The sequence below is a fragment of the Aphelocoma coerulescens genome, chromosome 1, assembly GCF_041296385.1.
Source record: "Aphelocoma coerulescens isolate FSJ_1873_10779 chromosome 1, UR_Acoe_1.0, whole genome shotgun sequence".
NCBI lineage: Eukaryota > Metazoa > Chordata > Aves > Passeriformes > Corvidae > Aphelocoma > Aphelocoma coerulescens.
In genome coordinates this window covers 2,425,239-2,684,865 of record NC_091013.1, presented here as the reverse complement: position 1 = coordinate 2,684,865, position 259,627 = coordinate 2,425,239, and the positions used below count along the sequence as shown (strand labels likewise).

Here is a 259,627-nt window from a genome sequence, read left to right as displayed (position 1 = left end):
CACCGATCTGCTGGGGGAGTCACAGAATTCTGGAGGGTTTCTTTCCCCTCAGAATTGCATCCAGGGGTCTTTCTCATCCCCTCAGAAAATCAGTAGATTATCCAAGTACAAGTCAAAAAACGCACTAAAAGTCACCCGGTGTGGGAGCCTTGAGCTGCTGAGGGAAGGCTCCTTTCCCCTTGGAATTGCGTCCAGAGTTTTTTCTCATTTCCCTCAGAAAAAAAAATATATACCCCCAGAAGTGGGCTAGGTGTGGGAGCCTCAAGCTGCTGAGGCAAAGCTCCTTTCCCCTCAGAATTGCATCCAGGGGTCTTTCTCATCTCCCTCTGAAAATCAATATATTCCCCCAAAATGAGTTTTAAAATGCACTAAAAGTAGCTTGGTGTGGAAGCCTTGAGGTGCTGAGGGAATCACAGAATAAAAGGCTCTTCTCCCCTTGGAATTGCATCCAGGGGTCTTCTTCATCCCCCTCAAAAAATCAATATATTCCCCAAAAAAATGAGTTAAAACATGCACTATAAGTAGCCCAGTGTGGGAGCCTCGAGCTGCTGAGGGAAGGCTCCTTTCCCCTCGGAATTGCCGTGTCGGTGCTTCCAGCCTAAATCTGTGACAGGGGGTTTTTAATGTAATTTTTTTTTTTTTTAATTTCTGGAATGCCCACAAAGATCAAAAAGTAGAGTCTGGCCTTTATCTAATACTTTAATTCTGACGTGTGATACTTTAATCTAGTCATTTTGGTTCCCAGCCAGCCTCCTTGGAGAAATTAGGACATGTTACTTGTTCCATTTGCTTTTTCTTCCTGTTTTAACATTTTTTTTATCTTGGCTTAAAAGGTGGAAATAAGCAGCCAAGGATTGGGAGACGGATGCAGCCACAGCCAAAGTCCCCCAAATAATTGAAGTGTTGAGAATTTTACTTAAATTCTGTGATCACAGAATCTCAGAGGGGGTTGGGATGGAAGGGACCTTAAAGCCCACCCAGTGCCACCCCTGCCATGGCAGGGACACCTCCCACTGTGCCAGGCTGCTCCCAGCCCCAATGTCCAGCCTGGCCTTGGGCACTGCCAGGGATCCAGGGGCAGCCCCAGCTGCTCTGGGCACCCTGTGCCAGGGCCTGCCCAGCCTGCCAGGGAACATTTCCTGCCCAATCTCCCATCCAGCCCTGCTCTCTTTTTCAGCTTAAGGCCATTCCTCTTGTTACTCCAGGCCCCTGTGAAAAGTCCCTCTCCAGGGACATGGGTGCACAGGGAAGAGCAGGGGGATCGTGGGACCACCCCAGGAGTCACAGTGAGGTGTTAGGTGAGCTGAAATTAGCCATGGAATTGCACCTTACGGCCGTGGGAGGTGCTTGGGAGCACCATGACTTAAGTGATCCTTTCTCATTTCCCTCAGCCCCAGAAAGATTTGAGATCACTTGGAGCTGCTTTTGACACTTCTCTCATTGAGTCTGAGTGTGGCCAGAGCGTGGTTCTTGTCCTGGGATGTGGAAAGCCAACACCTGAGGGAGCTGGGAAAGGGGCTCAGGCTGGAGCAGAGGAGGCTCAGGGGGGACCTCACTGCTCCCCACAAGTCCCTGCCAGGAGGGGCAGTGAGGGGGGGTCGGGCTCTGCTGCCGTGTCCCAAGGGAAAGGAGGAGAGGAAATGGCCTCAAATGGCACCAGGGGAGGCTCAGGTTGGAGATTGGAAACAATTTTTCCCTGCCAGAGTGGTGAGGCCTTGGGATGAGCTGCCCAGGGAGTGGTGCAGTCACTGTCTCTGGGAGTGCTCAGGAGGAGTCTGGATGTGGCCCTTGGGGACAGGCTTTGGGGTGCTGCTGCTGCTGCTGGGGTGGCACTGGGTGATCCTGGAGGGCTCTTCCAACATGAACAATTCCAAGATATCAAAGGCCAACCTCTGCCCAATCCCTTAGTCAGGAAGGACAGCTCCACTCTCAGAGAAGAGGGTGGGGGGGTATTCCCTGAGGATTTTTTCCACCTAAAATCTCTTTCTGGTCTGTGCAAGTGCAGTGACAGAACAGTTTCTCTGCTGCTCTGTGTAATTAACTACAAAGCTCACAGGAAGTTGTTACACTGTCACTGCACTGCTGTAACTTCTTTGGGTTTGGGGTTTTTGTCAGGTTTTGAGTAGGGTTTTTTTTGCTAACACTTAAAAATATTTCAGAGTTTTAAAGAGTTTGTGCATTTGCTCAGTCATCCTCTACTTTTATTTTGCTGGCTGTACCCAAGCTATGGCGCCTTGGGCAGAGATAAAATGTCCTTTAAAAGGTGATGGCATCTTTTTAAAATTTTATTTTCCAGCACAAACAAGTAGATACTTTTGGCTTGTTAATTTTATTTTGCTAATGAATAACCTTCATGGTTCTTCCCTTGTACAAAAGTGTTCTCTTCAATGTCCATTTCATTAAAAAGCATGGGAAGGTTCAGGTTGGACATCAGGAGGAATTTCTTCATGGAAAGGGTTGTCAGGCATTGAACTCGTTCTCTGCTGCAGGCAGGCTTAGGGCTTGGGTTAGGGATCTTCCAGGCTGGGATTCCACCAGAATCCTGCCTCACCTGGAAACTTTGCACATGCGGTGTTCTGGGAGCTGGGAATCCTCCTCTGTGCTGGAAATGCAGGTAAAGGTTTCCAGCATCTGGGAAGTGAGGGTCTGCCAGGCTGGCACTCAGCCAGAATTGTGCTCCATCCAGAAAAGGTTTGGGTGGATTTTAAAACCAGGTCAGCTTCCCGATCCATTATGTAAGACATCCCAAAAATGGCTGTACTGGAAAAGCCAAGAAGTTGGCGTTGCACGGATGTGGGGTGGGCGTGAGGGGCAGGAGGTGACGGGACACTGAAACTGGTTTGGCTGGGAACTCCACCAAGAGGCAAAGATAAATATGGCACCAGGAAAGGTTCACTTTGGAGAGATCAGCTTTGGAGAGAAGCAGCTGAGATAAGAGAGACTGAAGATGAAGAATGAGAAACAGTTGTGACCTGGATGAAGGAGATCCAAATCCTTGCTTATCAAGAATTATCAAATCTTACTCTTTTTTAATTTTCTTTAGGAAGGGAGGGATGCCTAGACAGGAAAGACTGAGAGTCCTTTTTTTTGACTCTCCACCACAAACCACCTGGAGTAGGTTTGCAGTACTTGAAAATAGGAGTTTGTGTATATTTGTGTATATTCTATATGAGTTAGTAGACAGCCTTGTAAGAAATACTTGGGTTTCTCTTCCAAAGATACCGCCCCTCAGAAAGCAGAATATTTGGAGCCATAAAGAAAAATAGTAAGTAGAAAAATTCAGAAAAAAATAAGAAAAAAGCACATTAAAAATGAGGAGGAAAGAAAGTGGAGCAATGAAATCTAAGAGAGAAAATCATGAACAGCAGTCTAGAGAAATGGAACAGATGTAAGAGAAACAACAAAACAGCTGAATAGTTGGGGCTATTCAGCCTGGACACGAGAAGGTTGTGTGGAGACCTCACAGCATCTTCCAGTGTCTGAAGGGGCTACAAAGAAACCAGAGAGGGACAATTCATCAGGAACTGGAGTGACAGGACAAGGGGGAACAGCTTCAGACTGAAAGAGGGGAAATTTAGATTAGATACACAGAAAAAAAATTATTCCCTGGGAGGGTGGGCAGGCCCTGGCACAGAATTCCCAGAGAAGCTGGGGCTGCCCCTGGATCCCTGGCAATGTCCAAGGCCAGGCTGGACATTGGGGCTTGGAGCCACCTGGGATAGTGGAAGGTGTGGCACTGGATGGTTTTCAATGTCCCTTCCATCCCAAACTACAATTCTGTGGTAGTGGAGTGGGATTATGAGTAATATGTCCCAGTTTTTCCCTTTTCAGCCTTCCTGCATGGAGTAGATGGGCCCATTTGCCTCTTCACTGCATGCTCTGGAAGGCTTCATTCCATGATCCAACCTGCCCTTGTAGCCCTGTCGTTTTCCTTCTGGAGTGTTTGCATCTCCACCTGAATTCTAGGCTTCCTTCACAGCAGCCATGGGCACCCTGACTTTTCCAGGGCTCAACATTTGTACTTTGGGTATAATTTTTGATGTAAATGCTGTGTTGTACCAGCAGCAATTCCAATAATCCTCTGTATCCAACACATCTGCTACAAGAAGGGCCTTCTTAGGTCACCAGACCCAAGCTGAAAGATCTCCAGGAAGAAGTCCATCGTAATATGATGCCTTTTCCTGGTCTTAAAATCAAGAGTCATACACGGTTAGAAGGGGAAAAGGGATTTTACCTTGGTATTTATTTTAAGGATCCTTAGGTGCACACGTCCAGGTCATGTGCATCGAGATGCACCTGACTGAGTATATCTATGTCTCTCTTTGTCTCTCTTTGTTCCCCCCCCTCCCCAACATCGGGTATAACATTATAGGTGTTACTAATTAGCAGATCTATCAAAGATTCCCCAATGAGAGGCTCGAGTGAGCCCCCCTCCCCAAGGAACCTTCCCCTGGATGGTTCTATCCTGGTTTACAGAATGTGTTCTGGAGAGGACCTTGGGCTCTGGGCCACACTGATCCCTGGCTACGAAGCTTCTAAAATGTTGAGTCTCTCAGCTTGACAAACAAGTCTAAGAATGGAGGGAAAAAGCACTAGGAATACAGAAGTTGTAAAAAGGTATAACAGGGGTATAAAAGAAAAGGCAAAAATCTTCATGGCATCAATACAGAAAAAAAGATGCTGCTGCTGTTGTGTTTCTCCACCAAAGCCACCACACAGCTCAATTCCTTTGGTACCAGGCCCCAACCTGAAGTCCCAGCAGAAGTTCTCCTCCATGGGTTACATCATTAACACTTCCCAGAGCACCGCGGCAGCTCCCAGACAGCCTCAATTCTAAATGAAACCATCATCTGGAGGGAGCAGCTTGTGTTTCGCCTGTCAAAAAGGTGCTGCTAAGTAACTAATGTGGTCCAGCTCTTTTTAGGCCAGAGAGGTTGCCATGGTAACCCATTCGGATGGAGATAGATCGGCTTTTGAGTCATCATCAGAGCCGGCTTCGATAGTACCGGCTTTGGATTGACAGCCAGAGCTGCACATTGTGTAGGTTGGCACGCCTCTGGACCAGAAGGTCCTGGAATTGCTGCTGGATGAGGCTTGTTCCGAAAAAAAATGTGCATCTCACTGAGTTCTCCCTGATACTCTCTGGAATTGTGTTCCTTGGTGTTCTCATTCATGGTGAAGATCGTGCTCCTGAGTATGAAAAGTTTCTTCTCCGGTTTAAAACATCAGGCAGAGATTCTGGACATCGGGAGGAATTTTTTTCGTGGAAATGGTTGTCAAGTATTGGCAGGGGCTGCCCAGGGAGGTTTGGAGTGCCCATCCCTGGAGGTGCCCAAGGAAGGGCTGGAGGTGGCACTCAGTGCTCTGGGCTGGGGACAAGGTGGGCATCAGGCACAGCTTGAACTCAATGATCTTGGTGATCCTTTCCAACCTCAATAGTTCTTTGAGTCTGTGAAAAAATCCCTCCTTTTCTGGGGAAGAAGTCTCTGGGAAAGAGGCTGTGTTAGTTATCCTAGGGAAAATGTATACTTGGAAGTTGTATCCCAGAAGTCCTCCTGAGACCACTTTCCATGATAAATATATTTGTAGGAGTGTGGAATAGTTCCTGTTAAAATCAGACATTCTGAAGGATTGTGATTCTTTAAAACTTTTGTAAATTAAGTGCTACAATGTCATGTATTTCCCATCTGGGAGTTTCTTTAAGCCCTTAATTCCAACTTTTAGAGGAATCTGGCTTCCCTGTGTTTGAAAATATGAAAAAAAGTTAATATAATCATAAAGTTTCCCTCACATCCAAAAGGACCAGCACAATCCATGTCTCTAAAAATCTTCCTTTGGTTCTGCTGACTGTAACATCCTTGGATCCACCTACACCTGTTCAATGCCCAGTTTTGCTTCTCTGTCAGAATTCCTGGAAGAGTCAAAAACTGTCCTCAGTTCCATTAAAATCAGGTCCTTCGTTGGCCCCTTCCCTTTTTAATACAAATCCCCTGCTCTCCTGTGCAGAAGGATGGGTGTCTTTGCTGGCCAAAAGGAAAACTTTGTTCTTGCTGTCAGGAGAAAGCTCCTTGTGCAGCTTCCACAGGGAGGTTCTTGAAATTCCAGCACATGGTATTTGTGGTATCCTGACACAAATCCATTCAAGAAAGTTCTTAGAAGTATGTTCTGCTTGGTGTCCACTTGATCAACCTCCTGCTAGCTGAGAAAAAGAAATTGTGACAAGTTTTAAATAAATATCTCTAAAATTGTCACTTATGGAGCTTCATTAGGCTAAGAAATCATTCTTCAAGCAGTAGGAGTGGGAATGCTTTGTTGTCTGTTCCTTTTTTCCTCCCAGATCCTCTATCCCATCCCAGCTCAACATACAAGAAAGATGGAAAGGAACTTTTTACAAGAACATGGAGTGGCAGGACAAGGAGGAATGGCCTTAAACTGAAAAAGAGTAAGTTTAAATTAGAGATTACAAAGAAATTCTTCCCTGTGAGGGTGGTGAGGCCCTGGCACAGGTTGCCCAGAGAAGTCCAGTGCTCAGTCACTGCAGAGGAAAGTTCTTCCTGATGTTCAGGTGAAACTAACAGTTCAGCTTTTCCTAAAGTGAGAGATAGTTTAGATCAGCCGGGATCAATCCTCCACCCAGCCACCAGCTTTCACAGAACATCTCTGAACCTCTTTATTTACCACCTCTGCCCAAGGTGGGTCTGTCAGAGGTGCCTGAGCACTGTGAGGAATAAAAAACCATTACAAGAGGTGAGGGTCTAATCAAGGGGTGATCCACTCACAGTTATTAACCCAGAAAAGAAGAGTTTATATTTTCTGCTGTGCACATAAACCAGAGGAGCTGTGTGTGCATTACCTCCCTGTGAGGTGCATTTGAGCCCCGGTTCCCTGGGTGTCCCCACTGCTGTGGCCCTGGAGCGTGTTCTGTGGCATCACTAATGTAGGCTAATTGCTCTGTGGGCCAGCACTCCTCTTTTGTAGGGCATCATTTTCGGGGCCTGCATTTCCCCTCCCTGAGCTATTCCAGGGAACTGGCAAGGCAAGGTCGGTGCTGACCTTATGCTGAGATCCCCTCTGCATTCCAGAGGGACCAGCCAGGCCTGCAGGGCCCAGCCCTGCCAGGATAGAGCTCCTAAAATAACTGCTGGGCAGGGCTGTGTTCCCAGGGCGAGGATATCCCTGGAGCATTCCCAGGGTAGCTTCCCCAGGCTGGCTGAAGCTCTGGAGAGGACACAACGCCACAGGCACCTGTGGGGAAGCACTGTGGACACCAGTCTGAAACTGGTGTGGGAAGGACAATGTCACACAAACCATTTGGTGCTGGAGCCAGCCTGCTCTGCCATGTGTAGATCAGGCCCCAGTTCCCCCTGGAGGTGTAAAGGGGTGGAGGAGTCCAGACCTTACAGTTCTCCATCCCCATCCTTTTAAAGAGGCTTCAGGGCTGTCTAGTCCCTGCTGTCACTGTCAGTGATTCCCACCCACCTGCAGAACTGCCAGGACGAGTTAAAAAACACCCATGGAGAAGTCCTTCCTGGCTTTCAGGTCTCGAGACATCAGAAAACTTTGCAAAGAGTCAGCACCCCAAAAAAAGAATCTGGCATAGAATCACAGACTGGTTTGGTTTGGAAGGGACTATAAATAAGTGACAGGAGCCAGGGAATGGCTTCCCAGTGCCAGAGGGCAGGGCTGGATGGGAGATTGGGCAGGAATTGTTCCCTGGGAGGGTGGGCAGGCCCTGGCACAGGGTGCCCAGAGCAGCTGGGGCTGCCCCTGGATCCCTGGCAGTGCCCAAGGCCAGGCTGGACATTGGGGCTTGGAGCAGCCTGGCACAGTGGGAGGTGTCCCTGCCCATGGCAGGGGTGGCACTGGATGGGCTTAAGGTCATTTCCAACCCAGGCCATTCTGGGATTCTTTGATTCTGTGATATGAAGAATGGAAAAAAAAGTGGTTTAAATTGGGGACAATTGGCAGGCATTGGTAGCACAATGGAAGATGAGCTGTGTTGCTTGTTTAAGTGGTATTTCATAAATAGTTGAATTGTTTCCCAAGAAATCTGTCCAGTTTGAAATTGTCCAATGGCCTTGGTAAAGTTGGCAAATCTGTGGAGATGGAAAAGATTTCATTGAGCAGCAGCTGCACAAGAAACTCTCTGTGCCAGGGTTGCACCAAACCACATCTGTGCTCTCTGCTAAGAGCATTGCCCATAAATTCTTTCCTTTCTGGGCAATAAAATTAACGTAACTCGAGGTATTTGATATTTTTGTGTGCAGGGCCCATCAGGTTTATGAATGCTCAGCCTGGTGCTGCTGAGCGCTCCCATCATGGAGCAGGACACACAACACTCGTGCTCCCAGCACAGAAAGTTTCTCTCTTGGTTTATAAAACCCAGTTATGAAAAACAAAAAAATCACCTCAATGACATTGTTTATCCCTCTTCTAACCTCTGTGTCACAGCAAGTCTTTTCACAATAAACCTCACCTGAATTTTGATATATTGACAGAGGAGGTTTTGAAAGGCGTTACCTCAAATAGGTAAAACTGGACTGCTGAACCCAAATTTCAAGCAGAACATAAAGAATTCCAGTTAAAAATTCAAACAAAGCTAAATGAAAAGCATTGAGAAAGTTCCAAGTAGCCAGATGCATCTATAATAGTATAAATATATAAAAAACTTACTGTAATGTACCTACTCTATTTATTCTATTTATTCTGTTAGAATAAACTCTAGTCCATTCTAGGTGTATGAGTATCAAATGTAAATCTCATTTTTGACACATAAAAGTCTGAATTAATACATTTTGGAAGAATTCTATTAATTAAATACTAATTAATGCCATTTATATACATGGGAGATTAATAAAAAGCAGTGCTCAAATTTACACATGAACTTTATACCTGGGATGGACAGAGTTCACAGGGGGTTTTCCAGCATGAAACATCAGGAACAGAACACTTCCTGACCTTATTTTGGAGGATTTAGGATAGTTTTGGAGGGTTTTTGTGTGTGTCCAGAACATTCAGGCTGAGACAAACATTCAACTGATCCTTGTTTGTTTGTTTTCCATTGTTTGCAGGTTTGCCAAGCTGTAACTGCTTGGAAGAAGTTTTCTGTCCTGGGTGTTGCTTCAGGCTGATTTTTTATTCTTTAAAACTCCTCTCTCTCTTTGGTTTTGTTTTTTTTTTTTTTTTCCCCTGTTTTTGAAGTGGAAGGAACAAGGAGAATTTGGGGGGTTTTTTGGAAGTGTAATATTTTGGTCAGGGAAATTTATAAGCAACTGCAAGTTTCAAAGGCTGAAAACAGCAGCAAAAAAATATTTCTTACTTAGATTGTCACAAGAAACAACTTTTTGTTGTCTTTTTATGTTGCTTTTCAAGGCAGTGAAATCAATGTGTAATAAATTATAGTAAATATGCCAACTCTGTGGTATTAATTTTTACCCAAATTCCAGATTCTAAGCATTACCTTCCTAGCCAAAGGGACAACAACACAAGGTTTTTACAGGCAACAAGGATCTGTTCCACAGGGGAAAAAACTGCTTCAAAGTTACTTCCGAAGTGGGAAACTTTTCCAAGCATTTGCTGTTCCTTTTCCCAACAGTGTCATAAACTACAAACCCAGGCCTCTGCAGCAGCTCCCAGTTGTCCTTGAAGGCCATGGCTAAGGGTGTAAGGGAATGTTGGGATGGGAGGAATTTTCTCCAAAATATGGTTTCTCAAAATTGGCATGTTGAGATCACAGAATCACAGAATCACAGCATTACAAAAACATAGAAATCACAGAATCCCAGAATGGTGTGGGTGGGAAGGAACCTTAAAGCCCATCCAGTCCCAACCCCTGCCATGGCAGGGACACCTCCCACTGTGCCAGGCTGCTCCAAGCCCCAATGTCCAGCCTGGCCTTGGGCACTGCCAGGGATCCAGGGGCAGCCCCAGCTGCTCTGGGCACCCTGTGCCAGGGCCTGCCCACCCTGCCAGGGAACAATTCCTGCCCAATCTCCCATCCAGCCCTGCCCTCTGGCACTGGGAAGCCATTCCCTGGGTCCTGGCCCTCCAGCCCTTGTCCAAAGTCTCTCTCCCTCTTTCTTGTCAACTCCTTCAGGTACTGGAAGCCTTTTTGAGATGTCAGGAAAAGAACTGCCCACGCTGCTCAATATGCAGGGAACTATGGATTTATACCAGGGTGGGTGTGCTGCAATGATCTCTGCTTTGTTCTCTTAATAATTCCAAGTATTTGATTTGTTTCTCTCAGTAAAAGGGAACATTGTGCTGATATTTTCATGGAAATATTAATCAAAACCCAAAGATCTCATTTGTGAGTGGAAAAACAACTTACAGCCCATCCTTATGTACACAGAATTTCCCCCCCATGTGCATCACTTTACTACATCAGATTTTATCTGTCATTTTATTATCCAGTCACTCAGTCTTGAAAGGTCTTTCTTCAATTCTCCAAGCAGCCCTTTAACTGCATCACAATTTGTCCTCTACCTTTCCCTTACCTGAGTACCTCAGTACCTTCAGCAATCTGTGGTGTCCCCCTGCTCAGCCCCTTTCTCCAGATCATTGAGGAATACATTAAGCAGCATCAGTCACAGCACAGCTCGCTGCAGACTCCTCCTGTGATCTCCCCTTCTCTGAAAACTGACCTTTGAGTTCTGTTTTATTTCTGTTTCCTCTCATCCAGCCAGTTTTTGATCCATTCTTCTCCTGCTTCTTTTGCATAAAGGCTTTTTTTTTTATTGTTTCCCACATGATGCTTTGTCTAGGTAGCTCATTGTCCCTGGAATTCCTGAGAGCACTTAAACATGGAACTTCATGTTCGCCTTCCCCACCTGGTTAGTGGGGAACACACTGCAGGCAGTTCTTCAGCTCCTGGACAACATGGATTTTGGACAACATGGATTTCATACCTCAAGGACTGTGCCCAGTTCTGGCTCCTGCAGGAGAGCCCTGGAGGGGCTGGAGCGTGTCCAGGGCAGGGAAGGGAGCTGGGAAGGGGCTGGAGCCCCAGGAGCGGCTGAGGGAGCTGGGAAAGGGGCTCAGGCTGGAGCAAAGGAGGCTCAGGGGGGACCTTGTGGCTCTGCACAAGTCCCTGACAGGAGGGGGCAGCCGGGGGGGTCGGGCTCTGCTGCCAGGGAACAGGGACAGGAGGAGAGGGAACGGCCTCAGGCTGGGCCAGGGGAGGCTCAGGGTGGACAGCAGCAGGAATTTCCCCATGGAAAGGGAGCTCAGGCCTTGGCAGGGGCTGCCCAGGGAGGTTTGGAGTGCCCATCCCTGGAGGTGTCCCAGGAAGGGCTGGAGGTGGCACTCAGTGCTCTGGGCTGGGGACAAGGTGGGCATCGGGCACAGCTGGGACTCGCTGAGCTGGGAGGGCTTTTCCAGCCTCAGGGATCCTGGGGTTCTCTGGAACTGTTGCCCTGTGAACTCAGAGGCAAGAACAGGAATTTTCTTTTCTCTGTGATTTTGCTTTCTCTGAATGTTCCTTTTACACCTCGATGGTCTTCAGGCCCTGCCCACTCTGTTCCTGATCCTGACAGAAATTATTTGGGTTTGTGAGTCTTTCCTCAAGCTCAGCTCAAAATCACAGAATCATGGAGTGGTTTGGGTTGGAAAGGACCCTAAAGCCCATCCAGTGCCACCCCTACCATGGGCAGGAACACCTTCCACCATCCCAGGCTGCTCCAAGCCCCATCCAGCCTTCTATGAAAGTTAAGAATAATTTCCATAGTGTCCCTTACCCCAGCTTAAAACACTGAAAATATATCATTAAAGTATATCATACCTATCACTCAACGTTTTGGGTTGGTATCTCCTATCTATAGTGTACCAATGAAAAAAATCTATTTAAGGGACTGAGTTACACAGTTTTCCTTCTATTTGACAAGAAGAAAACTAAAAAGTCTGTGTTCACTCCCTCAGTCGGGGTGGAAATATCCTGGCATTACCACACCTCACACTGCACCCCCAGTTACACACTCCTTACTACCAGGAGAGAGAAACATCAGCAGATAAAAACTGAGCCATGAATTGTAATCTTACACTTGGGAGTTTCCAAAGCTATTTATGTCACAGGAAAATGTAAACAGCCGAGGGTGTGGAGATCAAATCCTGATACAATTTGTTTTTCCCCTTGTCCCAAATCAATATTTAAAAAATTTAAATTAAAAAAGTTCTGTTCCATTCCAGTCCCCTTTGAGGTCACTGCAAAATTTTGCTTCCACATAGATGTTGGGCACCACATTTTTTTGTTTAATACAACTGTCAATGTTTTCAATGTCTGTATAAATCCCACATTATTTTTCAAGTGCTATCAGCACTCAAAGAGTCAATTTTACATATTAATTTTTCATGATTATTTTAATATTATTTGAAAATCCGTTTAACAAAACACTTTTTTTTTTTTTTTTTAACACTGCCTACTACAATTTATTGCTGCTGGCAGAATATACAAGTTTTAGCTGGAATGTGCATTTATTTTGTAGTGTTTTTATTCTACATACCTGTCTCCTGCCGTAGGATTTGCAAAATCTATCTGCCAAATTCCCAAACATTTCCTCCATATCCATCAGTTCTCACACACAAACCTGCCATATTCACTATTTTGTAACGTTTCTTTTTCCACAACGTTTTTAAAGATACCAACTTGCCCATCATCATTCAGGATATCACAATACAACCTTTTATTAGGAAAAAATACCTAATTAATACCTAATTCTTTTTTTCTTTTTTTCTTTTTTTTCTTTTTTTTCTGATTCCTAAGTACTTTTTATTTAGGATATTCAGTCGTTATTTTCTTTCCCTGCCAGACTCTTCCATTATTTTTTTTTAATGTCTAAACCACTTGTTCTGTTTTATCCACTTTTTTTGTCACCCCCTACATGTTTCATAACATTATTTTCCTTATTTGCTAATCCTTTTGAGTGGCAAGTAAAGCTCAGTGCAATTTTCAGTCAGTTCAAGCCCTTTTTAAGGTATCTAATGGCAGTTACTCTGAGGGAATTCCCTTCAAACTGTGTATTTTGGCTGGAAAATTAGTTCATTCTTAAATACCTTCAAAAATCCTTGACCAATATTGTACTTTATGAGGGCGTTTTTCTTTCATTGTACCTCTCTCAATTTAAACACTTTCTTTAGACTTTCTTTCTGGATTTTCCCCCAGCTTTGTTTCATCTCAATTAGCTTTTCTCACCTTGCTATGTGAATAAATAAGTTTATTTAGTTGCCTTCTGTAGTCTTTTCTCATTAGTTCTTTTAGGTCTGGTATATTTTAAAGTGTAATTTTTAATGAAAAGGAAATTTCTGTGCAGTGGGGAAATGTTTCAGAAAACATTGGTGGGATTTAATGTGTGTACAGTCCCTCTATGTGGTGCAGAGATTTTAATTTCTTTTTTATTACCTTCCTTCTTTCTGAGGCATTCAGGAACACCACCCCTTGTGTGGAGCAGAGCTGGGATTTGCTGATTTCTCCACCAAAGATAATGGATTTCAATTTACTTCCTGTTGTTCAGGGCATCACTTATTTCTGCTGCTCCCTCCTTGGTGTTAAAGAACTGCCTTTCCACCCAGGTGCTCTGAAAAACAGTTTGTCAAATGTACTTAGAGAACCATGAAATGATCTCAAAATTGTCCAACACATGAGCAATATTTGAAATTACTGTTTTATTAGACTTAATCATCTCTGAGCTCTTCTGGTGGCAAGTAGTGAACTTACAAGTGTAGGATTTTGTCATGGCTTTGTATCAACTGTAGAACTTCTCCCACTGAATTCCTTAAATCAAATCCTTCCAACCCAAACCACTCTATGATTCTACACCACTGTCCTCTGAGCAAAGATTTCAAAACTATTTAAAAAAAAACAGAAAAAGAGGTTCTGGGTACCCCAAAGAAGTTTGGGTAAGCCCAGCTTCCCTGTGGTTATTCCAAATGAGGAATGTTGCCATTCTGTACCAACTAATCCATACATTTCAGCTCTGGGTTGAGGAAAATACAGAAACCTGATTATTCTAAACAATTTGATATATTTGTTAAATAGTGTCCCATAAATAATCAGGTAGAAAAGTGGAAGGTGGTTGGAACTGGATATCTTTAAGGTCCCTTCCAATCCAAACCATTCCACAAGGATTCTATGATAATCAGGAAGAAAAACAAATGTATGGATCATTCTATTGAAGTCCATACAATATTTCCCTTTGCTTTCAGTTGGGGTTCATTTGTTCCTGGAGTTCTTCCATTCAGTTCTGGCTCAGCAAAACTTAAAAACAACAACTGAAGAGCCAAGGGAAATGTGGGTTTGGTTGACTCCACAAGTGGAGTTACATCCAGGATGGATTGGAGCAAAACATCAACCCTATTAGTTTAGTTCTTTGTGATAAACTCAGGAATAATCAGAATGTATTTCTTTAATCCCGTTCTTGCAGCTGAGCACAGCAATGCACAAAACAACAGCAAGAACAATTACAGAAATTAAGTAATTAAGAGCTGTCCTACCAGTAGCTACTGCATTTCTACATGAATTCAGAGCTCCTAAATCATAATATCATGGAATGGTGTGGGTTGAAGGAACCTTAAAGCTCATCCCATCCCACCCCTGCCATGGGCAGGGACACCTCCCACTGTCCCAGGCTGCTCCAAGCCCCAATGTCCAGCCTGGCCTTGGGCACTGCCAGGGATCCAGGGGCAGCCACAGCTGCTCTGGGCACCCTGTGCCAGGGCCTGCCCACCCTCCCAGGGAACAATTCCTGCCCAATCTCCCATCCAGCCCTGCCCTCTGGCAATTTAAAACCATTCCCCCTGTCCTTATGAAAATTCCCTCTCCAGTAACAGGATTTCTTTTGGTTGATGCAAAAGATAAATTTGCAGGGTATCCACCTCCTACTGAACTATTTTGGAGGATTTCAGCAAAATCAGTGAAACAGTTCAAGCATCAGAGCAAAGGCTGGAATTTTTGGTACTGAGCCCTCTCAGTGTCAGGAGCCTGCTGCATTCGTCCACTTAGAAAATCCTCGCCAAATTTGGACAAATCGTGAGACTCACAATTTTAAGCTTCATCTGGGAATGGGAATTCTCTCAGAAAATCAAAACTAAAGTGAAAAGGGGCTTCTCAGTGGAATATTGGTGCCCACATCCTGGAGGTGGGAATTCACCTATCACTACATCTGTGCTGACAGTGATTACCTGTGCCACACGGGGATACTTCTGTCCCTTGAAGTAGTTCTTCTATTCCTCCTGGTTTTCAGGGTTGAGGGGGCTCTTTGTGGGGTTCCTCTGGTGTGTGGGGGTTGTTTGTTTTTGTGGGTTTTCCCTTGGTTTTTTTTTAAACATAGTATTATTTAATTCACCTGCAGAGCTGCCCCAGCCCTGGGGCCCAGCACAGGGAGGACGTGGAGCTGCTGGAGAGAGGCCAGAGGAGGCTCCAGGATGAGCAGAGGGATGGAGCAGCTCTGCTGGGAGGAAAGGCTGCCAGAGCTGGGATTGTTCAGCCTGGAGAGGAGAAGCTTTGGGGTGAGCTCAGGGTGGCCTTGCAGGGCCTGAAGGAGCTGCAGGAAAGCTGGAGAGAGACAATTGCCAAGGGCTGGAGGGCCGGGAGTCAGGGAATGGCTTCCCAGTGCCAGAGGGCAGGGCTGGGTGGGAGATTGGGCAGGAATTGTTCCCTGGCAGGGTGGGCAGGCCCTGGCACAGGGTGCCCAGAGCAGCTGGGGCTGCCCCTGGATCCCTGGCAGTGCCCAAGGCCAGGCTGGACATTGGGGCTTGGAGCAGCCTGGGACAGTGGGAGGTGTCCCTGCCATGGCAGGGGTGGGGCTGGATGGGCTTTAAGGTCCTTCCCACCCAAACCATTCTGGGATCCTTTCTTCAGAAGAACCACGCTGAGGGTGCTGAGCTCTCACTCCAGAGACCGGACTTGGACACTGATGCCTCAGGAAGCCGGGTGCTCCCTGGGTTTGTCTGTGGGATCTGTGTTGCCAGGCAGAGGGGCAGCTCCTGCCTGCACCAACAGGAGCTTTTTCTGGACATGAGGTTCCTAGAAATGAGTAACTGAAGTATCTCGGGAAAAGCTTCCCAAGAAAAACAGCTGATTGTGAAAGTGATGGCAAAATAATCTACATGCTCAAAAGCAGCAGTGCTGTCCAGGCTTTTATTTTCCTCTTTCAAGTTCTCTTTGGATGGGGTAAAAAATAAAACATAAAGATCCCTCTTTACCTGCCCCACAGTAATTAATGACAGTAATTAGCTACCTGAGTCCTGCCAGTAATATTCAGTAATCCCAGTTAAATGCTCCTTTCTTTTTACAATTACCACTTTCCATGTCTTCCCTGAAATGTGGGACAGCTTTGATACCTCACTTTTTTTCCCCAAAACAGGAGCGTGCACTGGATTTTGCCAAGTTTTCCATAAGGACTGCAGGAGGAAGGGACATGGATGGGTTTCAGTACTGAAGAGGTGAGGAGGAAGAGGACAAAATCATCTTCCAGGTACTGCCAACACTCATAAGGCCGGGCTTATTTTAGTGATGGCAATCTCAATGAAATCTACTTTTAGTGAATAATGTGTGAAGAAAGAGGTGAAAATAATGACTTGGGAAAGCAATAAAATTCAGAACTCGACTAATGCTTTAGACATTTCCTTCAGGACTTGCAATTCCAGCGATGGACAACTCCTGGTTCTGCTGAAATCACGGGAATTCCGTCTGAGGCCATACATGGAACAGATCGAAGCATTTCCCCTCAGCATTCGGACATTTCCTCACCGGGCGTTTCTGTGCCTCAGGTTTTTAAGGCGAAATTCCTCACTGCGTATTTTGCAAGGCATTGCCTTCCTGAATTTATCGGACAAGTAGCGGGGAACTCTGGGGACCGAGGCCGGGCCGTGTTTGGAAATCCAAAGCGATGAATCCCGTGCGGATTAAGAACACAGACAAGTTCGCTCGTCGTTTATATCGGTGCTTGTGGCTGTACAGTGTAGCCAGAGGGATAAATTTCAGTACAGCGAAGCCTTTCTCGGGCTCCCATTGCCACCGCCCTGCTCCGAGCGCGGCCGCACAGTCCTGATAAGCGCCATTCGCGGGCTGCGTATGGCGGTGACGGCCCTGCCTACAACTCCCATCGGCCAACACGGCGCCCCCCGCCCGCAGCGGGCGCTGCCGGCGCGCAAAGCACGCCGGGATCAGTAGTTCCCAGCGGTCACGACCTTGCGTCATTCACCCCGCCCCGGCGTTGCTATGACAACCGGGACAGTGGGCGGGGCCGCGCGGGAAGTGGCGTCAGCGGCTGGGAAGTGACGGGCGGAGGACCCGGATGTTGTGGGGGCGGGGCTCCCGCTCTCCCCACCCCCCGCCCCGGGTCACGTGGTCGCGGCGGTCACGTGACGGGAGCGATGGGCACGGCGCTGGACGTGCGGGTGAAGCGGGCCGGGAAGGTCTATCGCGATGGGGTGCGTCTGTCGCGATAGTCACCGCGGGGCGAGCGGGGAACAGCGGGGCACCGCGCGGGGCGAGCGGCCAAGGAGGCCAGTGGTGCTCTGGGGTGCATTGGAAGAGCATTCCCAGCAGGTCAGGGTTATCCTGCCCCTGTGCCCAGCCCCGGAGGCACCTCTGGGGTGCCGTGCCCAGCTCTGGCTCCTCAGCCCAGCAGGCCCAGGGAGCTCCTGGAGCGGGGCCGGCGGAGGCTGCGCAGCTGAGGAAGGGCCTGGAGCAGCTCCGTGCCCAGCACAGGCTGAGGGAGCCGGGGCTGCTCAGCCTCGAGAGGAGCCCCAGCTGAGAGGGGCCCTCAGCCCTGGGTGTCCCTGGCTGCAGGGAGGGCTCAGGGCAGGGCCCGGGCTCTGCTCCGGGGCCCGGCAGCGGCACCAGAGCCGCGGGCAGGGCCTGAGCCCGGCAATTGCCCTGCACAGGAGGCAGAACTGCCTTCCATGGAGAAAAGGTGGCAGAGCCCTGAAACAGCTGCCCAGGGAGGGCGTGGAGTCTCCTCTGGGACATCCCAAGCCCACCTGGACGCGTTCCTCTGTCACCTGCTCCAGGTGACCCTGCCTAGGCAGGGAGTTGGACTGGATCATCTCCAGAGGTCTCTTCGAACCCCACCTATTCTGGGATTCCGTGAGGGTCTGTCGGGGACACTCGGGGTCTGTCGCGACCCGGCCCGGCCGCGGGTCCTCGCTGGGCTCCGGGGCCGTGTCCTGGCCCGGGCTTCCCGCTGGGAATGGCCCAGGACCGTCCTTGGCAGCGGGGATTGCTCGGGAAGCGGAGTCGTTCGCCCTCTCCTGTCGGTGCTGCCGCGGTGTCGGCGGCTTTCCCTGTGTCCCAGAGCTTTCCCTGTATCCCTTCCTGGAGCTTTTCCCCTGCTCCGAACTGTCCCTCTGTCCGTGCCCGGAGCTTTCCCGATCCCGGCACGGCTTCCCGGTGGCCTCCCGTTACCAGCAGGGGCAGAGCCCCGGGCTTTTTGGGCGTTGCCTTTGGAATTAAGTGTTGCTTTTTGTCCTTCCCCTTTTCCTGGGTACCGCTGGAAGACCCCGACCCCGCTCTGCAGAGGCCGATGTGGCTTGAAAGGGAAGGAATATTTTTAATTTTTATCACTATTTATCTAGAAGTCCTGAGTTGTTCAGCAGAACTGTTCAGGTGTCTCTTTTTTCCTTACCATCCGGCCACACATTTGTATCACAAAAATCCTTTCCATCCACCGAAATTCCATTTATTGAATGATTTTAATGCTGGAAAACTGGATTTGAATGGAAGGGCATACAGCATCTGTCCTAAAATTGTCAGATTATCTAGAGAATGGCTTTGGCAAAGCTCAGTTATTCCCTTTAGGAATAGCTCCATAGTGATAAATACAGTCTGTGTCTCACTTTCACATCATTTTGTGCATAATAAAGTTATAAATTATTAAGACTTTGTTTATTTATCTATTTCAGTATCTCACTGCTGTGTCCATTTTCAGTTTGACTGAACTTGACTTGCTTTATATCACTTTTAGCTGGATATGGTTTGTTTTCTTTTTAATATGGGAAAGGGATATTCCCTCTGTTTTAAGCTGAAATTAGGATACTTCTGGTCAGTCAATCTGTCAGTTTTGTTTGTAGCTTCCAATTAACTCCACGTGGAAAGGTTTCTAATTTTAGTTCATTAAGTGGGCCTGGAATTTGTAAGCCTTGAGATGAAAACACAATGATGAAAGAGCTGTACACCAAGGAATCCAACATGGATTTTTAGTAGGAATCTTGTAGGGACAGCAAGGAATGGAAGGGACCTTAAAGCCCATCCAGTGCCACCCCTGCCATGGGCAGGGACACCTCCCACTGTCCCAGGCTGCTCCAAGCCCCAATGTCCAGCCTGGCCTTGGGCACTGCCAGGGATCCAGGGGCAGCCCCAGCTGCTCTGGGCACCCTGTGCCAGGGCCTGCCCACCCTGCCAGGGAACAATTCCTGCCCAATCTCCCATCCAGCCCTGCCCTCTGGCAATTTGAAGTCATTCGTCTTTGTCCTGTCCCTCCATCCCTTGTCCCCAGTCCCTCTCCAGCTCTCCTGGGTTTCCTTCAGGCCCTGCAAGGCCACCCTGAGCTCACCCCAAAGCTTCTCCTCTCCAGGCTGAACAATCCCAGCTCTGGCAGCCTTTCCTCCCAGCAGAGCTGCTCCATCCCTCTGCTCATCCTGGAGCCTCCTCTGGCCTCTCTCCAGCAGCTCCACATCCTCCCTGTGCTGGGCCCCAGGGCTGGGGCAGCTCTGCAGGTGGGCTCTCACCTGGGCACAGGGACAGAATTTTGAGCTGGTTTTTGGTTTCTGAAGAAATATTGAAAAAAAAATTGATATTTAACTTCAAGTCATCCTTCCCCTTCCTGCTCCCAGGACGTGCACCCTTCCCACGTGGAGCTGTGTAGGCAGCAGCTCTGGAATGGGTTGTTGCTGTGTGACAGGAAACTTCTCCTTTGTTAAAGCAGTTCAGACGTTCACAGTTGTCCTTGCTTCTCATAGTTGAGCTGGACTCATTTTTTAAAGCAATAACCTAATTGCTGGTGCTAATTAAGGCCCTTTAGCAGAGCAGTGCAGAATTTAGGTCAGCTTTTCTTCGCTGTCCTTTTGTGCTCGCGCCTCCTGTTCCGGTATTTCCCACTTGCTGCATATCCTCTTTCCAGGCTCTCAGGATGTCAGCTTTGGTTGGGATGTGGATGTTTTCCTGCTGTTCAACCCCCCTGACCCATTTTTGCCATCCTGCACCACCAGGAAAGACAAAAATCTGCCAAAATTCCCAGTCTCCTGGAGAGATCCTGGTTTGAACTGGTCGGGCGCAGGGTGAGCAGTCGGGATTTTCCCATGGTTGGAGGGAGCTGTTCCTCAGGGCCTGTTTGCCTGGGGAAGGAGCAGGAGAGAAGGTTTATCCCCAGGGGACTCTCCAGTTCTCCATCACCTGCTGCCCTTTCCAGGTGGGAATTTTTCAGGATTGAAGCGGATTCTCCAGTGCAGGAGAAGGGAAGGATAAAACATGGAGTGTGTGAAGGGAGGTGTGTGTTGTTCTCCTGCAGTTCATCAGTTTTTCAGTGTTAAAAAGTCTGAGTTGACACTTTGAGGAGGCAGCGTTTTTGTGCAGAGGATATTTTGTGGACAGCACATCCTTCATGGGATGAGTGTCAACATTCCTGGAGTCACACAGCTCCTGCCTTGCATTCAGATTCACTTTGAAACTGTTTCTTTGTGTTCATTTTTGTATTTTAAATCTCTTCTGCTCCACTCTCGAGGTGGATCTCACCTTCAGCTTGGCCATCCCTTTTCCAGTTGTGCCTTCTCTTCCCTCTCCTGTGGCCAACCATCCCAATTTTCATACAGCAATTCCTCCTCAGAGTTTATTCCAACACATCAAATGGAACTTGGCTGTTAGCAGCTGACCCACTGAGAGGGTTTTTCATCTTCCTGGACAGGAAAGTCTTGAAACTTTGGGAAGAATTTGAAGCTCAGGTTAATACTTGTCAAGAGGAGGGTGATATTTTTAAGGAAAAACCAAAAATGCAGAGCTCTCATCCTAAATTCCTTCATCAGCGTTTGTCTATTCCTGACAAGGTTACACCATTCTTTGGCAACAGGGTTTTTTTGAGTTTGGAGATCAGTTCCACACTGTGTGGCTAACAGCTATGAAAAAATGGATTTAAACAGATGTTTTCCTCTTTCCTATTAGGAAATTCTTTCTGGAGTGGTGGTCATAACCAGTAAGGACACGGTGCAGCACCAGGGGATCTCCTTAACCATGGAGGGCTCGGTGAATCTGCAGCTCAGTGCCAAAAACGTGGGCGTGTTTGAGGCCTTCTGCAACACTGCCAAGGTAAGACCTGCACAGGTGAATATTTTTAACACAAAAACCTCTTTTTTTTCTCAAGAAACCTTTCCTTGATGGCTCTAAGGTGGTCAGAGCTGTTCATGGTGTGGAAGTGATGGAAAGCTCAGCTTCATCTGGAGATCACAGAATCCCAGGATGGGTGAGGGTGGAAGGACCCTGGTGCCACCTCCCTGCTCCAGCAGGGCCATCCCAGAGCACAGGGCCCAGGGTTGTGTCCAGATGGCTCTGGAATATCCCCAGGGAGGGATAGATGAGGACCTTTTGGGGAAGGAACTTGCACTGATGGGAGAATTTTCTTTCAGGCTGAAACACACTGCCATAAATGGTTAAAAAGGGTTAGTGGATGATGCATTGAAGGGCTGGGATTTAAAGGAAGATAATGAATTGTGTGATGTTATTTAATTTGTGTTAAAGTGACCCGGTTGAACTGGACTTTGGTGCCAGCTCAGTCCCTATCACAGTAATTCCTGTGGGGGCCATGGAGGGGTTCCTGGGCATGAGACAGGACTTACCCAGATTCCTCTGCAGAGAGTGGGACTGCAGAGCTCCAGGAACAGCTCTGTGCTGCTCCCCAGGTTTGGAACTGTGGGGTTTGGATCCCAGCAGGGCAACTTATCCCAGGCTACACAGGCTGTGCTGATGGGAGCAGGGCAGGCTGTGTCTGGAAGCAGCTACATTTGGAAAACAGTTTGGTTAAGTTAGGATGGCCTTGAATCAGGGAATCACAGAAGGTTTGGGTTGGAAGGGGACCTTAAAAATCATCCATTCCCACCCCCTGCCATGGGCAGGGACACCTCCCACTGTCCCAGGCTGCTCCAAGCCCCAATGTCCAGCCTGGCCTTGGGCACTGCCAGGGATCCAGGGGCAGCCCCAGCTGCTCTGGGCACCCTGTGCCAGGGCCTGCCCACCCTCCCAGGGAACAATTCCTGCCCAATCTCCCATCCAGCCCTGCCCTCTGGCACTGGGAAGCCATTCCCTGGGTCCATCTCTTGTCCCCAGTCCCTCTCCAGCTCTCCTGGAGCCCCTTCAGGCCCTGCAAGGGGCTCTGAGCTCTCCCTGGAGCCTTCTCTTCTCCAGGTGAACACCCCCAACTTCTCCCAGCCTGGCTCCAGAGCAGAGGGCCTCCAACCCTGGGACCAACTTAGGGGCCTCCCCTGGACTGTCTCCAGCAGCTCCACTTCTTTTTTGTGTTGGGAGCTCCACAGTTGGGGAAAATAATGGTAAAACTACAGAGAGAAAAGAAATGTCATCTCCAAGCCACGTCCCCAGTCAGACCAGAGTTAACCCTCATTCCAGGGAGAGCTATCCTAAATAATAACAAAGTTTAGTGTGAGAAGGGGCCAGGTGGAGGTGGGAGCAGACAGCTCAGTGCTCTGCTGCACAGGTTTGGTCATTCCTGCTGCTGTTGAGGGTCATAATTTAGGAAATGAAGCTCCACTTCCCAAAGCTGGAGATGCTCCTGTTGAGCTCCCTGAATATGTTAGTGTGATGCACCCAAAAATATAAATTGTTCTCTTGAGCCAAGTATTAATATTTCTTTTCATTTTAAAGAAATATCCCAGCACTGTGTGTTTCAAGAGGTCCCTGGGATTCTGGAAATCCAGGAATTCTGTTAAGAGTTTAGATGTTGGTTCTCTGTCTCAGCCTAAACCTCTTCAATATTTATCCTTGCAGCCTATTCAGATTATCAACAGCACCATTGAAATGGTGAAACCAGGGAAGCTCCCCAGTGGCAAGACAGAAATTCCCTTTGAATTCCCACTGCAAATGAAGGGCAACAAAGTTCTGTACGAGACATATCACGGAGTCTTTGTCAATATCCAGGTGAGGAAGTCTTGTCTGGAGAGAAAAGAGGAACTTTTATCTGCACAATGTGTCCTAGAGCAACTCTCAATCCATGCAAATGGAGGATGAAGTTTGGTGGTGTTTTCTTTTCACACTGACTGAGCCTTCCACACTTTTATCCAGTAAATCTTTCAGGAATGATGGCACAAACAAGATGTTTTGCCTGAAATACCTCAGCAGAACAGCTGTCACCTAAATCTGAGCCATCCTGATGTTGTAGGCAACTTTATCCATTCCTTTCCTGAAAAAAAAAAAAAAAACAGCACCACAGTGTGGTTTTATTCCAAATAAATGTGGAATTTCATAATGAAAACTCCAAGTGTTGAGAGCAAAACAAATCAGGAATTGTTTGCTGGGGAGAGAAGGAGTAACATTCTCTGCCCAGATCTGTATGGAATACCTGCTTGGACACTATCTTGTGGAAATACAGTTTTGAAATTTGATCTTTTTTGGTTAAAAACTGCCTTACCATATGTGGGTTGGTTTGTTTGGGGGATTTTTGGTGGGGTTTTTTAGGGGGAAAGTCTTTCTTCAGCCATCTCTTGAAGGTAAATACTGTGTTAGACAATGAGGTTTTATGTCACTGGAATTAAAAAAAACAACCTAATAAACTAAGTCACCCCCCAGTAGCCTGTCAGAAGTAACTAAAAGAAAAAAAATCCCTTGTTTTTTGTCTATATTTGGATATTTTTTAAATCCTTTCCATATATTTGCTCAGTTTTGGCTTCCTCCCTCATGTAACAGCTGTTGTTTGTGGTAGGGATGTCAAAAATGGTGCAGCACTGGTTGAGTTACTTCCCATATCCCAAATAACTTACTGTGATCAATCAGTCACTTTGAGGTGCACTTCAATGGGGAATATTTGTTTTATTTTCTCATTCCCTCTCTCCTTTGTGTACCTTTTCTTGCATAAAATGCCATTAAAAATTAATGATTTAGATCTCAGCCAAACTTTGAGAGTCCTGCTCTCCTGAAGAGGGAAATGTAACACTGAGGGGCTGATTAAGAGACACTTCCTAAACCTCTGGGCAGTTTTAACTGAGCCTCTTTTTCTTGATTTAGGGATTAGTTGTGGGTTCACACTCTCTTCTGATGCAGAGACCTTTAATCAGACACTGCTGGGGGGTCGTGGCCATGAACCAGAAGTGAGGAGCCCAAATCCCTGGGCTGAGGGAGGAATTAAAAATCCAACAAACTAAACAAGAAATGCCCCCATCCCAGCAAATTCCCTGTCCTGTTAGGACACTGAGAGGCTTTGTTGGAGATGCTGAAGTGTAGGATTACTGGGATAACCAAGGTCTTCCTATTTTTCAGCCACTGGTTTATGGCTCCTATTTTAGGGCAGGCAATTGGAAGCAAATTCACCTTGTTGCCTGATTTTAGTGCAAGCTGCTGCTTTGAGCTCAGCTGTGTGGCTGAAGAAGTTCTGCATTAAATATCCCAACAACTGTTCCCACTGTAAATCCCACGATAAAATCAAAATTAGAAGGGCTGTGAATATGTCACATTGAAAATCCAAAGTAGGGTGAAAAGCAAGACCATGATCACCCTTAAGTGGATATAACAGCAACAACACACTGCACAGAGGCAGAAAGGAGGTGAAAAGTTGGGAAAGATTGAGGAAATCTGAATTAAGGCTCTTGTTTTTTTTTATTTTCCTGTGTCATCCCATTCCCCCAGTACACCCTGCGCTGTGACATGAGACGCTCCCTGCTGGCAAAGGACCTCACCAAGACTTGTGAATTCATTGTCCACTCCCTGGTGAGTGTGGTTTGTGTTCATTTTGCAGTTAATTCATTTATTTGGACTTCCCCCCCCCGCCCGCTTCACTTAAAGTTTGGTAATAAGGGAAAAAAAAACCCAAATAAACCCCATGGAAATTGTGATATTGAGATGAGGGATCATAGAAGTGTAGAATCAGAATATCTGAGTGGGAAAGGATCCACAAGGATCATGGAATCCAACTCCTGGCCCTGCACAGGACACCTCAAAATCCCCCCCTGTGCCTGAGAGCTTTGTCCAAAATGTAGGAGTAAAGGAAATCTGCCCCAAACCAAAACCACCCCGAAGAGCTGTTGCTTCTGATTGGAAAAACCCATCCCTGTTTCATTTTAAAGGACAAAGAGGAGTTGGATTTTCAGATGTTTTTACAGTGCCCTGAGTTCTCTTTATTCATCCTTTCAGTTCTGAGACAATGGGGTGCTCACATAAATACGATGTCATTTCTCCAAACACTGTTTTGAATTATCCCAGGAGTTCTCAGCCAGAGGTTCCAGGCTCCCACAGTCCTGGAAATGGGAGTTGGGTGCTGAAAATACCTGATTTCTGTTCTTCACATGAGGAGTAATGAGTTAGAGCCCTGACTCAAAATACCACAGCTGGGTCTGCATCAAGGTGGAAATCATGGAATTTTCAAGGTGGGAAGAGCCCTTCAGGACCACCCAGTCCTACCATCACCCCAAACCCTGTCCCCAAGGGCCACATCCAGACTCCTCCTGAGCACTCCCAGAGACTCTACCACTTTCCTGAGCAACTCATTCCAATGCTTGACCATTCCTGCAGGGAAAAATTGCTTTTAATCCTAATCCTTGTGGGAGGAGGTTGGATTCCCAGAAATGCTTTGCTGGTTGTTCCAGAAGTTCCTGTGTAGGGTTTGGGGTTGGTTTAGATTGACCTGTACCTGTCCTGAGCAGCTGAGGACAGGACAGACCTGATGAAATGTCCCTTTTTCCATCTACAATGTGCTGGAACATCCTGCTTGTATCATTCCTTTGAACTCTAACAGGACAGTAAATATCAAAACATTTAGTGTCACTCAGGACTAGTGGTGGAAATGGGACTTCAGTTTGAAAGGATCTTTTTAAAAGATTTAGTTTGGTGTTACAAACAAGTTTCCTGTTGGTAAGATTTCAGTATTTTCTGAACTATGTGATGCTACATTTTATTGGGCCATTATTACATTTGTAAGTGAGCCACACTTGTCAGAGGAGTGACAAATCACATCTCATGCAGTTTTCCTGGGTTTATTTCTCGTTCCCACTACAGCACTTCTGAGCTCACAAGTCAGTAAATCATGAATCTCTCAGTCAGGGTGAATTAATGAGGTTTTACTGAACATATCATTCTCACTGTCAGTGCTCAATGTACCATTTCCCTTAAGCTTGTTCTGTGCCAGAATTTGTCATTTTGGGAAAATGCAGCCAATCTTTTGCTAATCTCTTCCATCTTGCAGCTGGGCAGCAGCAGCTATTTCGAATTCTTGAGCAGTGAGGGCAGATCCTCACTGAGAGTTCCAGATCAGCCCCTTGCTGGTGGAGAACAAGAGGGAGGCAGAGTTTTTATAAAGCAGGTTTGAAGCCATGGACACAAGTTCATTTAGAATCTCCCCATCCCAAACTGAATAATGAAAGGAAACATTCCAAGGGATGTGTAAAATGAAGTTATTTGTACATACAGAAATGGGAAATTGAACTTTTTTTTCCCTCTCTGCTTGAGATGGGGAGTGTATTCCTGCTTTTCCAGGTGGTTTAGGGCAGCCAACTGTTGTGGTTTCTAATATTGTCTCTGTGTTTTGGGGATCAGTTACAGTTTAACCCTTTCACTCCCTGCAGTCACAGAAAGGGAAGCTGCTGCCAAGCCCCGTGGACTTCACCATTACTCCTGAAACTCTGCAAAATGTTAAGGAGGTAAAAGGATTTTCTTATTATTTCATTTTAAAATGTAATGTTTGTGTGATTGAGTGAGACCAGAGGAGTGATTAAATTCTGCTTTGTAGATAATCAGCTCTTTTTTTTTACTTTTCCATTTTCTTTTTCACTTTTATAAGCAATCAAGTGATTCTGCCTCTTCTCCTGTACTGTGGTGACCAGTTGGAGGTGGAATTTTCCTCGGAAGTGGTTAAATATTTTTATCCCTTTGCTGAATGAAGGATGGGAGTGGAGCAAGGGAAAACATTTCTATACCATGTACAGCCAAGAGCCTTTAAAAATGTGTATTTTGAGCCTTGGTTATGTCTTTTTTCACAGCCCCCTGTGGCTTTGGGAAGCCTCAAGGAGGGCAGGGTTAGATGGGATATTGGGAAGGAATTGTTTCCTGGCAGGCCCTGGCACAGGGTGCCCAGAGCAGCTGGGGCTGCCCCTGGATCCCTGGCAGTGCCCAAGGCCAGGCTGGACATTGGGGCTTGGAGCAGCCTGGCACAGTGGAAGGTGTCCCCACCTCCTTCAGCACACGGTTCCAGCTCCTGGATGAATTCTAACAGCCAAGTTCTGTCAGTTCTTCCCAGGTGAAGTCCATCCATGGGGTGGATGGAGAAGCAGGAAGGAGGCATGTCAAGGGAGAAGATTGTAGAAGATATCCTGACAGAGACAGAAAGAATTAAGTTTAAGCTACGTGAGGAATTTCTGAACTCTTGAGTTCTCAACTTTGGAACTCCTGGAGAATTTCCTACTTCTCTTGATAATTTTCCATAAGGTTTTTTTTTTTGCTTAGTCTGCTCTTACAGTGGCATCTTCTCCTCCCTCCAATGTTTCCAGAGAGCCTCCCTTCCCAAATTCCTGATCAGAGGGCACCTGAATTCCACCAACTGTGTGATCACGCAGCCCCTGACGGGGGAGCTGGTGGTGGAGAGCGCCGAGGCGGCCGTCAAGAGCATCGAGCTGCAGCTCGTGCGTGTGGAGACCTGTGGTGAGCCTGTGTCCATGGGAAGGGCAGGGAGCAGGCTGCAGGAATGCCCTCCATCCCTTCAGAGGGAAGCAGGGAAGAGCATTAAAGAAATGCCAGAGCATTAAAGCCTTGCAGGGTTTGCACTCTGGAGCAACTCTGTTAATTTAAACCATCTCCACGATCCTTAACTCTGTGAAAACTTGCAGGGCACTTTTCCCCCCTAAATCCTGGTGTATCTCCATTGGAAATGGTGGCTGCTGCTTTGTCTCATCTCACCCCATTTCCCTCCTCTCCCTGTGCCCCTTCTGCCACGCCCAGGGTGTGCTGAAGGCTACGCCAGGGACGCCACGGAGATCCAGAACATCCAGATCGCCGACGGGGACGTGTGCAGGGGCCTCCCCATCCCCATCCACATGGTGTTCCCCAGGCTCTTCACCTGCCCCACCCTGGAAACAACAAACTTCAAAGTGGGTGAGTGGGGAGGCACTGTCATGGGAAATGAGTGTCCACATTCCCTTTAGATTGGCAGGGGAGGGGATAAATCTGCAGGAAGAGCCCTCTGCTTCCCTGAACCCTGCTGGATTTCAGACAGAGAAAATACAGCCCAAATACTTCCAATACAAACAGTTGTGCAGCCACTAATACTCCTGATAAAATTCCATGATGGACAGGAGGAGCAGTGGGATGCAGGTCACGTGATTAAACCCTTGAGTAAAATTCCTCCTTTTCCTCACCAGGGAGAACCCCTCTTTCCCTTTCCTCTCCTTTTTGTTTCCCACTCTCCTGCTAAAAGCCCTGGAAGCAGCAGGGTTGGTGTGGGTGTGACTTTCCTTATCTGCACCACGTGCTTCCTCTCCCTGCTGATTGTTGCCAAAACCCAACTTTTCTCTTAACAAAATCAGGGTTTTCCTCACTTGTTCAAATAAGTACTGCAAGAATCCACTTGGCTGGTTTGTATTTCTCCCCCTCATCCTGCTGGAATCTGTTGGCACGGAACCTGTGTGCAGTGATTTTCCCCAAAATAATAATATTCTTTATTTTTTTGCCATTTTTAGCTCTTGAATAGCAATTTGCAGTGAGATTTTCAGTTTATTTTGACTTCTGCTTCCCTTCATTTATTAACTTGGCCTGGCTTTTTGTTCTGTCTCCATTTAGGATTGATTATTGATCTGACATTGATTTTAGCTTTGAAGGACACAATGTAACATCTAAGGAGTAGATTTTCCTCTGGAATTTTTGTTCCACAGTTTGCAGGCCTGTTGTATTCCAGTATTTCATTTCCTAAGGCTGTTACATGCTGGAAACAGGGAATGGGTCTGTCCTGGCATTCTCCCATTCCATGCTTCTAAACACCATTGTGGTGGAGGTGTCTTTCCCAAAACATCTTGCTCTTTGATGTCTGAATCCTGTTTTCCAAAGGATTGCTTGCCACAATTTAGCAGTGATAAACCAATCCAGAGGAATCCCAAAGATCAGAACAAAGCAGGATTTTCTAGGAATGGTTCAAGGTCTGGGATGCCTGGTGGAGCTCCTGCCTCATCCTGCTGCTAGGATTGAGCTCCCTATGGAATTGGGGTGGGATTGCTGCTAGGATTGAGCTCCCTATGGAATTGGGCTGGGATTGCTGCTAGGATTGAGCTCCCTATGGAATTGGGGTGGGATTGCTGCTAGGATTGAGCTCCCTATGGAATTGGAGTGGGATTGCTGCTAGGATTGAGCTCCCTATGGAATTGGGGTAGGATTGCTGCTAGGATTGAGCTCCCTATGGAATTGGGCTGGGATTGCTGCTAGGATTGAGCTCCCTATGGAATTGGGGTGGGATTGCTGCTAGGATTCAGCTCCCTATGGAATTGGAGTGGGATTGCTGCTAGGATTGAGCTCCCTATGGAATTGGGCTGGGATTGCTGCTAGGATTCAGCTCCCTATGGAACTGGGGTGGGATTGCTGCTAGGATTCAGCTCCCTATGGAATTGGAGTGGGATTGCTGCTAGGATTGAGCTCCCTATGGAATTGGGCTGGGATGGCTGCTAGGATTGAGCTCCCTATGGAACTGGGGTAGGATTGCTGCTAGGATTCAGCTCCCTATGGAATTGGAGTGGGATTGCTGCTAGGATTGAGCTCCCTATGGAATTGGAGTGGGATTGCTGCTAGGATTGAGCTCCCTATGGAATTGGAGTGGGATTGCTCCTAGGGATTCAGCTCCCTATGGAATTGGGGTAGGATTGCTGCTAGGATTGAGCTCCCTATGGAATTGGAGTGGGATTGCTGCTAGGATTGAGCTCCCTATGGAATTGGGGTAGGATTGCTGCTAGGATTGAGCTCCCTATGGAATTGGAGTGGGATTGCTCCTAGGGATTCAGCTCCCTATGGAATTGGGGTGGGATGGCTGCTAGGATTGAGCTCCCTATGGAATTGGGGTAGGATTGCTGCTAGGATTCAGCTCCCTATGGAATTGGGCTGGGATTGCTCCTAGGATTGAGCTCCCTATGGAATTGGAGTGGGATTGCTGCTAGGATTCAGCTCCCTATGGAATTGGGGTGGGATTGCTGTTAGGATTCAGCTCCCTTTGGAATTGGAGTGGGATTGCTGTTAGGATTCAGCTCCCTTTGGAATTGGAGTGGGATTGCTGCTAGGATTGAGCTCCCTATGGAATTGGGCTGGGATTGCTGCTAGGATTGAGCTCCCTATGGAATTGGAGTGGGATTGCTGCTAGGATTGAGCTCCCTATGGAATTGGAGTGGGATTGCTGCTAGGATTGAGCTCCCTATGGAATTGGGGTAGGATTGCTGCTAGGATTCAGCTCCCTATGGAATTGGGGTAGGATTGCTGCTAGGATTCAGCTCCCTATGGAATTGGAGTGGGATTGCTGCTAGGATTGAGCTCCCTATGGAATTGGGGTGGGATTGCTGCTAGGATTCAGCTCCCTATGGAATTCTCTCCCTGTTTTTTCCCCCCTTCTCCCAGAGTTTGAAGTGAACATCGTGGTCCTTCTGCACGACGACCATCTCATCACAGAGAACTTCCCACTGAAGCTCTGCAGGATGTGAACACCCCCAGGAGAACCAGGGGAGGATTTACTGGGAATTCCTCAGAGGGAAAGTGGAACTTTATCTGTGCCCGACTCCTTCCTGTGGGTTCTTCTTGTGCTTTCACTTCCCTGTTAACCTGGCCAAGACTCTGCCCATCTGGATTTCCCAGTCCAGTAGCCTTGGCAGGATTTCCCAATCCTGCTGCATTCAACAACCATGTTTTCCCCATTTTTTCCTTGGGAAAATCCTGAAGGAATCATTCTGTAGCTTCCTGAGGCCTGTAGGAGTATGTAGCAAGTTCCTCTCTTGATGTAATTTTGTAATACTCATTCCAAAGTCCTCTGAAGACCCCTTATAAATCCCATTACAGCCATACTGGGAGAGCATGGGAATGATGCTATAATGAGAAATAAGGTCTTGGAAGGTCTAAAAAAATGGTGCTACAGCAGTGGAAGGTTGTGCTGTGGGATCTGCCCCAAGGTGGATGGGGAATGAATGATGGCAAATCCCACCAAGGAAATTTTAGTCCATTGGGAACAGGAGTTTGTGTTGGAGGAATAAATGAATGTGTTTGTGACTGCACAGCCTAAAGGAAGAGTAGCTCAGTAAGAAAGAACCTTCCCAACACAAACAGGTTGTGTGTGGGTTTTTGATGTTGTTTTAATGGAACAGCCACAACTTGTGGATTTTCTGTTCATTTTCCATGTGGGGTAGAGGCAGGCTCAGTCTGTATTATGGAAATTGGAAGTGTAAAGATGAGCACCTGAAAAGGCAGAATTAAGAAAACTAAGAAAAATCATTTCCTTTGGTTTATCCAGCAGCACTGCCGAGCAGGAGAATGTAATTCCAGTTTTGACCCTGGTGTTTTAGGGGAGAAACAGCTGAAATTTTTATTCCAATGTCTGAGGGAGGAAAATGCTGTTGACTGAAACTTCCCACTTTTCCCTAAGACCAGGGGATGGTACAGGGGGATTTGGGGAAGTGAAAGCCACTCCTTGGACTTTCCAGTCTGCTCCAGGAGTGCCAGGAGCTGCCAGCTCCTGCTGTCCCAAGGGATGTGGAAAGAGGGGCTGGCCTTGGGAAGAGCTGCAACCCCCCAAAATACTGGAGGCTGAAAAGGATTCCAGTGCTGGAATTTTTAGGCCCTAATTCTACAGCACACAGTAGTTACTCACCCCTAACTCAGACTGAGCAGAAATACTACACACAAACAACTTGTTGGGCTGCAGCAGTGATTTTATTTCTTATTCAAGTGGTAATTAATACACTGATGAACCACAGAGGAGTTTAAAATTTCAGCTGGAGGAGATGTGTGGGGAACAAGCGATCCCTGGACTTAGCCAAAAGCTCCTAATCCATATCATCCTCCCTGTATTCAGACAACAGAGTATTTGATTTTCACTTTAAGGTTCTCAGGCTCTGGCCCTCATCTTTTGGCTCTCTGGGACAAATTTGTCACTGTTGAAGGTGCTCTGGCCAGTTCAGACTTGGGGAAAGAGGGGGAGAACAATTCCCTGAGCTGTTGGAATTCTGCCCCTCCTGCTACTGGTGACCATTCCTGCACAAAATACAGAGGAAGTGTTGCTTAAAAATCCTTTTTTAAAATCCTTTTTTAAAATCCTCCTGACTTCAACAGACCAGCTCTTCAACAAGGGGGGAAATTCAAATTTCAACCCTATTTTGAAACTTAAGAATTGATCCACATGAATAATTTAGAATTCCAGTTTCAAAATGTTACTAAAAGTTATTATTTAAATGATTTGAATTCTCAGCTGTGGATTTATGCAGAGAGAGGAGCTGCAGGGATGAACTGCAAGGACCACAGCAGGCTTGAATCCTGAATTGTTTGTGCCAGTGGAAGGGAATGGTGTGGCTGTTCCAGTTCTGCTGCTCCATCCTTTGGGTCACCTACTTGTTTGATACTGGAGTAAATCTGAGGGAAAAGCCCCCTCTTCACAGGAATTACACACTGGCCTTTCAGATGACATAATTTGGTACTTTCAGTGTCCCTTAGCCAAAAATCCACCAGTTTTGTGTGCTGCCAGCCCTGAACTCCACAGCTTTAGGCAGAAGCAGGAGAAATCCTTGATCTTTGGGAGTCTGTGGCTCAATGCCAAGGGCCAAATCCTGAGGCTGTTCCCATTGCCAATAAACCCAGGGTTCTGTCCTGTCCCCCATCACTGGGGTTATGCTGCAGCCCTTTTGCATCTTAGTATAAAGTGTGGAGGTAAAAGCAGGTTCAGCTTTACTTGTTCCATGCAGGAAGCTCAGGGAAATCCTCAGGAAGCAGAGCATGGACACGGCAGATGGGGCAGGTGCTGGAATGCTGCTTGAGCCACGTTCGGATGCACTGCAGGGACAGGGAGAGGGTGAGAGGCAAAATCTGGGAAGAGGAGTCCAGCTGGAGGCTGGAAAGAATTGGCACTAATGGGGAAGTTCTTCAACAGGTTCTACACCACTGAAATTTGGGGTTGGAGAACTGTTCTCCTGCTCTAATCAAATTCGTTCTGCGAGAAGAAATCAGCGTTGAACAAAAAAGGTAAAGGGGAAAAGGCACAGACAGAAAGGTGGAGTTACTCCAGCATGATCCTGACTTCTTTACTCCATGAGTTTCCACTATCAGGTGGCAAAATGCAGGGTTTTTAGGGATAGCCCATTCCCTGAGTGTGCTGCCAACAGTCCCAACTAAATTCACTCTCTGAAGAATCATCTTCAATTCACTGATGAATTATTTTACTTAAACCACCTGAAGCTTTCTGACACAGGCTGTCTGTGGGGAAAGTTTTGGGGGGCAAAGACTGGAAAAGCAAATTGTGCCCCACTGTTTAAGCACTGAAGGGTAAGGGGAGGGTAAAGGGGTTGTTTTTAGGAAGTGGAGATCAGGAACAAGACCTGAACTCACCTCCCTGTGGAAGTGATGCCCACACTCGAGCTCACAGGAGTCTCTGCTCAGCTCATCGTGACAGATCGTGCAGGGATCCTCACTGGAGGCCTGGCCAGGAAAGGAATGCTCAGTTATATAAAAACCATCAGCAATTAACCAGCACTTTCTACTCAATTAACAAGGTCACTGACTTTAACCAAGTCTCTTTAGGTTTTTGTACACAAAATAAACAAAGCAGTTCTTTTTTTTCCTGGATTATTTCACGTCCTGTACAAAGCAACAACTCCATAGAAACAGTGGGAAACTTACAGCGTTGTCCTGCTTTTTCCATTTGGCTTTAGGTATTGCTCCAGCATTTCCCCAGGGCTGCAGGTTTGGCTGAGGGGGGTTTTTAGTGGAGCTGTTTTTAGGGGCAGGGGCTGCCCGGGGGGAGCCGGGAGCGATTCCTTCCGCAGGCCCTTCCCGGCTCCGCGCTGCCGCCGGGGGAGCAGAGTCCAGGGAATGCACGGCTCTGCCTGCTGGAGGTGGTGCCTGCACAGGGATACAAAGGAATTGTGTTCCTGGGGGCTCTGCTGCTCTGCTTCCCATGGGGGGAAGGGGAGCAGCTCCAGCCCCAGTACCTTGAGCCGCTGGTCCAGGATGAGCTCCGTGACCCGTCTGAGGATTTCCTCCGGGCTCAGGCCTGCCAGGGTGTTCCCATTTCTCCTCTGCGTGTCCCTGATGAAGCCAGTGAGGTCTGAGCTGGAGGGACAGGAAAGGCAGGGTCAGAGATGGCATCTGGGGGGCACTGCAGGCTCTGTGATCCCAGCAGGATCAAAAGACACCAACTTTTCCCATGAACTGATGCAGGTTCCTGCTCCCAATAACTCTCAGTAACCAGGATCAAACCCCTAAACATAAACAATCACCAGAATCATGGAATTGTTTGGGTTGGGAGAGACCTTAAAGCTCATCCAGTGCCACATGGGCAGGGACACCTCCCACTGTCCCAGGCTGCTCCAAGCCCCAATGTCCAGCCTGGCCTTGGGCACTGCCAGGGATCCAGGGGCAGCCCCAGCTGCTCTGGGCACCCTGTGCCAGGGCCTGCCCACCCTCCCAGGGAACAATTCCTGCCCAATCTCCCATCTAACCCTGCTCTCTGGCAGTTAAAAGCCATTCCCTGGCTCCTGTCCCTCCACCCCCTGTCAGCAGAATAAAATCAATTCCTCTTGCACTTCATCCCTGGCTGTTCAGACCGTGTTTCACAGCACTCCTTCAATCCATACCTGCTGTAGTTTGGGAATATACTCTGGAGTTGGGCAATAATATTTTCAATGGCTTTTGGAAGCTTTTTGTCGTTTGGAATTCCAGAAGGCCTCGGCTGCAGAGCTGAGGGATCTTGGTGGGCCTGGCTGGCCTGGACATGCTGGGTGTTACTCCCAGAAATCCCTGATGGGCAGGATGGTGAGAGTTTATTGGAATGTGATCCCTCTGGAGCTTTGGGATGCGTTTTCCCAGCTGCAGAAGAACCCTCAGAGGTGGCAGGTGCTGGCTTAGCTCCAGTCTGTGCTTGGAGTGAAGGTTGGGCTGGAGCTTTTCCATCAGAACTCGAAAATGCAGGAAGGGGACTGGGATGAGCGGATGCCGAGCAATAGGTGACAATGGCAGGATCACACATGGGAGGTCTGCCTGGTATTGTCTAGGAAACAAACACATTTCACAGGAAAAACAGTGACTGAAACAAATCAAGTTGAACTCTGGAATATTTGCAGTCTGAATTGTGACAGGTTTGGCTGTACCCAGGACCTGGAAGGTCACAGCAATTTATATTAAGAACTCCCTAAGATCAGGGCAGGTGTCTGACCCCGTGATTATTTCTCTTCTCAAAGGTCACTGTGGGTTACTGCAGGAAAAATAAATTCCAAATGCAGAACAAGGGGCTCAGAAGTTGCTTTTCCCCAATAAATTGGTGGTGATTAAGTTGTCTCCATATTCTGTGTCAATAAATAGAAAGGACAGACCTAAAAATAAGTGGGGAATTATGCAGGAGAGGAACGTGCAGAAGCCCAGAAAAAGTGCAATAACAATCTCAAATATTAGAACAGAGCCCTGAATCTAAATTATACCCAGAACAATAACAAAAAAAAACAACCAAAAAAACAAACAAACCAATAAACCCCAAGATTTTCTGCAGAGAAAAAATAATATATATTAAAAAAATACATCTAAAAAGGACCAATCAGAGGGTTCAGAAGAAACTGCTGAGATTTGAGCAAGGCATTGGTGGAGCTGTTGGCCCATGAGAAAACCTCTGTGAACAGGATTTCCTGGGGCTGCTCTCATTCCAGATGCATTCCCATAAATGGCTCTGCTCCACCTCATTCCTGACACACTGGGCTGGGAGCTGAGGTTGGTGTTTGTAATCAGTGACACACGGTGCTGTAGGAATTCCTTCAGGGAAGTTTCCCCATGGAAAAGGTGCTCAGGCCTTGGCAGGGGCTGCCCAGGGAGGTTTGGAGTGCCCATCCCTGGAGGTGTCCCAGGAAGGGCTGGAGGTGGCACTCAGTGCTCTGGGCTGGGGACAAGGTGGGCATCGGGCACAGCTGGGCCTCCATGGGCTGGGAGGGATTTTCCAACCTCAGGGATCCTGGGATTCTGCATAGTGGGGCTTGTCCTGATGGATTCTGGGGCTGTTCAACCTGGAGAAGAGAATGCTCCAGAGAGCCCCTTCCAGTGCCTAAAGAAGCTCCTGGAGAGCTGGAGAGGGACTCGGGACAAAGGATGGAGGGACAGGACACAGGGAATGGCCTTGAGATGGAGGAAGACAGGGTTAGATGGGATATTGGGCAGGAATGTTTCCCTGGGAGGGTGGGCAGGCCCTGGCACAGGGTGCCCAGAGCAGCTGGGGCTGCCCCTGGATCCCTGGCAGTGCCCAAGGCCAGGCTGGACATTGGGGCTTGGAGCAGCCTGGCACAGTGGGAGGTGTCCCTGCCATGGGGCTGGATGGGCTTTAAGGTCCCTCCCAACCCAACCCATTCTGGAATCCCAAGATTTTGGTGCTACAGGAACCCCACTGAGTACAAAACTCAGTGAGGAATCAACTTTGAACAGCTTGAGCCTCTCACAGGAGTTGGGAATGTGCTGCTCCCTGGCCATCCCCAGGCTCATCTCCATCCCCTTTTCCTCTGGAGCTGGGATTTTGTGTGTCCAAGGCTGCACATTCCAGTTCTCCCTGGACACCTCCCACCACTGCCAGCCACGCTGAGGGACATTCCAAGCACTGGAACTGCTGTGGAAGGTGGGATACTCACAAGAACTCCCTGAGGATAAGGAACATCCACGATTTCCACTTTACTGAGGCAGTTCCGGGCACCGTTTTTCACCAGCTCAATTTTTTCATCATACTCAGCCTGCAGAAGGAAAACCAACCAAGCAACCATCATCTTCCTCCACATCAGCATCCACAGAGCTCCCTCTTCCTTAAAAATCACATTTTACTTCGGAATTTCTCAGAGAGTTCCCTGTTGGGGTTTTTTTTAAGAGGTTCCTTGGATTTCTAAAGGTCACGAACCCAAAACACCAGATTTGTTCATGTGGGATGCAATGTTGAAACAAGTGTATAAAGGACAGATTTCTGCCTTTAAAAAGTGAAATATATCCACTAGAAATTAACAACCTGGACTCCAAACTGTCTCTTTCTTTTGTAATTAAAAAAATTCCCCTCAGCATTTGGAGGACAAGCTGTTGGTGTTTTAAAAAAGGAATGCAACGTCATTAAATGTTTTCATTTCCAAAGTTCAACTTAAAAGCTTGTGGAGAGAAATGAAGTTTTACCTTGACTTTTTCCAGCTGTTTCTTGACATTTGCAATAAATATTTCCCAGGAATCAATCTGGGACTTCAACAGAGGAGCTGCTGAAGCTGAGCTGCTGAAATATTGAGGATTTGCAGTTAAACTCCAACATTCCCATAATTTTTGAGACCAGTAGTGTTGTCCCAATAGTTCCTCCCTCAGCAATTAATCCCAGTTAGTTTTCAAGGGGTTTCAGGTTAAAATCAGTTACACTGCAGCTCTTTTCCAGGGATAACTGGAATTATTATTACCACAATAATCTGATTTTCCCAGCTCAGAAAGACACAAGGATAAGGATGAAACTCAATTTCCAGCTGAATTTTGATTGGGGAAATACTATATACCCCCAATCCTGTGCACATTTATATTAATATTATAATTAATACTTTTTATACATATTGTATATTTTACACAATTATGTAACAAAATAAAAATTATTTTATATAATAATACAATATAAGGATTAGAAAATATTAATTAACGACCAGGAGTAGTGGAATTCCTGGTGGGAACTCCCAGTACCTGCTCAGTGCCTTCAGCATCCTGAGATTTCCTTCTGCCTTGGCAATGGTGCCTTTGAGCTTCCAGATTTCAGTTTCCTTCCAGGTCTGGAGCACTGAGACCTGGAACCAAACAAAAAATGACAAAAAAAAAAAGGGGATAAAACCTTGAACTGGATTTTAATAGGAATTTGAACAAGAGTTTGGTGGTTTGAAGTGCACACGCAGTCCCTACAGGGAGGAATTTCAAGTGGAATTTCCATCCCTGGCACTTCCAACATTTTTGGTATCATTTTTCCACCTCCAATCAGCACAAACGACCCCAGCTCTTAAAAAAAAAAAGGTTTTAAGGATTTTTTTTGTTTGTACCTCTGCTTTAACAGCTCTTTTCTCACACTCCTGGCTGTTATCTTGACTCTTTTTTATCAGCTCTTCCAATTTTCCTTTCTCACTAGCAAATTTATTACTGTGAAAGAAACAGAAGGGAAGTATTTGAGTAACAGTCACAGCAGAGCAGTATTTAAAATTTATGCCATTTTAGAGATTTTTTTACAGCTACTCAGTGTCATGTAATCAAGGGAAATGTATGAGAATATGATTTTTATTCTTCTAAATATTAATATTTACTCATGGTAAGTAAAAGCAAACTAACTCAGAGTAAGAAATATGTGTTAAAAGTGCTTTATATTCCCCATAGCCTTTACCCAGAGTGAAGCAGAACAATGTAAATATTGCTGAAAGGGACATGAGTTTTACCTGGTCTCCAGAAATGTATTTAAACACACATTATATTGCTTTTCCTTGTCATCAATGGTCTTCAAATACCTACAGGAATCAAACATTTATTAAGCTTGTTGTGACAAAGGTTTATTGGCAAATCTGGTACATGTTCCTCTATAACCACCAGGACAATCTGTAGCTTTTAGATGCTGTTTGATATCACAGGAATTATGGAATTTCCAGCCCTGGAAGTGCCCCAGGCCAGGCTGGAGAAGCCAAGGATAGTGGAAGGGGCTGGAATCAGATGGTCTTTAAAGTCCCTTCCTACCCAAACTATTCAGGGATTCTACTCTAAATACATTTAAATTTATTCCTAACAAATCAGTCATTAATATAAAAACTGGCTGATGATTTTTCAAGAGAGATTTGGCCCAAACTACTTAAGATAAAACAAAGGCATTCAAAGTCTGGGCTCTGTAAACTGAGAGGACATGAAAATACAGCAGGAATTGTCAAATCTGGTTAGAAGAATTATTGCTAAGTGGGTTTCATCAGTTATCTAAAAGCTAATTTAGATGTTTACCTGTAGTTTGCCAAGAAATACAAAATAAGGAAGTGGCCATGCCCATATTTCAGCCTAATACTGGGAGAAAATGTCTGGCTGGTTTCACAGCCAAGGATTAAATTTCCTTTAAAGATTTCTGAAGTCTTTAGACTGTCAGAAGGAGGGGATGCAAATCTATTTCCAATCATACCTCTCACTGGTGTCTGAGTGTTTTTTAGCTGTGCTCCTCAGTGCTTTTAAGTTCTCCCGATTTTCCTTCTTCTCCTGCTGCCATTTCTTCATTTGTGTTTCTGAGTCTTGGTGGAACCAATCCAGCTCGTTCTGGGAGACCTGGAGGCAGGAAAGAAGAGAACTTTTATTTCTGAAAAGAGTGGTTTATTCAAAGAAAAGTTGGAGCAGACTGAGGATATTTATGAGCAGTCAGGGAATGCTGGAATGCTTTGGGTGGGAAGGACACCTTCCACTGTCCCAGGCTGCTCCAGGCCCCGTCCAAGCTGCCCTTGGACACTTCCAGGGATCCAGGGGATTCCACAACCTCTGATCCATGGGGGAAAAGCTTTACCTCAGTCTCTTCAATACTTTTTTTCAGGAGCTCTTCCAAAGCCCCAATTTCCTCCACGCTTCTGCTTTGTAACTGCTCAAATTTCTCCTCTGCTTCTTTAAGTTGTTCCTTTAACACCTGGTGCTCCTTCTCCATGCGCAGAAGATCTCCCTGAAAATTAATCAGTTACAAAAACCAGTTTGATTTACACCTGTTACCAGTTCAAAGGCCACATTTTCTCACTTTTTATCTCCTGGTACAGACATATAAACCTGCCACTGACACCACTCTGAGCTGTCTCTGTGCCCAAAGGGAATACTGAAATCCAGGTTTTGAGAGAGGAAATAGCATTTCCCTGAAACATTCAACATCTGAAGAGCCACAGAACAAAGCCATCAGAACAAAGCTCAAAAATCATCTCCTTGTGGGGCTGGGTGATGTTTCCAAGAACATCACAGAACACAAACAGCCAAACAACCCAAACCACAAAATATCTGTTAAAACCTGTTGTTTTCAGAGAATTCTTATTTCTTCACTATTCAGTTTCTGGGCATTCCTTTAATCTCCTTCAGGAGAAATGCAAACCAAGATGCAGGGAACTTACTTGTTGATTTTCATATGGATGGAAAGGCAAAGTATTGGTTTCCCTATCAGCAACTTCCTGGTTTACCTAGAACACAAAAAAAATATTGAGAGTTGATTAAAAAGCTTCTCTCAGCTCACAGATGAGCTGCCCTGGCTTGGAGCTTTTGCACCTCCCCTATGGTTTTACAAATCCAGCTCTAATCCAGGTCTATAAATGATGTAGGGAAACATTGTGGAGCTGTTTCTGCAAGGGTTTTTTTTTAATCTTTCCCTGATTTCATTCACCACAAGCAATTCCAAGCAGTTCTGTCAGTCTTTAAACAAAGCCATGCTCTAAATGTCTGAAAATTCAAGATTTGCAGGAATTGTCTCACTCTCCTGTCAGGGAGTTGTAGAGAGTGAGAAGGTCCCCCCTGAGCCTCCTCTTCTCCACAAATCCAAATCCTTGGATGTTGTGGAAGTGAAAACAAATCCCTGAACTAATCACAAAAGGAAAAATAACGTCACAGCAGAAGGACTTGGCTTCCTCTCTAAAGTGAAGCTGAAACTGCTGTGCAGCAGCTCTGAGACACCCAGGGAAAAGAGCTGCAAAAACTTCAGGCTGAACAAAATTCAGTGACCAGCTCTGAAGAATCACAAATGAAAAATGAATCCTCACAGAAAGTGGCAGCAACTTAAACAGAAAGTTCTCAGGAATCATGGAATGGTTTGGGTGGGGAGGGACCTCAAAGCCCATCCAGCCCCACCCCTGCCATGGGCAGGGACACCTCCCACTGTGCCAGGCTGCTCCCAGCCCCAATGTCCAGCCTGGCCTTGGGCACTGCCAGGGATCCAGGGGCAGCCCCAGCTGCTCTGGGCACCCTGTGCCAGGGCCTGCCCACCCTCCCGGGGAACAATTCCTGCCCAATCTCCCATCCAGCCCTGCCCTCTGGCACTGGGAAGCCATTCCCTGGCTCCTGGCCCTCCAGCCCTTGGCAATTGTCTCTCTCCAGCTTTCCTGCAGCTCCTTCAGGCCCTGCAAGGCCACCCTGAGCTCACCCCAAAGCTTCTCCTCTCCAGGCTGAACAATCCCAGCTCTGGCAGCCTTTCCTCCCAGCAGAGCTGCTCCATCCCTCTGCTCATCCTGGTGGCCCTAAAATCTCTCCAGCATTGTTCTCTTCCCATTCCTTACCTGAACAGCCACCATCCTTGTGTGAGGATTGCTTGTCAGCCCAGGTTTATTCCTCCTTCCCATTTCTTTCTTAACCTGTTTATCCTGTTCAGCTTCACCAGAACCATTTGGAAAAGCAGAATCCTCCTTATCAGAGTTCTCCAAGTGGCCCGAAAGGCCTTTGTACTCCTGGATTTCAGCTGGCACAAACCCTCCAGGGATGTATTTCCTATGTGAAATTGCTGATTCCTGACTATCCTGACGAGCTGCAGGATCAGCATAAATATATTGAGGTTGAGCCAGGGCAGAAGGCACAGGCAATATCCCATATTGATAACCCCAGGAGCTCTGAGGCAAGAACACAGCAGGCCCTTGGGACTCAAAGCCCTTTAGTAAAACACCTGGAAACAGCGACTCATTTTCCATGGAATAAACACCCTCGTTCTCCAGAGGACTCCCAGGTGTGCAGGAAGCAGGGAAAGAACAGGGCAAATGCTGTGGAGTCTCATAATCTGTTAAATTAGCAGGTGCTGATAAAGGGGGTTCCAAAGGGTACGACAGCGGCTTGAATTCCTCAGCATAGGGATTCAACTGCAGCTTGCTCTGGGAGGAATTCCCTGGGAATTCCCCACCTATATAATTTTCCTCTTTATTTCCAGTCTCATTTCTGCTTGGATTTCCTTCCAAAAGGACTGAGTGCTTCCTTAATCCAATCAGATTATCCACCATAATGAAACGAAGGGATTTCAGCAGGAAGGGTTCCAGGCCCCCTTCATCTTCCACCACCTTCCGAGTTTCCTCAGGGAAATTTTCATATTCTCCAACCAGTAACTTATTATTAATTTCCAGAGGGCCGTGTTCTTCCAAGATTTGAGAGAAATAACTTGGGGAAAAAAAGAGAATTGTTATTATTAATCGAAGTTTTTCAATGTAATCCTGAAATTCTATTTCACAAACATCAATCCAACTCCTTCCTGGCCCCACCAGACCCCCAGGATTCCAATTAATCCAAAAAATTATTATAATAATGAAGTAAAATGTAACCCCCTGAAGCTGCTGAGCCCAGGAATTTATACTCACTCATATAAATTCTCACTGATTGGATCTGGATTATTATTAATTTGATAATTGTTACTATTTGAAACATTATAGAGAGCTTCAAATTGGTCCAGTTGCTCCTGGAGATATTCTGGGATTACAAATGGTTCATTGGTAAAATCTCTGTACCTTAAAAATCAGCAGAAAAAAATAAAGTTAACCCAGCCTTGGTGTTTGTAAGGGATTCTTCTCCAGAACTCTGGAGTTTGGGCAAGAAAAGCAGAATAAAATACTCACAAATTATTTTCTTCTATAAATATCTTCTCTTCTTCTCGTGGTGCTGTACTAACTCCACTGGATAATACTAAAATAGACTAATTGAAAACAGATTTCTTTTAGCTTTTACCTCACCAAAAAGCCTGTGGAAAATAATCCACTGCAAAGACCAGGAGTAAGTTATTTACACTGAATTTTGTCCTATAAATTCATCATGGCCACCATGAACTGCAAAATTCCCAGGTAAAACTATCCGTGCTAAGCCACAGCAAGAAAGTTTTTCATTTAAAATTACTCATTTCTTCTTCAGAACTTATTTAGGAAAAAGAAACTGGGATATTCAGCCCCAAATCCCTCTTTTTTTACCAATTTCATCAACATTTAATCAAACTTTCTTTTACATCTGAAGCTGTAACAACTTTATCTCAAGCAGGAGTTATCCCTAATTCCACATGCTTTGATGTGACATTGATTATTGTCTACACCACTACAGACATTTCAATTGTCTTAATTTTTATTATCTAATAATTCAGAAATACAGAAATAAATGCACTGAATTCAGAAAAAAGAAATCCTGGCTGACGAGAAGAGGAGAAAAATCTAAAGTTTCCTCTTGAAATTCTAGAAAAATGATTAAAAGCTGGGGGCACGAGGCTGGACCTGAGGCTTTGAATAAAGCAAAATCCTCCAAAAGGCAGCATAAGACTCAGGCAGAATAATATTCCAATAAAATCTATAAAATAATGAATCATTAATAACATTTCTGAGCATTACAGGGAACTTTGGCACTGAACTCCCATCTTCCCACGTGGCAAACTGAGATCACAACAATAATTCAGGATTAGGCCAGTGCAAGGTGACTCCAGTCAGAGCCAAACTGAGTCCAAATAAGTTTAAAAATAGCTTTTATCCTGATGCATTTTAACAAAATTACACACTTGGAGTCTTCACAGCTTAATTTTACTTCAGGAAAAGCTACTTCACTAAGGAGTCTCCTCATGGTATTGAGGAAAACAGGCCCTGTCCACCTGAATGCCAGAAATTCTAAAAAAAAAAAGCAATTTTTAGGATTTTTGGGTGGGTTTTTAGTATTACAAAGTGCTCTCTGCTTGGTAACATCTGTTTTAGCAGCTTCAAAAGCTACTGACCTTTGAATCTTTCAAATTCTTCTTCCTGTTTTTGTTTTTAACTTTGATTTCATTATTCTGAAACAAAAAAATGAAACGAAGTCACAGCAAAAGTTGCTTCAGTTTTCCAAGCTCCACAAAGATGAATTAATTGGAATTAATTCTTTAACAGAACAGTCATTACTCACAGGAGGTTTGAGGCTGTAACACTGAAATAAAAGTGGTTTTATCATCAAGGTTTTCATTTCATCCTTGGGTTGTCCCAATTCATGAAATGAAAAAGCAAAAAAAACCCTGCATTTTATTAATGTGTGCATTAAAATCTGTATTTTATTAACGTGTACATTAAAAATTCTGATTTTTCTTAATATGTACATTAAGAATTCTGCATTTTACTAATGTGTACATTAAAAAGTCTGCATTTTATTAGTGTGTACATTTAAAATTCTGCATTTTATTAATGTGCACATTAAAAATCTGCATTTTATTAACGTGTACATTAAATAATCTGCATTTTATTAATGAGTGCATTTTAAAATCTGCATTTTATTAACGTGTACATTAAAAATTCTGATTTTTCTTAATATGTACATTAAGAATTCTGCATTTTACTAATGTGTACATTAAAAATGTTTATTTTATCAATATGTACATTAAAAATCTGCATTTCATTAACGTGTGCATTTTAAAAATCTACATTTTATTAATGTTTACATTAAAAATCTGCATTTTATTAACATGTACACTAAAAATTCTGATTTTTATTAATATGTACATTAAGAATTCTGCATTTTATTAACGTGTACATTTTAAAATTTGCATTTTATTAACGTGCACATTTAAAAATCTGCATTTTATTAATGTGCACATTTAAAAATTCTGCATTTTATTACTGTGCACATTTGAAATTCTGCATTTTACTAATGTGTACATTAAAAATCTTTATTTTATCAATGTGTACATTAAAAATCTGCATTTCATTAACGTGTGCATTTTAAAAATCTACATTTTATTAACGTTTACATTAAAAAATCTATTTTTATTAATGTGCACGTTTAAAATTCTGCATTTTATTAACGTTTACATTAAAAATCTGCATTTTATTAACATGTACACTAAAAATTCTGATTTTGATTAATATGTACATTAAGAATTCTGCATTTTATTAACGTGTACATTTTAAAAATCTGCATTTTACTAATGTGCACATTTGAAATTCTGCATTTTACTAACGTGTACATTAAAAATCTTTATTTTATCAATGTGTACATTAAAAATCTGCATTTCATTAACGTGTACATTTTAAAAATCTGCATTTTATTAATGTGCACATTAGAAATCTGCATTTCATTACTGTGCACATTTGAAATTCTGCATTTTACTAACGTGTACATTAAAAATCTTTATTTTATCAACGTGTACATTTAAAATTCTGAATTTTATTAACGTGTACATTAAAAAATCTGATTTTTATTAACGTGTGCATTTAAAATTCTGCATTTTATTAACGTGTGCATTTAAAAAATCTGCATTTTATTAACGTGTATATTAAAAATTCTGATTTTTATTAACGTGTATATTAAAAATTCTGATTTTTATTAACGTGTACATTTAAAAATTCTGATTTTTATTAATATGTACATTAAGAATTCTGCATTTTATTACTGTGCACATTTAAAATTCTGCATTTTACTAATGGGTACATTAAAAATATTAATGTTTACATTTGAAATTCTGCATTTTATTAACGTGTACATTAAATAATCTGCATTTTATTAATGTGTGCATTAAAACTTCTGCATTTTATTAATGTGTGCATTTTTAAATTTGCATTTTATTAACGTTTACATTTTAAAAGCTGCATTTTATTAGTATGTAAATTAATTACCTCTAAAGCTTATATTCTGACTCAAAAGTAAATCCTGGATTTGTAAAGGTAAATTTAACTGCAGACAAGAACTTTAAATGTTGAGTGCCTCAAACACAGAATTAACTGAAATACAGAAAATATTTCTGCCAGCTGCGATGGATTTTAATGATGACACCAATCACAAAGTGATTCAGAATGAGGCACACTTTAATAATTATTATTAACTAATGCAAATATCAACTAATTTAAGAAAAGGGAGTTAAAACAAGAGATTAAATCTCTATTAAGTCTGAAGGATGAAGCTGCAAAAGATTTCCTTTTCTAAAATACCAAAAAACTTCTTTCTGAGCTGAGACCAAACACAAATGCAGTTCACTTACTGATAAATTTTCATTTCCTTGCTTCTTTAATATAATGGTCGGGTCAGCTGTTGGAAGGAGAAGAGTCATGGTGATTGATGGAAATAACAATATTTCATCTCATTTACAATTTAACTGTGAAATCCCAGCAATTATTGTGATAATCCTTTCTCCACCACCACCACAGCAGCTCCAAAACTGCAGCTGCAGAACTTTTTCTGTTCAAAACTGAGCAATAAATGTGAATTTTTTACTGGCAATGTTTGATCCCTTTGCCTACTCACCCATTTTATCAAAGAATTCATCTAAAGCTTGATGGAGGCCTGGGAAATGTGCTCTGTTTTCTTCTAAAAGCCATATAAAACATCGGGTTTTCTCTAGGGGGGGTTTGAGGAAATAATCCCAAATCTCTTGCTTTTCACCATCAGCTGCCACATAATCAAATTTACTGCCATATTTCTGGTTCCACAGTGGGATTAAAATAGAAAGGTCAAGCTCTTGCAGAACTTGGCCATATTGAAGGAGGAAGTTCTTTGTAGCTGTCAGACCTGAAAGAGATGGAAAAATCCCAATGTTTCGTTCCAGCTTTAAATTTTTAGTGCTTAAAATGCAATAGTCCTCTTCAAAAGGGGAAGAGTTTGGTCAAGAAATTAAATAGACAGATGATGTCAAAGCTTTTGTGCCTCGAAAATGCAAACAACAAAAATGAGAAATGGGGTTGGTATAAATTCTACTCTCACCAATTATCATTTGTATAATAATATTTGTATGTTATTATGAATTCTTGGAAGGATATGGATGTGATAGAGCAGAATGAAGAACCCCAAACCCGAAATTCCACCTTCCTGCAAGTACAAACCCAACAGGAAACTGCAGAGCACCAACATGAAATTATTTCCAAGTTTAATGGCAAAACCCCACCATTATTTACTCTCCAAAACCAGATTAATTTCCAAATCTCAGCACTGAAGCCCGTTCTGGAATTTTAAATTAAATCTGTTCCATTTTCTCCTCCCTGCATGGCCCAAGCCCTGCAGAGCCCCCCTGTGCCACCCAGGCTGGATCTCCCTCTCTAGAACGAGGGAAAGGAAAAGGAGGAGAAGTTTCATTTTGCTGTTTAAAATAAGGGAAAGTGGAAAAGAGGGAATTCCTCCTCTCCTGTGCTGCTGCTGCTGCCCAGGAACCCACCCAGGTTATCCAGGTGCTTCAGCCACTTGTGCACTTTGGGATCCACCTCTCCCAGCTGGCTCAGCACATGGAGAAACCCCCTGGTCTGCACCCGGGATTTTTCCTGGATTAAGGAGTTGATGAGCTGCTCCAGCAGCTCCTGGGAAGTGCTGCTACTTCTGGAATAGGAGGTGACATCCTCCTGACTGAGCACACCCCACAGCAGTAACTCCTTCAGGAACTTGGCAGCATCAGGAACAGCAGCTTTGAGCTGCTCAGAATTGCGACGGATGTGCTGCAGCACCTGGTCCCCAGTACACAAATACTGGCCATAACCTGGGAAATTAAAAACAGGGAATTAAAAAAAAAACCCCACAAAACGAGCAAGAGTTCATGTCCCTGCCACCATGAAAACCAACTTTCCAAAACAGGTAATTTGGATTCAGTGGTGTTTTGAATGATTTGCTTTAGCACAAGGCTGAAAATTACAGGATTTAAATAATTATAGGGATTTTTACCATAGAGCCTGAGTACTATGAATTTGATCCCAAATTTTTTGTTTAAAGAAATAAACACCTTGCCCAGATTTTAGGATGAGCAGTCCCAATGCCACAGTGACCTGCAGTGGCTCCAAGGATCACAACTGAAGATGAGCCAGAGAAAAGGAGAGAGCCAAGATTGAAAACAAAACAAACAGGGAATAAATGAAGGTGATTTTACAAATCCACAGGGAAGTCAAAATCTCCCAAATTATCAGGGTCTGCCATTGAACAGGGATCCAGAGAACTCCGAGTGTGACGTGTATGGGGTAAAAAAACCTCCAAACCTCCCATTCCTGACGACTTTTTCCATGCAAAAATGAGAATAATCCACATTTGCACACACCCCTGTGCTGACTGTCCTGGGATTGTTCACTTCCCTCCTGGTTTTCCTCAGTTTTCTTTCTGGCAGAATTCCGGGCCTCTTCTCGCGCTCGTTTTCGACGCAGTTTTTTTTCTTGCTTCAGTTTTATCTTCCTAAGACTGAAAAAACCAATTCAGCAGCGAGCCAGACATTAACTGAGATGAAAAGATCACACTGAAAAGTACAAATAGAATGAAAGTGGTCTTCATTTAGAAGCAGAGACCACAAAAGTTCATAAAAATATCCATGGCCTCAAGACGTAACAATTTTTACTCCCATTAAAGGTGTCTGAATTAGGATTGGCTTCAATACTCTTATTCTTAGTCTGTAAGTCAGCATTTTGAGGCAAATATTAACATTTTATTCCCTTCATTTTTAAAAATCTGTTTTGTTTGTCCTCTCAGCCCAATTCCTCATTATTTAAAGGTTACTTGACCAAAAAATTGCAAACTCAGTTATGTGAAAGGTCTGGGTATCAATAACTGCAGCAGCAGCACTAAATAGATTTTTATTTACATTTTCTAAACAGTCAAACCAAATAAATTCTGTGGAACAATTCAAATGCTTTTATAATGGGATCACAACGGATTTTACCAGATTTGTTTGGTTTCTCAGGCCAAGGGCAAGCATAACTTTCCAAAATCTTTGTAAAAAGGCATGAAAATCCCTCCTGCTTTGCTCTGAAATGGGAGTCAAACAGTGCAGATCTTACCTTGAACATTTCTGTTTAATGCAGGCCCTTGGTGGTTCCTTGGGTTTTGGGATTTTTTGTTCAAACTACCGAAAACAAGGGATGAGAGAGGAATTACATTTGGGTTGTGACACAACAAACCCAACACCCATTTCTGCTTCTCTCAGGTCCATTCTGCTCTGGGGAGAATTCATGATCTGGGGAGAATTCTTTATTAATTCTCCATCTTCCTGGGGCTCTGGGGCATTATTCCTGAAGGATTATTGAACTCCAGTCCCCACCCATGAGAATCTCAACACCACAAGGCAATTCCTGCTCCACTAGAACAGGAAATTAATATTCCTAAATAATCACCACATTCTGTAATTAAGGCAGCACAATTTTTTTTTTCAGTTACATTCCCATTTTCCCTTTATCCCCTTAATATTCTAATTATTTTCATATAAAATATGACCATACTTACTTCACATTTTACCAGCCCAGAAGAACTGAAAATAACTATTTTGGAAATAAGGCCTTTACAATCAGGAGTAAAACACATTTCCTTAAGAAAATCCTGCAAGAGAAAAGGACACACACAACAAAGGGATTGAAATCCATACACAATTTATGTCCTCACACAAATTCATTTCTTAATTTGAGGTGATCAAAGTAATTAAAGGAAGCACAATCCTAAACTCTTCCTGGATGCTGGCTGAGAGCTGACTTGGGAAGGGCTGAAAATCAAAAATCATGGAAAATCTGTGGCATCTTTTATTCCCAAAGCTCCCTCCTCCAACTTCCACCCTGTTGGGGCGCTTGATGTGCTGCGAGCATACAAGAGGTTATAGAGATATGGAAAATGACGAGAAGCAGCTTGCAAAGATCAGGATCAAGGCCACCACGTACTTTTGCAGATAGAAGAAGCAGACAAAAGGAAGCTAAGAGGTCTCTAGGGCTTCAGAGCAGGATGTTGTACAGGCTTTTTGGTAGAGGGACAAACCACAAACCTTGCAGAGCTGACAGATAGCAGCCAGCTGTCATATATGTGCTTATTAATAACGAACCAATTGTATTGCACCACATATTGTAATGAACCAATAAGGAATTGCTTGTAGCTCAGCCAGTTTGGCAGCAATACTATAAAAGATGTAGTGGTACAGCAATAAAGCAGAACATATTCACATCATATTGGTGTCATTATTTGTTCCCCACCTCCGGCCGCGGCACCACCCCCAAGAGGCAGATTCCAGAATACTTTTAGGAGTTCCCATGGTGCCTGATGATTTCCCTTCATTTTATCCTGGCTGCTGAATTTTGTGAAATCCCTTCACATATCTCAATATTGGAATCTTGACAAAAATTTAAAAAATTCTGGTCTGGGAGAGGCCTTACCTTATCATTTTTATCACTGTAGCTTGTTGTTTTCAGCTTTTTCCAGCAGCTGATGTGGAACTCCACTCTGCACTGCTGACAGCAAATAACACGTATAAAACCCTAAAAATGAGAAATGGCAGAAATGGAACCAAAACCAAAATCAAACCACAAGAGAAAGCAGAGCTCAGCTTAGATCGTATAAAAAGGGGCAAAAAACACATCAAGTTTTACTTCTCAAACCTTTTCCAACTGAAAATTTACCTTAAAGTCTGGGTCTGTAAAAAATATTTGGATTTTGGAGTAGCCATGGCACTGCTGATATCGACAAACAGCATCTGGCTCTGGAGGGAATTTACATTCCTCAATATAATTCCTTAAAGCCATCTGGAAAACACAGAATTACATGAGACAAACTGCACAGAAATCAGGGAAAGATTCCACTTCTACTCACAAACTCCTGGGGACTGCAGTGAAACACAACTGTCTTGGAAAAGCAGTGACTGATCCCAAAAAAACCAACTCTTTCCTAGTGACAGCCATGGAAGATTGGCCTTTTATGGCCAAAATATTCCAGGGTTTGTTTGAAGTGCTGGAAGCTGTGAGCACTCAGCTCCACACAAAAAGAAAAATGCAGGTTTATCCTGAACCAGTGCCCCACATCCTGAGCAATTCCAAAGGGTGGGAATTTTTCCATTGTCCACATGGTAAAATAGATTACTCAGATCATGGGACAAAAATAGGAGGTTATGGCTCATTTCTGAAGATTCCCAACATTCCCAGAGTCTCACCAGAGATCTGGGCTAAGGATCAAGCTCAGACTCAGCCCTGGGGAGCCAGGGAGGTCTCCCAGGATAATTTCTGAGGGAAAAACTTCAGAGTGGCTTCATGTGGAGTCAGTACAGGGCTGGAATTGAGCTCAGATCAATAAAACATCACCAAGAACAGAGCCCTGACAAACCCTGGCAGGTATCTGCATTATCCAGAGTTCCCAGACCACAGATTGCTGTATCCAGGCTGCTGGGGGAGGTCTGTGAGAAATCCTGAGGTGGGATTCTGGTAGGAAAAGGCCCAGAAGTGCTGTTTGTACCACAAACTCAGCAGGTCTGGGGACTTTGGCCAAGCTTATCCACTGAAAAACCTTCAGAGTTGTGCTGTGCCAAAAATGCCTCTGTGCAGAGCAGCTCCTGGTGCCAGATTTTTCCAGCCAAATAGGGAATTTTACCATGGAAATCCCAATCCAGGAGCTACATGGCCAAAGCCTCCTATTTGGTTTTAAAAGCAGCAGCTGCTGCAATTTTCAACTTCACATTTTTGCCAGTTCAGATTTCGAACCGCTCTCTCCAGAACTCTGCTTTGAATTGACACCTGAAAGTTTGGGAGCGTGCAAGGAAGAGAACCAAACGTTATCCCAAAATCCCTGAGGCTGGAAAAGAGCTCAGAGATCCCACTGTGAGCCATCCCCACCTTGCCACTGAGTGCCACACCCAGGCCCTTCTTGGACACCTCTGATAAATGATAAATGATCAATGTCTACGCCTGGTGAGCTCACACAATGCTTGTTCTCCCAAACCACTGGCCTGTGGGAACTGCACAATTCCCATTGTGGAAGAAGGAGAGCTGGAATTGCTCACTGAATCCTCAACCAGGTCACCTTGGGGTCTCAGAGCCTGACACAGAGCTCCTGTCCACGGGGTGCTTCCCATCCTTCATTCAGCCACACCTTCCTTGGATCTTGGCAAGGAGGAGGAGGACAATTTTCTATTTGGTTCCTTTTTTAGTAACATACCTGTAAATTCTCCATTCGTGTCTCCTCGATGACCTGAGTCGTTCCTGGCCAGGTTAAAACTCCAGGGATAATCTTGAAATCAATCATTAGCTTTGACCTCAGGAACTGGTTGAGGGCGTAGGCAAATCTGGAGTTTGGAACAGGTAAAGCACACTCAGATCTCCTGGAAGGATCTCCCTCACAACTTCCAGGAGTCATCTTATCCTCCCAGGAGCAAACAGTGGCAAGTGAGAGGATGTGGGATGAGGGAACACCTGGCTCCTTCAGTGCTCTGTTCATCTCTGAGATAAAACATTCCAGGTGTGAGGCAGGAAGGGGCCCAGCATTCAGGCAGGGATGAGCCTGTGCTCCCAAGGGATCCATGGCTGTGGGAATTTGGGGTGAGGACACGGGGGACACGAGTGACCTTCAGCTGCTCAGCCAGGGAGGGGACACAGACTCTGCTGCCTGGATTTGGGTTTTCCCCTGAGTTCAGGGAGTACAGGCATGGGAATGGCTCTGCCTGGGTTAGCCTGGCTGGCCAGAGGTGCTGTCACCTGTGCAGGGACTTTTTTGGGGTCAAAACTGCCAAGGAAATGAGCCACAACCATGGGAATGGGATGCAGGCAGCTCCTGGGACACAGACTTCAGCCAGGAAGGAGGAATTCCCTCTGAGCACCCAACACCCCCTGAGCAGGTGCTTTTAGACATTCCACAGGAGGAGGGGAGAAGGTATGGAATATTATTTATTTGGCATTATTTTGGCATGGCAAGGGTGGGCAGGCAGGTGGGGACCATTCCCTGAGGAATGGGAGAGGCCCAGTTCCAGATGGATCCAACAAACCCAGCCCAGGGCACAGCTGGGAAAGGCTCTGGCACCTCAGAGAAAGCAGGGATAAAAGGACAAAACCTCCTGCACAGCTGTGAGGAGCAAGGAAAAAAGCTCCCCCATTCCCCATCCCTGTGGGCAGAGCTCAGAGGGAAAGAGTCAGGAATGAGGGAGTGAATTCCAGCCTGGGATAAAGGAGGGGAGGAAAAAGGTGGTTTCAGTTGTTTTACTTTGTTTCCCACTCTCCAATTCTATTTTAATGGACAAGAAGCTGGTTTTCCTCCTGGTGGGTCTGTTTCCTATGAGGGATTAGGAAGTGTCTCTCTGTCTCTACCTCGACCCCACAGCTTTTCCATGGAATTTCTCCCCTCTCCCGCTGAGGAGCAGGAGCACAGCTGGGTGAGGAACTCCCAGCCAGCCCAACTCAGCCCACCACGAGCCTTTAGGGGGGATTTTGATCCCACAGAGCACCAGTGCCATCCTAAAATCCCTCCACAAGCTTCCCACCGCTCCTGCCCCCACGGCAGCCAGGATTCGCAGCCTCTCCACGCTTCCCATGGGGAAGAAACTCCAGCAGGAATATCACTGGGAGCAGCTCCAGCCTTTTGTTCTCAGTTTGTTTCTTGGCCTGTCCCTGCATTCAGGCTCCCCCCATCTCTCTGGGATGTGGCCAGCTCAGGAAAACATCCCTCCTTATCTGCTCCAGGGAATTTGTGACTCCCTGGAGCCACCTTATCTCGATCCAAGGTCACACTCCAGCTCCCCAGGGATGAGATAAATTCCTCTTTCTTCAGGATTCATTTTCCCCCCAGAACAAAGGGGTTTTGTTCTTCTCCCCCAAGCTCTCCCCCACTGCAGGGCTGTGCTGGGCAGGCCTATCCCTGAATCCCAAATACTCCCTCAAATCAGCTCAATTCACCAGTTTCCATCAGATCCTGAGCAGGAACAAACTTCCAGCGGGACCAAATCCATCTGATGGATGAATTTAGTGATTAACACAGAACAATTAAAGCCCCACCACACACAATTCCTCAAATAAAAAGATTTTTTTTCCCCTCAAACCCTGAAATTTTCCATTAGACCAACCTGTTTTGCTTGAGGTAAACCCTTCCAAGCCCGTAGTGTGCCAAACAAAAACAACTTTCCTCTGGATAGTCCTCCAATATTTTCTTAAACTGAACTTCAGCGTTTGCCAGTGCCTTAAAAGAAAGGTGAGACACAAATACATGGAGTTTTGCCAGAGTATTTCCACTTTCCCTGGGTGTTTTCCTGCTTTAGAGTGGGTCAGTGTGTGCTATTTGTTGATCAGTCTCAGGAACAGTAAATGGAATTACACAGCCCTGTGATCACAGGCAAAGCTTCCCTCTCTTTTTCTAAAAAAACCAATTTATTCTGTACACACAGACTTGCTGTAAAATAAAGGAATTCAATGACTGAGCTCAGCTATGTTTCAATTCCTTGTAAAACACTGAAAATCACCAAACACTGCAGGAAGAAACACCCAAAAAACCCCCAACCCCCAGTGCTGATTTTTGCATTTTCCAGAACCCAAAGCAATTCCTGTCTCTTGTTTTAGGAGCAGAATATTTGGGTTCAAAACACCAGCTCAGAGCCACGTTACAAAGCAGAAATAAAAACTATTCCTATTTCTATAAAATTTTATAGAAGCTGTAATTTCTTAATACTTAGAATCTCACTTGAAAGCTTGAAAAGAAATTTTATCTGATAACCTAATTCATCAAAATCATCAAGGATTTAGTCCTAGATATTAAATTCTAAAATGTGGCACAAGGTTCCTTCCCCCCTCATTTTCTCTCAGTTAGGAAGACACAAAAATGGATGGGAAACTGCCCGAGCTAGGGCTTGGAATGAAAGCAGTACTTAAATAAATAAATGTAAAATAAATTAAAATAACTTCATGTCCTACCTCAGGATGTCCCAATCCCAGGAGGGCAGTGGCATGTCCATAGATAAGTATAACATAATTAATATTAAGAATATTCGCATACTGCAAAACAAAAAGAGTCAAATTATAGCAAAAGCACAGCAAAAACATGGTACAAATACTGTAAATTAATTTTAAAAAATCCAGGATGACCCTGGGGTTGGGGACTGATTGGGTACAGATACACAGACACCAAATTTCAAAGAATTTGCCATCAAAATCCTTTTTACCCTTCATTGTTATGAATCTGACAATCACAGAATCACTGAGGCTGGGAAACACCTTTAAGCCCAACCAACAATGGAGCTTTTTATTTAAAAAAAAACCCCAATATCTGAACCAAACATTTGGTATGACTCTTCTAAGAACATTATTCTGCAATATTTCGGAAACGCAGGCGCGTGTGGAACATTCCCAAAAATACCTGCCAACAATCCAACACAATAATGATTATTTTGGGGAGAGGGATGAGGGGTACAGGGTGTGGGAAGGCAGAAACCTCCATCACTGGCCCCAAGCAGGGAAGGGCTCCCAGTTTACCGTCAGTTTGGAGGTGTAGAGGAGGCTCAGGAGCTGGGAAAAGGCTCGTTCAGCTCTGTGGCACTGCTGCTCCAGCAGGGCTCTGCAGCCATCCCGAGCCAGGGATACCACATCCTCTGGCAGACTGCTGAAATCCACCTGGAATGTGCAGGGAAAGGGAAAGTCAGCCCAGAAGAAAACTGCATTTTCCTTTTTTTTTTTCTTTTCTTTTTTAAAATAAATAATAATATTTTGGCAAATATTTTTACACTGCACCTAAAATTATTTTTACACTGCCCCCAAAACTATTTTTACACTGCCCCCCCCCAAATACATCCTGTATTGCTGGGTTGGTTTTCCACCCTGTTCTCACAATTAGCAGGGAAACACTTGGCCCTGCAGCCAGCAACTCGAGGATCAGCCTCATTCTGGGGGAAGGGAGGAGCTGAATGGATAAATGTGAAGTTCTGTAAAAATAACCAGGTTATTTCTCACAGTTTACCGGGAATTCTGGAGTGTTCAAAGCTCTCAGCAGCGGTAATAAAATGGGTTTATCACTGTCCAGCAAGGCTGCACCACCCTCCAGCCCAAGGGATTTAACATCTGGCAAGGGACTGAAATCCACCTGGAATGTGCAGGGAAAGGGAGTAAGTTCAAAAGAAAACAATGTTTTCTTTGGGTTTTTTTTTGCTTTCCAAAGCAAGAAAAATACTTGCTTTGGAAAATAAATATTTGCTAAAATACTTCTCTGACAGCCAAGTGGAAATTCTCTGCTTCCTCCTGAATTGTTTTACTACAATTTCACTTTTCAAGCAGCAAACGAGGTGCATTTTTACTAAACTCCTAAACTAGATTTTCATGGAGCTTCTAATCTCTTAAAAATCCAGTTTTCATTCCAACTTTCTCTCCAGAAAGCTTCACCTTTAGTTCAAGCATCATTTTAATTCTTCAAAACCCCAAAGGACAACCCAGACTTCTGCTTTTCCTCACTTCCACACTCCCATTTTGCATCCAAATGTTTTTGGAAAAGCTGGGAGTTGTTTCCTTCTGCAACACCCTGCATCCAGCTCAGCTCAGCTCACACTGGAAGGCTGCAGAGTTCATGATTTTATTGTGTTATGTTGTTATTATGTTATCAAGTTATTATATTTTCACTACTGATACTTCCTGAAATCTGCAGGAATTTCCACCAGGCAGACTGTAAATAATGCAGATTTATTTTAACTTCCTAAAACCACTGGGTTAATGCTGTCCCATGTAGTTACAGACCAGAATAAATTATATTAGTTAAATGGTAACTTGCACGACAGATGAAGCTGATTACATTAATTAAAATGCTCCTTCCAACACCAGTATTGAATTAAAAAACAAAAACAGGTATTTGATAGGAAATAGAGGGTCTTAGGGCAGGTAGAACCTGCACCTTCTCCTGAATTCAGCTTTGTCCTGTGAGGTATTTCATCAGAATTGAGATTTCTGGTGTTTGCATCCCCAATTAACAGGGATAAAAGGATTAATTATGTGCATTCCCATGATTTCCTTCAAGAATTTATTGGTGCTGAGCCCAGAGAAGAATTCTCCCTTAATGTATCAATTCTATAGGGTTTCCCACAGCCATCCCACAAAATGCTCTGTGGTTATTCCCAAACGTATCCAGCACAGGAAAACATTTAGGCAGAATTTTGGGAAGGGCTTTATAAAGCCTTGAATGATTCCCAGGCAGGTTTTACAGCAGGAGAAGAAAGAGGAACCAGAAGAGAACTCCAGAATAAATCAGTGTAACCACAGAGTTTCTGCCTCTGATCAGAGCCGTGCAGAGCACAGAGCCCAATTTCGGAACAAACCAAGATTTTTTGCAACATTCCTGAAAAATGACAAATCATTTCCAGTTTAAGGCCATGAGCTGCTGAATTCCCATTACCTGTGGCACAGCACTGCAGCCTTTATCCTCCATGGCCTTAGGCTCTCTCTTCACATCCACGTCATCCCTACAAAAAGCAGGACAGGGGCACCAAGGGTTTGTAAAGTCCTTTAAATCTAAATTAATTTTTAATAAACTGTGTGATTTCCATCAACTCCCCCAGTGGAGAAGCAATTCTGGAGCTGGTTCAGCTGCTTTAAAGAGGATTTGTTCCAGAGTAAATGAAAAAATTTCCTCTCCTTATAGTGAAAGGAAAAGGAAGCCAGTGCTAATTCAGCTGAATGGCATCAGTGACCTCTCCCGTGGCAAAATTTCAATTTTCCTACCTACAGGGGTACTCAAAAAATTATGAGGGAACAACAGGATCACACTGCAATAAACACTGATTAAAAGATATTTGGGTTTGTGGTCACACTTAGATTAGGACTGGGAGCAACCAGGTTTCCTAAAGGCTTGGGCTCTTCTGCACCAGGAATCTGCCTTGGAACAATTCTCTTTAATGGAAACATTCCTATTTCCATGGGAAAATCTTATTTTGCTGCACCCTCCTGTTCTGAGCCATCCTAAACACAACCAAGAATCTCTGGAGCGTGGCAGCCCCAGCACCACTGGCAACAACAATTGCCTCTGTTAAACTTTAAGGAAGCATAATTACTATCCATAAAATCTACAGTGCTTTTTACCTCCACTAATTGAATTTCAGCCCCAAACCACCAAACACAACCATTCACACTCCTGTTCTACAGGAGTACCCCTGATTTAAAAATCTGACTTTGGTTGTGCTTTAAGTGAAAATTGGAGCCAACAACCAACCAAAGGATTCCAAGTGAAGTTCTTATAAGAACTTGTGTATCTTTGTAAGTATAAAAGTTATAAAACCAGATTTCATCTTTTTCCTGAGCTCAGGAAGTGTCAGAGCTTGAAAAATGATTTGGTGCAAAGGAGGCCTTGGAAATGAGGTAAGAGTGAGTTGTGTTGTGGTGTAACTTCGGATGTAACAACTGAGACAAAACTTCTGTTACCCCTCTGCTTTAACAGCAATTATTCAAATGATGCCTTCATTTATTAAAATTCAGCTGGGCATGGAACATGTTCAGTTTTCAAGTAGTAACTGTGGAAAAACTGGAATTTTGGGGACTTTACCCACTTATCAGGACATAAAAAATGTACACAAAGCCACAAGTAAGAGGCAAGCAGCACATCCAAGTGACATTAATCTTCCATAAAATAGCTCACAGTAATAACCAATTTTAAAATAAAGTCTTTTTTACCTCATCTTTTCATAGTCACAAGTTTTGGCTTTTGGCCTTCGTTTGTTTTGCTGACTTTGGTCTGTAACAAGGGAAAGGATTTTAAACAAGACGATCATTACCTAAAACAAGCAACCAAAAAAATGCACTGGGAACTCACCTTTTGCTCTAGAAACTGCAGATCTTAAAAACTGACCAGGTCAAAACTAACACAACCAAAAAGTGTTAATACCATGAATTTGGTTTTATTTTGGTTCAATAGTATAGGATTTTATGAAACCTAAAAAGGGGAAAGATTTCAAACAAATAGAAGAATCTTAAAATCCTGCAAGGTGTGATCTGACTCCACAAAATTGAAACTATTAAAGTGGACTCCAAGCTAAAGAAATCAGTCTGTCCTACAAAAGCACAGTTGATATTATTGTATATATATATATAAAATAATCATCATTATTATATAATTATGTATTGTTAAACATATAATACATTATGTTATAATGTATTATACATTATATATACTATAAATTATATGATAGTGAATAATACAGTATATTACAGTACATACATTCTACATTATGAGATGTATTATAAAGTAACATTGTGCAATATTTTATAATAAAATTGTTTGGGGTTTGGGGTTTTTTTTGTTATACTATCAGTGAACAATCAGAATTTTCAAAGGGAGTAACAGATCCCCACAGAAGTTCAAGTTTCTCTAGAAAAAAATGATGAGGAAGACTTTTTTACTTCAAAACCCCAGAGTTAAAATTCAGTTCAACCCCTGTCAATCTCAAATGTAAACAACCAGAGACAGATGGCCCTGGCTAGAAAATAAATAAATTCAACAGTGTGGAAATGCTGGATGACAAAAACAAGGCAGGATTTATCATGTGAGACCAATTCGCTTTTAACTCCCAAATTTCACATCAAAGACCTCACACAAAGTTCACTGAGGCACTTCCCAACTCCAGAGATCCAACCCTGCTGTGGAACAGGGACTGAGGAAACAATTCCTGAGCAAGGAGGAAGGAGAAAATGTGTTCTAATACTTTACTGTGATGGGCAAACGCAGGAATTCCTGCCATTAACTGCAAAATCATCTTTTTTATTGGACACAGCCATGGGAAAAACACTCCAGCACCTGGATTGTGACTTTTGGGTTTATTGTTATGCTCAACTACCGGAAAGTCAAATTTGAAAACAGGAGAAGGAGTTATAAATGTTATACATGAAGTTTTAGCAACCATCTGTGCTTAAAAATGCTACTCAGAGTATTTTAAACATGAAATACTGAAAGACATCAACTGTGGAAAAAAAATCCAGATCCAGCCCTGAGTACTCTCCCTCCAGGCAGGGGAGGTGTCCCATAAACATTCCTCAGGTTAAATCCTATCCATGGGCACTTAGTGCCTCATCCCAGGAGCCATTTCTCATCAAAAGCTCCTCAATGACCTGAAATTTAAAGGAGTCAGCACAAAAATCAAGAGTCACAAAGACTGAACATGTTCAGACTTATTTCATGAACCACTCCTTGAGTGGATGTCTGCTGGAACACATGGGAACTCCAAAGCTACACCAAAAATCACCACAAATTCCTCTGAATAGAGATACTTAAAACGATGGGAAACAAGAATCCTCCTGAGAAGCAGAAAACACCTCCAGCACATCATCATTTAACCATCCAGAGGCTGAGATATTTCACCTTCTCTTCATTTTATGTGTTGCTTTTCCTTAAGGAACCAATCTAATCCACAACAAAACCTTAGTGAAAAGAAACCACCTCACCAGCAAAGGAAGAAATTAATCAGCATTGGTTTTGCACTGAATGATCTAATTTCAAAAGCCATTCAACAAAAATTACTCCAGAAACAATTCCCATAGAAACAACTCCTCCCCTACAACACCCAACTTCAAATGCTGCTTTCAGATTAAACAAAAAAGCTTCTGAATAAAGGTAACAAGCAAATTCAGCTGATTTACAGTTGAAATACTTAAAGAAATACATTAATTCCACAGAAAACATGATTTACTTACCCCACAAACACTTAAAAATATTAGGAGAAGTAGTATTACTTTTCCCAGCACTTCCCATTAGGAGTGACCAAAGATATTTAATAAAAATATACACAAGCTCAAAGAAGCAGTACATGAAGACCAAAAATAGGAAGTAGCACGAAAAATAAATCAAAAAGGCCAATAGCTTTGCAATAATATAATGTGGCATTAAGTTCTTTTCCATTAAAACTCCTGCAAGTTCAGGGAACAAAGGCAAAGGGAAAAAAAAAAAATGCTCTTCCTCCCCACCCACAGCAAACTGGGGCCAGCCAGTCACTGGCAGCCTCCTCCTCCTCCCTTCAAATCAAATATTTTGCTCTGAAAAACGAGGGGGAGGAGAAAGGGAGAAGAGAAAGCGAAAACAAAGCAGTGAAAATAAAGAAGAAACATGGGATGAGCACGAGTTTTTGGAAATTGCTGCGTCCAACACACACCGTGGTCTCTGGCCTAGGACTGTCGGATCTCTGCCAGCATTATCCCTCTCCCTTCCTCAACTCCTCTGAAAATCAGCCACCCTGCCCCTTCTCCAGCCTCTCTGTGCCAGGGTCTCAGCCCTCTCCCAGGGAAGAATTTCTACTTTAATGCCCAGTTTCATCCTGTCCTGACAGGCAACACGGAGAAGGGGAATGTTCAGTTCCCCTGAAGCTGCTGGATAAGAGCTTAGAGAGCAGCTTGCAAAGGAGATAAAGGAATGTCAGGGAGGCACAGGGGATGCTGAACACAGCTGGGAACTGGGGAGAAACAGATCCTTCAGGGAGGAATACAGCGGGGTTGTGGCAAAGTTGTGCAACAAGAAACAACAGCACACGCCCAAAGAGGAGCTCGAGGAAAGGAAACCCAGAATATTGGGGGCTCTCAAGTGAATACAAACCCAGAGACCCCTTCAGACAACCCTCCAGGGCCACGAAGGGACTCCCAGGAAGAGGTGGATGCACGGAAATGAACTCCAGCAGAAGTGATGTTGAAGTCTCTGGATGTGTCCAGCACTGAGGGTAAGGAATGGCTGCTTTCTAAGGCTTCACATTTGGTTACAAAGTTTGTTTCTAGCTGGTTTCAGCACCACCTCCTTCAGCTCAAGGCCATTCCCCCTCGTCCTGTCTGTCCCTCCATCCCGTGTCCCGAGTCCCTCTCCAGCTCGCTTGGAGCTCTCTTTAGACCCTGGAAGGGGATTTAAGGTCTCCCCCTGGAGCCTTCTCTTCTCCAGGCCAAAAAATAGTCATTATTAAACTATTGCTTGAACAAACAATGCACTAAAATATCAGTTATAATCATGTCTATTGTGTAATAGATAACTGATTAAAATCCCTGACTCTAATCGGTACCACCACCAACTGAGAGCCAGGATTTGTTTTACCTATATAAATATACTGGGTTTGCCATCCTTAATCCTGAGGGACAAACTCATAGGAAGGATCGATTACACCCAAATAAATCCTTGGACAGAAACCAGTGCCCAAGTCTGTCACTTAACATGGATCCAGTCATGCCCACACTCCTCCTGGAGAAGGGATTTAGAAAGCCAGGGGTTCCACACCCTCACAAGGAAGGATTTTTTTCTCAATCTCCCATCCAGCCCTGCCCTCTGGCACTGGGAAGCCATTCCCTGGCTCCTGTCCCTCCATGCCTTGTCCCCAGTCCCTCTGCAGCTCTCCTGGAGCCCCTTTAGGCCCTGGAAAGGGCTTTATGGTGTCCCCAAAACCTTCTCCAGGCTGAGCAATCCCATCTCTCCCAGCCTGCCTTCACAGAAGAAGAAAGTCTTCATTCTTTTCTCCATTATCCTCCCACGTAACACTTTTCCAACAAAAACATCTCGAGCTCTCCTTTGCAACCTTCCCCACATTTTCCATCTCCCAAGAAATCCTTTTCATCCTTCAAGACGTTCACAGATGTCCGAAGCTCACAAGGGCAGGATCACCTCTCCTACTGCTCATTGAAAAATAGGATTTTCTAATACACCTTCAGTGGCTCCCTAAAATCCGATTTTCGAGTGCTCTGTGCTTTGCCACCTCCTCAGGTATCTAAATATGCCAAGGAACAGGCACCAAAGACTTCAGACAAGTGAGAGCAGGTGGTAAAAATCCCAAGGAAAATTTAAGGAAAGATTTCCTTTTGAAGCTCAGAACTGCCTGAACTCCACTTTCCCTGCAGAAAAGTAACTCTGGTACTGGGGGAGATTTGGGGGGGGGGGGCGGGAGTTCTGTCTATAAAATGATTTATTTATGCAAAAAAAAGCCCCAAACATGAACAATCAATCACACTTAAAACTCGCAAAGTCTGCAGCTAAAGATCTACTCTGCCAAATATTTTATGGCCTCTTTCCTCTTTACCTGCAGAATTATTTTCTGATGGAGCTTTTATTAACCACAAATTAATTGTAAACACTGAAATACAGACTCCTGTTAAATTTAAATCCTTTCAGATCCTGGCTCAGGGGGAAGGAAAGCACTTCCAGCCTGTGACTCAGATTTTACTTCTTAATTCCAATCCAATCCAATCCAATTCCAATTTCAATCCTGAATTCATCCATGTCAAGGAGATTCAAATTACTAAAGCATCAAGGACTTACAACACAACTACAGAAGTGTCTAAGAAAGAAGTAAATGATTGGTTATTGTGAAAATGACAGGAAATGCACTTCTCATTATTAATTACAGCAGCAGCAGAGGAAGAAGAGGCTCTGACTTGATAAAGAGCAAAAATAAACTCACTTGGAGGCTGCTCCAGCGTGGAAATTTTGCCTTCTGTTCTCTGGGGTTCAGTCACCTGATGACAAAAATATCCGATGACAAAACCCAAATCAATCTCCCTCACTGGATTTAAACAAAGCAAAAAAACCAAAAAAAGCAAACCCTCAGCAACTAAAGAAATGAAAATGTGCTGAATTATGTTCTTAATCAAGAGGTAAAGAAAAATAATTTGCTTTTGTAATGATTTTCCCCTCAAGCTCTTATCAGTTGATATTAGCTGCAAATCTGACACACACACCAGCCTTTTCCACTGAGGGAACACAAACTTACAGACCTACAGAGATTTTCATGGCATGAAAACAGATGAGAGTTTTCATGAGAACATAAAAGAAAATCTGAGCACTTCTGGGGCTTTTCCCAGCTGGTTTTTCTCTGCCAAGAAACTCCAAAAGTTCCATTTCCTGCCCTCCTGCTCTGGTTTCGTTTTCCCAGGGCCACGTCACTGCCCAGGGCCCTCCCCCTGCTCTGAGAGCACAAACAGCTTCCCCACAGCTCTGCTGGAATTGTCCTGCCACAGCTGTAAATTCACATTATTTACCAGCATTTTCTGCATGATGCAGCTTTTTTATAGTGCAATCCATAGGCTAAATCAGAATATATAAATTATGATTTATTATCTTACAATAACAACAGCAAGGACAACAAAAATGTCACAAATCATCTCTTTAAATCAATAATTAGTGTAAAAACATGACACTGGCCATCTCCTCCTCCAAACAACCACCTCCCACCTCCTTTAAATCCCAGTTTGGCAGCGAAATATCCCAGGAAAAGTGCCCAATTGCTAAAAGAATTGCAGAATTCCAGGCAGGAATTCCTGCAATTCCAGCTGTACCTTGGCATCACGTTTTTGAGGACCATGGTGATGTTTGGGCTCAGCCTGGGCTCTCTTCTTGTCTTTTTCTACTTCTTTCTTTTCTTGGGAGCTTTTTAAAGGAGATTTTGAAGAGGTGCAGTCTCTGGTGTGTAAAAAGAGAGAATCCCTGTCCTTTTCTCCATATTTAACACATGTATAACATGAAAAAACGGACAAATAAAGGAGTTTGCCCCTCTCAGAGGTGTAATTCCATAAATGTATTTAAAAGATTTCATCAGTCATTTTTATAGTTTCAAATTCCACAATCCAAACTTGTGCAAAGATACAGCAACAACAACAAAAAAAAATCACATTTTCTACAAGAGGGACTGCAATTCAATGATTACATTTCTAGTTTTTTTAATTAAATAATTAATAATGGCAATTAATAATTAAAAGTACCCTGGCCCTGCTGCCCACGCTGCTTTGGATACTCCAGGTAAGTTTATTTAGTTCTTAGAAATCCTCTGTACTCCTAATCAATTTATTACTTCCATTTTTATTTACTGATAAGACAACAAAATTGATGCAATATCTACATTATGTATTAGTTCAATGTTATGGTAAGCATTGCTACTTACAAAAAAAAAAAACAAAAAACAAATTAAAAGCAAAGCAAACTTGCCAATTCCTTACTTTTTCTCAAGCAGAGGCTTCCCTGCCTTCTGGTGATGTTTAGTACCTACAGAAAATGAAACGAGGGAGGAATTAAAACAAAAACTGAGCTGGTTTCAAAGCAAAGGTACCAATTTTGCAGTCAGCAAAAAAATTACCGTGGATTTCTTCCAGGGTCTTCTTTAATTTCTCATGCTGCTGGATGAGTTCTTTGAGCCCCCCAGGGTTTTTCTTGCAGAGCTCCTGGGCTCTCTCGTTGGCCTCCAGGGCCTCCTCAGCTTTGCCCAGCAGGGACAGGGCTTTGCAGTAGTGGTGGTGACCCTACAGGGACAGAAATGGGGATTTTGAGGTTTCACCCACACCACTGAGAGAAGGATTTATGTCCCAAGCAGCTGCAGCAGGCAGCAAGAAGTCAAAGTTTGTATCATCCAGGAAGGGGACTGCTCTCTGCTGATGGAGAATCAGTTTTGAACTGCTCAGCACGTTGAAACAGAGATAAATCACTGGGAAGAGCTTTGGAAATAAAGCAAATTTGCTTTTTTCCTGCTTTCTCTGCTTTGGAAAAGAGCAAATTTGCTTTTTCCTCCTAATCTCAACTACTTTGCAATTTTCTAAGTATCCGTTATTTACTCTCCTTCAGGCCAAGAATATTGGGAAACACCTGCTGGCCATTAATCAGGACTTTTGAATATATTCTATCTACATTTATTCTTTTTAAAGTACTGTGACAACTCCCAGCATAATAAACATTTTCTCTGTCTTTACACATGCCAAGCACCTCGTACCAACACTGACAGGCAGCTCAAAATAACATTTTAAATATAAAAACCCAAGCAAATTGGGCACTTGGCAGAATTCTCAGTCCCCAGGGCTCTGTGTTCATTCATAAGAAATCAACTCTGGGTTCTCATCTTGCTTTAAAATGCCAAAAAAAAGACATTTTTGGAACATGTAAGAAACCAACCTTTGGCCAATCAGGCTTGAGAATAATGGCTCTTTTTCCATCAACTGCAGCTCTCCTGGGAGGAGGGAAAGAGGAGGGATTTACTATTTGTACCTCAGAAAAATCTACAGGCTGGTGTAAAAAGCATAAATACAAATAGAAGAAGTAGAATATAAAAATAAAAACTGAATAGAACAGCAGTTCATAGAACTATGGAATAGTCTGGGTGGGAAAGGACCTTAAAGCTCACCCAGTTCCACCCCAAAATGGGCAGGGACACCTTCCAATGTCCCAGGTACTCCAAGTCCCACCCTTGGGACACTTCCAGGGATGGAGAATCCATGGATCTCAAATAACTGCAGTCCCATAAACACAAATAATTCTGTATTTTAGCTTTAAAACTATTCTTTTCTTATAAATGTGCCCAAGTTTTAATGCAGCTCAGCCCAGCATCTCAGGGGTTACTCACTCGTACTGCCTGGTGAGGATGAAGCACAGAGCTCGGTTTCCATACAGGAGGTGGTTCAAAGGGCTTAAAAAAAATAAGATTATGAAGAGTTAATAGTGGGTATTACTTCTGGAAGCCCCAAGGAGAAGAAAAATGAAGTTTTCACAAGAACTGCCTGCAAAAACTCCAGCCCCAGCACACACAGAAAGCCCCATGGATTTACAGGTTCTCACTGGGAGTGTTCATTTTAATTGTGGGATCATTTGTAAGATCTGGGCCCATTCAAGCAACTTGCAACTAATTCAAATTCTTCTCAGCCTGCTCTCCAAGAGCAGCTCAGCCCTGCAGTTCCTGGAAATCACATGACCTCCTTTGCTCTTTACCAGCCACAGGATTTCCTGTGTTTTCCACTGAATTCTGCTCCTCCCTTCACGGCCTTGACATCAGGGATTCCATTTTCCAAAGAAGGCTGAAACCAGCTGGAATTTGAGACCAAAACCTATCCTGCCACGTGGCCTTTATGGGAATTTAGTCAGAGAATATTAGGGATTAATTGATTAAATTGAATTGTACACGATGAGACCTCGGTCTGGGTAAAAGGAAGCGTAAATAAACCCAAAATGCTGAACCTTTCCAGGGCACAGTTATAAACCCACAGCCCTCAAAATGAAAAATCCAACACTCTGCACAACGTGGTTTTGTGGGAAGCGGGATTTTATCCATTTCCCTGGATTTTACAGACACCAGGATGAGTAAAATCAGCATTTTCATGACCACAACACCTGTGGTGAACACACCAACCCTGCTGACATTCCTGTGGGAGGGGGAAAACGCCCTAAAAATTCCCATTTGATCTCCTTCTCCCAGGAAAGTCTCCAGAGCCTTTCAGGAAACACTTTTAGGGAAGAAATTAAACAAGGCTTGCAAAAGGAAATAAAGCCTAAGAGCTGCCAAAATCTTTGGTGTTTATTCCTTTTGCATCATAGCTGATAAATATTTGCACCACTTGGAAGAGTATTTCGAGGGAAGACACCCACACTGGCTGTCCATGGTTGTTCACCCCATTTGCTCCCCTTGCTCTTGGGTCATTTTAAACCCTAACAGGACTTCTGGAGCAGTAAAAGCACAAAACCCAGCAGTAATGGGGGAAAAATGGGTGATAGGGTTGGGTTCTTTCTTTAATTAGGTATCATTTGGCCTCTAATTAAAGTGGCTGATGCAAAATTGTGCAAAATGAGGATCAACGTGAAGAAGGCGAGTTCAGCTCTTACCAAAACTCGATGGCTTTGGTGTAGGACACAATGGCACAGCTCAGGGCTCCTTGGGAAAATTGAGCATTTCCTTTCTGTTTCATGGCTTCACTCTCCTGTGAGAGCAAGGACAAACAATTCAGCCCCCACTGGGGTTAAACTCAATTAATTCAGCAGGTAATTATTTCGTGTGGTAAAAGGAATTGTTTCTGCCAGCACAATGAAACACTCGAGCTTTTGAAACATTTCTCTGTAATCACTTGGGGATTTTTACAATCCCTGATAATCAGAACCCCACCCCCAAAACCAACCCAAACACATTCAGAGAGCTTCTCTCACCCTCCTGGAGCTCTCAGAGGTCTCAGCTTTCAATTCTTCCACTAAATCACAATCTTCCAGTGCCACTCTGGTGATGGAACGTTTCCCTGGAGACAAGATCCAGGAAAACCCAGTGGGTGAGGGAATTTCTCTGAGCCATTAAGGGTTTATCCTCTGCCACTAAAACTCCTGCTCTGCTCCTGCCTGACAGCAAAACCTGACACACAACTGAGGATCTGCAACAAATCCAGCAACAGGAGCATTCAAAAATGATTATTTATTACTGGAGAAGCCCAGAATGAAAACAATGACGTTAATTATTTCACCATTTCTAAGAGCAAAGTGGTTTTTCCTCATTTCTGGCCCCTCCAGGGCTGTCCATACTCACACTCAGCAAAAACAAGTGCAAGTTTGACCCGACCACAGTCCCCAAGCTCCTCCAGGCCCTGCAGAACCTTGGCACCCCCCACGCATCTGACCCAATCCACGGCCTCTGCAAGGTGAAAGAAACCCTGTTTCAAATGGGAAAAAAAAAGAAAAGAAAATCAAGAAAAGGTCATTCATATACAAAGCAAGGTGTTCATAAACAGAGGGCAGTGCTGGAGCCCTTACTCTCTGAATTTGTTCAGGGTTTTGCTGATTTTTGAACTGACAGCAGCAAAAAAAGACAAATATCTGGAGACCTCGAGCACAGCACAGTCCAAGAATCAAACCAGTTGTGCAACAGGAGGCAGGGGAAGCATTCAAATGCTAGAATTTGATTTAGAAATGTCTTTGTGATTACTGAAATGATTAAAAAAATACTGTAAGCCCCCTAAAATTTGATTTAGAAACTTCTGAAATGATTAAAAAAAAATACTATCAACCCCCTAAAATTTGGTTTAGAAACTTCTTCTTATGACAGTCGAAAAAGAATATAAAAATCCATGTGACTAAGACAAATATCCCCAAAAATCCAGCAACTGGATAATCCAGCAGTGACACACAATTGTATTTATTCTGGTTTTCCTATTGCTGCTACAAGCTGCAATGTTTTTTTTTTAAATTCACTGCTTGTTTTTTAGCTCTTGCACTGAACATCCAGGAGGCCCCAGACTTTATTCCAAGTATGGAAAAAACTGATTAAACACAGGGAAATTCAGGGATCTTCACAGCCCAAAGTTTACAAGCTGGAAAATTTAACAGGTTCTGTTCTACGAGAAACTGAATTCTGTTAAAACAAAACAAAACAAAAAAAAAAAAAAAACAACAAAAAATGGATCAGGAAATCTCCCAACCCCACTCTGCCTCTGCCATGCCCAGCACTTCAGGCTGAGGAGGTGTCAGTTCCAGGGAATCTTCCAAACAATTCTGGAAACTCACATTTTCTATTCCACTGCCAATCCTCAGGATGCCACTGATGAAATGTGGGATGTTCTGGAGCAGGGAGAGAAAACAAGTACAAATTGAGTTCTCAAGATGTGGTAATTCTAATTTCTGTCTGCTCAGGTTCAACCCAGTAACATTTCCTGCTCTGCTGGAATTCACTATCCCTGGAGCAGTTGCTCTGGTCCATTCCAGATTTCTGTTGAAAAATAAGTGTTGGCATGGGAAAAGAGCATTCATGGGTGCTGTGAGGTCTGCTTAGGAAATTCAGCCCCTTGAACCACTCCTGCAGCTCTCTGAATACTCAAGGACCAGCTGAGACATCCAAAGAAACCATCCCAAAATCTGCTCCTCCAAATCCATTTCACTCTGGGATGTAAATCCAATCTTTTCCATGGAGGAGAAAAAGGCTGAGGGAGTGGGAAGAGGAAAGCAGAGGTGGGGTGCAGCAGAGTGTAGCTGGGGTTGAGCAGGGGATTTCAAGGAATGAAATAAGAAAAATGTCATTACCTAATTAAAAAAAAAAAAAAAACAACAAATCCCTTCAGCTGCTGAGAATATTCCTCATCTGCTCCTCCCCACTGCTCTGTTTCCATTTGAAGTCAGCAACAACAGCAAATTTAAAATCTCATGTGTTGAATGAGGGAAAAATAAGTGAGATGGGGGGGGAAAAGTCTTGAAGTCATTCATCCATCAGCTTTATTGCTGACTGCAAATATTTCCTCAGTTATCCCAACTGGAATCAAGCCTAGGCCATAATTTCTTCCCAGAAAGCTGCAACTCAGTTCTCAAATAATGTCTTCACTCCAGCAAAAGGAAATAAAAATCATCCCAAGATGCTCAAGGGACAGATTGAATTAATTCATTAGACTTGAAAACTCGGATCAAGTTAAAGTACAGGACTTACAGCAACTTTTTTAATGGAATCAGTAAGGTCTTCCAAAACATTGCGTTCACAGATTGGCTTCATGTTCCAGCCCAGGAACTGCACACTGAGGGGAAACAGAACAAGTTATAATTTAGACAAACACCAAGGTGTTACAAGGTCTCAATTGTGACTATTTAGGGGGATTAGAGCTAAGGAAGAAAATGTTTACAAATTCAAATCGAGCCCTTCAGAGGAGGAGGGAGAAAAATAATAATAATGATCAAAATACTAATAATAATCAAAAAAAGAAGAGCTGCAAAGGTTGTGGTGCTTTTCAACTGTCAGGCTTCTTAAATACTGAAATACCCCCCAAACTTCAGCTTCCCAGATTCCCAAAGATCCCAAACTCTGGACTCCCAAAGACTCCAACTTTCAGAAACCCATCCTTGATATTTTTCTCCTATGAATTCAAGAACTTCTGGCCTCGACCAGCTCAGCCCCAACTGGGAACCCCAACATCCCTGCAGCAGTGTGAGCCCTGCTGGAATCACAGAAGGAATTTCCACAGGCAACAAAGAAAAGTGGGAGGATTTGGAGGAAATCCCCTTGGAAAATGAGGATACTCACCCACGTTCCTCTAGAAAGGAAACGCTTTCCGTGGTGTAGAACAGAGTCCCAAAGATCCTGATTTTCATAACATTGCAATATTCCCTTAATCTCTCCACAGGCAGACTGCACCACACCTCACAGGGATCAACTCCTCCAAGGGGAAAAAAAGGGGAATGACACTGCACAGTCCAGGCATTACAAAGTGCCAAAAACATGAAAAGCACTGATTATTTCCAGCCTGCATCCCTAATGAACCAAAACGAGGAAATCTGAACACTCTCAACTCACCTGGCAACTTGAAGGGGGTTTGAAATGGAAGGGGGAGAGGGGATTCAGATGGAATTAAGGATAGGGATCTGCTGGAAGGATTTTCATCCCTGGGTTCTGAATTAAGAGAAAAATGGAAGGCGAAGAGGAAAAAAAATGGAAGGCGAAGAGGAAAAAAAATGGAAGGCGAAGAGGAAAAAAAATGGAAGGCGAAGAGGAAAAAATAATGGAAGGAGAGGAGAAAAAAAAATGGAAGAAGAAGAGAAAAAAGATGAGAAAATTAATGTAAAAACTGATAAATGCAGCCCCTGTGCACATGAGGAACTCACAAGGGCTGTTCAGGGGCTGGAAGGGAATGTTCTTTTCCAGGGAAAACATCAGCCTCTTCCACCTGCATCCCTGCAATTATCAAGGACAATCAAAGCAGGGCAATGTTGCCCAGAGCAGCAGGGCACAAAACCATCAGGGTTTGTCCTCAAAAGCCACGGAGATTCAGGGCTCTATTCAGCTCCTCTGGAGGAAATGAAAAGGGGAATTAAGTTTATTGGGGGGGTTTCAGGTGCTCTCAGAGCAGAGCAGCCTCACCTGAGGGTGTGAAAATACACAAAAATTCACTTTTACAGCTGGTTTTATCTGTTTATTCCCACAAATTGCAGCTTTGTGCAGCAAATGCAATTCTGAAGAACCTGAGCCACCTGCTTTTCTGTAACTGTGAATTTTTGGTTAATTATTACTGCAAAACCTTTCCTGCAAAAAAAAAAAAAATCAACTTGAAGCTGTCTTTAGACCTACCTAAAAGCACAAGCCTTGAATCTCCATCCTCACAGCACTAAATGCCTGCATTCATGTAAATATTACTGATTATTTCAGTTATATTAGGAGAAAAGGATGAGAATTGTTCCAGAATATAACAATGCTTCTGGTCAGAAATAATAATGAACTCATTTTCAGGCAAAATAAGGCAAAAAAAAATAAAATCAAATAGCAATCCAAAGATCCACAATGCAATAGAAATGGAAGAATACTGATTTTGTTTCCATACCTGTTTTACGATTAGGCAGCACTGGCTGTCCAAAGGTTCCATGACCCTAAAGATAAACACACAATTTACATATTTACATGTAATATATTTAGATATTTACAATTTCTTCTACTGCACAGCCAAAAAGCAAACAAATCAATAACAGAAAGAAAAAAAAAAAAGCCTTTTGCTACAGTTATTTAACAAAATGGTTTAGAGAAAAAACAGCTTCTGTTTACCTGCATATGCATTAAAAAATGTCCACAGGTTAATGGTTATGAATGGACAGGAAAAGCTCTACTCATTTAAACAATATTTTTAATCACACTAGAACAGGATTCTAGGAATTGATAACTCAAAAATCAGGCAGCAAAATCATGTCCAAGACTACCTGACTAAACTTAAAGCTTTAAGAAGGTAACACAGCTTTTTAAAAAAATATTTTTGAAGAAGTTGTGAGAGTTTATGTATATTTCAATAAAGCCATAAATAAGTGGAGTAATTGATTTAGTATTTCACATTACTTTTAAGGGGTTTAAACCCTATTTGAGCACCTCAAGCTGAAGAAGAAATGGTTTATTCTGATTTACAGATCCCTACGAAGTCTGTTGTTTTAACAAACATTGTAAATGTGTCCTTTAATAAGCACTCTGTATCGCAGCAAATGCTGCAACTCAATTATCATTTCTGCTTTATCATTTTACAGAAATGCAGAGCTGCTTCTAAATTACAAAATTGATGTATTTAACAGGCCAGGACACACAATAACAAAGAGGGAAAAGAAAAAAAATCAACTGTGATTTCAAAGTCAGCTCATCTTGAAAGAGAACTGACAACTCTTACAGAGCTTTGTTTTGGCAGCAGCAAACTCCCAAAAAGTTTTTGACTGATATAAATAAATTCTGAATGGGATCATGGCTCTGCTGGCACCAGTCCCTTGTAAAGGCAGAGCTTTACAAAGAAGAAATTCAAGTTAGATAATTTGAATTGTACTTTGGGGAGGACAGTAAGCCACAGCTTGGATTTCACAACAGCACTGATCAATAACTCCTGATGAGCTCTCCAAGCAGCACAAATATGGATTAGCACAGGGATTTCTGAGATTCCTTAAGCACAGCAAGAAAGGGAAAATAAACAGGCAAGGGAAGTATTCTTGGAAGTACAAAAGCAGAAGAGCAGTACAATTTATCCAGAAAAAGCACAACACTAACTGAGAGGGAAAATTCATCAGGAACTGGAGCTGCAGGAGCCAGGGAATGGCTTCCCAGTGCCAGAGGGCAGGGCTGGATGGGAGATTGGGCAGGAATTGTTCCCTGGCAGGATGGGCAGGCCCTGGCACAGGGTGCCCAGAGCAGCTGGGGCTGCCCCTGGATCCCTGGCAGTGCCCAAGGCCAGGCTGGACATTGGGGCTTGGAGCAGCCTGGCACAGTGGGAGGTGTCCCTGCCCATGGCAGGGGTGGAATGGGATGAGCTTTAGGATCCCTCCCTGTTACAGTGCAGATACTGCAACAAGATGTATCAAAGCAGGAGTCCCGTGGAAAGGAAATAGATATGGACAGATTGTTGGGAGATGTTTCAGAGCTGTTTATTTCCCCAGCCCATGGCTCTGCTGAGGAGCCCTCACAGCCCCGGGCCCAAGGGTCCCTCCCGCGCAGGGAACACGAACTGACCAACGGGAAGGAGCCCACCCAGGGCAGGGAAATCCTGTGCCTCCCCTCAGGGCCCCTCTCCCAGGGCAGGGGGAGGAGACCCCCCACACCTCCCAACCCAAACCAGTCCGGCATCCTGTGATTAAATAAGCACAAAGAAATGGATGAAATTGGAAGAGGGAAGAACAAAGAAGGGGCAATGCTGCAGTCACTGTGCAGAGCTGAATGAAATCCCACCAACCAAGAGCTGATTGCCCTGCAGTGACAGAATCTGTCAGGCTGAGCTGCAGCATCCCAGGAATGGCCAGAGGACCAATAGGTTGGGCAAGTTCTGCTGACAGGATCTGCACCTCAGTGCCTGCCCTGGCCCAGTGGCACAGTCAGTGACACCTGCTGTGGGGACACACAGGCTCGGGGCTCTGCCCCAGTGTGGGGTTTTTGCAAGGGAATCATGCACAGTGTCAGGTACCTGTAAGAGAAGCTTGAATCAACATTGTGAATGACTCTGTAAATCTGATCATAGAATCAGAGAATCCCAGAACGGTTTGGGTTGGAAAGGACCTTAAAGATCATCTCATCCCACCCCTATGCCATGGGCAGGGGCACCTTCCACTATCCCAGGTTGCTCCAAACCCTATCCAGCCTGGCCTTGGACACTGCCAGGGATGCTGCAGCCAAAGATTCTCTGGGCACTCTGTGCCAGTGCCAGATCCAGGTATAAATTCCCCTGGAACATCCTGCAAGTTTCCCATCTGTTTCCCAACGCACTTACCAGTTCAAAGTAGGATGGATCTCCAAGACGAGCCAAGGTCACAAGGTCGGAATCGGACAGAGCCATGGCACATCACCCTGAAAGAATGGGAAGAGGAGAAATAAACGAGAGGAAGGCAAGAGGCAAGTAACAGGTGCTGTGCAATACTTCAAACGATCACATCGCTAAATCTCACTTTGCCGGGGTTCTGTGAAGGCTGTGGTTTTGTGAAAGCAGAGGTTCATGCTGAAAACAGTAATCCTAACCCCAGCTTCTGACATCGACTGTGTTCTACACCCCTGACAGGACCCCGGGGCGCTGCCTCACCTCTGCCAGGCACCTGAGGCACTTTCTCCCTGGCGGCTCAGGGAGCAGCATCTCCAGAATCACGGCCGCACCTCCGGAATCACGGCTGCATCCCGGGATGCCGAGCACACCGGGACAGTCCCCGCCCCGTTCCAGCCGCTCCTGGGCTGCCCCTCCGCCGCCATCCGATCCCAGAAGCCCCTCAGCTCGCCGCTCGTGTGTCTCATCCCGCCGGCACAGCCCTGTCCGTGCCGCTGTTCCAAGAGCCCGGACAGGCTCACGGTACCGCGCTCCGCCTCGGGCGGACCGGGGGCGGGTGCGTCACCCTGCCGGACACAAACCGGGCGAGCGCGGGGTCCTGGGCTGGGCGAGGCGCGGGGAAAGGCGGGCGAGCACTGAGCACTGAGCACTCCCCACTCCCTCCACCCATCCCTATATCCATGCCCGTACCGCATCCCGCCCTCACCGCTCCGCTCCGCTCCCGCTGCGCGGCCGCCGCCGCTCCCGCCGCCTCGGCGCGCCCCGCCCTCCGGACGCGCCGCCCATTGGCCGGCCGCCCTCTGACGTCACGGGACGCATCCAATCGGCGGGCCGTGCGCCTGCGCGCGCGCGCGGCCGGATGCGGGCGGAGAGGAGGCGGATGCGGAAGCGGGGGTAGGGAGCGCCTTCCTCCCCTTCCCCCACCCTCCTCCTCCTCCTCCTCCGGAGAGCAAAGGGGCAGAGCCGGGCGGCGGGGGTGGGGTTGCGGGCGGAGGAGGCAAGGAGGGAGGGTGAGGGAGCACCCAGGGTGCCCAGCACCCAGGAGTACAGGGGGGGGTCCGCCCACAACTTCCCGGGAAATCTCTGATAGCCTCGTACGCCGTTCTCTGCCCTCCCCCACGAAGTTAAAGGGAAGAGCCGAGGATGGTGGAAAACTCTCCGGCCCCGTTGCCAGAAAGGGCAATATATGGATTTGCGCTTTTTTTAGGATCGTGGTTTGGCTTCAGTGAGTATCCCGCAACTGAGTCCATCACCCCGAAGCGTTGCTTTGCTGCATTCTCATTTGAATCACTTTGTTACTTGAATCACATCCGTCTGCACCTTCACTAAGCGCTGTGGGTAGTTGTAGTGTTACCTTCCCCACCAAAATACTTAAAAAATAAATTGAGTCAATCTGGTCAACAGCAATGGAGAATTTTTGGGGTTATATCAGTTTTTCTCTGCTGGTGTTGATGGCTTCTTCATTTCACTGGGGATCCATCTCAGGACCAAGGTTTGAGAGGGTAAACAACACTTTTTGAACACGAGAAAAGGTGCTGCAAATACGCTTTAGTCAAGCAATAAACCAGGATCCTGCTGTGAGTCTTTGCCACCCTCGGGCGGTGAGAAATGAGAGGGAGTTGGGCTCAGTTCCCCTCCCAGGAAGCTGCTGTGGTTCTGTCTCTTGTGTCACTGTTTGGGTGCTGACCTCAAGTTCCCCTCAAGTTGTGTTAAACTTTTCTCTCAGTTTGTTGTTACAGAGCACGATTTCTGGGTATTGGTTTTGTTGACGTGGAAATGATGAACTTGGCAGGAATCAGGAAGAATTTTCAGTAATTTTTTAGAACAGTCCATCCAAACACTGCAATTCCACCTGGTTTTCTTCCATTTAAATGACCCCTGTGACATCATTTTCTGCTTTAGTATTTTCTCCATCCTTTGGCCTCTTTTTATTGAGGTGTTTGGGGTTTTTTATTTGTTGGGGATTTGTTGTTGTTGTTGTTCTGCAGCTCAGCTTGGAATAAATTCTTGTCTGTCTCCGTGGGAAATCAGAATTTAACTGTTAAAGCAAATACAAAACTGATCCCGTGTAAGCAGGTACTGGGCAGGATTTGTGTGACAGGCACCTCCTGCAATCTTTTGGGAGAGGTATTTTGGTTTAGAAAGTGTAATAGCAAAATGCAGGAAGTGTAAAGCAGCATCAGTCTTATTGTGGCTTTTTAATTCTCTTGTGCAGTTTTGTACCTTATCTGGGCTTATATTCCTGAGACTTGGCTGTTCTCCTTGGGACTGACATACTGGCCTCAAAAGTAAGTTCAGCCAATTGAACTCTTTAATTTGAATATGTTTAAGACACCATTAATTATTTTTAAATAATAAAACTTTTTTTTTTTCCTAAATAGTGGCCTTGCCTTAAATCAAATTTTCCCTCATGGTAAAGGGCTGCAGTGCCTGTGAAGCATTTTTTTTACGTAGCTGTGGTGAAAATGTTTCACTGTGTCGTGAAATAAATAATATTGGAATGTTTTATGATAAATTTGGCATTTTGCTGATGGAAATACAGTAAACTTGAGGCCATCATCCAAAAATAAACACCTTCTTTAAGGAATTTATCTGATGGTTTGTACCAGTAGCTCCAGTGGAGTCATTAATCTTGGGAGAGTGCAGGATCCATAGGCAGAGGTGTTGTTTCTTTTCCTCTTGGAGAAATTCCTCACAGATACAAAACCAAGGTTAAAACTGATTTATCATGAAGCATTTGTTATTCTGATACGTACAATGTGTGAACTTTTCCTCAGATACTGGGCAGTTGCTTTGCCAGTTTACCTCCTGGTGGCTGTGGGAATTGGGTATATTTTGCTTTTTGGGATTAACATGATGAGCACAGCTCCACTCAACTCCACTCACACCGTCACAGGTAATTGTACTGCTTCTTTCAGATTTTGATCCTTCGCTGATAATTCTGGAAATCTATAGAGAGCAGAACCCAAATTTTAAGCCTTTAAATATCTGAGTGCTCAGAAGTGCTGAAGGAGAGCAGGGTGGGGTTTTCAGCATCCTTTAGAGTAGCTGAATTGATAGTGTTGCATTATATAACATTTCTGGGGAGAAAAGGATCTGGAAGCCATGAGGTGTTCTCCTTATCTTTTGTAGATAACTACGCCAAAAAGCAGCAGCAGAAGAAATTCCAAGAGGAGGCAATTCCAGCACTGAGGGATATTCCCATCAGTGAAGTCAACAGGATGTTCTTCCTCCCTGAGAAAGGGATCTGCAACAGCAGATAGTTGTTGTGAAAATCTGGTTGAACAAAGGATTAATCAAAGTGTTACAGCAGGACAGTTAAAACCTCTCCAAGCTAAAAACCCCCAACTCTTTTGGCTTTTCTTCCCCCCCATAATTTCTAATTAAATTGATATGACCACATTTTATTCTCATGCACCTTTAGTAAGGTGTGTAATAAAGTATATTAATATAATATAAAATAATAATAATAACAAATATATCTAATAATAATTATTATGCACCTGCATTGCTATGAGAATTATGTCCTAATAATTTATCTGGTCATTTTTGTGGGTTTAAAAGTGTTCTGCTACTTTCTGCTTGGAATTCCCCTCTGAGAGGGAAAGAAGCAGCTTTTGGACAGAGTTTAATTCTATTTCCCTTTGAATTCAGGGAGAGAAAATGTGCCAGTCAAACACTTGATGATCCTTTTTGTTATTAATTGGAAGCATGTGCATTGTATATACACTGTTCTCCTTTGTAAATATTAATAAAATGTGGCTAATTTTGCCATGTTCACCATTTTCCTGTGGTTCTGGGAGATTTCTCCTGGGTTAAGGTGTGTAATGGCCCATTTGCCTTCACACAATTCTTTGTTCAGCAAAATACATTGGTCCCCCACCCACTTAAATTATCAGATTTACTGAATTCCCAAGAATACCAAAAAATAATAAAGGTGGTTTGTGAAGATTTGCTGAAACAAGTTTGGATATTACTTTTTTTAAACTATTTTTAAGGATACTGAAAACTAAATTCAAGGAAATGGCTGGAAGTACAGGAACTGACAGCTCCACGTTGTTACAGCCCAAGGTTAAGTGGTTCAGATGTTTTTTAAACAGTCAATTTTACTTTTTTTTTCAATTTATTTCCTTTCTTCCAAGCATTACAAACTCAGTTATCTGCAGGACTCAAGATGATTTAGGTTGATTATAAAGCCCAGTGAATAGAACCTCATTATTTATTAGGCCTGTAACCAACTTCAGCAGAGAATTTAGTTAAAAATGTTATTATTTCATTAAAATATAATAATTTTTTGAGAACTTGTGTGGGAAATCTTATACCAATCCTTTAGAAATCTATCAAAATGATCATCACTTGCTCTGGAAAGTTGTAAGACCTGCTAATAATCACTTTGGTATGAATATAAATCTGTAGTTGGTTGGGCTTTCTGCCTGAATTTGAAGGAAAAATCTCCATGCTCAGTATTCCAGATGGGAGAAAAATACCTCCTGAATGAAGGGAGAAGTGCTTTTCAACATTTCACTCTGAAATGCTGCATTTTAGGTGTATTGGCGTGTGGGGGCATGGTATGAAATAGAATTTGTGTCTAAATTAGAACAATACTGATTTGTGGGGGAGTTTTAGACTCATTAATGAAGTTTTGGGGTTAATTTGCTGTTGTTTCTCACCCCTGCCACCATCCTGTCCCTTTGTTAATTTTAATTTTCACATTTAGGCAGCCATCAAATCATGATTTGATGACCAGCAGACGTGAAGATGTGTTTGCTCTTTTGTCACTTCTCTAATCACGTTACAGACACTGAAGTATTGACTGTAATCTCTTTTTTCCCTGTGTGTTTTCCACCCCTTTTGCTTCCCAAGAGAGCAATTCCATTTGGAATTCAGACCTGACAACAAGTGAAGGCCACATTCCCAGCATCATTTGATGTAAGGATTAATTCAGTCCCTTGTTAAGGATGCCCAAATCCTTCCAGGATCAAGGAAAGCTACTGGAAAATGCCCTCCAGCCCTGAGAGCACACAAATTAAAGGACTGTAAACCTTGGGCAAAGATTGGATCAGTGATGAATCTGCCATTTCATTTCTCTGCAGACCCCACAATTATGGGAAAACCAACAGTGAGGAGGCCAAGGGGGCTGTTTGTTTAAGGAAAACTTGCAGGCATGAAACTCAATCTTTGCTTTTCTGTCACTGCTGCTTCAAAGGCACCGTGGTGACCTTTCCTTCAACTTGGGCACGTTTGACACTTCAGAAATTGCCTCTGTGAGCAAAAGAAAACCAGGTAATGTGAGGTTTGGGGGCTAAAATATGTGTTGTGGGGAACTGGGGATCCATGGTGACTGTGATTACAGGGAGGATACACAGCTCTGCAAAGAGGAGAGGAGATTTTGTTTGCAGATTCCTATAAACTTTGCCTTAGGTATTCAGGGAAAAAAAATCCCTCTCATGATTGAACGGTGGTGCCTCTCTTTACAAAACATACCTGGGTATCAGGTGTCCATTCTTCTCAGAGACTGAGGGGAAACTAAATAAATAAAAGGCAAAAACCTAAATTTGCCCTCATTTTCACCTTTCTGACTCATTGGTGTAGCACAACCAGGAGAGTTCAATCAACTGCATTGTCCCTGCTGGAATAAACCCAGGGATGAAACTTCCTGTAGGTTTTTAACCTGGGTTAAAATGGGATTAAAATGGGTTAAATGGATGGGATTTTACACATCTTGCTGTGAACATCATCTTGTGAGGCAGAATCCCCCCAGGTGGGACTGGAAGGAATTTGTGTGTGAATATGTAATGATAAAATAACAGAGGTGCCTGGATTCCAATGGAGTGGGACTGTGCCAAAAGGAAGAGCAGAGCTGTGGCTGCCAAATTTGTGTCTCTCTCTCTCCTTTTCACCTTAGCTGGAAAGGGAAGGGTGGTAAAAACATGGACCATGAAGATGCTCCAAGGGTTGGAGCAGCTCTGCTGGGAGGAAAGGCTGCCAGAGCTGGGATTGTTCAGCCTGGAGAGGAGAAGCTTTGGGGTGAGCTCAGGGTGGCCTTGCAGGGCCTGAAGGAGCTGCAGGAAAGCTGGAGAGAGACAATTGCCAAGGGCTGGAGGGCCAGGAGCCAGGGAATGGCTTCCCAGTGCCAGAGGGCAGGGCTGGATGGGAGATTGGGCAGGAATTGTTCCCTGGCAGGGTGGGCAGGCCCTGGCACAGGGTGCCCAGAGCAGCTGGGGCTGCCCCTGGATCCCTGACAGTGCCCAAGGCCAGGCTGGACATTGGGGCTTGGAGCAGCCTGGCACAGTGGGAGGTGTCCCTGCCCATGGCAGAGGGCTGGAACTGGATGATCTTTAAGGTCTCTCCCAACCCAAACCATTCCATGATTTTCCCTGAGTTAAGGAAATACACTTTTGCTGTTACCCAAAGCATTGTCCAGACCATTCCAGAATTATCAGGCACATAAGGAACACTGTCAGCTCGATTGGTCCATCTAAAACAACCACTCTGGCTGAGCAGGGGGAGAAAATGAGCAAGGACAACCCAAGCCCCTCTGATATAAAATAGAAAGCTGTAATATTAAATGTTTATCCTGGGACACATCTGTGCTAGTGCATCTATAAACATTAAAAATGCAACAAGTGTCTGTGAACTTCAGTTTCATTTGTGGGTGGAAATGATAAAATGTTTCTGCCTTAAAAACAAAATACTTGACTGATTTTGTGTAAATAGATTTTGTTCATAATGCACCTTTCTCATGGATACATGATCCTGAGTTGCTAAAATGTTTAATTCAGAGTCCTGCTTGCTGAGTCCTGTTGCATTTCCAGTCAGCTTTCACCCAGCTGGGATGAATGGGGACTTTTGTATCCCTCTCTTCAGGAACTGAACTGTATTCTGAGGAGAAAGTTTTGGAAGGGTTTCGTTTTGTTCTGCCAGTTCCCTTCCAGAGGGGTTGCCAGAGTCAATTTTGTTGGTGTCCTGTGCTATGGGTGAACTTAAATCTCAGCCTCCTGCTAAAAGCTGATAGATGAAGCCAGTGCAGAATAAATAACATTAAATAGGAAATATTTCAGTGAATTGGGTGGATTTTGTCTCTAAAAGTCATAAGGCTGCTGTTGGGAATATTGCCTTTGTTCCATTCTGCTGCTGTTGTCATTCTCCCTGTATAAATGTAGTTAGGGGGGGAAAAAATTCCTGTTGTGGTTCTTTTTCTCTTAATCCAAATTAATCCTGCATCTTATTTAGAAAAAACACATTTCTGTGGCGTGCAGGGATGTGCTTCCCTTGGGTATTTGTATCATCAGAGCTTGTCTTAAAAGCTCTTGGAAGCAGAATTCAAGGCTGTTGTATGAAAATAAGCCTTAATTATGATTTTTCATACAACAGAAATCTGAAATTGTAGAGGTTCTGTGGGGACCTGTCCAGCATCCCTGTCCCAGGGAACAACAAGTTGCTTTTTACTGCCATCATTTTGGAGAATGGAAAATGAAAGCAGCATTTACTGGAAGTGTTGCAGCTGTTGAATTCCCAAGGGAAGATTTTTGTGGCACAGAGACCTGAGCCAACAATTTCATCTGTTTCCAGCCTTGCCTTTGTAGTTCGAAACTCATAAACAAATTCATATCTGAGATGCTTTGTTACCTTTTTCCTGTAAATGATGGATGATTCTGAGGTCACAGAAAACTTTGCAGGGTCGGATTGCAGACGAGGTAACAAATCAGAAGTGGAAACTGAAAGTTCCCTGCAGCTGAGCCACTGAGATGCTGCCTCAGTTCACCTTGGGGCTTCTCTTAATTATTAACAAGCTGGGGAGGGATCTCAGTGCACTTTTGTGTGTGCAATGTGTCATCACAGACCAGTTGAATCATCTTGCTTTTCTGTTTGCTTTTGCTCCAGACTAAACAATGAGGAAGCTGGAGCATACATCATTTTAGGATATCTTGTGAAATAGCTTTGAATTATCTGTATTTTAGTGCCAGATGTTTGGAAGTGGAGATGTGGAAATGATGAATGGGTGAAATGTGAAAGCTGAAATGTGAAAGCTGAAATGTAAAAGCTGAAATGTAAAAGCTGAAATGTAAAAGCTGAATTTTCCTTTGTCTCTCTGGGGTTTAAATTCCGACTAATTCTTGTCCTTCCCTATATGACAAGATGCTGTCTCCTTGTGTAAATTTAATTAAAGGATCCTCTTTTGAGTCTGCAAGTGGAGATCTTCAAAAAAATCCTTCATTCTAATATATTCATTCATTTGGAATCCCAATTTTCCAGACTTTAACTATGTGATACTCCCTTTGTTTGCCAGCACACGACTGAGAGGAAGAGCTGCCACACACTGGAAGGGGTTCTGAAAACTGTCTGACCTTATCTCACAACCACCAGTGGTGCAGGAAAGGTCAAGAATCTGGAATTGTGCATTTGCTTTGTCTCTGGGGAAAGTGGCAGTTTTGGTTAGAGTTAAGGCACATTAAACATCATTTTAAACATAGTGGGGCTAAATGGTTAATCCTTGAGGTAATTAAAAGCTGCTGGTAGCGAGGCAAGTGCTGAGAAACTCTCTGAGCCTGCAAAATAGTGTGAGGAAGGCAAAACAGGTACCACATAATGCAAGTTTTAATGTGTTATTACATGAAATCATGGGTTTAAATCAAGGCTGGGTTTTTTTCTGGCTGGCAGAAGATTACAGGGGGAGAAGTCTGATAACAAGAGAATGGCAGCACCCCAGAAAATATCACAACTGTGTGGGTTGTACTGGAGGTGGATGAGGCCAGCTGGGCATGCAGCATTTCTGGCAGAATAAATACGTCCCATGGAACCAATAAGCAACAGTCTCTGCATTTTAAAGAATTCCTTGCTTAATTTCAATGTGTTTCAAAGCCTTTGGCTTCTTTTGGGGCTATTTATTGTATTATTCAGCCTCGTAATCAATCCAATTTTCACTTTATCAGGACTGCAGTGTTTAAAGTAATGAGTGACTCAGTCCAATGCTCTTAATGTTCTTTATCTGTGTTACTTAAACCAATGTGATTTAAATCTTACAACCTTTTGTTCAGCTTCAGGGTTTTATTTGAAAGTCTCTGAAAACACGACAGGATTTCCTTCCATTTTCCAGTGCATTGACTCATTCCCCTTGGAAAGAGAATTATAAATAGTTTTCTTTTGGGCTTTGCTGTATTTCTCTGCTTGCTCAGATGTTTGTCCATCCATTCCCGACAGTTCTTTTTTTATCTCTTCACTTTTTTAATGTGGATTTGGTGTTTGTCAGGGCTGTGCCTCATTAGGGTGAGCTTGTCTTTTCTTCCTCTTCCTCAGACTCAGCATCATCATTGTAGAAATGAATTGTGGCTTGTACAGGAAAACTTGCCAGAACCTTCTCTCCAATGTCGTCAAGAAACTTCTGGGATTTGGACTTGGGCAAATAAAGTCTGAGAAGAAAACACATTTTAAGAGAAAAAGTAAAAGAATGCACTTGTCCATCCAATCTAGCTTGAATATTAAAACTTATTTTTTAATTAATTAATTCTGGAATTAACATTTGGATACCAGGGTTAGATTGGGGTTGGTGGCCTGAGGGACAGAGGTTGATTTTAGTGGATTTTTTGTGGAGGAGGTGTAGACTGATTTATTTATTTATTTATTCACTTATTCATTTATTTACTTCAAAATCCACATTGGTTTGTATTAAAACCATAAATTGCCCCTCTTGGTCTCACTTTGACCAATTTCCAATGAAATCTGACAGCAACAAAGGTCACACAGAATTTAAGATGCCACACCTTTTGTAACAAATGCTTGTAAAGAAGAGGGATATTCCACTGATTTTTCCTCCTCTAAATGAATATCCCAATTAGAAGTTGCCTAATTAAAGAATCCAAACGTTGGTGAAAACCCTTATCAGTCCCCCAAGTTTCAAAAGCTCTGCCTGGTGTTCAGCTTTTAATCAAGAGCAAATAAAAGCAACCTCAAATCTGTACCAAGTCCTACTCCATTAACAGCTGTTCCCATTAATTAATTGGGCTTTGTGAGCTTGTTGTCACAGCAATAAATGTAAATATAAATTAGATGAGGCAAAAAAAATGGGGTTTTAAGATTACTTTTTCCTATTTTCATGTTGTTTCAGGCTCTGTTCAGCCTGGGCATCTTTCCTGAGAGATAAAAATCCATGCAGTTTGGTGAGTAATTAAACTGGTACTAAAATGAGATACTCCAGGGCCAAACTGATCCTTCTCCTGAGAAGGAATGAGTTTCATCTTGGAAAGTGTCACTTTTCCTCTGTCAGTTGATAGGATTTAACTCACCTCACTGGATGTTGGAACCCCAGGGCTCCTGTGGATCTACAATTTCTCAGTTGACCATCCAATTCTGACTGGAAAGAGACACATTTATTAATTAGAATGGGCTCAAAATGAAGATTTCACCTATTCTCTTCAGGTAACTGTAAAATTCCACAGTTAACATTGCTTTGTTTGCTTTTCCCTCTAAGTGGAATTCTTCAAATCACCCCTGTGAGTCTGTTCTCTCATGTGAATAAAACATCTGGAACTTTGCTGATTGTGCCTCAGTCTCTTATTTTTGTTCTTTGAGCCTTCCCACCCAAGCAAGTAAAACCAAAAACCACAGTGCATTTCAAAGCCAGTAGGAGTTACTTTAAAATTCCATCTTCTGTTGATTTCCCCAGTGGTTTGCTTATAACACCACCTCTCCCAAAAAACCCAATAAATAAAATTCTGCACCTGAAAGCATGTTTTTAAATTTAAAGTCATTTTCACATAAACTCCTTCTATGTACAAAATGTCACATCCAGACTGCGCCTGGAGATTTCAAATGGAATTGAATTCAAACTGAACTGAAAAATATTCTTCTTTCTTTAATTAAACAAATATAAAGGGCTGTTAAAATGAGGATTGTGTGGAGTAAGCAGCTGTTTCTGCAGCTCTTGATAATAGTCAAATATTATATTAATAATATATTAGTAAGAACTGATAATAATTTTATATCTGCCACAAAATTAGAGATACTCTCAACCATCACCATGTACAGAACACTAATTTAAACCATTATTCCAACCCTAAAGAAATGCTTGCAAGAACAAATGAAGAAATGACCAAGTCTCACTTCCCATGTCCAATTCCTGCTTTTCCACAAGGATTTTTCTCCCCAGCATTTGCTCTCACCGTTGGTTGGTTCTCTGTGGCCTCCCCATCCCTTGCTGTGAGCATCCACGGCCTCCACAAAGCAGGGCTGCTGGAAGATTAGGATACAACGGAATCATGGAATACCCTGAGTTGGGAGGGACCACGAGGATCATGGAATGCAGCTCCTGGCCCTGCCCAGACACCCCAGCAATCCTCCCCCATGTGCTTGAGAGCATTTTCATTTGGTAAATCTGATTTCTATGGCAATTTTTGGCTTCTCCCCCCACACCAGCCACCCTCCTGCCCATTTTTCACTAAGGGCTCCTTTCCCTTTAGGATTTCCCAGCTTAAAGGGAACTCGAGATGGTTTAGATAACGCTGAAATGTTTTTATTTATGCAGAAACCCCCGAACTACCTCTCCCTCCCTCTGACAGATTCACTGTGCTCACTGAGTGCCTGGTTATTTATTAAGGCAGCAACTCCAGCATTAATCCAAGGAGGACAATGTGATCCAATTAGCCCAGGAGAGCAGATGGAGTGGTGGGTGCTGTGTCTGCCTTTTGTTTGGTGGGGTCACCATGACTCTGGATGCTCTTTGCACCAGTATTTTCCATCTCTGCTCCCGTGCAACAGATCCAGCTGGAGAAATGGAAAAGTGTTTTCAATAAACAGAAAAATAATAATAACAATAAGGTTCTCACAAGCTTAATTTTAGTTCTGAAATCCTGACTGGAAAGGATGAAGTTTCAGCGTAACAAATAAAATAGCGAGGAACGTTTTCACGGATCTATTTTGCCCTTTACTCCTGAAGTTGACAAATGTTAGAATTCTGTTTTCTATTCAATGGAACAATTCCATACTCACAGTTGGAGATTCCCAAGCTGGAAAAGCCTCCCTGTTCCTGCCTTACCTGCCCAGGTGCTCCTCCGGCCGGGGCAGGAGCTGCCGGGAATCCCGGGAGCTGCTCCCAGCTGCTCCCTCCATGGATTTGGAAGCTCTAAAACCTGGGCCAGGCTCTGAGCCCCTCCTCTGTGTGAACTCCCAAAGGACCTCACCTAAAACAAACAGGGTAAAAGCAGGGAGATGTCCTTAAGGAGATTTTTTTTTTCTTGAGGAGCAAAGGAGTTCAAAGGTAGGACGGGCTCTCACCTTGGAGGTCGTTCCAGGGAGAGCAATCCCAGGGAAAAAGAGGCTTTTTGTTAGGTTTGGTTAGCAAATCCCATGGGATAGAACACATATATATCCAATTTATCTTTCTGTTGCTGTTTTACAGAATGTGAATGGGAATTATCAGAATTATTACAGAATCAGGATTTGCTCTTTAGTAAATACACTCCGTAAAGGCACTTTTGGTGTGTCCTGGGAAAACTCATCTATGCCCTGTCCTAAAAAAAGTGTAAGAGAAATGCAAAGAGAATTTTAAATGTAATGTGATTTTTTGGAAGTATTTTTTGTGTCCTGGCTTTTAAAGAGAAAATAATACCAAAAATAGGGAAAGTCAGAGGATTTAAAGCCAAGCCCAGTGACTTCCTCAAGACCAGAGGGTCCTTTGATTTGATTGCAATTTGGTGGAGGGAGGAGAAAGGATTAATTTGTCTATCAAAAAATAAAGGTTGTGAGTTCCAACACTTCGTGGAATCTTTTATTTGAAAGTATTCAACAGAGAATTATGGAATCATGGAATGGTTTGGGTTGGGAGAGACCTTAATGATCATTTAGTTCCAAACCCCTGCCATGGCAGGGACACCTCCCACTGTGCCAGGCTGCTCCAAGCCCCAGTGTCCAGCCTGGCCTTGGGCACTGCCAGGGATCCAGGGGCAGCCCCAGCTGCTCTGGGCACCCTGTGCCAGGGCCTGCCCATCCTGCCAGGGAAGGATTTCTCCCCAGTAAATGCCTTTTTCTTCCTATATATATTTTAAACCTACGACAAATTAATAGAAACCAACTTGGTTTCTAACATAAACTTTCTTCCCAGAGGGGGAAAATAATTTTATCTACTGACCACAGAGTTCCCACTGATTATTTAGTGTGAATTGGGCACCTTCAGTCTAAATCTCCTTCCTGTGTTTAAATACCTTGTGACAAATATATTTAAATACCTTCACAATCTGAAATTGTAAATAAATAAATAGCACCCTATTACAAATAAAAAAACATGTGCACAGTCTCAATCACTTTAAACATTTCTGTATCAAAATCAGTACAATTACTAGAATGAAGAACATGGTGAACTATATTTAAAAAACAAAATATTTGTAAAAAATAGCACAGGTCCTGATGAAAAATGGCAAACTTCTTAAGTGACCTGAAGTGTAATTAAATATCTTGCTAAATTACAGTCTGACACACACATATTTGATTTCAGAGGCTTGGTTTTATTTAGTCCTGATTTAACTTGAGAGTTGAAAGGGAAGTTTGTTTTGCAGATGTGATATCTGTGATCTTGCAATCAGATCTGTGAGGATAATTGATTTATTCCTCTGCCAACATGGATACTAGTGCAGGACTGAAGCCTGAACTGCTGACATGTAACCCTCCAGAAGATGCAAAGTTATTCTCAATTAAATCTCATGATAAAGCCCTGCATGACCCAGTTTATTTCAAAATTATTACAAATATAACTTTGGTGATGAAGCTGCAATGTAATTAAATATAGTCAGGTGCAGAAAAAATGTGAATATTCCATTATAGTACTAATCAATCAAACCACACAACTTTAATTGGCATTTTCATGGATATCATTAAGTAGAGTCAGGTTCCTTTTTGCAGTACACTGAATTTTAATGTAAGGTGCTTAGTTTTGATGTTTGGTGAAGAACACAGAATCAGAAAATTTTTCCAAGAAGTCAGGGGAATTTTTCAGATCTCTTGACATTACCTGGGAATAACTTTGACAGATTCAACTCCAGCAGAGAGATGAGCCCTGAGCTCATTATTTTGTGTTAATTGAATGAGGTTTTTATCTTTGTGAGAAATGGGTTTTATGCAGTTTTCTCATAAGGCAATTGTGCATTTGCAAGAAAAAAGGGTGCTCAATAGAAACTGGTGTATTCAGAGGAACAGAACACCTCTACAGCATTTATACTTTTAAATGTAATGTATTTCTTCTCACAGATAAATCCTTGGAAAAACTTTTAAGGAGCAGAGAGGGAAGGAAACAGAGCTGGTCACAAAGCCCAGCAAGGCCAGTCTCAAAATATTCCTTTAATGTCAAAAAGAGCAGCTCAGCTATGCAGAGGTTACACAGTAGAGCTGGGATGTTTGATGGCTGACATTACTCCCTGTTTTTTTCCAAGGCTTCCTTCCACCCACCTTTAAGGAGGAACTGCTTGACATGGTTATTTATTTCAGAAAACCTATTTTAGTAAATTCCCTGGTGCATGCAAGGCCTCGGTTTCATAACAAAAATAATAACAACAACAACAGAATGTCTTCCCATCTAAAATGCTGAACTTGTTAGTCAAAGATTGTCGTGATAAAGTCTAAGTTACACTATAATAGAAACTAGAAAACCTACAGCAACTTTACAGCTCTAAATTAATTCTGTGCCATATACATATATGGAGCTCACCTTGAAACAGGGACTGGTTTTGCCTGTTCTGCTTTAGATTCCCTTCCATGGTGAGGTTTCTGTTCCGTTTTCTCATTTACTCATAAACTTTTCTAGGGTAGGGGAACCTCAAAAATCAAAAAATGATCACTGTGGAGCTGACTGCATTTGATGCCACTGGAGGATTTTAAGCAAAGCACGTTCCTCTCTGTGGAAAGGTGACACAAACAGCTGTGCTCTGTGCAGGCTCTGAGGGTCAGCAGTGCATGTGCTGTTCAACTAACCCGGAGAAAGTGAATTCCAGAGTTGAGAGCTTTCTTTGGAGATCGTATCCTTTGCTTGTTTGCTTTCCTTTGATGTGCCCAGGCAAGTATTTGGACTTCCTGCACAAGATAAAGTCACACAAAGGAGCAGTGTAAGGTGCCAGGTGAGGAGCACTGGAGATTTGTTCCTCTCTCTGTAGGGCAGGATATGGCAGCAGCACAAGGTTGGTGTTTCTTAAGCTTGAGATGAAGGAGAATTACTTAAAATATTTGACCTTGCACTGAGATTGTAATGTTTGTGCAAGGAAGGAGGTGTTCAAGGCCAGGTTGGACAACCACAGAATCACAGAAGCATCAGGGTGGGAAGAAACCTTCAAGCTCATCCAGTCCCACCTCACCCCAGCAGCACCAGCAGCACCCCAAAGCCTGTCCCCAAGGGCCACATCCAGACTCCTCCTGAGCACTCCCAGAGACAGTGACTGCACCACTCCCTGGGCAGCTCATCCCAAGGCCTCACCACTCTTCCAGGGAAAAAACTTTTCCTGAACATCCCCTGGCACAACTTAAAATCATTTCCTCTTCTCCTTTCACTTGAAATGTGAAAGCAGGGCCAATTTGTTCCTTGTTTATCTACAGTGCCAGCCTGCTGCTGCTGGAGATCCACTTAGGAGTAAAAATGGTTATTTTAGAATACCTATTTCACTAAATTTCCAAGTACAGGACAATCCCTTGAGTTCAGAATAATAATAAAAAAAAGATTGTGGCTTCCTGTCCTTCGTGTTCAGGAAACAACTGTCACATATCAATCAATGTTGGTGTTGGCTTCTTTCTTGTAGCCTTGCATTTTGGATCTTTTTTTAATCTTCTCTTTTCACTCACACACTAAATATCTGCTAGGATCAGACTGATCCACATTCTTTTCCCAGAGCTCAGTGTTGTGTTTACTTTCCCTATAAAGTATAGAAAATATTTGATAACTTTTGTGCATAGACATATTGGAGGAGTAAAGGATAATTTGTTATCTGTTGTATATTCTGAAGGCGCAATTCGTGTTTGCAGCACACATGGCACATGCAAATCCTGCAGTTTTATACCGTGTCAGGCTGATCTTCACCCTGATGTCAGTGTTCAGCCCATTCTTGTTTGGTGAATCCAATGAATTGGCTGAAATTAAATGCTTTGCATTTGTGGCTTTGGTGGCTACAGGGATGGGACTTGGAGTCAGGTGTCTTCTCCTACTTCTGTGCTGGGATACTGCTCCTCTAGGATATCATCAACCCTGGAACACGGTCAGGTCACAGTGTGGAGACATTTCTGAGGAAAACAGAATCCTTTCCTGTTAAGTGTTAGCTTTGGAGAGAAGAAGCTGCAGGATTTATCCAGGGCTCCATCACAACAGGGTGTGAGCAGCAGGTGAGGGGGGGATGGTGCCCCTGTGCCCCTGTGCCCAGGTGAGAGCCCACCTGCAGAGCTGCCCCAGCCCTGGGGCCCAGCACAGGGAGGACGTGGAGCTGCTGGAGAGAGGCCAGAGGAGGCTCCAGGATGAGCAGAGGGATGGAGCAGCTCTGCTGGGAGGAAAGGCTGCCAGAGCTGGGATTGTTCAGCCCGGAGAGGAGAAGCTTTGGGGTGAGCTCAGGGTGGCCTTGCAGGGCCTGAAGGAGCTGCAGGAAAGCTGGAGAGAGACAATTGCCAAGGGCTGGAGGGCCAGGAGCCAGGGAATGGCTTCCCAGTGCCAGAGGGCAGGGCTGGATGGGAGATTGGGCAGGAATTGTTCCCTGGCAGGGTGGGCAGGCCCTGGCACAGGGTGCCCAGAGCAGCTGGGGCTGCCCCTGGATCCCTGGCAGTGCCCAAGGCCAGGCTGGACATTGGGGCTGGGAGCAGCCTGGCACAGTGGGAGGTGTCCCTGCCATGGCAGGGGTGGGGCTGGATGATCTTTAAGTCCCTTTTAACCCAAACCATTCCGCGATTCCTTGAGGAGCCGAATCGTGGCGCCGGGGACGACAAGACTTCGCCTGCTCCTCCTCCTCTTCCTCCTCCAGAGCACGGCTACATTTAACCCGTCGCAAAGAGACAACGCCCCGAGCCATTTTTAAGGATTTCCAGCGATCTTTATTCCTTTTTACACGTTCTTTCACCGCAGAACTGCGCATCCCCCTCGGCGCTCGGTCGTGAGGCGGCGCCGCCTCGTTCCCCCCCAACGCCGGCGCTGAGCGCTGAGGGGAGGAGAGGGGAACCGACGGCGCAAAAGGGGCGGGGCGCCTCGCGCGCCAGGCCCCGCCAGCCAATCAGCGCCGGGAGCGGCGCCCGCCCCCGGTGACGCACGGCGCTGCGATTGGCCGGGGCGGCCGGGGGGCGGGGCCGCGCGCCCGCCATGCTGATCACGCTGTGCTATCTGTACCTGTGGGCGCGCTGGGGGCCGCGCTCGGCCGCGCTCGTCCGCAGCACCGTGCGGAGGCTGCACCGCTCCCGCTGCTCCTTCACCTTCTGCGCCCGCCAGCCGCACCCCGGGGAGCGCGTCTGCCTCCGCGTCGGCGGAAAGGTGTTCTGCACCGGCGAGGCGCAGGTAAAGCCGCGGGGATGCGCGGGGATGCGGCGGTTGCCGCGGTAACGGGGATGCGGCGGGTGCGCGGTTGCCGCGGTAACGGGGATGCGGCGGGTGCGCGGTTGCCGCGGTAACGGGGATGCGCATCCCCGCCCCGCGGAGCTCCGGGAAAGGGGATCGGGGATGGGGCTGCGGTTTGGTGTTTGGGGATTGGTGGCGGGCAGGGATTTGGGATTAGGGAAAATAATTCCTCCGCGCTGTCACAGCCGCGGGGAAGGAGGGGGGGAGATCCAGGTGGTTGCTTCGGTAGGAAATGTTAGTTCGGGTGTGGTTACCTCTCCTCGCTGCTTGCTAGAGCGTGCTGGACTAGGAAATGGGCTGAGGGATGCTCTAATGTGCTCCATGTGTATGTTTATATGTGTAGATACATGTATATGTATGAAGTGCAGGTTTGCAAGGGCAGCAGTGGTTATCGGAAAGCTTGGGCTGGGAGAGCTTGATGGAATTTCATAGAATCACAGAATGGTTTGGGTTGGAAGGGACCTTAAAGATCACCCAGTTCCAACCCCCTGCCATGGGCACAGAGCCCTGTCCAGCCTCGCCTCGGACACTTCCAGCAGCCACAGCTGCTCTGGGCACCCTGTGCCAGGGCCTCCCCACCCTCACAGGGAAGAGGTTCACAGGGAAGATTTTCTTCCCAATATCCATCTAAACCTGCTCACTTGCACTTTAAGGCCATTCCCCCTTGTTCTGTCACTCCATGTCCCTGGGGAAAGCCTCTTTCCGTTTCAGCAACATACTTTGAGCACATATAAGGCTTTAGTCTCTAAATATATGCTGCGTTTGTGTGTTCAAGATTCATGTCAGGGATTTAAAACGTTGCAGGATCTGTCCTGGAATGTGAACTGAGCCTTTGGTTACTGAGAGCTGTGGTCTCCTCCCCATACAAAACGTTGTTTTAAGTGAGGATAATGAAGTGAAAAATAAAAATCACAGTTTTGGACAAATGAGCAGGGGTGGGGGGAGGCTGTGGCAGCCGATGGCAGTGGAAAAATCCTATGCCTGAAGCAGTTCCACTTGGCACTGCTGGCAGCAGAACTGAAAGTGAGCTAGCTTGGCTTTCAGGATTAGAAGTAGAACTCCCCTGGCACAGCCCTCAAATAATCTGAATTACTTAAATGAATGTTGGATTTGTCTAAATTTGTCACTAAATGCCAGAATTGGTGTGGGTAAGGCTCTTCTCGATCTCTGCCTTTTGCTGATGTTGATGTGTGTGTGTTGGTGGGAATTATTTCAGTTGTTCCAGGCATTGCTGGAAAGGGATTTATGGAGCGTGTCAATGGCTAAGTGCTCTTTAGGAAGCAGAAAAGCTTTTCATAAGTTTGGTGGGTAAAGAGAACGTTTGCAGTGAGGGAAAACAAGATTAGAAATGCTGATGGAGTTGGCTCTATTTAAAACCAGGGGTTTTTGCTATTTAATGTACAGATTATTTCACACTTAAGAGCGATGGTGGCAATCTCAGAATCTTTCACAGCCAAGTTAAATGCTTAATTCGCATTCCAATAAAGCTCTTAAAAACCAAACAAAGCTGTGTTTAGAGGAGTTCTGCCTGGGTTGCCCTGGATTATTGTTTTGTGAAGAGGATTTCAGCTGATTTCTGCTGATCTTTGCTCCACTGCTGCTCATTTCTGAAACAGCTTCTCCTCAGTCCTTGCACAGCAAGCACATTTTTTTTTCTGTCTGCAGTGCTATTCATGCAGACTGATTTTATAATCTGCTTGGTTTATTGGTGTTTATTGGGAGCTGGGAAGCCCTCTGGGGAGCTGCAGCTTGGCATGAAGTTTGGCATAGACTCGGGGCTGTTATTCAATAAGTTTTTGTCTCTTTAAAATGTGTGATGACAGTGTTTGAGAATCCCTGGGGCAGGTCCTGTCGTGCTGCACCTCGGTGTGAGGGCTCTGTCCCTGCATCACTGGGGAGCTCTTTGCATCATCTGTGTAGAGATAAAAGCTTAACTAGTATTTTTTGGTTTTTTTGGCTTCTGGGCAGCCAGCAAAGCTCCTTTGCTGTCTCAGTAGCTTGGACTGTGATCAGTAACTTAAGATACCAGTAGGTCATAAATCATAACCTGTAAAAGGTGCCTTTTTTTTTGTTTGATCTTTAGCCAAATCAGATGTTTAAGATACTTTAAAGCTTCCTGAGTTCAGTTCACTTTCCCATGGGAGAAATCAGTGTTTGCTTGTGCAGCTTCTGTGCTTACTAAGGGTGGTTGGATCAGTGAACTGCCCCCAGAGCCTCAATATTCTGTGCTTTCATTTGGGATGGGCAGTGATGAGCACATTTAGTGGTAGAATTTAGTGCCAGAGGGGAATTCTTTTCTGTTTCTGCATGGAATTACTTAAGGTGTGTGTTTGTAGTATGGCAGCAGCAAAAAAAGGTATTTCTAATGTTTGCCGTTTTTAAAATATGACAGGCAAATCAGGTTCAATGCAAAATCTACATAAAAATTAAAAATTGATGGAATATTTTATGAGAACAGATTACTGAGAAGCTGTGAGGTGTCTCCAACGTGTTTGTTGGTCTGCTGATTCGAGCTTTTGAGCTTAATTTGCTCCTTGGTGAGGGCAAGAGAGGGAATCTTTTGTAATTTAATGAAGAAAACATTTGTCCAATGGTTTGCTGAGTGGTGGATAGAACAACTTATGGAAAAATTGATTCTGAATAAGTTATTTCTTTACATTTTATGAGTTTCATAAGGAATGAGGAGTTTTGATGCAGATGCATGAGGATTCAATATTCAGTGTGAATGGGAGAGGAGGATCAGCTGAGTGAGGGATGCTGCCAGTGGCAAATGTCCCACAAGAGTCCCAGTGCCAGTGGCTCAGTGGTTTTGTGTCCCACTCACTCTTCCCGTAAAACTGAAAGCTGCAGTTTGAGTTGGCTTAAAAACGTGGGTTGTCACTTTTGGTTTTACTTTCAGTGTTCCTTTGTAGTGGTTCAGAACTTTATGCCTTTTTTGGTCTCATGGGGAACGTGAAAACATCATCACCCTTCCTGTAAGGCTGGAGGGTCAGATTTGAATTTAAGCTGGGTGTAATTTAAAAAGAAATTCTTAAATCAGCTGCTTCCTACACAGACTTATTTTCCTTTCCCGTTTCTTGCAGTTCCTTGATGACTTAAACAGGTGGAGTGTGCTTCTCATTTCTCCTTTTATTTACCCTGAGAAGTTGCTCACAGCAGAACACATAGCTTTTGTGACAGAAAGCATTTCTGCTCAGACAGAGAACGTGCAGAAAGGACCTGATTCTTCAAAGGAGGTGAGCAGCTCTCTTTGCTTCTTGCATAGAAGGGAGTCCAGATGGATTGTAATGTTCTTGGGAATAAAAAGGGAATTGCTTCATTCAAATCCCTGATAATAATTAAGCTCTGTTTTATGTTTCAAACAGACCCAGAGACGTTTTGTTGAGACTTTCCAGTAGCATTTTTCTCTGGCTGTGGGTGGGAATTACCCCCCTACTGTGGAGTCAGGATGGGAGAAGTTGGGATTCTTCAGCCTGAAGAAGAGAGGGCTCTGGGGAGACCTCAGAGCCACTTCCAGTGCCTAAAGGGGCTCCAGGACAGCAACTTTGGACAAGGGCTGGAGGGCCAGGAGCCAGGGAATGGCTTCCCAGTGCCAGAGGGCAGGGCTGGGTGGGAGATTGGGCAGGAATTGTTCCCTGGCAGGGTGGGCAGGCCCTGGCACAGAGTGCCCAGAGCAGCTGGGGCTGCCCCTGGATCCCTGGCAGTGCCCAAGGCCAGGCTGGACACTGGGGCTTGGAGCAGCCTGGAACAGTGGCCCTTGTGGAAAATCCTTCTCCTTCTCTTTTTTTAAGCCCCCTTTAGGCACTGGAAGGCTGTGAGAGAGGAGAGATGGATCCCATTGTCTCCAGGAAAGAGGAGAAAAGGGAAGATGTGCATGTCAGGATGTGTCTGTGCAGGCTGTAATAAAACATCTGGGCTGTCTGCTGGGATTCCAGAGCTCTTCCATGAATCAGGCTCTGCCCCAAGCTGGGATCACCCCTGGGGCCATGGATAAGGAGCTCTCCTGAGTGCCCCTGAAGGGCCATCTGTCACCCTTGTTTCCTGGAATTGGGTTTCAAGCTCCTTCTTGGCACATCCACAGGTGCTCGTGGCCTGTCTGCTTCCGTGGAGGAGGATCCAGTGTTTTCCAGGTCACTTGTTCTGGGAGATGCTCCAGCAATCCTCTGTGCAGTGAACATGGGGAGCAGAGGGGTGGGTAAACAGATTTATCTGAGGCAGGGACTGGAGGACAGGTTGGGAATGGGCTCAGCTCCAGATTTGGGGCTGCAATCAGACTTTGAGTGCCTTCACCCTCTGCCAGTTCCAGAACAGAGCACGGATTTGGAGCATGATAGTCAGGAATGATGCCCAGAAGTGCTGCATCAGGGAAAATCCTTGGCTCCATGGAGCTCCAAGTGTGAGGAGGCACCCAGAGCTTGGTGGGGCCTTTTCTCCTCAAATCTTCTGATCCTGCTTCCACTGGGCACGTGTTTCCTTGGAGCAAAGCTGCATTAGCTGCTTTGGAAATGGTTTTATTGCCTTTGATGGAATCCATGCAGGTGGGCCCTGCTTCTGAGGTAAAGGAGCTGTGCCCTCCTTCTTGTCTCAGAGTGCACCTGGGCAGTGCTGGGCCAGCTCAGATGGGAGATTTTTACTTTCTTTATATTTTTTGTAGCAGAAAGAGCCACAAAAACATCTGCATTGAAGCTCTAATTATCTATTCTTTTGGGATTTATTTATTTTTTTTTAATCTTCTTGGGTTTGCTTCAGTTTTCTTTAGGATGGAAAATTTTGCATTCTTATGTGGACGTTAATAATTAATCTGATTTAACAAGTTCAAAAGTGATAGTCCGGGCAACAAATCGAAACTGAAGAGGAAAAGGACTGCTGGTTTATTTTGTTTACTGTTTTTCTGTGTGAAGTGCTCTTAATTTTGGTACCTCTGACTGTCACCATAGCCAGAGGCTGTGGGAACACATTGCTCCTGGGAGAATTTCTGGCCAGAAAAGCCATTTTTTGTAGGACTGTCAGTGATCTGTGACTGTGAAAATGAGGTGGACTCAGAAAACAGGAGTAGGAATAATTGCTCATCTCTTGCTAAGAGCTGGCCTCTCGTCCTTTATTCAGAATTTTGGTTTCGAATCGTAGTAAGGAAGCTGGAAAATATTCCCTGAGGATTTTTGCTTTGCTCTGGAGCAAATGGATTGTTGCCTGAGCAGGATTGCAGGGTCATGTGTTTTGGCAAGAGCTTTACTTTGTGAGGTAATTCTGTGTGTTCACTTTATTTGCACTGTGCAGCAATAACTACATTCTCCATCGAAGATTTTACTTGGTGCCCCAAGGAAAAGCTCAAGAGCTTGGGGCAGTTCTGGCTGGACTTGGTCACAGACATCCCCAGAGTGAAGTCTGACTGATCCCATCTCCAGGGATTCAGGTGGATCATGGTCAGCTGTAGCTGCTTTCCCAGCAGGAGATTTTGTTCTGCTTTAGAACTGATCACTACTGGCGTGCCCTGAAATAAATCCCATAATTCAGGGCTGGCGTTTCTGTGTGGTCCAGTCCTGGGGATGAGCATTCAGAAGGTGCTGGAGTCAGGCACTCGCTGCTGGAGTGACTGGTTGTTATTCCCAGGGGTTCAGGACCCCAGTGGCAAATCTGTCATGAATTTTTGGGCTGGTTCTCACCAACTGTGGGCTCTGGCTCAAACCTGTGACGTGCTCTGGTGTCACAGAGCTGGAGTTTAACCCCGAAGTTAAACCATGCAGCTGATCTCGTGCTAAAAACCCACACACTGCTCCCCTTTTCCTTTTGGAAAGGGAATTTTTAGCAAGGGTCAGCATAAGTCATGGATCAGAAGATACCCAGATGGATTTCTTGTTAGATATCCAAAGGCCAGAAATATAAATCTGGATTGAGAGCCCACCTGCAGAGCTGCCCCAGCCCTGGGGCCCAGCACAGGGAGGACGTGGAGCTGCTGGAGAGAGGCCAGAGGAGGCTCCAGGATGAGCAGAGGGATGGAGCAGCTCTGCTGGGAGGAAAGGCTGCCAGAGCTGGGATTGTTCAGCCTGGAGAGGAGAAGCTTTGGGGTGAGCTCAGGGTGGCCTTGCAGGGCCTGAAGGAGCTGCAGGAAAGCTGGAGAGAGACAATTGCCAAGGGCTGGAGGGCCAGGAGCCAGGGAATGGCTTCCCAGTGCCAGAGGGCAGGGCTGGATGGGAGATTGGGCAGGAATTGTTCCCTGGCAGGGTGGGCAGGCCCTGGCACAGGGTGCCCAGAGCAGCTGGGGCTGCCCCTGGATCCCTGGCAGTGCCCAAGGCCAGGCTGGACACTGGGGCTTGGAGCAGCCTGGCACAGTGGAAGGTATCCCATTCCATGGTATCCCATGGAATGGGATGATCTTTAAGGTCCCTTTCAACCCAAACCCTTCTGGGATTCTGTGACTGAATGGTCTCATTTGGGTTGTGCTAATCACAAACTGCCTTTGAGAGTGGCTTAGGAAGGAGACAGAACCATTAGGGTTGGTTGTTCTTTCTTCTTGTTCCCTTGGGAAATACCACAAAATCAAAAGATGGCACTGGATTCTTTTGGATGTTGTATAAACCATTTAATTGCAGTGAATAAAAAGGTAAATTTAGCTGATAGTGTAATTATGAACAAGTGGGATAACTGACAGCTCACCCTCAGTGTGTGCACTCCCTCTGAGCTTCTCCTTAGAGGCCTTTAATCAGTGGATTACATCTGGTGTGTGGTGATAAAGTGCTGCAGCTGCTCTGTGGGAATTGCACTTTGTCTCCCAGCTTTTGGAACATATTCCATGGCAAGGGCTGATTTTTTTTTTAGGCCATGAAGGCAGGTGCTGCTTCGTTGTCTCTAAATAATTCCTTCATGGGAGAACAACAGGTTTGTGTATCCCATTGTGTCTCCTACTTGTGCAATGTTTCTTTCCTGGAGAAAGGAATTTTTGATGTAGATAAGCAGCTTGAACCCTCGGGGTTTAGTTGATGCTTCTGCTAATTATTGTTAAACCCTTGTAGTTTACTTTTGTTCTTTTTATCAGTGTTCTTGCTTGGAATTTGTGCTGAAGGAAATAAATCCAAATAGATTTTTTCTTCCAGAATGTGCCAATGCTCTGCTGCCATTTTGTTGCTTGAAACTTTTAGAGCCTTGATCTTTGGGAATGGTTCCTTTGTACTCCCAATTTGCTCCCAACACTTGGTGTGGACGTTGTTCTCTTCCATCAGGGCTCAATCTTTGCTGCCTAAAGCAACCCTCCCTCAGTAAATTCTTTGGGTTGTATCCAATTCTCCTGCAATTCCTCTTGCAAAATCACAATACTGTTGATATTTGGGTATTTTTCCATAACCTTTTCCAACTGAAAGCCATCCATATGCTCTGTTCTAGATTGTGAAGTGGTCAGACTTTTGTTCACCCTTGGCCTATAAACCTGGTGAACCTTTTAAGTTAATTGCTGAAGCAAGTGTAGATAATTTCAGTAGCCTTGGAATAGCCTTCCTGGAAGACAGGCTGCAGATGGATAACGGGATGGTGCCACACAGGATTGTTTGTAAGTATCCTCCTGATCATTTTTAACAGCACATGTTTGGTTTATGGCTCTTTCAGGACTTTGCACGTAGTCTTTATACCTACCTGAAAAATTGGCATTTATTTTGACAGAGCTTCCTTCCTGTTGGGATTCCAAGCAGTTGATCCCTCTGTAGCTCTGCTTTAATTTTATAGGAACGTGGAATGGTTTGGGTTGGAAGGAACCTTAAAAATCATCCATTCCTACCCCAGGGACACCTTCCACTATCCCAGGGTGCTCCAAACCAGAAGTTAGAAAATATTTTCTCCAAGTCTTGACTGTTAGATTAACAAATCTATTAAAAAAAAAAAAAACCCAAACCAACCAAGAAAAAACATGAAGTTTTTAGGCAAATGTTCCCTTTTTTCCCATATTTGAAATGGAATTGTATTCAAAGCTGAACATGGATTGAGAACAATTTGGGGGTGGGTTTTTTTGGGGTTTTGTGAGGGTTTTATTTGCTGGGGTTTTTTAGTGTAGATCAGAGTGCACTGGCAGAAATTAAGGAATGACAAATTCGACAACGTGTAGCTGGAGTGCAAGAGGGTTGGAATATTCTCCCAAAGGAATGTGATGGGAACTTCTGTCTCTTGGTGCTGTTCTGCACAAATACTCCCCCAAGGAAGGGTAGAAACTGAGAGTGCCTCAGTCACTCCCTTTTTAAAATGTTTTCTGCCTCCTTTTGCATCCAGTGCTGTGTGGAAGCTGCTCCAGGACAGGCTGGGGGAAGCTCTAGATGGAATAACATAGGTTGGAAGCTGTGAAATTCTCTTGGGACATAAAAAAAAGTCCTTTTTCAAGTTTCTGCTCCAAAGGGGATGTAGTTTCATAAGGAAAGGGATTGAACTTGGATCTGATGTGTTGTAACAAAATGTTGTTAATCAATTTTCTCACTGAGTTAAAAGCCTAATAAATTTATTTGGTTTTGTGTGAGTGGAGAAGGATTCAGTAAAATTTTTCAGACTTTGATCTGAAGTATTTTCATGGCTCAGCAGCTGAAGAAACCCTGTCTAGTGAAGTGTATTTTTGCTCTCCTCTTAGTTTGCTCTGCACATCATGCTGTCAATAATCATCTTTGCTCTTCTCAGTTCGATTTGCTACAAATTATCTTCACTTTCTATCATTTTCAGGGAAAAAGGGGAATTTGTAACAGTTCTTCTTCTTGTTTTCCCTTGATTCTTAGCTCCCAAATCTTGCTGTGGGTGGGTCTCTCTCTCTCCCTTTCTGCAGACTGAAATCAGTTCAAATATCTTTTGACTCCCTTTTCTTGTGCCAAATCTTTGTCTGCAGCCTTCAGCAGTGCAAGAGACATGGTTCAATATCTGTATCTTACCCAATACCATCACTTTATTATCTTATTTCAAAATAGTTCATTTCAAAACAGCAGCAAGTGATTTTAAACCCTGCCCCCTTTAAAAGAGCAGCATTTTTCCAGAGGTTGCTCTGTTTTGTCTTTAGATTTTGTCTTCGTGTTGTTCTGGGGGGAAATTGGATTTGTTGTGTCAAATAAGTGAAATTCTTGCTGTTACAGAGTATTTGTACTGAAATGAAATGAAATTCTTCTGTGTTAGTGCTGTTTATCATAACTCTTTTGATATCATTATTCTAACCCCTTTTTTTGTATCTTTTACCTTTTCCAGCTGTCTATTTACAGGAATCTGCTCTGAAGGAGTTGGCCCAGGAGGCACCATCCGTGAAAGAGCAAAGTGCAGACATGGATGCAGTAACTCCTGCTGGGAAATCAGGATTAGGACGAGGTGAGGAGGAGAAATCCAAGCTGGAGGAAGGAAGGGAGCATGAGGATGAAGTCACCAGCCCGTGTGACAAGGAGCCAGGAGCTGGGGAACATCACCACTTGCACCTTTCCAGCTGCCACGAGTGTCTGCAGCTTGAAAACAGCACCATTGAATCCGTGAAATTCGCCTCTGCAGAAAACATTCCAGAGCTTCCTGATGATTGCAGCAGCAAACTGGAGGAGAAGGAGGATGAATGTCTGGAAAAAGGAATAAAGAGGATAAACCTTGCTAGAAAACCCCCTAATATATTGATTTACCTGGGCTCTGAGACTGCCAAAGAGAGGTTTGAGCAGGTGAAATCAGTCCTCAGGGAATGCATCGATGCTGAGAGCTACACCATCTACCAGCTGCAGCAGGAGCAAGTGCTCAAAGATCCCTGGATTGAGAACTCCCTGCTGCTGGTCATTGCCACGGAGGAGCCCATTCCTGAGGGGAACCACAAGCAATTTATGAAATTTTTGTCCAAAGGGGGGAAGATTCTTGGGTTTTCTTCGTCCTTCACCTTTGGGGGTGTGCAGATAAAGCACAAAAACAAACTGAGGAAGGCTGTGCATGAGCTGGTGGTCTCTAAAAAGGACAGCACTGAGGTGAAGTTGAACCTGCTGGTCAGTGGCTGTGTTTTTGAGCAAGGGGTGAAGGAAGATCCCAGCAGAGTGAAGACATTGAGTCGGTTAAACAATGCTGATGAAGACACAGTTATTGTGCATCTGACTTATGGGAGCAGTGGAGGAGAAGCCATCCTTTCCCAGGTACTGTGAGCAGGGAAGAATTCATTTCCTCCTTGCTGCATGCTGTGCAATCCTGAAAACGTTCCTTGTTCCCATGGCATGTTCTTGGGGATTCCTGTCAAGGAGAGGTGTGGAATCATGGAATGGTTTGGGTTGGGAGAGACTTCAAAACTCATCCCATTCCAACCCTGACACCTTCCACGGTCCCAGGCTGCTCCAAGCCCCAGTGTCCAGCCTGGCCTTGGGCACTGCCAGGGATCCAGGGGCAGCCCCAGCTGCTCTGGGCACCCTGTGCCAGGGCCTGCCCACCCCCTGAGGTGTAAATGGATGTCCTGGATGTACAAGGAGTCCAAATGCACGATGGTTTCACTTGCTCTTAGAGAATGGGAATGTCACTGCTCTTCCATTTCCTTGTTGTCACCACGGAGCCAGGCGGGTGTGGATCCGGCAAGATCACAGAGGGGGGTAAAACAAAGAACAGGTTTGTGTAGGAAGCAGGAATTTTACTCATCAATCCATGGAAGTATCTCCAAGAGGTGCCAGAGGATGATGCCAGACTTCCCAGTGGCGCCCAGTGACAGCACAAGGAGCAGTGGCCATAAACTAAACACAAGAAGTTCCCCCTCAGCATGAGGAAGAATTTCTTTCCATGCAGGATGGCAGAGCACTGGAACAGCTGCCCAGGGAGGTGATGGATTCTCCCTCTCTGGAGACATCCCAAACCCACCTGGATGTGCTCCTGTGTCACCTGCTCCAGGTGACCCTGTCTTGGCAGGGGCTTGGACTGGATGATCTCCAGAGATCCCTTCCAACCCCAGCCCCTCTGGGATTCTGTCATCTTCCAGAGCAGAGTTTCCCTTTCTGCCTGCTGGAAGCTGTGCAGGGATACAGCTTGAGCAGATTTTGGGAGGTGGGAAATACATCCCATAAAATCCTTACAAAAATATGAATTGTGGCCAAGCAAGAAGTGTAAAATAAGCCTTGCTGGGAACTTGATTTTTTGTTTCCTGAGTCCATGTCCAGGCTTTAAAGTTTTAAATGTTTAACATTCTGCACCTACCAAATAGCTCAGAGCACCTGGGGGATGGAATTGGGGGAGTCTAGGATGAGCCAAAATCATTCATTGCACTTAAAAAAAATATCCCAGGAAATAGGTGCCTCTCCAGTGTTACAGTGTTGTGATCTCTGGTAAAAAACCACCAAAACAGCCAAACAACCCCCTCAAAAAATTAAACAGATCAATTAAAGTGTTGATAACATTTTTTTTTGGTTTTACTTTCTGGATAATGGGTGAGGAAGCTTCCATGGAAAGATCAGTATTGGTCACTGATAATTATTTAAATTATTCAAATATTCCCAGCTAAAGTGATGGAAAGGCTGGTAAGGGGTACCTTATAAAAGGTTGGTGCCTTTTGCACTGGAATTTTAGGCTGTTTCTGATACTTTTCATTTAGAAAATAAATCTGCCAAACACATTGAGAAAAGCAGAGCAAGATTCATTTCCCAGTGGTTCAGTAGATGAAGTTAAGGAAATTAACAGCCAGATGAACAAACTTTATGAAAGGTTCTATTTTTACCAATATTTCAGGTAGAGAACTTTCTCAGGAGCCCAGAGCACTGACATTTAACTGCTCAGGGATCAGGTATCACCACTCTTGTAGCAGTTACAGAGCTCACAAATATTCAGGGGTGTCTTAGGAGTGTTTTTGTCTCTTACCATCTTAAATCTGCTGGATTTTTGGAAACTCTGTTAGACACAGTAGGATGCTTATGGCTTTTTTTTGTAGGCAGCTCTGGCAGCCCTGTGCTGGCTGCTGCTGCTAGAGAATGGATTAGACACTGCTCCTGCAAGTTGTGCTTTGCTGCACCCTTTAAATTGATCCTGTAGAACTTAATACTCCACAGGTTTCCCCCAGAAAAAAAAAAAAGGCATTAGAACACAGCTTTAAAAATCAGATTTAAAGGATTGGTGTGACATTTCCTAATTCTAAATGACTTCCAGTCTGGATTTGAAAAGCCCTTATTGTTTTCAGGGGACAGGCAGTGATGTCAGCCATTAAATATTCTGGCAGATTTGTTCCCCTTTTTTCTGTGCCCTCCTGGTGGGTGGCTGTGTCCTGCCTCATTTTTAATGTGTTTTTTTACAATCATGGAATGGTTTGGGTTGGAAAGGACCTTAAAATCATCTCATTCCACCCCCTGCCACGGGCAGGGACACCTTCCACTATCCCAGGGTGCTCCAACCTGGCCTTGGACACTGCCAGGGATGAGGCAGCCACATTCATTCATATCCCTGAATTTCAGTAAAAAAAATATAAACCACCAAGAGTATCATTAAATTTTGCAAAATGGAAGAAATGAACAAAAATAAGAGCTTTATTTAATAGCATTAAATGAATCTGCAAGAGTCCAAGGGCTTTGAAATACCTTGTAACACAAAAGAAAAACCAGACAAAAACGAGCCAAAAAGGAGGTCTGTGAAGGATTTTTTTTTTTCTCTTGCATTTCATTTCAACTTTTAAGCATCTGCCTCAGCCTTGAGGAGTGATTTTTACCAGGTGAGAAAATAGCTTTTTCAGACAGAAGCATTTCTTTATCTGTGCTGATTTCCACTTAATTCATGTGACTTGCCTGAGTTCTCCATATCTTGTACAACTTCTAATAAAGCCCTTTCAATTTTAATGGAATTTCAATTTTAATGGAATTTCGGTTTTAATGGAATTTCAGTTTTAATGGAATTTTAATTTTAATGGAATTCTGCTCTTGTACAAGACAGAATTTGCCCAACTTCATTGTTGGTTCTGGCAGACCTGAAAAGCAGAAGGTTAAATTTAAGTTGGCAAATACAAGTTTGGTCAACTCCTCCAGGGGAAGCTCATTAAGAAGGGCAATTTTGGGTAGGTTTCAGAGGAAATTGTGCTGTATTGTCAGCTGTGATTCCTGAATTAGAAACTGATTTTTTCTTTCTTTAATATCCTGCTAGGCCCACTTGGAACTGGACAGCAATTCCATGGATGTGCAAACTGAAGAGGATTTTAATTTGCTCAAGATGAGCAATTCCAAGAGATACGAAGTTCTCAAGGAGATCCTGACATCCCTTGGGCTGAGATGTGAACTGAGTGAAATTCCTGTGCTAGCACCCATTTTCCTGCTCTCTCCAGATGAGGTAAGGCTCCTGGGGTTTACCCTGCCAGGGAAATTCAGTGTTCTCTTAAACCCACCTTGCTTCTTGTGTGGTGTTTTTGTTTGGAGAGTTCTCAGCAGATACTCCAGGTAAGCAAAAAGTTTTAATTTTTTATCCATCACTGTTTTGTTCCCTGCTAGAAGGAGTTCTGGATTTCACTGGGGGGGAATTGTGCAGGGTTAATTTCACTGTATTTCTCTATATTGCTGCATTTCTGTTTGCTGTATTTCTGTTGAGAACTTTTTGATGCTGTTCATTTTGAAGGCTGCAGCGAGCTGCAGAAAGAACTGCTTTAAAAAACAGGATTTCTTTTTCTTTGAAATCAAGATAAAGAATTCTGCACAGGCTGGCAAGAAAAGAGCAAATGGAAGTGGTGAGGAGCAGAGCAGAATGAGTAGGGAAGGGGGTAGGATTGCACAGGGAAAACTTTGATTCCTGAGGATGTTGTTGTATTTCCTGGGAATATTTGTAATTCAGTCGTCAGTTCTCAATGCTGGATCCCTCCTTTTGAGACACTGCTCTGAAGAACTGTGAGGAATATTTAAAGCAGTGATTTTAACTTGTTTTCCTTTAAAAGTGACTTCAAAATTGTGTTTGAATTGAGTCTCTGTTTGTGTGGCAGCGTGGGAACAAAAGTAAAAGCCATTTAACATTTTTCACTAATATTAAGTGTGCTCCAGATACAAGACTTGTTTATTGAACTCTTCCTATTTTTGTTCTCCTCTTTCACTCTTTTTTTTCATGGTTATTTCTATCCAATGCCCTTGGACTTTTCAAACGTGCCATGAATTAAAATTCAGCTAATTTCTATCCAAACTTGCCATCTAGTGGCATATCCCAGGGTTGCAGACCATCAAATAAAGATATTTTAATTATATTTCCTTTAGTTAAAGTTTATACTGCAATTAGTTTTTAAATTTTTACTCATAAATTCTATTAATAAATTGTTTTATTCCTATAGTTAATCAGTTTTTAATGTGGTTTAATGTGATTTTAATTGTTGTATTTACATATTCTAATGGTGTTTTGCTGGGTATAGTCATTGTTTCAGTGCCTTTTTCTCTAGCCATGATATAATTGCAGAATCTTGTGTAGGAAACTGCAACTTGTGCATAACAACTACAGTTCCAAATGAAGAATAAAAACTAAAATTGAAAATTAAAAATAAAAAATAAACATTGAAATAAATAATGAATGTGTAATAATTTAGCTTTCTCACAAATTATTTCTTTTTCTCCATCCATCATGTTGTCCATAGGTCTCCTTGCTTTCCCAGAGAGCCAGGAGATACCAAAACTGTGAATTATTTGAGGAAATCCTTGATTTTATTGACAACAAGGGATTTGGGGATGATTTTCTTAGACTTCCCTATAATAAAAATGCCATAATGAGTCGATTCAGGATAAAAGAAGCTCAAGGTCCTGTTAACAGATCCCAAAATAATGATGAATACTTTGTTGTTCCTAAGACTTGGCAGCTCAGGAATGATTCCTCACCCCCAAACTGGAGTTTCCATTGTGTTTAAAAACTGCTGGTGCCCCTCACCTGCTCAGATTTTCCTAATTCATTTTAGGAGCCCCAAGTTCCTTTTCCTCATGAGGAAGAAACAATAATCAGGTTTGCTCTGCATTTTCTACTCCATTAAGAAAAGATAAAGCTGAGGGGATGTTTTGGTAATTTTAAAATTCTTTCAATTTTAAGTGCTGCTTTGGTGAGTTTGTTCTTCAATTTACAGCAGAGGTGTCCACTGTTCTCTGGGATTTCCTTGGTGTCTCTTGCACCTTTTATCACTCAGAACTTTCACCAGGCTTGTTTTCTGCTACCTTGTGGGCATCAAATAAAATTCTCAGCTTTATTCTACGAACAAATACCTTCTCCTGATTTTTTCCCTTTGCTTAAATTCCTGGACAATCTGTGTTTTTCTGCATCATTGTTGAGGTGCTGTTAAGAATCCCATCAAACGTATGCTGCTGATTTATATCAATCTGATTATTAAGGATTTCAGATCTTCCTCTCCCTCTGTGGATCTTGGTTGGTGCTTTTGCAGTGGAATTTTAAGCTGTTTCAGGGGGATGGGTTGGAAATTCTTTTCTTTTCCTCCTTAGGATTCCCATTTTGGAGTTTTAATTTCCAGTTCATGTGGTTATCATGGACCTTAAAAACCACAGTCTTGCTGCATGGATTAAAAAAAGCCAACAAAACATGAGCAGAACTGGCATTACTATATTTTAAATTCAAATAAAAGCTCTGCTATCTGAATAATGGATGACCATGTCCACCTTTAGGAGGTTTAAGGGGGAATTTTGCTACAACAGCAGCAAAGGCAGTGTTTGAATGAAGAACAATTGAAATGCTGGTTGAAAGTTTAATTAAACCTACACAATTGGATGCTAAGTGTAGTTTTAGAGGCCGGTATTGATACCAAAACACAGCATCTTTGTCTTTTCTTCTTGCCTTGCTGGGCTGCAGAGCAGTTGAGCAAATTGGGAGGGAAATTCCGTGTCCCTGTGGGGAGGGGGGACTCCAGTGTCCAAACCTCTGATCCTGTCGTCTGGCACCCACATGTTCACTGGCAGCTCCAAGCACAGAGATCTGATTTTTTCTGCAGCTTTGCCCCTAAACTCTCAAATATTTGCTCTTTCAGCCACCTCCAAGGATAATTTTTCAGACATAAATGCCAGGATTGTGTTTTATTGCCAGGAGTTTCAGCCTAACATCTCCTAAGTTTCAAACCAAGGATTTACTCCTTGAAGAATGAGATTTGTCCCAGTGGTGATTATTCCCATTAGGAATTGTTACACCCACACATTTGCTCATCTTAAAACTTGAGTAGAAACTCCTCAGGCTCAAAATTCTTTGTGTATTTGAGTAACTCAGTAGCTGGAGCAGAAGCAGCTCAGTCAGAGCAGATTTCCATGTCTTGATTCTGGGGTGGCATCGTCTGCTTTTAAATTCCAGGTCCATTATGTCAGCCAAGAAAATATGGAATTACTTTATCCTGAATAAATCTTCCTTTGAGGGTGGGAAATTTGAACTCTCAGCTAACACTATAATGAACCCTGATTTCAGGGTACATTTTGAGACAATTGTTTCTGAAATGTTGCCATGCATATTCATGGAGGTTGTAGGGCTTGAGATTCAACTTCGGGGAAACTTGTGGGTTTTTTTTAAATTTCCAGTGCTAAGATCAGGGGTAGTTACACTGAAACTCCAGAGTTGCTGTTGCTGTCCAAGTTTTTGGTTTACAAGTGAACCAAAGATGTATAATCTACAAAATAGGAGATTTGCTTGTTTTCCCTTAGAGCATGAGAATCATCCCTGCCCTACAGGCAGTAGAACAGAAAACAAGAGCTCTTTGGAATTAATTATTCCAGAAAGGAAATTTGCTCTTTTCTCTGGCTCAGAAGTAACAGAAGAGCTGAGGAAAATGTTGAATGAACAGACTATGTGAGAGAGCTGAATTAATCACTGATAAATCATTTGTGTCTAATGTTTTTTACTTTTTTAATGTATTACATGTATTATTTGAAGTGAGAAAAAAACCTTTGTACTTGAAAGCTTTTCCCAGTTTGTCTCTTGGCTAGAAATGAAAATATCTTTCAAGGCAAAGTTGCTTGAAAGAAAAAAAGATGACATAAAGCAGTGTGAATTCATCTGTACCAGTAAAAATGTGTCTTTGCTGAAGCACCTTACTGGTTTTGGGGAATAGATTTGATGAATGTGTGATACTTTACCCAAGGACTGATAACAGTGCTGTCAACTAAAAATATTTGTAATTCACCTCTGTGGATTTAGGGCTCTTTTCCATAATAAATTGACTTGGGTTGCAAGGCTTTGAGTTGCCTGTGTGGGCAGGGAGGGTGGGTTTGCATCTGCTTGGTTTGTGTTCTTCCCTCTCCCCTCCTCAGATTCACTTTTGTTGCTTTATAACAAGAACTTCCAAACCCAGAAGGGTCACAGAAACCATAAAGCAAACTGGTTTCAGTGTTGTCATTCGTGGGAAGTGTCAGTGTCTGGATTCTGATAATAATTCCTGCTGTTTGCTGGTGTTGGAGTGTGTGGTTCTGAAGGGAATTGTTCTCCAAGAATATGGTTTTTGACAGTCTGTGCTTCATTTGTTTCCTCTTTTTCCTTTATTGGCACTCAGGATAATGAAATGACGTTTAGACTGTGTCCAAACTCAACAGTTCAGAGCTGCTTTGGTCTGGTTTTTGTATCTCAGTGATATTTCCTCTTGTACCCCAGGGAACATTTGTAACACTTGTCCCACAGTCCCAGGGTGGAATAAATTCTGTGTACTTTAGCACATATTTCTTTTTCTTCACAATTTTCTATTACTCTGCACACCTTTATTAGTGTAGTTTCCTCATAGAATTGTTGGTTTGTGAGTTAAATTCGTAAATTTTTGGGTTCGGATGCTTTTCACAGGTAGCCTGGAGCAGAGGAGGCTCAGGGGGGACCTCAGTGCTCCCCACAAGTCCCTGCCAGGAGGGGCAGTGAGGGGGGGTCGGGCTCTGCTGCCGTGTCCCAAGGGAAAGGAGGAGAGGAAATGGCCTCAAATGGCACCAGGGGAGGCTCAGGTTGGAGATTGGAAACAATTTTTCCCTGCCAGAGTGGTGAGGCCTTGGGATGAGCTGCCCAGGGAGTGGTGCAGTCACTGTCTCTGGGAGTGCTCAGGAGGAGTCTGGATGTGGCCCTTGGGGACAGGCTTTGGGGTGCTGCTGGTGCTGCTGGGGTAGCACTGGGTGATCCTGGAGGGCTCTGCCAGCCTTGATGATCCTGTGACATCAGGAATAGCAACAGTGACTGTAGATTGAAGGCACAGGGAAGAGGATGGTGGGGCTATTACAGTTAAACCATGAGACACAGGCACAGGAGACATTCTTAGAAAAATTTTCCTGGCTCTTTGTTCAGAGGCAACTTTTTTTAACCAACCTTGTAGTGTAACATGGCTGTGAAACTATAAAAGGCTTTTTACTGGTTTGTGAGATGAAAACTCAGGTGGTCAATTGAGAGATTGTTCATCCTGGTGGGAAACAGGATTGGACTGACAAATGAACTTTGTTCTTGCTGCCTCCTGTAAATATGGCTTTAAGGTGAAGGAGGGCAGGGTTAGATGGGAGATTGGGCAGGAATTGTTCCCTGGCAGGGTGGGCAGGCCCTGGCACAGGGTGCCCAGAGCAGCTGGGGCTGCCCCTGGATCCCTGGCAGTGCCCAAGGCCAGGCTGGACATTGGGGCTTGGAGCAGCCTGGGACAGTGGGAGGTGTCCCTGCCATGGCAGGGGTGGCACTGGATGAGCTTTGGGGTCCCTCCCAACCCAAACCATTCTGGAGTTCTCTATTAGAAGAGGCTGGATTATCTCCCTAATTTGTTCACTCTCAAAACTTTCTCCAGCCTTCTCCCTGGAGCTTTTTTTTGGGGAAAGGCTGGCATGCTGCAGGTATTTCCAGTGCATTCACCAGTGACTCCAGTACTGACCAGTGTCCCTGCCCAGCTAAACTGCAGTAGTGTTGGCACGATACTAAAATCACCAGGAATCTCTTGCTCCCCAAGCTGGATGCAGTTGAGGCTTTTCCTACAGCTCCTGTGGTGAGGGGAAGGTGTTTGCCACCAGGGGACACTTCTGAGCTGCATTTCGAGGGGAAAACCAAGGAAGGGATGGAAAGCATTTTATGCAGAGTGTGTGTGTATATAGATTTGCATTAAAATATCTTTGCATGTTTGCAGCCACTGCCCTGTATAATATTTCCTCGGTTTTAAAACAGCCTCTGAAATTCCACAGGAATTGATGGCATGTAGTGTCAGAATACAGCAAAACATTTCCAATTAAGAAATCTTGATGGGAGATGAAGGGAACTCCAAATGTGGAGCCAAGTAATTCCAGGTGGTGGTTAAAGATACCTTTCCCTTTTTTGCTGTTTATCTTCAGGGAGTATTTCCCATGTATTTAGGGGAGAGAGAAAGGGAAATCTGGCAAACATTCCCTTTATTTTACACTTCTCTACTTCAAATTTTGTTTCCCTTCTTGCAGGATGGCAGCAAACATGCTGTTCCTGTTAAACAAGCATGCAGCACATTTGTAGGCACATAATAATGAACAGCATTCTTACTTTGCATTCTGGTTTGTAAACAACTTTTGGGCCATGTTTTGATTCAATAAATGTTTTTGAGGATCATTTCGAAAATGCAGGAAGCTTTGAGGGGTGAAAGAAAATATGTTATTTGTAGCAATCTCCATAAAAAGGGTCTTTATACTGCTGTGAGAACTAAAAGTTAAAGCCTTTTGTACTGAGTAGCATTTAATCTTTCTGTGGAGCTAACTCTGATACGAAATTATGATGTGCTGGCATCTGACCAAGGTGCCACTCATGGAATTGGATTCTCTCATGTTTCAAGGCTGGCTTCGAGTCAGTGTGCATGATACTTCACAACCACTTTCTTCACCAGGCGTGTTCCTTCTGTACTGGAGAGAATGGAAAATGTCATTATCCCCCCAGAATGGCTTATGTAATATATATTTAAAGCATTTCTGATCTTGGGCTGCTGCTGGCTTCTCACTCTTGAGATGACAGAGAGCAGCACCAGGGCTGAGCATTTGTTGAGTACAGGTTACTCAGCAGAGTGGTGAAGCTGAGTTTTCTTAGTTTCAGTTTTATCTTGGAGTTTGTAGTCGGAATCTAAATTTAAAGTCAAGCCTGTGGTGGCAGATTGATCCAAATGGAGGTGTCACATTCTGCCTTGGTGTGAAGGCCATAGTAAAAGTGGCTGGGTGGGGATTTTGTTTCAGCACTCCTGATAAAGCCTTTGGAGCCAGGGCTGCCTGGAGCAGATGGGGGTTTGGAGAGCAGGAATCCCGGACTTGTGACAAGCGCTGTGGATCCGCGGCCATTTGGCACCGCTGCGCCCGCTCTGACCTCACTGCTAAAGATCTGACAAAAGTGGAGGGTTTCCAAACATAAAAAACCCATCAAGATTCCCTGACTGTCCATGGGCCCTGCAGCTAATTTATGGAAGTGAGTGAGACTGGGAAAATGAGAGCAGGCTTGGCATCAGCTGGAGCCCGGCGAGATCCTCTCGAGTTACCATTGCTCAGAAATGACGCCTCCTTTCCACAATGGGAAATTGTTGTAGTGGTTGTCTGACAATTTCATTAGGGCTCCTTTTGTAGCCTCACTTCTAAACAAATTATGGCCAGAACATGTCTTTAATTAATAGAGATTTAATTACAGGGACAAGTTGAGTAAATATATAGATTAATAAATACGTATAACTGGGAGGAAATAGAGGCATCTTCTTATATCGCTCTTCAAAAAAGATAAAAGTGCAAACTTCAGCTGCTTTTGGAACACTGCATGTGCAACATTCAGGTCTTCTGAATATGTATTTTATTCCTTTGACAATTCAGTTATGCACTAATGTTATCAGAAAAATAATTGCCCACCACATAAAGGTGATTGTTTATGTTTATCAAGCTGGATTTATTCTGTGGAATTAAGATGGGAGTTTAATTGGAGTTAGCAAGTTAAAAGACGAGTTAAAAGTGGTGTTCTCAGAGTTTGTCACTGGACAAAGTCTCCAAAAAAAAGTTATCAGGTGTGACTTGTGCCAGCAGTAGATGGGGAAGGGACTGCCTTGGTGAATCTGTCTTGTTTATCCTTTGACAGTTCATTTCCAGCAATGATTTCTGACATGTTGAGGAAATCATGAAATTCCAGGTGCAGGGGGACTGGAATTTGGCATGGGCCTATCTGGCTGACACGATGCAGTTCTTAGAGTGAAAAGCTGATTAAAGAACAGCTGTCAGCTTAAATCAGAAAGTTTGCTGTAGTTTCTACTGCAACTGTCCTGTGAAAGCTCTTTTTTTGGGGGTTGCAGTGGGTGTTCCCAACGAGCAGAGCGTGTTCCAGTTTAATAAAGTGCTGTACTCACTTGGCACTTGGACTGGTGACATGAATGACAAAGGATTTATGGGAATACCGAGGCAAGTTTTTCTCAGAAGGAAAAAAAAAATGGGAATACATCTTGTGCTGTCTGTTTTCATGGTACATGTATTTTTCTTCTACCAGGAAAAGTATCCTGTGTAAAGGTCCATCAGGGCAACTTGTATTTTGCAGTTAGATCATCCAGAGCTGCTCTTCACAGGGTGACATGGTTTCATTTCAGGAATTTCAGCTGGTCAGAGTTTTATCTCTGCCAGTATTTCCTAGAGGGTGCACAGCAGGGATGAAGTGTGGTCCTGCATCTGTCTAATTCCATAATTCTATATACAGACTCGTGTATGTGTATAGGTGTGTTGATATGTTTAAAAAATACATAATTATTTAAATGTGTATAATTTTATTGTATTAGCCATACTGGCCACCTCAAGTTTCAGAAATTATCTCCTTTCTTTACCCATTTCTTCCTAAATACACAAGATAATAAAAACAAGTCAAGTGCCAGAGGCCCAGAGGAGACCAGAGAAGTGCTCCAGCCCTGAGAAAAGTTGGGATGAGAGTTATCCATGGAGTGTGTAAATCAGAGCATGCTCCTTGACTGATGAGGATAAGAACTTTTTTTTTTTTTTTGAGAGAAAAAATGCAGGAGGAAGAGCTGGTGGATCTGGTTTGATAGCAGATGAAAAAGCAGAGGCTGTGTGGGAGGAGGAGAGAGGGGAATGGGGCAACAGCTGAAGAGCAGAGGTAAGGAGCAAGATTTGAACACAGAGAAAATAACCTTATTATTGCATTTTCTAGCATTCCCTACAGCTGCTGGTTGTTACAGACATATCTAATAATTTTAGCTATAAAAACTGTGCTGCTTTGGACTGATGGTTTCACTAAAATGTTGGACAGTGTTGGATTTTTACAGCTTGTTTTATTGAGAATCACTTCCCTGATCTAGTGTGTGTTGTTTCTCAAGTCTGTACTAGATTGTGCTGCTGAACTTATCTAAGAAATGTTTTAAGAACTACTTCAGAGAACATTTCAAAATACACTTATTGATTTGTAAAAACAAATAAATGTATCATTAAAATAATAGTAAAAGCCAAGCCTTAGCAGGATCAGTATCGAGGAGATTTTAACACTGAAGAAAATGATCTTTTCTTCAGTTTGAGAGTATTGATTGTAATAAATTTATGATTTTTGCATGTGGTGAGAACTAAAATTTGGAGTTCAGATCACCTAGAAACCAAAGTCTTTCGAAGTGGGTTCACAGATTGCTGAGTCCCAAAACATTTGCTGGACAAACAACCCACTTGAGAATTTTTAGTCAGCTTCTTGCCTTCAATATAGACTTACTTAGAGAATTCCATGTCTTAACACCTTCAGCCAGAGAATCTAAATAAAAATAAGGCCATTTTCATTTGCTGAGGGAAGGGAAGAGAGATGATGGATATAATGTGGATTACTGAGTAATACAATTATGGCTCCTTTTTTTGTGATAGTTTTTTGATATTATACTTGCAACAAAGAAATGAATCACAGTTTCTTTTGTAATTTACCATTCGTCTGATGAATAGGTCATAACTTAAGTAGAAAAGGTTACATTGGTCTCATTATTAAAATAATTTAAAGTCAGAGCAGTGTTCAGTTGGAGAAAGCGTCTCAGTTTCAAGAGCTGTGCCTGGATGCTCCCCACCTATGGAATAAAGTCAAGTTTCAGGAACTGAAAAACATCTTAAGATCCTCGAGAGTTTCAAGAACTATTTTGTGGGAGCACGTCTCAGCATTTCCATGGAGTCAGAATCGATGAAAATTAATTCCAGGAGGTATTTCTGAAATTCTTCTGCAAGATAAGGAAAAATAATTGTGTTTTGATGCACGATTGTCAAGATCTAAATAAAAAATTGCATCTGGCATGTTTTGACTTTAGAACTTATTACATGAAGCGAGCAATTACCCGTGCATTTTTCTGGTCTGGAAGACATTTCTTCTTCCCAAGATGGAATTGTTGGTTTTAGGACTAGTGAATGTACCACAGCTCCTTGTCAGGAGCAGCAGCTGCAGACAGAACTTTTATCTGGTTACTTTTCCATTTTTAAACTGTATTTTAGGTGTTGGTATCAGTGCAATTATTTGCTGATGGAAAAGAAAATACAGGAGCTGAAAGCAAATGCTAATTCCTACTTTTTTGCTTCCTTAGAGAGAGAGGCACTTTCCCAACATTACCATAAGCAGTAGGAGCTGCAAATTATTATAAAGATTTGAATTTCCAAGGTTTTGTTAGAAATACCTGGAGACATTTAAAGCTGGACTTCTGTCTGTAGAATATTTCTGTTATTATTATTATTATTATTATTATTATTATTATTATTATTATTATTATTATTGCTTTTTGCAATTATGGGAAGTTTTTCCTTCTACCTGTTTTTAGCCATAGGCAGCATGTGGGAGGGTAAATGTTGGATTTGGTGTTTCAGTCCAATGGGATTTCTGAATAGACAGAAAAGATAAGGATTTGCTTTTAGTACCTCTGCAGCACTTTTGGAGGTGAAAGTGGACTTTTCTCTAAATATTTTCAAACTTCTTTCTATCCTACACAGTCCACTTTAATTAGCAGCCCAGGATTAGCAAATTAGACATTTTTGAATTGCAGTAAACTTTAATATAATTATTGCTGCCCTTATTGCTCCATACAAAACAATTTCTCCATCTGTTCAAGGACGTTTCTTCCTTTTAGAAGCATTCGGTAATTTGCTGGTAGAATTTCACTTTCACAGCCACTGTCACAATCCTCTTTTTTTTTTCCACAAGTTTGACAAACTGAAAGCACATATCAAACTTTAAACTCAAAATTAAATAATAATTGTTTGGCTTTCAGTCTCCTGTTTCCCCAGCAAATTATGTTCAAGAAACAGACCCAAACTGTGCTTATTTAACCAAGGATAAATTAATCACTAAATGTCACGTGTTGATACAGATTTTGTCTGCTTTGAGTGCATTAGTTTGTGTGCAGCTATTCTGGAAGTGCATTTTAAACTCCTTTTTTTTGCATTTTAGTACTGATTGAAGTAATCCCTGAAACTTTTTCCTTCAGGACAATTTATTTTTAGAAGTTACCCCTTCGGTTTGGGACTATTAATTATAACATAATAACTTTTGGCAAAGTTGGTTCATATTTAAACAGTTAAAAGTTCATCTTTGGAGTGGATATGTGGTAGAATTAAAAACTTTTGATCCTTTTGTGACATTAAAAAGAAAAATAACCAAGGTCAGGACAGTCTTACAAAAGCATGGACAGAAACAAAAACACTTCTGAAGTCAAGAGAACCTGGACAGAATGAAGTGAAAAGAATCCTTGCCTGGATTAATACTAAATTTTAATGGGAAAAATGATCTTTTTCAGGTGTGCAATTCAGATGAGTCTCAAAAAACAAAAGAGAGAGATGTTTGCAGGCACTGTAGTTTGATTTTAGTCAATTTGACTTCTGTCTGGGCTGTGTTCTCCATGAAGTGTTGCACTTTGGATTAACTCCTGTTTCACAGTTGGTGGAGCACAAATATCTGCAGGGGCAGAAACAGGTGGCTGTCCTCAGAAACAAGTCAGGAGAATCCAAAATCCTTGGGGACGAGGAATGTGCCATTGTCAGAAATGCTCCTCCCTGCCTCTGTTTGGTTCTGCAGAACAGTTCTCATGCACTGCCTCAGCCTCAGGTCTCTCCTTGTCTGATTCTTTGAGTGCCTCGTTTCCCAAAGCTGCTCCCAAAACCCTGAATTTCAGTCCTGAGCTCTGACTTTGGACATGGAAATCCAAACACGGCCTTGTGGAGTAGGAGCTCGTGGTGTGTTCAACTTGAGGCAAACCCCGGGTTTGTTCCATAAAATTTGGCCTTATTTCTGTGAGGGTTAAATAAGTTTTATGTTCATCTTTAAAGGACAGATTAAATTTGGGGCATTTCTTTCCCCATTTCTCCCTGACCACTGCAGAAATACTTTCAGCTCTCTCCAGAGGCTCTGGAACTCGTTCTGGATCCCTAGATCCAAGGTGCAGTGTAGGATTGGCTTTCCATCTTCCTGGGTTTCTTCTGAGGGAAAAATTCTACCCCTTTACTCTGAACAAGGTTCAATCCCAGCAGGAGAAAGTGTTAAATCTGAAAAGGCTGAAAAAGGAGGAAATAATTACAATGGGTTAAAAACCACACGGCTGGGATAGCTGTAACTGGGATTTGTATTATCCACTCTCATAACTGAGTGTTGTGTGAATACTGAGTTTAAATACTCTATTTTCAACCATGTTTTGTAAGAAAAATTTATTAATTTCTGATAAACTGGACATCAGTGAGGCTTCTTTCAGGGTTTTCCATTTGGTATCCAAGTATTACATTGCTGTATATGTATATGATGAAGCATGAAGCTTGTTTGATACTCTGCTAAATAAAAAGCAGATTTACTTTTTCCTAAGCTTTTTTTTTTTAACTTTTTTTTACTTTTAAAAGAAATAATCCCATGCTGTCATGTTAATTTTTTTGAAATATCTTTGATTAGCAAAGAGATCTTAAATGAAAGTTAGTCAGCATTAGCTTAATACTGGGTTTTGTCTTTGCAGTAGGTGTTTATAAATAACAGACCAAGCGTATTCTTGCCATTATAGCATATAATTTCCAAGAAATTCTTCCTTTCCAAGATGTTCCTTTTGTAATTTATAAACCATTCTGTCAACCTGAATGTGTTTTAGAAAGGAATATAAAATCCATGGCCCATGTTGAACATCAGCTGTGTTCACAGGGACGGGGCTGTGTTGTAATTCCCGAGTCGTGGTCCATGTGAAAACGTGGTGTGGTTTCACCTTCATATTTCACAGGCATTTCTTTAGCTCCAAAACCCCTCCAGTGTGACAGAGTGGGGAGGTTTTTTTCCTCAGAAGAGGCAAAAAGGAGGTCCAGCTGGAAGCTGGTCGTTGGAGTTTAAAGTGTATTTGCAGTGCTAAGAGGAGAATCTTTGGCTCCTGTGCTGTTATTTCATATTCACGAACACTAAATTCATTCACATTTGATGTGTGTAACCCTGCTGAAAGGCAAAACAAACCCGATGGAAAACCCTCAGCTAAGAATTGTGTATTATCAGTGCGAAGAAAAAATATTTTCTTAGGTTTTATTTACTTAACTCATTCTACTGCTAATTCCAAGATTTTCAACAAACAATTTTGTTGTTAGTTTAAAAAAAAAAAAAAAAACAGGTTTGGTACCAAATAAAAATAGTATTATGTGATAGCTGTTTAAGTGAGCCAGTTTTAGCTGCTGGATATATTGCATCTAATTTATTGCCCTATTAGCTGAGAACAAAATTCTTCTGTATTTTTTTCCTAGTCCATACAGAATATTTTTGAAAGTAATTTAATATATGTGTGTACAGCATTTAAGGTTAGATTTATATCTTAATTTATTCTTCCAAACATGACTTTGATTATATAATTAAAAAAAAAAAAATCAACCCACTTTAATATGCATAATGCTCAGATTTTAATGCAAAAGTGGAATGTCTTTTCCTTTCTGCTTGCTTTCCCTAGGCTTATTTTTAGCCCAGTTGCACATAGGCTCAATTTACTGTACACTTTCCCTTCAGAAAAATAACAATTTTGTTACAAAGTAGGTGTCACGAAGAATTAAACACCCGGCCCGTAATTTCTCACACCTTTTCCTGGTAGGATAAATCACCACCTCGCAGGCCTCTGATTTATCAGCCTTTTTGTGAAGTGTTACGTGGTGATGTTGTGTCAAAGGTGGACCTTGTTCCTCTGGGTCCTTCCCCCTCAAAGGCAGATTTATGGGCTGGGGCAGCAAACGTGTCCCAATTACGGGGCTGTTGTGGGACCAGTTCCCCTCTCAGAGCTGCTCATGCACTCTTTAATTTCTGAGATTCAAAGCTGCAGGCTGGTAAATGAGATTTTCTCCTGTGATTTTTGTATCCTTTACTTTAAACTAAAATTTTATTATTGACTGATACTGAGCCTAAACTTGGTTTTTCGTGTAACGCGTCGTGTAACGGTGCATTTGTAATAAATTAGAGGAGTCCTTATTTTTTTGTTGTATGTGGATATGGAGTTGGCTTAGCTTTAATAAAACATTTTGGATTGTTTTAACACAACTCCATTTTGCTCTTTTTCACCACAAGACACAGACTGATCAGTAAATTCTGTTCTTAGCAGGAGCCTCGAGTAGGCCTCAAAACCAGCGCGAGCCACGAGAAATGAGTGCAGCGTTGTAAAACCCAGCTCCATCAACCTGAGGAGTTTCTAAGCAGACTCTTGGCCTTTCACATGGAATATTCTTCCCTTCCCAATGTCCTGGGCTTTTTTTCCACATGCATGGACGGCCCCAGGATTTTTTTGCCTTTTTTTTTTTTACAGCTACGCTTTCAGTTCTGGATGACGTTTAGCCTTTGACCCAGGCACTTTCTTACAATAAACAGTTTGTTGATGAGAGCAGCTGCTGGGAAGATTGTTTCCAGACTGTTCTGCCACAGCTGAGGAAGGAAGGGAAGCAAAATCTGGGATGCACCTTACGGCCTCCTCCCCGTTCCTCCCCTCGGCTCTGGTTTGTGCTGAGCAAACCTCCAGCACCTATTCCCATCCTGCTTGTGCCTTCTGGTATCCCAGCTCCCAAGTGGAGCACTCTGTTAAAGCCAGGAGAGATGCAGAGATAACAAACTTGATGTGAAGATCATAATTAATTTCTTTATGTATTATTTTTAACCTATTGACTCTCGTTTGTCATTATTTTCTCAGCAAAAAGGAACATCCTGACTTATTTTTCATTATCGGTGAATCCTGACCTGGGCCCTGCTGCCTGTTGGATAAATGAATTTTCTGCCTACACACAGTGCTTTTTAAAGCTAAATTTAATTCTGGATTCAGATTTAGGCAGGGATTTATGAGCAGTTGCTGGACATGTAGTCTGGGAATGGGTTGAAATCTAAGATGCTTCGTGTTCAAAGCAATGGGGCTGCAATAAAAAGGATAAGGATACCTTGCAGCACTTTGTTAAAAATCTTGCCCTTTTTTGGATGAAGTATTCCACATATCAGTTGGGAAAATGGATCCACTCCTATCCATGGCTGTTTCTGCTGGGATAATGCACTGTGTTTATGTAATGCAATACTTGTTTTTAAAAACATACTGAAGAGTGGAGACAAAAATAAGGCACTTGACTAAGTTTCTGGAATGATCTTTCAGACATGATGAGCTTTTTCTGCCTCTCTTGAGAGAGCACATCACAGACTGAAGTAACCCAAACCACTGGAGACTCCTAAAAATCAGATTGGTTGAGAATTGAAAAAGCTGCCAATCCTGCCATCTTTCTAAATGTTCTTCTGTGCTTTGTGCAGTCAAAATCTCCTGGTTTGCACCATGTCTCAGTTTAGGAAATATAAAAATATTATTAATAAACTGAAACAGATTTCCAGGCTGTGCAGAATCCTGGGAATGCACAGCAAGTACCAGCCAAGTAACTCCAGTTCATGAGAACATGAAATGAAAATGTGCCTCGGTTGTAGGACAATAAAATCTTTATGAAGTTCTTCAGGCCATGGGGAAAGGAGGGAGTCGAGAAATGGGGATTTCTCTCCTTCTTAAGGTTTTTACCCTGTGAACTAAAACACCACCAGTGAAAATAATGGCCTGAAATTAATTGTAAACAGGTAATATTGAAGGAGTTTTCTAAGTGCTGCCTAAAAACTGGATTAGTTTGAGTACTTCTTGTATTTCCAAACAGATTTTCAATGTGTTGTAAATAGGTTTTGCGTTTAAAAGTTCTGTTTGTTCCCTTTGTTTCAGTTGTTATAAAATCCCTCTCCAAGCTTGCACTTCCTTAAGTCTGGAAGGGCAACACTGAGGACTCTAGGTGTGGATGTGCGGTTTGGGAATGTTATTAAATATTAATAACATCAGCATTGAAAATATTATTATTATTATTATTATTATTACTATTATTATTATTACTATTATTATTATTATCTAATGAGTCTAATACCAGTTGTGCATCCTCTCCAGTTCTTCTGTGATCACCAAGAGATGATCTTTCCTCCTTTCTCTATCAAATTTTTGTGGTTTGCTTTTTAATTTCCCTCTCATTTCTTCAAACTTTTACTAAAGGAAAAGTCATTGCACTTTGCTTTTAAGGGAAAACGATGCATTTTAATGAAAGATTGAGGCAGTAAGCTTAATATATAGTATTTTACAAAGCCTCATTAAAAGGTAATGTAGATGTGGTAGGGTTTGAAATGAATAAGGACAGGAGATAACATCATGTTTCCTTCATATTATGTGTATTTAAAGTAAGGAAATAAATATTTATACACTATATATATTATATTATATATTATATATTATATATTATATATTATATATTATATATTATATATTATATATTATATATTATATATTATATATATTATGTAATATTATATATTATGTATTATGTATTATATATTATTAGATATTATATTGTTATATATTAAAAAAAATTTTTTTTGTGATGTTAAATACTGTTTCTCTTGGATTCAAGAGATGCTATGGAAGCTCTCCCGTGGTTAATTTAAATTTAACACCCTCAAACCTGCAGGGCTGTTGAGCAAAGCTGTGTAAGACAAGGAGAACATGGCTTATTTTTTTCTGTATGTGTCTGTGCAGGTGTGAATATTTATATTTAAGTTGAACTCCAAGCCCAACTCTTCATTAAAATATGTCCTTTTCTATCAGTGTTGATAGAGAATCCACGGGGATGAAATATATACATTGGAGATCCTACTTGAATTGTGTAATATTCCTTTGGGAACAGACAATTCTGATTAAAAAAAAAAAAAGCAGATTTTAGTCATATCGAAGGTGTGATGTCTAGTTTTGCTCCAGACTGGCTCCTCTAAAAGTTTGGTGCTTGATTCCTATGTAATCTTGGTTTGCTTGCAGTTTACAAACATGAACATGTATATAAATAAATAAATAAATAAATAAATAAATAAATAAGAGATTTAATCACTCTATCAGCTGATAATCCCATGAATCAGTGCACCAACTGCAAACTCCTCAAAAATAGAGGTAGTTCACTGGAAATCATTAGATTTTATGCAAAGGAAGGAAAAAAGTTTCTAAATCACGTTCTGTGTCTCCAGAAGGTGAATATTTGGCCTCACTTCACAAGCACAGCTAAAGTGCAGTATTTTAATCCCATTATTGAGTGTTCAGGTAGAGCATCAGTGGTTAAAATCATCTCCTTTCCCTCACATGAGAGGAGGGAGCTGATGGGAAATGTTTGGTTCGTGGCATTGTGGTTGTAGCTTTCCTTTCGTTTCGCCTCCATGTTTTTAATAGGAACCAAATGAATTTAAGCTGTGAGTGAATTTTGTCTTAACAAAGAATTCCATTGATAGAGAGTTTCAGGCCCATCATTGGAGTTTGGGAGGAAAGAGCAGCTCCCAAATCTGCCCAGTGAGAGATACTTGAATTTATCTGTGTGTGTGCATGAACACAGAGATAAAAAACTACATCCAAATCCTATCTATATAAACAGATTGTAAGAATAAAGTCTTGGATTTGGGTTTATTTTCAACCATTATAACTGGGAGTTTATGTGCTCGGTGCAGAACTTTCATTGTTTGACAGAGCCCAGGTGCAAATAAAATCTCCATCAGGAGCTGTAATTTTGTGTTATTTTATACTACAACAGAGAAGGGTCCATATGCAGCTGGTTTTTGTCTCCCTCTTTCCTCCTTGTTCAATCTCAACCTCTAAGTGAGCGTTAGGGAAAAGTGAAACTTAATGGTTATGAAATTAAAAAGAATTTTGAACAGCAAAAGCAAACTTCTGTTACGGAGCAGTTTCTGCCCACACCTGACCAAACTCTTAAAATCATAGAAAGCAGATGTGAAATGAGAAATAAAATACAGCTTTTGCTCCTCCTTCTTTGTGTTGAGATTACCACAACGAGCAATTTGTGCTGGTGAGTGGAGGAGCTGAGGGTCTGCAGTGTGCAGTAGCTTAACTTTGGATTTCTGGGAATTTTGGGAATTAATGTCCTCTACATCTCCCTTCTTGCTCGGAACTTTTCATTCAGTGCCACTCTCAGTCTGACAATCAGAATTCTCCTGGTGTGTCCCTGGGTATCAGATCAGTGCTTGGAAATTCCCAGTCTCTCCTTGCTTCTCTTTAAAGGATTTGAATTGACCTTTGGAGTGTGGAGAATTTATTAGTGAGAGATTTTGGGTAGTTTTGTTGGTGCAGTTCTTTTCTGCTTCTGGTAAGTGCTTTTTTTATAATGCATAGAAATTACATTTTTTACCATTTAAAGTTACATTTTTTACCATTTAAGATATGGGTAGAAACATTTTCTCCTTATAAATATTAAACTTGTAGATGAATATTTTAACTCTGAAAAGCTGAGTAGGTTTTTTGTCACCGAGTTGTTTGGTTGGGATGTCAAATTTAATTCTTACTTTGAGAAAGAAGGGAATATCTTTGCCTTTGGGAATGTACACGTGAAAAGTGTGATTGGAAGAAAAACCCTGCAGTTTTATAGGAAATAATGGCCTTAAGATGAAAAAGGACAGCATTAAATTAGGAATTGGGCAGGAATTGTTCCCTTGTAGGGTGGGCAGGCCCTGGCACAGGGTGCCCAGAGCAGCTGGGGCTGCCCCTGGATCCCTGGCAGTGCCCAAGGCCAGGCTGGACATTGGGGCTTGGAGCAGCCTGGCACAGTGGGAGGTGTCCCTGCCCATGGCAGGGGTGGCACTGGATGATCCTTAAAATCCCTTCCAACCCAAACCCTTCTGTGATTCTGCAATTTACAAAATTAAATTTGGCTTGACTTCAGTTCTCCTGCCCAAGCCTGATGAATATCAGTTTCAGAATTGATTTGTGCCACCCTACAACAAGTTCAGTTATTAAATGCACAAAGTATGTCGCTGGGAGGTTGGGAAATCCAGATTTTCCATGACTGTGTGTGTGAGTAGCTGCAGATCCTGTCAGAGCCTGAACACGGAACAGCTGCAGCTTCTGGGATTCCACAATCCATTAAAGCTTGGAGCAGCATCTTCCAGGATTTCCAAAAAGGCCAGGGAAAGGCGTGTCCAGCAGTTTGGGTGTTCCCTGCCCTCGTGTTGGATGCCTGGGCTGCTCCCAGAAGTGTCCAGGAGGTTCCTGAGCCAGCACTTCTCGTGTCAGTGGCCACCAGAGGCTGCTGCAGAACGGCGGATGCTGCTGGAATAGGAGAGGTTGGGAATTCCGGCCGGATCCTCGGCTTAAACCACACAGTTCTGACACGATTATATTCCTTTTCAATGGACTTGAAGCAGAGATTAACGCTGACTTAACATATATATGTTAATTCCATTATACAATAATGTTGTTTTTGCTGTGCCAATATAATTGTGGGGACCACAAGGCACCGGTTCGGCATCCCTGTCCCTGGAACTTCGTGTGAAGGAAGTTCTTACAGTAAAAAATAATTTTTCCACTGTGACCAGCCCTTGAAACTTTGTTAAACGTGTAAGCCATGTTTTCTTAGGAATTTGTAAAAATCCCCATCCTTGATTATGTATTCCTTGTGTTTATATTTTTCATCAGCTCAATAAACCCTTGGACGTTATGGGGGGAAATGAGCTTGAGAATTACACACATATAACAATTCTTAAATGGTTCAGTGTGTGTTAGAAGCAATGAAATCAAGAAGTTTGCCTAAAATCTATGGGGAAAAATCACTTGAAATAATACACTCAGGAGGGTAAAAGGTTGGAATTGTGTGGCATATTTAGAATAACGGAGCATCACACAGAAATAGGTGTTACTTTGTTCTTTTCAGAAAATATTCTGAACAAAAGTACACCAGAACTTCTGACACAGCCTCAAGCACTTTCATTATTTGTTTACAATGTCATCACACTTTAATCTCCTTTATTTTGTAACTTAATTTCTGTAAGACTGTAAAGCCATCCTTAGGTGAGTTAAAATTATGTTTCTGAGCATAGGACTCTCACACCCAGTGCTGCTGAGTGAATTTCTGGGTTTGGAAAGCAATAGGAAAACACTCTCTGATTAAGCAGAGTTTTTCCATGTTCTCCCTGACAGAAATGAAAGCTGTAATTTTTCTAAATATCAGTTACAGCCAATCAGTTACTGTGGGTATGTAAAACAAGTAGGATAATGTTCAAGGAATTTATTTAGTCTGTCAGAGCTCTGGTGTTACACTGAGTGAAGGTGCAAGTCAAAGAAATGCTCACAAAACCTTTAATCATCATCACATCATCATTTATGATGCATAGCAAAAGATAAAAAAAGAGGGGAAAGGAAATATTTAAAGCATATTTTATCCAAGAATTTGACAGAAAATATTCAGAGGCAGCTTTAGAAAAGCAAGAAATGAGAAGTAATTTCTCCATAACTAAAATGTAGCTGCTGAGTCTCTCTTAGGTTGTTCTGGGGCTTAGAAGCAAGTGTCTGATGGAATTTAGGAAAAGTTACTCCTTTCTTTGTGTCCTGCTCTGCCACTGGTGGTGCAGGGCCTGCTGGCACTCAGCACAGGCAGCAAAGTCGATGAAATTTGAGAAAATGCCATTTCTGGGGGTGGAAAATCCAGAGGAAGGTGTTGGAAAAGGAGCACTTCTCTTATTCCTTCTTCAGGTAGAACAGTGAGATGTGGAAAAGAGGAGTCATTCCTTGGGTAGATAACTGTTTATGGGAAGTTTGCTCTTCTTTTGTGGTTTGTGGGTTTTGAAGAGTTGGGTTGGAGCTCAAAGATGTCTTGTTCAAGGGCAGGAGAGCTTAGCCCTGCCTTCAGCACTCACGTAGGAAATGTATTCCAGTTCCCAGATACAGCAGTGATGGGAATGAGGGGCATGTGCTTGGTTAGAACCTTTTTATTTAAAAATCACATCTCTTCCTCCTGGAAATTTGGGGGCAAGAATCATGAGTGCCTTATTTCCAGTCGAATTGAAACCACAATTTTTTGTGGTTTCATTTATCACCTGAAAGACAGCTTCAACTCCCCAAAATTTAAGCTGCACACTGAGCAAAAAGTCCCAGAATCTCTGTTTGTGGCTGTTCCTAAAGACATGGCAAACATTTCATATCAAACCTCTCAAAGTAGAATTAGTTATCTCCAGAAAGAGTGATGTGTAACATTCAGAGTGTCACTACATGGATACTAAGAGTAGTAAATCATCCCTTAGCTGAAGGCATGAGCCATTTTAGCAGAAATTCCACTGAGAAGTCAGTAAGTGTTTTTCTTAGCTGCTGGTTTAGCCTTTAAATCGAGTCTTAGTGAGGGACTAAAGGGCTTCTCCCAGCTGAGGATCTGAGCACGTTGAGAATCCTGCATGATGCAGATGAGTGTGTGCACTTCATGCTTCAGGTTGGAGGAAGACCACTGCAAACCCTGCTACAGAAACAAGTGAAGTTTAATTCATCTGCAAAGGAGCGTGGTCTCAACTCCAGGACAGTGTCAAGTAGCCAGGCCAGGCTGGACCAGGACAAGCAGCAGAGCTTACTTTTTGAAGAGAAATGGAGTTAATTTTCCTGTTCTGAAGTAGATGATTGCTTGAATAAAAATGGTTTTGGAAGAAGGTTTGTGTGTTTTCACATGGGGTGATCTGTATTTCTTATTTTATTGCCCTTGCCCGCAGGAAATCCATCTTGCTTTCCTGAAATGGCTGGAGGGAAACGTGGATGCTGAGGGATTAAGGGCATCCAGCAAGGTGTCTCTGAAATTTGTTTCGTCCTGTGAGTCCAAAGTGGAAGTGACTCCTTCCCTGATGCCAGTGGTCACGGAGATGGGAAGTTTCTCCTCAGAACATTTCAGCCTCAAGACCTATCAGGAGCATCTCCAAACCAAGAAGTTGGGAAAGATCCTTCTTTTCACTGAGGTGACCACAACAACCATGGATCTTCTGGATGGGTAAGATGGGGATCCAGGCCATCCCAAATTAACTTTCTGATTGGGAATTCATAATTATGGTAACACACAACGTTCTGAAAGAAACTGGACACAAACCAGAGAACTTTGTGTTCACAGGATGTTAACTGATAATATATAAAATACTGAGCCATAAAGGGTGGGAAGAGCTGAGTGGGATAACTTTTTCTTGGTAGTGGAGTTTAATCTTTATTCCTCTGAACATCACCATAAGGAAATTTAATTTAATAAATATTCATATTTAGGAGATGAAATACATTCTCTAGTGCAAGTTATTTTCTAAGCCTGTTACTTGAGAAGAGTGATACCAAGCAGATTGTACCCCTAATTTTAACATTCCTATTTTCTCTCATTTCTTTTGCTGAATATTTCACTAAAATGCTCTTTAGTGCTTGGTTTGGGTTTTTAAAACATGGATTAGGGTTCTGGTAGAGGTACTTTCCTCATCACACAGATGACCCTTGTGAATGAGCTGCAGGATACCTTAGAGAAGGTTGTTCATGAGAGTTTAAATGGGATTAAGTGATAGGAAAATCACAGTTACTAAATCTCAGCTTGGAGTCTGTGTACAGAGGCTGTACTGTTGTGTTTAGTGGAAGTCTGATGGAAAAAACTGTATTTAGGAAGTTGTTGCTCTTCAGGACAGAAACTCTAAGCCTGTTTCTACCTGCAGCTGTAAATTCTTGTGGCAGCTACTTTTGAATATCAGGGTTAATTTATCTGCAGAAACCGCAGATGAATTTTACAGGTGAAAAATAACCTCAGGGATTCAGTTTGGGATTTTTTTCTTCAATCGAGATTAAATGTCTGGAGTGTTGTTGCCACTGATGAGTTTAACCAACAATAATGGCTGCAGTTCTCAGCCTGGGAGCCTAAACTGGGAGACTGATAAAAGTTACAGAATATTTTTTCTTGCAGGTAATAAAGGTGATTTGTTTAGAATATGTGCACACAAAGTCTGTGCACATGGGTGCATTGTAACAGTGTTTAATTAAATCACTTTGTAGTCTTGCAGTGACACAGTGACAGAATTACAAATGGTAGATTTTGATAGAATATTCCAAATTAGGGACAAACACAAATTTCAATTCCAGACTATTCCCAGTGTGTGCAAACATCCACACATTAAAATTGTTGCTGTCTAATTTTGCTAATCCTCTCCCCCTGGATTTCCATCCTGCAGCTGATTTTGCAGTGGCTTTTGGAGAGATAGAGACTTGCTAGTTTGGTAAGAGGCCACAAAGAGTTATTTTATAGAAATACAGTTATTTGTAGCATTTGCTTCTTCATTTTTCATACTCACAGCATGTTCAGCCCACAGGGTTGAAAGGACTGTAAGAAACTGGGGATAATTCAATAGATCAAGAGGTTTCTTCCCTCCCAGTTGGTTTTGGTTCTCAGTAACATTATTCCTACATCTCAATAAGATGAAGTGTTTAATTCAGAGTTTTGTGATTTGATTTGGATCAAGCTAAATAGAATCTGACCAATTTATGAGTGATTAATTGTCAAGGCAAGGGAGATAAGAGAAGTGGTCTTGGTTTTTCCGATGTGTTTAAAGGTTGCTTTTTTATTTTAAGTAATCCAAATACAATGAAGTGCTTACAGATGTTGTCAGTCTTCAGGATTTCCCCCATCATGATGAAGCTTAAATAGTTAATTTTCAGGTAAATTGTAAGCTACATCTCCTAGCTCCATGTGTCTTCTGGTAGGAAGATGGTCCTAGGCAGATCATAATTTGAATTACTAATTTTTAAATAATCTATCTGAGATTAAATTAATCGTACAAAAAGACCTTTGTTTTATGAAGTTAAAATATTTTTCTTAAGTATTATGGGTGATGCTGTAAGTACTTGGTTGTCATGGGTAATAGAATAATGTAATCCTTGTGACTTGCAGTCCAGTAAAGAACCTTGAGATTTAAATGATAACATTTCATAAATCTCTAGAAATTGATGCAAAAGTTAGGTAATTTTTATTGAGGGACAAAGTTGTCCGGTCTTGAAGCTGCTTCCAAAGGAACCAATATAAATTTGTTAGGATATGTGTGTGGTGCTTGGTCTAATTGCCAGCTCTGAATGAAAGGAAAACACATCTCAGGGAAAATAATTTCCTTTGCTTGAAGAAAAAATAGTTACTTATTGATCCTTCAGGATTCCCAGAAAAACATTGCAACACTTGGCTTATGTAATCAGGCATTGCATGAGGGACTCTGTTAGGGACTCCCAGATTTGACTCTCTCAAATTTTACCAAGTTTTGATGGTTAAAAATATGATGCAGACACCTCAAGAACTTAATGACTGGGATTTGTCGTAAAGTAAATTGTTTAATTAATGGATTATCAAAAAAATTCAGCATTTAACTTTTGTGACTTCACATTTTCTCCTACCTCTGCCACCAGCTGGATGCCAAACTTGTGTCTCCCTTGTCCACTTCCCCAAACCTCCATACCCCCCAAAAATGAAGAGATGGAAGGGGGAAAAGGGGGCTGGAATTAATTTAATGGCTGAGCAACCTCACAGTAGAGAAACAGCCGGAGCCTAATAGGGGCCTTTGTCTGCATTTCCACCCTGGCTGGGAACGTGCCAGTCAAAAGTCAGGCAGGAGGAACAGGTGGGAACTATTAGACCTGTCATAAAGTTTGAAAAATTGATTCTGGAGGCTGAGGGAATAGATTGGACTTGACAGTGTTGTCCTAAAGATTCTAAGGGAAAGTTGTGTCGTTTAATTTGGGATCCCTTGATTGTTCATTAGCTCTCCAGATGGCAGGGCCTGGTGGTTGAGGCATTTGGTGCTCACTGTACTGTCCCTGGCCTGAATTTGTGTGTCCTGAGGTCACAGCAAAGTGGGAATTCACCTGTAGGTGCCCAAAATTAAATGGCACTGGCCTAATTGTGAAATAAAAATTCCTTCAAATGTCATATGTTGTTTCAAACAATCAATATTCCTTCTGTGATTTCGTGGTAAAAGTACTTTCAGTCTGTTTTTTAAAGCATTGCCATTTTTACTTCTCAAACTGAAGTTTCAAATTCTCCCCAAACATTAGAAACTTGGGGTTTTTTTCTCTAGAAGGAAATGCTTTCTGTGAGTTTCAGAAACCTCTCCTTCACGGATGTTTATCCTAATGCCACCTGACCAGGTTAACCCTGCCAGAAGCAGTTCCACTTTCTGTGTCTCCTCAGAGCATCCCTGGGAGGGCAGGTTTTAAAATGAAGCCATTGTTTTTGAGGCTGTGTCTGGTGTAGGGATACAAGTGTTACATTATAGAGACACACTTACTACACTCATAAGACTTGAGATTAACAAAGAAATATTTCTATTTCTAATATTTCTGCATACCCTAATTGGCTTGGTTACACGAGCATTTCATTAAAATTAAATTAATTAGATATAAATTTCAGTTTTATGCTTTATCTTAGATCCTGTTTCAATATTTTAGTTGGCAGAAAAGTTGATTTACACATGACTAAGCCAGCATGGGATATATTCTGTATGAAATGCCATTGTGGATCCCTTTTCCCCAATATTTAAGAAGCACAAAGTGCCATTGTTAGGGAAAGTTTGACACAAAAGTGGTGAATTTTAGTGGAAGTGAAATGTGGGCTGGGGTTCCTTTCATAACTGCTGCATAGGATATTTAAATAAAATGTCAGTTGAGAATAAACAATTTCCAAACAGCTAAAAGCTTTGCAGAAGAAAATATTTTCCTTTGTTGGTGCCCTTTTACTTTCCTAGATTCATATTGTTGAATGTTGAAAAATTGAACTACAGTTCTAATTTTGGCAAGTGGGCATGAAGACTCATTTTATTTGAAAACTCTTAGTTTACTTGATTTGAAATATGGATGGTGCTGATGCAGGTCTGAGTTAAGGAAAAACAGTGTGTAATTGAAGGAGATGGGAATGGCACTTCAGGGGCAAACAAGCTGAGACTGACAAACTGTGTTATGGACTGGGGGAGTTTTAATTTGGTTTTCAAGTCCTTGTGATGTTTTACTCTGGGTTTGGTTATTCCTTGCACCTTGGTGATCCCCCTTATTCTCCACTAAAACTGTATTTTTACAAAACTGAATTAAAATCAGGGAGATTGTGGGGAATGGGTTGAAATGACACTTAAAGGTAGAAACTTGGCAGTTAGTGTAGGCTTTGCAAAATATGTCACAAAGTCTCCGTGCTGCTTCTCATTTCATCAGCAGCTGGATCCACCATTCTTCCCTGGGAGGGTGGGCAGGCCCTGGCACAGGGTGCCCAGAGCAGCTGGGGCTGCCCCTGGATCCCTGGCAGTGCCCAAGGCCAGGCTGGACATTGGGGCTGGGAGCAGCCTGGCACAGTGGAAGGTGTCCCTGCCATGGCAGGGGGTGGAACTGGATGAACTTTAAGATCCCTTCCCACCAAAACCATTCCATGATTCCATGATAATGTTTGTATTTTAGCATGGTGAGACTGTCCTGTGCATTTTCAGTCTGCTAAAAATGAGTATTTTATCACCCATACCACCAGTTTGTATAAATTAACCCCCTACACCCTCCTCCCTCAAGAATTTTGGCTGGGGAACTGGGGAATACCCTGGCATGCAGGAAGGATTCTTCCTTGCAGGAAAGGTGCCTTTCTCTCAGGAAATAGGAAATTTAAATAGGAAATTTTAAACCCCTGTGCTGTTCAAGAGGTTCCATGCATTTAAACACTGTACATATTCTATACTCAATCTTTTCTGCAGCTACATAACCCAAAAATATTTTGTCAGTTTGGATATCAAGGTCACAATAGTTCAGACTGCCTTTAAAAGCTCAGATCCCTTGATTTTGTTAAAGTGTAGGATGGGATAGGAATGCTTTGCTTGGCTAATGTCTTACTTAAAATCCAAAGTTAGATACTAAGAGCAATAGACCTGCTCTTTAGATATAGGAATATATATATATATATATATATATATGTATGTATGTATATCGTATTCCTTCATTACTTACATCACTTCTATTACTAACTTTTAAACTTCCATTTCTTAATTTATTTATATGGTTGAAGGACTTTTTATCCTCAAAACAAAAATTGGTGCATTAAATAGGTGCTTCTGCGCTTTTCTTCCTTAAGGGTGTTTTTTATATTCAGTATTTTATGCCTTCCTTTGGTGCTGAAGATCAGCTCAAATAACACAGTAAGGTTTGTTTCCCTTAAATCAAATCAAATTAAGTTCAACAGTCGGGTTTTTTTGCTAATTTAGTTTTATATGTATAATATTTCATACTTTATTCTGCCATTCATTTATGGGTAGCGATTTGCACCAGCCAGTGCTGGAGAAAGCTCAGCCTGATAACAAAAGATCGTGCAGGAATTCTTGTGACACAGCCAAGAGTCTGTTCCCTCCCTCGCCTGTAAAAAGGGAGGAATTCGGAAGTTTTTGGCACTGATTTGGTCCTGTGCCATTCCCAGACTCTTCCCATACCATTTTCCATGACACACTTGCTGAAAGATTTCTCTATTGGGATTTGTCGTCTCCTTTGCGTCGATTTTCCCTGATTTTCTTTCCACCTGTTGTGCACCATTCCTGAGGGCACCGAACAATCAGGTCCCTATTTCCCTGTCACGCACCTTGTGTGCCTGATTTTCCATGGAATTGAAGGCAAAATGTGCCCTTCTTTCTTTTTTTATTGTGTAAAATTAGTGGATTTTCTTCCTGTTAACGGACTGGGCCCCCCGCTTGCAGTGCAGAGGGAGGTTTGGCATTCCCAATGGGAATTGAATCATAAAAAAAAGATACCCTTTTTGCAGAGCAATTAACCCGTGTTGAACTCTGATAGGAGATTGGATTTCCCTGCTGCTGGAAGTTCCTGAACAATCCCCATTATCACAGGGACACAAACACAGCCTCGGAGCGCCCTTCAATCTGAGGGGAATCATTCCTTCAATCTGAGGGGAATGGTTCCTTAAATCTGAGGGGAATGGGTCCTTAAATCTGAGGGGAATTGTTCCTTAAATCTGTGGGGAACCCTTCCTTAAATCTGAGGGGAATTGTTCCTTAAATCTGAGGGGAACCATTCCTTAAATATGAGGGGAATCATTCCTTAAATCTGAGGGGAAAGAGTCATTCCTTAAATCTGATGGGAACAATTCCTTAAATCTGAGGGGAATCATTCCTTCAATCTGAGGGGAATCATTCCTTCAATCTGAGGGGAATGGTTCCTTCAATCTGAGGGGAATGTGTCCTTAAATCTGAGGGGAATTGTTCCTTAAATCTGAGGGGAAAGGGTCGTTCCTTAAATCTGATGGGAACAATTCCTTAAACATGAGGGGAATCATTCCTTAACTCTGAGGGGACGGACTCATTCCTTAAATCTGAGGGGAATTGTTCCTTAAATCTGAGGGGAATCATTCCTTAAATCTGAGGGGAAAGAGTCGTTCCTTAAATCTGATGGGAACAATTCCTTAAATATGAGGGAAATTGTTCCTTAAATCTGAGTGGAATCATTCCCTCAATCTGAGGGGAAGGAATCATTCCTTACATCTGAGGGGAAGCCCTGGAAGGCTGCACAGTTAAAACAAGAGTGAAGGAATGGTCATGGCAGGGTTTCAGTCACATTTTGCTGGTTTGTTTTACACGGTGCTGTTTTCATGCCCACATTTTAAATAATAGGAATTTGGTAGTAAAGTGAAAAAATTGAACGCTGAAGTTTCAAATCATCACAGCTTTTTGAAGAGGAGGATTAACTTGAAGCACACGACACACATAACAGAATACAATATGCCATAACAAATATGGTATCTTGTTATATATAATATTAAATGCAACATACTATGTGTATATTATTGCTATTGGTTTGCTAATTCCATGGCTGTCAGTTTTGCTCTTGAATTCTAACTTTTATTTAGGAAGAGGAAATGTTGCCTAAGCTTAAACTGCCCAGAAGTACTCAGGGATTAATATTTGTACTTCATTGAGAAAGATATCCTTGTCTTCATCAAATAGCCAACTTACTGCCTTTTTGCATGAGCTCAGATCAGAAAATAGTCTTAAATAAAGTCATGTGCTTCTAAAAATACTTTTAAAACCTCAAAACCTGGCATAAATCAGTGTAGTACAGTGTATGGACTTAAAAAGGGAAGGGCATGGCATAGAAAAACTAGGTATGTTATTAATGACAGAAACATGGAATGGTTTGGGTTGGAAGGAACCTTAAAGATCAGCCCATCCCACCTGTGCCATGGGCAGGGACACCTCCCACTGTGCCAGGCTGCTCCAAGCCCCAATGTCCAGCCTGGCCTTGGGCACTGCCAGGGATCCAGGGGCAGCCCCAGCTGCTCTGGGCACCCTGTGCCAGGGCCTCCCCACTAATAATATGATCAACTTCCCCACTCCTTAATTAACCTCAAAGAGTAGCTTGCACTTTGGACAAACCCTGGATTTGCGTTTTTCCCCCAGACGTCTTCATTATACTTGTTACAATCATCAGACTCATAAATGAATATATCAACAGTGTTGCATTCAGATAAAACCCAATAGGAGTTAGACATCTAAGTGATTTGATAATGTGTTTGATTAACAGATTGCTGCCCTCATTATGGACAGGGGCTTTTGGAGAGGGATTTTTCACAAGGGATGGAGTGACAGGACAAGGGGGAATGGCTTCAAACTGCCAGAGGGCAGGGCTGGATGGGAGATTGGGCAGGAATTGTTCCCTGGGAGGGTGGGCAGGCCCTGGCACAGGGTGCCCAGAGCAGCTGGGGCTGCCCCTGGATCCCTGGCAGTGCCCAAGGCCAGGCTGGACATTGGGGCTTGGAGCAGCCTGGCACAGTGGGAGGTGTCCCTGCCCATGGCATGGGTGGTACTGGATGATTTTTAAGGTCTCTTCCAACCCAAACCATTCTGGGCTCCTATGAAAGATCCAAAGGCTGAACTACAACCAAATGCAGTTGCACGAAGTCCGAATGATTCCTTGGAGATTTCAGGCTCTCATTGTGACTACACCGGGAAAAGAGAATCAGATTTGTTAGAAACTCAAAGTTAGATCACAGCTTCCCGTTTCCATTTTGCACATCTCCATCTCTTTGGCCTTGTTAGATTAAAATACAAAAATAAAAGAAAAAAGAGAGGTTGGGTTTACTATGGAAGCAAAGTAGGAGCTGAGAAACTTAAAGCACCTCTGCCTGGGGAAGTTCACACAGCACCTGTTCTGGTGTGGTTAAGAATAAGGACACTGATTTTTGTTTATTCTTATGCTGCCATTCAGAAGAGAGTGATTTAATTTCAGAATTGATTTGAATTGCTTGTTTCCAGAGCCAAAAACTCTGAAAGCTTGTGTAATTTCTAACTTAAGCACTAACCTTAGAAAATCCCACAGAATCTGAATTCTTGCCCTAAATCCCACTGGCCTAATTTATTTTCACTTATAGTCCTAGTTAAAATATTTTAAGAATCTGTTTGTATTCAAACGAGGGCTTGCATTTATCACACCTCATATCATTTAGCCTGAAATGTCATGGCCTGGAGAATGGTGTGTAAAAAAAAGTGAGGTTCCCCCACTGCAGCTTTGTGATCCCCAGGATCGCTATAAAATCCTGTACCTCATGTTGCTCTCCAGAAATTTACTGGCATTGTTCTTGTTGCTGAACTGTTAAACGTAGATGAACGTCCAAAGTTTTTTTGTAAACTTGAACTGACACTATTTTTACACTGCTTTTACTGATGATATTATCTTACCTCAAAAAAAACCCCAAAACCCAGAAGTGTTTTACAGGATTCTTTGCAAACACAAAGCTTTCATGGCATGTTGCATTAAGGAGTTGTGGGATGCAGCTATGAAGTGTGCCATGGATATTTTTAATTGGATTTATGTTCAAATGCATCACCAGGCTGTCCATCCACTGAGGAAGATGAAGAGGGATGCTGAAGAGAAAACTGGAGGAGGAAGAAAAGTAGGGAGATGGAGCTGGAACCACAGAAAGGAGGAAATAAAAATTCAAGGGAAACAAATTTTTACTGATTATTCTTAAGCAAATACTCCAAGCTTGATGTAAAATAAGTGGGATGTAGGGAGATTGCAGTATTAATTGGGGGAAAATAGGTATCAATGCTCTTATCAAACCAGTTAATGATCAAAAGCCTGAAACTCCCCTGTTCAATTGGCAGATTGTCAACTGAAATATAATTTTGCTCAGTGTTTAGGTTGGATTTTTCTGAAGTTAAAGACTGGCAAGAATTCCAGTTAAGCACGTGGTGGCTCCATTCCTAATTGTTTTGTTTTAATTGGGAATTGGGGAATGTGAGGAAAGGGGAGCACCTTTGTTTTGTTGCCACTAAATTATAACTTTGCTTGTGGTCATAACCTTGAATCTGCAAATGATGATGTCCTGCTCTGCTGGTTTATTTTTAATCATCCTTTTAGTCTTTCCTACAGTCATAACAATATTTAAACACCTAATCTGAATCCCACAGATTGCTGTATTTCAGGCTTTTAAAAATGCAATTTCCAACATACCACATTATACTTTTTGGATAAAAAAATATTAAAAATATTCACCGAATTGCATCTGTTATGTGACAACAGAAAAGCTTCAGAGTTCAGATGATCCTGAAGGCCCCTTCCAACCCAAACCATTCCATGATTCTATGATTTTATGATTTATTAGCAACAGATAATATATAAACTCTGTATGGAGCGTGGTGCCAGATGTGAGAGATAAAAGGAACTGCTGGTGGCCACCTGCTTTACTGCACATTTCAGCTCTGCTGTGGTGGTTGATGTCATGAAGAATTCATGTGATAGACAGTCATTTAAAGTTAGCAGACCATGGCAGGTTAGCAAGGAGTGATGCTTGAGGAATGCTGACGTATCCATCTGTTTGAAAAACAGAACAGCCACCTTTTGCCAAGGTTTTGAAGAGCAGCTGTGAGTGGGTATTTGGGTTTTTCTTGTGGTAGGGAAGAACCAAAGAGCTTTGAGTGTGAAGCTGTTGGAAATTCAGGGCAGTGCTGTCACTGCAGCTGGTTTGCCTGTCTTGTTTTTATCTTAATCTGTCTTCTTTCTATCTTAGTAGCAGCACTGTGCTCCCACTCAGTTTAGACTTAGAATCATAAAGAATTACAAAATTATAGAATGGTTTGGGATGGAAGAGACCTTAAAGCCCATCCAGTTCCACCCCTGCCATGGCTGGGACACCTTCCCCTATCTCAGGCTGCTCCAAGCACCATCCAATCTGGCCTTGGACACTTTCAGGGATGGCACAAATTCACTCTGGTTCTTAATTTCTATTCAAGACAAGGTTTGCAAATTAATGTTGAGCTTTTGGGGACCACAAAAAAGAAGATTTCTGCTTATATTATATTTATTTCTGTTTCTATTCCCAGTATTTTCCTCACACATTTCCAATGTTTTGCTGCTATCAGTATTTTTATTTCCTTTTTTTTTTTTTTTGGGTTGGTTTTAGTTATTTGGGTTTTTTGTTGTTTGATTTCATGTTTGAGGTGGATAAGGTATAACTTCCTGTTGCTACAGTTTACTTAATTAGTGCCAATTATTAAAACTAGAAATTGCAGAACTTAAGTCTTTCTTTTAAAAAAATTTAATTTCTTCTTAAAATAATTCTGATAGTTGCTGCCTGATAGGTGAAAACCAATAAATCAGAAGAAATCGATCTTATTTCAGTTAGAAACTCAAATCTTGGCTTGGTATATACTAGAAAAAAACCTTTTTTTTCAGCTGTGGGTTGCAGAAATAGCAATTTATGGGTGGTTTTTTTTCCCCATGTGTTTTATGCAGAAATAGGAGTAGACAAGAAGAGGTACAGAAATGCCTTTTTGGGGTGTCTGCAAGGAGAGCTGTAAAACACTGTACACTTAGTGCTAATTGACTCGCCAGAAATTCAACCCAGAATTGTGTGGAAACCAGAGAGTGAAAGGAGCAGAGAAACCATTCACTCTGAAGAGTTTTAGTCCAATTTTTTGGAGGAGGATGGAAGGAAAGGGGAATTGTATGGGAGAAAAAATGGGAATTTTCTTATTTTACAGAGTTCAGATTGGTCACTCAGCAGATCCTGTTCCATTCAGGATGTCTGCAGGTCATCACCATCACTGCTGGAGGTGTGAGGCTCTTCCACACTCCTCTGGTTTTTATTCCAGCATGGCATGGACAGGGAATGTCTGGTAGGAGTTGTAGATGTCTGTTTGGGAGTGTAGATAATTAGAATATTAGGACCCTACCAAATATCCTGTTATTTATCTAATGCAGTGTGGATGTTTCAGCACTCAGTGGTCATCAGAACAGATAAAATTATTCATGGATGAATTCTTTTTCACCAGTAACTGGGGAGCAGCTGGATAGAAACTGTAACCCTTTCCCTGTGAGGAAAAAGGGAATATTCTCCACTTGGCCAGGGCTGTAACAAGGGGTGTTGATGACAACAGAATTATATTGGTTTGGAGGGAAAATGGTAATCTGCTGTGAGGCCCGAGCTTAATAAACTGGTGTGCCAAAGCAGAGGTTAAGAAGGGTGAAAATGATCTATTTTGATGCTTTGCCAAGGTAAGCAGTGAAATATTGTGAGCATGAACCAAGTGAGATGGAATGTTTGGGATTTGGAGCCCAAAATCCCAGCCAGGGAGTGAGAATTCTTAAGTGCTGGAGTGTAGATGCCTTCCTTCCTTCCTTCCTTCCTTCCTTCCTTCCTTCCTTCCTTCCTTCCTTCCTTCCTTCCTTCCTTCCTTCCTTCCTTCCTTCCTTCCTTCCTTCCTTCCTTCCTTCCTTCCTTCCTTCCTTCCTTCCTTCCTTCCTTCCTTCCTTCCTTCCTTCCTTTTCCTTCCTTCCTTCCTTCCTTCCTTCCGAATTCCGAATTCCGAATTCCTTCCTTCCGAATTCCTTCCTTCCGAATTCCTTCCTTCCGAATTCCTTCCTTCCTTCCTTCCTTCCTTCCTTCCTTCCTTCCTTCCTTCCTTCCTTCCTTCCTTCCTTCCTTCCCTTCCTCCCTCCCTCCCTCCCTCCCTCCCTCCCTTCTTCCCTTCCTTCCTCCCTTCCTTCCTCCCTTCCTTCCTCCCTTCCTTCCTCCCTTCCTTCCTCCCTTCCTTCCCTTCCTTCCTTCCCTTCCTTCCTCTCCTTCCTTCCCTCTGAGGTGTTTATTTTAAAACACTTCTTGCCTCACCTCTCTGCCCATTCTGTATCCCATCTCTCATGCCAGATGTGCCACATGCAGATTAGCCACAGCTCATAAAGTGTGGTAACCCAAGATTTCCCAACATTTTGGGTGTCAATTTTCCTTTTATTTAACTGTTCTCTTAACTCGTGTCAGGAAGGCTTTCTAGAAATAAGAGTGCTTACAGCTTTTTTATTTAAATCCTCATTCTTCCAGTGTTTTAAACACACACTTCATTCAGCTCCTTACAAAAATACCTTCAAATCATGTTAAAAAAAGAAATGTGAACATAGGGGTTGCATTCACTGGATCAAGAACCAAGTTCTCTTCATTATTTGGCTACATCTGCATTTATGTAATATCCAGCAAAACCTTCTTGGAAATAGGGATTAAGTTTTTTTAGTGATGGTAACTATACAAGGAAAGCCTAAGCTAAATTTAGATTACAAAGGATTAGATCAGAGATGAGTAAAATATAAAAAAATAACACCAAGAGTCCAACTGTGCTCTAATTCCTTTTGCATTTTCCTTGTGCTGTGAGATAATTCAGATGAGTTTTTTATGCCTGTGTTTATCTGTACCCTGTGGTGGCTTGGGTAACTTCACAGATGAATTTGGTTGGAGATGAAATTGGGGTGTTTTTTGTACCACAGTGCTCCAGGCTCCCTGCTGTGGGCTTCCCAGAGGAGATGCCAGGCACTTTTGTGGAGCTGTGAATCTCATCCATCCTGGCTGGCTGTCACATCCAGCACAGGGCTGGGGGACACAACTGAACTGCTCTCCACCAAACCAGGATGGTTTTTCCTTTATTTAACAAAATCAGTAAACACCAAATTAAAAAAAAAATCAAGTTTTGACTGTCTGTACAAACTTTGACCACATAATTATTTTAAGAGCTTCATTAAGGTTGTCTATTATGAAATATCCTTTGAATTTTTTTTAAAAAATCACCGACTAATTGTTTTGTTTTCAGTCTGTCGTGTGCTCCACTCTTTCTGAAGGTCTTTTTTTTTAGTGTGTGATATTAAGGTCACCCAGGGAACGTGCTGCAAGGCAGAAGTATTTGCCTCCTCTGTGTTTGCAGTTTTATGTGTTCTAGTAAAGCTGAGGTGCTTCCTTCTGGTTTTCAGGTTTTCCAAACACATTCACCAGCTCAGCTCAGTGGCTCAGACCCACCTCATTCCAAGAGGGGTGGGAATCTGATCCCTAGATGTGGTTTTCCCAAAGTAGGTGATTATTGGGGTGTGTGCCATCGGTGCCTGGCTTTTGCACCAGAGCTTTTATGTTTTTAGCTCTTCCCAGCACTGGTTCCATTCACCTTTAGGGGTTTTTTTTTTTCTGTGTGAACACGTTCTGGAGGGTGGGAACACTGCTGGTGGTGTTAATGGGATGTGTGTGGTGTCTGCACTGCTGGCCAGGGATCTCAGCTGGGTTTGGTTTCAGAAAATGGGAGCTGGTTTTGTGTCCACCCTGACTTCACCTCCGCCTGCTTTGGAGCCCCAGCTGTGGGGCAGATGCTCACACTGAGGGTTTGTGTTTCAAGCAGAATCAAGAAATTCTCAGGGCACCTTATTTGCTTCTGCTCCCGAGTTTTCTCCTTCAGAGTCAGCCAGTCCATAATCGTGGGTACAGAACTGTTGGTCTTTTGTCAAAATCTGCTGCCTGGAACCTGTTTCCTTAAACTTCCCCTTTTCTCTGGGCTGCTTCTCTTCTGCCAGACCATAATTGGTGAGTACAACCCACAGTGAAAAAGAAAATCTCTTCTGCTTGTTCACCTCTATCAACTCCAAATTTTATCACTACCTGCAAGAAACTCTGATAAATTTATGTTTATTTTGCTCTTCACTATATCCATGTCCTTTATTTTGATTATTCAAAGGTCCAGGCTGTTGTTTGTTGGTCTTACACATCTTGTGTGAGTCCATGACAAATGATCTGGTTCCCCTAAAAACAGCAAAGGTCCTCATCCTGTCCTTCCTTTGCATTTTTTGCTTTGTTTCTGAAATTAAAATCCCCTTGCCTTACCCATTCCCTTTTTTTTCCCCCCCACCTAACTACAGATCATAGTTTAAAACCTTCTTTTTAAGCAGTTTTAGGTGGAAGGGGACTCAAAAATGAAGGCCAGAAGTAGCACTGGCCATGAAGTACTTGGTATAATATTTTCCCTGCAATATTCCTGCTGCTGCTTCAAGATTCATTTGCTTGAGTTTTCACTTGAATATTCACTCACATCACTTTTTGTGGAGGGCTCTCTGGGGTTTTAAGGGTACTAAAAAAGTAGATTTTGGTACAGGAGTGGGGCTTAACTTTGCCTGTCATATTTATGCCATTTTCCAAGTTGGTTCTTTCTGTCAATTTATAATTGTTTTAAACAGGCTCTAAGTATTCAAGACAAAACTACAGGCTCTAACTGAGAGTGTCATTTCCCTAATGTGGGAATTTAACAATCCTGCCTGAGTTTTCTTGGGTAATTCCTTCTTTCTTCTCCACATGCTTCATAACTTTGCTTCCAGAACAAAAATATTTCTTTTTATTTTGTAGGTATTACATTTTTGACAAATACACCTATCCAGAAGGGTTTAGAATGTGCTCAGGTACACTTGGGTATAGAAATGAATTTCTAGTTGAGAGTTTTAAGAACTTAAGGAGGTGAAGACTTCTGAAAGGAAGTATCTACCTCTAGTCCTTTATATGCTAAAATTCAATCTTATGAAGTAGTTTTGTAATGTTTTAAGGCAGCCCTTTCATATACTTATAGGACTAAGTTAATAAAAAAATTTGTACTCTGATTTCTTTATTTGAGAAAATTAAAATGTACTTTTTTCCTCATCCTTTAGTTCCCATAACTCCCTGCATCACTGGTTCAACAAGGTTTATGATAGGCAAAAATTGAATTTTTTGTGGGAGCTCTTGCTTGTTGTGTTGACAGAACACAATTTAAAGAACTACCAAAGCAACATTTTATTTCAGCACTTAGGAAGCTTTGAATGGTTAGATTTCATTTTCAAAAGGAGGTAAAAAAATAACTAAAATTAATTTTGCATCTTAGATCTTGAGGGAGATCGTAAGTTGCCTTCTCCATGGGGGATTTTATGTTATTTGTTATAGGATGTAGAATCAAAGCTGCAAAATGAGGCCCAGAATAAATATTTAGGGGGAAAAAAGTAATTTCTTGGACAGTATCATGTCACAGAGATATGACAGAGGCAGAAAGCCAGAGGTGCATCCCTTTATCTTTGAATGTAATGGACAGGGAGCATCTTTAAATTGTATTTATGTTGTGGTGCTGCACATGTAGAACAGGGGTTCTGTAAGGAACAGACGTGGATCCTGAGGAAAACAAAAGTTTATGTGAATGTCAGGGGGGTAACTCTACAGAGGACAGTGAAAAATGGGTGACAGGGAGTTTTTCTTACTAGGATCTGTACTTTGTAGACCCTTCTGCACTGTGGATTCTACAAAATAGCACAAAGAGGATTTTTTAATTTGGAACATAGGAGATTTTGATGATTTGCACTTCAGTGGCTGCAAAAACATCGTGGTACTGTTAGAAAGGGAATATTTGTGTCCTGAGCAAGAAGAAGGCCTTGGAAGCTCAGCCAGGAATACAAATTGCAGCCTTTGACCCAGTCTTCTCCTAATTGGAGTGGGTTTTGTGGTAACAGGTTCTAATTTAATTCCACACCGGTGCCACACAAACTGCTGCTGCTGGAACTGCTTCTGCAGGCAGCAATAAATGAAGCTTTCCTCAGGTATCCTGTGGGTGCCTTTGGTCATTCCCAGTATCTTTTTAAAGCACAGAACATTGTTAGGTCTGGTTCAGCCAGCTTTAAAATTTTGGTCAGGAATTATCCCCTAAATCCCTCAAGTCGGGCAGGACAACACCATGAACATTTTCCTGAGGGAAAAGGTGAAATGTCCTCCAGGACACTCTGTGGGCATTGAGAAAAGATGCCTGAAATGTTTATGTTTTTGCCATAATATGCCCTGAAATGTGCCCAAATAGCACCATTGCCTAGAATTAGGCAGAGAGTCAGTGGCTGCTGCACGTGTGGCAAGTGGAGCTCCCACTTGGACACGTCCCTACACGTAGGAAACCGCTGGATAATAAAGCAGAGCTCCCCAGAATGCCACGTTTCAGAGCCCACAGTTGCTGCCATTCCCTGTGTTTGTGTTCCAGCCTCTGCCAAGTGCTGCTGGCAGGTTTATGGAAGCGTGGAGTGCTTCAGCAGAGACCCTGGGAAGGAATTCCTGCAGGGAAACAATATTTCCTCGCTGCGGTTTGGGGCTGGATGGCTGTAACCCACTGTGCAAGTGCTGCTTCCTGAGGGTGCCTCCTTGGCTTGTTTTGGTAGGGATGCAACATTTCCTTTGCAGGCACTGCTGCCCCTGATAGACAATTTAAAGGTTGCTTTGTGACAGCTCTTGTTTATTTAATATGACATGAGCAGTGTCCTTTTTTAGGAGTGAGTGTCACAAGTGAGGGCCACCATTTTGAAGCACTTCCCAGTAAAAGAATTTCCAAGGGAACCACTGGTCTATTTCTCTGGGAAAACACAGCTAAGTGGACAGAAAATGTTTTTGATGTCAGATACAGCCAGTGTGCTTTTTTTGTGGATAAACACATAGAACTGATGGTGTTGAGTTGTGTCTGAGAAGAGAAAATTCTGAGAAATTCAGCTGCTAAGAAATTCATAGGAGAAGGTCACATTTCAAAAGGCACAAATGACAGCTGGTGGAAGGAGTTAAAACTGTTTTCAACATCTTAAATGAAGTGTGTTGCTCAAGGGAAGCTGATTCCTGCTTGGAAGATGTTGCTGACTCTTTCCCAGTGGAGATTCCTGGGCTGGATTTTCACTTCAGATGTTTCAACAGTCACAGGTTGGACTGGATGACCCTGGAGGTCTTTTCCAGCCCTGATGATTCTGTCTTTGCATGAGCTTCTGAATCTGGATACCTGGCTGGGAGTCACCTGATGGTACAGAGACTTTCAGTGCCTTGGTTTTGGTCAGCTTCAGCAAGAGTAAAACTTCCAGCTGAGGTGAATTCAGTTTTCTTGTTCTCAGATGAGTTTGTGCAGGGAAGTTTGAACTAGAACTTGAACACAAATGAAGGTGAGAGTGGAGGACTCTGTGCCCTATAGGGGCAGGGGAATGAGGGGGGAAAAGCCTGGTATTTTTTTCCTTTTCTTCCATCATTCACAAATGTCTGTGATCTTTCGAGCACTACAGTTTTAGCTGCCATTTGTCTCTCCCCTGGCTGTGAGTTGGTACAAAGGTTTGTGTATTGGAGAAGAAAAGGTGTGGACACCTCAGAGCAGCTTTCCAGTGTCTGAGGGGACCACAGGGAAGCTGGGGAGGGACAATTCATCAGGAACTGCAGTGACAGGACAAGAGGGAATGGCTTCCCAGTACCAGAGGGCAGGGTTAGGTGGGATTTTGGGCAGGAATTGTTCCCTGGGAGGGTGGGCAGGCCCTGGCACAGGGTGCCCAGAGCAGCTGGGGCTGCCCCTGGATCCCTGGCAGTGCCCAAGGCCAGGCTGGACATTGGGGCTTGGAGCAGTATGGGACAGTGGAAGGTGTCCCTGCCATGGCAGGGCTGGCACTGGATGATCTTTAAGTCCTTTCCAACCATCCTGTGCTTCTCAATAACAGAGGAATTTGCCTTACTTGCATTAGTTCCAGATAACTCCTCGTTGTAAAGTTTTATTCAAGAAGCTGCCACTCTTACAACCGTGTAATTACCAGAGGAGCAGAGCTGTCGAGATGATTTCTTTTACTTGGATTGCAGCCATGCTGTTTTCAAACAGTAAAAATAATAAAAGTCAGTAGCATTTTCACTCCATGTCTCAGTGAGCTGCATGAAACCTGGTTGGCTGTGTGGGTGACAGCACTGGACAACTTCATTTAAAAATTCAGGCGCTTATTTCAAGAATTTGAAGCAGAGCAAATCTGTATTATGGCTTTATGATGAATTCTCTGTTTTAAAATCTGTTGATTTAGTTCCTATTAAATGTGTGCTGATGCAAATATTGCCTTGCTGAGAGGAGAGAAGGGGGAAAAAATAGATATAACAACAAGAGAAGAGCAAATCAAAAGATTCCTCATCAAAAATGCCAACATGAGGAAATGCTTTATCTGCCTGGCCAAGGATATATTTCTGTCTCACCTTTAAGCACAGTTTTCCTCAAGTGGAACCTAACAGTACATTAATTACAACATTAAATGTCCAGTCACCCTTTCTCATAACTGGGGGGTGAACGTGTGTGGGTCTGCACAAACTTGGAGATTGAGAGGGGGACATAATCCCCCAGCCAGCTTTCACTGGGTTGGGTCCCGTTTTGACTTTGTAAATCCCACTTAGGAATGCAGTTTCAAACTGCACAAGATGATAGTGGGATAGCAGAGTCCAAAAGATGGAAGATTTTAACCGTAGAAAGTGCTTGTGTGTCTGCAGTGGTGTTTATACAACACTTGTGAAAACAAGAGGTTATGTAAATATTTGAGTTTTCAAAGATCTGCTGCAGTCTCTCTTAGAACTTAAATGTTTTATTACCCAAATTCATGTGCGATATCTTGTTTCAGGAGTGGTACTGAGTCTGTAAATGGCAGAAATGTGGATTTGTCACATAAGTAGTCATGGCTCTCTCTTGCTTCTTCCTTGGTAAACCCAGCCTTGCCAGGAGACGAGGCCAGATTATTTTTGTGCTGTGGAAATGGTTCCAAAACAAACCCTCTCTGTAGTTACATTATCCTTCAATGTAAGGAACATGTTTGGCTTCCTTATTGCTGACATCTGCCAAATATTTCTTCACCAAGTGTTTAGTGTAATTTGCACTGAGCTGGTGAATACTTAATGGTCTTTGTAGAACTTCATCTTTTATGTCTTCCTCGGCTGAAGCAAATCCTTTCATCATCAGTGTTACCTTTGTGCTGGTTTTTTTTCTGGGTAGATCCTTGCATTTCCCACACCCAGTTTCTTGGGGGTTTCTGGGATTTGATTTGGAAGTAAATGCTTTTTTTTTAAACTGGTACTGAGTACTATCCAAGGAATATAAGTGGTGTAAGGAAGGGACACGTTTTTCATTTAACTCCTAATAAAATGTAAGGACTTTTCCTCCTTTGGCATCCTGATTTAAGTGGCATAAGTGAAGTTGAATCAGGATTGAAATGGGAAATTTTAAAAGCTGGTAGAAGTGGTAATGATAGTTTTACTTCTCTCCTAAGTCCTTACGTCTAGGTGCTCCTAGTTCTGTTTTCATGATGAAATATTACTCCTTTTCCTCTCTTCTCACTTCCTCAGGCAAAAAAATACCCAAATCAGTTCAGTAAAAGCAGGTTAGACCAATAAAATCAGTTTTGTGCCATAAATGGTCTGAATTCTGAGGGGAAGGTTGGAGATGGAGTAATTTATGGCACCAGTCTATTCTCTTTCTTGTTCTGAATGGACCTGGAGTCTCTGGACTTGCCACAATGGAGTTGTAGGTTTTTAGAAACAATAATGTTAATTCTATTACCTATTCAATCTCAGTTAATGATATTCTGCTCAGCTGAGTTTAACTTGAAGATAAAAGCCACATGAATCCAGAAGTTTCGTTTACAGATGATCCATGGTCATCTCCAGACTCCACAGCCCTACAAAATGAAGCTACCAACTTCCTTTAGAAGAAATAAAGAAATCCACAGTCCAGTTAGACTCTTCTAATTGCTGGCTGAAGGAAAACTGGCTTGGAAAAAATGACTAAAGATATTGAAAATATCCTTTCTAGTGCAAGAGAAGATGGATTGGGTGATAAGTTTTTAAAGCAGGCAATATTGGGCCAAGCTGGGCAAGGACAAGTCTTTATTGATGGGAATGTTTTCTGCAAGCTCTGATGTTTGCTGTCAGATTTAGCTGTTGTTTGGACAAGGAGGACTCATATGACTTTTTCAGATCTATATGAACACAGCTTCAAGGTTGCAGAAATAAAGAACTTTTTACAAGTTTTACACTTTCATCTCTGTTATACTGAACTCATTTTAAATAATTTCAACTGGTTACTGCTCCTGATAGTAGAAGGTGAATACCTTCTTAGTTTAATGTTTATTTCCTAAGATGGATTTTCTTTAAAATGTGCACAAAAATTGCTTAAAGTAGAATCTTTTTCACACTTGGTGCAAGCCACAATATTCAGAAGCTTTAAATGCTTGTACAATCCTTAATTTTCTTGCAGTGAATTCTAACAGGTAGTGATAGATTCTTAAATTAGTGATTCTTAAATTGCTCATAAGTATTTTTTTCCCAAATCATTAATTTTGATTTTTAATAGATCAGCATTTGCCATCACATTGATCAACTTTTTTGAAAGGATGAAGGCTGTTATTTCAATCCTGTGAATTTCTCTACATCACAGCATTTTTCCTTCTCCTTTTCATAAATACATTCTGAATGTGAAAATCTTTCAGGCTTGTGTATTGCAAAGAGAATCTCCCATGTATTACCAGTATGGTTCCAGGTGGAAGATGGGTTCTTGGGAATGTAAAGGAAGTGATTCAGGAATCAGTTGAGCTGCAGGTTACTCACAGCTGGGCCCTTTGCACAGAGGGTCTGACTAATACAGATCTGGTTTAATGCAGAGTCATGAAATTATGGAATGGTTTGGGTTGGAAGGACCTTAAAGCCCATCCAGTGCCATGGGCAGGGACACCTCCCACTGTCCCAGGCTGCTCCAAGCCCCAATGTCCAGCCTGGCCTTGGGCACTGCCAGGGATGGAGCATCCACCTCGTCCCCTGCTTGGTTCAAGCTGTAACTCAAGAGAGCAGTTTCACTGTGTGTCCTCTAGAAGAGCCAGTCTTGAGAACTCCAGCTCAGGTTGGTATCCCTGAATTTTGGAGAGCTAGTTAAAATCTGCAGTAGAAGCACTGCAGGTCCTGAGTGCTGTTGCTGGGTCCAGGATCAGGGGATTTTGTCTGGAGCAGTTCATCCGAAGATTTTTACTGGATTGTTCCAGTTGGAGGAAGGGTGATGAAGAGTGCTTTAAACGGAAAGAGAGCAGGGATAGATGGGATATTGGGCAGGAATTGTTCCCTGGGAGGGTGGGCAGGCCCTGGCACAGGGTGCCCAGAGCAGCTGGGGCTGCCCCTGGATCCCTGGCAGTGCCCAAGGCCAGGCTGGACATTGGGGCTTGGAGCAGCCCGGGACAGTGGGAGGTGTCCCTGCCCATGGAACTGGATGAGCTTTAATGTCCCTTCCAACCCAAACCATTCCATGATTTCCAGTGTTTCAGACCTACTGAACATCTGTGTTTTGTTCTGACACTTGAAAGAATAATTTTCATCTCGTAACCATGCGTTGTAATCAAAACTCATTTTTCTTTGGTTCAACAACTGAAGATTTCCTATCAAGATCTATAATTGGTGTTTAAAAGTAAAATCAATCATTTCTCTGTAATTGCTCAATTTATAACCTTTCCTTTACCTCATGGAACCGTGGCAGTGTGCTGTAGGTAGAGAGGAAAAAGAGGAAGGAAAATGGGTTATTTGGTGAAGCACAGGGCATGCGATTGTTGTTTGTTGTTGTATGAAATCACAATCAAAATTGACACAAGTTGCTATTAAACTCTATTTCCTGTGTTAAAAAAAGTCAGTATTAGCTAAAAAGAAACCTGCAGCAGTAGATTTGCACATAGACCTTAATGAGCCCAATTGACCTTCCGTGCTGTATTTACAATTGCCTTAAAATTGTAAGCAGATGTTTGAAAAACTTTTGTTAATAGGTCCCTAACATCTGTTTCACCAGAGATATTGCCCACCAAAGCAGCTGTAATTAGTAGAGCACCTCGTGCAGGCATCTTTTTCTTATTGGTGCAGATGATCGTGTTTCTCCCTCGGGTATTAAAGTAAAATCTTATTGGCACTTTTGTTTTCATACATTCTACAACATCTCTTTTGTGAGGAGGAAAGTTTTTCCACCGAATGTAAGAGTTGTTTTTTTTTCCTTGTGAAGTCTTTAAAAAAAAAAAAAATAAGCTTTGCAGCAGTGATACATCACCAAACAATATGAAATACTGTGTGCAGCTGAAACTTCTGATGGGCTTTGTCCATTCGTGCTGCTCAGGTTCATGATAGAATGCGTGTTCCGAGTGGAAAGAAAGGCCAAATGAGAGGAAGAAAATCTCCAACCCTGCTGCTGCTGCAGGGAAAAAATATAAATCCAGTGTCATTTGCCCATTAAAGTTCTTTTATGGGACATAGTTTCCATTTGTTGAGAACACAAAAACCTGTCTGCTTGCTGAGTTTACACAGCCCTGCTGACAGCGGGCAGGGGAAGGCTCGGCTCTGCCAGCTTTCGGAGCTTTATTCTTTTTAAATAAACTGCAATTTGGGAGTTATTCTGTGACTCCTGCTTTGTAAAATGGAATATGGAAAATGCAGCTGGGGGCGGGGGAGGGCTGTGCAAAGCTGCCAGTGAAGTTTCCACTCGGTTTCCAAGCAGATTTCTTTGGAGATAAGGCACTGACAGAGGAATAGCCCCTTTTCCAAAGAGAGAAATCCTGCTGGGAATGTTCTGCTGGATCCCAGAGCAGCCTCTCCAAAGCACAGGAGCTTTCCACAATCATCCCCCACGTCCTTTCAAAGGTGGGAAATGCACACTGTGTTATGCAGCAGTCGGAGTTTGTGTAAATAGATGGATTTTAGCCCTGTCCTTTGGACAATGCCATAGGTGCAGTGCTTCCAGAGGGTAAGGGAGGGAGGAATTTTAGGAAAAAGGGTTCTGAGGGTGCTACAGTTAAACTGTGGAATATAACTTGAGGTGCAGGATTGTGTTATTACAGACTGAAATGTTAAATCAGTGCTTGGGTTGACGTTACCAAACTCTCCAGGGCATGAGTCTGACACACATTTCATGGAATCATGGAATGGCTGGGGTGGGAAGGGACCTTAAAAATCATCCATTCCCACCCCCTGCCATGGCAGGGACACCTCCCACTATCCCAGGCTGCTCCAAGCCCCAATGTCCAGCCTGGCCTTGGGCACTGCCAGGGATCCAGGGGCAGCCCCAGCTGCTCTGGGCAATTCCTACCAGATGTAGAAAAGAGTCTGGGATTGCCTTTTCCATCCAAGGAATATCCAGGGCTGCCATTAATGAAAGTCCTTCACTTTTCTCCTTGTGTTTTTGGATTGAAAAAAAGGAGTGAAAGGAACTTTTTGCATCTTCCCTTCCCTGAAGTCTTTATCCTTGTAACAAATTAGGGAGAGAGCACAAAGATGTGTTACTTGTTCTCAGAAATGTTCTACTGTGTGTTGTCTTTTACAGAAGCTCATTTTCCACAAAAAAATACTTTTCCTCAGGTCAGTTGCTGTGATGACTGTGCAGAGGTACCATTACTTCTTTAAAGAGCTTGAATAATCCAAGTCCCCTTTTCATTCCAAGCCCAAAATGCAAACCAGCTTATTTCCTATTCTTCATGTGCCCCTGAAATCACGTGGGTAGTAATGAAACAGGTTTTCTCTGAAGATGCCAAAGAAACATATTTGATTTATTGAGAGACATTTTTTATTATTTATATAGACAAATGAGAATATAGAATATAATAGAATATATAGAGAATATAATAGAGAATATAATAGAGAATATAATTATGAAAAACATAGAGAATATAATTATGAAAAGCAGCTGATAAAGAGGCATTTTTTTTACTACTTTAAGTCATTTCCAGTGTCTCTCCTTCCTAATTAAAATATCTTTCCAAAGTAAGCAGTCAGGTTAAAAAAAATTCCAGGTAAAAATGTGCAGTTCAGCTTTTAAAACAATTAATTTCATTGTTTCAGTGGAAAAAGCCACATTTTTTTACCTGCTGGGTTTTTCAGCCTTCTGGTTTGTACTGGGTAATCTAAATTTAATCCAAATTTTCAAGTAAATCATGCTTATACTTAAAATAAGACTGGAAACATTTCTGTTGTGAAAACTCCAAGGATTTTTTTTTAAGTCTGAATTCCATGTGGGTTTGCAAAGTGCTGCTTCACTTTTAGGTGTAGCCTTTTCTGGGGGATAAATCCTCAGTAAAGTCAGACTCACTCAAAGGAGTTATTGGGAACCTGGTTTGCAGCTGGTATTTCACATTTGAGTGGATTTGGCACCTGTGAATTTATGATGAAACTCATTTTAAATGTCAGTTTTCTGTGAAGATCATCAGGTTTTAAACCAGGGGACAACACACGGAAATATTCTTTGGAATTCCACAAAGATTTATCAAATGTTTCCTTGCTGGGTTTGCACAGAGCCATCGATAAATGGAAACTTGTGCTGTGCTGATGCCAAAGGGAAACATTCGTGGAGTAAATTCCTCTCTGCTTTGATTTTTTTCTTCTTTTCTTCTCCTTTTTAAGGGAATATATTTCCAAGCATTAAATTCTCTTGATAAACACCATCAACAAGTGATCACACTCCATGGGCAAGCCAAATTCTAATCCAACAATTCCACACTTTTTCTTAAACATAAAACACCGTGGACATCCTTTAGATCAAATATTCATCTGTTCACCTTCCCCTCCATTAATCCTGAAGGTGAATCAGATTTTTTTATATTTAAGCTTTTATTTTTTAGATTACTGATAAGAAATTTAAAATTGTTGATGCTCTCAGGCACCTCTTTGTACACATGAGAAACAGTGAGACCATCACTGTGAGATCATGTAGGTCACTAAAGATCTTGCCAGGGTCATCATATTTTATAGATTTATATAAATATCTATAATATATTTGATATGTTGTACATAAAAATATAATATATATTATTCTATATAAATTTATATGTTTGTATATTTTAATTTATATTTTTAAAAATTTCTATTGTAAAAATTTTATATATATATTTAAATATACTTTTTTTTCTTCACCTCTGGCTTCTCTGGGCACTGAAGATGAATTTAACTTGTTTCTTACTTTAAGGTGAAAAACTACTGGTTGCAGGTTTGAGAGTTCTAAAATTATTTAGCATGTAAGAACTATTTTAATGTTCAAAAATACAGTTGTTGCCAGAAAAATAGCAGAAACAGGAACCTGTTAAACTTGAAATAATGCTTTTTTAGATGAGATTGTTTACAGGTTTCCTTTGCAGTTACAGTGTTACTGGTAATTTATATTTCCAATACCAAGTCTTAATGCTCAGCTCGCTGTGGCACAAAAATATCCCCCAAAATCTTAAACTACACACATAACATTCATGATTTTATTTCGGATTTTATTTTGTTCAGGATTTTTTTTTGGCAATAAGGAACAGCCAAATGAGGTTAGGCCAGTTTTAAAGCAATTCCTGTTCTTATTTGTGTGATAAGAAAAATGTTGAGTGCTGCACACTTATTTGATTCTGAGATATTGAATTCCCATTGGAACCAAGTTGCCTTTATAGATTTACAAATACATCAAATCAGGTGACATCAACTTATAACATGAACTTGCTTTTCCTCCAGAGTCAAACATGAGCTTAAATATTATTTTAAAAAGCTGGGAGGCTGTGAAGTACATCAGTAAGGAATATATTTGTGTTATGGCTTCAGACAGCTTGTGCTTTTTTAGGAGGTAATTAACTTTTTTTGAAAATTTATATGCTGCTTTTTTAAGGGGAAAAAAAAAAAGGAAATGCTGTAGAGGGAATAAGCAGCAATTTTGAGTGTAGAGAGTAGAAAGTCTCCCTGACTGTCTAGAATTTCATGGCTTCATGTATGGAAAACAGTAGCATTCATTATATACCTTGACAAAATGTTCCTGATGGCAGCTGACTTGCAAATTTCCCCAAAATTGCACTTCTGTGAGCAAACAGCTCTTGCAATGTGTAAAAATCCCCATCATTTCTGTAGTTCTGACCTCTGCTGATCTCACTGACTCTTAGTTATTCTCACATGTTCTGCTTTGGCTGGGAGGAAATGTGGGATGTAAAAAACGTTTTCTGTCAGAGATTTGGGGAGATTTTGTTTCAGAGCAAGAGTCAAGGTAAGATTCAATTCCAGTTTTTAGCAGAAATCTTGGAGAAAGCTTTAAACTTTCAGCTCCTTCAGTTGCAGTGGAATTTGAATGTGGCAGCCATGAGGATTTTCTGCACATCTTTAACCATTAGCACCAACATTTGGTTAAATATTTTTAAAGTTGCTTGGAAGAATGATCCACTTCCAAAACCAGATGGGGTTGACTCAGTGACTTCCCTGAGTACAGGTGGCTGCTGGAATAGCCCTAATTTTTGGAAAACTTCAGCTGTCTTTTAGGGGAACCTGTAAATTGAGTTATAGCTGAATATTGTATTTATTTATGTCAGTTCCTGTTAAGCCTTGCTGTTCAAACTGGTTTCTTCTCATGAAGCGAATGCCAAAGGATCATTTTTCCATATATTCCTGTTTTTCCCTGTGTTTGAGGATCTCAAATGTCATGACAGGGGTTTTTTTTGCTGGATTTTCATAGTGTGGGATCTGTTGTGTCTCCAGGCCTGTCACTTCCATTATTTGGGGCTCTGTAGAAATGATTGCATAAAAAAATCAAGTGGGATTTTCTCCCAGAACAAAAGAATTGAAATATTTCTGCATTTCTGTGTGAAGTACATTGAGTTGTTTTAAATTTCCTTACTTTAGTGCCATTCTTTTGACTGCCTTCATTAACACCATCACTCCGTAATTTTTGAAGTGGGACCATTTCAACTTCCACCACAAAACTTAGAAATTGCAGGTAAAAATAAAAGTTTGCATCCTTTTAACTCAGCACAGTCTTGTTACCTACAGCTAGGAAAAAAAAGGTGAAATTTATTCTTCCTTAAACCTCCTTTTTTAAAAAATTAAATACAATATTTCACTCCCTGTTATTTCCGTGCTTCAATTATTGTTAATTAGCAGCACTTACTGACACAGTTTCAAGTCTCACATTCAACACCAAGGGTTGATTTAACCAGTTTTGCCCTATTTAAAGCTGTCAGTCAGGGCTAGGATTTATTTTTTTTAACCAATGGAGTTGTCTTGATACAATTCCTAGAATAAATAGACTGAAATAGGTCTGAGGATGTATTTCCAGCAATTTTTCCTATTTCCCTTTCCTGTCTAGCAGTACAGCTTGGTGGATGGATAAACTCATAGGGAAAAAAAAAAACCAAAATCCAAAATCTTAAGAGGTTATTGCCCTGTTCTGTATTTTTAATTTCCCTCAGTGTCAGTCCCATTTCTGTGGTATCCAGAGAATTTTTTTGGTTGGTTTGTTGTGAAACTGTTGAAGTTTTGGTATCCCTGTGGCAACACAATTTGGAATGAGAGAATTTTCCTTTCCTGTCCAAACGCTGATATGAGAGCTCTGAAATTTGTTTTTATTGCTAAAAGCAGGATTTTCACCTTCTTCTATTTGTAGATTATGCTTATGGAATACTTTAGTAAACAGGATTTACTCAATTAATCAAATTTACAGATTAGCTTATTGATCACAACTATTTCGTGCTGGGGATCAATGCTAATGTACTTCAAATCTGTAATTGTTAATCCATTTCTGAATTAACATTGATGCTTGTTGCTATAATCCCTGCTCATTTGATTTTTTTTTCTTTTTTTGGTGGAGTGCTAAAAAATACTTTCTTATCCATTAAGGCATTTAAGGGAAGAAAAGGACAAATGCAAACAATTCATTTTCTGTCTATAATTGGGGGTGCTCTTAGCTGAGGAATGTTTGACATAATAGCTTTTAAAGTTATATTAAGGTGTCTTGTATTACATTTTATACAGAGAGATATAAAAGATATGGGAGAAGTAGTAAAATATTTATTATTGAGGGCTGAATTTATTCTCATTTTAATGAAGATCAGTGTTGTCCTGATCACTGTAAGCCATTGCTGCAGTTCTATAATGGGAATTATTATCTCTGTCTGGATGTATTAAAAGTACAAAATTAATCATTTTTTTGCAAAACTTACAGCAGAAACTCAGGAAAGCTGAGTTAGAAACTCTCTTGAGCTGCCTTGTCCATATGAACTAGAAATAGATTGTGCAGGAGCTTTGAGCATGTTCCTACTTTATCTGACAATTCAAGACACAATCTCACACTCCCACTAATTTTTCTGAGGGTAGGAAAATGAGCTTGGAGGGGATCAAAACTTAGACCAACAACATCACAAAACCTCAATGCTGTAAGATCTGTTTGAATTTCTTTTTTTTTTTTAATAAATAAACTCTCTGGGCAGTCATTTACATACAAACTTTTTAAAATGAAACTCTAAAAGGGGGATTATTCAGATGGCAGAGTCAAGCACTTTGGTTAATAGATCCCACATATGCTATTTATTGCATACTTGTGTTTATTGCTTAAGGCACTAATTCCCTTAAGTGAAACACAGGATTTTTTAGAATAAAATAAAATAAATGATTTCTTTACCCACTTTTAATGTGTTAAGCAGAAAATCTCTCTAGCAGATGAACGTTCAAGATGCAGCAAATGTAGTCATTGGTATTGTTATTGCTAAAAGCTTACCCATAATTTAACTAACAGCGAGTAAAGGCAATTTCTGTTGCATTTTCACGTGTTTCAGCATGGAAATGGAATTTCTGTGGGGTCAGGGAAACAAACAGCATCCTGTGCCAGTGTGTGGAGCTGGGGGTGCAGCTGCTTCAGGGATTGGGAAGAGCCTTCCCCTCGCTTCCAGAGGGACCCTGAGGGTCTTCAGCCCCTCTGCTCAGGAGCTGGGGGTGTTAAACCTGGGGAAGAGAGGGATCCAGGGAGACTTTGGAGCCACTTCCAGTGCCTAAAGGGGCTCCAAGAAGGTTGGAGAGGGACTTTTCTCATGGTCACGTAGTGAAGCTTTGGGGTGAGCTCAGGGTGGCCTTGCAGGGCCTGAAGGAGCTGCAGGAAAGCTGGAGAGAGACAATTGCCAAGGGCTGGAGGGCCAGGAGCCAGGGAATGGCTTCCCAGTGCCAGAGGGCAGGGCTGGATGGGAGATTGGGCAGGAATTGTTCCCTGGCAGGGTGGGCAGGCCCTGGCACAGGGTGCCCAGAGCAGCTGGGGCTGCCCCTGGATCCCTGGCAGTGCCCAAGGCCAGGCTGGACATTGGGGCTTGGAGCAGCCTGGCACAGTGGGAGGTGTCCCTGCCATGGCAGGGGTGGGGCTGGATGGGCTTTAAGGTTCCTTCCAACCCAAACCATTCCATGATTCCATGAGTAACACAGTGAAGGTGTGTTGGAATGCACAGAGTCTGTTCCTGCACCTCAGTGTATGAATTTCACAAGATCCCAAGCACTGGAGCCACTCACACACCTAAAACAGTTCACATGTTTGGGTATTTCAGTGCACAGGAGCAGTTTCAGCATGGTTTTATTATCATACAGCCAAGTGAATTTCATAATTCTTTCTGTCTGTTGTTCTTCTATATCTAATATCTAAATCTAGTATCAAAGTATTACATCTAAATTCTCCTTTTAAGGGCCACAACAAACACAGCGTGGGTGGACCTGCTTAGACTTTTATTCCAAGTAATTCCAAGACAGATGTTCAACAACATCCAGAAAACGCTGCTTGATGGATTGAAAAGCATTTCTCTAAGTGGATTAAAAGACTACAAGAGTCAAGATGTTTCTATTTGTGCTTCACACAATTATTTCTTTAAAGAGACTGTGTTAAAACTGTTACCATGGTGTCTGCATTCTAAGGTTACATGTTGACAAGTATGTCATTAAAAACCAGCAGACACCAGTGAGAATCTGCTCCTGATCACCCCAGTTAAGCTCGTTTGGAGAGATTGTTCTGCCCATGTGTTTAGCACATTCAATTCCTTATCTGCTTTAAACAACACTCATAAAAGGCTTTTTCCATGCAGCAGCATAAACCATATCAAAAAGGTATCAGGTTTTGGCTGTGTTGCTGTTTAATAACTGAGCACCAAAACAAGCAGCTTTATCTGGCAACATTTATCCAATTCATCAGCAGTCTGACACTTCCACTCAATTAAATACATCCTACAGCTCCAGCTCTTAGAGCAAAAACCTGTTTGGTTTAGCAGCCAATCCTTCAAAATAGGAAAATCTTCCAGTGGGATGATGAGGAGTTTATATCCAGGGGGTTAATACCAGCCTGAGCAGGTTTGGGGCAGGAAAGGAGTAGATCCCTCTTTGTGGCACAGTGGGAATGTGGATGGGGGATGTTCTGCACAGATCTTGTCTTTCTATTCAATTTCAAAATCCTGCAGCCACGTGGGGATCGTTGGGAAGGTGCATTCCATTGGCAGGGACTATTTTTACTTCCCTTTGGAGAGCATTTTGGGTTTATGTGGGAACAGGCTCTCCTGTGCAGCTGGGAAAGGCAACAGAGATTTGAGAAGTGGCCCAGGAGAACCTTGTGAAGTTCCACAATTCCCAGTGCCAGGGGCTGCTCCTGGGTCAGGGCAATCCCAGCCATGAGCATGGACTGGGAGGAGAATTCTTTGGGAGCAGCCCTGTGGAGAAGGACTTGGGGATCCCGTGGGTGAAAAGCTGGACAGGAGCCATCAGTGAGTGCTGGGAGCCCTGAAATCCATCGGCATCCTGGGCTGCATCCAAGGAGGAGAGACCAGCAGGGAAGGGATTGGGATGGTGCCCCTGTGCCCCTGTGCCCAGGTGAGAGCCCACCTGCAGAGCTGCCCCAGCCCTGGGGCCCAGCACAGGGAGGACGTGGAGCTGCTGGAGAGAGGCCAGAGGAGGCTCCAGGATGAGCAGAGGGATGGAGCAGCTCTGCTGGGAGGAAAGGCTGCCAGAGCTGGGATTGTTCAGCCTGGAGAGGAGAAGCTTTGGGGTGAGCTCAGGGTGGCCTTGCAGGGCCTGAAGGAGCTGCAGGAAAGCTGGAGAGAGACAATTGCCAAGGGCTGGAGGGCCAGGAGCCAGGGAATGGCTTCCCAGTGCCAGAGGGCAGGGCTGGATGGGAGATTGGGCAGGAATTGTTCCCTGGCAGGGTGGGCAGGCCCTGGCACAGGGTGCCCAGAGCAGCTGGGGCTGCCCCTGGATCCCTGGCAGTGCCCAAGGCCAGGCTGGACATTGGGGCTTGGAGCAGCCTGGCACAGTGGGAGGTGTCCGTGCCCATGGCATGGGGGGCACTGGATGGGCTTTGAGGCCTTTTCCAACCCAAACCATTCCAGGATTCTCTGAAATCAGGGACATTTTTGCCAGGCATGGCATAAACAAAGTGCCTTGATGGCCTCTCATGTGACATCTCCTGTAATTGGGACCATGCTTTTACCAAATGCAGCTCAATAACCCTCCCTGGGATGAGCTGACCCCCTTCTGCACGGTGATGGTGGCAGTTTATTTCCTGTAAGTGGCTTATCTTCATAACCTGATAATAATTGATATTCCAGGATGGGAAAGTAAGTGCAAAATGACAGGCAATGCCAAAAGATGAGTCTTGAAAATTATGAGACCATTATCATCTAGAGACTTTTTAAAGTACAGACTTGAATTTCCCTGAAATAGTAGAAGGGTGAAAAAATTAAATTATGTTGCTTTTCTATTTCTCTCTGTGTTATATATATATTTGTTTGTCTATCATGCTGCTTGAAAATCCTTTTCCATAAAAGATCAGAGTCTTTCTGTATATCCATGATTTTTCTAGGGTGGATTATTGTGGGCAGTACCTCCTAGACCTGCTTTATCTTCTCAGTCAATGTAGTTCTTACTTCCTCAGTAGCAGCACAGCCTTTTCATTCCTAATTCCATCCAGCCCTGAGAGTTAGGACTTAAAAATACATTGCCAGTTTAGCACTGTCACGTTCCCTGCAGCAGGAAAATTCCCTTCATAATCTGATTTTTCAGTCCAGTTGTACAAAATCACCGATTTTTCTGCAGCACAACCTTATTCTGTAAGTCCAGGAAAAAATTCACATTTTGTGTGTGGCTTTTAGGCTGTCAGAAAATAAAGCATTTCCCATGAGCTACCTTTCCAAGGACAGAGTGCAGTTTTTGGTGGAATATCTGACTTATCTCAAGTACACGATGTAATTTCCATCATATTAATACAAATTATTCAAAATACTATTCCCATTTCTACTTCTTTGCCTCTCCCTTACAAACTCAACTTCAGAATAAACACTATTTTATTACAAGACATCATTTCTATTCCTTTTTCTTTCTCTTTACTTCAAACTTTAGACTAAAAGGCTCCTAATTATTTCTCACTTATTATTTCTCACTTATTATTTCTCACTTACTATTTCTCACTTACTCTTTATTTCACTTTAGGGGTTGTATTGTGCAGCTTCAGTGCTGCCTGAAGAAAACTTTTCCATATTTTCTTCTCACAGATTTTTTCAGCTTTTCTCACTGTACTCTTTCACAATCACATCTCATAAAAGTTGTAGTTTCCAGCTTGGTATCTTTTATGGAAAGAAATTGATGTAAAAGATTTTGCAGAGCCCAATTCTTACCAATTTTCTTTAGGGGTATTTTAAGGAAAGCTGGTGTACAAATGAATTACATTTATTGTTCTGTCTACTTTTGGTCAGTATCACCTTTTCAGAATTCTTCTGACAAAATATTAAGGATAGGATCTGGGAATTCTGGAAGATTGAGACATTAAGTTTTTGCCTAAATATGGATAAATCTATATGAGCATAAACACTGCCACAAAAACACCTACAGCACAAGGAGTGATGAGTTGCAGTTACAGGATTTAGTTTTATTGTCTTCACTGAGAATTCCTTAAGGTTCTGTAATAAAATTGTTTAAAATGACCAGAATTTTGTCACGTTGATAACTTTTTAAAGTTATAAAATACATCAACAATGAATATATGAGTAAAATGAGAAAGCCATTACCTTGTTTTCTTGGTGGGAGTGTTAAGAGCTATTCAACTGTAGGATATTCAGTGGAAAGCCAGGTCTTAGTTTTTAATTGCAACTCTGAATCCTAAATCAACTCTTTTTTTAATTTTCACTTTTTTACTTAGTTGTTTTTAATAGGCTTTTTGTGGTGGCTGTTTCTCATGATTCAGTTATTTCAGTGGGCAGAGACTTCATCCCATTAAACTCAGGCCAGCTTGGGCCAGCCCATTGCATTGTGGAAACTGTTTGGTTCATTTCCTGGGATTTCAGGGCAGGAGCCATTTTAATGTCAACATTGCCATCTTCCTCTAGCCCGTCAGCTCCCTTTTTGAAAGGACTAAATGGACATCATTTTTGTTGAGGGGGAAAAAAATGCATTAAACCACTTTTATTTTCATCTCTAAGTAGGTCAGTTTGTGGTGGCGTAGAAAATAGCGGAAAGTATTAGTTTGGATTTTCCATCTTCTCCTAAAGTATCTCCAGGATGGTGCTTGTGTGCTGATTGCAGGATTATATCACAAAAGCAGACCCGAGTGAAAGTGAGTTGTGTGAGGGCTTAGCAAAATGTGGTGGCACAAATCTCTCCCTGCCTCGAGTGGGAATCGCCCGCCCGGAGTCGCTCCCGGAATTGTCAAGGAGGCATTTTAATGAGCAGTGTTCCCAAAAAACCAGCGAGATGAGGTATGATCTCGGTCATAAAATGCTTTTTGCCAGAGTCTTTTGGCCGAAGGGAGTGAATTCCGTTCCCGAGTTTAGGGCAGCGGAGCTCCAGCAAAATCCCGGCGCGGCGGAATCGCCGCCGTGCGAGGCACCGGACACGGGCGGTGAGGAGTCTGGGGGAAGGACACTCAGCTCACTTGGCTTTCCTTAATTTATCCCATGTCAGATTGTAGCAGGTTACAAATGCAAGGGGACCTTTCATCCCCTAACATTCATCCTGGGACCTGATAATCCAGGAATATTCTGTGGTGCGCAGTTCACTTTTGAGTTTTATGATGCGGATTCTTTAATGAGGAGTGAAGGGCATGAATTTCACTTTCCAAACTTTGAGACGTAGAAAATAAGTTTTTAATACAGATCTCTGAAGTGTTTTGTGCTTTTTTGTCACGCTTCCTGCTGAATCCTTACATTCTGGTGTCACCACTGCACACTTTTTAACCTGCTTCTGTCATATTTTACAAGCTGAAAACAGCAAAAGATTCTCGACCTCTGGAAGGTGAAGGGTTTGCTTTTGGTTCTCCCAATCAAATTTCAACTTCAATGACAGTAAACAAGTTTGTCTTTCCTTTTGGTATCCTTTTCATCTTGAAATGGGTGTTTTTGTTTTATAAGGATTGACACCATCTATTTTTAGATATTATGGTGCCACTGCCCTCTCATAATTACTGAGTGACTTTGTGTAGTGGGAACTATTTCTATCTTCTCTTGGTCGCCCCTTTCTTTTATTCTCTGTCTTTACTGATGAATAAGGACTCCGCTTTTGACTTTTGAGACTTTTGATATGCTGCTCACAGAACAGAAGATATCCAGATGATATTAAGCCTCTTCAGAGATTTCTTTGCTTAATTTATGCTGATTTAGGTACACGATTCAATTAAAAATTCTGCGAATTGAATATCTGGGTCATGGCACAGAGGTTGAACGTGCCTTTGATGTCACTGGTGTTTGTAAAACTCAGCATGGATGTATGAGAAGTGCCACATTCCCAGGTGATAACTTGATAATTAATTTCTTTCTGGGAGTACAAGCAAACAGAATTTGATGTTGTCTCACTCTAACAGGTACCAAGTAAGTTTTGTGTGAACTTAAAGGAGGCTCCACTGTCCTCTTTTTGCAATGTCATGGAAACTGACCATTTCTACTTACATTAATACAAGTTTAATTTTATTTGCTGGGGTTTTCAAGAGCTTCTAAGAGGTGAAGCTGTGCGCAGGTGCCTCCGAAAAGACGCGCTGAGCAACGCAGGTCTCTTCTCTGAGACCTTGCACTTTTAATGAACCATCTCATTGTCACCCCTCAGCGTCTCCCCGCGCGCCTTTTGGTGACGTGGCTGAGAATTTTAATGCATTTGAGTTCTCATTCGGCACGGCCTCTGTGCTCCTCACGGGAGGGCCTTTAGAAATGGGATTAACTTCCAGAGGAATGCATTAGCCATGCCCCAGAAGTAGGCAAAGCTCTAACCAGCCTGATAGATTGCTCCACGCTCCAAATCCTCCTAACCACCCCCTCCCTCCTTTTATTGACAGCTTCCCATTGAGCGGCTCGGGGCATTAGCGTGTTTAGGAGTTGGGCTGTTTTGTAGGAGCCCAGGGCTGATCTCATATTCGCTTTCTGAAATTAATTCGACACTGCTTTACATGTTAATCCGCAGAGGATTGATTTGGGGAAGGTCAGAGCGGTGCAGCCTCAGAAAAATGGGAGAAAAGCTCCACTTAAAACAGCTCATTTCAGTTCCCAGCCATGAGCAGAGCTGCCTTTTCTTTGTGGCACTTGGCCAGCTGGAGGGGACTGGGTCCTCTGACAGAATACATCAAATGGTGGCGTTTGATGGGATCTGCAAGGAAGTTGAGCTAATTAAATTTACCTTCATTAACCAATTGCAGCTTGCGAATGGCACAACTCTACTTTGGGAACCTGCAGGGTGGCAAAAAATATTGCTGCCTTTCTTTAAAGCGCCGACAGAACTCTGCAGTGAGAGCAGGCAGGAACACGGCGTCATTTGATTTATTTTTTCTCTTACTTGTGGAGTTCTCAGCGTTGCTAAAACAAAATAAATACACACGGAAAAAAGCTGCCGTTGTGGGATGTGCTGGTGTTGGACCATTATGGATAAATCGTGTGTTTTATTTGGATCTGCACGAAAGGGCAGGAGACTTCAGTGGGGAAATGTTATAGCAAGAGCAGGATAAGGGCATCTAATAAAAAAAAGTATTGCAGATATTGAGAAGGTGTCGCTGAGTTGCAGCTGCACCTTGCTGAAATGATTCTTTTAATTTGAAAACAAACCTCTGATGGTTTGGTAATAGCTTTTGGTATTTAACAGCACGGTGTGTTTGTATGATTTCAAAAAGTCAAGCACAAAAATGGATTTTTCTTACTGTGTGCATTAATTTAAAATATATGTTGTCTACTTTATATTAAAATGCATGAGAAATTTTAATTATAATCCTCTTTTTACTTGTGGGTTCATTAAACCATCACAATTAAAAATATCAGGAAATTAAACATTTTACAGCTATTCACCTTTTCTCCTTTAACTTTCATGAGTACAATATGCATATAACGATTTTACAACAATAAAAAACTTGGATTCACATTTGGATTGCAAGAGTTCAAACTCTTTCAGATAGAATTTGTCCCCCAAAGCCTATAAATGTCCAAATTTGACTGCACTGCTCCCTGAAAGAGTAGTGAAGTCTTTTATGGAGTTCAGATGTGCTCTAATTTTGGACGTTTTCCTTTCAGGAAACTTGCCTTATGTAGGTAGAATCTTATGAATCCAACTATATATATCTATACTTTGAATATTTAATTTAAATGTAGGTGTTGGAGCTGTCAGGAATGAATGTAGTGTCCTTATTCAGCTGTAATATTTGGTCTGAATCTAATAATAGCTTAATATAAAGAGAAAAAAAGGAATTCACGTTTAAAACTATTTCAGTTCATTATCTTTTGTGGCTCTGCTGCCAGGGAACAGGGACAGGAGGAGAGGGAACGGCCTCAGGCTGGGCCAGGGGAGGCTCAGGGTGGACAGCAGCAGGAATTTCCCCATGGAAAGGGAGCTCAGGCCTTGGAAAGAGCTGCCCAGGGAGGTTTGGAGTGCCCATCCCTGGAGGTGTCCCAGGAAGGGCTGGAGGTGGCACTCAGTGCTCTGGGCTGGGGACAAGGTGGGCATCAGGCACAGCTGGGCCTTCATGGGCTGGGAGGGCTTTTCCAACCTCAGGGATTCTGGGATTCTGTGTCTGAGCCTAAAGAAAACCAAAATGTCTTGAAGATAAATTAAGAATAGTTTAGAGAAGTAATTTGTAATATTGTGACAGTTCTGAGCTGTCATGGCCTGTGTGTCTAAGTCAGTTAGAGTAGACAAAAAAAGGCAGAATCTCTCATTAAACCATTTATTCTTGAACTTCTCAGCCTTGGCTCCCTTGGTCCTGTATCCCTCCCTCTTCCTGGGAGGTGGCTCCTGGCACTCCGCAGTTTTAGGGTTCTAAATGTTCCTTTGTGTTGGCTGTTGAGCAGCTTCTTCTCACCTCTCACATCATTGTCTTGATCTCTTTTTGTTTTGCAACTGAAAGTCTCTTCAGGTGTGAACATAATTGAATAAAGCAATTGTACTTTTTATCATAATGGCAAGTTATCATCAGAAAAAGTGCTTATTCTTGGAGCAGCCTGGGATAGTGGAAGGTGTCCCTGCCCATGGAACTGGATGAGCTTTAATGTCCCTTCCAACCCGGCCCATTTTGGGATTCTGTGACTGTCGGTGTGTGAGGAACCAGCTTCACAGGAGACATGAGGGATTTATAATGAGCATTGTGTGCATATAAAGTTTACCTTTTCCGATGACAGAGTATATAAAGACATAAAAATTGCTCCTTAAATGCAATAAAATCGCTGCACAGATGAGTTCATGGGAAAGAAATCCATCGAGGGTTGTTACATGGAAAGACACTGCCTTTTGATGTAGGAAGGAATTAAAATTTCTGCCTTCAGAAGAAATGAACCTTTCACCAGTCAGACCAGAACCTGATCCTTTAACTGTGGCATTGCCACTGGGCAACAAGACTTAGTATGGAAATTTTCCCTCAGAGTTTTTTCTTATTGTGTTTTTCACACATAAATAATTGAAAAAAAAAATCTCCCTGAATTTTAGAGAGAGAATTTTGACACCCAGGGATCCACACTGACTTTGCCCACTGCCTTTAAGAGCTGCTGGTTTTGTGTTGGTTTTGTCGCCGTCCCTTCTGGTAGAAATTAATTGATGAACCGAGGCTGTAATTATTATTTAATGTGGCATTCTGACTGTGAAAAGTGTGTGTGCCAAGTGCAGCAGGATGCTCTAACACAGGCCATGATATGGAGTGCCACAGTTTCATCTGGAATGCTTTTCTGGAATAAAAAGGCTTTTTTTCAATCCTCTCTGGGAGCCCTGGGCCATATTTTTGATGTCTGCCACTCTAGCCAGGGTCTGAATTTTTCCTTTTGCAATTCCCTGCCTCTTATGTTTGTGCAGAAATCTTGTTTTAAGTCTGTTCTTTCTTGTAACACTTCCAGGTTGTGGAATATCCCTTCTTTTAGCCTGGATGCAGCTGTTTCCCATCGCAAAAGGAATGACTGGTTGTGTGGGGAGACTTGAATCACCTCCTTCCCAAAACTAACAGATGGCTTAAAGATACCTTTAATTGAGGCTTTGAGCACTTAGCAGTTGGTGATTTTGGAAAAAAGGGTGTGTTTGAGGAAATTCGAAGCCCACTATGACACATAATTATGCTCCAAACTGAAGGCCTGAGATGCAGGGTGCAGCTTTCCCTTCCCCCTTTTCTCCCATCCAGAAAAGGTGGAGGAGTCATAATAAATAGGAGACGTTTCCTAAAAGTGGTGGAAAGTGGAAAGGGTATGACTGAAAGTTCCTTGTTAAAAGGTGATTTATGTGCAATCTTAAACTGCAGTTACTCAGGGTTCAGTTATAATTACTGTATTCCATAAGCTGAGGAGGTTTATGGGGGAACCAAGGTATAAATATTCCATGCTATGGAGTTGAGTTTGGGATATGAATGGGAGAGAGAGCAGCTTCTAAATCCAGTGGAAAACCTTGTACTGAAAGGTGAATATTATGATTAATGTGGATGCTCTCTAAATATGCTGACCCCTGAGGGAGGCATCCTTAATCTTAGTTTAGGTTGAATGTTGGGTTACTTTCCTGAAGTAAAAATCATCTTGGAATGAAAAAATTAAATAATAATTAAGGGAGGATGTACATGATGAACTTTTCAGTCCCATAAACCATGTGCAGTTTACATTTCTTGTCCATGTGCCCAAGTATTTGTTTCTGCTGATATTTGCCATGCCAGTGAAACACATGAAAATATGTCCTTCTGCAGGCACTTAATGAAAATATTTCCTTACTGTTCTGATTTTCACTTCTTTTTAAAGTAAGCAAATACCTTTTGCCCTCTCTCAGATTTTTCTAACAGAGCTACCTTGAAGTTAAGGCTACATACAAGATGTAACCAAAGGCAGGAGGTGGGAGGGGAGAGAAATACAAGGACTGAATTGTTTTAAAATGCATTTTTTAACTGAGGGAAATGATTGTTTCCATTCATCACAGCCTTTTCACATTTTTTTGTCATATCTGATTGATAGTGTCTAGAACAGAAGGGTGCACTCAAGCACTTTGCATAGGTAATTATTTCTGTATGTGGTTATTTCTAATTGCTGCTTAATTAGAAATGGAGGAATAGGGAATAGAGAAGTGATTATTAGGAGCAGGGCAGGGATTGTCCCTCTGTGCTGGGCACTGAGAGGCCCCTCGAGGGCTGTGCCCAGTTCTGGCTCCTGCAGGAGAGCCCTGGAGGGGCTGGAGAGTGTCCAGGGCAGGGAAGGGAGCTGGGAAGGGGCTGGGGAATCAAGACTTCTTACAAGGAGGAATTTCTTCCTGGAAAGGGAGGTCAGGCCTTGGCAGGGGCTGCCCAGGGAGGTTTGGAGTGCCCATCCCTGCAGGTGTCCCAGGAAGGGCTGGAGGTGGCACTCAGTGCTCTGGGCTGGGGACAAGGTGGGCATCGGGCACAGCTGGGACTCCATGGGCTGGGAGGGCTTTTCCAACCTCAGGGATCCTGGGATAGGAGCCAACACTGATACGAATATTTCAAAATATTAGTAATTATTCCGTGACCTCCATGTGCTTCAGCTCTTAACAACCAAGTTAAGGCAGGTGCTGCCATTGCTCTTCCAATGTGCTTCATGCCAAGTCTTCAGGGAGCCCCTGTGCAGGTGGGAAAATCACGGTCACCTGCAGGAATGGCAGCAGAGGTGGCAGGAATTCATTAGTCAGTGCTGGACACTGCAGTATTAACACTGAGGGGGAGTGGGTTGTATTTTATTTGTGTGTTTTAGAGGGTAACCAGTGCTGTTTGTACACGTGGAACGTTCCTTTTGAATATTACAAAGCTGCACTGCTGAACACATCCTAAAGATGTAGAAGCAAAATACCAAATCAGTTCTAACAACCTGCTTTTTTTTTTTCCACAAAACCTCCTCCAGCTTCAGCTTTTGTTGTGAAATTTTCTTTCAGTAGCCTGATAGCTGAATAATATTTATTGATTTTTGAAAGCCCTGAGAACAGAATTATATTTTAGCCCGCCTAATAAGATAATTCTTACCGAATTATTCACTAATAATTTTGATTCTCAGTCCTCCCCCGTGATTCTCAGCTCTGCTCACAGGGTCCCCAGCTGCGTTATCTATCCCCAGTGCAGAAAATTAAGTCAATGTAAGAGTATACTCTGTTTTTTAAGGAGAGGTCACGAATAACCTCCCTCCCCTTGGTAGCCACCAGCGTTCTCATTACGCTTCATTTGTGTGCCGGGAGGATTGGGGGGACCCAGCTGGGCCCCCCGTCTGCTCTCATCAAGAGTTAATTTCTGCAGGAGGTGCTGCTGGCATGAACAAGTGCAGGAGGTTCTCTGGTGGTCCTGCCAAACAACGAGAGCTCTTAATTAGCAGCGATGTTCAATCAGGCTCCTTAACGCGCCGCAGCGCCGAGCGGGTCATGTTCCTTCCCCACGCGCTCAAAGGCGCCCGAGCACCCAGCCCAAATATTGGGATTTTTAAACACAGCCTTTGCTTTCCAGAGGCAGGGAAGGCGAGGTGTGAGCTGTACTTGAGAGCTGTCAGCAGTGGGGTGAAATCTGATTTTTTTTTTATGAAGGATGTGGGGATTTCTGCTCGGCAGGTTTCGAAGGGAAGATACTTCTCATCGTCATGCTGAATGTGAAAATTCGTTGACTTTGTATGGTCCGGGAGTCCAGTTTTTTATAGAAGATTTTTTTGGCTACAAAACCAAAAGCAGAGGCTTTGCAAGTGCACCCTTTGCTCTCCTCGCTGTGATATTTGGGTGTTTCACTGTTGATGATGTACCAGGCACAGTTCTGTGTCTCTGGAGGGAGGTTTTTGGGAGCTGCATGGAAGCCTCGAGTTGTAGCACAGAGCTCAGGATGTCAAGTGCAAGCTGAGGAATCCCTTTAAAAGTTCCTAATTATTATATATAAATTACATATCAATTCCTGTATACAATTACAGGTGCTAGAAGTATTTTGCAGGTTGAGGATAAATGGCATGTGCACAAAAACCCCAAAGTAAACAGTTTATTGCTGCATGACCAACTCTGAGAGAGCCATTAAATAGACCAAAGTTTAGAAAACAAGGCACAGCAAATGCCAGAATATAGGAAATAATAGTTTCAAGAAAACTGACCACATGATCCAGTGGAAATGCTTGTTTGCCCTTTTCAGTGGCAATCAGGAGTTGAAATAAAAAGAAATAAAACAAATAACAAAGCAAACAAAGTTAGGCCTGAGCCAGATCCCAAGCATTCCTGTATTTTTGTTCATTATTTACATTTGTATTTAATTTACATTGATTATTCCAATTGATGGTCCTTCCTCTGTAAGAATTTTGATTCATAACTGGGGGGATATTTTCAGGTTTTTTTATTCATTTTTTTCCATCTTAGTCTTTAAAAACTGCCACATGTGATTGATGAATGCTCATTATCAATAAAAAAGGGGGAAAAAAAGCTGAGGCCCCATCTTCAGGTGCCAGTTTCACATTGAAAAGTATCTCATTTCTACCCTCTGAAAATTCCATTTTTATTTTAAATACGTTTGGAATTACAAATATGGGAAGAAAGTTTTGTTTGTTTTTTAATCTTTCTGGGAAGTGTCTTTGAGAAGATCCTTTGATTTGAAGGTATAAATGGTTGCTGTTTACTGTAGAGGTGTTTTTTTAGGTTTTGTTTCAATTTTTAACTTAAAGCCTTGGGGGTTTAGGACAGCTGTCTAAATTAGTGATCATCCCACTATTTTATATGTAGTTTAAATTAAAAGGACCTTTTCATGTATCTCCAGTGCAGATAGTTGCATATGCACAATCTAAGTTTTCACTAGACCAGAAATAACTATTTTTAAAATGGATTCCATCCAAAATGAAGTGAAATAATAATATGAACAGAAGAGCTGTTATCTTGTAGGAAGAAAAGAGTTGATTGCCACAAGCCCCTTTTATAAGATCTTATAAGAGATTTGTAAGAGGTTTCTTCTGCTGGAGATGTGTAGATGAAGAAGAGTTTATTATATATACACCATTTTTACAATCTTGTTTCATCTAATTACATCTGTTGAAAACAGGACCTTTAATTAATCACTAAAAGCAAGAATGAGTTCTATAAATAAAACATTATTTGAATGTAAAAAATGTGACTTTTTATTTTTAACTTTGTAGGGAGGATTGAATCCATGGCGTTTTTCTATTTGTTTCATCACAAGATTTAAGAAAATCAAAGGATTTTTTTTTACTTTTATGATTTGTGAGAATAAATAGATTTAAAGCAGACCAGGACACATTACTCAGGATTTCTTCTTCAGCAAAATTTGTAGATCTTTGTGCCCTTAAAATTGTCATTTTGTCTAATAGTACATCTTTATAAGTTCAGATTCTGAAAGACAAGGATTGGGAGGTGTAGGTGGAACTGAAAATAAATAATGTCACTGCTGAACTAAACAGCTTTGTAAATCTTTACATTTAAGCCCTACTTTTAGTGGCATCTACCCAAATCTTACAACAATGGTGTTCATTTTGTTCACTCTCTTTTCCTAATTGTCACTGTAGGCCAGAACATGTGGGATAATTAGATTAGGATAATAATTCCTTGTAAAATACAGGATTTCAGATGTCAAGCCTAAAAACGGAAATCGAGATTTAGTGGGAGGTGGCAGGAAAAAGATGGTAAATGTTGTATGGGTCAACTTGTTACCAAAAAAAGGGATGGAGAAGGAAAAGCATAATTTGTAAGGTGCCTCTTATGATAGAAGATAAAAAATATGTTAAATTTGCATGTAATATTTAGAGTCTTGTGACTGGACCTGTGTTGAGGTTTTGACCACTTTTGGTCTCGAGGCCTTGGAAAGTCTTTTTAAGCTTTGAAGTCTTTCAGAAAAAGTAACTCCCTGTTGGAGTAATATGTCCCTTTAAAATTCAGGTGCAAATTTCTATTTATTCTCTTGAATAAAGTGAGATTCTACATTTTTAAAATGAATGAGAATATTCCTTAAATATAAGTGTATCCAGGCAAAAGTTCAACGTGGAACATGCCCGTTGCCATCACTAAATGCAACCCCACTGCAATTTTAGAGAGGCAGAAAGAAACTGCATGGGTGGCATTTAGCCAGGAACGTGGCATCACTGCCCTGGAATACCAGACATCAATTATTTCATAGAATAAAAATAGAATAATCCATGTATTGCAAAGCACTTAACGGGCTTCAAAGGATATTTGCACTGTATCATGCCCACAAGTCAAAAATAATTAAAACTTCAAGGCCTAAATGTCTCTTAGAGCTCTGCACAGAGATAAACCTCTGGTAAATTCTCTCTGTAATTTCCCAGACTGGAGGGAGATTTAAGTGTTTTTTGCAGTGGCTGCACATGTTTTTTTCATCAGCACATTGGGGCTGGGTTGTGTGTCTTGGAATGCACTTGAAATATCTTGGGTGGTTTGCAGATGGCCTCGGTCTCGTTTGCGTCATTACAAGGAGAAGTCAAAATAATTCTTTGAAATTTGATTTGACGAGCAGCGTGTTTTAAAAAGGAGAGAGTGCCGTGAAGTTCCCTGCTTGGATTTTTCAGCTTGAAGAAAATTATTGAATATTTAATTACTAACTCCCATTTAAGGCTGGGAAAGCACAACAAAGTCAATCATTTGCTTTGTGCTTGTGTACCTTTGAATGTATATTTTAGCTTAAGCTGTTTTGCTGGAATCAATGTTTCATCTCCTGTGTGTGGATCTGAGGTCTGGATATTGTGTGGGCATCACCTCCAGGAGCTCAAGAACCTTCAGAAACTTCTGTGTCCCTTGCCTTGGATTCTGGGGATAACAAATGCTGTCCTTCTATGCCACTATTGCGTGAGCAGTGAAATATTAGTTGGCCACAGGTGAAAAATGAAAGTCTGGATGACAGAGGCCTGGAACAGAGGCCTAGAACAGAGGCCTAGAACAGAGGCCTAGAGGTTGTAATTTCTGATTTTGTTCCAACAGCACTTTCCATGTGGAGCAGAAGCTGAGTTTGTGGATAGGCACTTGATGCCTGTGGTTGTGGGAGAATGAGAGGTTTTCCATAAAACCTCTTCCTTTAATAATTTTGCAGTCATTTGCACATCCACTGCTTGATTTGTTTCTCTGGCACCCCGGTGCTTTCTCCCCCAGCCCCTGGCTGTGGGATAAACATGGTTGGTATAACTCAATCTCAGATCATCCTGCCGTTTTCCCTGATTTTTAGAAATACTTGTTGCTGATCTGTGTCATTTGTGGGATTAGAAATAATATTAATCATTCCAGGACTTAAAGGGACTCCAAAAAAGCTGGAGAGAGACAATTGCCAAGGGCTGGAGGGCCAGGAGCCAGGGAATGGCTTCCCAGTGCCAGAGGGCAGGGCTGGATGGGAGATTGGGCAGGAATTGTTCCCTGGCAGGGTGGGCAGGCCCTGGCACAGGGTGCCCAGAGCAGCTGGGGCTGCCCCTGGATCCCTGGCAGTGTCCAAGGCCAGGCTGGACACTGGGGCTTGGAGCAGCCTGGGATAGTGGAAGGTGTCCCTGCCATGGCAGGGGTGGCAGTGGATGGGCTTTAGGGTTTCTTCCAACCCAAACCATTCCATAAGTCCATGATTTTTTTCTGCTTTTATGTCATCGTCTCTGTGTGGATTTTGAAGTGCTTTACCAATAGTTATCATTCAGTTTTCCAAGATCCCTTAGGAACATAGGGGATAAATAGTAATGGAAAGTAGTTTCCTCACACTAACATGGGGAAACAGAAGCTCCAAAATGATGATTTTTGCTTTGGATCCTCCAAAGGCACATGAGAAAAATTGTGTATGGGAAGATCCCATACTGTCAAAGGGATGAATGGCAAGAAGTGACTTTTTAAATCAAATAAATTTTATCTGAGAGTAGTAGATTGAAACCAGAGGTTGAACATTCTTTGCATGCAAGCTTGAGTCATGGAATGACAGAATTCCAGAATGGTTTGGATTAGAAGACTCAACTTAAAACTCATCCAGTGCCACCCCTGCCATGGGCAGGGACACCTTCCACTGATGTCCAGCCTGGCCTTGGGCACTGCCAGGGATCCAGGGGCAGATTCAAAACTACTAAAAAAGGGGAACTTGGATCAAAATTTTTGTGTTACTCCCCCCACCATGAGTGACATAATTTTTTTCTAATCAAGTGCAAACTGATACTGATATTTTATTCATCTTCGTTTCTGTGATTAAAATAATAACTATATATATATAGTTATTATTTTCTCTGCTTATATAAGTGATGTTTAACTCTGCCATGCTCATGCCATCCTGATGGGATATTCCCATCCCCAGCCCTAGCTCTGGGATACAGGAATGCTCTGCCAGGACTGCAGAGCTTGTGCAGCACCAGAAACTTAATCCCAGTTTTTCTGGGAAAGGGGCAGCCCTGGAACAGCTGCGTTTCATGAGGCCTCATGGCAAACTGCCTTCAGATAATGTTTTCACTGAGCTGCAAAACACCAAATCCATTCAAATAAAGTGCAGGGATGTTGGTCAGCCATGCAGAGAACTTTATAATATTATAATAATGTAACTTCTTTCAAGTCCTTTGGTTTGCAGTGTTAAACTGAATTAGCAACATTTTTTCCTAGAAAAAGCTTGTGGGATTTTATTGATGTGGGAGTGGCTTAATTTTGACTGCAAATATTTATTTGTAGCCAGAATGAGTTAATTTTTGTGTGTTTAATACTACAAATACCACATGGATTTGGGCACTCCTCTCAGTGTCTGTTCTACCTGGAAAGAAAATACATTTGCTTAATGAAAAGGGAAATAAAGCATTTTTCTGCTGTCACATCTTATATTTTATGATCTCCTTTCTCAAGTTCAGTCATGTTTTCTTTCTGGAAGTATCCTAAAAGCTAATGAATACAAGGAAATTCAATTAGAGGAACTCTTCAATAACAAAAATAAATGTTCATGTCCAAGGGAGAGATAGAGTGTGATAAATAATCCAAGATGTATTTTATGGTGACTTGCAGGAAATTTTTTTGACAGTAGGGTTTAAAAATAGCATTTAAAATTGAGAACTTGACAATGCATTTCATGATTTTGGAAGCCACCTTGCCTTATGTGATACTGAAATCTAATAACATAAATTGGAGTATTATATAGAAGTTGGAACAATAAGTTGGAATAATACTATTATATATAAGTTGGAATATTATATTGGAATGTAAGTTTTATCCCTTGGAATGTGTAATTTGAAGGAAGAGTTGTTTGGGTTTTTTTTTTTGCTATTAAAAAGATTCTATAGCAGCTTTTAAAAGTGGACAGTCAAATACAGAATTTATTTTAAAATACACTAAGAGGCAATAAGCAAGTGTAAGTTGACAATACCCAACCACTCAGTTGCTGCATTAAATCTGAAGGTTTTGGTTGATTAAAAAATTAGATTTTTGTCTTCTGTTGTTGCTAAAGCACTGAGGATTTCCAGGTAGTGTCAGCCTGTAAATGTGTGGATTTCCAGGGTGAGAGTTCCACTCCTTTTGTTGCACTTGGCTTGTGCCACTTGGTGTCTCAGCTTTCAGCATCTGCAGAAGGAAAAACCCTGCTGGGGAATAAAGTTCTCAGATTGGCAGGGGTTTAATTGATCCTGGCTGTGTGGGATTTGGGGATGGATGTGCCAGTTCCTGCAGCCTGAGAGGATCTGATGTGGGAAGGACTCAGAGCTGAGCCCTCGGTGTCTCTCTTGTGTGAGCTGAACTTGTTCATGACAAGAACCCATGTACTGGGTGATGGCAAATTCATTTATTGGTCTTAAAAGTCGGTTCTCTGTGTCTGTTCCGTGTGTGGAGAAGGGAACGGAGCTGGGAAAGGGTCTGGAAAATGCATCGTGGGAGGAGCAGCTGAGGGAGCTGGGAAAGGGGCTCAGCCTGGAGCAGAGGAGGCTCAGGGGGGACCTTGTGGCTCTGCACAACTCCCTGAAAAGATGAGTGGAAATGGCCTCAAATGGCACCAGGGGAGGCTCAGGTTGGAGATTGGAAACAATTTTTCCCTGCCAGAGTGGTGAGGCCTTGGGATGAGCTGCCCAGGGAGTGGTGCAGTCACTGTCTCTGGGAGTGCTCAGGAGGAGTCTGGATGTGGCCCCTGGGGACAGGCTTTGGGGTGCTGCTGCTGCTGCTGGGGTGGCACTGGGTGATCCTGGAGGGCTCTTCCAGCCCTGATGATTCTGGGATTCTGCCAATATTGGCGGGAATTTTGTGTGTGGGACAGAATAGTTTTCCTGTGATGGATGGACTGCAAAGATAAAAGATGTGCTCTGTGATTGTTGTATTTCACCTGTACTTGGCCTTTGAATTCCTTTCGTTGAATCATTTGAGCCACCCCCAGTGATACCTCAGAGGCCACCAGGAGTTCCACAGACACAAAATGAAGGTCCCTGACCCAGAGTTTACAAATTGTGAATGAGAAAAAGACCAGGGACAGGATGACTCTGGATGTTGGATAGAATGACAGCAAAAAGGGAACACGAGGAGTTTGTATTTGCTGCAGTGGAGAGGTTATCCCATAAAACAAGGGTGATAGGAAAGTCAGTTTTACAGGTTTATTCTGGGTGGTTAGGAAGGAGTACAGTGTTCTGTTATGTTAGTCTGATGTCCATGGCTGAAAAGTGAAAATTATTTATGGAGTACTTGTAGAAAAAGACATTTAAAAAAAAATGAGTGAAAGGAAAAGTATTTTCCTTCTCAGTTATATTCAATGCTAAATACATTGTGCAAGGTGGAGGAGACAGACAGCTGCAAATAGTTGACATTTACAAGTGCAACTTTATTAATTCTGTGAAGAGTTGCTTGTTAAAACTCTCTTAGTGGAGAAAAGGAAAGATGATCATTTTTTTCTTCAGTGATCTTTTAGATGCTTAACTCCTTCGTGTCACAGCTGAAGGGTTTAAATGCCATCCTTAAATCTAAGATCTTAGATCTCTTTCTAGGCCAGACTGCTGAGGCTTCAGATCTGCCACAGCTTCAGCACAACTCAGTCCTTTACATTAATAATTTTGATGGCAGAACTGAGGGTTTCCCTATCAAAAACTCCTCTTTGTAGGAAGAATCCATAAGGTTGTAAAAAGGTGGGGTTAAAACTCAAAGCTTGCTGAATCAAAGTGTGCCTCAAATAATCAGATGCAAATCATTAAATGGAGAGAGGTTGGTTGAATATCAGTTTTCGTGAGAGGTTCTGGAAGTTTGAGGGAGCAACTGAAGGTAGGTTAAAAATAAATTCCTGTTGTAGCAAAGGAGCTGAGGACTGACACTGAAATTCATACAAAGGTGCTTAAACATGTGCTAAAAATGTCCAGGCTAATCCTTCCAGTTCTACTCAACGCTGGGAGGGCTTCACTGGAGATATTAGCCCAGTTTTCAGCACCAGGCTTCCAAAAGTGTGGATTTGCTGGGCACGGTATAAAGCAGGGAAAGGGAATGATTCAGGGTGTAGGAAACACAATTCCTTAGATGGGGAGAGTGGGGAATCAGAGAATTGTGTTTCTTTCATCAAAAGAACACAAGGACAACGTAAAGAAACTTTTACTCAAGTGAGGGTACAGGGAGAAAATGAGTGAGCATTTCTCCATTTTCAGTGGGTATGGGACAGCATTTCAACACAGAAATGCAGATGCAGGAATTTTGCCTTTAAAAATGGCTAAAATAAGGAAGTTTGCTTAACTGAGCTGGTTTTTCTCCATCATTGTGAGTTTTTATTAGTAGGGCAGAGGATCCTTCCAACACTCTGTGACTGTGGTGTGAAATTGTGTCAGACTTATTCTGTCCCTGTCAGAACCAACCTGATTTTGGAATGGGATTTCAGTTTTCTCCGTGCAGCTGGGGCTCATTTTGCCATGGATGCAAATCCATGGGAGGTGCTGCAGCCATGAATTTTTTACTTCACACAAATGTGAATAACTGCAGATTTTTTTATTCTTCCACATATTTATTCCTTTTATTAATTTCTGACCATTTCCTGGCAGTTTTCTGTGGTGCCTTATCTGTGTCTGTGACTTCCTATTTAAGTCATTCCCCCACATTTTTCTCCTTCTCCAGCGAAAGGAATTCTTTGCTACATAATGCCCTAACCATGGATAAAACCTCCCTTTTTCATTTAAAATAAAATACCACCTCACAACACCTGCTTTTTTAGAAGTGTGTTGGTAAAGCTGAATGAGAAAATTCCTTTTCTAAGCCTGTGTTTTCCTTTTGCTTTACAGCAGAGTAGTGTACAAAAAAAAAAACAGGTGAAGGAGGACCCTGAGATCTGTCAGGAGGTTCAGAAATTGTTTTCTAATTTCAATTATTACTCCATTGGTATTGATTCCCCTTTGTCCTGTCCCTCCATCCCCTGGAAATAGTTTCTTTCCATGTTTCCTGTCAGCTCCTTTAGGCCCTGCAAGGCCACACTGAGGTCACCCCAAAGCTTCTCCTCTCCAGGCTGAACAATCCCAATTTTTTCAGCCTTTCCTAGACCTAAAGATGGTTTAAAGTGATTTAGAATTAGAATTTGACATGCTTTTTGTCAGTATTTGGAAGCAATTCCTGGGTTTGGTGAGGTAATGCAAGAATCAAAGGCATTTTTTTCTTTGATGCTCTTTGGGCTATCCAGACTTCATCCTCCACGACGTGCAGATGTCATCGAGCAGAAAAGTGTCAGGATACCAAAATCCAAGATAAATTTATCTTCCAACCCAAACCTTCTGTGATTCTGTGGTGACCCATCCACTGCCTCTCAAGATAAGAATAATTTGTACAAATTTTGTTGTTTCTGGGCATATTTTAACCTCTCAGAAATAGGAGCTTCCAGCTTTTCTTGCTTGTGAAGAATTTGTATTAATAAGGTTACCTGGGGACCTTTGGAGGGTTTTTTTTGCCCACCCTGCCAAAGGAAATCCCCTGTTTGGGGCTTTGAGTATCAGCTACATTTTGTGTGAGTCTGTGGTTAAAATCCACATTATGATGGCTGTTTCTGGAGCCTGCAGAGGATGCTGTGGCCAGCAGAAAGCAACTTCCTTATTTTGAAATCCATTCTTAATCACCCATGAAATGAACTATTGGGAGTCTGCCTTCAAGCTGGCACAGCCCAGTCGTGAGGGGTTTTCAAAATATTTAGCAACATATTTGGAAACAGAACTTTTCTGTTCTTCATTCAGACACTTTCGAGTGCTGGCTCTCACATGAGAAAAGCGCTGTGGGCTTTAATACTGAATTTAGAAATCTTGTGGTTTCTCTTGGCCCTGGGAGGGATGAAACTCTGGTGCTTGATGAGAGCATTTTTTTGTGTTTTAATTATCAGATATATGAATACAGAGCCAACTGAGCTCGGCTATTGTGTTTATTGCCTTTCTTAACTCACCATGAGAAAGGCAATCATTTTTCTGGACTGTTATCTCTTAACATGATCTGCAACTTGATATCAGGGAAAACAAAAGCTGGAGTCTCATCTGTTCTTTCTTCACAAGGAAATTCTATTTAGGGATGTTGGATATAATGTTCACTGAAGTGTTTTAAAGGAAAAATGACATTGTTCCAGACAAATTAATTCCTCCTCTTAGAGAACAGCAGCTTTTCTGAATCTCTCTTTTCTTTGAAAAATTATATATGGTAAATATCCCATCAGATCTAATAACACCTTTAAAAATTAATATTCTAAACTTTGCTGGGTCTAACCCCAACAGGTCTAATAACACCTTTAAAAAATATTATAAACTTTACTTCCCAAACTATTTCAAATGATAGCTGCAATTTTAGAGCTCAGTTGCCATTTCCTGAGAATTTATTTTAAAAGAGAATTTCCAGAGAATTTGTTTCAGTTCTCACTGAAACACTTTGAAACAAAAAAATACCTTCCCCCCACCCCGTTTCCATTAAATTTTTCCTTGTGTTGATCTCTTACATTATAATTTATATTTACATTATTTACAGTACACATTTCTCAGTGTTACACACCTACTTTTTTATTAGAGAAGGATTAAAAACCTGATATTTTGTCTGTGGGAGTTTTTTGATTAAATTCTGGCCTTATTGACATGGAAGGAACGGGGCGTTTCGATTGCTTTTGCACAGCAAAATGTTCATAATACTTTTTTTTTCCCCCCAAAGATTTCATGTATCACCATTCTTAATGGAAAAAAACCCATGCAAGTGAAATAATTGTGCTTTACCTGCCAATTTAGGAAGCCACAGTTGGGAAAAATTAGGAAGATTTGATTGAATGCCAAGTAATGTGTCCAATAACCACCTTCGTGATGATGTTTGTACCATACATGCCCCAAAAATCAGACTATGCAGCAGCATTTTGAACTTTCAAGATGTTCTGTGTGTATTTTTCAATTAACTAGCAAGAGGTGAGAATTTGGAAATTGAGGCTCACTTGTTTCACCAAGGAAAACAGAGGTAATGGAGAAATTTGCCTGAAATTTCAGTTGTCTTTCACATTTAAAATATTTTTTCAGAAAGAGGGTTAAACTAATGGGCAGGACCACAAGAAATGTCAATGTGAAAACGTGCTGCCTCTTGTTTTAGTGTAGGAAACCTGTTGTGTTTGCCTTCAGAGAGAGGAGGAAAATTAAAATTATTTTTCCATTAGCATTGGACTAAGAAAACTGGGAATTTTCTGCATCCTTATGTTTACATGAGCCACCAGAGCCTCAATTTACAGCAAAATGGATGCTGCAGGCAGAAAATAAAAGAAATTAAAGCAAATCATGGAAAAAATTCAAAGCTTTTAGAGGGTTCTCCTAAGTATAAATTACTTCTGTGATTTTAGCAATTGATGAAACTTTCAATAGTAATAAGATAAAGGAAAAATTATTCCTTTAAATAAGGAAAATAAATGTTATTACTAATTTTTTAGGTCTTTTACAGTTCCTTAACAAGGAATAGATTTTTTTTGTTGTTGTTGAAATGTTTTCATTTTTCCCAGTTTGCAAAGCTTTGGGGAGGATCCTGGAAGAGCACCTCCCACAATTTTTATTTGTGCTCATTTTAATTTCCATGACAAATCCAGTGTCTTTTGTTCTACATTAACCCTGTTTGAGTGGCTGTTTGGGAATAACTTCATCACTTCTCTGGTCAAACATGGCAACTGTTTAACACCCTCTGTGATTTGAGGCAGGAAATGAAGTGATGTCTTTGTAAATTGCAGAGAAATTTTCATAAGGAAATGTAATTACCCAGACTAGAAACTGGCCAGAATATCACGTTAAAAGCGTTGTGTTTGCAAAAAGTCCTCAGCTGGCTTTTTTATCTGAGAGGGAACTAAAGAATGTTGTATAAATTCACCTTCACAACGGATTACTTCTGAGATCCTCGTGTTTGTGATGCCTCACACTGTGAATTAGTGAATCCAGTGCTGATTTAAAATGGGTTTGCCACTTTGCTGAAATGCTTCTTGCTCTACTTTATGGGCTTGTTTTGAGGCTTCCCTCTGACAGTGACCAGATTTGAGCAGTCTTAAGGCATCTTGGAATCATGGAATGGTTTGGGCTGGAAGGAACCTTAAAGCCCATCCAGCCCCACCCCTGCCATGGCAGGGACACCTCCCACTGTGCCAGGCTGCTCCAAGCCCCAATGTCCAGCCTGGCCTTGGGCACTGCCAGGGATCCAGGGGCAGCCCCAGCTGCTCTGGGCACCCTGTGCCAGGGCCTGCCCACCCTGCCAGGGAACAATTCCTGCCCAATCTCCCATCCAGCCCTGCCCTCTGGCACTGGGAAGCCATTCCCTGGCTCCTGTGCCTCCAGCCCTTGGCAATTGTCTCTCTCCAGCTTTCCTGCAGCTCCTTCAGGCCCTGCAAGGCCACCCTGAGCTCACCCCAAAGCTTCTCCTCTCCAGGCTGAACAATCCCAGCTCTGGCAGCCTTTCCTCCCAGCAGAGCTGCTCCATCCCTCTGCTCATCCTGGAGCCTCCTCTGGCCTCTCTCCAGCAGCTCCACGTCCTCCCTGTGCTGGGCCCCAGGGCTGGGGCAGCTCTGCAGGTGGGCTCTCACCTGGGCACAGGGGCACAGGGGCACCATCCCCCCCCCTCACTGTGGGGTTCTGGGCTGGGGCAGGTCCAGCTCTCACCCACAGCACCCCCAAATCCTTCTCCCAGGGCTGCTCCATCTACTCATCCCAGCCTGGACTGATCACAGGGGTTGCTCCATCCCAGGGTCAGGACCTCGCACTTGGTTTTGTTGAACCTTTTGAGGTTCACACCATCCAGTTCCGAGCCTGGGACTCTGCTGAACGGGGATGAAATCACTGCTAGAAGTGGCATCACCACAGCCTGCAGTGGTCTGGATGTTCCCAGTTCTCCCTCCATGCTGTTTTACCTCAGACAGGAAGGGCTGGATCTGGTTTTGAGCAATATGTTTATAACTTTTACTCCAGCCCAAAGATTCTGCTCTTACCATGTTATGATAAATGTATTTCACTGCATTCTGGTAACTCTTCTATTTCTTAAATCTTGGCACTGGAGTTCTATTTCCTAATGAAATCTGTTTCGTTCCCATTTGTCCCATGTTCACTTTTGGCTTCAGGTAGCTTTTTCAAGTCAAGAAAGGCTGTGAATTGAAAAGATTACTTACTAGAGGGGAAAAATGAAATAAATTGTTCAAAACAGGACAAGTTTTTGCTTTTCAAATTAAACATTGAAACAAACTCCTAAATTCTCCTCACATCTCCCATGGAAACGCCCTCCTTTACTGTAACTTTGTGGTCTTGATGATATTCACAGAGAAGCTGATTTACTGAATAAAGAAGTCCTTTAAGTTTGCAGTTTTGGAACATGACCAGTGTGTCTGAACCCAGGTTTCAAATTTTACTGGCATTTTGTTGGCAAACTAATTTTTTGGAGCCCTTTCTTATTTGGGTATGTTTCCTGACACCTCTGCCTGTATGGTACTGTGTTTTAAAATTCTCTTTTTCTTTCTTTCTTTGTAAGAGGAAAAGCCTATAAACATAGACAAAGGACTAATTATAAAATACCAGGTATAGAAATGGAGAGACAAGAAAATGACCAGCTGAAAAATGCAGTGAGCAGGGAAAAAATGAGGATTTCATGGTAGAGTTCTCAAAGCAATTCCACCAGCAAAGCATGAACTATTCCCAGGCCTTAATACCATAATTTAAATCAAGCAGAAGCACATGGGTGGTAGAAAAGAAGTGATTTAGTCCTCCCTTCTCTCCCCTGGCATCTTTTGCTGTTGCTTCCCCTTTGCCAACAGCAGCTCTCATTTATGGAGAGCCAGATGAGAGCTTAGAGCCAGCTGAAAAACAGCTCAGGTGGCTTTGCCCTGCTCACAGCCCTCCTATATCCTGCATTTGCCCTGAAACTGTATTGCTATTATTGCCCTGCTCAAGGATTTACCCCCCCAGCCAAAGGATCTGTGAGCTCCCAACCCACGTCATCCGTTCAGGAGAATATTCCTTGCTGGAAATGTCATGTCTAGTTCAGGACAATCTTCTTTTTGTAGCATTTATTGAGGTGAGGTACAAGGAACCAGCTGTCCAAGGTTGCAGTGCTTTTTTAGCTTTCCCCATGGCTGGGATATTGTAATCCCTTTAATGCTTTTTCTCACTGATGCAGGACTTGGGTGTATCCAAGGAGTTCAAGGAGAATTTGACATTAAATGGCCCTTTCTGTGCTAACTTTGCTGTGGGGAGGAAACCCACTAGAAAGTGAAAGGAGCGATGAATTTTTGCGTTAGAACAGAAGAGTGCATTCATGTCACGGGGTATTCTGGCAAATGTTTTTGCCTGCTGGATTTAGGCACAGTTTTAAGTGAGATTCCTGTCATTTAAACCAGCCTCAGCAGGATTAACAGCTGAGGTGTTCTACTTGTCTCACCTGGGGGGGGTCAATCTTCTGTGAGCCCACAGGTAGCACCTGGTTGTGCATAAAATGCCTCATAGAAAGTGGAGGATGGAGAAATGTAAATATTAAGGCTTGTAAGAGAGTGTGAAAATGGCTTTAGGATCCTACCTGGGAGATGGGATTTAGCCTTGGGGCAAAATCACTGATTTCATAGTTACAATGGCTAATTTCTGACTGATTGCAACCAAACCTAAATGTCTGCTGCAAACACCAGAGATGCCAAGTTTCTGTACCTTTTCTGGAGTCAAGAATCACTCAAAATCCCTGAAGGTCTCTAGTCCAAACACTTTCTTTTAAGGAGGATCAACAATGAATTCTGACCAGCTTGCTCAGGGCTTTTTTCAGTCAGATCTGGAAAAACTCCACATCCCATTCCAGTGTGTGGTTATCCCCACAGTTCAGTGTTATTCACAAGCTGGATGGATGTGTGTGCCATTTCCTCCTATATTCCCTGCCTTCCTTTGCCTATTGGTAAAGACATTAAGGTGTTAAATAGGACAACTCTCAGGACGAACCCCTGAGGATCTGCAGTTGTATCCAGCCCACAGGTGGAATACAGAGCATTATTTTCAATCCCACAATCCAGACACTTTCTGCCCATCTGGTAGGGCGTCAGTGGCTTGGCTTGGATACAGGGGTGCTGTGAAAGAACACCTTGGAGATGTTCTCCCTCTGTCTGGGACTACCCTGCTGTCCTTGGCCACGAGGATGGGAGACCTGGAAGTGCCCTCAGCCAGCACTCTCTGACCCATGCCATCTGCTCTCACCAACTTCATCGAGTCAGGATTTCTCAAGAGATTTATGAGATCAATTCTTTTCTACTGTTGGTGTTTCCTCTTCCCCTCGAGCGCTGTCTGTGTGTGTAAAGTCCTGGAAGACTTTGTTGGTGCAGACCTGGGCAAAGAATTCCTTGAGTAACTCAGCCTAAGGTGCATCCACTGAGCTTTAGCCTCAGTCAGCTCGGAGCCCACATTTTCCTTCTTTATTTTTATCACTTTGCAGTAGAAGTTCTTGTTGCCTTTTTTCTTGCCAATCTCAACTATAATTGAGCTTCAGCTTTCCATTCTCTGGACAGTATTTCTGCATTCCTCCTTTGTAGCACTCCTCCTTGCTTCCATCTTTTTTTGTACATTCTTTTACGCTCTTGGATTCCCTTTTTAGCCAAACCAGACTCTGTTCATGTCCTTATTTTCCTCAGGATTGTGACAGGGTTATTTTTTGTGGGGGAGTTTGTCTGTAAAGACCAGGTTGAGCTCCTTTATCCTTCAAAGATGCCACCCATAAGATCCCATCTATGAGGTGCCTGAATAAACTGAATCCAGGGTTTGTTCATCCTCAAGACTTTCCCACATCCCCCTGGTATGATGGCCTTCACCAGGCTCCCAGTCTGGTGTCACTCACAGAACCTGCTGCTCTGTCACCCACTGGAGTTTGGCTCAATAACAATGAACATTTATTTTATATTTGATAGAATCATGGAATGGTTTGGGTTGGAAGGGACAACAAAGATGATCTAATTCCAACTCCTACCACAGGCAGGGACACCTTCCACTGTCCCAGGTGGCTCCCAGCCCCAATGTCCAACCTGGCCTTGGGCACTGCCAGGGATCCAGGGGCAGCCACAGCTGCTCTGGGAAATCTTTTCCAGGGCCTGCCCACCCTCACAGGGGAGGATTTTTTCCTGATATCTAATCCAAATCTACTGTCATTCATGGTGTCTTCTCCTCTGACTGGGACCCACCAACCCAAATGATTCTGGGATTCTATGATTTGACTAAAATTAAAAGGGGTTTCTTTTTGTGTTGCTTTTGCAATATTCTCTAAACAATCTATTTGAGAGTGAGATTTTCAGACAAGGAACTTGAAGGGAAGGGACAAATGTGGCCATAACTCACCCCCTTGTGCCCAGGTATTTTAACATCTGGAGTGCACTGCTGCCTGTGGTAATGCCTTTGCAATACTGTAACACAGCAGGATGCTTTAATGAGAGTTTCAACCTTAAACCCACAACATCAATGAAATTTATAGTTGTTAACATTATTCAAACGTAGTTTCGGGGGTTTCAGTTCCCATTTTATGTTCATGTAGGATGAAAAGTCAATGTGTTGGCTGGCCAGAGTCCTCCTTGCACTTGGAATTTCTATAAAATAATTAAATATTGCTTATTACTCTTGAAAGCACTCTTAGTATGCACTACAGAGTGGGGAGGAGGGTATTTGTATAAAAACTTGTGCTAGAACCTCTCTCTCACTATTTCAGCTGCTTTAATGTTCTTGAATGCCAAAAGTGCCTTGCTCACATTTTGGAAAATACCACAAAAATGTTCAAGAAAAGGAAAAATTTACTTTAAATTCCAGTATCATCTTCTATGATCATAGAGATGCCATCTGATATTCTTCCAGATGGGTAAATTTATCTTCAGACATTTCATGTTTCCATAATCTTCTATCTCATTGTGGTCTTTGGAATTAATACACAGAGCAAGACAGTTAAAGAGCACAAAAAAAAAAAAAAGAACGGAGAATTTCTTGAGGGAAAAAATTTCGGGGGGAAAATGCGGTGAGCACTGTGATTAAGCCACTCTGCAGAAAAATGAAATTGTTAAGTCTGCAACTGATTAAGTTGAAAGAAAAGAAGGGAAGTCAATATGTAAAAAAGTGCACGTACAGTTAATCTTTCTGGTAAGGAAAATCCGAGTTGTTTCTCCCAGAAAAGAAAAAAAGCCCCACCAAACTAACAAGCACACACCATTTACAGAGCTCTGAAGTTGGGGTAAGGCAGGCAGGAGGCTGTGGGAAGATTTTTATTATCATTGGCTTCATGTTAGTTCCAGCACCATCTCAGGAAGCAGTAAAAATAAATCTGTGTGTCTCTTGCTCTATCAGTCTGGGAATTAACAACTTCCCTGTGTTGTGTCCTTTAAAGAATTTCTTCATGACCCTTAAAAGTCCAGCCTCAGTCTCTCCATGTAATAAGTTGTTACCTGCTGCCAAGTCTCCAAGAGCTGCATCATCTGTTCTCCAAATTGTGTCTCTCTGGTGTAGAAGCCTGTGTTTTGGATTCCTAATTAGCTTCTTTCCCGCTCTGTTTATTTTCCTCCCCTCATGGCAGCACATGAGGGTTTTTTTTAAATTTTTTTTCATTATTTAAAAACAGATACGTGAATGGAGAAGCAAGAGAAATCAGTGTGTTCCAACAAAGCCTGTAATCTCTTCCTAACTGTGCATCCAAACTTAAATTAGATTTTCATGTTGTAAAACCATGAACTTGGTGTTGTAATCAGGCTGCTCCCAGAAGACAGGGCTGAAGTCTCCTGAGCTTTGGGGGATTTTCTCCCTGAGGGGCCGGAGTGTGTCCAGAGAAGGGAACAGAGCTGGGAAGGGGCTGGAAAACCCATCCTGGGAGGAGCAGCTGAGGGAGCTGGGAAAGGGGCTCAGGCTGGAGCAGAGGAGGCTCAGGGGGGACCTCACTGCTCCCCACAAGTCCCTGCCAGGAGGGGCAGTGAGGGGGGGTCGGGCTCTGCTGCCGTGTCCCAAGGGAAAGGAGGAGAGGAAATGGCCTCAAATGGCACCAGGGGAGGCTCAGGGTGGAGATTGGAAACAATTTTTCCCTGCCAGAGTGGTGAGGCCTTGGGATGAGCTGCCCAGGGAGTGGTGCAGTCACTGTCTCTGGGAGTGCTCAGGAGGAGTCTGGATGTGGCCCTTGGGGACAGGCTTTGGGGTGCTGCTGGTGCTGCTGGGGTGGCACTGGGTGATCCTGGAGGGCTCTGCCAGCCTTGGTGATTCTGTGATTTAGTGATGAGAAGAGGTAAAATTTCCTGCTAAAGGTGGTGGATAGGTGTTCCTGGTCTCAGCTTGTTATCCACGGTGTGCAAAGGACACAGTTATCAAGGTGTGTCTCATGGAAGGTGACTGGCAAAGAGATTTTCTGGCTGTTGGCCTTTGATGGCATCTCCCTGACTCAGGAATAATGTGGGAAAACTTTGTGGAGCCTGTTACAACTCCTGCTGGTTTGTGTGTCCCTGCTCATGGCAGGGGGTGGAACTGGATGGTCTTCAAGGTCCCTTCCAACCCAAACCATCCCAGGATTCTGTGATTTGTCATTAGCAAAGGCCTTTGTGATCCAGACTTTGCCTGGGCCTCCTGTAACCTGCAGTTCTGATCATCATGAAAGCGAGTCAGGCATTTGAAAGATGCTCTGAAATCTCTGAGTTTCTTGCATTTTGGTGCTGCCACAGTCCCAGCAGTTGCTGATGTCCCATTTTTTAGCGTGTGGAGTAGCAGGGGTGGGTGTTTCCTCATCTTGTCACCAGCACAGACATTGTGTCCATGGGACACTCACAGCTGGTCCTTGCTGCCCATGGACTTCCTCGATTGCAGAGCTTGAAACACCCCCCAAACCCATCTGAAATTCAGGGGAAATCATTTTCAATGGTGCTTTTTTCTCTGATTTGGGCTGCTCTTACCCTTGAGACAAGATTGCTTTTACAGGAATGAACAACATCATGTTTGTGCCTGTGGGAGAAGCAGATTTGTGGGCTAGACATCACTTTTTGGGCTTACCTCACAGGCAGCATCTTGAATGTGTTTTATCTCTTAAACAACTCGTCCTGAAAATGTGAAATGGAGGAGGATCATGGTACAGTTCAGATCTGTTTTAAAGTGGCTTGAACAAAGTTCTCACAGTAGGGTTTTTTCTTCTTTTCTTTTTTTTTTTTTTTAAGTGTAGCATTGACTCATTTGGTGGTGTTAAAGTGCACTTTCTACTTATCCCCAGAGAAAAGTTAGTATTCTTTTAAGTGAAACTATTTTAAAAGCAGAACACAAGCCTAAAATAAGCCAGTGTTCTCTAGAGCTCTCAGAAGGTGTAGATTTATTTACTGTAGTTAAATCATAATTAGTTCTCAGGGGATAGTGTATCTTTTAAACTGCTTTATTGCCACCATATTGGTTTTCTAAATAATCAGAAACTGCTGCTCTTATATTTTGTAGTATGAACAAAAATTCCCTGTAAGTAGAAACAAATGTTTAGAATTGCTGGTTGTCACTTGCTGAAGATGGGGACTCCAAAAAAAGGAGCACTTCAGGAAAAAGTGAAGAAATCCAAAACCTGTGTTATCAGCACTTAAATGAGCTATGGCTCTGACATATTTCAGTCTAACAGATACAATAATGTTTTACATTATCATTTTTCAGGTAATCTTTTTTTAATATTTAATGGGTTTGGGTCAGGACTAAATGTTCACTGAAAAAATGGAGGTGCAACGTTAACATAAAATATTACCTGATATTTAAGCCTTGATTTTCATGAATGTAGCTTAGTGTTGCAGCTGATAAGCATGTGGGGTTTTTGGTTTTTTCCCCTAATTGGCAGGTTAATGTTCGAGTTGCCTGAGGAGATGGGTTTAATAGCAGTGGCTGTTCGACAAACACAAGGGAAAGGTGAGTAAATTTCCTTATTTTTCTAATAAATGTGTATTAAAGTCACAAAATAGGACATTTTAAGATGCATTATGAGCATTTTTGATAATATAATCCATGGAATAAGCATGTCCTCTTCTCCTCCTGCTTAAACTGTGGATTCAAACTCCAAACCCAAATGTTAACAAGAGACCAAAGTAAACATTTTCAGGATGTTTGGTGGCTCTTGCAGAAATGATTTAGTGGTCTCCTGGTTCCTGCCAAGAAAGTTTCACCAGTCACAAAAACTGCCATCACTACACTCAGTGTAACACAAGTCAGAGCTCCAAATTAAAACTAAAACTGGGTTAACTGGAACAAGACTGGGGCTTGACTTGCTCTGAGATTGAGTCTGCAGGACCTGCCTGAGCAGATAAATGTAAGCAAGTCGTGTTTCTTGCCCAGAAAAATGCTGGCACTTCTTTGAAAGCCACATTTATTCTACTGGAAGAGCAGAGTGTGGGGCCCAAGAAGCTTTTCCGAGCACAAATCCATGAAAAGATGATCTCCTGGCTTTCAGTGCAGGATGGTTCAGAGTGTGGATGCATTTCTGGATACACACAGAGCATCTTCACAAATGCTTCTCCACTTGAACAAAGCAAGATCTTTTGAAATGTGTCTGTCAGCAGAGACCAGGAAAATCCTGGAAGCAGGGGATTTAGGACATGCTGGGAAATCGAGTAGCAGCTTGTACATTGGAATCACAGAATGGAATTACAGGATGGCCCAAGTGGAAGGGACCTTAAAGATCATTTTGTTCCACCCCCTGGTGCACCTTCCACAAAACCAGGTTGCTTGGAGCCCCATCCAACCTGGCCTTGAACACTTCCAGGCATGGGAATATTAAAAAACTTCCAGGTTTTTTGAAGAAAAAGCTTTGCACTTTAACCCTTTTCCTTTCAAACTTAGTTTGGAAACTCCATTAAAGGATTTCTGGTAGATTCTTGGATGGATACCTTTAAATCTTTCTCTTTAGTTGTTATTTACATTCACAAAGTGATCTCTTTTTATAAATATTCTTTTATCGAGTTGAAGTTACCTTTTTTCCTCTCCCTGCCCAGGTCGTGGTGGAAATGTTTGGCTCAGTCCCATGGGCTGTGCCCTGTCCACTCTGCACATCTCCATCCCTCTACATTCCAACCTAGGCCAGAGAATTCCTTTTATCCAACACCTGGTGTCCTTGGCAGTGGTAGAGGCAGTCAGATCAATACCAGGATATGAGGTATGTCCTTCTAATTTATCTCAAAATTCCTGCTTCCATTTTCATTAAATTCAGATTTTAGCTGTGTCTTTTATTTACAGAAGGCTGAATGCATAATGCAGCATTCAGCACCGAGGTAGTGGTAAACTTCACCTTGCTAATGTTTGATTATTGATATGTTTGAAGAAATCTCATATCCATATGTTGAATATTTTTTTACTGAGCTGATCAAGTGAACTGCACTCATAATCTTATGAAACTTAAGCCTCAATCCTCAGCAGTAAAGAAAAAGTCCATTTTGCTTGCCCAACAGCGGAGTTAATTTGTTTTGATTTTGAAGGAGAAGAAGGAGGAGGGAAAAATGAATAAAACTGACAAATCCCTTTCTGCTTTTTTGTTGGTGCTGTTTCAGTGGTCACTTTATCCCTTTTAAAGGATTTTTCCAACCCTTGTTTAAGGTTGAAAAACTGATTTCTAAAGCAAGAACTTAGGAGAATTGCTCTCGAGAGGGAATCAAGTGTCCTGTCATCAGTATTAAAATGAAGAACCAGTCTTCTTCATCACCTCATATATCTCCTTTTTAATGTTACCATTTCCTAATATTTGCTAACTATAAAACTTTGGTATTTTACAGAAGTAGTTAACTAAAGCATATGTTTCCTATATTACAGAAAATCAATGACTTATACACATTTACACATGAACTTTATTATAGTGGCACCCAGTAGCTTTGCTGGAGTTTAGGGTCTGTCAGCCTTTCTATTAAAACCTTCGAACTTCAGTGCTTCATAACCTGACTGTAAAACCAAAATGCTTCAGGCTACAATTTGCAATATAAAATATTTGGCTGGAGTGGATAATTTGACCACTTTAAAACGAAGGGACAAGAGTTAGTTTTATAAAATACGGGGCTGACTGGGGAAAGGAGCTAATTTATGAATAGAGGTGGTTTTGCTTCTGTGTGCCTGCCCTGGTGTAGTGTGGCATTTTTTAATAAAGGAGGAAAAAGGTGAGTGAAGTACCAAATATTGTTGTAAAAAAACGTGGAATGTGTGTGCTGCGCTGAGCATTGGGAGAGTAAAGAGCTTTCTGTGACCAGGACAGATCTGCTGAGACTGAGGGGACATCAGCCCTTGGCAGGGGGGGAAACCAGAGTTAAGGGGCTGGATTCAAATATGTTACAGCAATAAAATTCAAAAATTTATCAAAAACTTGGCGCTTAAATTTCCCCTTTAGACTCAAGTACTGCAGAGCTTTTCTTTATGTCCATGTCATGCCAACTGCAGCAGCCACGAACAATGGGATAATCTACAGAGTCATGGAATCCTGGAATGGTTTGGGTTGGAAGGGACCTTAAAGATCATTCCAATCCCTGTGCTGGGCCCCAGAGCTGGGGCAGCTCTGCAGGTGGGCTCTCACCTCAGCACAGGGGGAGAATTTTCTCTACCTCTTTGCCACCCCAAAGGTGATACTGTCAACTGCTCCTCATAATGAGAATCCTCCTGAAGTGCTCCACCAATGCAACTGAAAACTGAACCCTGCTTGAGGAACCATGCAGGAACCAGCCAGGGAGACAGTGACATCCTGAATTTCAGAAAGGAAATTCAGCAGACAGGAGAAATCCCAGTTCACAACCACATAAATACTTCAGAAATGTCCTAAACCTCTCCCCGCTTTCGGAAACACAAACTGTGCTGTGTGACAACATCCCAGCCCTGTAGAGCAGCTTTTGTTGAAACCACAGGGCTGAGCTGAACTTTGCACTGGCTACTTAAACACAAAAAGAAAGCAAATGTGCTTCCTGCAGTTTGAAACACTGCCCATGACTGCTGCATCCCCAGGGGCAAATTATGGGAGGTGCTCCAGGACTGCAAGAGTCGCATTCCCTCCTATTGTAGAGGATGAAATCCCTTTACAGGATGTGTGAAAGCTGCACCTGGGTCCGTGTCTACTTTCCTGACAGATTTAAAAGCCAGGGAGGAATCCATGACACGTTCACTGACAGGAAATACTACCTGATTGTGCTATCAAAGCATTCTGAGGGAAAGTATCACCAACTCATATTCGTTATGGAAAAGAACTTGGCTCCTTGCACTGGGGAAAGGTTTGTAGGAGACTCTGGAGACATGGGAGGTATGACAGAGTTAAATGGTGTTATCAGTGATAAAGGGGGAAACCCACACCTGTAAGACACCAGACAGTAGCTCTGTGACTGAAGTGACAACAAGCAGCAAGAACAACTGAGTCAGTTGGGTGTTCTCATGACTTGGCCACAGAGTGGATTCACCAGGTACCACACAAAATGTCACAAAATACACTGGAAGTGCAGCGTGTTCTTCTCTTCCCTCACTAGAGAGAGATTCTGCTGTTCTCAGAACGGGAGGGCAAAGCATTCTCGATTTAAAGCCCATTTGCATCCTCAGCATTAACATCTGACAGTGGAACTTCCAACTGAGCCGTCAGATCTGATCTGGGAGGACCAGAACAAAGGTCCTGGTTGCTGCACGTTCAGCAGAGTCAGTAATTGTGGCAATCCTAAAAACAAGGACTGACTGATGAGCTGAGACAGGAAGGACATGGACCTTTGGAAGCCAGTCCAGAGGAGGCTCCAGGATGGGCAGAGGGATGGAGCAGCTCTGCTGGGAGGAAAGGCTGCCAGAGCTGGGATTGTTCAGCCTGGAGAGGAGAAGCTTTGGGGTGAGCTCAGGGTGGCCTTGCAGGGCCTGAAGGAGCTGCAGGAAAGCTGGAGAGAGACAATTGCCAAGGGCTGGAGGGCCAGGAGCCAGGGAATGGCTTCCCAGTGCCAGAGGGCAGGGCTGGATGGGAGATTGGGCAGGAATTGTTCCCTGGCAGGGTGGGCAGGCCCTGGCACAGGGTGCCCAGAGCAGCTGGGGCTGCCCCTGGATCCCTGGCAGTGCCCAAGGCCAGGCTGGACATTGGGGCTTGGAGCAGCCTGGCACAGTGGGAGGTGTCCCTGCCATGGCAGGGGTGGGATGAGATGATCTTTAAGGTCTCTTCCAGCCCAAACCATTCCAGGATTCTCTACAGACTACAGAGTGATGAATGAGCCATAAATGTGTCTAAATGTCTGTTTTTGTTTCTTCAGGACATTGAGCTGCGAGTTAAGTGGCCAAATGATATTTACTACAGTGATCTGATGAAGCTCGGTGGAGTTCTGGTCAACTCAACACTCGTTGAAACAACGTTTCATATTCTCATTGGTAAATGTCTATTTTGAAGCTTTTCTGTGCTGCTTTTTTTGCTGAGGGATTTTGTTATCAATGTCTGTGTCAGTAAAAATGGCAACGACAAGAACAGATAATGACAGCAGGCATAAGGAAATAAAGCACAACCTTCAATCCAGAGGAAGCACAAAGAGTAAATGTTTTCATTCTTCTTAATAATTCCATATGCTTGACAAGGAAAACACAAATGCAAGCATCTGGATTGGTGTACTAGAGTTCAAAGAAAGAGCATTACATGGGAGAGGGAAATTGTCCTCCTCAATTTATGGCAAAACCAATGGAATAGACTGAAAACTCCATCCTTTTTTTCCAATTTATGTATTTTTTGTACCATGACAAATAGTTAAATGAAGAACATGCCTTTTAAATCAGAAGAGCTACATACACAGAGCAATGTCTTAATTTTTTAATTATCGAGATGTTTGTATCATCTCTAGTCTGATAATCATCCTGCTATTTGATAAGGAAGTTTTTCCCCTAACCAACAGCATCCCAGATCTGCTTAGAAACCTGCCAGAGTCTGGTTCCAAAAGTAATTGTCTCTGCTGTGTCTAAAAAATGGAAGGAAAATTCCTTACCAAGTCTAAAAGGTTAAAGATGACAACATTTGATTGATATTTGAATGTAGCACAAGTAAAGTATCTTGCAAAGATGGAGTGGTCATGATGTTGTTTCTGTCAAAGTTCTGTGTTTTTAGAGGTGCAAACAAGCAAAAGAGTTGAAAAAATCACCTTCTCCTGTGAGACTTGCCCAGACATGACATTTTGTGTTCAATTTATATCTTCATTTTGTAAATAATCTGCATCAACAAAATGGAAATTGCGCTGAAATTTAAGAAGTCTCTCTGTACCCCATCAACCATTTACAGCTTCCATGTTTTTCTACAGCCTGGTTAACACAAGGAAAGCAGAAACAGATCCAAAATAGTTCATTATATCAAGTATCTCTTAAGCACTTTACATGTTTGGTTTGGACCTTGTATTTCTTACCCTAAACACCAAAACATTCCAATTCAAATGGAGACTTTCTGTATCTGTTCTCTCTGATATCCATAGGAGTGCTAGGTCTGAGGTATAAATAGATGTCCATTTCCATCAGTCTGTTTTCACCTGGGAGCTTTTAAAATTGCAACCTCCTTGTTCCATATGAATCCAAGGATCTTTTCCATCATTCCAGTGATGTATTTCATTGGGAATACTAGAGGGGACTCAAGACAAGCTTTGGTATGAGTAGGAGTGATGGCATTCAGCTTCTCCAACAGGAGAGGTGTGCCAGACCCATCACACCTTTTCTACAGCCATGCAGGATTCTTAGCTAGACACAATCCCAGAATCTCTGAGGTTGGAAAAGCCCTCCCAGCCCATCCAGTCCCAGCTGTGCCCAATGCCCACCTTGTCCCCAGCCCAGAGCACCGAGTGCCACGTCCTGTCACTGAATTCACTCTTTCCATGGCATTCCTGGAAAATCTCCCATAAATGAGGATAATGATGAAAATCAAAGATCATCTCTGTGGCTTCACTGCTCCAAGAAGGACGTCAGGAGAAAAAGATCAAAGACAAACGTGCCTTTTCACTGCTCAAGGCCTCGCAGATGACACGCTCCATGCCGAGACTTTTAAACACGGTTTTAAAAAAGCCCAACCAAAGGACCTTTTTTTTTCAACCTGAAATTTAAAATTTAAGAACTTTACAGTGTTGGGACTTTTGGAAGAGGAGTTCTGAGAAGAATATACACCATTAATGTGAGGGCCAGACTCGGAACAGGCGGAGGAGCCAAGCACCAGTGGAATGCAGGGGACAGCCAGCGAGCGTGACCTGTGAACGCTCCTCTGCCTCTGCTCAGGCACGCCCAGATCCTCATGGATCCACCACTGGAACATCCATCAGCCACATCAGCACTGCAGGGGCGCTGCTGAATGCTCAGTTCTCACATGGACACTGCAGAGGTGCCCCCAGAGCCCCGAGCACCTCACGTTTCTCAAATTCCCTGGCTGCCTTTTCCTCACTGTGTTCACTCCCAGGTTTTGTGCCTCAGCAGAGCTCCTGGTCTCAGGGCATGTGTTGTGTCCCAGTTTTTGGATTGCTGAGCGGTGATCCTGAGGCTGCTGATGGACCCCAAGGCCCTGTGACCCCCTGCCAGGACCAATCACAGCTTAATGGCCAGGGTGTCTCTCTTCCCTTGTGCTGTACTGGAGTGCAAATGGCTGGGTTGGGATTTGCTGGCACAGCTCGTTGGATTTTCCAGTTCATTTTCCTTTATCTCTTTCCAGTAACCCATTTTAGCTCATTTCCACAGGACTGGTGTGTTGGGATCACTGGGCCTTGTTTGTGTGCACTCTCTGACTTGTTAAAAATCAAAAACTCCTTTTCACTGAAGAGATCCTTCTCCTTAAAGTTAATACAAATTACTTCCATATATGAATTATTAATAGCAAGTTTACAGAACAAGGCACTGCACCTCCTTGCAGATGGAGCTGCATCGTGTCCAAAGCTGATTGACAGACAGGGGGTTTTATCCCAAATGTCTGAGGAAAGAAAAAAAACCCAAATTATTAGGAGAAAAAAATAAACAGGTAATACAATATATTTCTTTACATCCCTCGAAGCCTGTTCCAGCAGGCTGCAGAAAAGGCCCCAGGAGCCATATTTAAACGAGGGAGGCATTCTGCCAACATTATTCCAGCTGGAGAAATCTCAGTGAGAGGCTTGAGGCTTCTAAAGGATATGCTGTGGTGAGATAGATTAGGCAAACTGGAGTCTCACAAAGTTAAAGTCAAATCTTCTGGGCTTTGCAGAGCAAGCCAAACAAGGCTTAACAGCTGGAGAGAAAAGGCTGGATTTTTGGAAAGGGCACTCAGCTCATTGCACTAAACAGAAAGGTCTCTGAGCTAAATGTTAGACTGGAAGATAAAACTCCATCTTAGAGTAGGATCAGTTGTTCTGTGAGTGGGCCAAGGGCATGCCAGCTTCCAGGGAGTAAAAGAATGTCTCACTTGGATGGTTTTGGAACCAAGGTGCAGGTTATCCTCTTCCCAACCCTCTCTGATGGGGTGGGGTGGGGTTGAAAGGCTGTCCTGGATTTGCTTCTGTAAATCTGAGGAGGCATTTTGAGGGCAAGGACCAAAATGTGAACTGAGAACTGTAATTACAGGAGTAAGAAGATTCAAAGGTGTAAGAGACTGAATTAAAGCAGCTCTGAAAGCTGTCCTGAGGGATGATTGTATGGAGCAGGTGAATCAAGTGCTGGCTGTGGTGGTAACAAAGAGTTTGTCTCTTTGATTGTGTCCTTCTCTTTGTCTTCTCCAGGCTTTGGGTTTAATGTGAATAACAGCAACCCCACCATCTGCATCAATGATCTCATTGCAAAGTTTAACAAGGAAGAGGGGACAGAGCTGAAGCCTCTGAGTGCAGACTGTCTCATTGCAAGGACTGTGACTGTGCTGGAGAGGCTCATAGAGATTTTTCAGGAGAAGGGGCCCAATGGAGTTCTTCCCCAGTACTACAAGTATTGGATACACAGGTAAGAATTATGTTCTTCTCAAACTTTCTTTTAATAAAATTGGTAGAAGAACTCCCGAATATTTTGTCTTTTTTCCCACTAATTTCCCTTTAATGCGAGTGAATAATAAAAATACACTCCCAAGCAGGATGCACATTTTTAAGGGAGAATTAAAGTAGCACATACCAAAATCAGTGGACTAGCATGAGTTAAAGAAAGCTTCCAGGTATTTTGCATCTATCATCTCCAAACAGAGGGAATTGGGAATGATTTGGTTTGAGATGGATGAAGCTGCTGAACTTTTAGGGGAAAAAAAAAGGACTGTTTGGATTAACTCCAACTCCATTCATTCCACAAAAGGAAATCAAAGCAGGTAGAAACTGCTGCTGAAAGTCATTCTGTGTGAGGAGCCAGTGAGGTGGGGAATCAAATGTTCTGTTAGAGGGTGAAGCCTTTTCCGTGAGGGTGGTGAGGCCCTGGCACAGAGCAGCTGTGGCTGCCCCTGGATCCCTGGAGCGCCCAAGGCCAGGTCGGACAAGGCTTGAAGCAACCTGGGATAGAGGAAGGTGTCGGGGATGGAATGGGAGGATCTTTAAGTTCCTTCCAACTCAAACCATTCTGGGATTCATTCAGTGATTCTGATGAGCCCTCTGAGGTGTTTTGAAGTGCTGGGTGTCCACGCAGGAGCTGCTGACAGAACTCTCTCCGTTGCAGCGGGAAGCAGGTCCGTCTCCGCGATGAGGAGGGCCCGCTTGCCTGGATCGTTGGCATAGATGACTATGGATACCTCCAGGTGCACGAGGAGGGCAAGGGCGTCGAGTCTGTGCACCCAGATGGCAACTCCTTTGACATGCTGAGGAACCTCATTGTCCCCAAGCACTGAGAGCCCTCAGGGAGCTCTTTAGTACTGGGCACCGTCACCTAAACCTCTGCAAGGTGGGAAGGGTCACTGAGAGTTTCATTTTGTCCTTCTGATTTTCTGCTGTCTCTGTGTTTGCCATGGATAACTTCAGCAATTGAAAAGAGGTTGTGGCCTCGTAGCTAAAGGCCTTTGTTCTTTTTATTAACCTTAAAGCACACCTATGCTGGCATTCTTTGTAAGGATCTTTGAGAGGAGTCTGACTGCAAAGGAATATTTGTAGTGAACAGAACTTTCTCTTCATTTTCACCCTGTAAATGGAGAGACAGAAGTGGCTAAATATTTCCTTTTTTTTGTTTCTGTGGTTTTATGATATTTTAGCACAATGCAGGACAATATTTACTTTTTCACTTTGGTTTTTTTTTAACTGAATTCTGCTTTTTGTGTTGTCTGCACTAAAACCAGCTGGAACATCACATATTCCTGAATTGCTGGGATCACCACTGTGCTTAACTCCAGGTCTAAGTGAAGATCCTTGCTGATTTGGTTCTTCTCTCTGTAGACCTGTATAATAATTTACCAACCTGTGCTTTGATCTCAGGTCTGCAACTCTTAATGGCTGCCTTGAGTTTTTGGGAGAGTGTTCCATCAGCACTTAGGAGCTTGGTTATCCAAGTGACTTGCACTCTGCTCTCCTTAGGCAGTTGGATCTGAGTAAATCACCTGTCCTTTAAATCATGGTTTTCCACAAGGTTTCAGCCCCTGGATGAAAAACCCACTGGAGCAGTGTCACACCCAAGTTATTGCAGAATCCCATTATCAGGGGAGGGAACCTCTAATTAATCTAGAATTTAATGGTAATTATATTATGATCTTAATGAAGTTAAGTGAATAAATGAAATTCCCTGCTGCAAACAATTACTGCAGTGAAAAAGAGAAATCCCACCGTTCCCCCGTGTCCAAATTCTCTTCCCTAGTTCTGTTGTCATCCCCTTTCCCAAGCCACTGTCTGGATTTGCTGCTAAGCACTAAAAGCAAGAGCTTTAACACCTGCTGACTTGAAAGCAGCTCATTTTGGGGCTGCCTGCTCATTTCCAGGTGGGGGAACAGCCTGGGAATTCTCCTGGAGCAGCCACGTGGGAGCTCCGGTGCCTCGGCGGGGTTTTCTCCCAAGGAGACTTGGCCACCACAGCTCCCCAGACAATTCTGTGCTAAACAGGTTTGTCCCAGGTGTGATGTGGCTGCCTTCATTTCTTTTTTTCATGGAGAATCAGCCAAATTGGTTTACAGAGAGGAAAATACTGTCTGCCAGCCAGAAATGGGGTTTTTAGGTTAAAGTTCACCTCATAAACAATCCAAACATTTTAGGTTGTTTCAGCTACAAAGCCCAGAAGTCTTAAAAGAAGGAAACTTGTCTGTAATGGCAATTTTGACCAATCCTCACTTATTAGGGTTTAGGTGGTTTGGCAGCAAGAGTAGAAATTAAGTTGTCCCTGTTACATTTAGGATTTCATGCTCCATCTCACAGATTTGTCCTGATTGTCCATACCCTGCTGGGGTTTTTTCCTCCCGTGATCCAAATCACGTGAGGCTGCACACCAGCATCTCCTAGAACTGCACAGCCAGCTGTTAATTGCCATAATTAAATTTATACACCAACGTTGGCTTTTTTCACACCAGATGCTTTCAAAACTGCTTCGGGCTGAGAACGTTTGGCAGCTACCTTTGATTTCAGAATTCAGTATCGATGCATGTTGTAATCAACTGAAACTCCAGTCTGGCTTAATAAAGCTTCAATAAAGAGAAGAACCCATATATTTATATATAGATTTAAAAAAATGGGTGTGCACGTGCACACTCACATCTTCCTGGTGCATCCTCATTTATTTTCTGCCTTCTCCTTCACGAGCAACTTGTGCTGCTGCAGGACAGCTGAGGACAGCAGAGCTCTGGTGCTGCTTTTTCAACCACAGAGCTCTACAAAACTTCACCTTAACCCAGAATTTGTAGCTAAAACTGTCTCAGCTTTAGGATTTGCCTGGAGGGATTGAACAACCAGGTCATGCCTCAGGCTGGGACTTGAGTGGCTTCTTTAAAACACATCCTCCCTTCACCAGGGACAAAAACAAAGATGGGGAAAAGGATAAAACATGGGAATTTCAGAAGGGCAGAATGGACTTGCAAAGCTTCAGTGGCTGAGCAGCAGCAGAGGGATTTTTTAATAGCAAAATGCTGCCACATTTCCTGGTTGCTGTTGTTCAGGATTCCTTTGTAGCTGCCTTAATGATGAGCTGGTTCTGTTCTCACCTGGAGTTGTCAGGTTATTCCCAAAATTTTTGCACTGGGGAGAAGCTTAGCGTGGAATTTCCTTCCCACAAGGGAGAACTCCCCAAACCTGGATGTGCCAGAGCACAGGGGGTGCTGTGGGAACCACTTTGCCTTTTCAGTGGCCTCTTCTGCTGTCTCAGACTTCCAGCCTGGGTTTGGAGGAAGGGTTTGTTGCTTTCCCTTTGGAAGAACCAAAGACAAGGAGAATTCCCATGGGACAAAGAGCAGCTGGATAAAGTCCTTGTGGATGAGTCCTTGGAGAAGCCCCTGACCTCTGTCAGGTAGATGGGAAGCACAGGAGTCTGACTCTTCTTTGCCAAACTCGGCACACCCACAAAGCCACAACATTTTTGCAGGAAAATCCTTGTTTTTCTTGTTCTTTATGTGTGACAGACAAATGTGGTGTGGGGTGTCCCTGGATGTGGGGATGGAGAGATCCAGACAACTCCAGGCCCGGGAATAATGCACTGAAAATGTTTCATTTCATTCAGCTGTCTGGATTAGTAAAACACCTCTTCCATTGTGAGGCTGAGGTCATATCTTAAACTATTTTCTTGATGAAGTGCTTTCAAAAAACCCATTTATTACGCTGTCCATATTTCTGTGACTTCATTTTTTTCCTGCTGGCCTCTGCTAGAACATTTCTCATGGTGAAAACATTTGTGGGGGTTGTTTATTGATAGGAAAACCTCTGGGTGTGTTGGCACGTGTGCGTGTTCAGGGTGGGTCGTGCCCAGTCAGCAACAAAGCTGCTTCCAAAGGTTTGAAAAAGTAATAATGTACTTCACATTTCAGAGCTCAGGCAGCACATCTCGCTTCTAGTAAAGGTTTTATAGGACTTCAGAGGGTTTGTTTTTTTTAAATATATCCAGCAAATCAAGGGCTATTACCTGGAAATAATATTAAAGCATTTAATTCTTTCTGCTGCTGCTTCACTGTACAAAAATTCATTTCTTCGCTGTCTCTGATTCAGCTGCATCAGCAGCCTAAAAAAAATTACTTTTTGCAACTCCTTGGGAGCTCTCTCTAATCAAAATATCTGTCATGGGCAAGATTTGTGCTGCTTCCTGGGGGTGGCTTGGTTTGATAAGAGCATTTGCATGTGTAAGTGGTGCTGGGAATGCACAGCCTTGGTCAGACACCAAAGAAATTAAATCTGGGCCCAGGAAAGAGCAGAGGTCAAAAAATGATGGAGAAAAGAGAACTGCAGGGAAGAATTGTCAAGTGTTGAGTGTCTCATTAGTGATTCTGTGTTATTTGCATCCTCCAAGTGTCTTCATTTAAAAGGCAACGTGGCAAAAATACAATAAATTGAGAAAAAAATCTGTGTGTTTTCTAGGTCATTAATTGTCAATTATAGAACACGGGACTGCTGAAATAAATTTTCAAATCTGAACCATTGCCCTTTGTGAAATGCTTTGTTTTGTAGTTAAAAAAAAAAAAAAAAAGAGGAATTCAACAGAGTTTTCCTTTGGCTACAGGATTTTATTACCATTTTAACCGTTTTGTTTTACATAATAAATAAGCAAAAATGCTTTACATTTTCAGGGAATACATACATAATTCTGAGCATGAATAGGTTGGTTGGGTTGCGTGCTTCTTCACCTACACTTGCCAAATAGCTTTAATCTGCATCATATAAAAAAAAAAAAAAAAAAGAAAAAAAAAACCAACAAAAAAAACCCCAAACAAAAAGCAAAATCTAACATTCAGGGAAAAAAAATGGAATAGTAACATTTCCTCTGTGGCGTTTTTGGAGTGTGATTGAAATGCTGAAAAAAAAGAATTTATGTCCTACTTTGAGATTTCTGGAGAAATTCTGGCAGATTTCCTGTTCATTTGCACTTTCAGGGATGAATTCCCCAGTTTTGCACCCCTTGTGCTTCATTTCCTTAAATTACCTTTTTTTTCAAGTCACAGGGTACAGAGACCTGGGGACAAATCTGTGCCCTTGTCACCTTATTTTATTTCCATTGCACTGGTTCTGTTAAGAGGATGAAAACCTGGAGACCTCAGTCTGGGATTCACTTCTCCAGCTTTACTTTGGTCTCGTGGAAGATTCCCTGACTGGCAGGGAGTTGGAACAAGATCTTTAAAGTCCCTCCCAACCCAAATTTTCCATGATTTTGGTAAAATATTCCCTCTCTCACTCTCCTTCTCCCATTTTCCATGATTTTCTTGCCAGGTCTGAACTCCCCTGAGAGTTAAAATCCTGAGGAATCTCACGACAAAGGTGTGGCTCAAATACTAAAGAGAAATGAGGTTATTTTGCATAATATATTTCAATTCACACTCCCCTTCAGTGCCATAATTTTTTTTAATTATTAAAAAAATTATTTTTCCTTACTGAAACCATTTTTCATTGTTAAAACACTGCCCCTGTGATCTCAGTGCCCTGCTCTGCACTGTGTGCTGAGAACATCTGTAATTTACCTGACCAAAAATCCTGGTTTTCTCCCAGTATAATTTACTCCCAGATGGGAGCACGGGATTCCTGTTTAAATTTTGGAGTGGCAGGAAAAAACATCTTTCACACATTTGCTTTTGCCATCTTTTCTGAACCTCCCCCTGCGTTATCAGCTGTGAGTTCATCATTGGTTCATTATTGCCTCATGGAGAAATTTCCTGTGCCTGGGCATCACCTCCCCTAAAACACCTGGGGGAGAATGATGGAACACCTCCTCTGCTCAGGCTCCTGGAATAAAGCCTGGAAGTGGGAGTAACAAGGTGGAAAATACTGTGCTGAAAAATATCAGTGGCCTTTTTTTTCAACCAAAGCCTAATTTTTGTGTTTCCATAGTGAGCAGGACTTCCAGGAACACCGAAATGCAGCAGTGCCACTGAGGGAGAAAGTGCAGCAGGAGGGGTTGGGCATCAGGTTTCTTTTTAATGATGCCAGCAATGCCAGTGGCTCCTTTGTAGGGCATGGGTTTCATTTAATTGATCACAATTAACCCAGGAGTCTTTGCATAATTATCTTTGCAGGAGGTGGGGTCGTTTATGAGGAACAGGGGCTGGGAGGGCTCTTACTCACAGCCACTGGAAAAGCAACTGGTGTCTCCTGGCTTTGATTTATGGGGTCAGCAGGATGATAATCCACATTTACAGCTTTTCTGGAGGCTTGCCAGCCTCTCCAGCATTAAACAAACCGAGGTTACAGAGGGAGTGACTCTGCTGGGTTGGTTCTGGTTTGGGTTTTTTTTTGTAATCACTGATTTGGCTTTTTTTGTTCTGTTTAGCACAAAATGTATTTTTCCTGCAGTCAGACAACTGAGAGTGTTCAAGCTCACTTGCAAGTGAACATTAACTTAATAATACAACCTCTGTTAACCTTTAATAGGAAGCAATGAAAACGCTGAAAATTGTTTTAAAACATTTGCCTTTAAAATATTTTTGTGTACTCATAGCAGTAAAAATTCATACACAGAAGGAAATCACTTTATTCCTGTATTCTAATGGAAAGTTCCCTGCCCATTTCAGGGGGTTGGAACTGGATGAGCCTTAAGGTCCCTCCCAGCCCAAACCATTCTAGGATGAATTACTGCTGCATAGAAAAGATGGGGAATTTTTAGGACTGAGTATTGCATTGTGATTTTTCTGACAAGGTGCAATCCTTGAGCAAGTGGTTTTCCCATACTACACAAGCCAGGTAGGAATTTTCTTCAAAGAATGATGGAATGCTTTGGGTTGGAAGGGACTTTAGAGATCATCCAGTTCCAACCCCTGCCATGTGCACCTTCCACCATCCCAGGGTGCTCAAGGTTTCCTCAGTGAAGTTCTCTTTAGAGTCTGATGAAAGAGTTTGAAAAATTCTGAATTAGGCTTGGATTGGGGTAAGAAAGCAGCTGAGTGGGATCTACAGTAAAATTTATTGTTTAGGGAGTCTTCTGTTGTTTTTTATCCACTCACAGCATTTGGGGAAATGGGCTGAATGTTGTCAATTAAACTCACACAGATCCATCCTCTACAAAGAACTAAAAATAAAGGGGTGGAAATCGATTCCTGGCTGCCTGGGCCAAATGTGAGTGTTCCAAATGTGCTGTTTGGGATTTGTGAAGTGCTCAAATCGGGGAATTCCAGCCCTACCTTTGTGCTGACAACAGGATTTATGCTGGAGGAAGTTTGGTGTGTTAAGAGCTGGACCTTTCAAAGCTCACAATTCTACTGGTAAGTTCAAAATAAGGCATAAATGTTCATTATTCTCTTGGCTATAAAGAAAACATTTCTGGTGCTGTTATTAAGATGTATTTGTGACTAGCTGGGTTGAAAATCTGCACAGCCTTCCCCCAGAATACTCAGGGAAACACAGGATTTAGGAGTTTCCTTTTCTTATTTGTGGGGAATTAGTTCCTGTTCCATAATTTGTCCCAATTTGCCATGACAAGACCTGTAACCCTGTAATACCTATCTTTGTACCTATTAATTTGTCATATTGTCCCTTGTCAAGATAAATGGTGGTGGCAACAATCTCAGAACACTGAAATCTGTGTTCAATAAATCAAATTTAGGCTTGATTTATTTAGTTTTAAAATTTTTTGGTAATTAATAAATAAGATTTTTTTTCCTGTTTGGGGAGTGCAGCTGTGTTGTGGTCGCTCAAAATCACCTCTCTCTCAATAAAGTCCATTTGTCAGGGGCTTGGGTGGAGAGTTGATGCGAGGTTTCACACAATTTGTCAAAAAAAACCCTAAACTAGAACGCGTATTTTATGATAATTATTTAAAAAAAGAAATCTTGAGTTTATTTTAAGGAGGGGTTAAGGGAAAAAAAAAAAAAAAGTTCTTCATATAAACCTCTGCATATAACACCTCTCATTTCCTTTTGTTGCACACTATAGAATAATAAAAATAAGATCTGGAACTTGGCTTCTCCCTGGCACCAGAGCTTTCTCTGGGACACCGAAGCACGGCAGGGGATGGAGGGGATTTTTCCCGGCCACCGTGACTCGTGGCCTGCCAGGAACTCACCAGTTTGTCCCTCACTGCCCTCCAGCTTTGCTCAGTAAATGTCACCATGTTTCCTCATGCCTTTTTTTTTTTTTTTTTTCTTTTTTGCAAATCATTACAGTTTGGCTTCTTAATTATACACAGAACCCTCCTGAGCTGCCGTCACCTGCCGTTGGCAATAATGACAGAAGTCCCAATATAATGGGGTAGTGCAGATTCCTTGTGGGTTTCTGGAGAAGACGCTGAGGAGGGGCTTTGGTTTTTGTAAATAAACGTGTTGACTTCCTCAGAATTGTAGCTGTAATTTTCTCCCACGTGTCCCGTGGCTGTGCAGGAGGAAGTTTGGAAAGCTCCGTGTTTGGCCAGCACGTGGTGGTAGTTGAGGAGCACAAAGGGGACTTGCCCAGAGGGCCTCACATCCATCAGCCGCTCGCTTTCGGCCTCCTGGTCGAGCTTCCCGCTCATCCTCTCGCTGCTCTCCAGTTCCTCCAGGCTCACTGGGTGGTGGCTGATGTGCCCAAATTTGGGGTCTTTGACACAAATCCTCCTGCTTTGCTCGTAGACCGAGGGCACGGGCAGCAGGTGGCTCAGCTGTCCCATGGCTTTGGCCTGGCAGCACTCGGATTTGGGCAGCAAGGAGTTGGAGAAGGAGCCCTCGTTGATGCTCATTTTTTCTTGCAGGTCTCTGTTAAAAGGCAGCTTGTTCTCCTCTTTGATGAGGTGGGGAGGGGGCTGGAGCCTGGGCTCTGTTTTGTTGTGTTTCATGATGCCAGATTCGTAAAGCTCCTCTTTGTACCTGCCCGGCACGGGCGCGGTGCAGCTCGGGAAGGCCTCGGGCAGAGCGTCCTGGCTGTACCTCCTGTTGGATAAGGGGACTGGCAGGGAAGAGAAAAGGAGTTAATTACTGACAACGAGCCTTTGGAGCAATTATAAGTCACTGACATTATTATCACAGTTATATCAGGGGAGTTAAACCAAAGGAATATTAGGAAATATGACCTGAAATCAAAAATCTTCCCCTTAAGTGAGCTCTTTTCGGAGATTTATCAAAGGATTTACTAAAAGCTGGATAACGTTGGTACCTATCAATGATTCCATGATTAAAATAGTGGAATTATTTTAATCATATAATAATAAACAGTGGGAGTAATAATAAACAGAATAATCACTGTGGGAGTGCACTGGACCCTTGTCCTTGCAAAGGAGAACATCTAACTCATAGGTTGGACTCAGTGATCTCAAAGGTCTTTTCATTTTACAGAATTCTGTTGATTCTGTAATTCATGGTATTTATTTGGGGTGTATTTAATATGTGAATTAGATTTTAGAAGGTGACATGTCAGTATCTAATTAAGGAAATCTCTTTGGGATACCCACAGCAGGTCACGTTAAAGACTTTGCTCTTTCTCTTTGAAAAACTGACATCAGGTATTAAAAACATCTCTTGAAAAGCAACATAAACATCTCTTCAGTAATGCTGTATCTCTGTTTTTGAGATATTAGCATGTAATAAAGATAAATAGAAATATAAATAGAAGTTACAACATGCACCAAGACTTTGAATGGGGGAGAAAAAATTGGCCATTCTCAGAGAATCAGAAGAGAATCACACGAATTTATCAAGAGTGTGAACCTAGGATGTCTATTCAGGCTTTTCCTCTAAAATATATTGGGCAGTCTGAGTTTTGTTCTCAGTTTCTGCACGGCAGCTGAGCTCTTGAAGCAATTTGAGTTGTTTTGATCATCTTCTGCTTGGCTGATGAAGCTTTTCCTTTCTGTACACTCCTGTCTACAAGTGGTGAGAGAAAAGGCCCCTCCCTGCTTTGCTCCTGTACCATGTGAGTCATCATTTTTTTGCACTCTCCTATGAACAGTTTGTGAGTTAAACAGCTCCTCCAAGGCACATTTGAAAGTTTTATGTTAAGGGAGAAATGACACACTGAGCAAATTTCTCAGGTTAGACCCAAACTCTTGTTTTGTGTGAGGTTCACTGGAAGCTGTGGCCACTTAAGTGCCTTTCTTTAAATGGATTTTCTGTTTTTCTAACAATTTTTATTCAACATCTTAAAAGTTTTGGAGCTCCCCTCTATTGGTTGCTGATGTAACTGGGTCCATTAATAATTAAATATTCCCTGTGCTGTAATAGACTGGCAAAGCCTTCATGGATAACAGAGGAAGCAGAAATAGCTCAATTGTTACCTTTTTTTTTAATATACATATGCAGAGCTCCATTAATTTCAGCACCACGTAATTGACACCAGAATTTAAACAGGAATCTGGTTCCAATTTCTTCTTCACCCTCCTAGAAACAATAACCTTTCAAGTTATTCTTTTCCATTTCTATGTATATATTTTGTCCCAGGAAGCAGAAGCTGAAGGAAGCTGAGTTCTCATCAGCTGTTGAAAAATGGCCCTTTCAGATCCCAAATCCAGCCAGGGTTCAGCCACGTCCTTGAGAATAGCTTGGAAATTTTACTGGTGTAGTTCCCTGCTCTGATTTGAACTCCACATTTGGTGTTTTTCCTGTGAAATAAATATAGATGCTGAGAGCTACTGAAATATAAATAATATGGTTGAATGATCAGGTGTTCTGGGTTTAAGATGTCCACAGGAGGGATGGGTTTGTCCTCCTGCAATGTGAAGTGCTTTCATTTTAGGGCTTTTCTCTAATCCCTGAACAAAATATTGTCCTTTTCCATATTTAGAGCCCAAGAGAACCTGGAAGAAGCTGAAGCATCACAGCCACCACTTGGCCTCTGCCCTGTCACCTTTAATTTTGTAATCCCAAATCCTGCTGGGCTGAGCATGAACCATCAGGTTGTAAATCACAGATCTCAGAATGTTTTGGGTTGGAAGGGACCTCAAAGCCCATCCAGTGCCACCCCATGCCATGGGCAGGGACACCTTCCACTGTCCCAGGCTGCTCCAAGCCCCAATGTCCAGCCTGGCCTTGGGCACTGCCAGGGATCCAGGGGCAGCCCCAGCTGCTCTGGGCACCCTGTGCCAGGGCCTGCCCACCCTGTGGGTAAAAAATTCCCTCCCAATCTCTAATCTGACCCTGCCCTCTGTCAGTTTAAAACCCTCTTCCCTTGTGCTGTCACTCTCTGCCCCTATAAAAAGTCCCTCTCCCTCCTGTTTATCCTCTGTGTCAAACAAGGCAAAGATAGAAGAGGTCTGAATACAACCCCTGCCCATGAAAAGAGATTTTTTAGATTCTCTCAGTCTCTGTGCTGTGTCCTGGTCTGAACCCTAATTTCAAATCATCCAAGGCATGGGCTGATTGTTCTCTGTTATTCTCCCTCCAGAAACAAAGGTGAGACAAAATAATCTCCCAGACCTCTTTGTCTCCAGTGGAATCCCCTTTGCAAAATGTCATTTATTTCTTCCAGCAGGGACTGGCTAAACCTGGGGAGGTTTTTTTTCATAGATTTTCTCCGTCTTTTCCCTCATTTCCTGAGCTTTTATGATTAGTGCCACAAAGCTTCACACAGGTAGTTCAGAAGGGCCAACAGCACCAAGGGGCAAGTGGGTCCTGTGGTGCCCACAGCAGAAGTATCTCTATTCCAGGGTACAAAGGAAACTTCTGACTAAGAATACAGTTGCCTTCACTCAAATGATTTTTTTTTTTTTTTTGATGACTAGGCCAGCTGGGAAAAAGTGGAAGAAGCTTCAAAACCAGATCCTGAAGCAGAAACATCTGATTTGCAGGCAGTTCTATCTGCTACGTGCTTCTTCAGAGCTTTGATGGCTTGGCACCATCATCCTCCAATCTCTGATCTCTCCAAAAGGAGCTATTTTCCATGGAGAAAAATGTCTTTGGCCCACGGCATTTTTGGCAGATGCTGCCGTGGATGTGATGTGGAATGGCCCTCGCATCCAACCCGGCTGCCAGATGTCATATTTGGCATTGCCTTTGGATCGAAGATGATGATGCTAAGCAGATCCTCCCTGCTTTGAAGCTCCCTGGCTGTCAGTTCTCCAGTGAGCCACTGGAAAAAAGCAGCAGTTGACAACCTAAGGGAGATCAGATGCGATTCCCAGCAAAAGAAACATCATTTCCAAAGGTTCAGAATTCAGCAGAAGTGCAACAGTGCTGACTCCACTTGAGGAGGAAATGAGGCTGCAAAAATTGGATGTAAATCCTGTCTGTAGGAGATGCTCTGTTTTCCTTTCCCTTTTTGCCATCATCTCTGACCAGCCCTGAGTTTGGCCATATTTTTTCCTCCTAAATAATGGAACTCAAAGTGCTTCTGCAGAGAACTGATTGTAGCAAGCCAGCTTTCATCAAATGCCCAATAGAGATCCATAATTAATATCCATGAAAATGCATCAAACCACTCAAAAGAGAACCCACATATCCCAACTCCAGCAGCTAAACCTTCAATAGAAGCAGAATCAGAAATGAGAACTGCTGGTACTGCAGCTCTGTTTTCCTCCTGAAGAGGAAATGGTGATGTGGAAAGAGATTGAAAAATAGCAGCAGTTTCTTGCAGGTATTTTATTGTGATTTTAATTTTTTACCCTATTCCTGCACACTTAACTGGGGATATGCAGGATTTACTTCAGTCTTTACCCTATCCTCAAAAGATGTGGGGTTGCTTTTTGGTTTTTGTTTTTTCTTTTTTTTCCCCCCCCAGCATCTTTAGAAAGGACAAAACCATTTCCTATTTTTGGTCTAAAACTCCTCCTTTTCCCCCACAGCCCACAACAGCAACCAAAGGAAGCAGCAAATTAGAGGAGCACAAGCTGAGGAAAAGCATTTAACCTGCTCTAGGCTTCACTCTTGCTCATTTTCCACCTAAACACAGAAAAGTGAAATAAAAAGCTGCTGTCAGTGAGGTAAGGTCCATCATGGGTGAGGTCAAACCATCCTGTGAAGGACAAAACCCTGGGCAGAAATTACTTGCTGCTCTGTGGGAAGTTTGATACCTGATATCTGATTTTTTGATATCTGATCCAAATATTTTGATATCTGAGCAAATCTGAAATTTGATATCTGATACCATCTTCTGTCTGATGGAGCAAGCTTTCAATGTCTTTATATTTTAATATATTTTTATTTTAATATTCCCTTTGAGTCTTGGATATCCATGCCCATAAGTGAATAAATGATTCTGGTACCCAAGAGCCTACCTTTTTTATTTTGAATTTCCACTACTGCCTCCTCCATTCCAAGAGAGGAGGGTTTCTATCTGACATCAGTTCTTCTCAGTGATTTTTAATTAATGAAAATTATGTATGTAGAGAGATGTAGATGAGATCCAAGGATTGGCTCTGGGTTGGCAAGGGATCAACAGGAGTGCTGCTTAAAGGAGTTTAGTGAAGGGTTTCCTGCGAGTTCTGTAGCAGCTGATCTGAATTCTGCACTTGTTGATGTTCTCTGACACTTTCAGATACACTTTAAATTACAAAAAACCCTATATTTAGTATGAATAAACTAGGATGTGGTGGGGTTTTCTATTTTTTTTGCATATTTTTGGAACAGGTTTTTGTACAAACCTCAGTTTCTGAAAGTAAGGTGGGGAAGAGGAGGGAAATCCAGACCAACCAAGGCTGTTTTTGCTAAAATCAGCAGCAACCTGAAATCTCAGCAGCATTTTCAAGGCTCATTCATGAGAGCAGTTAAATTCAGATTTGTGTTTGACTTGAAGGGGAAGCTGGATCAGGGGAGTAATTAATGCTATTAACTGAGTTAAAGATATGCTCGACACCCTCCCAAAATAGCCTGAATTGCCAGAGTCTGGTTTGTCCAAATATTTTTGTTTCTTTAGCTGATTTACTTTGTTCCTTGCCCATCACAACTTGATTCTGGTTTCATTTTCGAGTTGGGGCAGCTGTGAGACCAGGAGTGTTTATAATGAGAGATCAGTCTCTGCCAAAACCACTGCAATAATCCCTGTTCTGCTTGAATACAGGGGAAATAAATGGGTTGGACAAGATGATCTCCAGAAGTCCCTTCCAGCCCTAATTATTCCATGATTCTGTGATTAGAGGGTATTTTGAGCATCTTTACATCTGGTTATTTTACGATTTTTCAAGGTTATTTCTTATAGGTTTGCACCTCAGAGAAGTCAATGCCTACCTTCAAAGCATTTCTATCCCTGACATCTGTACAGGGAAATAATGCAGGTGATGGGAGACATTTTCAACTTCATAATTATTACCAAGTGAAGCAGAATTATTGCTCTGTAAGGTAAAGACATTCGGAGTGGCTTCATGCTGAGGAGAGGACAACCTTCAATTTTTCTGGAAGTAGATGGTGCTTATTTTAATTTCTGTATTAAAATTATCAAAAATTATTCTGGAGCTGAAGTACATTTTGTTTCAACCTGACTTCAGCCATGACTTACCTGAGGAATTCCACTTGAATAACTCTGAGAGTGCAAAACATGAGGGTAAATTGTGCCCGTATTGAAGGAGGAGGTCTCACTGTGCTGCTCTAAAAGTGATTCTGGTGAGTGCATTTTTGCAACTGACACTTCGATAATATTCCCAATCAAGTGCTGATGGCAATGGGAAGAAGGAACATGGGAATCCCATAAATATCATGCTTGTTACACTTCACTGCCTCTGCTCTCCTGTGCTCCCTAAACCCATTTTCAAACCACAAACACAAATCCTCCCCAGCCACCGCGCGGCCGAGCTTTTCCTCTTTGCTCAGAGCAACACCCACCTTCATAACTCTGAGCAAGGTTGTGCCTGATGATGTTCACTGGCTGCTCAGGAAGGGTTTTGGATGGTGACTGGCTGCTGGGAACCAGGGAGTTGGCATAGTGCCACTGGCACTCGCCGTTGGTCTGCAGCGCGCCCAGGAAGAACCGCGCCACCTCGCAGGGTGCCCCTTGGGCCTGCCCAAACTTTGCAGGCAGCATTTGCTTCTTGCCACCAAAGACATGGGAATCCACAGGGAAGTGTCCATAGTGGTAGGAGAAGGGCAGGCTGTAGGGAGGGGCGTACAAGAGTTCGCTGTTTTCTGAATGGAAGTTCTGTTCCTGAATGGCGGCGGCGGCGCTGGCGGCGGGGCTGGAGCGCCAGCTCCCCACCTGGCTGCATTCCAGTTTGTCTGCTTGAAATGAGCTGTATTGCTGGGGGAAAGGGGGAAAAAAGCAGGGGAAGAGAGTTAAAGGAGGCACTTTAATAGGGAACTACAGAACATATTGGACAGGCACCCTGAGCTGGGCCTCGCTGGCTCAGGGGACGGACTGAGCGGTGCGGGTAAAGTTCCTCTCGACACAGCTTGGCCTTCACGTGGGAACAAAAAATCTGCTTTGGTTTGATAATTTTGGCAGTTCCATTTTACAGAAGCACAGGATTAAGGTTGGAAAAGCTCTCCCAACCCATGGAGGCCAGGCTGTGCCCGATGCCCACCTTGTCCCCAGCCCAGAGCACTGAGTGCCACCTCCAGCCCTTCCTGGGACACCTCCAGGGATGGGCACTCCAAACCTCCCTGGGCAGCCCCTGCCAAGGCCTGACCACCCTTTCCAGGAAAAAATTCCTCCTGACATCAAGAACTCCACACACCAACAGTGAATGACACACATCCTACACCAGCACAAATTTTCAGAGCACAATTCCAAGTACAGGATTTTCTTCTTTTTGCCAAGAAAGGACTTTGTGGTTAAAGTGCTTTACACACTCCATATGCCAAAAGTTTTACATCACTTACCAGAGCTGGTTTGTGCTACCTGTACTTTCCACCCCAGAACCAAAAAGGTCTAATTTTACCCTGCTTTATGAGGGATTTCCTGGGGCAGACAATCCTATAGTTTGTTTTATAGTAAATCCAGTCCTGGATTACCTCTACAATGTCCCAAGCACTCTGTGAGAACAACTGGAAATCAAATATCGCTGGAAAATTTACCTGTGGTGGGTAAGGTGTTGTTCTGAGTTTTGCCTTCATTTTATTACTTTTGGGTTTTACTATTTTCCTTGTTTCCTGCGAGGTAGGTACTGAGTTTCTGCATGAAAACTGTGACTTGGAAATGGTAACCTGGTCCAGTGACAACTGAAGTTCCTTGTACTCAATATCTCTGCAAAAGAACAGCCCACGAAATTATACAGAAAAATCGAAAATAGTTCCTGTAAAAATAGGTGTTAGCCTTCACAATGCTTTAATTTTCACTCTTCCAAGATTTTCTCTGAGTCTGGGGATGTCAGGAGGCAGAGAATCTTATGGGGGGACCCCATTCCCACGCAAGTCTATCAAAAAATTCCACTGGGAATCACATTAATGCCTTTGGATGAAGTGTCCCCACTCTCTGAGCCTGAGCTCTATCATGTTCCCTCAGCCATCCGTGGCTCCCTGTGGTTTGGAATCATGGAAAGACAGAGATCATTTAATCTGTCTCCAGCTCGATCAGGAATTGGTTTCTGCCCTGGTTCTCACAATAAACCCCGAGGAAAGGAAAAGGAACAATGTTCCTCTCCTTGTAACTAAACCACACAAGCTGCAGTGTTGGTTTTGATCAAAAGAGACCTTCAAGCTCTTCCAGTCCCACCATCACCCAGCAGCACCAGCAGCACCCCAAAGCCTGTCCCCAAGGGCCACATCCAGACTCCTCCTGAGCACTCCCAGAGACAGTGACTGCACCACTCCCTGGGCAGCTCATCCCAAGGCCTCACCACTCTGGCAGGGAAAAATTGTTTCCAATCTCCAACCTGAGCCTCCCCTGGTGCCATTTGAGGCCATTTCCTCTCCTCCTTTCCCTTGGGACACGGCAGCAGAGCCCGACCCCCCCTCACTGCCCCTCCTGGCAGGGACTTGTGGGGAGCAGTGAGGTCCCCCCTGAGCCTCCTCTGCTCCAGGCTGAGCCCCTTTCCCAGCTCCCTCAGAAGACGTTTCCCAGACCCTTCACCAGCTCCACTGCCCTTCCCTGGACAAGATGAGGATTTATATAATAATGATGATAATTGATATAATAATGTTTTCTCTCAGCTAAAGAGGTGGGATCATATGAACAGAGAAAGCTGCAACACGCGAGCACAGAACGACGCTGGAAGACGCCAGCAAAGAAAACTTGGTGGATTTCATCATTAATGACTCAATTAGTGATAACAGGTAATGGTACAAAGTATTTGGACTTACGTAAGGACATAATTGACACTCACTATGCAGTGAGGCCGTGACGAACGGCTGTTGTGCACGATCGTGGCGTAGCTCTGCACCCACACCCAGCCTCCCTGCTTGGACAGCAGCCGGTAGTACTTGGTGGTCACTTGGCCTTTCACCAGCACTGTGAACACAAGAAAAAGAAAATTTTTTAAAATTTCACATTTTTTTGGACTTATGACCACTTCCTGGAGAGGTTTGTTTGCACGTCAAGGACTTTTCTCGCTCACAGAATCACAGAATTAACTAGGCTGGAAAAAACCTTTGAGATGATTGAGTCCAACCTATGTCCTAACACCTTCCTTCCCTTTCCTGAAATCTCCTCCTCCCACCAAACTTTAAATAACCCCACTGCAGAATTATCTATCCTGCCCCTTTATGTTTCATAACATCACATTATTATTGATACCAAATATGTCAAAAACTCGTACATTTTGTCTTCCTTCTTCTCTGGGTCACCTATGGCCACCTTCTTCACAAAAACTGCTTTAAAATTTCTAATTGCAAAAGAAAAGCTCAAGGCAGCAAAAGTATTTTGAAGTGGACACGACTCTTTTGAAAGGATGAGAGGAAATGGCCTTGAATTGCACCAGGGGAAGGGCAGATTGGAGATAATAAAAAAAGTTTTCCCTGCCAGAGGCCTTGGGATGAGCTGCCCAGGGAGTGGTGCAGTCACTGTCTCTGGGAGTGCTCAGGAGGAGTCTGGATGTGGCCCTTGGGGACAGGCTTTGGGGTGCTGCTGGTGCTGCTGGGGTGGCACTGGGTGATCCTGGAGGGCTCTTCCAACCTGGATGTTTCTGTGATTTTGAGATTTTTTTCCAGATTATTTGGAAACACTTCCCTCATAGCTTGACAGATCATCATGTATTTTGTAATGTATTTTATTCTGTGATGAATTTTTCCCTCTGTAAGCTCTACCTCATGAAGGTTGATTTAAAAGGGTAAAATTAAAACTCTCTTTGGTTGTGAAGCACCCAAACAAAGACAAGGACAGAGAGGGGAATCAGATATCTGATAAATTCACCAGACATGTAATCCTCCCTGAGCTATTTTGGATCCTCTGTGAACAAGGATGTTTTGGCAGGAGGTTATGCTGTAACAGGAGTTGTGCAGCATCTCTAAATATTTAATCCAGCCACAAATATTTCTGGTTCAGTGCCAGGCCTTTATCTCAGGATTCACTAGAAGATAATGCCCAGGCTTTGAAGCTGGCTCTTCTCTTGTGTGGCCTTGGATCACTCCTCTGGGAAACTCCATCTTCTTACTCTCCTATGCAGTTATTTATTGTAAATTAGGAAATCATGGACTGAGCTCGCTGTACAAATTATGTTCAAAAAAAGTGAGCAATGGCAGAAATTCCTTTATATAAATGCGGTTAAGAAATGGAATCTAAACCTGCTCTCTGTCAGTTTAAAACCACTCCCCTTGTCCTGTCACTTTTTGCCCATATAAACAGTCCCTTTTATCCATCCCCTTATGGTACTGGAAGACTCAGTGAAGTGTCCCCAAAGTCTGGAGCACATGGACCCCCTCTCTGAACTGCTTCCTCTCCTATCCATTGCACATCCCAGCATATTTAAACTTCCCTTCAAATCCAGTTTATCTCCCAAAGAAAATCAGGCTCTTATGAAATGGACAGGTCTTTCTGGAAGTGTCAATTCTTCCGTTTTAGGATGAGGTGCCTGTTTGTTCCGAAGGCAACAAAATGAACAAAAACATCTACAGCTGTCTGCAGCTCCAACCTCTGCTCCCTGTGACCTGACAGCACCCAGGGAGCGGCTGGAGCTGGGCCAGGGCAGGCTCAGGCTGCAGAGCAGGGAAAGGTTCTTCCCCCAGAGGCTGCTGGGCACTGCCCAGGCTCCCCAGGGAATGGGCACGGCCCCGAGGCTGCCAGAGCTCCAGGAGCGTTTGGACAGCGCTGCCAGGGATGCCCAGGGTGGGATTGCTGGGGGGTCTGGGCAGGGCCAGGGCTTGGGATGAATGATCCCTGTGGGTCTCTTCCCACTCAGGATATTCCATCATTCCATGATCCTGCAGAACATCAAAAAACCCACCCTCCATGTCACCAAGCCACTGCTGTTTGGGGTTTGAGATCCCTCTTAGATGTCAGCTTTTTGCCTCCTCCTTGCTGGTGTCCCATTTCACTCCTACATTTCTACATGGAGTTCCCTATGGGATGAGGGTGTGCAGATGTAGATACATTAAAGACAACCATGAGGAGTGTGTGTGTAAATAAGTAAAAACACCTACAAATATAAAACCATTTGTATTTTTTAAGTGTAATTTATCGCTGCAAGTTGAAAGTCTTGGAGGGGCTATGCAAAGATTCAGTCTGACAACGTCAAATAAGCCTGTTCTAAAAATTTTTGTTAATAATCAGCTCTATTTTTTTACCATTTTTACTATTCTTTGGTGCTCTATAATTGTGGATGGTGCCCTGTAGTTGTGCTGCCCCATCCCTGAAAGTCTCCCAGGCCAGGTTGGATGGGGCTTGGAGCAGCCTGGGATGGTGGAAGGTGTCCCTGCCCATGGCAGGGGTTTGGAATGAGATGATCTTCAATATCCCAAACCATTCCGTGGTTCTATGATTTGGTGATCCATTCTAAAATCCAAATGGTCCCGTTCCAGGAAATGATCCTTACATTTTAGCACAGGCCATGTAACAGGTAATTTTTGGAATGTGGTCTGGGTTTTTCAGAACTAAGTCTTTGTGCTGGTTTAATGAGAACATTTTCCTTAAGTTCAAAATGCTTTGCTACACTCAGTCTTCCGAAAGAGAAATTAATGCTGTCATGGCTCACTAACTCTAACAAAGTTCTTCCGTGTGCTTTGGGACTAGTTTTGGCTTTCATCCTCTCTCACTGATTTTTTTTAAATCCCTGTTTTAGCTCTGCAGTTAAGACAGTGTTTGAAAAGATGTGAAAACCACTGAGGGCTACAGCGTTCAGCTTTCTTTCCTAATTATATGGATTAACCAATATTTCTCCAGGGATGGGGGAGGACTCCGTGTATCCTGCTTTTTTAGCAATCTGGGGGAAGTCTGACTTTGGCTAAGGGACAGTAACTGAGACAGTAAGTGAGGTCAGCTTCCATCTGGCTCTGTGCTCAACTGCCCTGTTTGATGCTGAAAAGGAAACCTTAGGAATGGGAGTGAGGCAAATTCACCACCCAGACAATCTGTGCAGGCTCAGACTTCGTGGTGGCCTCTGCTGCAGTCCAAGGGGGAGGATTCTGTGGCTTTAGCCCTGGCCCTTGGATGTGCCCTTTGGAAGTGGGTGTTCCAGTGTTGTGGCTCGCTGCTGGTTTCCAGCAGGGAAGCTGGAAAAGGCGCTGGGCTGTCAGACAGGACTATTTCAAAAGGTTCCACCAGGCTCCCGGGCATGTGGCTGGGAGTTCCCAGTCTGCACTGAAGGATACCACTCCAAGAAATGGATTTCTTGGTTCCACACTGGCAGCAGATCCCGTTTTAGCTGCCCTGGTGTGTCATGGGCCCAGCCCCTGGGCAGGGCACGGTGCCCAGCAGACGCTTTTTTTTTTTGACCTTCTTAAATCTGGTGCTGCTCTGCCAGAAGGTTTGAGTGCTGGGGAGGCAGAGGCAGACCCAACACCAGAGATGGTGGAACTGTGCTTTGCTATAAAATAAGCCCCATAAATACACAGGGTGACTTCCAGGGAGCAGGAGGAAGGTTTGATGGGAACTCCAGCTAGGCTGGGCCAAGGCACAGAGGGCTGAATCCTGTTAAAGTTCCTGTGGGAAGAGCAGGGATGTTGCAACACGTGGGATGCACAAAATCCCCCTCACAATGGCACAAACGAAGGGATTTCTCTGAGGGCACAAAGATATTTTGTCTGTTCTGGAACAGCCTCTCCTGTCCTGCAGTTTAGAATGCAGGATCCTTGGGCAGGGCCTCCTTATTTGTGTGGCCACTTTTCAGGGCAAACACTGTGTGTATTAATGGAGCTCTAGAAATAAATATCACCGGTTCAAATGCCAGAAGTGTTTTCCTGGAGCTGGAAGCCAATCAAATGTTTCAAGCAGGAAACTCTCTTTGCTGCCAGTACACCTTAGGCAAATATCCACATCTACATTTCCCCCCCAGCTTGATGTTCTTGTTATACCCCTCCCAGCTTGTTCCCCTCACTGTTTCCTTTGTTTTATTCTCTGTGCTACCTCACTCAGAGTTCAGCTGCTGCAGGTCTTCAGTTTGGGACTTTTTTTTTGCTCTTCAAAAAAGCAAATGGTTATCCTAGTTTAGGGTTGCTTATATTTTTTTTCCCCTTAATACCCTTATTAGGTGTAAGCTGTTTCTCTTTGGATTTCAGCATCAGGTGACACTTCATCATCCGATTGCTTTACAGAATGGTACAACAAACCTGCCAGCCTTTTACTGTTCATGTTCCTCAGACATTTGCTGGTGGATGCTGGGGGAGCTCTCACGGTGCTCCCCAGAGGGTCTTTGTGCACTTTACATCTGGTTTAATAATTCCTATTACTTGGTATTCCAACCATGACCCTGCACTGTTCCCACTGTTGCCCAAGCATTACTCATTATTCTGTGCTTCTTGGGATTTATCTGCTTTCATAAATTCCTATGCATGGCTCACATTTTTTCTTCTGTTTTTAAAGTTTACAGTAATTTATCTTTAATCTACAGAACTGCTCTTGGTATCCTATTTGGATGAGGGCTTTTTTCCCTCGTGGAAGGATGTGGTGGGTAATTCAGTGAACATGATTTGTCTCTTCATTTAGAACTCCAGTGGTACATGGATCAAACTGGCAGCCACAGAATTATCCATCCTGCTGCTCTAAAATGGAAAACTGTTTTCCAGAGGTGATTGTGGCTCTAGTGGCATAATCTCTGTGCTGGTTGATGAAGGTATTTCAAATAGTCTGGTGGAAATACTGAGTTTATTTTGTCCCATCCAGATGCTGATGTCACCACTACAAAGAGGGTGCCCCTGACAGGATATTCCACGTGCCCTGGTCATTCTTTCTTCCAGATCTCAGTGGCCCAGAGTATTCAGAGATGTTTTGGTAAATCTGAACTTGCTGTAAAGATCAGCTTTTGCTTTCCCAGGTGTAGCATACCCTGGCACCGGTGGAATTCAGCACTTGGAATTTCAGCTCGGACTTGCCAAACACAGCTACAACCTCCTTGATATTCCAGGTCCTCATGAATAGCACACACTAATGGGAAGAAGGAAGCCTAAAAGAAGGATTTGACTCTGGCTGCTTCCAGCCTACAGGAGCAATCTGGAAAAAAAATTCCCTGACATTGGTTTTTGGATGTCATCTTTGCCTCGTATGGGTTGCAGCAAACGGAGCCAAATCCAGAGTTCAGCCATTCCCTCAATTTGCTTTTCAAATTAATGTGCTACTGAATGAACTCCTTCCCAGATCCAGATGTTTGAAGATATGATTAGTGACTCTGTTGGAAGATGGGAAATTATTAAATGTGTCATTTTTTTCCTGACAATCCATTCTCCGAACCTCATCCACATGCTATTAATGAATGTCCCTCTGAGGAGTTTTTGGGATTGCATTCCCTTCAAACACGGGATGATTATTACAAACATATTTCAGAGGAATGCAGAGCTGCTGTGTAGTTTTTGTTTTAACAGCAGAGGTTCGTAAAGTTCAGATATTCCCCCTCTCACTCACTTGATCTTTTGGTTTTCTTTTCTTTCAAGAGATCACAAGCCAGAATCAACTCCAAATTTTCAAAATAGCCTGGATCCCCTAAGATAAAACTGGCCAGATAAGTTGGTTTGGGTGGGTTTTCTTTTCAGAAGCACAGCATATTGAGTATCCAGCTTATTTATACAATTAATGGTTTCCTAAAGTGATAGCCAAGAACTTTCGAAAATCTGTCTCTAGTCAAGATTTGGAAAGGATTTTTTCTGCTTTCCAGCATGGTGCTTGTTGCCTGCAAAACTTCTCACTGTACCCAACATATTTCCTAGGATCACAGAATGGTTTGGGTTGGAAGAGACCTTAAAAATCATCCAGTGCCACCTCCTGCCATGGCAGGGACACCTCCCACTGTGCCAGGCTGCTCCAAGCCCCAGTGTCCAGCCTGGCCTTGGGCACTGCCAGGGATCCAGGGGCAGCCCCAGCTGCTCTGGGCACCCTGTGCCAGGGCCTGCCCACCCTCCCAGGGAACAATTCCTGCCCAATCTCCCATCCAGCCCTGCCCTCTGGCACTGGGAAGCCATTCCCTGGCTCCTGGCCCTCCAGCCCTTGGCAATTGTCTCTCTCCAGCTTTCCTGCAGCTCCTTCAGGCCCTGCAAGGCCACCCTGAGCTCACCCCAAAGCTTCTCCTCTCCAGGCTGAACAATCCCAGCTCTGGCAGCCTTTCCTCCCAGCAGAGCTGCTCCATCCCTCTGCTCATCCTGGAGCCTCCTCTGGCCTCTCTCCAGCAGCTCCACGTCCCCCCTGTGCCTCCAGCCCAGGTACTTACACAGATGGTGAGCGTATCGCAGGTGGAAAACGTCACAGCCGTGGACGTGGTGGTAGAGGGTTTTTTCTATCAGATCCTGGGGTTCATATCCAGTTAATTCCGTGACCCTGGAAAAGGAAGAATGTGTAATAAACAAAATCTCTAGGAATATTCAGTTTCATGAACCTAACATTTGATTGTGCCAACAAATCAGGTGCCTGGAAGCTGCGGGATGAAATGTTAGTTTTGGAAACAGAAACCTCACCTTTACAAGAAAATAAACCCTTTCAGCCCAGCCAAAGCAAGGTGCAGCTTTTCCCTGGTACACCCAGGCAGGAAAAAGAGCTCTTTTACTGATTTCCACCTTGGGCTTTTGCCACTGCTGTGCAGGATGCTTCACACAAAGTTCCACTCGAGGAGCTGCTCACAAAACAATAAAACCTCTCTTGTGGGCTGCTGAGACATTTTCATTTTGCAAAGCTACGAGTGTAGAAGGTGTGTTGGGCCACAGGAGCTGTGAGCAGGGCCTGAGAATAAGTTCAGGCTGGTGCCTAACAGGAGTACAAAGCAGGAGCTTATTCCAGCTGAGAACATGGAAAGACAAGGAGGTGTGAAGACCACAGGGTGAGGAAAGGAAAGCTGACGCAAGACTTCCAAAAAAGATCCCAGAAGTAGAAGAATGGAACGAACTGGAAACAGCAGCATCTCTGCAGATGTTAAAGAACCAGATACAGAGGGCAGACTTACATTGGGTCAGACCTGAAGGGTCAAATTTTTATTTCAAAATGGACTTTTGTTTATTTAGTTGAGGAAAAAATAGTCCTTGAAGTACAACGTGCCACTCAGCCAAACTGTGGCTTGTTCACTCAGGGTTGATGGGGTGTTTTGTGCTGTCCTGGGCTTTCTTTGCCTAAAAAAGGCGGAACAGTGAGGAATTCAGTCCCTTAGCAGGTGAGCTGACAGTGAAATTGCCCCTGCCGAGGATCTACTTCTGCAGCAGCAGAAGCACCCGCACATTTCAGTTCCAGGAGTTTTACCTGGGACTAGCTCTAGCCTAGGCCTGTGGAGTGAAATCTTTTATTAAAGTTGGAGTGTCCCAGGGGTTCTCTTGGAGGTTGTCCTCCAGTTCAGATTGAAGGAACCCAGTTTAAATGCCCCAAGCCTCTTCGTGCCATGAGCTGAGAGGGGATGGTCAGCACATGGACTTCCAAAGGATGTTCCTGGTCTGAACTTTCCCACTGGATGCACAGCACCAGGGAATAACACAGGAGTGTCCACAGAAATGGTTAGGGGGTCTCAAGCAACACGTGGCATTGTGGGATTGCAGATAATGTACATTTTGACTAGATTTTTTTAAATTTTGTGACTATTATGCATCCTCTCTACTCATACCCTGACTCTAACCAGCCCTGTGGACCCCACAGAGACCAAAAACTTTTTGCTTGAGAGGGTTGAGGGCTCGGATTCTTCTGAAGGACCACAACATCAAAATGCCTTTGAGTATGTGTTTGTGTTTCTCCTCTGCAGTGTGTGCTCATCCCAAATCCTCACTGAAGCCTATCATGGTCACAAAATACTGGGGGAAGATCCTGCTCAGGTTTCAATTCTCCTTCTGACTTCAGCACACTTAAAACCAGAGTTGCAGCTCCATCCTGCCCCGTTGGTGAGTACAGAAACAGCTCATCCAAACCCAACCAAAGCACCACAAACCCAAGCCAGGGGTTAATTTTCCCAGAGGTGCAGTCTCACTTTGAAGCTGGTGACAAAAAAAAAAAAAACATTATTGACAATTACTAGGACACTGAAATTTTGGAAAGGTTTGACTCTGGAAAAAAACTCAGCTGTTTTACTTCCTTAACATAAAATCAATCCCTCAACCAGTCTGGGCTCTCCAGGTGGTGCTTTGCAGGTGACAGGACACACAGAAGGAAGCAGAACTCGCCCCAGTGATCAATTCTGGCCTCTTGAGGTCTTTAAAGTCTTTGTAATGGCATCACCTGGCAATGAATGCACCACGAAAATCAGAGTGAGCAGCTCACTTTGGAGGGAAGTGACTGGCTCCTTCTTCCAGTGACCTCTGGGAATGAACTCTTGCATGTTTTATGCTGTGTCAGGTGTCTAGAAAGGGATTTTGAACTGCTCCTGCCCATGGCTTTCGTGCTCTCTGCTGTGACTGTTACATCTCAAGATCCATCCCCTTGTATGGAAACCAGAACCAAGCCTGAAACCATTTCTTCCTAACTCCTAATATGCCCCTGTTCTGAGCAAATACAATTTGGTTTGCTCAGCTGGGAGAGCAAAAGGCTTTGGTAAAGCTGAATTCCCCTGCTTGTCCCCGTGTGCGGATGACACCCATCTGCTCCTCGGTAAACAGAGCTCTGCAACAGCTCTGGGTCTACCCCTGCTCCTGTCAACACCTCTGCTTGTTCTGTGGCCTTTGAAGACACTTCTGTCTGCAGGCAGTTCCTCCCAGCCACATCATTTCCTTTTCTCCACATGCAAGGACGTGTTGCTAAACCCCTCGTGCTCCTTTGTAGCCGCTGCGCGAAGCAACGCGTGCCAAAAACTGAGGAAGGGCTCCAGAAACAACGAGTTCTTTGTGTCCCAGCAGCTGATGGAGCCACTGTCTCCTGGGCTGAGCAGGGAGAAAAGCCTCTTCTTGCATGGTTGACTCCACTCTTTTGGGTACAGAGTCTTTGTCACACCTTCACTACATGAATATATTCCCTGCAAATCCAGGGAAATGGGGAATATGGGACACACAGGGGAGGATTTCTGAGGAGTGACCATCTTGTCAATACTTTGTGGTTTTGGGATTTTCCCCTCAAGGTTTGCACTGGGCAAGGTACCATTGTATCCTACAAGGTACCTGCTTCAAAAGCAGAGAAATGAATTTCAGTTCCAGTGCTGTGCTCATCTGAGCTCCATCACCTGAGAGTGGAGACAGGGCTCTCTTTGCTCAGCTGTTTCTCCCAAAATTTTGTTTAAGAAGGTCTTGTCTTCGTGTGTAGTAGCCAATGGAATTAATTTCCATTCTAACAAGCCCATCATTAGTGTTGGTTTCATGCTTAAGGCATTACATTAAAATACAGAACACTCTTTCCTTACTGCTCTGTCAAAAGCTTTCTGGATGACTCCAGCAAGTTGTTTAATCTCAGTATTCCACTTTTAGTCTTGGTTTTTAGGTTGGGTTGGTTGGTTTTGGTTTTTTTTTTTTTGGTACTTCTTCATTCCTTTTGCTGGCTTTGTATGTTTATATCCTGTCAGGTAAAAACATATCACTGCTCCTGTTACCAGTCCTCCCAGCAAAAAGGCTTTAGCTGGCTCTAAAAGTGCAGGTAACTCCAGGTTAAATTGGACAGGCTCTTATTTCTTGGCATTCCAGACAAAGTCTGGTCTATCCAGCTGCCTGAGGGGCTTTGAAGGCTCCCATGGCCTTAGAGCTCCAGATCTATTTTGGACTGCTTGATTTTTTCACGGATGTTTTGACCCGTTCGGAAACCACGGCAGTTTATGTGAGCGCTCAGCTCTGGAGATGAAAGAGCTGCTTACCTGGAATCAAGGAATATCAATTTTAAATCCAAACTGGCTCTGAACATAAACATGTTACTGTGGAGCTTGATCTCAGTGATTGCACTGGGAGGTAAAGATTGACCCACGGCCACCAGCCCAACGATTTGGTAGCAGGAATCATACAGGGACATATCCAGCATGTACTGACGGATCTTCAAGTAGCCGCTGCAGTGGATCACCTGGAAAAAGGGGAAAACACACTCAGAATCTGCTGGAAAAGCCCCAAATCTGCTGCCCACCCAGTCCCAATGAGCTTATAGAGACACCCTCCCCTGTAAGATTAAATTCTGGGTAGTCTGTTGATTGCAGTTAATTTGTAAATGGAGATTAAGACTCGGTAAGTGCAGTTTTGTGTTTGCTGACAGCGTGATTAATCCAGTGTTAAAGCACCTCCTCTCTGGGGACTGTCTAATTGCTTTCTAATTAATACTTTAAGCTCCTTGATACAGATTTCTTGTAGATACAGCCAGAATTCCTGTTCATTGACCAAAAAAAAATCTGGAAGTTGCTTTTATTTAAATGTCCATCTCTCTCCCACATACACTCAGAGAGGAATAAAAACATTTACATTTTAATGAGTTATTATTCCCATGTAAAACAGGCACTTTAAAAACCCCGTGGGTATTGATGCATCACAATGCAATAAAAATTACCTGATGTTTATGCAAATGCACAAGAAATGAGTTTTAAGTTCTCTGCTCAAGTTTAGAGGGTATTTTTTGCCAGGTGACCAAGCCCAGGCTCCCGAGATCAGATTTCGGGATCCCTGTATACAATTGCTGCTCACAGAGGTGATAATGACAGTGTTAGACTGTAAAAATTCAGTGTCAGCTAAAGAGGAGGGGGAAATGTAACCTGGGGACTATTCCAGGCCATGAGATTTATTTAGTGTGTTGCTGGTGCTCAGAAATCATCAGTGCCCCTGCCAATTCTCTGCTCCAAGCAGCAGGAGTATCACATCCTTTATCTTAATTTCTCTGTCTGTTTGGCTTTTAACTGTGTCCTGTGGAAAGGAATTAATTGTCAGTGTATTTAGTGCTTTGAACAACCCACCAAGCATCACCTGTAAATAGGTTCCTCCTGTTTAACCTTCCTTCCTTCCTCCTTTCCAGTCATCCAGTGATTTAAATGTTTAGCAAAAGTACAGTAAGAAGATCTCTCAGCAGATCTCAATTCTCACATCACTTGCTCCATGAGTTTTTCCTGTGCTCCAGCTAATGAGGTGATGTCTTAAAAATTAAGTCCTGACTTTAAGCACAGTCAAAGGGAATAAATTTAGGCCATCTGAAAGAATCCTTTACTTTTCACTGTGCAAACTTCTAATAGTGAGCCAAAGAAAGTGATGCCCCTGATTAACAGTGATAATTGGGAATTTAAAAAACCCAAAAAGCCCCAAAGCCACGCAGAGACACCACGACTGCAAGCTCTGCTCTTTTACCTGATTTCAGATTCAGCTTTGGGACAGAACCATTTTTGCTGGGGAGCAGCTGAGCAAACAGGGTTCAGTGTAATGAAGAATTATCAGTGCAGCCAGGTAGGGAAGAGTGTAAACAGCCAGATCCATGTCTGCACCTTGAGCACATTCCTGCAGAGAGCTCTGCTCCTCTTCCAGGCTTTGCTTTTTGGGTTTTGAATGACTCAAAATGAATCCCCCTCAGAATGAATGTGAATTACCCTCCCTGATGGAGGCAGAGTTGTGCTGGGCAGCTCAATGAGCAGCAAATGCAAAGGTGAAAATAAAAACTGCCTGCAAATCTGAAAATAAAAACTGCCTGCAAATCTGAAAATAAAAACTACCTGAAAAGCTGAAAAAAAAACTACCTGAAAAGCTGAAAATAAAAACTGCCTGCACATCTGAAAAAGAAACTGCCTGCAGATCTGAAAGTAAAAACTGCCTGCAAAGATGAAAATAAAATCTACTGCAAAGCTGAAAGTAAAAGCTACTGCACATCTGAAAATAAAAACTGCCTGCACGTCTGAAAATAAAAACTACTGCACATCTGAAAAAGAAACTGCCTGCAGATCTGAAAGTAAAAGCTACTGCAAAGTTGAAATAAAAACTACCTGCAAATCTGAAGATAAAAACTGCCTGCAAAGATGAAAATAAAATCTACTGCAAAGCTGAAAATAAGAACTACCTGTAAAGATGAAAATAAAAACTGACTGCACATCTGAAAGTGAAAACTACTAAAAGGCTGAAAATAAAAACTACTGCAGATCTGAAAACAAAAACTGCCTGTAAAGATGAAAGTAAAATCTACCTGTAAAGATGAAAATAAAAACTAACTGCATATCTGGAAGTGAAAACTACTGCAAAGTTGAAAAGAAAAACTACCTGCACATCTGAAAATAAAAACTGCCTGTAAAGAGGAAAATAAAAAAATGCCCAAAGAACAGCTGGTATTCCATAACTTCAGTGTTTGCCATGGCTTCTGATTTCATCTCATAAATAAAAAACCCATACAAACTGTAAGGTTTATAAACAGATTTAGTGGTTTAGTACAATTCTACCCCGAGGTGATGGCAATGGCTGCCTTTTTTTAATGTTGAGGCCAAGGAGGTGCCTTATACAGCCGGGTGGGATGTGGAAAATTTCCAGATTCCTGTGTCTGGGTTCCTGCCTCACCTGCCTCCAGTTCCATGGGGGAATAAGACTGAGCTGTGTGCTCTCCTGGCAGCTCCATGGCTGGGCTCCAGAGAATTCCCAGGCTGGGAGAACAGGGACCAAGATGAGGGAATGTGCCCCAAAATTTAGATTTGAATTACTGAGAGGATCTGTGATCAAGTGTGGTATTTTTGGAATATTTTCTGATTCTTTTCATCACAAACTTTGCTCTCAGCTACACATATGTAAAAAAAAAAACCCACAAACCAAACACCTAAATAAATAAGTTTGTTTATTGTCTATCATCATATATTTGAGGGGTGGAAAAGCAGTTTAGATGCATTACCTTGTAGCCACTGCATGTCAGCCCTGCATTCCTCTTGGCCAGGACACACTTCATCCTCAGGAAAAAGGATCTCTCGATTTCATATTCTGAAAGCACAAAGCACACTGCTGATTTATTCCTGAAGGTTTCAAACCTGCCCACAACATTGCCTTGGGTGCTTTGGGCAGAAACAGAAATCAGCCCTTCTCCTTTCCCACTCCATCCCTGCCCTCAGGATTTATTTCACCTTCCTGTTAGGATTCCCTGAGAAACGATTAATGATTCCCTCAGCACGATTAGGTCTCCAAATTTCTGGTTTTACCACCCTTCAAAGGGCAATTCCCTGGTTTCTGAACAGCTGACACCAGTCCCTGTTGGAAAGGGAAGGAAGTGTCCTTTGGAGTGCAGGGAAATGAAGGGAATCTCCAAAATAACAACAGAATGGGAAACAAGGGAATTCAATGGGTTTGGAATAATTTGAGTGCACGTAGCTGGTCATGCCCTGACCTTCTGGGCTCCACTTGCAGTGTCATTCCCTGACTTCCAAAACTACCTTGGGAGGTTGTTTTTAAACAAATATCTTCATGGATAACCTCCAGAAAGGGTTTAAAGTTCATGGGGTTGTTTGCTCAGGTACACACAGAGTTTCTGCTAAGAATTTGAGGCAGGAATATTCTGATAAGAATATGATATTATTATCTGTAGTGTTAATTACTCTCATTAACAGTTCAGGCACCATGAATAATTCTGATTTTTTCCTGAAGGTTGCAGTTTGGCAGAGCTATTTTAGGACAAGAAAGAAAACCCATTTGGTGCACCTGTGAGTAGGAAAATCAGGGAAGCAGAAGGGTTCTCAGCTTTGTCCTAAATCCCCCCAGGGATTCATCCCAATTCCACTGTCATCAGTTGGGATCTTTCTTTAATTTGATTTAACTGCTGAGTTTTACTCCTGATTTTTGTGCCTCCATCACCCAATTCCTGGACACACTGGCAGTGGCTTGAGCCTCACACCCCTGCCTGGATCCAACACATTCTCTATATTAAATTCTGGGTTTAAAGGTCTGAAGACACAACGGCAGAAAAAGGATTCAGCAAGGTGGAAAAAGAAATTCTTCCTGAGCATTTGAATTTCCCTTTTATCTTCCTAATGCAAATTAGATCCCTATGGGGAAAAGCTGGCTCTTGAAGGAGCTGACACAACCACTGCAGAGTTTTAAATACCAACTTCTATGGGTGGGGGGAAGGCACACAGCACAGATTTGCTCATCCCATGAGTCAGGAATGGATCTGGAAGCTGGGAACATCCATGCAATTCATGGCTTCAACAGGAATGACCAAATACCAGCACAGGAGGGACACATCAGGGCACCATCCTGTGCCCTGGGATGGCCCTGCTGGAACAGGGAGCTGGCACCAAACCCCTCACAAAACGACCTGGATGTGCAAGACTGTGAATTAATATCCATTATAAATTAATATTCATATTAACTTCGCCAGTGTGACCCCCCCCATACCCTCAAAAGTAGCAGAAATGGGCAGCAAAGCACAAAAAGAACTAAATTAAATTTGCAAGTGTAAAGCTGATTGAATGGGAAAGAGAGTCCTGGAATCCTGCTGGATGCTGTCACATCCACCAGGACAATGCAGAAGTTAAGATATCAAATTCAGGCTGTACCTGATGCAATTAAGACTCTCCACTCTGATGAGGATGGTGTAGAAAATGGGGTACTTAGAGGTTTAGCAAACAAAGAGGGAGACACTGAATATTCAGAGAGGAGAAACCACAATTAAGTTTTGAAAAAATTAGAAAAAATAACAACATGCAGCATCTAGACTCAGTAATGAAATTATTGATTTCACTGGGGTTCTTTCAAGCAAATGTGTGAGCCCAGAGAGAATCTTGGGCTGTCAAGGAAGGTAAAAGAGGTTTGAAACAGAAAGAAACCCAACAAAGGGCTGCCAGTTCTTAAAGGTCAAGAGATCTCTGGATGTAACCCAGAGACAGGAAAGTCAAGACAGAAAATAATGAAAAATAAAATGTTATGAATGAATCACAAGATAAGAAACTCTGAAGGAAAATAACCTTCTTAATTATTAGAGAATATTCAGCTAAGAAGTGAAGCTTGGCCACTGTATTTAATTAACCAGGAATGTTAACTATCCAAATGCATCACTGGAAGTGATCATTTGATTGAACACCTTTCCTCTGCTAAAAAAAGAAATGCTAAAAATTCTGTGTATAAACTATTCTATTCATCATAGAGAAAAGGTGAAACCAACAGGTTGCAGGCATCAGCTGATGAAGGATGAGGAACAAAATGATACTGGGGAGAGCAGAAAGTCTTACAGAGATATTCCAGCTGGAACTGGGTGATTCTTGTAGGTCACTTCCAGCTCAGCTATTCTGTTCTATTCCATTCTATTCTGTTCAATAATTGTGGATTTCCCATCCCTGGCAGTGTCCAAGGCCAGCTTGGATGGGGTTTGGAGCAGCCTGGGACAGTGGAAGGTGGCCCTGCCATGGCAGGGGTGGCACTGGATGGGCTTTAAGATTCCTTTCAACCCAAACCATTCTGGGGTTCCAGGATTCTGTCTCTCACAAATCCATAACCTCGTGCTGATGAGAGACAAGCCAAGGTCCTCCTGAGCTCTTTCACTGAACCCTGGGCTGTGTGGGACCCAGATGCTCTGCAGATCCCACCAGAACAGCAGCAGAGCACGTGTGACTTCACAGAATGGAGCAGAGACAACAAAAATAACCAACTAAAAGGGACAAAAATGTGCAGAGTGCCTGGGGGATGGGCAGTGAAGCGTTATCCAGACATGGATTTGTGGTATCTGAGTTCCTAGGGTAGAACAGCCCAGCAGGGACACGGCCTTATCACACATGGCCTTATCTCCAGAGGGGTGCAGCAGCTCGAGGCAGGCACAAGGTGGATGGGAGGGAAGGTGGAATCAGGTGGCCACAAGTGCACTGCTCTAAAATTGCACTCCCTTTTCCATCTTCCAACCCCTACACCGGAGCTGGAATTTGGTTTTGCACTCAAGCTGCAGTGTGGAGCAGACAAAAATCCCTGGCTGCATCAAGAGCTCCCAATTTTAATGCTTCTCCACATTTTTTTGTGTAGTGACAGCTGAGATGCCCCATTGCTAAAGCAACACATGGGCAGCTTGAGGGATATTCATTTACAAAGTGGTTCTGCAACAGAGCAATGCCATATTTTGCTAATGTCAAAACTTGGAAGTGGGAGATAAAAGGGCAGCTTTTACCTCAGAGAAAACAAAGGCATGAGAGGTGAAGCTGTGGGGAAAAAAATTAATGGTGATCTTTTTTTTCTCAGTCCACTGAGCAACCACAGGATTCTGTGGCTGTTTTCTGTCAAAAGAGATCAAAGATGGATTGGAAAGCAAAGATGGATTTCAGAGTTGCTCCCCTAGGGATGGACAGTCCTGGCTTCCATAAAGCCAACCATAATTTCCCAGAAATGCTCAGAGAATCCTGCTTGGCAGTCGTGCAATAGGAGTGAACAAATGCACAAGTTCTTTATCTGAAATATCAAGACTCCTTTTCTTTACCATGGAATTGATCAAGTTTATGAGAGCATGAAAACACAAATCTGGGAAATAGAAAAAAGCTGGTTTATTCTTGCCTTAAAGTCACACTGTATTGCAGGATAAGCTAATAAAAGGAAAGGGATTAATGGAGAGGTGACACTTGGTAGAAATGGTGCTCCAGGAAAGAAATACAACTTCTGTATGTCCACACCAGCAAGGATTTTCTGTGTTCTCATTCCCAGGTCGCTGCGTGTCAGCTCTGTATGGACAAATTTGGGCTGGGATTTGAATGAAGCCCATTTGATGGGCCATTTGATGGGCAGGGACAAATCAAATGAAGCCATTTGATGGGCAGGGACACCTCCCACTGTGCCAGGCTGCTCCAAGCCCCAATGTCCAGCCTGGCCTTGGGCACTGCCAGGGATCCAGGGGCAGCCCCAGCTGCTCTGGGCACCCTGTGCCAAGGCCTGCCCACCCTCCCAGGGAACAATTCCTGCCCAATTACCCATCCAATTACCCATCCAGCCCTCCTCCAGCTTAAGGCCATTCCCCTTTGTCCTGTCACTCCATGCCCTCATGAAAAGTCCCTCTCCAGCTCTCTTGGAGCCCCTTTAGGCACTAGAAGATGTTTCTTTTCCCCAGGCTGAACAGGATACAGGACACCACAACTTCCATCCCTTAATCCTGAACGAGGGTGACACCAAATTCTAAACCAAGAAAGAGGCGTGGGGCTCAGACAGAGGAGATGCCTGCAAAACACTGCTTTAAGCTAATCCTGGAAGGTGGAAGCCCACGATTGGCAGAAGGGGCTTGCAAACACCTTGATATTCCCCTTGCTGTGGTAGAAAATCAACTGATTCTGTTGTCAGCCCATCCTGGAGTTCCAAACTTGCACAAACTGTCCCAATTTCCTCCCCATTTGGGCAGTTTGTTCTATTTCCTGCGTGTGATCAGAATCCTGGCAGCGCTGCAGTGGGGAAATTGTCTCTATTATCATTCCTATCATATCCAAACTCAGCCATTTACTGACATTTGCCTGAATTTTCCTTAAAGTGCTGTTTCCAAAATTTTGTTAGAGAAGGAACTCCACACAGAACTGGGCAGGAAAGGAAAATAACAGCTTTTACAGCCTGAGACTCTCTGCTTTGGTGTATCTTACTGTTAATTACCAATGAAAAGAGATGTTTTAATGAGTTGTCAGCAATTTGTCCTCTTTGCCGCTTTTGTACATCAAAATTTCTGATTTTAATTTCGAAATTATCATTTATAAAATTATTATTTCTGTTTCTCAAGTTTAACCCTAACAAACAGTGGCAACAGGATTATGATACACCATTACCCCTCAGTAACTTTTCTTCAATAAAATACTTTCAAATTAATGAAAAATAAAATTCCTCTCAATGTTTGTCTTTTGCACAGGTACCACTAGAAAAAAAAATCCTTTAAAACTTGGTGCAACAAACATCTTGCCACATGCAAAATTTTTCTATTCCCTTCTTTAAAGATGAGGTTTCTGCATGTAGGGAAGATGTAGGAAAAGTCTGCACTGAGATTTGCCTCTTGGCTGAGGGAAACAGAGCCCTTAAAGCATCAAGTGGAGTGGAGAAAGCCTGACATAATGTATTCCACATTCCTTGTGCAGCTTCCATCAGGTTGTAACTCATCATTTAAGAATTATCCAGTTGTTAGCAGAAAACTGGGATGGCTACAGGAACTACCACATTTCTCTCCCTGCTCTGGGGAATGTTAATAAACTGCTTTTAGCACGCCACGCCTCGGCACGTGAGTCAGCAAAGTTTGGGGAGCTATGGATGTGTTTTAAAGGTTTCAAATCCCAGGAAAAGCATCTGAAACCAATCAGAGACACACAATGTCTGCCTGCAAACACACATGGAAGAGCAGCATTGATTAATTCCTTGTTCTGCTTAACCTGCAGCACAAATATCTTTTATTTTGCTTGTTTTCTTGCTTGCAGCAGCTGCCAGGACAGGAGATGGATGGTTTGGGAAGTGTTGCTGCTCTGCTGCAAGCCTTAAACTCTGTGTTGTGAACTGTGAAAGAAAGATTTCTGCATAACTAGTTGGTACAGGGAGACAGAGCAGCAACCCAGTTGTTCTGATTGTAACATCATTTGAGGGCTTAAGGTCCTGGTTGATCACAGCGTGTTCACCCCAGCTTATGTTGATATTCCATGGTTTTCCCTTCAAAGACCCTGCTGCTGGGAGCTGGCTGGGATCAGTAATCCTGGAGCAACCCTCAGCATCCAGACCCTGAACTCCAGCCCCTCTTCCAGCCTCATTCAAAGTGCTCATCACCCCTGCAGAGGGCACTTGCTGGCACCGGGTCACAAACCCCTACCAGCCTTGTCCCCTCCCCATGCCAGTACCAAAAAGCCTTGCTGCTGAGCCCTGGCTGCTTAGACTGGCCTGGTGATTTAGATTTAATCTCTGTGTGAGGAGTGGAAAGGGACAAACTCCTCACAGGCCTGCAGGAAGTTCTGGAGCTGCTCTGGGTTGCCAACTCTGAGCTGGGTGACCTCACCCCGAGTGCTGGGGGTGTTTTGGGTGCCACGATAGAAGAAAGATCTAAAAGTCTTAGAGAGCACCCAAAGGAGGGACACAGAGACGGGGAAGGGTCTGGAGGGGCCACACAAGGAGAGGGCACTTGGGATGTCCAGCTGGAAGAGGAGAGGCTGAGGGGAGACTCCTCAGGGGCAGCAGCTCCTCAGAGGGACAGGGACAGGACAGCTCCAGGACAGGGACAGGACTCAGGGAGCAGCTGGAGCTGGGCCAGGGGAGGTTTAGGGGGATATTTAGGACAAGGTTCTTCCCCCAGAGGCTGCTGGGCACTGCCCAGGCTCCCCAGGGAATGGGCACGGCCCCGAGGCTGCCAGAGCTCCAGGAGCGTTTGGACAGCGCTGCCAGGGATGCCCAGGCTGGGGTTGTTGGGGGGTCTGGGCAAGGCCAGAGGATGGATTTGGATGACCCCTCTGGATCCCTCCCCACTCAGGATATTCCATGAGGAGCCAGAATTTGACAGGACACCACAACCACCACCTGCCAGGAGTCCTGCACTAAGGAGGAGGCCCTGAGTCTCCAGTCAGACACAAACATAACTTTGTGAGTTTCCAGGACTCAAAAACTGCTGTTATCTCATCCTGGTTTAGGGAAGGGGCCCATGGATCCTGATCTCAACCTGTGCAGCAAACACAGGTGGCACAGGGAGTGTGAAAGTCAGGTTTGAGTCTTCACAGGTACCAAACCAATCCAAAGCACACCGAGGTGCTGCAGAGCAGAAATACTTTAAGCAATATTTGCAGTGAAGTCATCTGAGATCTGAGCACAGCCAGCACTCACAATTTGGAACAGAGAGCAAAATATTTTCCTCTTTTATTTATTTACCTCCTTCTTATTTTTTCTGCTAACCCACGCCAGCTGAATAGAATGGATTTGGTTTGTTGCTGCAAATTTGACCTGAAGACTCACACGAGGTGATTTGCTGAGGCATTCCCTAATTTTAATGTGTGTGTGAGGGAGATTATTCCTTCTCCCCACCCAAAACACCCTCAGAAAGAGCCCAGCTGTTGGCTTCTCTCATAGCAAGGGATCTGTACCTATTGCTTTACATTTTCTGTGCTGGTCATGCAAGTAAAAAGCAGCTTAAAGACTTTGTAAGTTCAGACTGAAACTCTCCAAAGCCTCCACAGATCATGGGGTTTATGGCTTTCATTGAGTCATGGCCTGGAGACTTAAAATCCAAAGGAAAATTAGATCAGAGGAGTAACCTGGGCGGTTCAGGTCATTAAATATAAATATTAAAAGGCTTTTACTCCTGTGCTGAGCTCAGAAACTTCTCTCTGCCTAAATTCTGCCTTCTACAAAGACAGCCAGCCTTGATCTGGAGACATCAACACTGGAAGAAATCACTGCTTCCCTCGGAATATTTTTCCTGTGGCTAATCAAACTCCCAGTTAAGAACGTGTGCATTATTCTGATCTGAGCTTTTGTGGTTTCAGTGCACAGATGTTGGTCCTTGAAATGGGTTTTCTCTTCTAAATCCATCCTTTAGTTCCCAGTATTTTGTTTCTTTGGAAATCTGTACACATGGTAACCAAGGCACCTCCTGATCTGCTTTCTGATAAAGAGATCCCAGAATCCCAGAATGGTTTGGGGTGGAAGGGACTTTAAAAATCACCTCATTCCACCCCCCTGCCATGGGCAGGGACATTTTCCCTATCCCAGGTTGCTCCAAGCCCCATCCAGCCTGGCCTTGAGCACTTCCAGGGATCCAGGGGCAGCCACAGCTTCCCTGGGCACTTCCCTCCCCAAATCTTATTACCTTATTCCCAAATCTTACTACCTTTAATACTGCTACAAAGTCCAAACTTCTGGAATCATGGGATTATTCAAGTATTTCCCCTGTCTTTTAGAAAAAACAAGTTATCTACACTCTATGTTTGAAGCTGTGCCTTGTTCTACCTGAAACATGAGCAAGTCCAGGGCAAACTTAAAAAAATAAAATATAGTAATTTAAGAAAGTCAGTGCTTTATAAATAATATGTCCTTTTTTTTTTAATACCAGGGTGATTTATCTGAAGAAAACAATGTTACAGTGCGAATTGTGTAAAGAAATCCACACCCTGTCTGATGTTATGCAAAGCAATAATTTGCGTTTCCCTAAGAAATAAATAAAAAATTTACATCCAAATTTACAAAGACTGTAAAAGAAGAGGTCAAAACCAACCTATGCTCTGGGCTATTTAATACCAGTAACAGAATATCACCAAGCACAGGCATTGTTGACATTTGTGTTTTTATTTCTCTCAAAACAGATCTTAGCCAGCTACAGCTGCTCGACTAAAAATGGATGTAAATATCTGAGCTTTAGCTGAAGGAAACATCTTGAGCAAGGCAAGTTCCGTGAGCCAAGCTGGAAGTTTGGGATATAAAAGTCTGTGTCTGCAGTGCAATATTGATTTTATGCCTAAGCAACGCCCCAGATTGGAGAAATCTGTAACATAATGAAGTTACCAAAGGAAATTTTTTATTCCACCCAGTGGCTTGATGATCCAGATGTGTTTTAAAAGATTAAAAGAGAGAAAATCAAACTGAAATGGCAAAAAAAAGCTCTTTAAAATAGTCTGGTTTCCTCTTGGGTTTTTTTTGTTTTTTAATCAAGCCACTTCCACCCCACTGCCCTTTAAGTTATTTGTAGAACTCCATGTTTTATTTAAATATTGAAAATATCTACTCAGATACAGACAGAAGTTGCTTCATTCCTGCCATTTATGAAATAGTTTTTAAGTCTTCACTGGATTAAATAAAAAAAAACCTGCTTTGATTACTGCAGGCCGGGTGGTTTCAGGTTATACCTCAAGATTCTAATGGATAAAACACTACAGAAAAGGGAATTACTGGCACAGGGAAGACAAAAATAAATAAATATTTGTTCATTCTGATCATTTTAAAAAGATTTAGCTGTAGATTCTGTACATTTAATACACCCACTCCACACAGACACAGACCTGAGATAAAATAAAGTAATCCCTAAACAGAACACAGCTGAATTCCTTTATTTATCTCCTCCAAGTCTGGGAATCCCAAGACTATTCTATTACTTCGAGGTTTTTATCAATTCATTTCCTCTGCCACACAAAATTTGGTACAAAACACACATAAACAGACCAAAATGTGAAATAATTCTCCTTATTCCTATCCTAAATTTCCTTATCAATGTAGGATGAGGCAAAGAAAGCTGCAGAGAATGAGGAATTTATCTGGGAAGAACTGGAAGAGCTGTGAAATTATTTGCTTTTGACCCAGAAATTAATCCCAGTCAGATACTCGTGGCTTTAAATTTGTAAAAATCTCCAATAAGGAATTTAAAAACATTTCAGTTTTGAGAAAAACAGGAGGCTGTTGCCATTGCCAAGCCAGCAGGTATAAAAATATCTCATTACTAATTCTGGATCCCTGCAAAACTGCACAAAACCTCACGGATTTCGCAGAATTATTGAGGCTGGAAGAGACTTTAAAGATTATCCAGCCCCACCATCAAAATCACCCTGAAATCATTTACAGCAGAGGTATCTCCTCTATTTATCAGTAAGGTGGAAAAAGGGAAAAATGTTGGTGTTTAAAAAATATCAATTTTTTTTTTAATTCTGACAGAAGAATGAGCAAAGCATGAAATAATCATAGAGAAGAGTCTGAGAAAAATAAGAGTTTGTTTTCCAAGATACCAAGGGAGGGGTTTTTTTTCCAAGACAACCTGTTTGGGGAGGAAGAAAATAGAAGGAGGCTGAGATAATTCTTCCATTTCCAGCACTTGGAGCAGTCCAGGTGCTGCCAGGCACAACATTCCCTGAATTTAGAGGGAGCACAGTTCTGCTCTGATGGAATCACAGAGGCCACAACCAAGCACAGGCACCAGAACTGCAAAAAAACCCCAAACCTGACAGAATTGCAGCATGAACCCAAAATTCCTCATGGTTTTTAGGAGCCTTGAAAAGACTGACAAGAGCTGGCAGGATGGGAGCTCCAGCTGATAAATCAATGATGAATCACAAGTGGAAGCTCCATTGTGCTGGAGCCAGATTAGTTCTGATCTTTTCAAGTTCAAAGGATTGCCCCCGAGGAAACACAAACTACCCAAATGTGAATATTTGTGTTACTGACACAGGAATTGCACCACTGGGGTAACAGCTTCACACTCACAGGGTGGTGTCAATATTTCTGTGGGTGGCTGAGCACGGCCAGGGTGACAGCACGGCAAGAGGACATTCTTTTCCTCCAAAAAAATCACTTTTTAAATGAGATTTTCTAAACTCAAGTCCTTTACCAAACCCATTTCTGCTCTGCCTACAGAGGAGAATATTAGGTCTGGTTTTTCATCCAAGCTTTGAATTTAACAGTTGGTTGGAAAATATTAAAGATGCCCTTCAATTTCCCAGTTAGCTGCTGTTCTGTCAGTTGTTCTCCCACTCAGGCCATGCAGCTGAGCTGGGCATGGCCAGACCACCACAAGATTTCTGCAGCCTCAGCGATGATGACAAAATAAAAGAGATGAAACAGCCACTGGGCTAAAGCTAAAAACCTGTTCAAAGCTTCATGGACTCCATGGCAAGAAAGGCATTCTTGAATTTAGGATACCTCATGCCCTTTAGTGCAGCACCCCAAAATCCTGGCTCACAGTTTTGAGCTCCTGCTGCTCCTCCATCTGAGTTTCAAGCAGGATAAATATGAATTTATGGATTCATGGGATGCTTCGGGTTGCAATTTGTTCCATTTCAGCCTGGGATTGGGGTTTTTTTTCACTTTTTTTGCTATATTTTAATGCCAGATCCCACAAATACCTTGCAGAAGGTGAGGATGAAGAGGCTGGTGAGCAGTGAGGACAGCAGTCATCTCATCATGATCCGAGGGGTGGATGTACTCGTAAATGCTGTTTCCAGTGAGCTCCACCTGGGAAAAACATGGAATAAAAGCAGCTGGATCATTTGCTGTCCTCAGACACTCCCTGCAGCTGGGGCACCACGCTCCACTTCTAAAACACGAGCTGGGTGTATCAAAACCATCTTCCAAATCACAGCCATTAATCCAAATGAATTCTTTCCTCAGCAGTGATTTGTACCAGAGGGGTTTTTGTAGGAATTTCTGGTGTTTCATCAGGGACAGAAGAGCTCCTGTTAGAGCTGGAAATGAAGCGATAAATTAGAGCAGCTGGAGAAATGTTCAATTGCCACGAATGGGGTCCAAAACTCTGAACTCTATAAATGCCTCTGAAGGAGACAAATATTAAAATAAAAATAATGTTCCTCCAGGTTCCCAGAAACTCTCACCTGCACCCAGCTGGCAGCTGAGCCTTCAGAGCCAAAGCCCTGCTCTCACACAGTTCCTTTGTGTCCTCCCCACCACCAGCAGGGCGAGGGCTCCGAGAGAATCCCAAAAGCAGATTTCCATGGATTCCCAGTGCTCTGAGCAAACACGCCCAGTAAAGACCTGCCCTAAATAGCCGTGTATTCCCTGTTCTCTGCCTGCGGCAGGATGGATTCCTGCCTTTCCCACTGTGAACAGCAGCGCAAAACAAAAAGAGCCTCGTGCTCCGCGAGTCCCCCGTGCCAGCTCTGTTTGCCACGGCCCAAACCCCCCGACAGAAGTCCCCAGAAAGCTGCAGGGATGGATTGAAGGGGTGAACCACCCCTCTGAGCCCGTGTTTGAAATTAGTGTCAGGCTGGCCGATTGTTCTGAGCGGCCTTGGGCCCCCAAGATCAGAGAGAGCTGAGAGGTGAAGTAATTTAAGCCATTCTTCGGAGCCAATCCCGCTGATTTGCTAAGATGTGTGAGTTGCCTTTTCTTTGGAATAAATGAAGTTGTCTGCCCCACAAAGCCATCTTTTTTTTTTTTTTTTTCTGAAAATGTTCCTCATCCTTCCATTTTCTGCATTATTCATGGAATGTCCCTTCCCAGGGCTATGCAAACTCCCTCTTTTTTTTTTTTTTTTTTTTTGCCTAACCATCTCTTCCCCACTGCTCCTTTGCAACAGCCCCTCCCTGCAAACACGAAAACATCAACAGTGATGTGATATTCTAACCAGACTGAAAATCACTGAGGTAGGAAAAAGAAGTGGAAAAAAAAAAGAGGAAAGAACAGGGAAAGGAGAGATGGAAAGAGAATAAAAGAAAGAGAGAGCGGAAAGGGAGAAAGAGAGAAAGAGAGAAAGAGAGAAAGAGAGAGAGAGAAAGAGAGAGAGAAATAGAGAGAGAGAAAGAGAGAGAGAAATAGAGAGAGAGAAAGAAAGAGAAAGAGAAAGAGAAAGAGAAAGAGAAAGAGAAAGAGAAAGAGAAAGAGAAAGAGAAAGAGAAAGAGAAAGAGAAAGAGAAAGAGAGAAAGAGAGAAAGAGAGAAAGAGAGAAAGAGAGAAAGAGAGAGAGAAAGAGAGAAAGAGAGAAAGAGAGAAAGAGAGAAAGAGAGAAAGAGAGAAAGAGAGAAAGAAAGAGAGAAAGAGAGAAAGAAAGAAAGAGAGAAAGAAAGAGAGAAAGAAAGAGAGAAAGAAAGAGAGAAAGAAAGAAAGAGAAAGAGAGAAAGAGAGAAAGAGAGAAAGAGAGAAAGAGAGAAAGAGAGAAAGAGAGAAAGAGAGAAAGAAAGAGAGAAAGAGAGAAAGAGAGAAAGAGAGAAAGAGAGAAAGAAAGAGAGAAAGAAAGAGAGAAAGAAAGAGAGAAAGAAAGAAAGAAAGAGAGAAAGAAAGAGAGAAAGAAAGAAAGAAAGAAAGAAAGAAAGAAAGAAAGAAAGAAAGAAAGAAAGAAAGAAAGAAAGAAAGAAAGAAAGAAAGAAAGAAAGAAAGAAAGAAAGAAAGAAAGAAAGAAAGAAAGAAAGAAAGAAAGAAAGAAAGAAAGAAAGAAAGAAAGAAAGAAAGAAAGAAAGAAAGAAAGAAAGAAAGAAAGAAAGAAAGAAAGAAAGAAAGAAAGAAAGAAAGAAAGAAAGAAAGAAAGAAAGAAAGAAAGAAAGAAAGAAAGAAAGAAAGAAAGAAAGAGAAAAAAGAAAGAAAGAGGAAGGGAGGAAGGGAGGAAGGGAGGAAGGGAGGAAGGGAGGAAGGAATGGAGGAAGGAAGGGAGGAAGGAAGGGAGGAAGGAAGGAAGGAAGGGAGGAAGGAAGGGAGGGAGGAAGGGAGGGAGGAAGGAAGGAAGGAAGGAAGGAAGGAAGGAAGGAAGGAAGGAAGGAAGGAAGGAAGGAAGGAAGGAAGGAAGGAAGGAAGGAAGGAAGGAAGGAAGGAAGGAAGGAAGGAAGGAAGGAAGGAAGGAAGGAAGGAAGGAAGGAAGGAAGGAAGGAAGGAAGGAAGGAAGGAAGGAAGGAAGGAAGGAAGGAAGGAAGGAAGGAAGGAAGGAAAGAAATACAATTTTCTCTAAATTTGCCCTGAAAAAGCGCTGGCTGTTTCCTTTCAGGCCAGAAACAGGTGGGGACTTTCAGCAGGAACACCCCATACCCCAATTTTTTTGTCAGAGAGGAAGGAAAACTCAAAATCTCCCTGTGAGTCATGCCTGGAAATTCTTCTGTTCATTTGTAATTACAAGGGGAGAAGCATCCTGCAAATGTCCAGAGGTGTCTTCATAAATATCCAAATCACCTACATTCAAAAAAAAATCTAAAAACTCTTATGGTGATGGACATTTCCTTGTCAGAACATGACAAAAATTGCCACTCTGTGGTCAGTGCTCAAACCAAAAGGAGCATCACTTACAACCCTCTTTTTATTATTTTATTTTTGGCTAAGAGTGATTTTTTTTTTCTGTCTGAATGTTTTGCCCTTGGAATGGAAACGTTTTTAGCAGAGAATTTACCTTCCAAAAAAAAAAAAAAAAAAAAAAAAAGAATTAATGGGTGGCTGTGTGTAAACAACTTTTCCCTTAGATATAGAGACTTTCTTACATAAAAAACACAAGCAAGCTAACAAACCTCATGGAATGTGGTTGATATTTTCTCTTTAAAAGTGCCTCTCATGGATATCTCTCTCTTTTCCCAAATTCCTCACCTTTTTAAAAACTATTCCTCATGGAAATGCACATTTTTCCACAGGATTCACAGGCCCGAGGTCACGGTTTTACCCAGAATTTCATTTTTATCCTAGGGTTTATGTCTAAAATCCAAGCCTAAAATTCTTTGTGAGATAATGACTGGTTTTCCTCGTTAGATGCACAGAAAAGTGTTTTATTCTGATAGGTTTATTTGCAAGCCCAGGAAAATCAGCAGGAGATGAAGGCACAACACTGCCCCCAAATCTGACTTCAAAAATTGACTTTAAAACACAAAGCCACCAGCAAGGAGATGGGGGGGGGGGCTGAGCAAGAGTCAAATAACCAAAATACAGATCCATAATTTGGGATCTCACCCCCTACCCCCACTAGGCAGGGCACACTCAGGCTCTTTTAAAACCTACAATGAAACCCTGAAAACTTGAAAAAAAATATATCAATTATATGGTTCAATTCATCAAGCTAAAATCCCGTGCCTCAGGTTATTAAAGCAGCTTCCTTGATGCAGTTTTTAATAGCTGTAAATACCAAAAATCAGCATTTCCTACGAACAGGGGGTTTATGTGGAACTCAGGTATTTTTTTCCAGCCATGGAATGATTCCTAATAAACACACAGGATTAAGTAGATGGAATCTAGAGCAAATAATGACATATTTTACCTCTCATAGACTCATTTGATGAAAGCAAAATAAACTCCTGGAAAAGTTCAGGTGTTTGTGGTTAAATAGTTCAAGATTTATCAAAAATCAAAGATAAGTTTGGCTCCCTCATGGATCCAGAAAATTGCTGGAATAAGCTCCAGACCTACAAAATAAAATTAAAAAACATCTTTCCCCATTGTTTCACAAGCAGATTTTCCTCTCCTTTTTTGTGCCTTTGGGCTCTGAGGGGAAAAAAAAAATATTTGGGGAATTTGAAGCTGTTTGTTATCCATGGAAAAAAGAAGCAAGGAATTGGCTGTCCCAACCAGTACAAGTCAGTTCATCCCTGGGCTGAGGCCAGCTGGGATGAGGTGGAGGAGGGGGTCCTACAGCAGAATTTACCATTTTTACTGCTGCAGCTGGGAGCAAATCAAACTCCAAACCACAAATGAAGTGGCAGGGCCACAAATGAAGATGTAGATTTTCACAAACTCCGTTTCTGAAGCAAAGTCGTGCTTAAAAACAATCCTTAATGCTGGTTTTAAATTTGCAACTGGTTTAGCCACCCCAGCTTTTTCTCAAGCTCTAATTTCTTCCTGCTGAAGTTCAATCCAGCACCAACCTGAAGATAAAGGCCACTGTAGTAGGCCCCCCAAAATAGCCTGCAAAAATATTTTTAAATGGCTTTTTTATTTAGTTTAAATATATATATTTTAAACAAATGGCACTGGAGCTGGAAATGGATGTGTGGGCTAGTTAATTGTCAAGTTACTTCATAAAAAGGCTTTTCTGTGCCCACTCTAAGAGATTTTCTGCAATCACCACCACTCTGCTCTCAGCTTGTGTTGGCTGCAGCTCTATGAGAGCACTTGTTGGAAATTCAGTGTGGAATTATGGCTGGGTGAATTTCCTTCTCCTGCCCAATCCCATTCTTGTTGATGGCAGTGGCAAAAATCCCAGTGATTTCCAGAGGAGGGGGAACAAGAACTCCTTCAGAGGCCCTGGAAGCTGACAGGAATATCCCAGGGCTAATGGATGAATGTCCTGGGCAGTGGGAGCAGCCCAGTGTTAGTGCTGGTGCTGCTTGAGGTGAAATGATCCCTTCAAAAATGGAATATTGAGGAAGAGCAAGAACAGACTGGTGATAAATCAATATGAGTAAAGGGGGGGAATCACTCCCTTGGTAACTGGGGCTCTTATTTATAAATAAAACCTGTGCACTGTGAAATTCTGTCTGTTGAGAAGCCCTGACATTTCAAATCCCACAGCTTTCAAGCTCATTTGTTCACAAACCTCTCCTGAAGTGGAAGGTTTGGGATTTTGCTGGTGAAACTGCCTTCAAAAAGCAACTTGACCAAACCTTCTGATTTTCCTCAGCACCTCCTGCACTGAGGGTGTGTAGATATTTCTGTGCACATGGAATTCTGTCAGTGCAGATGACCAGGAGGGATAAAAAGGATTAAAACCTTTGTGGCACTCCCACTCCACTCTTCCTGCATGTGCCAAAGTCTGTTTACTGTCCCACTGATCCCATAATTCTTTAATTTCTCCAAATAACTGGATAATACCAAGATCTACAAGATCTGGTGGCTGGATATTCCTCCAAAAAGAACAATTTCTGGGCAAAACCTGGAAGATCAGGGAGCAAACAACACAGGACAGGGAGTTCCTGCCCATGGATGGATGGATGGGAACCCTCAGTGCTTTGGGATAATGGCACTGATTAAATGGATGGATTTTAATCAGCAGCAGCCTGGATCCTTGCAAAAATTCAGGGTGAGAGAAAGCCAGGTTGAAAAATGAGTAGAAAATAGGGCCATTCTGTAGGGAAGTTTATTTTCAAACAAAGAAATATTTCAAGGAAGTTGAACGTGAATTAAATGGTGTGAAAGAACTAAAACTGTACCACAACAGAGTGAACTGAACAACCTGAACTAAGAATGTTTCCTGCTCATATTTTTAAAATTAACAGGTAAAAAAAAAATAGTATCTATGCTGGCTATTTATTCCCAAATTGACTTTTTTTCTCAAGATATTAGAGAAAGAGGGGCTAAGAGATGGAGTTTGAGTTTATATCCTTGTTTTCTCAACCTCTTGAGTTCTATTTTCTCTCATAGCCACTAATTCTAACAGCACTGTTAATAAATGCACGTGCAAAGAACTTCACCTTTTTTTCAATTAAAAATATTGATTACCACCAAAATTAAAGCACACAAACCATCCCCACCATTAAAGTCCCCTCTCTCTTTATGGAAACAGCCACAGGATAAATGAACCAGTTATTTTCAGAATATTCTCCTCCCTCTCCCCTTCATCTCCCCATTTGTCTCCCCTCTGCTGTTTAGTGCTTATTTCCCTTTATTTATTTTTTTATTTATAAGTGTTTGATACCCAACTGAACACTCCAGTTTCTTGCAAGTCTCATCCAGGGCCTGCTGCAATTAATGAGGAATTTTTTTAGGGGACTTTGGCAAACTTTAGGTCAGGTGCTCCCAGTGAATTTCAGTTACAGACAAAGGTATGGAAAGCTGCATTTTACAACAAATTCAGGCTCTTTGCCCTTGTGTCTATCCCAGGAAGGCAAAAAAAAAAATTAGAAATGTCCATCTAAGGAAAAAAAAAAACAATAAAACCCCCTCATAGTTCTGGTGCAGAACAGTAGTAAACTGAGTTTTATGAGTTCTATCACAACCATATAAAACGCTTTACTGAAAAGACCACTGAGCTGGAAAAACTCAGGAAAAACTACCCTGAATTCCATGTGAACACTCATAAATCTGCCCCCCTTTTCCTTTTTATTTTTTTCCACATTTACCATAAAACTCCTGTTCCACATCAGATTTCCTCTCCCTTTCATAGGCAGCCTCAATATCTTACACAATCTAAACCTCCCAGACTCAGATTCTGAGCTTTATTTCAGCCCTATTGCTCTGGGCTTGGGTTTCAGGCCCTGCCTAGATCTGCAATTTGCAATATCATATTATTTATGGCCCTTCTGAAAGGTAATGAGGAGTAAAATACAATGAACAAGAACAGATATAAAGACAGCCATGATGTGGTGGCAAGTCAAGGAAATTTGAGTATTTTACCGAGGCCATTTTCAGGGAGAAAAAAGCCAAACCCTCGAACAGCCCTGACAAAAAAAATGACTGTATAAAGGCAAGGTACCAGTGTGAGGGTCCAAATTTGTATTTAGCAGGTTGCAAATTTGCATTTAGCAGCTTTATTTTATTTCTGCTTTAGCTGGCAGAGCACACCCCCCCTACCTGGGACAAGCCAAGGTGCACAGATGCTGTTTCAGAGATGTACATTATTTTGCCATCGGATGCCACGACGAAAACAAAGCCATCCAAAGTCTGAAAGAAAGAGAAGTGCACTGGGTAAGAAGTAAGAAATCAGTTTAAAGCATTTACAGTGGGAAAAAAAATGTTTTGGAGGATGATTTCTGTCTGATTTCAGCAGCAGCAGCACACAGCAAAATTTAAGGAATAGAAACCTTTATCTGACTTGTTCCTTAAAACTCAGGGATGTTGTGAACTCCACCTCATTCCCCCACAGATGCAGCTTTGCTGCTCCACTTTCAGGGAATATTTTGCTGTTGATTCAGGGGTTTTTTTAGTGCTTAGCCCAAATCCTGAGCTCTGTGGTGCTCAGGGGGAAGTCAGGCCCTACGTGAGCCATTTTTTATGGCATAATTGGCAGACCCAGCTCAGTGCTATTTGCAATTTATTTAATGGCACCATGAGCAATGTTTAAATTTGACTGCACTTTCAGTAACGTATTTCTGAACAGAGGGCTCTCTGCTCTGAAACTGTGGGAACATCCAAAAAGAAAGCAGAAAAAGTCAGCATCCAAAACTTTATCACACTTGAAGAGAGATGTTTGTGCTTATTAAGTTTTATCCCTGCAGTCTTGCAAACTTGAGATCCAATCCTACAAATTCTTCTTGGCAGGGTATGGGCTGGGAGGCAAATATTGTTTGTGTGAGTAAAAACTGAAGTTTGATTTAGTCAGATCTTATTCATTATGAGAAAAAAATAAATGCTGTGGTAAAGCTGAGCCAAAACTGGCCATGATTTGGAAATCACAAAACCTCTCACTTTGGGGGGTCCTTGATTTTTCAGTGCCCAATTTCAGGCTTTTTTTCAAAAGTATCTGATATCAAAAAGTCTCCATTATCTCTACCCAGTGTAGAAAGCTTTGATCAACACAGGGCATGTGAAAAGCAGTGAATATTCACTTGTGTGAATATCACTGGACAATAGATTTGGGAGAGAAAAATGATTCTTACAGTTCTTTGGTAAAGCAAGCACCTGTTTTAATCCATTTAAAGTCACTCAACTGGAAGAGATGCAATAAAATCCTGTCTGCTTCGTGCACCTCTAGTGCCACCCCAATAAGAAAATATTCCAAATTATTCTCTGGCCTACTAATGACTCTACAGCATGTAATTGAAACCAGGTTACTCTTTGACTCTTTTTTTTCCTTTTTTTTTTTCTTTTGGAATATAAATTAAATTTTGTAGAAATATTATAATGGGAAATAAATTATTGCATACTTAGCCATAATTTTACTTTAAGCACTGTTGTCTTGCAATTGCTTTACCCAGTATCATTAACAAACTTGTGTCAATGCTGCTGTTACTGCAGCACATCCCAAAATTTCATTCACAGGAAAGCTGAAAATTCAAATGTAAAGTCTAAGTACCCTAAAAAAAAATTTTAAAAAATGTTTTCAGTAAATGACAGTTTATTAAAACCTTCAGCATTTGTCATTCAGAATTAACTGAACTGTAAAATGAGAATTACAGGTGGTCAGCATTTAATTTTGTGTAAATTCACTTAACGCCAGACAAAGCCAGGGAGGAGGAGGAACAACAACAATGATTTATACGACTCGGTCTGTATTTCAATACATGCATTATATTATGCATATAGAATATTATACAGAACTAAATCAGCATTTTTCAGGTGGACTTGTGGCTCTGGAACAGCTCAGAGGACATCAGCTACTTGCATTAAAATTTCCAAGGCTGGAAATGCCTCCCCAGGAGATAATTTTGAGCTCTGGGGTGCGGTCAGTGCCTCCCGCTCCAAAGCAGCCTCCCAAAAATCTCTCATTTTCCAGCAGGAGAGCGGCTGATGCTCCTGATGGGAGCAAATAAATCCCTGCGCTCGTCCTTCCAAAGGTGGGAGCCGGCGGCACCGCGGCCGCGGAGCCCGAGCAGAGATTTTCTGTGGAGCTTTCTGTCCCCAGCCGAGCGAGACAGTGAAAACAGCCCCAGCTCTGTGACCAGGAATTCACCTCCCGCAATAAACCCGCCCGTTAAATGATTGTGGTTTACTGGCTCTTGAAAATCGGGGGAGAAAACCCGCGCTGCGTTAAGTTCACGTATTAAAAAAAAATAATAATAAAATAAGGAGTTAATAATAGTTATAATAAAAAAAGGAGTTAAACGCAATTTTAATTTTTTTTCCCCTCCTGCTGGCACGCTCGGCCCGGCTACGACTTCCTGAACTCTGAATTCAGAGGAGTTCCAGAGCAGATCACCGGGACTGTGAACACGGCATTTTCAGGGGCTGAAGTCCACGGGAGATCCGGTCCGGGTGTTCTCCCCCCTCGCTCCATCCCGGCTTTCCCGTCCCGCCTGTCCCCGGTTCCCTGCCCCGGGGGCTTCCTGGGGACATCCCCGCACTTCTGGCTGATTAAAGCATTTAGGGCTGGGAGACACTGCCTGCACAGAGGGGATGAGCGTCTCTTGCTTCCGCCAATATCAAAGGCGGAAAAAGCAAAATAATGGGAATACAGGTGGTTGCTGTCTCTTTTTCTGCTCTCGCAGCCCGGCGAGGCTCGGGAATGAGGTGAAGGGCTCAGCCAGGCTCCTGTCGTGGTGCGGGGGTGAAGAGCAAGTGGAGGAGGAGGACGAAGAAGAGGAGGAAAAGGAGGAGGAGAGGCAACACCTCAACCCCAGGTTTCCGATGCCCAGCGCGCACGGGAGGAGGAAGGGGTCCACTACCTGAAGCAAGTGGGATCCGAGCTCCATGGCCACGTTATCCAGGGGCCCGATCCTGCTCGGCTGGCCCCAGGCGTCGCCCAGACCTGCAAAAGAAACAAGGATTTGGTAGAGCCGGAAGCGGAGCCGGGTCAGTCCTGTCCTCCCGAGCGGGACCTGCGCTGCCAGTGCTCCCCCTTCTCCCTCGGGGCGCGGGCCTGGAGGTGGGAAAGGCTGAGTCCCTTCTACACGCAGGCTTTGGGAGGGAATTGTTCTTTTTTTCTGGAGCAGAGCATCCCCGCGGATTCGCTTTCCCCCTCCCCGGAGAGCCCCCAGGGACGCGGCAGCCGCAGCCGCTCCCGTCGCCCGCCGGGCCCGTCCCGTCCTTGCAGCGGCACCGTCCCCGTTCCGCCGTCGCTGTGAGCGGCCACCCCCGCGCTGCCCGGAGAGGAGGATGAGGAGGTTAAAGAGAGCCGAAGCTCCATCGGGGATGAACTGCCCCGACTGCCCCTTCACCTGCGCACGGACGGGACCGACACAGCTTCGGCCCCCCCTCCCCATCGAGCCCTGACCCCACAGCCCGACCCCACAGCCCGACACCGCCCTGGTGACACTGGAAGCTTTGTGATGGAGCTGGCTTGGGGCGAGGAGGGGCGGGTGGGCTGGGGTTTGTGTGTTCATTGGTTTGTTTGTTTGTTTTTCTCTTCCTCGGTGAAAAGAAGCCTTTCAGCAGCTCCCCGGCGGAGCCGAGACCGCCACCGTGCCAGCCCAAGAGCTGGACACTCCCGTGGGCACCTGGTGGCAGAGGGGCCACTGCCCGCAAGGGATGGAGGGGAAGGGAAGGACGCGACCGCATCCTTTTAGTGCCTCGTTTTTGGAGAGAAAGGCCAACCCTCGGCTTCGGGGAGGCCGCGGAGCCCGGAGGGCGCTGCGGAAGGGCCGGTGGCCCTGGATGGAAGGCGGGGATTGGGTGCTGCCAGCCTGGGATTCCACAATCGCCCCGGCTCACGGATGCACCGCTATGAAACAGAGCCCCGTGTTCTCCCCCGGTGCCCTCCCTCCGCCCAGGTGCTTCCAAAGAAACCTCCCCACTCCCGGCTGCGGCGGGAGCCCCGCTCGGCTCCGGAACGGGAGGGAAAAGTTGGCAGAAATTCCTGCCCTGAGCTCCAGCTCTGTGATTCCGCCCCTCCTGAAACCCTCACGGATCCGTTTGTGCTTTGGCCACTTAAATCTGGTCTGGAAATGCTGGGGGATTTCTCTCCCCTCTTTGGGCATCCCTTGGGATGGGCAGGATCTCCCACCGGAGGGACGGGAGGCGGCGAGGCGGACGCGCCTGCCCGCGGTGCTTTTCCCAGAATTTAGATTCCCTTCCCGTTGCCAGAGGAGCCTGGCTCCGGGTCCTGCTCCCTCCGGGAAAGCACTAAGGAGCTTCCCACGCCAGGCAGGGGACACCGGGCACCTTGGCCGGCCCTGACGCCTCCTTTCCGCCGTCCCAAGGCAGTAGCAGCACCCAAAAAACGGAGTTTTGATCCCCACCCCGTGTCCATCTCTCGGTCTCTCCAAACTCCGGGAATTCACAGAGGGTGGCTGCGCTTTCCCGTGGGAAGGGGAAGGACACCTTCCCTACTCCGAAAGAAGCACCGGGAAATTTGCTCGGAAGAGCCAAACGAAAACTCGAGCCTTTCTCTGCCGTTTCCCAATTCTCCGCTTGGAAAAGGCTCCTAAACTTCCAGAGACACGTCAAAAATATCCTTTCTGCTGAAACGCTTTCTCGTCTGGGGAGAAAAGTTTGGGAATCGCGGAGTCCTCCTGCAGTTTCTTTCCCGAGGCGGCAACAAATGCAAGCTCCCGAGTCTGTCCCTGTGCCGCGAGGTTTGCCCTTATTTCGAATTCCTAATTACAGATCTCGAAATATGAGACTGCAGCCCTGCAAAAGGAGTCACACACGGCGGTGTAAAAGCTGTCCTGAGCCCTTACATTCCGAAAGACGAAGCAGATTTATTTCTTGAGCTCTCAAGAAGCTCTCCAAGAACGAGCCGCGTCTCTGCCCCACCCGTGCGAGACAATTCGCTCCGTCCTGTTCTTTCACATCATCCCAAAATCTGCACTTTCTAGGTTCTTTCCTAGATCTGGCTAAAAAAAAAAAAAAAAAAAAAAAAAAAAAAAAAAAAAAAAAGCCACTTGCTCAGATTTGCTCCCTTTGGAATTTTAAATTGGAGTCGCAATAGCGAACGCGCATCAGACGTAAACACGTTCGGTGGATCAGCCTGGCATTCGTCTGAGCTTATTTTAAAGCCGGTGATTTTATAATTTAATCCGCCAGCAGATCGCTTTAAAGGTGAAAACGAAACGAATAAAACCTTACAGTGGAATAAAGGACTAAGGCCCATTAACTTCTCTTCGGAGAGATTTGCAAACGTGTCCTGTAAACATATGGATGCCATAGGCTCCGCCGGGCTGCTCCTGCCCGGCCAGGGAATAACGCACAAATTCGCTCACTGGCCTGGAGCGAGGCCAAAATCCCTGCCGATACACAGCGAGCCTTTCCTGCACCGCTCCTTCGGGATGGGATTTTGCTGGGATGGGAAGGGATCCCTGTCTGGGAGAGCTGCCGGGTGTCCCACACGGCTTGCCACCGGACGGTTTGGAAGGAAACATTTCCAAATGCTCCTTCGTAGCAAGAATTACCTGGCCGGGGAGAGCGAATTCCCTGCGGGAGGGCAGCTGGAGCATCCCCCCGGCAAAAGCCGGGAGCACCCGTGGGGGTGGCCTGGCCCCGAGCGCGGCTCCTTTGCCGTGCTGGAGGGTCAGGGATCATCCAGATCCAGCGACCTGGGGGGCTCGGCAGCGGAAAGCCCGGAAAGCCGGGGCTGGGCTCGAGCAGAGCTGGCACGGCCCAGGGCCGCCTGCGGGAGGGTGACCCGCCAGTCCCAGGCTCAACCTTCTCTTTTTTGGCACCCGCCGCCGGCAAACATGGGCGGGATGAGCCTCTCTCCTCGTCCGCCCGGCTTTTCCTGGTGTTTGTGCCGGTGTCAGTCCCCCCCGGGCCCAGGGCCGTGCGGGCAGGGCAGGAGAGGGATGCCCGGCAGGGAAGCCACCGGCCCCAAGGGCAGCTGTGCCCGCCGAACCCCTGCGGGCACCGGGCGGCAGCTCCGGCTCCGACAGCGGCGGCCCGGAGTCACGGGGGTTCTACACCAGCACCCCAAAATTCTGGCTGCTTTTGCCGTCGAAAAACCGGGGGGTTTTCGCACAAATGCGTCCCCCTCCCTGTGGCAAACACGGACAAAATCCCTCTCCGTCTTTTAACATCTCTGGCTGTTCCTCAAAGTACCTCAGCACTGACTTTGTACCGTTTCCCAGTTTCCAGAGAGGCAGCGGGGTGAGCGAAACTGTAATAAGATCTAGAAGTATTTGGGAACAACTCCCACCTTTGCTCTCGGCGTACGAAACTTCGTCCACACACACATTTGAAAGCCCGGTAGCTTTTCAGCTTGGGATTCTGCTTAAAAGAATCACTCAGCGATGTATTATGTTAAGTATCGGGTTGCCCTGTAACTTGGAGTATTTCCTTTGTGTCTGCTGGGCTGTTCCCCGGCTCCCCCGGAGGGCAAGGTCCCCCACCCTTCAGAAGGAACCTCGGGACAACGACAAGTCCCGGGGCTTCGCCGCCTATCCTGGTTTTTGGGTTTTCCCCAGCGCGGTTGTGCCTCCCTCGGCCAGGAGAGCCCCGGGGAAATTCCCGGTGGGAGAGCCCCTGAGCTGCACCGAGATTTGTGCCCCTCGTTGAGGCGAGGTCCGAGGCTCTGCTGTCACCCCGTGAGGAGGGGGCGGCACTTGCCACTTGCTCAGATTTGCAAGTGGCGAGGGCAGCGCTGACACCTCGCCCTAAGCCCCGTCTGCAGCGGGGGGCGAGGGGTCTCAGCCCCGACGGCACTGCTGGATCCCGGGGGTCGCGATGGGTCTGGAGCCCGCGGGGAACCCCCCTGCCCGGCCAGGGGAACCTCTGAGAGGGGGGAAGCTCCCAGGTCAGGGGCGCTTTGGGAAGGAGCAGGGCTGGGCAGCGATGTGCCGGGCCGCCCGCTCCTCTCTGCGGGCTCAGCGCCACCGGCCGGGAAGGCGGCCGAGGGCTGGGCGTAAAAATCAAGATTTTTATTTTGTAAAAAGAAAAAGAAAAAGAAAAAGAAAAAGAAAAAAAAAAAAAAAAAAAGAGAGAGAGAGACAGAGAGGAAAACAAGGCAAACTCCCAAAAAAAAATTTAAAAAAAAAAAAGTGGGGAAAAAAATACTCTAACCAATCTGCCCCCCAGGGCACCCGCACAAACCCAGCTCTCCCCGCCGAGCCAAACCCACCAGATCGTGTCAAGAGGCCCCAAAACGGGCGTCCTACAGGCAGGGAGGTCACGGGCAGATCCAGAGCTCTCACGACAGTGACCCCCGCCCTTCCTCTCTCCCCCTGCCGTCCTTCCGTCCCCTCCGGCCGGGACAGACCAGAGCGGCCCCGCCGCCCGTCCCCGCCCCGACCCCGCCGCCCGTCCCCGCACCCCGGAGCCACCGGCTCCCGCCGCCTGGGAACGGCCCCAGGAAAACCCTAAAAAAAAAAAAAAAAAAAAGCACTTTTGTTTTAGTAAGACCTTTAATGTCACTATTAGCGGTTAGTACAATAGGGGTTGCCTTTCCAAAAGGGATTACTCACGCCTCGCGCTTTATTTATTTATTTAATTCATTAATGAACCTTTTCCGAGCGCGCGTGACAACCCGATGAAATAGCTGCGATTCGCCTTGATTTTCTTAAAATATACAATTCGTGGCCAGGTTTAAATGGGGACCGAAGACTGTGAATATTCCTGGTAATTTCTATTGTCTGCCTCTCGGAATAAAGAAGGTCTGAGATCTACCGCTCAGTCACTTTATTCAGATTATTTCGTATAGCGCACATCATATTTTGGGTCACATAATAATTAGCTCGCTCCTAGCCGGTTTAAACAACCAGAAATATCCAATTTTATAATCGGTTTTGGATAAAGCGTCGGGGATGGGGGAGGGAGAGGGTGACGATTTAACCAGTCTCCCATCACCGGGGGGCAGAGAATCGCAGTTTTTAAACGCGATTCATTCTCGCCTCTCTTTCTTTCATTAGTTCCTCTTCAGAAAAAAATAATAAAAATAAAAAATACTGACCGCCGAGACAGAACACGACCGGTGGTGTATTTTTGTTCTACAGTAACAAAAGCCGTGGCGACAACAACAAAAAAATATCAAAACGCGAGAGAAGACGGTGTTAGAGAGCGGGGGAGGCTGGAGGCTGCTGTGTCCTGACTTTAACTCCTGAATCTCAAGGTCGCAGCGATACCGCAGGGCACAGCCTGGGCTATCGGAGCACAAAGTTGTCCCTTCCAGGGCTTGCACTGCGCGGCCGAAAGGAGCTGGGGTAGAAATCCCCTTTCGCTGTCGCTGCTTGGAGTCTGATCGGGCGCTAGTGAGGGTTCAGTCCATCTTCGGGAAAAGCCTGGCCGGGCTGAGCAGGAGACCTGTCCCGAGCCCCCGACAAGCCCTGTCGGAGCGCTGGGGTCAGTCAGCTCGCTGAGGGTCTCAAACTTTTCCTAAACTCTGTGTCAGCTCGCTGTGGAAATAAGGGGGGAGGCCATCCACCGAGGGTTTTAAAAACACAGCCCTCTGTCTCTCTCTCTCTTTCCCTCCAGTCTAGACAGAGCTGGAAGCCAGGTCTGCAGTTGAAGAACGTTTCTGGTCGCGCTGGCCGCAGCTACTCCGGGCCTAGCAGGCGTCTGGTGGCGCCTCAGACCTGTCCCCCCCACCCTGCCACCCCTTTAAGCCTTTTAGGGTGACGGCTGGGGCAGCCCGGGGTGCTGGACCCCCGCTCCGAGGGCAACTCCCGTGGGAGCGCATCGCGGCTGCCCTGGGAGCAGAGGCCGGGACTGGAGAGGGGGCCTGGTACGTACCCACCTTTATTTCATGCCCCAGAATCTCGGATGGGGGTGCCCCGCACCCATCGGGTCCAACCCTCTCCACGGGGCTCTTTCCCCAGGTCTGGCTGCCCCAGGATTTAAGCTGGGAAGCCTTTCCGGGCTGTTGCGCTCCCCGTTTGCCCTCCCAGTAAAGCCAACTGGAAACCAGTAGCCGAGTACGAGGAGGAAGGAGGGAGGGCGGACAGACCGACGGAGGGATGGGGACCCCCTCCTCTCCTTCCACGGGCAAATCCCGAGGGAGAGGGAAGTTTGGGTAATGAGGGACTGTGTGGAAGAAACCCCCCCTCACCCCCCCAAAACGTCCTTCTGCAGCCGGCACTGCCCGCAGCCGCCTCTCTCCGGCTCCCCCCTTTCCCCTCCACCCTCCCAGGCACTAAACGCAGGGCTCGGGGACCGGAGGCGGTAATTCCCCCGGCCTGTCATCCCTGGATGCGAAGCTTTGGTTTTAAATGTATTTCCACCCGTACTTAAGACGATGAAAGATCAGGAATTCGCTGTATGCATTTAAACGTTGCCCTTAATAAGCAGAGTGTGCGGAAGCGCACGCCCGGCCTGTTTAGGCAAGACAGACACATAAAACACACCCGAGCTGTGGGTATAAACCTGTTCTCGGGGTCGTCTCGTTGCTCTTGAGGAGCAGCAGGGCTGGAAAAGCCGGGACGCATCCAGCAGCATCTCGAAACGTGCCGCTTTTCCTCCCTCCTAAATCAAAGGCGTTCGGGGACACGTTCCCCAGGCACGGCCGGCGAGTGACCCCCCCCTCGAAATTACGGCGCTCTATTTCTCCTCGGGAAAATTTCCCGGTGGGGAATAATGGCTGGAAAATGCGGCGGAGCAGAGCCTCGCTTCCCTTGCTCCGTGCCTCGGGAGCTCACGCTAAAGGAGCCCTGGCTTTCCATAGCACGGCTGCTCCGTGCGTCCCGAAATTTCTCAATTAAATGGCCACAACGGTAAGCTTTGCTCGGGTTGGGAGGGGGGTTTTATTCCGCACCCCCCTCCCCCTATTTTATTTTTTGGTTGTGTTTTTCTTTTTAGCTTTTTAATAAAGCTCCTTAGAAACCGCGACGGAGAGCAGACCTTCCCCTGCGGAATTTGCTAATTCCTTCACCCTGCTCCCAGTCCGGAGAGGCACAAACAAATGACAAAGCAGGGGAGCTGGGCTTTATTTAGCCACCCGCAGGCACTGACCAGCGCTTCATTCCACGGCTCCCATCAGCTCAGCGGCCGCACGGACAGCACGGGCGGCCGGCGGCTCCCCACGGCTGCCGGCCCGCAGCCTCCCCTCGCCCCGGGCGGCCCCAAGGGCGCTCGGGGGGAAGGTGAGAGGCTCCAGGGGGCTGATTTTCCGCAAACCCCGAGGGAAGGAGAGATTGGTGCCGGGCCTCGCTGCTGGGTGCCCCCGAGAAGAGCCGCGGGAGCCACAGCCCCGGCCGAGGTGCAGCGGGGTCCCGGCCCCGCCGAGGCCGGGCTGGGCTCGGACCCTCCTTCCCCGCTCTCCCCGGCCCCAGGAGAAGGAGCAGGGCCTCGCTGCGAAGCTGCCGCGTCTTCATTCCCAGCCTACTTCCCTAGCTTCAGAAAACTCCAACCAAAACAAAACAATAATAACAACCACACAGTTTTTTTCCCCGAGGCCGTGCCTGGACGGGAAGCGCCGCGCCGAGGGGCCACCCCGGGGGCCGGGCGGGCTCCTCCGGGGCTGCAGACACGAACCGAGCCCGCTCTCATCGGGACGGTCCCCCTGAGCCAACGGAGCTGAACCGGCAGCCGAGGAGGAGGGGGAGAAAGGGGGGATGAACCGGCCGGCTCTGCCTCCCACAGCCGCCGGCTTTGGGGCAGCGCAGCGCTGCCTCCTCTTCCAAGGCACACGGGCTCATTTCCAGCCCGGCGGCTTTTACCTCAATCCCCGATCGCTCTCCACCGGTTCTGGGACCCCTGCAGGCATCCCCTCCCTCCTGCCAGGACGCTGTTGGGGTCGTACCCACCCCAGCACCCCCTCCCCGCTCGCTCTCGGCCCGCGGTGCCTCCCCGTCCCTCCCGTGCGGGCTCCCGGAGCCCCGGGTGTGGTTTTACCTTCGGGGAAGACGGCTCGCATTTTCAGGTAGCTGGTGGTGAGGCGGATGATGGACGCCTTGTCCAGCTGCGAGGTGATGGCCGAGGGCAGGGGCAGCAGTTTAGCCAGTTCGTAGAATTCTCCATTTTCTTTTTCCCGTCTAGTCTTTGCCGCGTTCTTGGATTTTTCCTTCATCGCGACTGCTGCAAGGCGGGGATGTCACTGGCATATTAGACCCGATTCTTCCGAATGGCAGGGGGCATGGATTTCGACTGCAGAGTTAGTATTTTCGTTTAAGGAAGGGAATTTACCCAAATCAAATCAAATAATTAGTAATAATAATAAACGGAGGGAAAAAAAGAAGACAAAAAGGGGAGGGAAAAAAAAAGAGCCAAACCAACCAACCAAAAACAACACCAACAGAAAGGGTGCGAGGAGGGGGGAGGCGATCTCTGAGCCACAACCAGGACAGGAAAGCGGCTCGGAGAAGGCAGTTCTGCTCTGATCCTGCAGTGGCAAGGGCTTCGAAACCCAGACTGAAAGACCCACGGCAACCTTCGTCCTCTGCGTGCAGCTGGGAATGGGATCTTGATCTTCTCCTCAAAACGGGGAGCAAACCGCTGGGTTCCCTTCACCGAACTCTTCTACTTCTACACCGAAGCTCTTCTACTCAATCCTTTCCCGTCCAAAAATAATAATTAAAAAAAAAAAAAAAAAAGAAAAAAAAAGAAAGAAAGAAAGGAAAATACAGAGTCCGTGCAAGGAATCATTGGGCTAAGCAGGCTGAACCATTTTTGGACATTTTGTCTCTTAAGGAAAAAAAAAAAAAAAAAAAAGAGGAAACCGAACGACCGCGCTGCTCGTTGAAGGAAGTGCAAAATGATCTGGTTCCCGAGATGCCGAGGACACGACGAGCTCCCCGCTGAACCAAAGTCAAAGCCGGTGCGGCGGCAGCTGATGGCTGGAGTGCTCCGAAATCACCGGCGCTCCTCTCCGTGCGCCGCTGCCCTCCGGGCGCGCTGCTCCTGCGGCCGAAGGGCGCTGCTCCTCCCGTGCCCGAGGGGCTCCAGCAGCGCCGGGGCGCGGGGGCCGCCGAGCCCCGCTGGCTGCGGGGGCTGCGGGGGCTGCGGGGGCTGCGGGGGCTGCGGGGCTGCTCCTGCCGCTGCGGCCGCTGCGCCCGGCTCCAAATGTGCTTCTCATGCGGAGTCAAATTAAAGGATCCGTTTTCCTCGGGACCAGTGCCACTTCAGCGTTGTCTCTTTCCAAACAAGTCCGAGCGCTGGCAAAGGCGCGGGGTTGATTTTGTTGCTTTTATTTATTGGTTTGTTTTTTTTGATTTTTCCTCCTTTTAAAGAAAAAGAGTTTGCAAGATAGGAATCGTTTCTCTCTTTTCTCTCTCTCTCTCTCTTTTTTTTTTTTGTTTTGTTTTGTTTCTTTTTTATTTGTCACGTATTTCAAGAGCGAAGCGGTGACTCTTTGGCAGAGACATGCCTTTCAAAGGCAAGGGGAGGGTTTGCTACATTCACCTCCCGCAACGAGCAGCGATCCTCACCATTCGGCAAGGATCGAAGGTAAAATTCCCCTCCTCTCGGTAATCACAGCCGCCACGCTCCTCGTCTGAAAGCACCGATATCTCCTCTTTTTTTTTTTTGTTCTTTTCTTTCCTCGCCTTTTTAATTTATTTATTTATTTTTGTTTTCCCAGGGCCAGAAGGAGCTCTGAAGTGGACCTCTCGGTTAATTCTTTAGCAAAGGCTGCAGAAAGCCAGGAGAGCCTCAAGAGGGGAGGGGATAATGTATCCGTGACGTGTCCTCCCGCGCAGCGCCCTCCGAGGGACCCAAATCCAGAAGAGCCAGCGCAGAGCCGCAATTAGCACTTGCGAGGGGACGGGAGGCCGGCCCGGGGGGAGCCGGGGGCGGGGGCCGCTGGCTGGGGCAGCCCGAGCCCGCTGCCCCCGGCCTCCCCAAGCGGCCGGCGGAGCCCCTTGCCCCTCGTTGCCCTTCTCGGTGCACCGGCCGTGACCCCGAGGGGGCCCTTGTCCCCCGTGCCGGGGCGCAGCTGCCCGCGGGAGGGGCCACGGGGGGGGTGTGGGGCCGGGACACGCGTGGGGCCCCCTTGCCCAGCCCCGCGGCGCCGCCGGGAAGCCACCCGAGACTTTCCTCCGTTGTTGTGGCGCTGGGGAAAGCGTACCTGGGTACTCGCGCAGGTATAGACACAACACATATTTATACTGCATATAAAAGGTGTATTTTACGTATTACACGTGTATGCACGCACACAAATATATTCACAGACGGCCTCTCGTACATGCAGAGGAGGGGGCCGAGCTCCGCGGGGGCTGCCCGGGGCCGCCCCGCCGCCCTCCCCGCCGGCAGCCGCTGCTCATCAGCCCCCGCTGACCGGGGCTTAACCCCGGAGCTGCCGAAGCAGCGCTCGGGGGGAAGGTGAAGCAAATCCCCGAGCGCCCAGGCTGTGCCGGGACCCCCGGGCCACCTCCCTCGGAGAGCTCATGGGGCCGTGACCGCAAGGCTCGGGGCCACCTTTGCTGTCGTTGTCACAAAAGCGATGCCTGGGTCCCTTATCCTGTCCCGAGTGAGGGAATTAAGCCCAGCCCGGGCAGGACTGAGCCGTGCCCGGCCAGGTTTAACGCGGCCCCGACCCGACGGGAGACCTTGGGCAGCCCCGCGCTGCTTTTGGGGACACAAACCCGCGCGTGTGTCCCTGTCCCCCCTGCACGGGGACACAGCCCCGGCCCCACGGGCAGCCCGCCCTGCCCAGCGCCACTTGCAGCGATCCGCCCCGGACACGCGTGGGGATTAAAGCAGCGAGGAAAGGAGAGAAAGGAGGCACCAGCAGAGCCCGGAGAGACGCTGCTCCACATCCAAGGGGGCCGAGGGGGATGGGAGCGCCCGCTCGCAGGACACAATGCACCGGTCCTTAATTTTAATCCCCGAGAGAGGCCTGGCCGGCGGGCGAGTGTGTTTGCTTAAGCTCGCCCGCCCCTCCGTAATTATCCCATTACAGCAGAAAGAGCCCGGCCCGGCCATGCCGAGGGAAAGGCCACGCTCTTTAACCTCGCCGTGGCCGGGACCTGCCCGGGCCACCGCTGCCCGTGGGGTGGCGAGTGGGGACACTGCGGCACCTCCTGCCTGCCCTGCTTGAGATGTGGGGCGAGGAGCGGGCGAGCGGAGCCCTGAAGGGTTCCAGGACATGCCCGCACGGCCTCTGGTCCCAAATCCATCCCCTTCTGGCTCAGACACCGGGACCGCGCCCGTCCCTCGGCTGACGCGCCTGGGACAGCGGCTTTTGTAGGGAAGACAAACAGGGAATGGGAACAGGCTCTGCCGCGCCGTCCTGGGTGGGATTTAGGCTGGAGCTGGCTCCCAGGTCAAGGAAACCTGAGCGAAAGCCTTGCACCGGCGGGACCGGGCGATGTGTCCCGTTTCACCCTCCCGCATTGCCCTTTTTACCCGAAAATAGGAGCAGCCCCGTGCCCCTCTCTATGGGGACACCTCTCCTGGGCACATTGGCGACGCCAGATTTAACCCGCCGCTGTGTTTTTATTGTTACGAAAGAGTGTTCCGGGCTGGAACTTTTCTCCGAGCAAAACAAACCCAAATTAATCTAGGAAAAAAAAAAAACCAACAAAAACCACCCGTCGAAAAGAAACTTCAGCTTTTCGGGGAAATTCTCAAAATTCAATGCAATCTCCGCCCGCCGCCGAAACTGGACGCATGAGCAGAGGTAAACACACAAACAAATAAAAAATATATAGATATATATATCGGGGAAAAATATTATATATATATATATTATATAAAAATCAATATATATATTTATCTACTTATTGCTGAAAATTAGCTGTATATCAAGGCAGGTCCTAACGGGTCGGACACAAGAAGCTCTGCGATCGCTAACCCCGAGAAGGAATCCTTATGGGACATTTCCGTGTCCTGTCAACAAAATAGAGGGACAAACGACGAGGTGGCAAAGGAAAGCGTGAGGGGAGCGTGTTGTGTTTCTAACAAACTGCGGTGGTCTGCAGAAAGGGCAGGTCTGCGAATGTTTCCAACAGAATCCCGACAGAAAAAGAAGAATCTCGGTGCTACAAGGGTGGCCCAAACCTATCGAGGTGGATTCTCGATGTGCAGCTCGGTGAGTCCGAGGTGGCTGCAGGGGCTTCCCTGCGAGCCTTTTCAGAAGAAACTCCTCGTCAGGAGGAAAATAAATAAGGAGAATAAATAAAGCAATTTATTACTTCAATATTCAGATCGTGTTTTCACGGATCCGTTGTTGTTGAATCCTAAATCGGGCACGCACAAACCCCACTATTATTTAACAACATTTCTCCCTTGCTTGGAGAGGAAAACCCTTCCCCGAGCGGGAGACAGAGAGAGAGAATTTCTTCCCCAGGTGAGCTGCGTTGCAGAGGAACATTTCCAACGTTTTCCCCTTTTTTTTTTCCTTCCCAGGGGTTTCAACTGGAGACGGAAACCAGCGAGGAAACCGAGAGGTGAGAATAACCCCCCTGCACCCCGAAATAAACTCTTACTGCAGCGCTCCGGGATTTGCGGCTGGGTGCCCCGTGCCTGGGTGCCTCTGGGGACAAGCCCGAAGCTCCAAGGGATGGGGTCCAACGCCTTTTTTTTGGGCAATCCCGCATCTCGCAGGCGGGGGGCTGCACCCCCGGGACCTCCGGCACACCCGGGACCCCCGGCACCGCTCCCCTCCCGTTCCTTGCCCCGCCCGGGATCCAGGGGCATCCCCAGGGCCGCTCCAGCCGAGCTTTACAGGGGCAGGCGGCAGGACGGGGGTTGCCATCTCCCCCCTCGTGTCCGTGAAAGTGCCACTTTTGCCCCCAAAAAACTTCGCAGCGCCGCGATTTTGGTGTTGGTGGAGTTTTCCTGCTTTTTTTTTTTTTCCTCGGTGGAGGCTGGCGGGGGGGGTGGAAATCGGGGCTGCAGAGCCCAGCACAGAGCGGGGCTTAACTTTAGTCTGAGGTGCTTAGCTGAAGTATTAACTGTGAGAAATACC

The 259,627-nt window shown here is 43.7% G+C and overlaps 6 protein-coding genes and 1 long non-coding RNA gene across 14 annotated transcripts in view; 4 read left to right on the top strand and 3 right to left on the bottom strand.

Moving 5' to 3' along the window:
* Positions 1-17,323: 17,323 nt before the first annotated feature.
* VPS26C (VPS26 endosomal protein sorting factor C) lies at positions 17,324-32,123 on the top strand. The gene is made up of 8 exons (XM_069011065.1): positions 17,324-17,424; positions 21,149-21,292; positions 22,982-23,131; positions 24,833-24,913; positions 26,764-26,838; positions 27,685-27,835; positions 28,133-28,285; positions 30,779-32,123. Exons 1-8 carry the CDS (start codon positions 17,368-17,370, stop codon positions 30,859-30,861), a joined length of 894 nt encoding a protein of 297 aa, XP_068867166.1. The 5' UTR covers positions 17,324-17,367; the 3' UTR covers positions 30,862-32,123.
* TTC3 (tetratricopeptide repeat domain 3) lies at positions 32,059-75,269 on the bottom strand. 6 transcript variants are annotated; one of them, XM_069010777.1, is made up of 47 exons: positions 75,170-75,268; positions 74,419-74,495; positions 72,019-72,064; positions 70,728-70,860; positions 70,140-70,224; positions 69,230-69,283; positions 68,256-68,379; positions 67,889-67,974; positions 67,571-67,665; positions 66,321-66,383; positions 65,873-65,927; positions 65,067-65,229; positions 64,930-64,975; positions 64,273-64,396; positions 63,399-63,453; positions 58,657-58,717; positions 57,386-57,452; positions 55,967-56,089; positions 55,486-55,623; positions 54,928-55,008; positions 54,087-54,199; positions 52,193-52,319; positions 50,668-50,790; positions 50,425-50,526; positions 49,514-49,606; positions 49,072-49,136; positions 48,342-48,478; positions 47,478-47,792; positions 46,574-46,837; positions 46,311-46,357; positions 44,082-44,138; positions 42,955-43,031; positions 42,700-42,846; positions 41,641-42,502; positions 40,489-40,554; positions 39,906-40,055; positions 39,534-39,673; positions 38,815-38,883; positions 38,428-38,524; positions 38,081-38,181; positions 37,541-37,634; positions 37,018-37,116; positions 34,993-35,405; positions 34,348-34,468; positions 34,037-34,258; positions 33,746-33,835; positions 32,059-33,193 (listed from the first exon to the last, which is right to left on the bottom strand). In XM_069010777.1, exons 2-47 carry the CDS (start codon positions 74,482-74,484, stop codon positions 33,089-33,091), a joined length of 5,961 nt encoding a protein of 1,986 aa, XP_068866878.1. In that variant the 5' UTR covers positions 74,485-74,495; positions 75,170-75,268; the 3' UTR covers positions 32,059-33,088. The 6 variants fall into 6 exon arrangements, with proteins under 6 accessions (XP_068866878.1, XP_068866616.1, XP_068866704.1 ...); XM_069010515.1 differs by having other exon boundaries at positions 33,101-33,835; positions 75,170-75,269; XM_069010603.1 differs by having other exon boundaries at positions 33,101-33,835; positions 37,541-37,631; positions 75,170-75,269.
* Positions 75,270-75,421: 152 nt separating this feature from the next.
* PIGP (phosphatidylinositol glycan anchor biosynthesis class P) lies at positions 75,422-78,412 on the top strand. Its single transcript, XM_069011190.1, has 4 exons — positions 75,422-75,688; positions 76,679-76,751; positions 77,241-77,359; positions 77,596-78,412. The coding sequence occupies exons 1-4, from the start codon at positions 75,607-75,609 to the stop codon at positions 77,724-77,726; spliced, it is 405 nt and encodes a 134-aa protein (XP_068867291.1). The 5' UTR covers positions 75,422-75,606; the 3' UTR covers positions 77,727-78,412.
* Positions 78,413-80,777: 2,365 nt separating this feature from the next.
* On the bottom strand, positions 80,778-86,556 carry RIPPLY3 (ripply transcriptional repressor 3). The gene is made up of 4 exons (XM_069011316.1): positions 86,495-86,556; positions 85,623-85,692; positions 84,747-84,814; positions 80,778-83,873 (listed from the first exon to the last, which is right to left on the bottom strand). The coding sequence occupies exons 2-4, from the start codon at positions 85,665-85,667 to the stop codon at positions 83,726-83,728; spliced, it is 261 nt and encodes an 86-aa protein (XP_068867417.1). The 5' UTR covers positions 85,668-85,692; positions 86,495-86,556; the 3' UTR covers positions 80,778-83,725.
* Positions 86,557-91,754: 5,198 nt separating this feature from the next.
* Positions 91,755-200,247, top strand: HLCS (holocarboxylase synthetase). 2 transcript variants are annotated; one of them, XM_069010189.1, is made up of 11 exons: positions 91,755-91,960; positions 95,104-95,256; positions 99,398-99,560; positions 101,219-102,123; positions 105,086-105,268; positions 126,878-127,149; positions 187,630-187,697; positions 188,777-188,937; positions 192,023-192,137; positions 195,467-195,680; positions 196,374-200,247. In XM_069010189.1, exons 1-11 carry the CDS (start codon positions 91,769-91,771, stop codon positions 196,540-196,542), a joined length of 2,595 nt encoding a protein of 864 aa, XP_068866290.1. In that variant the 5' UTR covers positions 91,755-91,768; the 3' UTR covers positions 196,543-200,247. The 2 variants fall into 2 exon arrangements, with proteins under 2 accessions (XP_068866290.1, XP_068866370.1); XM_069010269.1 differs by lacking the exons at positions 91,755-91,960; positions 95,104-95,256 and adding an exon at positions 96,284-96,558.
* Positions 200,248-200,310: 63 nt separating this feature from the next.
* SIM2 (SIM bHLH transcription factor 2) lies at positions 200,311-254,795 on the bottom strand. Its single transcript, XM_069010384.1, has 11 exons — positions 254,614-254,795; positions 246,585-246,667; positions 243,835-243,924; positions 236,754-236,862; positions 225,866-225,951; positions 222,894-223,093; positions 219,363-219,469; positions 212,878-213,025; positions 211,654-211,822; positions 210,466-210,877; positions 200,311-204,667 (listed from the first exon to the last, which is right to left on the bottom strand). The coding sequence occupies exons 1-11, from the start codon at positions 254,786-254,788 to the stop codon at positions 203,955-203,957; spliced, it is 2,292 nt and encodes a 763-aa protein (XP_068866485.1). The 5' UTR covers positions 254,789-254,795; the 3' UTR covers positions 200,311-203,954.
* A 2,530-nt stretch (positions 254,796-257,325) lies between these two features.
* LOC138108010 (uncharacterized) overlaps positions 257,326-259,627 on the top strand; it is a 2,440-nt gene continuing 138 nt past the window's right edge. The window contains exons 1-3 of one of the 2 annotated variants that reach the window (XR_011149831.1): positions 257,326-258,337; positions 258,455-258,748; positions 259,066-259,106. This is a non-coding gene — a long non-coding RNA (uncharacterized lncRNA). The remainder of the gene's footprint in view (positions 258,338-258,454; positions 258,749-259,065; positions 259,107-259,627) is intronic. The other variant, XR_011149826.1, reaches the window with a different exon arrangement.

Excerpts from the sequence above, each read along its gene's own strand:
- VPS26C (XM_069011065.1), top strand. The coding sequence starts at position 17,368 with ATGGGCACGGCGCTGGACGTGCGGGTGAAGCGGGCCGGGAAGGTCTAT. Across the intron at positions 21,293-22,981 it reads CCTTCTGCAACACTGCCAAG|CCTATTCAGATTATCAACAG; the intron begins GTAAGACCTGCA and ends TTATCCTTGCAG. Across the intron at positions 24,914-26,763 it reads AATTCATTGTCCACTCCCTG|TCACAGAAAGGGAAGCTGCT; the intron begins GTGAGTGTGGTT and ends CACTCCCTGCAG.
- TTC3 (XM_069010515.1), bottom strand. The coding sequence starts at position 74,484 with ATGGCTCTGTCCGATTCCGACCTTGTGACCTTGGCTCGTCTTGGAGAT. Across the intron at positions 72,065-74,418 it reads ATCCATCCTACTTTGAACTG|GGTCATGGAACCTTTGGACA; the intron begins GTAAGTGCGTTG and ends GTTTATCTTTAG. Across the intron at positions 34,469-34,992 it reads ATATTCCCAAACTACAGCAG|CTCAGACCTCACTGGCTTCA; the intron begins GTATGGATTGAA and ends CTGTCCCTCCAG.
- PIGP (XM_069011190.1), top strand. The coding sequence starts at position 75,607 with ATGGTGGAAAACTCTCCGGCCCCGTTGCCAGAAAGGGCAATATATGGA. Across the intron at positions 75,689-76,678 it reads AGGATCGTGGTTTGGCTTCA|TTTTGTACCTTATCTGGGCT; the intron begins GTGAGTATCCCG and ends TCTCTTGTGCAG. Across the intron at positions 76,752-77,240 it reads CTGACATACTGGCCTCAAAA|ATACTGGGCAGTTGCTTTGC; the intron begins GTAAGTTCAGCC and ends ACTTTTCCTCAG.
- RIPPLY3 (XM_069011316.1), bottom strand. The coding sequence starts at position 85,667 with ATGCTCACAGCAAGGGATGGGGAGGCCACAGAGAACCAACCAACG. Across the intron at positions 84,815-85,622 it reads CCACAGAGAACCAACCAACG|TCAGAATTGGATGGTCAACT; the intron begins GTGAGAGCAAAT and ends GTCTCTTTCCAG. Across the intron at positions 83,874-84,746 it reads GGGTTCCAACATCCAGTGAG|ACTTTATTTGCCCAAGTCCA; the intron begins GTGAGTTAAATC and ends TTTTCTTCTCAG.
- HLCS (XM_069010189.1), top strand. The coding sequence starts at position 91,769 with ATGCTGATCACGCTGTGCTATCTGTACCTGTGGGCGCGCTGGGGGCCG. Across the intron at positions 91,961-95,103 it reads TCTGCACCGGCGAGGCGCAG|TTCCTTGATGACTTAAACAG; the intron begins GTAAAGCCGCGG and ends CGTTTCTTGCAG. Across the intron at positions 192,138-195,466 it reads AACGTTTCATATTCTCATTG|GCTTTGGGTTTAATGTGAAT; the intron begins GTAAATGTCTAT and ends TGTCTTCTCCAG.
- SIM2 (XM_069010384.1), bottom strand. The coding sequence starts at position 254,788 with ATGAAGGAAAAATCCAAGAACGCGGCAAAGACTAGACGGGAAAAAGAA. Across the intron at positions 243,925-246,584 it reads TCGGATCCCACTTGCTTCAG|ACTTTGGATGGCTTTGTTTT; the intron begins GTAGTGGACCCC and ends TCTTTCTTTCAG. Across the intron at positions 219,470-222,893 it reads TTGATATTCCTTGATTCCAG|GGTCACGGAATTAACTGGAT; the intron begins GTAAGCAGCTCT and ends TTCCTTTTCCAG.